The sequence below is a fragment of the Siniperca chuatsi genome, linkage group LG11, assembly GCF_020085105.1.
Source record: "Siniperca chuatsi isolate FFG_IHB_CAS linkage group LG11, ASM2008510v1, whole genome shotgun sequence".
NCBI lineage: Eukaryota > Metazoa > Chordata > Actinopteri > Centrarchiformes > Sinipercidae > Siniperca > Siniperca chuatsi.
Genome location: NC_058052.1, coordinates 25,662,225 through 25,884,535, shown reverse-complemented (window position 1 = coordinate 25,884,535; position 222,311 = coordinate 25,662,225). Strand labels below are relative to the sequence as shown.

The 222,311-nt window shown below is 39.0% G+C and overlaps 10 protein-coding genes and 2 long non-coding RNA genes across 29 annotated transcripts; 7 read left to right on the top strand and 5 right to left on the bottom strand.

Moving 5' to 3' along the window:
* Nucleotides 1-11,257: 11,257 nt before the first annotated feature.
* cbr1 (carbonyl reductase 1) lies at nucleotides 11,258-17,059 on the bottom strand. Its single transcript, XM_044214494.1, has 7 exons — nucleotides 16,922-17,059; nucleotides 15,915-16,029; nucleotides 14,994-15,163; nucleotides 13,957-14,064; nucleotides 13,397-13,605; nucleotides 13,103-13,156; nucleotides 11,258-12,153 (listed from the first exon to the last, which is right to left on the bottom strand). Exons 2-7 carry the CDS (start codon nucleotides 16,025-16,027, stop codon nucleotides 11,980-11,982), a joined length of 828 nt encoding a protein of 275 aa, XP_044070429.1. The 5' UTR covers nucleotides 16,028-16,029; nucleotides 16,922-17,059; the 3' UTR covers nucleotides 11,258-11,979.
* Nucleotides 16,532-24,677, top strand: setd4 (SET domain containing 4). 2 transcript variants are annotated; one of them, XM_044214491.1, is made up of 13 exons: nucleotides 16,532-16,700; nucleotides 18,124-18,213; nucleotides 18,312-18,407; nucleotides 18,861-18,898; nucleotides 19,242-19,330; nucleotides 19,669-19,905; nucleotides 20,261-20,320; nucleotides 20,558-20,687; nucleotides 20,795-20,969; nucleotides 21,476-21,554; nucleotides 21,922-22,002; nucleotides 22,184-22,307; nucleotides 22,406-24,677. In XM_044214491.1, exons 2-13 carry the CDS (start codon nucleotides 18,138-18,140, stop codon nucleotides 22,580-22,582), a joined length of 1,362 nt encoding a protein of 453 aa, XP_044070426.1. In that variant the 5' UTR covers nucleotides 16,532-16,700; nucleotides 18,124-18,137; the 3' UTR covers nucleotides 22,583-24,677. The 2 variants fall into 2 exon arrangements, with proteins under 2 accessions (XP_044070426.1, XP_044070424.1); XM_044214489.1 differs by lacking the exon at nucleotides 16,532-16,700 and adding an exon at nucleotides 17,016-17,151.
* cryzl1 (crystallin, zeta (quinone reductase)-like 1) lies at nucleotides 23,110-29,461 on the bottom strand. 2 transcript variants are annotated; one of them, XM_044214492.1, is made up of 13 exons: nucleotides 29,219-29,461; nucleotides 28,544-28,621; nucleotides 27,710-27,782; nucleotides 27,533-27,577; nucleotides 26,961-27,029; nucleotides 26,238-26,371; nucleotides 25,910-26,021; nucleotides 25,639-25,659; nucleotides 25,025-25,123; nucleotides 24,718-24,833; nucleotides 24,326-24,431; nucleotides 24,197-24,242; nucleotides 23,110-23,528 (listed from the first exon to the last, which is right to left on the bottom strand). In XM_044214492.1, the coding sequence occupies exons 1-13, from the start codon at nucleotides 29,282-29,284 to the stop codon at nucleotides 23,432-23,434; spliced, it is 1,062 nt and encodes a 353-aa protein (XP_044070427.1). In that variant the 5' UTR covers nucleotides 29,285-29,461; the 3' UTR covers nucleotides 23,110-23,431. The 2 variants fall into 2 exon arrangements, with proteins under 2 accessions (XP_044070427.1, XP_044070428.1); XM_044214493.1 differs by lacking the exon at nucleotides 25,639-25,659.
* Nucleotides 29,462-30,644: 1,183 nt separating this feature from the next.
* On the top strand, nucleotides 30,645-79,553 carry itsn1 (intersectin 1 (SH3 domain protein)). 7 transcript variants are annotated; one of them, XM_044213752.1, is made up of 47 exons: nucleotides 30,645-30,818; nucleotides 38,834-38,892; nucleotides 40,499-40,591; nucleotides 41,436-41,499; nucleotides 41,695-41,855; nucleotides 42,549-42,734; nucleotides 43,081-43,159; nucleotides 43,541-43,641; nucleotides 43,769-43,832; nucleotides 43,942-44,079; nucleotides 44,370-44,464; nucleotides 44,962-45,101; nucleotides 45,736-45,858; nucleotides 46,210-46,359; nucleotides 46,689-46,829; nucleotides 47,080-47,167; nucleotides 47,769-47,908; nucleotides 50,018-50,101; nucleotides 54,340-54,476; nucleotides 54,657-54,934; nucleotides 55,461-55,702; nucleotides 56,019-56,033; nucleotides 56,907-57,151; nucleotides 57,336-57,510; nucleotides 57,727-57,813; nucleotides 58,046-58,194; nucleotides 58,550-58,629; nucleotides 58,724-58,896; nucleotides 59,009-59,054; nucleotides 59,373-59,494; nucleotides 59,973-60,096; nucleotides 60,463-60,657; nucleotides 68,771-68,892; nucleotides 69,499-69,605; nucleotides 70,244-70,345; nucleotides 70,469-70,550; nucleotides 70,943-71,041; nucleotides 71,179-71,262; nucleotides 72,223-72,306; nucleotides 72,914-73,045; nucleotides 73,168-73,248; nucleotides 73,861-73,982; nucleotides 74,139-74,221; nucleotides 74,369-74,452; nucleotides 74,857-74,921; nucleotides 75,354-75,462; nucleotides 75,552-79,553. In XM_044213752.1, the coding sequence occupies exons 2-47, from the start codon at nucleotides 38,865-38,867 to the stop codon at nucleotides 75,698-75,700; spliced, it is 5,448 nt and encodes a 1,815-aa protein (XP_044069687.1). In that variant the 5' UTR covers nucleotides 30,645-30,818; nucleotides 38,834-38,864; the 3' UTR covers nucleotides 75,701-79,553. The 7 variants fall into 7 exon arrangements, with proteins under 7 accessions (XP_044069687.1, XP_044069691.1, XP_044069690.1 ...); XM_044213753.1 differs by lacking the exon at nucleotides 30,645-30,818 and adding an exon at nucleotides 31,624-31,647; XM_044213756.1 differs by lacking the exon at nucleotides 38,834-38,892.
* Nucleotides 79,554-83,628: 4,075 nt separating this feature from the next.
* Nucleotides 83,629-93,092, top strand: LOC122884279 (mucin-5AC-like). Of its 2 annotated transcripts, none has more exons than XM_044213989.1 (8): nucleotides 83,629-84,069; nucleotides 85,096-85,195; nucleotides 85,793-85,882; nucleotides 86,425-88,857; nucleotides 89,695-89,838; nucleotides 90,646-90,706; nucleotides 91,470-91,594; nucleotides 92,807-93,092. In XM_044213989.1, the coding sequence occupies exons 1-8, from the start codon at nucleotides 84,025-84,027 to the stop codon at nucleotides 92,833-92,835; spliced, it is 3,027 nt and encodes a 1,008-aa protein (XP_044069924.1). In that variant the 5' UTR covers nucleotides 83,629-84,024; the 3' UTR covers nucleotides 92,836-93,092. The 2 variants fall into 2 exon arrangements, with proteins under 2 accessions (XP_044069924.1, XP_044069923.1); XM_044213988.1 differs by having other exon boundaries at nucleotides 83,630-84,069; nucleotides 85,793-85,888.
* A 143-nt stretch (nucleotides 93,093-93,235) lies between these two features.
* On the top strand, nucleotides 93,236-124,669 carry LOC122884280 (pyridoxal kinase-like). Of its 3 annotated transcripts, none has more exons than XM_044213992.1 (11): nucleotides 93,236-94,366; nucleotides 102,641-102,695; nucleotides 109,038-109,142; nucleotides 109,707-109,790; nucleotides 111,444-111,478; nucleotides 111,945-112,030; nucleotides 113,188-113,233; nucleotides 113,398-113,509; nucleotides 113,613-113,749; nucleotides 114,620-114,686; nucleotides 124,254-124,669. In XM_044213992.1, the coding sequence occupies exons 1-11, from the start codon at nucleotides 94,286-94,288 to the stop codon at nucleotides 124,295-124,297; spliced, it is 852 nt and encodes a 283-aa protein (XP_044069927.1). In that variant the 5' UTR covers nucleotides 93,236-94,285; the 3' UTR covers nucleotides 124,298-124,669. The 3 variants fall into 3 exon arrangements, with proteins under 3 accessions (XP_044069927.1, XP_044069926.1, XP_044069928.1); XM_044213991.1 differs by lacking the exon at nucleotides 124,254-124,669 and adding an exon at nucleotides 115,797-122,884; XM_044213993.1 differs by lacking the exons at nucleotides 93,236-94,366; nucleotides 102,641-102,695; nucleotides 124,254-124,669 and adding exons at nucleotides 107,181-107,476; nucleotides 115,797-122,884.
* A 1,190-nt stretch (nucleotides 124,670-125,859) lies between these two features.
* Nucleotides 125,860-140,492, top strand: plekha3 (pleckstrin homology domain containing, family A (phosphoinositide binding specific) member 3). 2 transcript variants are annotated; one of them, XM_044214584.1, is made up of 9 exons: nucleotides 125,860-126,352; nucleotides 128,770-128,886; nucleotides 128,995-129,144; nucleotides 129,998-130,075; nucleotides 131,085-131,206; nucleotides 132,160-132,264; nucleotides 133,734-133,777; nucleotides 135,783-135,877; nucleotides 136,804-140,492. In XM_044214584.1, exons 1-9 carry the CDS (start codon nucleotides 126,313-126,315, stop codon nucleotides 136,911-136,913), a joined length of 861 nt encoding a protein of 286 aa, XP_044070519.1. In that variant the 5' UTR covers nucleotides 125,860-126,312; the 3' UTR covers nucleotides 136,914-140,492. The 2 variants fall into 2 exon arrangements, with proteins under 2 accessions (XP_044070519.1, XP_044070520.1); XM_044214585.1 differs by lacking the exon at nucleotides 129,998-130,075 and having other exon boundaries at nucleotides 125,874-126,352.
* LOC122884545 lies at nucleotides 135,092-136,412 on the bottom strand. The gene is made up of 2 exons (XR_006379911.1): nucleotides 136,221-136,412; nucleotides 135,092-135,349 (listed from the first exon to the last, which is right to left on the bottom strand). It is a non-coding gene; the product is annotated as an uncharacterized LOC122884545 (long non-coding RNA).
* LOC122884544 lies at nucleotides 137,561-144,344 on the bottom strand. 2 transcript variants are annotated; one of them, XR_006379909.1, is made up of 5 exons: nucleotides 144,209-144,344; nucleotides 142,753-142,848; nucleotides 141,923-142,032; nucleotides 140,757-140,828; nucleotides 137,561-138,312 (listed from the first exon to the last, which is right to left on the bottom strand). It is a non-coding gene; the product is annotated as an uncharacterized LOC122884544 (long non-coding RNA). The 2 variants fall into 2 exon arrangements; XR_006379910.1 differs by lacking the exon at nucleotides 144,209-144,344 and adding an exon at nucleotides 142,987-143,974.
* Nucleotides 144,345-150,310: 5,966 nt separating this feature from the next.
* ppp1r1c (protein phosphatase 1, regulatory (inhibitor) subunit 1C) lies at nucleotides 150,311-161,636 on the top strand. Its single transcript, XM_044213584.1, has 6 exons — nucleotides 150,311-150,486; nucleotides 153,290-153,347; nucleotides 155,401-155,438; nucleotides 156,089-156,143; nucleotides 159,241-159,438; nucleotides 161,308-161,636. The coding sequence occupies exons 1-6, from the start codon at nucleotides 150,370-150,372 to the stop codon at nucleotides 161,361-161,363; spliced, it is 522 nt and encodes a 173-aa protein (XP_044069519.1). The 5' UTR covers nucleotides 150,311-150,369; the 3' UTR covers nucleotides 161,364-161,636.
* Nucleotides 161,637-167,157: 5,521 nt separating this feature from the next.
* Nucleotides 167,158-202,403, bottom strand: nckap1 (NCK-associated protein 1). 4 transcript variants are annotated; one of them, XM_044213577.1, is made up of 32 exons: nucleotides 202,079-202,403; nucleotides 196,210-196,227; nucleotides 190,965-191,075; nucleotides 187,628-187,720; nucleotides 187,448-187,504; nucleotides 186,347-186,489; nucleotides 186,070-186,160; nucleotides 185,485-185,622; nucleotides 185,103-185,151; nucleotides 184,795-184,951; nucleotides 184,466-184,522; nucleotides 183,902-183,998; nucleotides 182,757-182,863; nucleotides 182,458-182,590; nucleotides 181,975-182,056; nucleotides 181,391-181,449; nucleotides 180,982-181,127; nucleotides 180,697-180,829; nucleotides 180,400-180,519; nucleotides 179,138-179,277; nucleotides 178,431-178,562; nucleotides 177,638-177,856; nucleotides 176,618-176,748; nucleotides 176,348-176,445; nucleotides 175,061-175,154; nucleotides 174,442-174,524; nucleotides 174,075-174,155; nucleotides 173,868-173,961; nucleotides 172,542-172,658; nucleotides 171,361-171,470; nucleotides 170,283-170,372; nucleotides 167,158-169,696 (listed from the first exon to the last, which is right to left on the bottom strand). In XM_044213577.1, the coding sequence occupies exons 1-32, from the start codon at nucleotides 202,184-202,186 to the stop codon at nucleotides 169,580-169,582; spliced, it is 3,405 nt and encodes a 1,134-aa protein (XP_044069512.1). In that variant the 5' UTR covers nucleotides 202,187-202,403; the 3' UTR covers nucleotides 167,158-169,579. The 4 variants fall into 4 exon arrangements, with proteins under 4 accessions (XP_044069512.1, XP_044069513.1, XP_044069514.1 ...); XM_044213578.1 differs by having other exon boundaries at nucleotides 187,628-187,714; nucleotides 202,079-202,402; XM_044213579.1 differs by lacking the exon at nucleotides 196,210-196,227 and having other exon boundaries at nucleotides 202,079-202,402.
* On the top strand, nucleotides 201,166-216,571 carry LOC122884137 (dual specificity protein phosphatase 19-like). Of its 2 annotated transcripts, none has more exons than XM_044213583.1 (5): nucleotides 201,166-201,824; nucleotides 203,653-203,902; nucleotides 209,791-209,837; nucleotides 212,141-212,293; nucleotides 215,353-216,571. In XM_044213583.1, exons 2-5 carry the CDS (start codon nucleotides 203,677-203,679, stop codon nucleotides 215,533-215,535), a joined length of 609 nt encoding a protein of 202 aa, XP_044069518.1. In that variant the 5' UTR covers nucleotides 201,166-201,824; nucleotides 203,653-203,676; the 3' UTR covers nucleotides 215,536-216,571. The 2 variants fall into 2 exon arrangements, with proteins under 2 accessions (XP_044069518.1, XP_044069516.1); XM_044213581.1 differs by lacking the exon at nucleotides 201,166-201,824 and adding an exon at nucleotides 202,732-203,234.
* The last annotated feature ends 5,740 nt before the right edge of the window (nucleotides 216,572-222,311 follow it).

The following is a 222,311-nucleotide window of genomic DNA, read 5'->3' as shown; positions in this document are numbered from 1 at the left end:
CAGATACCTAGGAAATGACATTACTTTCAAAATAGCGTGTCATACTCAGTGTTTAATGTCTTATAGTTTGCTGTATTTGATGTCAACAATATGAAGGAATGTGCATTGTATTATTTTGTATTTAAAGCCACTACATTTAGAGATTTTATGTGATTATTGCGTCTTTCAAATTATTCAAATGGAATAAGTTTTTGTCCAGAAATAATACAGTTTCTTTTCTCAACTTAAAGGAATAGTTCAACATTTTGGGAATTATGCTTATTGATTTTCTGTTACAACATTTTACATTTTTGTTTGAGTTCGAAATAAACAAACAAGATACAACGTGTTAATTATTTATATTTATTTAGTTTTATAGTTAATTCAGTCCATTCGAATAGTGAGTTTTAGAGGTGTTAGTCATATTAGACATATAGACATATTTTTGAACTTTGGACGGTTTCTTCCTGCTTCCAGTCTTTATGCTAAGCTAAGCTAACAATGTTCCATCCCCAGCTCTGTACGTAAGGCACAGACACCGATATCGATACTGATGTCTGTTACTATCCATCTTTTCATCTTACTGTGACAGAAAGGGAACGAGCATATTTCCCAAAATGTTGACACGCAAAAATGAAGCCCTTAAAGTGTGTTTCAGCATATTATGCAGTTCTGTAATGAACCATGTTTTAAGAAAATACCATGAATTCTATGCATATCCGCACAATCTTGATACTTAAACCATTATTTTAGATTAGTGCTGCCATTTTTTGTTTGAGTACATCTAGAGAAGGCTAAATGAACAGTGAAAGCTATCAGATTGCAGATGAACTGGAAATGTAATATACTGTAGACGTCTGATTAGTGTGCTGTTTGAAAAGTTAATGTTGCCCAGAACTTTTTTTGATCCATATTATTGCTGTTATTGTCAAGGGACACTGGTGTTTTTGTGGCGTGTTTGTGTGCATCATTTTCTTGGTCTCATCTTCCCTCTCCAGTTACCATCAGCTGATGCATCCCACCTGAGATGTCAAGGTGCAACCCTCATTGGTCAGTTTGAAATTTGGTGGTCCAATCCCTAACAGGAATGCCCTATACAAGAAGACTGAAGCAATCGCTCTTCTTGATCAGCAGTTGTTCTTGCATCATGCCATCAGTTTTTCTTTTTCCATTCACGTTACTGTCTCCTGCTTTAAGTCTTAAAATCCTTTCTGTGGCTTCATATGGCCTTCCCTCTCTTATGTTCTTTTTTTATTTCACTTGCTGTTTAAAGTTTTTTGTGTTATTCCTCATATATCTCACATGCACACACAGCGGGGCAGTGCTGGAGATCTCAGTGGGAGGACAAAAACTATTAGCTCTGTAATATGACGTTTTAAAGCATAACCACACCATGCAACACAGGCTGATGTTTTCCATTAGGACATTGTGGCTCCAAGGATGTTTCTTGACAGTACGAGATGTCAGGTACATGTTGCGTTGCTGAGACATGCTCCACGGCCAGCAACTCAGCATAATCGTCCTCAAACCGCAGGATTTTACCAGGCCCGACTGTCAGAGCTCTGCCACAGTGATTTCTAATGCAGCAAAATCATCAGTGTGCACTGAAGTGTAAAAACAAAAACAAAACAAAACACAGTGCCAGTGTTTATAGGTTCACCCCATCAGAGTTCATTTAGCCGCCTCAGATCACATCAGCTATTTGAGGAACAGCTGTCTAATCAGCACTTGTCAACACCAAATGATCAGTCCCTGAAGAATCAAAACGTATTATCACTGGAGAATTTGCTGTGTAGTTATTGACATGATGACCGCAGCAGCAGCACTTCGATATCGCTAAACAGACTTTCTTCGAAAGAGTAATTAAACACTGGGGCAATTTTTCAGCTGAAAGCAAATATATTTAATCAAGCTACTATAGCAACAAACATCAAGGGTGTTGAAAAAAGTCTTGATATCACAGGGCATATTCACAAAATGATGAAGATTGTTTAGTGCATAATGACCCTTCCTTTATTTCAAATTACCGTGCATTTTTTACTCTTCAGTCTCAAGGGTTGCCAGAATTTTGCCTCAGGCATTAAAGGAGGCCAAGTGCGTACTTCCCAAGGAGTTCTAAACGGATGGATTGTCTTAATTTAGATATTTCAAATGTGTGTAGATGATGCATGTAGCAGTCAAAGTGTCTGTGGAAAAAAACACTTTTTCAATAATCATTCAGTCAGTTCGGTTTTAATACTTATTGATTGATTTCTTTGTCTTCAGCTCATTCATCTCAGTGTTCCCAGGTCAATCCATGGTGGGGGGGCGTCCAACGTTACCACTAGGGGGTGCCAAAGTCAGAAATTTACAGACATAATTCTACACATAATTGCTTTAAGTAAAAGTAGCAATACCACAAAAATAATGTAAAAACAATAGAATAAGGGGCTTCCCTGGGGTCCAGTGGTCTAAGACACATGCCATATAATCACAACATGCCCAGTTTGATTCCAGTTGGGGACCTTTGTTGCAAGTCACCCCCATTGCTCTCTGCCCATGTGTTTCCTGTCTGTTTCTAATTTGCACCATCAAATAAAGCAAAATGCCCAAAAAGAGAAATAATGTAGTGACATGAAAATACTCTGTTCACTCTGTCAAGTGAATGTTCTGCATTCAACATTTTACTTGAGTAAACCTACATCATTTTTATCAGTACAATGTTCTCAAGGGTCATTATGCAAAATTACCATTTTCAGAATTTGATATTATGTCATTTGATTATTATTACTGATGCATTAAACTGTAAGGGGCATTTTAATGTTGTAGCTGGTGCAGGTGGAGCCAATGTTTAATTAAATCTAATAAAAATGCACTAATTTAATCTATAAAAATGAAAACATTTTATAAGATCAGTGTGTAAAATATAACTACTATTAATAATAACTACTAAGCTTTTACATAGCTTTGAAATAAGTATCACTGAGTGGAAGCATAAAGTAGCATAAAATAAAAGTACAAGTACCTTTTTAAAAGTGTAGTTAAGTAGAATGCTTGAGTAATTGTTAGTTCCACCACTGATTATTTCCAACATAATATCTGAACGGTACACTTTTTAATTCTGCCATTTGGTATCACAAAAACAGCTGTTCTCGAGATATTTGTTCACCACCGTCTCCTCTCCCTCTTCTTCTCCCACTAGCCTGCAAAGTCAAACTGTTTCTAAATTGTCTGTTCAGAGGTTGATTCATTCTGACTAAAATGCCCACAAACTATTAACTTCACTGATTCATAGCATTACTACTGTAAATATCACAAACATGCTAATCCACTTTATCTTTTCACTTCTGCTCTACTGCAAAGGTGGAACTATTTTAAGACTCCAAGTTAGATTTTTTTTTTCTATGTATTATTCATATGTTGAATAAAAGGTATGTCTGAGGGAGCTATTACTCCAATTAGTCTTTGTGCGCCAGCAATCTTTTGTCATTTCCAATCATCTCCACATCCTCCTCCTCCTTACTTTTTCCTCTCTGTGCTCTTTCCTCTCACCTCTCCTTTTTAAAACAGTACCTCTCCTTGTGGCAGAAGAGTAAACCGAAAAAGAAAGACGGCTTTATTCTTTCACCGCTAATCATTTTTCATTTATTTTGACACATGATTATTCTTTTGAGACACTCGTCCTTGAATAAAGCCTCTGATCTGTGTTAGATTTCTCCTTCAGGCGTCTTTTCACCTCTTTCAAAACATAAGAACATCAACCGAAATCGGTGTGTGATTGTCTCCACCAGTCGCAGTCAAGGCGAGGTTTTGGTGTAAAACAAGGCGGGTCACAGCTGCTCCTGTAACACTAGATGGGAGTCAGGTGGCACTTCCTTTTTTGCCTTGTAGACCAGTTGTTTACTTACATCCAATTAACACAGATATATCATTTTAGATATGTTTCAAAAAAGGCTGAATATTGTTCAGTATCAATCAAATATGTAAAGATCTTTACAGTGGACTAATATAAAATAATGAAAACTCACTTTTGGTAAGAATGAAGTTCTCAGCAGGAGACGTACTTCAAAATCTTTCAGAAGAACCAGAAATAGACTCATCACCAGATAAAAGTGTCTGCCCTGAAGTCATACTTCAACAGGTTTAACAGCCCTAGGAGAAAGTTTTTCAGGGTAATAATGTTTGATATGTGTGTGAATTCAAACGGCATAATGATGTTGTTTAATATGCTATAGCAGCTTTAAAATAACGGCGTGCATCTCAGTGCATTTGTAATTCCATCCCTCTGTGTTTTTACCCACGAGATAAAACTCGATAAAAAATATTTGTATAGCTTCAAAAGCCTGCTCATCCAGAATTTTTTTGTTGTTTTTGTCTGGAAGATGAATGTCATCGTGTAAAGTTTCTGTCACATAAAGAGCAACTGTTTCAAAGAAGCAACATGGCCAGAGGGAAATGTCCCCTTTAAAACTCTGTGGGTGCATGAAATTATCATTTTTGCCAATGATAAAACACTTCCACACATTTTGTGTTTTTGTATTCAAACATAGGCCACCTTTACCTTTACCTTTCATTAACAATGAAAATGTAACCATAAGAACAGTATTATTAGGATAGTGTTAAGATAATGCATTAAGATAATCACATTATGTTGCATCAAATACATGCATCACTATTCACTATCCATGTCACTGAAACAAACTACACCAGTTCATATTGTATACTATGCAATGTATAAAAAGTATTGTCATTGAAGTGCTAGACTGCTATCCCAGGAACATTACTGGAGTGTTCAGACACAATCAATTCTGTGTAACTCCTCATTTGTCCACTGGGTGGTGGTATTTTCCTACAACTTCAGTCAAGTTCAAACAACTTCTGTTCTAAAAAACCTCCTCCCTGCTGTGTGTTTTACACTGAAGTGTATCCCCTGCTGATGTTGTAATTTTTTTCTCTCTACTTTTCAGGGCTCAACAGACACTCAGCTCTATGTGATGTCAGCACGGTGTCCTTTCCATTACAAAGCAGGAGAATAAAGAGCTGTAAGGACAGGTCTCTGGAGTGGACACGCAGCCTTCCTGTAGAGATGACAGATCATTTTGGTTCAACATCCTGCACCCTTTCCCCCCACCCCCACCCCCCTCCCCATGCAAGAGTAGGAAAAGAAAAAGTGACTGTGTGCGCACATTTGTCAGAGAGGAGCAGGAACAAAATGGCACAAAGGCAAGATTTTAACTTTGTTGTCTTGCATTTTATATGCTTGAATTTCTTCCCTGACATATAAGCATGACATTTAATCTGACATTTAATCACTAACCCTTAGCCTCAACCTAACATGAGCCAACAACCCTAATACCTATATATGGTGACTGGCCTAAAATGACTTTTCCTCTGACATTATTCTGTTATTCAGAAACACATACCAGTGGTTTCTTCTTGAATACACAGTCACTGGCTGCATAATGTATATTTATTTTATTCATCACAATTTGACTTTAGCTAACAGAGACAAAGACTAAGCAGGAAGATCATGCAGAGACATCAGATGCTGCAGGGAGAGGTATTAAAATGCTTTGAGCAGGATTCTTTCATTAAATAGATGTAATGTCATGTACTGCTTTACTGGCATCTAGTGGTGACCAGTATGAATTGCAACAATACTGACAGGTAGAGCATTAAAGCAGTCACCATACCTCCACATGCCTAAAGTGATGCTGGCCAGTAACTGACACAAATGACAGTGAGTTTCACCAGTAATATAAGTTGAAGAGGGGATATCACAGTGGAAACAGTGTAGAATTACTGCTGATACACCCGGCCACACAGTAAAGTTTTAAAGTGTCTGGCAGCAGAACTGAAAGCCAAGCTAATTCCAGCTAACACCTTGTCTCTTCTGTACAAAAACAACATTTTCATGCACACAGGAGGAGAGCAACAGCCAGCTTCCTGGCCGACTGAATGCAGCTTAGATCTGGAGTGTGCTCACTGACGCAGGCCAGGGACTCACTCGTCCACCAGAGGTTTAAACAACCAATCTGAGACCAGATCTGCTGTTAACTTCAAAGGTGTGGTGTATCTTCATCACTGAGAACAGTGGCCTGGGAGGATGCATTTGATGTGGTGTATGAGCACGAGACACTGCAACACTGAATGTCATTTTGCAGTGGAACCTGCGATGCAGCTGGAACGTAAAAGCATGCCCAGCTGAAATGGTTTGGAGACTTTGTGACCATCTTGAGGTCTGAAGGAAGTGGGGCTTAAAGGTCAGGTGCACACAAAAACCATCACATCCCTCTCTGAAGCCACCGAAAGCAGCAGCAGCGACTGTCTTTGGCTGAATAGAAGGCTCTACATGGACCCTCAAATGAACCATCTGAAAAAGGGAAATATGATGTCTGGTGATGTAGTGGGCTTGCTAATGAAATACTGAAGGAGAGTTCCCACTTGACAACCCTGGAATATCAGCTTAGCCATGACTAACTAACTTCGACCCCATAACAAGTGAGCACATTTCCCTCACAGCCGTTCTTTGTAAATTATTATTTTGCATTTTTCTCATGAGTGGAGAGTTGTGTTTTTCATCCTATCCCCAGAACACTCCAGTTATTGTTATTGATCAAAAACCATATAAAATGATCCAGCAGACACAGCATGGTTAAAAATCTTACTGATTGCCCCTTTAAAATGTCATACTGACTCTCCTACTTCATTTTTTGGAAATGAAATCAATGTCCCTGCAATAGCAAGGAGAGCAACCCAAATTGAGGTACAAAGCGCAACACACACTTCCAACTACAAATTGTTAGTATAGTTAGCTAGTTTTAAAACAAACAATCAAATTTTAAATTCATCAATAATGTTTGCTTTATTGCCTTTTTAGACAACCTAATCCTAAAATAACATTCATCAGTTTGACACCGTATAGTGTGTTCCTAAATATAAACAGAGTTTAGGTGGGTTTACTCTGTGTCAAATCCCGGGCTGTGAGGAACAAAAGTTTCAATGAAAAGAAAAATTTTGAAAATGTTAAGAAGCTTAAGTTACTGCATCCTCACACTCTGCCAAGAGAACTGATAAAAAGAGCACAACAGCAGGCTGCCAAAGGATTATCAGAAAAGTCAGTGCGATAATTGGGTGCAATCTGTAGTCACCGAATGAGTCATGCCTTCATGGGGTACCACTTTCTGAAAAGTCACCATTTATTAGGGGGTATAGGCATTAATTAATTTGCAGCTTGTCTTCTTGTCTGAGAAGTTCTAGAGTAAACAAGAAACCAATGTCTTAGACCAAGATACTGTTTGATGATACTGACCTTTAATTAAATATCAAATATCAGCCAGTGAGTGTTGCTTACAGCTGATATGATGAAGCTTCCATCCTGATCACAAATCAAGTCTTTATTTTCACTGATTTTTGAATAGAGCTTCTTAACCAGCGCAGCTAAAGCATCAGGGCTTTCTAATTACAGTAGATATGGAGTTCGTGTTGCAGATGTGTGTACGAGGCAACAGGATTGAGGACCCAGATGTAGACAGTGAGGCAGAACAGGCTGAAGAAAAATACTTTACTAAATCAATGTTCATTTTAACAGGCTTACAGTCAGGTACAAGAAGGCAATCCAAACAAGTAAACAAAACCAGAGGGCCAAGGCAGGCAGGTCATAACCAGACAGCAGGTCAAAACACGGGTAGAAGACATCAGGCAGAAAATCAGAAACAGGAAAGCAGGTACAGAGGGCTGGGACGCTGACTGACAACATGATGAACTGGCAAATGCAGGTATATACAGTATGTACACTGAGAGCATTCAGTTATCAAGCTCCTCTCCTGTGGAATCAGGTCCCAGTTTGAGTCCGGGAGACAGACACCATCTCCACATTAAAGAGTAGGCTTAAGACTTTCCTCTTTGATAAAGATTATAGTTAGGGCTGGCTCAGTTGAGTCCTGAACCATCCCTTAGTTATGCCGCTATAGGCTTAGACTGCCTATGATGCACCTCTCTCCTCCTCCCCATTTCCATCTGTACGCATTCTTATCCCATTAATGCATGTTACTAACTCGACATCTCTCTCCCGTAGTTTTGTGCTTTCTCGTTTCTCTCCTCTCTCCTTCTGTCGCTTTCAGCGGGTATTTCTGCCTCCAGAGCTGCAGAGTCTGGATCTGTGATTGTGGGCCACCTGCTGCCCCCGTGTTCCTGCTCAACACCGGCTGCTACAATTATTATTATTAGTCTTATTACTATTATTATCATTAATATTCCTATCACTATCATTCCTATTGTTATTATTATATTAATATTAATATTACCACTACCATTACATTATTATTATTTTAAAATTCTACGGATGGCCGTCCACCCTGAGTCTGGTTCTGTCCAAGGTTTCTGCCTCTTGAAGGAAGTTTTTCCTTGCCACTGTCGCCAAGTGCTTGCTCATGGTGGGATTTGCTGGGTCTCTGTAAATAATATCATAAAGAGTATGGTCCATCAGAACATGAGGTTTGACTCTAAGCGTTAATTCTGTATTATTTCAGTCCACAAAGAGACATTTTTTAAGTTGACTTCACTTTTTCCAGCCAGAACGTGTTTCAGACTCAGTTAGAATTTCTGCACAGTATGCACTTGAAACTTTTTGACTTTTTCTCGATATTCATAAAGGTGATTTTTTTCTGCAGATTCCTCCTTCAGTCTGATCTTCCTGCAGAGGAGTTTTGCACAAAGACATGGAAACATGGAAAGAATATGTGAAATGTTAAATTGAATCCCAGTTGGGACAAAGGGAGTTTAATACAAGTGAATTAATTTACATAGCAGTTAAAAAACTATTTTAAAGTAGGGTTTCATGCAAACAACCCCTGAAAAGTGGTCTGGTCAAAACAACTAATGTACTTAAATACTCAAAAAAAACAGTAAAAACTTTCAAAACATACAAAAACTAGTATAGTATAAACTAAAATAATAATAATAATAAAATGTGATGAATTAAAAGGTCCAGTGTGTAACATTTATATGGATTTATATGGAATTTAATATATATAAGTATGTTTTCATTAGTGTATAATCACCTGAAATTAAGAATCGTTGTGTTTTCGTTACCTTAGAATAAGCCATTTATATCTACAGAGGGAGCGGGTCCTCTTCCACGGAGGTCGCCATGTTGCACCGCCATGTTTCTACAGTAGCCCAGAACGGACAAACCAAACACTGGTTCTGGATAGGGCCTTTTGCGTTTTTCGCAAGTTTCGCAGCAACCGTAGTTTCTCCTACACGCTAGGAAGGTGAACGGTATTCAGTTAGTTGCAATCTGCAGCTTTACTGCTAGATGCCACTAAATCCTACACATTAATATTACTTCGTTTTCATTTTGTCAGGAAATTCATTTTGAATTTTATTTTATTTATAGGACTCTGATTAGTCCTGACTTAACCGACATATCTAGCAGTACCACTGACTGAATATAACTGCAGCAGATCCAGTTTTAATGTGTCCCATACATGTGTTGCCACTTTATAGCCTTTATTTGAATATAATATCCATGAAGTCTGAAGTCTTATAACTGACAAATCTAAACCTATTTAACATCACATAAAATATAAATTACATCAAATATTTGGAGGCTGCCTAGGTTCGGAAAAGCCACTCCAGTCAAACCTTATTATGTACTGCATGTGAACAGTGCTGGTATTGATCACTATGTATATTGTATCACTTGTTGTGTTTCAGCTCTGAGGGAATTCCCCACTGCAGGATCAAAAAACGTAATTATAATGCTCATGCAGCAATTACAACCAGTGATAATCATGTCCATTATCAAAGCATGTGTGTGTGATGGGGTTTCCCTTGGCAGACAGCATGGATCAGAGGATTATCATCTCTGTCTCTGGCCATCTCTCTGTCTCTCTCGGCTCCGTGGATTAGTTTTATCTACAAGGTAATCAGGGCTTTACTCTCGTCTGACAGGACTACAACTCCCACAATCACACACAGCAAAAATCAACACTACACAGCCTCATACAATCTACTGTGGCGTTGACTCAAAGACTTAAAACAGACAGAGAGGGAAGCATGAGAGATAAAGCAGAAACATCTGGATTTCCACAGGAGCACTTGAAATACAAATAACAGTTTAGCAGATAGTTCCTACATGAAACAGCTCACAACAAATCAGTGGATTATCTTGAGTAACCGGGTCATGATTTCTGGAAAGAGACATTGCTGTTGAGTTTTTCAAATGTATTTTTTGGCACTTTGAACACCACCAGCCGAGTGCCATATAGTTACATTGCCATTACATTCAAAAAAATGCAGACATCTCTACGGACGATATCTCCAAAACTCAGCAACTCACACCAAAACAATCTAGATGGATAAATAGCACTACAGGCAAGAGGGAAAATATGTATTTTTTATTTTGGGGTGAACTGTCCCTTTAACCCCTAGATTACCAGGGCTTCTCCTGAAAGTTTAAACATTCACCCACATTTCCAAATGACATTTAAAACCCTGCTTGGACCGCTGACGACATGTTGGGTAACCATGACACCTGACCTCAGACGAACCCTGGGTTTACTGTGTGTGCTTTGCCCACTGTGCAGCTGTTATCAGCCTCACTAAACTACAAACACATGTTTCTCATAAATAATATCATGAATATTTGTGTAATATGTCAGCTTTATTAATATTTTGTGTTGCTATAGCTCTCTCCATAAATGTGTCTATAAATTAGAGTTATAGGTGCGTGCTACATCGTTAAATGTTACTATACTATAGAGCAAATCAAAGGCAACCTACGTTTGACTTCACCTTTATATCTGTAATGTACTTATGGAAAATAAACACATCTGACATCTGACATCTGATCTGTGTTGATGAAGGTTGGAGCCTTTTGTAATTTAACACTCAGGGGACCGCAAAAGGTCTTCATCCAAGTGTGCCAGAGGAAGAGGATGGATAACTCCTTCAGGCAGAGAAGAACCAGAGTGTGGAAATTGTTTTGTTTTTGTCTTTCCCCTGATTGTTTGTCCGTCTCATATCCCAGAATGCCATCCCAGCAGCTGCAAGGAGCTCCATGGAGACCTCAAGCTCCCAATATATCTGTGTATATGTACATCATAATTTTATAATTTATTTGATGATGTATATTTAGATGTAATTTTGGCCCATTCACTGTTTGTGTATTGTCCTGTTCTTTGTCTTTGTAAATTAATATTTTAGTATTTTTGATTTTAAAGTTAATTTATTGTTTTTGACATCAAAGCAATGTAACATCTTCATGAAAAAAGATTTGTATTGTAGAAAAGCATTTTGTTTGTACCAGAAAAGCATTTTATTTTCACATTTCTTTCAGTTAAGGCAAGTTTCCTTTTTTCCATGTAAAAAATATATCGAAATGTTTATACTACCAATGGCAAAAGTGAAACAAAGCAAAAATTTAGGTTTTTTCAAAAACACCAGCGATTAGCCAGCACCTACACAGATTCATGCACGATTATTGTTGCATATAACCGAGCAGACACAAACACACACACCATACCACTGGAATAATTTGAGTAACTTTGGTTTTGGTTTTACGTCAATCACCATTTGGTTTAAAGGGGCAATATGCAAGATTTGGGCAGAATTTTAGTTTAAAACATAAAAAAAAAATGAATTTTCCTTATCAAACTGAAAAATACAACTGTACACCTTCTAAATTCACGTTTCTCTCTTTCACCAAACTATTACATCGGGCGAGCAGGCAAATTCTACAGGTGGAGAATAGTCTCAGTTCTTGCATATTGCCCCTTTAACTGCTAAACTCTTTCTGTTACTTTAATACTTTAAAATGTTGTAATAGTTTTTCCAGATTGTGTGATGCTTGTGTCAAACTGTTCATATGGTGAACATGTTACTTTTTTGGGGGGAAAAATCTATTTTTAATGGAAGTTTTTGGCAATTTAGTGTTTAAGTGGAAACACTTACACTCTTTCATTTATTCACACACACACACACACACACACACACTCTCAGGTCCCTTTAACCCTTTCACCACGGCTGAACTTCTTTATCAGAGACAAACTTTCCATGAGGCTCCGTGGCTCCAGGCGGCAGCAATGCCAGGTAGACTGGCGTGACAGCGCCCTCATCTGGTGACTTGGGGGCTTTCGGACCGGCCATGTCAGTGCGCACCCAGCCTGGACAGCAGGCGTTCAGCAAGATCTGTAAAAATAATAAAAAAAATGCAACAAAAATGTATATTAGCAGTGATGCTTTCACTGGAAACAAAACCACAAAACTGATAAACAGATGCTGTTGGGGATAAAATCCTTAATTTGTCATTTGTTTCTGGTCCCACTGTCCAACCTGCTTATGATATCAATTTATTTTAGGCAAGGCAAAGGCAAATTAACTTGTATAGCACCTTTTTAACAACAAGGCAATTCAAAGTGCTTAACATAAGACATAAATGAAATTAAAAGGATTACAAAGTAAAATAGAACATTAAAATAATCTAAAATCAAATAATGCAGACTAAACAGTAGTATAAAAATTACAGTGCAGTGCAAGATATGAATAAATAGTCCCAAGTTTAACTTGATAAAATGCAGAGGCAAACAGAGAAGTCAGAGAAGAAGTTGGAGCAAACTTCAAGCTTGTTCCAGATATTTGGTGCATAAAACCTGAGCTTGCTGCTTCTCCATGTTTAGCTTTGACTCTGGGGACAGTAAGCAGACCTGTCCCAGATAATCTTCTGCAACAATTTATGATGAGCTGAGCAGAGAGGCATAGTGCAGTCCAAGTTACTGTTTCTGTCGCGTTAACGTGGAAAGCAGAAGGTAGTTCAAAGTAGATAATGGCAACCCAGAGGTGTCATAAATTATCTTCACGATGATTTAGTTGTTACTGTCCAGGAAACATCCTTAAAGGTTTCGTAGTTTGAGACAAGTACAAAAAAGTAGCAAAAATAACAGCTAAGCAGAGAGCAAGTGAGAAGAGCGTCTGCACTGTAGAAAAGCAGATTTTACACAATAAATTATAAAAATGTATAACAGATATGAAGTCCATTTAACATTATTTTGACCTCTTTTAACAAACTACTATGCTGAAAAGTCTAATAGATGGTTCTTGTTTGTTGTTTGATTAAAAGTCGTTATATTTCAGTCATTACCAAGTCATTCGGTCTCTCCTTGGACAAACGACGAGCCAGGATCATGGACAGGGTCTGAAGACACACACAGAGACACATATGTATAATCAATGTCTCTATGAAAGGAAATATGGCATTAGAGAAGCATGTCAATCAGAGTTTCTCAAATCTTTTGTCCCTTATTGACTGATGAGGGTATAGATCTCACCAAATTTCCTCTGCTTTTTTTTACATTTTAAGACCTGCAAACTCATTCTTGATCTCCACAGATGAGATGCCTGATTAAAAATTGGGAGACAGACTGATGAGTCATACCGTCAGTCCAGTCTTGGACACGCCGTACGCCGTTTCAGGCCAGCCGCCCTGCTTGTGCTCGCCCTTCTTGGCCTCGTCGACGAATCTCTGCATCAGTCCCACCAGCTCCTCCTCTGTGATGTCCTCGCTGCGGAAACGCTCCTGGAGGGCCGGGCTGCACTGGTTCAAAGTGCGGGAGCCGACGAAGCTGGAGACGTTCACCACACGGCCTAAAATACACAAACATGAGAGACAGCAGGTGCAGGTTTTGGGGACTGTTGTGATCACATATTTTACCAAGAGCTTTTTAGAATTTCTAAAGTCACTTTTTTTACCGTTGCCAATTAAAATTAACCAAATTAAGCTAGCCCACATCACTATTCATCTTTTTAAAACTTTTTTGTTCACTTTTTCTGAATCAAGACCAAACAAACTCTTGAAACTGGAACACTGAGTAGAACAACCACTCAAACTATTCTGCCAATTTTAAAACAAACAAACTGTAAAGTAGGCTGTGGACTGAGCTGTTAATTAAGACAGCAGGGGAAGACAGTAGACTTGGTCCAGCTCTGTGTCCTTACCTCCAGCTTTGATGATCGGCAGGAAGTGAGTCAACATGTCTCTGGTGGCGAAGAAGTTTGTCTTGAGGGTCACCTCTGCCTGGACTGCAAATGGAGCTGTGTCTGCCACTGAAGAGCGCGAGAAAGAGAGAGAGTTGACAAGATGTCGTTGTCACCTCCTTATTGATAGTCTCCTTCAATTCATAGCCGCAGCTCCAAACGTCAGCAATACTGTCATTTTATGCCATTTGTTGTCTCAGTGAGCGAGTCAGTCAATTAGGGATGAAAAATGGTACGAATAAAAGCTGTTCAAATATATTTGCAAACTCAAATATGTAATATATACTTAACTGCACTTACTGGGTGCATTATTGATGCTTTGCATTTAGAGTGCCTGCTGAAATGCATCAAGTCAAGTGCTCCTTTTTCAGTGTTTAACCGAACACCTGCATTTGTTTTTAACCCTGTGATTAGTCTTTCCTCCCAAACACAGTTGTGGCTGCAGGTGATAGCGTTTTCTCTACTCAGGAAACTAATGAAAGTCTGAAAGTAGAGCTAAATCCTTTTTATTTGGTCTAATGCTTTGGTGGCATACTGAGCAAATGCTTATACTGATTTTTTTTTTTTTTACTGATTTTATGTGAAAAAGGACATTTTGATTTAAATATTTGTAGATTTGAGGCAATAATGAGTACAATGTGGACATACAGACAGATTACTTTTTGAAAAGAATATATTATATTGTTCTCTAAGATGGAATAATTTGAATGAATAATTGTAATAAGCAAAAAGACTCAAACTTTTGAGCAAAAATGATTGGGATTGTCATTTTAGCCATTATTGTACAACCCTGCAACTATTACTCCTACTAATAATAATAGTAATTATCTGTCAAATTATACTACTGAATGATTTGAACTGGTATAAGACTAAAGATTGATGCTGCTGTTGCTAACTTCTATTTAATATGATAGTAGTAATATTAACATATTTTAACATTGTTGTGTGTATGGCTCCAGTGTAGTATAATATATATCAATGTATCATTGTAATCCTACCTTTGAATGCTATCCCAGCATTATTGACGAGGACGTCCACTCCTCCGTACTTCTCTTTAAAGTATGCAGCAGCGGTGGTGATGCTGTTCAGGTCGTTGATGTCCAGCTGGTGAAACATGGCCTTCAGTCCATCTGCAGCAAGAGACTTCACTGCTTCCTGACCACGACCGCTGCAAAAAGAGCAAAAGTGTTCTTTGTTTTGTTTTAGAAAATGTTCAGTTATTGCTTCTTCAGTTTAGCTCTCCGACTGCATAGAGGCCTGTAAAGAACTGGCCCAATGATTTTAAAGCCCCTCAAAACATATTTTCGCGGTCAGCTTCTTACTCTGAGCGAAGAGAACTACATGAACACAAAATAATCTGCCAGAGTCACGTAGAGCAGCTCTGGTTAATCCTCATGGGATTCTCTTTTTAAAAACATTGCGTGTTTTCTGTGTACATAGCAAATTGATATGGTTGTTATTTTGTATCATGTGATCTCCCAATCGTAGGTTGAGCTGTCAGTTTTTTTTCCTGTACATATAGCCTGTTTTTTGTTCACATGAATGTTTGCCTGACTTGATCCTGCAGGGTGAAACATTGCACTAATACAAACTTGTGAGCTTGGACAGCCTCTCCTTTTCCATAAAATAATAAATTCCCACAACACTAATGTAATTATTGTCCCTTTTCATGGGTCAGGTTTCTCTGGATTTCATTTTAAAACAGGCGTGCAGAGGCTTTTCTAAAAAATGGGCAAGCCATCTGTGTGTTTGAAAAGTGAGATTTGGTGAAACGTGAAAGTAAAAATAAATATATACAGATAAAACAAAGGTAAGATCCTGTCAGTGACATTTTGGTAAAATTGTGAAATGATTGATATTGCAATATGTTGAGGTCTATGCATCAGCCTAGTCCAGGTGTTACCAGGTGAGCTACCTACACGTCTCTGGCTGTGACGTAAACGTCTCCTTGGTACTGCTTGCAGAGCGCTCGGACAATGGCCAGACCAATGCCCTTGTTACTGCCCGTTACCACGGCAACCCTGGTAGACATGTCTGTGTACAGAGAGACATCAGCGTATGAACTCAGATATTAAATACTCATTAACAGCAAAAAAAAAAAAAAATAAAATACGCTCAGTTTTCAGTCCTGAGGAGCCAGCGACTTTCTCAACTCTGTTCAAATAAACTCTGAGGCAATTGTTATCAGACAATTAGGAGGAGATTGAAAAGAGAGAAGATTTGCAGAGTCATGGTGACAATTTCAGAGACAGAACTGTGAGAATAGTCTATAATCTAATATAACTGGGATTAAGTTATTTTAGATTATTATTATTATTATTATTATTATTAAGAAGCCAATGATTGGTGACCAAGCAATATCATAAAAACAGACTTTTTACTCTGATATAAGACATTAAAAGTGGGAACTTAATGTGCCACTTTCTTGTATGATAGTAAAAAAATAGCTTTAAATTGTAAAATGATACAATATATTGTACGATATACAGTTTCAACTTAAAAATTGACAATTTAATCAAAAAGACAAAGTAGACAAAAAAGTGCAGAGTCATACCAGCAGCACTGGGTGGCTGTTGTGACCTTTAGCCCTGATACAAACTTCTAACGTTAGAACTGGTTTTACAAGGATTTATGCATTATGGCTGTTGTAACTAGGGTGTGCAACTAACCTTATATAACTCGAGAGCAAGACTTAAAGGCATTAGGTAAGATCACGAGTTAAATTACATATTCCGTTGGCTTTAAGACAGGACATTTCGCCTGATTTCCGAACATTGTTTTTGCGTTACATAACACTAACGCATATTGAGCATATTTCAGTTAGTGAACCGACCTATTTTCAAACAAATATAAGTACTAAAATGCACATTTTTAGGTTAGCAAGCTGCTAACTCTCTAACTACGAGGTGAAATGGAGGCTTCTTACTTTAAGCTGGCCTTGTAGTGCTGAGTTAACCTGCGGTGGAGAAGCTGCAGAGAGAGGAGATAAGCGCTGCACGGGAAAATGGGAGAAACAGGGAGGAAACGTGGAGGTTTGCGGCGCAGTGTCAGTGCGCACACCCGGAAAAACAATTTGACCACGTGGGTTTGTGAGCTACCCAGCGCAGGAGCCGCCGTGCAGGATAGAGATTTCATACAGATGAGAATAATATCTAGGTATTGTATTTTGTGTTTGATTCTGTATGTTTTTAATGTAATGTATGTATGTACCCATAGTTTAATTTCGTTGATAAATGGCATTGTCTTTGGTGTGCGGTGCATGTTGGGTATGTTGAGCTGTTTATGTAGGGGAGACACCATAACAGTGGTTTGCTATGTTTTAACTACTGTAACATGTGTATATACTTAGGTAGTTACCTTGTTTACTAGGTTACTAGAAGTACACTGAAAGCATACAATTTTAATATAATATTTTATTAGGTACAGCTGGGTAAATCTAGGTTTTATTATTGATTTTATTAGGTTCAGCCGTGAAATAAGCCCCACCTCCATGAAGGTCATAATTGAAACTGTTATAGAAAGATGTTGATTCAACTTTATTTTGGAGGCTGTAGTTTGAAGTGCTGTTTAATTGTATTGTGTTATACGGAGAGGTGTTTCTATTATTTATTATTTTAAAATGGGTTAGACTTAATATTAGAAAGACCTGTCAGTATGATGCAACATAACTTTCCTGCAACACAAAATACAGGCTCCAAAATAACTATAAAGTCAAAACACGTCCAAACAAAACCTGATCATTATAACCTTCAGGTGTAAGGTAAGGATTTATTGCAGAGTTGTTGTATTAAACTGCATTAGCTTAAGATAGGTGTACCTAATAAAATGGCGACTGAGTGTAGATGAAAAAAGCATAAACCGTTTTAATGATTTGGAAGCAAATTGGGGGGTAGAATCTTTCTTGCACAAGAGAGCATCTTTGCTTTGGTGATATTTATAGTTATTTTGTTCATAGTAATCAGAAGTTAAGTATGTGAGGGATCTGAGCTCTACAGCCTCATAAAGTCACCAAATGTTGTAAAAGTTCTGAATACTGTGTGGTTGGTTTGCCAACTGGAGATCACATGAGTTTTAGCATCACTGAGAGAGAGAGTTTAAGCCATGCTAAGGTGTGTTTATTGTGTACAGGTCCAGGTGGGGTCATGGGGGGTCGCAGGCATCGGGCTGGACGGGCTGCGAGGAAGAGGAGGCAGAAACAAGAAAGTGTCGTCCAGTCAGGTATAAACCAGTTTACTGCTGTATTGTTGGCCGTCGGCACAGACAGGCCTCTCTTCTGGTCTCGTTCATCACCAGTCTTGTTCTCTCCGTTTCTTCAGTCTCGCTGTGTCACCAGCGGCAGTATGTGAGGCTGTTGAAGTTTCTTCACCAACGGGGATTCACCTCAACGCTGCTGAAGCCAGCCCTCTTCACTGGTATGACTCTCGTGTCCTACTGTACTCTACAGTACACTCTACCTACTCAACCTCAGGGCTCCTATGTGATATATTTATTTGCCTTAGTAGGTGTCTTCACAAATGCAGTATGTAGCTGTTAGATGTCTTGCTCAGAGAGACTTAAGTAGCATTTGGCACCATCTGCACCAGAGATCTACAACGAGACATGGATTTTGTAGACTTTTGGATTGCAGTGTGATGTTGAGATGAACATTCAGTTTCTAATGTGACAAAACATTAGTTGTAACATCCCATGATTGACAGGTACAACAGTCAGTCTGCTTCTCCAGATTCCACTGCTTGAGAGCAGCCATTGGCTGTGATGTAGAAAAGATCAGATAAACCTTTCACTGCACTCAACCTTTGTATAATAATCTGATTGATGGATTGAAGTACAGACTTTGTGTGTGTTTGTTGCTTCTCGTAATCTAGATACAGGCAGAGGACTGCAAGCTCTCAAGACCATAAAGGTGAGTCAGCTAAAATGCATCGGTGCATCTGACTGAATAAACTACAACACAGTAATAACTTATGTATACAGTTTCTATAGCTAGTAATTACTTCAATGTGTATCATAGAAAAGAGAGAAAAAGAGACTAGCGTCATTCTATATTTTTCTCATTGTCAACAATAAGGTGTGCATGTGCACGTATAAGCATCTATAACTATCTGCATGATAACTAAATAGCTTGAGGCCAAATGGCTGGTCTTCTGTTTGATCGGTTTTTCATTCATTCTTTTCATCTACATTTTTTCTTGTGGTTTTTGAGTGTTACAATCTTTCTCTTTGTCTGTCTCTCTTTCTTCTGTCAGCCTGGCCAGCTGGTAATTTCTCTGCCAGAGTCCTGTCTCCTCACAACCTCAACTGTTCTGGACAGCTACCTGGGACAGTATATCAAGAGGTAAACACACACACACACACACACACACACATTCATACACAAGTGAAACAATTTAAGATATCAGAATATGCTAATATCAGCTTTTCCATGACCAGATACAGAGCTGGACAGAATAACAACTGTTAAATCTAATGCAACCCTGCAATAACTTCAGTGTGTCAGTGGTGTTGACTACAACTCTGGTAGTTTGTGTTTTTATCGTAATGACTTGAATAATAGCAAAAGAGTAAGGTAAATTTAATAATATTGCAAATATGTATACACACACAAAGTGGATAGGCCAAGGGACTAGAGGGCAGACTCGGAAGGGTTGACTGGCATCATTTTTGTCTCTCCAGCTGGAAGCCTCGCCTCTCTCCCCTGCTGGCACTCTGTGTCTTCCTGGTGTGTGAGCGACAGCGAGGAGAGGCCTCTGATTGGTTCCACTACATCAACGTGCTGCCCACCACTTACACCTGCCCTGCCTATTTCACTGATGATGTCATGGCTGTTCTGCCTACCAGTGTGCGGAGACGGGCTTTAGAGCAGAGGGAGGCGGTGCGAGAAATCCACTCCTTTAATCAAGACCTTTTCAGGTGACTCCGGCACACAGGACAGTTGTAGCAAGTTGTTCAGGTTATGTGTAAGGGTGTGTTCAGACTAGAATTAGTAGGGCAAAGTTGCCTAATGCATAACATTACATGCAAAATACAAGATTTTGTGACACACTAAATGTTCGCATTTAGATGATAGTCTTCTTTGCTTTGAAGCTGGTATTTTGCAACATTTGTCCTTTATTTCAATATGCAAGTATAAACCTGGCACTTGAAATACATCTCAATACATGTAATTCTTCAAAAGACATAAACAAAAGAAGTGGCTCCATCAGTCTTCCTTATGTGAACAATGTCAATAACATCCCAAGTTCTAAGTGATTTATTCTTGATCCAGATCCCTGCAGCCAATCCTGAGTCAGCCCGTGGAGGAGGTGTTGACATATGAAGCATTGAGGTACACACATGTATTCACACACACACACACACATAAATGTTAAATATAAGCCTTTCCATAAATTTAAAAGGTGTGCAAAGTTTTAGTCAATACATTTTCAAAAAAGCAGGACTTTTCTCAGTGGTATTTTATTTATTTTGGTATAAAATAAATGGGACAATTTTTAAAATCTAAAATAAAATTTGTTGGACTATTCATCTGTCAGGTTATTAAGCTGTTGCCCTCCTCCTCCTCCAGGTGGGCGTGGTGTAGTGTCAACACACGCTCTGTCTTCATGTCCCACCCATCCAACAACTTCCTGTCTGGACAGGATGTTTATGCTTTAGCTCCATTTCTGGACCTGCTTAACCACCGCCCTGACGTACAGGTAAACTTCAACACATACAAACACTTAACTATATGTAAAAGCACTCAGTAGAAACTGAGCCAATAATGACTTTTCACAAATTTCATGTAAATATGTTATATCCCCAGGTAAAAGCAAGTTTCAATGACGTAACAAGATGTTATGAAATCAGGAGCGTTTCCGGGACGCTCCGTTACCAGCAGGCCTTTATTAACTACGGTTCCCATGATAACCAGCGCCTGATGCTAGAGTACGGATTTGTCGCCCACTGCAACCCACACAGTGTGGTCTATGTGGATACAGGTGAACTACAGCAGGAAACAGAAAAATACTCATCATCTTTGCCTCAGCAGCTCCAGATTTTTTGACGGCAACACAGATTAATGTCTGTTGTCTCTGTAGCAAAAGTTTTTAAGGATATTGCAGCTGTTGTCTTAGTTTGTTGTCTTGATAAGGTTCAGGCTGGAGGAAAAGTTGATGGCACTGTAAAACCAGCCAATCTTGCTCTTTAAAATTAGAGTTAAAATTTTGTATACTTGCTGGATAACCAGTGTGTGCGCACACACACACACACACACACACACACACATATAAATAAATATATATATATATATATATATATATATATATATATACATATATATATATATTTGAATCAATTTGAAAAATGCTGTAATTTCAACATAACAGTATTGTTAGTAATATTTTAAAATGCATACCTTGTTTTGTAAACACATAAAATGGTATTGCTGTATAGCTTGTGATTTCTTGTGAAGTCTGTATTTGTATGTTGCTCTGTGGGCCCTCAGATCTCCTCTGTGACGTTTTAAGAGGCGACAGGAGTTTGGATCAGAAGATCAAGTTTCTCAAAGAGAACAATTTCCTTCAGTAAGACTGTCATTGATCCTTTTATGTATTATATGGTTTGTCTGTAAACCGTGGTAATATTTTTACTAGATACTATTATTATTTTTATTATAGTTTTATAGAGGAACCAAGAGGGATGTGAAAGGAACAGTTGGAACAAGTGCATGTTGTCTGTCTTGCCCAGCATAGTAGCAGTTCCCCCGTGTGTCCAAACTTTATGCTAAGATAGATATCCAGTGATATTTCTGTATTGCACACAGAGATTAATTCAAAATAAATAATAAATATTAAAATTAAACATTATTAAATTATAATAAGTTTAAATGTGGATGCATAAAATGACTCCAGCTTTTTCCTTCCAACTCCCCTAACTCTTTGTCCCTGTCAGTAATCTCACTGTGTCCAGTGAAGGTCCCAGTTGGAGGCTGATGACGGCTCTCAGACTGTTGTCGCTGCCACAAACACTGTAGTAAGACTACACACACACACACACACACACACACACAAACACTATCATATATATATGTATAAAATGGAAGCTCCACTTTCTTATTCTGCTCTAAAATCTACTTTTGTGCCCTTTGAGTTTGTCAGTGCTGACAGTGTCTATGGTTATAAATGATTTATTAGATGTGTGTTTATTTTCATAGTCACCACTGGAAGGCAGTGTTGCTCGGCCAGGTGGTGAGTGAAGAGAGAGAGGAGTGGAGCGTCCAGACAGCTTTGACTCTCTGTCAGAGACTGCTACAAGACACACACAGAACTCTGGAAAAGGTGTGTGTACGCGCACACACACTGTAGCAAACTATTTTCCAGTGATGCAACACATGACCTGATTTATTTTTATTTTTTTATGTGCTGTGTGTGTTTAGATCTCCCACCTCCTCCAGCAGTGTGACCAGTCAGTCAGGGAGCAGCTAGATGTGGTCAAGTCACTGCGACAGGAGGAGAGGTGCATCCTGGGAAGTTGTCTTGAGGCACTGGAAGACACGCTGAGACAACCAGACAAACTGTTGTCACGCCAACCTGATGATGACACTGTGAGCTGACATCTGATCGGTGCTCTGGCCTGCCAGTCGTGGCTGGACAGTCTCCATGTTCCTGTTCTGCTTGTAGACCAGTATGGCAGCAGGATTGTCTGACGTCCTGTAACCACAGGGTCACAAGTTTAATCGCAGGTATGATGAAAGAGCGTCAGCCCTGTTATAAAGACAGTGAGGCTCTCATCACCACCATCAATTGAGCCAAGTGAAGGTCAAAGATACAGTACACTAAAATTACTGTAAACAAACTATTCTTGGAACCTTCTGGACTCATGGAAGAGTAGAGAGGAGCAGATCGGTCAATAAGGACTGTCAAATCCTTCATGTTGTCTTATTTATTTTCTGATTGACGGTACAGAACAGTACAGTTCCTGATCATTTCCATTCAGGAGCTGACAACTGCAACATTACATAACACATTTTATGACAGCCACATACATTGCAGTTCCTGTTTATATTGGAATTTGGACGACTTGTAAGCAAAACATAAAACTTGTAAAATATGTCCCTCAAGAAAATCACCAGAATTCATCTTTTTCTGATAAAATATCTATTTATTGAGTCAAATGAATCATTGTGGATTCTCAAAGAAACCAAGTAACAAACAATGAGCAGACAGGCTTTAATGTGGGCTGTTAACATGAGTGTGTTTTTCTGAGTGTTAGCCCAGAAAGGCGACAGGTTCATCATGATGTTCCAGCTGATGCATGCTGCGATAGCTTTCAGGCCCCTAAAAACATTTAACAAGTAAAAACAATGACTGTTTGTAATTGTTCACTTGCTATATTAAAGCTTGCTAATTAAGTTGAACTGCAGAGGGAAGTGACCCCAGACGAATGTCTGAGTGCGTTCTGGTCAGAGTAGAACAACCGCCTTTTTCTTCTGGTGACGCTGGACAGTCTCCATGGCGACTGTGGCTTCATAGAGCGGGACTGGCTCCTCAGGCTGAGGTCTGGAGCGACAGATTGAAACCAAACAGACAGACCAACAGATTACATTTGATTCAGTTAGACTACGGTGTATGCATCTTGAAAACAGTGGGCGGTAATTCCATATTTTGTGCTTGCAGTTTTGGTGGAGTAACTTGCAGAGGGTAGAGAAAGGACAGAAGAGATGTGACACACAAAATACAGTTTTTACCTGTAGTTTCCTTCCTCTCCTATATTTAAAGCTGCACTAGGCAACTTTTCAAATAGTGGCAGAAAGAGGTCACCCAGAAAAATTAAAATGAAATCATGTCATGTGACATGCTCATGTTTACCAACCTGCATTTACAATTATACCAAAGAGATGAGAAAGATACCTACTTTGTGATTTAGCCTAACCTTTATATGAGGGAGCATTACTGCCAACAAGAATGAATTTAAGAACTGAATTTAAATTTATATTTCATGTTTTGAAAGTTTTGATACTGAGTTTGATCAAATTTTATTTCCACTATTCATCCATTTTCTGAACGGCTCATCTTGTTAATTGTCATTGGGCAAACTGAATTTGTATTCAGTATGACAAATTTGTCTGACACCAGTATCTACCCATGGACAAACAGGACATCTTACCCACTAGAGCTTTAATGTGCCTGACCCGTTACAACCCTACTGAGTGGTGTGTTTGAGTTACCTGAGTACTCCAGCTGACATCTTCTCCACAATGTCCTTCAGAATATCTGACACAAGGCCGTTAAGGAGGAAAGGTATGTGCCTGATCATGTGCATGTATTTGAGATTACACACTGTGAGGACAGGATACGGAGGTATCTTCCTTGCTGAGCTGATGAAGCCGTCCAGACTTCGTGGTTGAGGAAAGTCACAGAGGCCGATTTTAAGTACAGTAATCTGCAATCTGGAGGATCCAACTGTAAAAATACAAAAACACACAACGGTAGTACTGAGGTTGAAAACATTCAGACTGACCAGGTATACCTTCACTTTGAACTTTTGAATTGAGCTGTACAAAATTATGATAATACTTATTTGTTTAATAAAATGCTTATTTTCTTAGCCCATTAGGAATAGAGTCAAGCTGTCGTCTGTATTCAGTTTATCTTCTTAACTGGAGATTTTCAAAGAAGAGGGATAATAAAATAATCAATATGAAGTAATCACTGTATGATGCAGCTTTTATGTCTGACATTGACTCACCTGCAGGTCTTTGTGGGACGTGACCCAGTGCCCCCCCACTCCCAGCACACTGATGATGTCATGTTTGTGTGGGAGGAGCTTCATCTCCTCTGACTCCTTCTCCTCTTGCAGACGCACTACACACACAGTGGCACACAAACACACAGGGAAGTGTTCTGGTGTTGTGATGTTAAATTGAAGGTTGCGTAGTCTTAAAGACTCTGGGTTGATCTAAAGTACCATTCAGAAGTCTGAGAGCACACTGACAGGTCTGATGTCCATTTTTACAATCATACACATGTTCAACAGTGTGAATCAATGGGTTTACCTCCAGAGTCTATGACTATATCCACTCCCAGTCCTCCTGTCTCCTCCAAAACCACTGGCAGCAGGTCTGATGACTCGTTATACACTGGAATAACCTTGGCTTTACACACAAAGACAAATCTGGTTTATAATACATTTGAAAATCTGCTGACTGAGTACCAGTCTCAATGCCAGTTTGCAATTCTACTCTGCACAAAATATCTCATTGGAAGCTCATTTATGTTGCAGTGGTTGCAATTTCTATATTATCCACATGGTGGCAGCAGGTTTTAGACTAAGACTTTAATTTTTTTTTATTCAGTCTCCTTTTTACAACATTTACTTAGACTGAGAAAATAACAAGGTCTTATCTTGCATCTTACATAACTCAATTTAATACTAACTCTGTGACAAAATGTGTAAAAAGTTATTACCAAAATAATACATCTGATATACTAACTGTGGTGATTTGCCGTACACTGAAATCATCCTGGCTTCAAACATGTGAGGGATACGCAACGCGATAAAACTACAGCTCATGTTGATTGATCCAACAGCTATTTACTGCAGGAATGAGAAGACCAGCAAGGAAGGAAGCATGTTAAGTCGGTTAGAACGACAAAGAAAAGCTCTCACCTACTAAAGGATCCTGAACACCTGAGGAAAATATGAAGGGGAGGAGAGAAAAGGAGAAAAGAACAGAAGAAGATAGGAAAAAGAAGCAACTTTAAAAAAGAGAGAGAGGAGCAAAAGAGCATGATCAGAAAAGAAGTGCACCTAAAATAATTGCTGTGTTTTCGTAGCAAATGCATTTGAAAACATTTTACAGACACTCCATGAAGATTGGGTTTAAAACTTTACAATACAGACTGTTAAGGATTTTAAAAAGGCTTTGGCCCACACATACCTACGCTGGGCCGAAGTTGCTCCAGAAATGTGTGTTTCTGCGGCGAGTGTGACGTCGTCAGAACCTTGACTCCGTGGTAACAAGCCAACTGGATGCACATAAGGCCAAAAGACTGAGGAGGGAGATGGGAACATTACGCTTGCATGCACACTGACATTTAGTGGAATTCATACAATGCTGAAACATTTTATGTCTTTAATAGTTTTAAAAGATAGGAAACATGCAGAGAAAAAAACATGTTGCAACAAAGGTCCCCTGATGGGCTATGGTGAGTGTGTTTCTCCGCTATGTCACACAGACGCCCAATTCTTTGGTATTTTTTACATACGCTGGCTCCGTCCATGACCAGGAGTGTGTGTCCGGCTGCCATGCGAGCATGTGTGTGTAGAGCAGTGTAAGCACAGAGGCCGTCACGCAGCGCTCCCGCAACACACACCGAGCTGAGCTTCTCTGGCTTCTGAACTGGAGAACAGAAACGGAAACACACACGCTTATTGGATCAGATTTCATTATGCTTTGAGGGAGCTGATTGATATTTGTATAAAAGCAGATACAGTTTCAAGAGGTGAACTCTGCTTTATAAACTGCTTTCAAATGATTTTCCTATCACCTACAAGGACAGCATACACATGTTCTCTCATTTTAAAAGGCTTTAAAATGAAGTCAGACAGAAACTACAGGTGAAAGAGGGGGGCAGTCTGTGCACATAAGGTGCTTTTACACTATTCTGCTTTCTTCAAACTGCCCGCACCACTTTCTATTAGTGTTTGAAGTATAGGACGTGCAGATGAAAGGCTTCAGAAAACCACTGTGAGCAGCTGAGAACAGTTTGACCTTTTAGATGAGGGAATGTGACCTGGAGCTTTTTTTTTTGTGAGCCAACTTGTCACACAGACAATATAGCAGGAATCAAGATGAAAGTGATGACTTTTATGAGAAAACAACAATACGTGTTGGTTGACTGTGTGGTGAGAATTTGTGTTTGATGATAATGGCTCGTTGCAGGAACAAAGTGCATATTATTCGGGCTGTGTTTGTGCGAGTATGCTACCTAAATAGTGTTCATCTATGTCAATGACATCACAGAGTCCAGAGCAGGGAGAGTCCAGAGGCAGGATACCTGGAAAGGGAAGGTTGATGAGATATACAGTGTATGTTATGAGTAAGGTCAATATGGACACCATTAATACTGCGATTACACATATGTTCCAATATTAAGCATTCGAAATAACATGGTAAAAAGCTGAACTCACATTAGTCTTATTTTATTGAGTCAAGAGGTTTTTAGAATAAGATCTAACAATGTTACAGATTTTACTTATTAATTTAGACAATTTAGGCAGGCAATCAGGGATTTGAAAATGTTTTCACATTATAATAATATAAAGAGGCGATACATGATAACACTGAATAATCACCCAGCTCTAGTTGTAAATGATTAGTTATCAGATACTGGCAAAACTTTTCAAAATCACGCATCCCTAAATAACAACCCTAACCCCACAAATTCCTGTCATGTTCTCCAGTATCCACACAGTTAACATCACATGCTCCATCTTTCACAAACAACCACCGTCAGAGTCAGAAAGCATCTCCTAGATCAGGTAAATAAAAATGTCCTACCTACGACCTCATCCTCCGGCTGGAAGAAAGACACATTGTCGCCCACTGCAGGAAAAAACAAACAAACCAGTTAAACTGGTGCTGACAAAGGTCTGTGAAGGCACTCACTACTAATCACATGTATGACTTTTGAACAATCATGTATCATCGCCAGTGAAAACTGCATTTGTTTACAACCTTGCAGGACGACCCCGGCCACCTCTCTGCCAACAGGGATGAAATCTCTCTGGACCCCCACGTCGCCAAGCAGCTGGAGCACAGGACAGACGGGCAGAGAGAAGAGGAGTCTTCAGTGATCACTACAGTCGTACAAGGGGTAATGTATTTAACCAACTAATTTAAATTTAACTCAGTGACCTTTACTGCCGTGAAAGTTAAGAAACAATGCTGACACAATATAACTACAGTTCCAAACAGCCTGTATGCTGTGGGTAAGGATATAAGATGTCAGTTACAACTGATCACTGACAGTATAGGACAGTATTTTCAAATGCATTTCAACAATTAAAACATTTAATAATGCACTTCATAGTTGAATCTAGATCATCTTACTTTTAAATGAATCGTGTCCCCCATAAACTATACCTGTAACTGCAATGATTAATTAGGTGTTAATTAAGCCTTTAACCTATTATCTCATATTAAACTATTTATTGCTGGTTTGATGTTTTTATCCTTTTTTATGATTTTTGAATGTTTTATTTTGAATAAAGCTTTGCATGATTTTGTGCTAGCGTTCTTATCTTTTTTGTACTCATAACTGCAAAATGTAATATATTCATTATCCTATGTTCAGAGTGCACATCTAAGAGAAGTTTAACGACTCTCATTGGACCATCATGTACATGAATTATTGATTAATAGATGACTCTTCAATATAAGCAACAAAAAAAGTGACCACTTTTCTATTTTGCCTTGGATTGCAGCTTTCTGTTCTACGGCCTGATTACTTTCTAATCAAGTAACAGTTGTGCTCACATCAATTTTGACATCATCTTTTGATTTAAGTACCTCGAGGTCCAGTGGGCTGAGTCCACATGCCTTTACCTGAACCCTGACCAGATGGCTGCCTAAAACCTCTGGAAGACTCTGGAGAGAAACAAATAGACACAACCCGTCACACAGAGATACAGTGCTTTAAACCATTATGCATTGTAACCAGGGAGACACAGACAGTCAGACAGGTCAGCATCAGCTGCACAGACAGAAGTCAACACACACTGTCTCTTTAATAAGACACATAGAATAGTTCTAATAAAGAGACAGACACACAAAGACATACATTATGGATGCCTGCAGTTAGCAATCAATCATTCAGCACTTTCTTCCTCTAAACACTGTAATACTAATATATTAAGGTTACCAACACTGGTATCAATTCTCTTTAAAACTACTACACTATCAAAGTGTGCAATTCAGTTGGCAAAGTGACAAACTAATTAGTGACTGATGGCTTTTCAGTGTGATCTGAAGATTGCATCTCTGCTACATAGTACTCAGCAGCAGTGATGTCTGCAGGTGGAGCCATAGTTTCACACATGCAGATTAGTCTGGAAAAAAATCCTACGCCTTTCCTGAGCTGATGCATTAGTGTGTAATGCCGTGAAATGTGGCGTCTAATGACAGGCTTCAGTCAGCAGCATCCACCTGCGCAGTCAGACCCTGAAAGACAAAACACAAACTCACCGTTTCCTGAATAACGAACTTGGGCTCAGCATCACTCACACCAGCTCGGCAGTATAAACCTTTCATACTGTTATACCTTTAATCTGTGCAGAGAGGCAACTACAAGATCGCTAAATATTAAAATCTGCCTGACAACACTCTTATTCATATATTATTGTTATTTATTTTCTTCTGCAGAATAAACGATACTGCTGCTTTCCAGCTGCTGCTACACTGACTAGCTTGAGTCAGCTGACCTCTTCTTCTTCGTTGTTTACAGTTTTTGCTTGTGGTATTAAAACTATTACAATACCGCCCACTACTGGATGTTATGTATTACCACATCTTAAAGGTATCAACTACTAGCGCAAAGAAAAACTAACCCTTCATAACATCATTTAACGTAAAACTGCCACGTGACGTGAGGGGAGTCGAGTTTTAAAATGTTAACCACCATCTCCCAGAATTAAAAAAAACATATATTTATTAACATTTCTTTCATTCACACTTAGAAATTGGCCCTCATCCGCTCAGCTTTGTATGCAACTATCATATTTGCAATCAATCATGTGTCACTCACTGACAAGTCTTAAAGTAGGTGTGTATTTCAAAGCTTTCCTTCTGTTAGTCTAATTATCGCAAGGGCAGTCACTCTTATATCTTCCAAACTCTGACTCATTTACATGATTTACATATTTGCTGTCTCTAGTCACCTTCTTTAACTTCTTGTTTGCCCATGGCAGATCTAAGATGTTTTCACATTCAAAAATCTAATTTCTCTGACTTTTTTTAGACCTTGATTTAAAAACATGTTTTTAAGTGTGTTTTGATTTTTATGTGTAGGCCAGTGGCATACGTCTGCTGTTTTATGTGTCTAAAAACTATTATTCACTATGGTGGATTATATAGCTCTGCTTTATGTAATTTAATTTGGCTGTCAAGTGTCAAGTCAAATCAATTTTATTTATATAGCCCAATATCACAAATCATAATTTGCCTCAATGGGCTTTACAATCTGTACAGCATAAGACACCCTCTGTCCTTAGACCCTACAGTCTTGCCTTGTGCACCTTGTGGTCTTAATCCTGATCCTCATAATTTTGATAGCAGTTCGTCCAGTGAAAGATTTTTCCCAAAATATTTCCCTTGTTAAATTGGCCTTTTTTCTTTCTCTGGGAGCAAACAGCACAGGCTAAACCTCTGGTAGGTTAACTTTATTTATATTATATCTTCGATCAAAGTTTTACCATTATGATAGAGATGCACGTTAGTCTTGCTTACATGTTTTTATAATAAACAACAGCCGTCAGGAGCGCAACTAATCCTTTCTCTTCCCTGTGTCCCTGTGTGTGATCCCGACAAGCAAACGGCTTTGTAGGTTCTCGCGAGGTTGCATCGATGTCCTTATAGGTACTGTGACATCTCGCGATATGTTAGTAATGTTACCCCATTTTCCAGCTGTCCCTCATTCGGTCGGGATTTCGGAACCACGGGAGAATCGCCGGAAAGGGCTTTGGTGATAAAACAGCTCATTTTGGGAGAAGATACCACATTATATGGTTACATAAATACGCAACGAGCTACTTTATCCAGTATTTCACAATGGAAAATGAACTATGAGGTAAGGGCAGAGTGTAACGTTACTATGTGTGGTGTGAAAGAATGTCCCTGAGCGGGTTGCTGAGCTAACGTTAGCTTCTGACTGGTTAGCCTGATTGCTAGCTGCATTGATACCTCTGTTAGCGCGGCTAGATGGTCATTTTTACCCGGTGTAGCTTGCTAATGTCAGCCTCTAGCTGTGATATTAACCTGTGTAGGAGGTGTCTAATATTGGTCTATGTAACAAGACCAGGGCGAGATGAAATTGGAAGTCGATGCAATTCCAACTGATACTAACAGTTAGCCAGTATGCTAATGTTAAATCACTGCATCTGCCCTGCCAGCCTGTGACCTAACGTTAAAATTGACTGGTGTGTTAACTTGTGGTTAACCTTAGCCTCACTAGCAGCCTGGTCGGTAGAGAAGAAGATGAAGAAACAACAAGGTTGCTGACAGTGCTAGGGCAGGCTGGGCAGACTTTCAGGGTGGAGGTTTTCTCAGTTAGCCTAGCGTTTGTTAACATTAAACCTGATGTTAGTTACAGCTGTCCAGTCAAAACAACCCTCTGAGTACCATATTATCTGTTTGAAGCCTAAAAATGCGCGTGGTTGTTGAGCGAAGCACCATATCATAGGCGAGTCCAATGAAATAATGCAGGAAGTGAGGATGCATTGACACACAGACCTTTCTTGTTACTGTAAACGCTCTTTCCAGAGAAGTGAGCACACCCATCCTTGCATTAGGGGAAGTGTAACTTAAGCGTTTTAATTGACCAGGCTTACTGAGCCCCATCAGGGGCTGATCAGGACTGGTTCCCATGGCAACGTGGATGCTGACAGGTCCTCTTAAAGGTGGGAATCCATGTCCAGTGAGTTGAAGTGCACACGGTGCTAAATTTTGTTTGACTAACATGTTGATTAAACTCTCAATGAGGCTTTGATCCAGCACCAATATTGATAATTATCTATGTGGTTTTGAATACTTTGAAAACTCAAAGAAACAGGTTCCAAAGTACAAAGACACATGCGCATGCCTTGTCTGATTTCCATAAGCATAACACACACCCATAAATAATAACAGCTGTTATGCATGAGACTGGCAAAATGCACTGTTGGTTGCCCGCCTGTTTGTTCTGCAAAGGTCTTATCTAGATTAGAGCTGAAACTATTCATTGATTAATCGATTAGTCGATGGACATAGAAATAATCTGCAACAATTTTGCAAAAATTGATTAACAGTTATAGTTGTTTAATCAAGCAAAAATGGCAACTATTCTGTGACTGAAGAATCTCACATGTGAATATTTACTGCTTTTCTGTGTTTTACATAATTTTAAACAGAATATCTTTGGGTTTGGGACTGTGGGTCAGATAAAACAAGACATTTGAAAATGTTGCCCTGGGCTTTTAAAACTTGTGATAGGAATTTTTCACTTAAAATAATCGTTAGTTGCAGCCCTAATCTATATCTTTTCTGTTTTCTGTCTATTTGTTTTTCTCAGTGCATAACACTGTCTTCATGCCAGGACTACTTGAATGGTTGTATAGGTGGATAACCTTCTCCATCTGAAAATTATTTGTGAAATGTTCTGAGCCAACTTTAATTAAATTCATGTGCCTTTGCAATTTAGGTGTGTGTGTGTGTGTGTGTGACAAATTCTATACATCCGATTTTATTCATATAGTTCAGTTAGACATACACATTTGGCAATGTTTGTACATTTCACGCTAACAGGAAAGCACACCAATTGAATTAATTAAGCTTTTAATTTCTGTTATCAACGATGTTTTATGTCTGTGAGATCCTGGTTTGCTGAGGAATTTACATTACCAATATAATTGTCCACAGTTTTTTAGAAAGTTCAAAAGTTCACCTGTGAGCACTACACTTTGTTCAGTCCAGCTGGGTTCAAGAGGGTGACATTGTTCTTGCTTCAAACAACCTATAAATCAGAACCACATAATACAGTTTGTTCTAACATATCCCAGGACTGTATTCAACATACAACAAGTCCAACAGCTTCAAAGGCACAATTCAACAAAAAACGTGGTGTGATTAGCCAGATGGATCAGGTAGCTAGCCCATGTGATAGATTATTTAATCGATATCACACACTTATATTTTGTAGCAAAACCATAACCTGGAACCTAACATCCCTCTAATGTAACGCCAGTCATACCATTTGACAAGGAATACCATTTGGTATCCTAATGTAAGGGTCACATGACCAATATGACCATAAAGCCCTACACAGCCATGCTCACAGGCGTTTTCACTTATTTTACGTCAGTAGACCAATTCTCAGTTAACCTGTTTGTTCAGTACACATGTAAAGGCGGTGCAGTATTATGCAATTAATCATAATTTTATTTTGCGTTGTGTTGACTGTTACAGGACATTTTCTTTTCGCCACAAGAATCGGGGATCAGCAGCACTAACAACAATCCTTTGGGATAATGAAGTGGTCTGCCTTGACTGTTTGAGAGCCTTTTTATTTTGATACTTACAAAATGAATGGACAATTCTACTACTGCAAACCTTTTCAAGGTTAAACAAGAAGTCACATGGTGAATTTATGTTGTATTGACGTTTTTCTTTGTAGTATGAGCAAGAAAATGACTTCATGACCCTAAGATTTCCCAGTGCAGTGCTTCTGTTAACCTTGTTACCGTCCAAGGCATTTTGGTCTTGCTATCAGTTTTTACATTGTGATTGTGCTAACATTAGCTAGCTGCGGAGGCTATGGGAGGAGGGAGCCTGAGGGAAGGATAGAGTGATACAGGAGGAGTTGATGGAGAGACTGCAGTAGTAATCCTGTGTGTGTGTGTGTGTGTGTGTGTGTGTGTGTGCATGCTGGGTGGGTGAGTGTCCCGTCACCTCTCAGGCCTCACCACTTAACACCAGTGTGATAAGAATGTGTTTCAAGAGAGGGAGACGCAGAGCTTAGGGTTAGTGTCAGAGGGCGTGTTAAGAGCCAGTGTTTAGTGTGTGTGAGAAAGAGGGAGACTGTGGAGTGTGTGTGTTTGTGTTTGAGGCAGAGGGTGTGTGTTAAATGCAAATGCATGTGTTGGGTGTGTGTGGGTGGGAGTATGTAGAGTGTGAAAATGCAGCTATTAATACCAACGACATCTTTGTTTAACCATCCACACAAGAAGCAGTCAACAAATAAAATAAATGTTTTTAAAATTAGGGCCAAACTTAATTATCAGTTAAACCTTTAATTATTTTTTTCAATTAATCCATTGATGGTTTAGTCTAAAAAATGATAGGAATAATGAAGAACGCCCTTCAGGATTCACCACAGTCATGAGTGAAAAGTTTAATATCTTCACATTTTTTAAAAAGTTTAATTTACAGTTATTTTAAATGGTGGAAACTAAGCAAATCTTCACATTTTATTTTCTAAACCAGTCAGTAATTAATTTTCTGTTAGGGCTGCACAGTTAATCGCAATATTATCGAAATTGCAATTTGGTCAAGTGCAATATCCAAATCGCAGAAGCTGCAATTTTTTGATAAAGGTAAAATGTGTGACAAACATTATAATAAAGTACTGTTGTGCTGCAGAGATGCCCTGGCCTACAAATCTTGTTCTCCAGATGTAAGAAAACATGTTTATTTGGTACAGACTCCAACAAATGTCACATCATCATGATTTTAATAGATTTTTCAGTGAAAATGAAAATTGTGATGCAAAAATGATCATTCTCACTAATCTTGAATCATATCACAATCGTTATATCTGTCAAATAATCACAATATGATTTTTCTATCATGTTGTGCAGCCTTATTTTCTGTCAAATCAACATGAGATTAATTGACTCATCATTTCTGCTCTATTTCAAACAAACAATGGGGGAACAGGTGACTGAGGATTGAGGGATTTAGTCAGCACAGTTAACTAAATGAACAGGTATTTTGTGACGTGTCCTGCATTTCTGAGCCCATTTTGATGTTTGCTGTTGCCTTTTTCTTATTCCTGTAGCTAACTTAATACAATTGACTTGATGTAATGTTGATGTTTAAGGGCACAGTGGACGTGGCTGATAGTAGAAATTGCTGGAGGAGCAAGCAATGGATGAAGAGATTGAAACAACCAAGAGAAATCAGGCATTCTCACAGTCTCTCATATTTACTTCATCCTTTAAAATTTTAATCTGATAACGCTTTTCACAATTCTGCCTTACCTCCCGAGAAATCTCTCTGATTTGTTTCAGTTTTGACCCAGCGTGATATGAATTGATTACAGGCTGAATCTCAATGCATTTTGATGCAGCTCAAATTTTGATTTCCGTGCTTTTTCTTACTGCATATAAACCTGAAGAAAAGGCCAAGCAATGTACTGTTGTTACTGTTTATTAATTGTAGCATGTCTCTATAACAATATGTTGTCTCTTGCTTAACAGTTATCTGTTTGGCATCAACAAATTGTTTTTCTTTTAACTCCAGCTGAAAATGTGCAATGTGATTTTGTATTTTAGTTGTATAGCTGAAATATATTATCTTTGCATTACACAGCATGTATTCTGTATGGGCAGCTCTCTTTTCCCCTCTACATCAATAAAAAACTTTATTTATAAAGCACTATATAAACAGATTAGGGAGTTTTGTGTATTGATGCTGAATGTTTCAAGAGAGACTCACAGTGGATGAAAGAATCAGTCATTCTTGCCATTTCCTATTTCCTATGTTGAATGCAGCGTCAGGAGTGTGCTTGTGATTTTCAACATGCTGCAGTGTCCATAGATTACTTGACCAAGTATTTTTACACTACTCTGATTGAGAGCAACACGTTCACAGAAACACTGAGGAAAATCACTAACTAAGAAAGAAGTAGACAAGTCTGCTTGAGGGAAATTGGGAACACCAAAAACATAAATTGCAACACTACAGCGCTTTTTTTTCTGGAATGCACTGCACATTTCAGAGTAAGGATATCAAAAATTATAAGAACATTACAGTGTATTTTCTTCACATATTCAGCATTGTGACATTCGGTGGACAGAGCATCAGTTGGTGGTGCAGTTTAATTCATGGGAGAAGGGGAATGTTGGAGGGGGTGAGCAGGAAAATGAGGGGGAGGGACAAAGAGAGACGAGTCTGAACCCTTATCTGTATCATGCTCTGAAGCTGCCTTTAGAGTGTGTGTGTGTGTGGGGGGGGGGGTTTGAGACTGGCATCTGCCACAAGCCTTGATAACAGACCAGCACTCCAGTTGCATCCCAATGCTCTAATTACATAGACTAATCCCACAAATACAATGCATGTTCACAGGGAGAACAGAGAGCCTGTGTCATCAAGTACACACTAATGACAAAGGGAATAGATGCATGACGGCTGCAACAAACAACTTCAAATTTATAGACAGTTTACATTTCATTGAAGTTTAAATTAAATTTGCTGCTTGATTTATAATTTGAAAGACAAGTATTTGCATGATTTAAAACTGAAGCAAAGGAGCTGAAGTAATGTTTGTATGAATGAATACCTACTGATGCCCATTACTGAGTCCTACAGCTCTACAACGGCAAGGTCAGGCTTTTAAATAAATACAGAAGATGTCATAGTGAACACAGTGAGCGACCTATTGAATTCTGTTAGTAAAGGGTGTGGTCATTCTTGCAGGTATTGTGGTAAACTAGCGCTCGTAAACAAAAGTCACTTTAATTCACAAGCAGCTGATTGCTGGACAGAGTTTTGGCAACCCGACATCTCACTAGATTTTGGCAGCATGAGAAGTAAAAGTAAGTCTTGTTCCAATTCCTGTAGCTTCACGTAAGGATAACACTGTGCTCTCTGCTACAATTCACGCCCTTGGTGTTCATTCTGGTCAAGAATACATGAAAAAATAGCTGAATATGAACCTTTTATAGTGCCATAAACCCTTGTACTTTGGGGTAATTTTTCTGCGGTCAGTTCATATTCTCACTAAACTGACATGCTTTTACAAACAGTCATGGTGTGGTTAGTGTATGGGTGCCTCTGGAGTATGAATATGTCATCTAAGAAAAAAATAGAAACAAAAGGAGCAAATGCTTCTTTTGTATTATCTGATAAAATAATACAAAACAAAGTTTAACATAGTTAGTTGACCAGCAGTTTGATCGTTCCTGTCCCTGGTTTAGAGCAGACGAAAAATCTACTGTAGCAGCCGTGAAAGTGTGTGTCTGTGTGTGTTTATGTAGGGTGGGCTTTGTTCGTCTGACCTAGTTAAGCTGGTTACTTTGTCCTCCCACTCTGATGATAATGGGACACACACACACGCACACACACACACACACACACACACACACACACTACTACACCCTTCAATAGGCCAAGTACATAGTCTCATCGAAAATGTCCACAGCAATGAGTAACTGTTTCTGGAAAGAGACACTGCAGTTGAGTCTTTTTATGGTTTGAGCACTATGGTCTAAATTCCACCCACCCCCATTACATTATGGTGGTGTCAAAAGTCTTCACATCTTCATTAAGAAAAACCAATGCTGCATGGCAAGATACCACAAACCACGTGATTTGGATGAACTGCCCCTTGGCAGGGTTTCTCCTCATCCTTTAGCAAGAAACTGAGATTTTTTTGTTTACATCACACTGGAAAAAAAGTGAGCAACCCACACATACACTCACACACCTTCAGTAAGTCCTTGTCAGATTGTTATTATGGGTAGTCTTCTGGCCACAGGGATACGAGGGAGGGGGATCTGGATCTGATTAACATACCTCTTCTAGGGCAGAGGTATGTTACACACACACACACACACACACACGTTGTTTTATTGTGAGGGTGTAGGGAATTGTTTTATTTCATATTTTAACAGATAATTATGTAACTCAAACATAAACCTTGAATATCACATGTTTTGGTCTTCTGAAAGAATTTCTGAAAAAATGTAAAAAGATTCAGTGATATTTTAGCAAAAATAAGGTAATTTTTTTCATCACTCACTATAATGTTGTCAATCACAAGAGTAAATTCTATTAAAAGTAAATAAAGATCTGTTCCATCAGTTTTTTTTTTATTATTGCAGCTAAATTGCTGAGTTTGTAGTAACTTTTATATATTTTTCTTAGGTTTTCTGTCCATATAGATGTTTCTTCCAACAAACATTGCATGTTTTCAGACAAACCCGTCATCTTAAAAACACTAATGCTGTATTTTTTGGTGTCTTTTAGTTAGTAACTTTCCAGTTTGTATCGCCTGAAAGAAACACTGACTTTAAAAAGACTCCAGTGGAGTTTGTTACGGGCCAACAGCAGAAAACTGGTGTTCATTGTGGTCAGCTCCCAAGTGAGAATGTGTATAAATGAGTGAGTGTGAAGCAGAGTGGTTTTGAAAGCAAGCAAGTATGCTCAGGCAGCCTGCCATGCATAAATAAAGGTTTGCTGCCCTGTTGACATGCACAAGCATGGCTGACATGGTCCAGTCCCCTGTGGACTGGCACTGGTCTGAATACCAGATGACAACAGCAGATTGATGTAGAGTTTTGTTTTTGTTTTCTTAGCATTTTTTTAGACTAATCTAAAATGTGGCATTTAAAAACATGCTATATGCCTTCTTGAGAACCACTGTGTTTATTTGCTTTGTGTTTTTGTGTGTCCATCTTTCATTGCATCAACACAAACCTTTAAGGCACACAAACCGTAATGGCTCACTGGGCTGGAGACCAAATAGAAATTCAACACTTCAGCATCAAAGGACAGCAGAGTGGGAAAATTAACTCCAGACTCGTGCTGGAAAATCAAATCCTCTGACTGAGTTTGTCTACTGTATCAGCACCTTTGTCAGGTGACTAGACATGATTTGGTCCTTTTTAATATGCTGTTAAGCATCTAGTTGGACTGCTGGCCTTGGTGACAAAAGCTAGCCCCTTCACTATGAAAGCATTTTTGTGGCTCACCAGTGAAATGTTTTTAATGTGAAATGGTAAATTATTTGTAATATTACTGCATTATTGAGCAGTTGAATACTCAGTGAGGTGGGTTGAGATTGGTTGGGTAAACCCTTCATCTGTTTATCTAAACGTGTTGTTTCAGGTGTCGTGTAGTGCAGAAGACTGAGTGAACCATGGCACAGTTCCCCACCACATTCGCAGGTCAGTATGTGTGTGTAACTGGCATAAAAGATAGGTATTATGAAATTGATGTTTATATTTACCTCTCCGAGTTGAGCTGAGAGTCTTGTGAGTAGTTTGAGCAAGATGGCAGCACATTGCACATTGCAATCCACCATAACATTACACTAGTGCATTAGAAGATGAGCCACAGCTTCTCATAACCAGTTTTACGTCCATACCTTGGATCCTCCCAAGATTATTCATCAATCCAATTGTTAAGCACATACAGTTACTTCAGGGAAGAGGCAGAATAAAGTCACATGAGGACAAGACATAGCTGCAAACTTGCAACATCAAAAGTAAAATGCCCTAAAATCAGTAATCTTCAGGAAAAAATGACATACATGAGTAGATGTAGCAGCTATCAAAATGGAATCTGTGGTCTGTGCTGTCAGAGAGGGACTGGAGAACGACAAACAGATGGAGACAAAGGCAGACTCAAAATGCCTAAAACCCTCACAGTGTGAGATTTGCCAGACCTTAAACAGATTTGTAACAGTTAGATAGAACATATTGCATACTTGCCTCTGTGCTGAATGAGGACCAGCCGCTCAAACCATTGTTTAACAGTGGTCCTTAAAGGGAGACATTTCCCTGTTGAAACAACGGAGGCTGAATGAGGGCATAACTGAAATCAAAATATTGATGCTGTCAGTATATAGTTTTTGAGAGGTATAGACAAAATTACCATTTAGCACCAGTTACTGTATCCACAAAATATGAATTACAATTAAAAGCTTATTACCATTAGCTGTTTTTTATGTCATTTGTCTGGTTTTTTTTTTCTTTAAGAACATTGTGGCAGAAAAATCTAAGCTACATATGTAAAGACAACTGAACTTTTGTAACAATAGTTAACAAAGGGAGAAAAAACGTTTGTCAGCAGCAACTGTTCTTGCATTTAAAAATGAGTCAGCATGATTCACTAAAATTGCCAGTAAGTGGCACAGGATGGAGTTCTCAGTTAGAACTAAAGGGAACCACTGCTCTGATTGGCTAGGTTCCTCACTAACGCTAATTTAATTGATCAAGAAATATGCAACTAAGTGGTAATTGAGCTATTAGTAGAGAGGCTCTAATGATTGAGTAAGGCCACTGACCAATAAAGCTGACTGGAGTAAGTGTGTTACTGGGATCCCCTTATTGTCAAACCAAAAACATAGAATTGTAACGTTCTTCCGATTGATAAAGTTAGGGGGTATCTGTTGTTAGACACTGGAAAACCCCCATTCACTGGAGATAATGTTTTGATGCAGTATTTGGCTACATGTTAGATGTAGTGGCTGACCAAAATATCTATTAAATTCACATGTCACTGAATCACAGACTGACTTGCCATGCGCTGAGCTTTCTAAGGAAAGACAACAGTCTCTGACTCTGTCCTTCATCCATTCATCCTTATTTTCTTGACACGCTTTCAACTCTTAAGTGTCACTTACGAATACGAATCTTCTAACGGGAACTGAAACTCATGACTAACGCATTTTTCTCATGCCTGCCTTTTCTCCCACTGTCTGTGTCTGGCTTTGTCTTGGCCTTTAATCTGTAACTGTGTGTGTGTGCATTTGTTTCTTTTGTGGGTTAGGTCCAGATGTGTTTCTGATCTCAGTGGATGAGAGAGCCAAATATGATCAGCAGTTTCACAGCCTCTCTCCGACTGCCGGGGGTTACATCACAGGTAACAGTCTCAGTCTCAGTCTCTCTCTCTCTCTCTCTCTCTCTCTCTCTCTCTCTCTCTCTCTCTCTCTCTCTCTCTCTCTCTCAGGTTAACAAGGGCAGTGTCAGTAAAGGTCCTGCTTGGATGTGTGGTGCAGAAAAGAGAATCTGGATTAAGAACTACATTTGATTTTGAAATAAAACATTTGAAATTACAGCCAAAACTTAATGTTACAGTTCAGTTTCAAATCACAATGTGCCTCACAAATTCAATTATTTTCAATCATTATCATTCAACAAATCCAGTATTGGAATTCACCAGCTCAGGAAGAACATGAAAAACTTTAATTTATGCTGTTAAAACACAATCTCTGCTGGTATGTTGTGGCGTTATTTGCTTATCAATAAGTGAAGCTAAGTAGGGCTGCAACTAACAATTCTTATGGCTTTAATCTGCCATAATAGTGTTTAAAATTTCAGAAAATAGTGAAAAATGTATTTCATTGCTTGTTTTGTCTAACCAACAGTCCAAAACCCAAACATATGGGCTAAGAAAATGTCCACTGTTAAGAAGCTGGAACCAGTGAATTTTTGACAAAACTAACTAATTAAACAATTAGTCGCTTATTAAAATTGTTAAGCTAGTTAAGTTAAGTTGTATTATGTGACCTGATGGCATTATTTATATTGTTGTATTGACTCAGAGAAAGTGCAATAAAGAAACATTTTATATTTCTGTCAGTGTCCTAAGAGTTAAAAATAAGATCCAATATTTATGTATTTGGCTTTTCCCACGTGGTCTAAAGTGGCCTTTCTTTTTGGATCAGTCCTGTGATCTCACATCCTGTTTCTGTTTGTCTGTCAAGGCGACCAAGCCAGGAACTTCTTCCTTCAATCAGGACTGCCCCCTCCCATCCTGGCCCAAATCTGGTGAGTCACATAGTCAGGAAGTTACAGCTAGCTCACAGACTGACAGATATTAAGTACCCAGTTCAGTCATTTCATTATTTTAAAAATCACATGAAGATGAAGTTGCACTCTGTTTATTATTAAAGTCAATTCACTTAAGGTTGTGACTTATTTTGTTTAGCAATGCATCATTGTTTTTCTCTGTGTATCTTTAAGGGCTCTGGCTGATATGAACAGTGATGGTCGTATGGACATCCACGAGTTCTCTATCGCCATGAAACTCATCAAACTGAAACTCCAGGGTCACCCTCTGCCCCCCACGCTTCCTCCCAGTATGAAACAACCCCCACTGCCTTTACCCCCACAGACTGGCTTTGGTAAGACACAGACAAAAATGCACAATGTACTGTGTATGTGAAATAATTGTTTTCTGTTCATGGCAGCTGGCATTCTGTCAACCTGCTTTGTTTTGTTGAATAAAATCATACTTCCAAAACATTTACCTTACATGCAATTTTAGATGTGATTGATTGTAAGACTAAATAATGACAATGATCATTTTAATAAAAATTTTCTTCTGTGGTGGTTCACTGCTGCTAAGTTAATACAGAAGAAACACTGCGCACAGTTTAATGTAATAATATAGATGTAATCTTTTGCTATCAGTTCATGTGACAACTGCTTTTCTTTCCTGGTAAAATTATGTGTACTGGTAAAACACTGCAGGTGTATTTGATAAGGGTGATGTCTTTCTTTTCCAAAGGTCATTTAGGAAATGTTTGCTCACTCTGTTTTCAGTTTATTGCACCTTCAAGGCTGATCAATAAAGTTATTATGCAAACACAGTATAGAGTCATAATGTTCCTCTCCTTCAGCTTGCACTGTGGCTCTCGCACCCCAGTTACTAGTATAAATATATAATGTCTAATTCAGTACTAGAGACATATTGATGGTAGTTCTCTCTGATCTCGTTCTCTCATGCTTCATGTAGCTTTTGCCAGATATTGTGTATGACTAAAGGAATACTTTGTGTAATAATCATTCTGTACTATATATCTGTTTTTCTCCAGGCATGCCCTCCATGGCTCCCATCACAGCTCCTCTTTCAGGCGTGCCTCCACTCCCTCTGCCACCTCTCCCTGTCGGAGTGTCTCCCCCACTCGTCTCGTCTGCCCCACCTCCTCTCCCCCAACCCATCGCCAACGGAGCTCCTCCCACAGGCATGATGCAGCCCATCTCTGGCTTCTCCCACCCAGGTAACATACTGTAACAACACAGGGGAAGGTGGTGTGTTGAAAAATGTATGTTGCGTCTGTAGCGATTGTGGGTGTGGGCAAAGGTCTCAGTTCTAAGCTTCTATTTACACATAATATACACATTCATATTTACATTTTAGACAGTCTGACATGTTTTTATGTATGAAAACTGTACTCATCTAAGTAGCAGGTCACTGTTTTGTGGTGAAGTTAGAACTTTTTAGAAGAGGCCATAAAAGAATAACATGAAATGAAATGCTTTACAAAGTGTATACTGCTTGAAGTTAAGTGAAGAAGCTGAGTATCTGACCACAGCCTCAGACTAAATAGTTTTTCTGTCTCTCAGCTCCCTCTGTCAACAAGTCTTCTTCGTTTAATCGTTCCAGTACCAAGTTGCAAAAAGGGCCATCCTTGGACGCTGCTAGGTAGGCCGCATAATCAGAAATGTTTGCACCAATTTGTCTGATGACGATGTACTAAAATGAGAACATTTGTGGTAAAAAGTTGTCACATCTTTTTCATAGTTTCCCCCAATTTTTTGACAAGCTGTTATCTTACAGTTAACCTGTTGTTTCTGTTTTAACGTACTGAATTTGTCTTTTGGCCTTTTTGTATCAAGTAAATATAAATGTAGGCTGTACACTAAAACCACTCAAGGAGCTTAGAAGCATTTTGAAGGTGCATCCTACATGTGCTTATTTTTCCTTTTAGCCTTGTTATCTTTGGGTGTGTCTTTTCATTGCTTCTCTTTTTGCCATAATTCACATCACTTTACTCTGTTGTTTATTTTCTGTTACTCGTCCCAGTGTTCAGCCCCCTCCTGATTGGGCCGTTCCTCAGTCCTCCAGGCTGAAGTACAGACAGCTTTTTAACTCCCATGACAAGATGATGAGTGGACACCTCACAGGTACTCACACACGCACTAACATGTCATTATTTGTGATGATATTTCTGTCAAGTTTGCCACAGCATTAAATGTGTTTGGTGATTTTGTATTTTTCTTTCTCTACCTTTGATGTATGTCTGTTTTCCAGGTCCCCAGGCTCGCACTATCCTGATGCAGTCCAGCCTTCCTCAGGGCCAGCTGGCCACAATATGGTCACTACATTGAAATTCAACCATTTAATCCTTAGCAAAATGGAAGTGCACACTTAGAAGACATTAATTCTTAAAATATGAAATTTGTTCCATCTTTTTTTCCTTTTAGGAGTCTATCGGATATCGACCAGGATGGAAAGCTAACAGCTGAGGAGTTTATCTTAGCCATGCACCTCATAGATATGGCTATGTCAGGGTTACCGCTACCCCCTGTGTTACCACCAGATTACCTCCCACCCACATTCAGGTAAAATACTGTAACTAAATACCACATTAACTGACTAAATTACAGTTAGATATGTGCATTATTATGCAATAATTGCCATAAATACTTAGTTTCGGGTTAAACTAGTAGTGAACTACATTAACCAGTTTTTAATTTTTCATTAAAGGAACATTATAAACATGATGAATACAAAATAGTTTTTATCCATTCCACAAATGTGTCTAGTGACAATACTGACAGTGTGTATTGATAATTTGTATTGTTTGTATGGTGTGTGTGTGCGTGCATGTGTGTATGTATGTGTCTTAAAGGCGTGTGCGAAGTGACAGTGTTCAGTCGGACCAGAAGAGCGTCCAGGAGGAGACAGAGGAAGAGACGGAGAGCAGCCAGGAAAAGAAACTACCAGGTGATTGGTCCTGCACATGACATCATATTTCTGGACTAGACCTGCCTCAGCTATGTTAGCTTCAAGACCCTACTGTAATTTTTGATAAACAAGAACACTTCAAAAACAGTGTTCATGTTCTTTAAAACACTTAGCAGAAACTTCTGCAATTGACATTTTTGTGATCTGTCAGCTGCCTACATACCATGAACTCTTCTGCTTCTTCTTGTGATTAACTGGCCCACAAAACAGCAGTCGTCTTAATGTGGACAGCAGTCCACTTTGCTTTTCAATCCACTTTTATTTTCCATCTGTTTTCTAGCCACTCCCCATTGACGTTCATGTGGGGAAATAAGGTTCTTGCGGTTTAAAATAAAGCAGAGTAGTGTGTATTTGTGCTTCTTGGTGCTTAAGCAAGGCCAGAAACATGGTGGCCATTTTTTCCACATTCATCTTTAAAAATGTTAAATTGTAGCCATTGTACGTTGTTTATATTAACTCCCTTTGTATCACCACAGTGACATTTGAGGATAAGAAGAGGGAGAACTTTGAGCGAGGAAACCTGGAGTTAGAGAAGAGACGTCTGGCTCTGCAGGAGCAGCAGAGGAAAGAGCAGGAGAGGCTTGCTGCACTGGAGAGAGAGGAACTGGAGAGAAAGGTGCTCTATATTGATTTCTCATTTCCACACTGTGCATTCAAAATTTGAATAGGTAATGGTTTATGGCTTGTATATTAGGCTGTAAAATATTTGCATTTATAATAGCCACAGTGCTTTAACTGTAGCAGCCAGAATATTCCATGTCTTTCAAATGTATCAGTAAGTTAATTACATTTACGATGAGTGTTGAAACTAGGAGGAAACAAAAATGCATCGGGGTGACACATAACAAATAATAGAGTTGTTTAAAGCAGCCATCATCCTGATAAATCCTGAGCTCCGTCAGAGCTGTCTAAAAATTTTTTTTGGTTTTTAGTCTTGCTGCTTAAATGTCCCATGATGTGATATTAATGACTGACAGCAGCCTCTCTAATCATTAAAGTAAATTGTTAAAAGAAAACACTCATTCATCAAAAAACACACAAAGAAATCAACTGGAAAGCTTGCGCTGCTCGACCTAATTTAAAAGGCTATATCACCTACAGGGACTGGTAGAGGTGGCGTGAAGTGTCTGTGCGGGTGCGGGTCTCTTCCGGTGGGTGGCGGGTGGATGATTCATGCGGATTTGGATGATGTCGGAGCCGATCTGCACATCACTGTTCTGCCTGCTCATTTTTGTATGCTTGTGTTTCAGGAGCGTGAGCGTCTGGAGCAGGAGAGGAGACGACAACATGAACTAGAAAAACAACTGGAGAAACAGAGAGAGCTGGAGAGGCAGAGAGAAGAGGAGAGACGCAAAGAGATAGAGAGGAGAGAGGTATGATGAAGAGGCAAGGAGGAGAAGGAGAAAAAATTATTACCAGGTATCTGCATTTTAATTGAAGTTATGGTTGAGTTGATGTTTAACTTCTGCAGACTTGTAATTACATCTTCTGCAGACAACTTAGAGGCCTTTCACTGCTCATCACATCCCTCTTTAAATCTCAGCTCTTACAGTAAAGAGCCTAATTTACACTCCTACAGCAGATGGGTTGTTGTGTATAATTAAGTGTGTAATATATGAATATAATATGATGTGATGTGAAATGCAGTTGCAATTCTTGTAACTGTAATGTTTTGTTGTGAAAATAAGCGGAACTTTTTTGTGTGTGTGTTTTGTCTCTTCCAGGCTGCTAAGCGTGAATTAGAGCGTCAGCGTCAGTTGGAGTGGGAGCGCCAACGTCGCCAGGAGCTTCTGACTCAAAGAAACCGTGAGCAGGAGAGTATAGTGCTGCTCAAAGCCAGGAAGAAGACCCTGGAGTTTGAACTGGAGGCTCTGGTAATCAAACATATGCACCCACCTAGTCACATAATCAAACTGTATACACAGAGTAGACAAGAGGATGTAGTGCTTGTCAATTAAAAGGAGTCACATTTTTGAAAGCTAGAGTCAAAGCAGATTGGTATAAGTATATAAGTCATTCTCCAGTAGACGGAGTGTCGGTTTTTGTGACAATGGTTTGAAAGTGCCTTCAAAGATAAACCAAAAGCAATCAACTAATGCCAACAGGAAGAACAGAACAGCCGTCAACTAATTCTTTCTGTGACCTAGTACTTCACAGAAACTCAACAGTATATTCCTTTCCAACTCTCTGTCCCAATCTCTAGAATGATAAGAAGTCCCAATTGGAGGGCAAACTGAAGGATGTTCGGTTTCGTCTGTCTGCTCAGCGAAGAGAGGTGGAACAGACCAATCAGACCAGAGAAACACGCATTGCTGAAATCACCTTGCTACAACAGCAGCTGCAGGTACACAAAACAAAAACAAACAACAAAACTATCAGCAAATAAACACATTAATTTCTGCTACATCTTTAATCACCACAGCCATTCATGTAACAAACAGACACATTCTTACAAACTGTAGAATCTGTTTATGTAGTACAATTGTGATCTATGATTAATAAACTTATGTGTAGTAAAAAATGGGAAAATGACTCATCAATATGTGATCGTGATTTCTGTAATTTACTTGATGTGACTTCATGGTTGTCTGCAGGACTCCCAGCAGTGGTTGGGGAGGCTAATTCCTGATAAACAGAGTCTCAATGACCAGCTGAAACAGGTTCAACAGAACAGTCTGCATCGTGAGTACTATATAACTAAACATACACTTAAATGTATGCATCACATACGCATATTCTTGCCATGATGTTAGAGAGCGTTCTTGATTGGATTTATGGATAGAGTTGAGTTGCATCATGGTTTAGGATAGTTGTGCAAGTTATCATACTTTGTGTTTGACCCTTTGTGTTGTGGAAACAACAACAATAATAAGTGTCATTTAGAGTGTTATGGATTCCATTAATGTACCTACTCTCTGTCAAGTTGTTGGAACAGTTCACAGTAACTCCAACTCCAATGTTTGTGGTTTTAATATATTAATTTAATTTGAAGGATTAATGTAATAAAAAATGTGTGGTTATCCAGCTGAAAGCAGAAATGTTTTTCTCAGCTCTTGATAAGTTCCTACTTTTGAGATACACCTGTGATATATAATAAAATCCTGAGCATGCAGGGGTACTGGTTAACTGACTCTTACCACAATGTACAATAGCTAGCATACGTAGTTAGCTACGGTAAATTCTATCACAAACTCATTTAATAAAGACACAAACGTGTCTCAGTATGTCTGTGACTAATTAACTAACCTGGTCTCACGCTGTCTGTGTGTGTTTGTGTATTTAGGTGATAGTCTGTCGTCCCTGCAGAAGGCTGTGGAGCAGAAGGAGAGCAGCAGACAGCAGCTCAGAGAACAGCTAGATACTGTGGAGAGAGAGACGAGGGCCAAACTGCTGGAAATAGATGCTTTCAACACCCAGCTGAAGGTAAACCTCTTGTTAACTAACACATTAATCACATACAGGACACGAGGGAGAGGTCAGGTCTGTACTTTTGGAATATAATGGTAAACATTTAGTGAACTAACTACCTTATTGCCGTAATGAACTAAGTAGTTAACAAACTAACTTAGCAGAGTACAGCTAGATGCTGTGGACTAATTAAAGGTCCAGTGTGTAACATTTAGGAGGCGCTATTGGCAGAAATGGAATATAATATTTATAAGTATGTTTTCATTACTGTATAATCGCCTGAAAAAAAGAATCGTTGTGTTTTCATGACCTTAGAATAAGCCCTTTTTATCTACGTAGGGAGTGGGTCCCCTTCCACGGACGTCGTCATGTTGCACCGCCATGTTTCTACACTAGCCCAGAACAGACAAACCAAACACTTGAGTCTTTCAAGGGTTTCGCTGCCACCATAGTTTCTCCTACACGCTTGGAAGGGGAGGGTGAGGCGAGCGGTATTCAAATGGTTGCAAACTGCAATTTCACCTCTAGATGCCACTAAATCCTACACACTGCTCCTTTAATGTTAGCTACTACTACATGCTGTCATGACACAGCACATCAAGTGTTTAAATAAAAAATTATCAGGAAAAAATTAAAATTAAGAACAGGGTTACCCAACAATAATTCATGAAAGTACAAGAATAAACTTGAAAAATTGTATTCTTTGCTTGCTTTGCGTTTCATTAAAGTGGGAGGATAATAACTTGTCTTGTAAAAATGGTCTATGACTGTCATGTTTTTATCCTCACTGAAAGCTATTGGAAGGCCTTGACTAAGAAATGTTTTCAAATGGATACTAAAAGTACAAACAATCTAACATGCAACAATATTGCCTCAATTTGATACACAGTAGCACAGTTACATGAACATAAAACACATGAATGTTACAAATATGGCATGTGCTAATCAGTTTAATAATACTGATTAGCTGTTAAGTTTGATACATTGCTGTAGTGCTTTATTAATTCAAATAAATATATTTAAATAACAGCCAATTAACTAATTAAGTAGCTTGCTAACCCATTAATTGTTTTGCTAAATTAAACATTGGATTGGTGCTGTGACTGCTTTAAATCATGTCCTGTCCCGTCCCTCATAACCCCATCCTCACACTAGTTTAATATGGTCACAATGTTTTTTTACTGACGTGTCTAAAGTTTTCAAATTTATATTCTGTATCTGTATTCATATTCATGTTGGTGTGTTATTATGTGTATTAATGTCGATTGCTGTGTTTTTGGAGAGAGCTAGCTGTGCACAGGAACACTGAGTGGTTTTTCCCAGACCGCTGTTTTATGTAGCTTTCATCAACAATTTACTACTGAGAGAGAACAATGGAGGGATTTTATGAAAGGGTTGGTGCACAGCATTCTGTTTATGTTTCCTAGACCACCCTTTGTCCCTTTTTTAATTTTATTTTTAGTTTTATTTTTGTCTTATTTTCTCCTCAGTTCCCCAGAACACTGAGTCAGGTCAGACTAGAGAGAAAAATTTGTCCTGTGGTCTGTTCCAACGAGGAGGAGAATGAGGAGGAAAGCAGAGACAACACAGACCACAATAAATTGATTTTCTAATGACTAATGAAGTTGGTTCTTATTCAGTATAGTCAACACAACATAGTGATTTTGAGAAAGTGGCGCAAAGCCTTTGAGCAACAACCAAAGCCAGCAGTGTTAGATATCGGTTTTCTCCAGAGTAAAGTGCAGTCATGTCTCATTGGTGTAATTCTTTGCTAAGCAAAGGGCATAGAACCTTGAGATGTGAACGATGTTTGACTATACTGCCGTCCATCTTCCTTTCTACACCACTTCCTCTCCCCAAAATCTTCTTTCATCACACTGCTGTGCCTCTTCTGTCCTCTATACCCACTGGAACTCTTCGTCTCCAATGCTACTGGCTACTCGCTGTCCTCCTCCTCCTCTGTGTTTCCTTCCTGCTTCTTCACCCTGTATTTCTTGACCCCTTGCCTTCATTTTCTTCCTGTTATATTCTTTGTTTAATCCGCATAATAAACCCTTCCTTCTATATTTTCTACTCCTTTTATTTATCTCCTACATTGGCCTTTTGCTCCCATGCCCATGCCAGTCTCTGTGTGAGTTCTATGCCAACCACTGTGCCAGGATAGAAGCCCTGCGACGCCAGCTTCAGGAGGAGCATAGAGGGAGACAGGTAGAGCACACTGCCACTGCTGGACTGGGGTGGTACTGCAGCTGAGATATGAACACACTGCCTCTTATGGCAAACCTGGAGCATAGAGCAGTTTTTGCTTTTGGATTGGACCTGCACTGTCTGATTTGGCAGACTATTAAAGTTATAAGAGAAAGGGTTACAAGTAAAACATAGTACACCCTCTTACCAGACTACTAACTTGCAAGCTTCAAGTATTTTAGTCACTTTAGAAGGCTTTGCCATCTTTAACACCTCCAAACCAGACTTTAAATGCCTGGTTTGTGCAGACATTCCTATTTAACATGTGTAGTGCACTGTGATGCCCCCGCCAGGCAGCTAGATGTATTGCAGCCAGTTGAAGCTTGACTGTAATTGTCAAGCTGCGAGTGGTTTGACTACTGAAAAGCACTTACACTCACATGCTCATGTACTGATTCTGGTGTGCTGTTTTTTGCTAATCTCACGAGTCGGAGTCAGTAACACCTCTGACAAGGAGGCACGCAATACACACGAATCCAAAGCAAATAAATGGATCGTTAACGACACTCAGCATTTGTGACTCGTTAAAAACAGTAAGGAATGAAGGAAATATAAATGGTAAAGGGAAAACTACTTATTTGTACCTCTAGAGATATTTATTTACCAAATTCATTTTGTTTTTTACAGATTTAACTAAGTGTGAAGAAGATAAGCATATTTACTTGGAGTCGGTAGCCAGAAACTGCGTAAATAGCCAAACTTTGTAAGCCTCATTACAAAACTAAAAACCTTTTAGTAAATACCTAAAAACGCTCTAACTAAACTATTATCTACTATCCAATACAGATAGGTCAGTTAAAGAATCTGTTCAGGCTTATTGCACTCTGCACTAAATAACTGGGGTGTTGCTAACTTCAGCCTGTTTTTGCAACACTGGCTTCACTTACAGTTGTAACAGCACATTACGCATCACAGTGAGTCACAGGAGCCTCTCCTTGCATGAGTCAAGGCCTTATTGTGCTCTCTGTTTTGTTTAATCACTACTGAAAGAAGATCAGCAGGCTTGCGTCAGGGATTAAAATATTTAATCAGGTACTTGAACAGTTTGAAAAGAATGGGGATACTGAAAGCATATATCTAATTTCCACATAAGAGGTATTATCTTGGATAGCTTGGATATTATGTTAAATTGACATGCAAAGATCAACACTTAACATGTAAGCTTACCCGGCTGTTGTGTCTAATATTATTTTATAATTTCAACATTATAATTTTAACAACGTCAACACGTCGTTTGAAGTTATTTCACACTATATATACATATATATGAGATGGTATTAACAAAGACCACTACTAAGAGGACTTTAAGTGTCCAATGTTGACATGTCAGATTTTTCAGAGAGCTCTGAATGACGCTACGTACTTAGAAACTTCTGACAAATAAGTTCACTTTAATAACATAATTGGACAAAGTGCGTAAATATGGACTGAAACATTAACTATCTGTGAGTGTGTGTCTGTGTCTATAGAATGGTTGATCCTCTGTGTGTGTATCTATATATGTATATGTGTGTTTCAGTGCCAGGAGCAGGGACAGCTACAGGAGTGTGTGTCAGCCGTCAGGGTGTGTCTGGCTCGGCTAGACTACGTTATAAAGGTCCACACACCAACCCAGCCTCCCTTCCCCTCCCCACCGTGCCCCTCTCTCTGTCTTGCTCTTCTTTTCCCCCCTTTTCATCTTCTGTGTCTTTATTTCTTGTTCTTCTCCCTTGTGACTCTTCATCCTTTTTTTCCATCTGTTTCTCGAATCATCTTCTCTTTGCTTCATCTTTTGTTCCTTTCCTCTTATTTTCTTTCTCTTTTACCCACTTCTTCTTATCCCTCTGTCCTCCCCTTGTCCCCTACACATTTTCGTCCTCCTCTTTAGTGCCTCATCGTCTCTTTGCCAAGCTGGTGTTAGCTCACTACTTAGCCAGCTGGCTAACTATGCTCCAATAGTTAACGCTGTATGCAGTTGTCATGCTATACTAGCGGTCTTGCTAGGTTAGCAACTGTAGTAGAGTAGGTGACTTTATGCTGTTGCTATGCTAGGCTACTTTACTAAATTACTACACTGTATTGTAATACTACTGCCTATATGCTACCAGATGATGTTTCAGCCAGACAAGTAGAAGACATTTATTAGGCTAATATGCTGATAAACTAGAATCTGAGCACGGTAAGCTTTACTTTATTTGGGTGTGTGTGTGTGTGTGTGTGTGTGTGTGTGTGTGTGTGTGTGTGTAGGAGCGTATACTTGGCATGCTGTGTTGTCTCATGTCCTCCACTTCCTGTTTCAGGTGGTTTGGAGTTCTCTCTCTCCAGAGTTGTAGTTTTACTCCTCCGTCTCATCTTTCTGATTGGTTTGCTTGTTTCTGAAGATTTCCTCACGTTGGTTGTTTGGCTGAAACACGACAGCTGCCTTGTGTTGTTATAGTAACAAAGTGTGTTCTAATGGCACAGCTGGTTGTCATGACTACACAGAGCAGCCTCTCTTCCCCACCGCATCCCCTGACTCCCCCCTTTTTTTTTTTTGTTCATATCTAACCCCTCCCACAAACATACTGTGCCTTGTGCAAGCTCCGCCCCACCGCCATGACCGGAGCCCTGTGTGTTTGGCTGGGTCACTGCCAACCTCCAGTAGTAACAGAGCCCCCTACCAGTGACATCTCCTCCCACTTGAATTTTTTTTTGTTTTTGTTTTGTTTTTGTTTGTTTGTTTTTTTTGGCTGATATAAAAAAAACAACTTTGAAAAAGTTTTAAATATGATTTGATTTCAAACAATCCCCAAACTTGACCATATTAGGTGCTCTCTCGGCTATTTACAACCTGCCAATTTACAATTATATTTGCTACCTAGAAGACATGATTGGTACTTGCATACATCCATTTTGCAGTTTGTTTCCCAATTAGTTGCTGCTGTCATTTGGATCACATTTAGATCTTCTCTTGCTTGCTAGCACTACAAAAAAGGCAAGATAAAATTTAATGTGTTCTCACAGGCTATGAAAGAGCTGCTGAATATGACGCTGACTGTGGCTGGACGTCTGTTTGTTTGAGTGTCCACACCAGCTTAAGTCACACTGGGAGAAATCCACAGAAACACAAGCTGTACTGAACCCAAAAGGGAAGAGGAGTTGTGACTGACTACAGTGAGAAAGTAAATGGGGATGCAGAAGGTTTTTCTTGATCCCTTGTCACTCATTGGCCACCCGTTTCAGTCTGACAGGTGATAAGCAGTGCGTCTCCCCACCCAGCCAGAATGCTATGAGTTGCATCCACTGAGTGGAGATCAAAAATGATCCTCCTGAGCTGTGTGACTTGGCCATTAAACAAGATGTAAGCAAAGAAGACAAGCTGCTCATTGAACTAGAAGTCCATTCATACCACAGCTAGCGGGCAATGGTGAATTGGGTGGCAGTGAAGCAGCATTTGTTTTTTAGTTGCAGTCAAAGCATTGTAGTGACAAACTTGCAATGGGACATATTAGATTTTTTTATCGTCAGTTGATTTTTGTATACTGTTTGAGTAACTCAAATCCTTCCCAAAGAGCCAATCACTCAAATTCAATGAGGAAGTGTGAAACTAGCTCCGCAACACAAAGAGGACTGGATGTGCCACTTTCTATATACTTCACTATTAAGTCATGTAAATTTTTTTTTATAGCCTTAATCACAAATCACAATTTTGCCTTAAAAAGCTTTACAGACTGTACAACACACAACACCCTCTATCCTTAGGCCCTTGATTTAGATTCATGGAAGTAAAAAGGAAGACACCTCAGGAAGACAAGAACTCTCTCTTCCAGGATGGACAGATGCATGAGATGTCGTATGAACAGAGTAGACAGAAATAATCTCCGTCTCTGTCTACTGTTGATGTCTTGCACTGGTCTGTGCACTTCAGGACAGATTTGGATGATCTTAGGCGGTGTCTGCTGCAAACATCAACTAGGAGTCCTGTTTCGACTTCAAAAGCAATGAGTCTCAAAAGAATTAACGTTCAAATAATTGCCATGATTGCCAACGGGGACATTTCATCACCTCAGTGACACAGTTGAAGGGGCGGAGCTTGCCTTGATCACCTGACTAATACGTACTGCTGCTACTGCTGCTGTTGTTGTTCTTGTTTGTTGTCGATGGTAACCCGTAGCAACCAGCCCTGTGATCCCACTTCCTCCTCACCGCTGTTCCTTCCTGTATCCCATGATGCCTTGCAGGAGCTGAGGGAGATCCACAGCCGGCAGCAGAGACAGAAACAGAGGGAGCTGGAAGGAGACACACACACACTGACACACACACACTCGCACATGCACACCCCAATCGAGAGAAAGTCTGCTGAACTGCAGGAGAGCAGGTAAGAATGAAATATAATTCAAGACCTCTGCAATTCTCAAGTATATCCAAGCTATTATATTATATATAATATATAAATATAAATGTTTGTATTATACCATGAAGCGTTTTGTACGTACTTTATGATATAAAAATAGAGGTCTTCTTTGATTAATCATTTAATATGCCTCTAATCCCGCAGGTTGTCATCAGAGGATGGCGTGTCCTGGAGAGACGAAGCAGGAAGCTCTGCCTCCAAACCTCCTAGCCCCCCCTCTGTCTCTGCACCCCATGCCTGGCTAAACAGAGTGACTCAGGAAGAGGAGGAGAGGAAGAGGAGAGGGATGGAGGATGAGGAAGAGGGCCAGAAGGGAGCAGGATCAGTAGAAGAGAATGAGGATGAGGGTAGAGGCAAGAAGGACATGCAAGAGAAACTGAACAAGCTGTTCAGCCAGCCGACCGACCCCTGGGCTTCAACAGGTGTGTTATGACTGTTAGAGTGTATGCATGCATGGAAGAGAGCACAAGTGACAAAATGAGATCCCAAAAGGTGTGTGGTGGTTACCTGTGTTCGATGTCATCAGCAGCCAGTTTTACACGGAACAAAATTAACTGACCTAATGTGGCATCTTCCCTTAACTCCAGAGTTTCTAGCACTTAGAGACAAGGGTAAGATTTTAAAAGCAGATCTTCTGCACTGCTTCTGGGGGCAGATGATTGGTGTGTGTAGAAAAATCTGTAATTCATAAATGAAGAAACAAACTCCAGTACACTTTCCTCTAAACTTACTGAACTTAATTCTGAATTTAGTTGCTAAAAACATGGTAATCTGTCAGGAACAAGTAGCATTATGTCCTTTCAGTTAGGAACTATGAGGTTTTGGACACAAATCCAAAGCCTGTTTCACCAAAATGCATATGTTGTCTTGGAGTTTGACCAAGAGCAGACAGTAATGGTGGATTCTAGTCTGTGTTTATAATATTTCTGTTTCTTTGTTTCTTTACAGTGGAGAAGGCTCCGGGACCCAGTTTGTTTGACCAGAAGGCACCAGTCAGTGGCTTCGACCAGAAGGCACCAGTCATTGGCTTCGACCAGAAGGCACCAGTCAGTGGCTTCGACCAGAAAGCACCAGTCAATAGCTTCGACCAGAAGCAGCCACCAGTGAAGGTGGTCTACTACAGGGCTGTGTATCCATTTGATGCTCGCAGCCATGATGAGATCAGTATCGCTCCCGGAGATGTAATCATGGTATGTAGCGTGCACAAAAACTCAGTACCCATACACTTGTATCCTTCAGCCATCCACCTTGCTACATACAGTAATATGTCTGTGTACGTGTTGTGTGAACAGATATTTCTCTTTTGTATTATGTGTGTGTGTGCTAGGGCTGGGTATCGTTTAAAAAATTACGATACCAGTACCCTTAATGTGATACCGATACCAATAGAGTACTTCATTCGATACCCATCTTGTGAATGGAAGCTCTCTGAAGTGTGTTTGTGTGGTCTGTGAAGTTTGTGTGTGTATTAACTGTTTCCTCTCTCCTCTGCTGTGCAAACTGAAGGTGAAGGGGGAATGGGTAAGTTCTTGCCCCCGCCCAGTGTTGTGCCTCCACCAATCACAAGCCGGCACTCATTTGAACTTTTGCTCTCATTGGTTCATCTCATGTCATCTCCATGTTCATTCGCCAGTGGATGAATGTTTTTGGCTTCGACATTCTAATCAGATCGTTAAACGTTTTTATGCTTGTTTTGTTTTGTGTTAACTGTGAGCGTAAAGCTATACAATGTTACACTTTACAGTCGGATCTCTCTGAATAAATAAAGGCTACTTCACTTCAGACTGCTTTGCGAAAAATACATAAAATATATTTTTATTACCATCACTGTCTCTATAAATAAACTTCCACATGAATAAGATAAGACAGCCCCGTCTGGTGGTTTTTTCATTTTTTAAAAACAGATTACATCCCCACTTCCCACTCTTGGCATGTTTTACAACAGAAAATGTAATGGACAGCAACATGGTGGACTAAAAGAAATGAAAAATAAAGGAAATATATTTGTTTAATTTGAGGTGAAGGGGACAGCCGCAGGTTTTATCATGAGGTTATTTATAGAAGTAGAATTACTGAGTTAGACGGGTAATTGAAAAGGTCCTTGTTCATTATACGAGCCTGGTTGGCATGATAGACATTCACTGGAACCAGAACACAACATTAACAGTTACAAATGTCAAGTTTATATGATATTTGTCTCACTTGATTATCTACTAATTTGGTAATTCTGCTTCCTGGAATTCAACTCTGAACAGCTGCTGCTGCTCTGGTCATTGTTGTTGTTTACAACACTGCTCCATTCTACCACGAATCTGAACAAACGCTCAAATTGGTGTCCCTGTGTGTGCTTGCATGCTTCAACTTTATCTTAATCCCACTCCTGTGCTCTCATAGGTGGATGAATCCCAAACAGGTGAACCCGGTTGGCTGGGAGGAGAGCTCAGGGGGCGTACTGGTTGGTTTCCAGCCAATTACGCTGAACGGATATCCGACAGTGAAGCACCGATCAGCCTGCGTGCAACAGCTTCAGCCACACCCACCTCATCTCAGCAGCCAATATCCACGCCTCCCCCAGCACCTGGACAAACCTCCTCCTCCACGTCCTCCGCCAACAGTAACTGGGCCGACTTCAGCACCACGTAAGTCCAGCTGGTGTCAGTATTATCAGAACCAGGCTCAATTTGGTTTCACTGGTGCATCTACGGACATAATATTTTGACATTTTGAGTCTTATATAATGTCCATTTTTAAACACATCATTTTCAACCACACACCTGTAGTACTAATAAATGGTATGCATCGTCGGTGTGTGTATATTTCCAGCTGGCCCTCCAACACAGCCAGTCAATCAGACAGCGAGGGATGGGACGCTTGGCCGACTTCTTCAGCCAATCAGAATCCTTCTCTTAGTGTTCCCTCAGCACAGCTTCGACAACGCTCCGCCTTCACACCAGCTACCATGACGACGGGCTCCTCTCCTTCTCCTGTGCTGGGACAGGTAGGAACATAACGAAGCTGTGTACGACGTTCAGTTCTGGACCTAAATTGGATAAATGTTTCTCAAACTGGGCCCCCTGATTGGTTTCAGATAAAAAATAAAATCCTCTTCCTAGCTGACATCATTGTTCTTTGTAAGATAAATCATTTGCTGCTCTGTTTGTACATGAACATCTGATCTGTTTAGTACTAATAACCATTATTCTCTGTTTGTCAGGGGGAGAAGGTTGAGGGTCTTCAGGCTCAGGCTTTGTATCCCTGGAGAGCAAAGAAGGACAACCACCTCAACTTTAACAAAAATGAGGTAGATGAGCATTCTCCCATATAGATGCTGAACATTACACTCTTTTGAGTTATTGAGTTTTGTATCTGTAAATCAGTCTGCATCTCGCTTCTGTTTTAATTGGGCATTTACTTGTTTTTGTTTTTATTCTGTTGTGTGTATTTTTATTGTAATCTTTTTGTGCTAGCCACATTTTCTGTGGGGGGGGAATTTGTTTAACTTACTAGAGCTAATAGTATTATTGTTAATGCAGATAATAACAGTGTTGGAGCAGCAGGACATGTGGTGGTTAGGTGAACTGCAGACCGGACAGAGAGGCTGGTTCCCCAAAAGTTACGTCAAGCTCATCTCTGCCACCATGACGCCCCCCCCTGGTGCCACAGCACGCAGCAAAAACACAAGGTAGGTTCAAATGCTACATCAAGTCTTTCCCATGGCCTTTTAGATTGGACTGATTGTATTTTGGTTGTCAGGCTCTGGATCAGCTTGTCTGATGAGCTTCAGCTACCAAAAATCAAATCCTCATAAATGGCTCAGTTGGTTGATTGTGGAGTGATATTACCTTTTAAAGAAGTTGCATGAAGAGACTCATCATACCAAGGATGATTCTTAGATTAGTACAACAGTACATTACATTTGTTTTTAATGGCTACTTAGGCTCTTCATACCAAACATTTGTGTGATTTTTAAAAATAAAATGTTACTAATTTTATTTACAGTATAAAGATTTTTTTTTCTTCTTCCTTGTCTCTTCTAGTGATTCTGGGGTATCAGACAGCCCACCCAATGGAAAACGCCCCTCCCCTTCCCCAACAAAACCTTCGGAGTCTGGTGAAGGTAACAATCGCAAACATGTAAATGTACATTTATGTGCAAAAGTCGGGTGGGTAATTGTCATTGACTATCCACGTGTCCACATGCATCTGTACAGAGTACGTGGCCATGTACACCTACGAGAGCAGTGAACAGGGGGACCTGAGTTTCCAGCAAGGCGATATCGTCATGGTGACCAGGAAAGAAGGGGATTGGTGGACAGGCATGGTCGGGGGCAAGACTGGAGTCTTCCCTTCTAACTATGTCAAACCACGAGACTCGTCCTCAGAGGTGAGATTTCGCTCAGAAGGTATGAGGAAAGACCAGAACCTGTGTCTTTGAAGTTTTTACACAAGGGAAATATTTGTAATGATTTTTAATTAAACTTTGTCTCTGTTTCTAGTCTTTAGGACCAGCAGGGAAGACGGGCAGCCTGGGAAAGAAACCAGGTGAGCTTTCAGTTGCTCTATAATATTGCTCCATTACAGCTGCTGTAGCCTTCTCTGCACTTTCTGTCCTTTTTGCAGACGATACCGACTATCTGTCAAATCAAAATTTCTAGCTAAAGTCAATAGCTGTTTCAGTTCATCGAACACTTAATTCACGTATCTACGCCTTTTGGCATTTCAAAATTAAAGCAATCAGAAACTGAACCTGGCTGACTTAAAAAAAAAAAAAAAAAAATCAAACCCCCTCATACTACAGATTGCAGGAGCTGAACTGCTTATTAACAACCTCTTCTTCTTCTTCCTGTCTGTCTCCATCAGAGATCGCTCAGGTGATCGCCCCCTACAGTGCTACAGGAGCAGAGCAGCTGACGTTAGCTCCAGGACAGCTCATCCTCATCAGAAAAAAGAACCCAGGGGGCTGGTGGGAGGGTGAGCTCCAGGTACACAAGCACAAACTCTAATATATACAAAAAAATGTTCATCATGTTGACCTTGTATAAAAGAAATGATATCGTAGAGAAAAAAGAAATCTACCTAAACTCCACAAGGCGAGTAACCTCATGCGATGTCACTGATGACTCTGCAAAAAATGCCTTAATCCAGTTGAATTATACTAAACATCAGTTGCAACATACATGCAGACTCATAACTCTTTTGCCATTTGAGGGTATTCAATTGCTCTTTCAATTAATTAAGTGCATTTTTTGTCTGGATGTTGTTAATATCTAATAACTGAATTGTAGCTCGATTTGGATCATAAGGAAATACAAGCATATGTTTCTACGGTATATTGTATGTCATATTTACTGGAATCTACTGTAAATGATGTGCATTATGAGGCTGTTTGCGTAATGTGAGGACCTACAGATTCTGGTTGCAATTTATGACTAATAAAATGCTTTGTTCCGGTTGGTTCAGGCCCGGGGGAAAAAGCGCCAGATAGGTTGGTTTCCGGCCAACTATGTGAAGCTGCTCAGTCCCAGCACCAGCAAGACAACGCCCACAGAGCCCACCCCTCCTAAACTGGCTCCTGCCAGCACAGGTGCACACAATACGCAATATGTACACACACTCCGAAATAAACACATGTATAATGCCCTTACAATCCTGCGGCTACTTCCACAATATGCTGGAAAAACTAAATGCTTTAGCTAAAACATCAAACCAGAAACATGTACATACATACTATACCAAGTCCATAAATTATCTATAAAAATATCTGAAATGTGTCGTCTTTTAAGGAGTTGAGTTACTTTGATAAAACTTTCAGTCACTAAAATTGGTACATTTGATGCAATCTATGCAATCTATCAAGTTCATAATAAAAGAGGAAATTGTCTCTGTAACTGTGACCTTAAAGCTGAAAATGTTGACATCTTGTCTGTCATGTCTGTCTCTGGTCCTGAAGCTGTGTGTCAGGTGATCGGCATGTACGACTACGTGGCCCAGAACGACGACGAGCTGGCCTTCCAGAAGGGTCAGGTGATCACAGTGCTCAGCAAGGACGACTGTGATTGGTGGAAAGGAGAGCTCAACGGGAGGGAGGGTCTGTTTCCCAGCAACTACGTCAAACTCACCACAGATACTGACCCGAGCACACAGTGTGAGTACACGCAAACACACACACACACACAATTTGAATCACAGAACACATACACACAATATACTAAAATTAACATATTAACATCCTCTCAATGTGAATACAAAGTAGTGTAACACTCACACACATTCACACTTACACAGTGAAACACTCTCTCTCTCTCTCCCTCACACACACACACACACACACACACACACCCCAGAGCCAGGTGTGGAGATGCTGTCCCTCTCTGTGTTTGAACCCGGATTGGTTTGACCTTTGACCTTGATACTCCTTTGGGCCTCTTTGATAACCTCCCAGTCATGCAACACCTCTGGGTGGTGTTTGTGTGTGTTTGTATGGTGTGTATGTGCATGCATGTGTATGTATATTTGCGCGCAAAGTGTTTCCTCTCTTCCTGCATGTGTCCCCTCAGCATGATCCACCATAGACTTAGAGTTTCTAGAGCTGAGCAAAGAGACCCTGGCAGTAAACCTGGACTGAACTCAGTGCTTTAACTAGTTGAAGTTGAACACAGACTTGTGGGTATTTTTAGCACTACTGAGCCAAATTGTGTCTTTGTAAAATCATAAAAATGATAAAAGCATACTAATTATAGAATTTAAGATTCTGAAGTAGACATACTTGGACATATGAGCACTTGATGAACAAGATGTGCAACCAGGGAGGGTTCAGGCCTGTAAATACAGAGAGTTAGAGAAGAGCTTGCTTTACAGCCCTAGCTGTAAACCATTCCAGGTTGGAATTCCTTTTACCATGATAAAATAAATGGAAACATCATATAAATAGTGGAAAAGCGTTTGATGCAATGATGAAATTATTTATTTCCTTTCCTTAATCAGCCATGAGTTTATAAAATTCAAAACACATGTTTCTCCTTATTGAAAGTTTTAATTAATTAATTGACACAGGCTATTTTCACAGTACAACTCAAGTAATTTGGGTATTTCATAAATTGAGTTCTTAATTAAATAAATAAATATCTTTAAACTGAAAGAATCTGCTCCTGTCTATATAAGCAAATGCCTAATGTAGAAAAACAAAATGGGTCACCTTGACCTCCTCCTGACAACACTCATAAGTAGGGATGGGGATCGAGACCCGGTTCTATAAGGACCCAGTTCCAAATTTCTCATAACCCGAAAATCAGTTAGGTCCGATCTTATCGATACTGCTATCGAGACTAGGTCCTATAATGTAACGTTACGTATTGAGAGGCGAGAGGCGTGTCATTTAAATCAAATCACAGGTGCACAAACATACATCATTGTCTAATAAAGTTTTTGAATTCAACTGAATTGCCTGCCAACCGCCATTAAACTAAACGAAGAAGAATTGAATTGCCTTGCCCTCATTCGCTTCATTTCTCATTTGGTCAATTGGTTGCTTGCTAGGATGGCTGAACATGCAAAGCGGTCAGAGGCTTGGCTACATTTCAGTAAAGCCAAAGATAAGGAGGAAGCGAAATGCCATTTATGTTCTAAGTTCATTTCTTGTAAGGGGGGGAACACAACGTCAATGCTAAGGCACCTCAACATTGTGCATCAGTTAAAGCCAAAATGCAGTACCTTCGACTGGAACATTGCCAACTCTGGCTGCCGTTGCAGGACAATCATCCTCCTCCACCCAAGGTGTGCATGGTGCGCCGCAACTTCCCCCAACTAGCAAGTCCCATTCGTTGACAATAATAATCCAGTTGATAATAATCCAAAAATATGCAATCTCTTAAAGTGACAGTACAGACATTACCAACACTTGTGAGTGTGAAAATAAAATACTTATTGAAACAAAAACAAAACAGTTTCTTCAATAATTAGCACATTTTACCAAATTAAAAATGTGGTCTAGTGATGAGTTGTGTTTAATGATAGGTCAAAATATGTTTAACATTCGCCAACTTCATTCATTTAGATGGTGGTCAGCTCAGGTTCACCCCATCTTTATTGTTGGGGGAAAATGTGTTGGGCATTTATTGCTGCTGATACATTATTTTACTATTGTCATAGTTATACGTTATGTTGAAGGGGCCCTGTGTATTTCTTTTCAAACAAATGCCCAGCATCAGCAGTGTTTATTGAAGGCTAGACAAAACTCATTCTGTTCCGAAATCAAGCAGTCACAGACTCACCGTTAAGCAATAAAAGCAACACCAGTTCTGTATTTATTTCATCTCGTCTTTCCACCAAATTAATAGAAAAGTATCGATAAAGACTCGGATCGTTAAGCAGTCTCGAAAATGATATCAGTAAAAATGAACAATCTCCATCCCTACTCATAAGCCTAGCTGGTTTTTATATACGAAAATAAGTATAACTATGTGGTGTACACAAAGTCTGAGTACTGCGACTCCTTATTGAACAGCATTGGTCTACATATGACATTTTGTGTTGGTAGATTACTATTAAATATGGCAAGGAAGGAATAGCAGCCACTTTGAACTGGTTAGATGAAGAGCTGCATTCAGACTTTGCTAACAGTAAAATTTACTGGAACTGAATTGGTTGGTATTAGCTCATCACAGTTACATCAGTATTTGCATATTTACCGGCCAGTAGGAAACAAGAAATTGCAGCACAGAAATGCCAAAGATATGTTTGCAGTTATTTAAAAACAGTGTTGCCACTATATATTTATATATTTTTGCAGTTCAGTAGATATATCAGTCACCATTCTTTAAAATTGTAAAGGGGGTTTTACCCAAAATGTTAGTTAAATTATGTGTTTATGTACACAAAACACAAATATCAGCGGATTTATCTTTATCGATTTTTTTTTTAAACTCCCAAATTTTAATATGCTATTAGCCTCAAAAATCAGTTTGTCTATAGTTTAAATGATTGGTACCTATACACATTTTTGGATTTCTTTAGTTGTCTTCAGATAGAAGCGCTGCCTGCTGTTGTTGCTCGCTCTAGATCCTCTATTTCTATGCTAGATTAGACCACACCTCCACACTCTCTGTCTTGCTGCACGCTCCACCCACCTAGCACCTGATTGGTTGTTGTTGTTGTTGTTGTTGTTGTTTTGTTTAGTTGTTTTTGTTGATGTTGTTGTTGTCGTCCTCTCTCTAGGATCATATCATTACCCAGAACCCCCCTCTCCTCAAAGCCCTCAAAGAGACCCACTAGGCCACTCAACCAATGGGACAGCAGCAAGAGGTCACATGACCCGGAAATGGCGACTCTCCACCAATACAAGCCAGAGAGAGAGCCAGACAGACAGACTGTAACGTTTAAATGCCCAGTGGTGGCGAGAACTCTGTCTATGCATGGCTCTGACTGGACTTGGCCAAACTCTGTTTATCTAAGGCTCTGGCTCCAAACAGCACTGTTCAACAGGAGGGAGATCAATAGTCAGGACTCCCCTCCTCTCAAACTCTCTTCTTCTCTTCTCCTCCATATTTTCTTGTTCTTCTTCTCTTTCTGTTTTATCAGTCGGAAGGTGTTTAGATAAGGAGGGAAGGAAGAGAGGAGGAGATTGAAGGAGAGCTAAAGAGGAGATGAGACTATTGAGCTCCTTTCTCCCAGATTGGACTGATGAACATGTTTTGACTGGATCACAGCGACTGTATCCACACACACACATATCCACACACACACATTAACATATATCCATACACACAGCCCTATCCTAGTATGGTAAAGTGGATAGTGGGTCATTTTGTGGCTTTATGGGAGACTCTGTCATTAGAATCAGTAGCTCAGCTCATCCCCCTGCCTCCTGTGTTTTTTTTTTTTTGTTTTTTTTTAACCTGGCTCCCATTGGTTCAGCAGCTTCATTCACCTGTCAGTCAAAAACGCTGACTCCACCCCATCCCCTCACTAACCCCTCCTCCCACAGCTTCACAGAAAGACCCACTATCTGCTGGAGGACAAGTCTCAATGTTAAAAAGTCTCCTCTCTTCACCTCTTCTCTCCTCAATGCCAAAGACTCCTCCCTCCTCCTCCTGCTTCCATCCAAGTTTCAACCCAGGATGCTATGGGTTTCCAGTTAGTCTGTTAGCTGTTAGTGTCCTGTTAACTGTTTAGCATACTAGCTAACCAAATCACACGCACACACAAAATGCAACATGGTACAGAGAGTTTTGGAGCATGCACATGACCTTAAACAGTGTGAACAGATTGGCACACACACACACACACACACACACACACACACACACACACACACACACACACATATATATATATATATATATATATATATATATATATATATCTCACACTCAGACACAGTGATAACGTTTTTATCCGTAGTAGTTTAACATTCTGTATGTATTAACTTTTAAATGATCCGTTTTATGTTCTGTTGTTGTTATTTTTGTTTACATGTTTATTGTTTTGTCTGTTGCTATGATGATGAGAAGCTGTCACACTGTTGAGGGCTAGACCAGGATGGTGGACATTGACATGACACACAGACAGATTTGGTACTAAATATGTAGGGGTGGAATGATTTATCATAAAAAAAACCCCAACAACTTGCTCATGGCCGTTGTCAGATCTTTGAATCATTCCAGTTAAAAGAGTAGTTTGACATTTTGGTAAATTCACTTATTTGCTTTCTTGCCGAGAGTTAAATGAGACAATCAGTACCACTCTCATGTCTGTCTGTTACGTATGAAGCTAGCGCCAGGAGGTGATTAGCTTAGCTTAGCATAAAACTGGAAGCACTTGGAAACGGCTAGCCTGGCTCTGTCCAGAGCTCAAAATACCCCTAAAACACCTCTAAAGCCAGCATATAACTCCCCGTAAAACACAAAATGTCATTTTTACATTTCTGCTTGTGTACGGGTTAAACAAAGACAATTCGATGTGTTAATTAGTGAGCTTTAGAGGTGTTGGTTTGTGTATTTTTGCAGAGCCTGGTGAGCTGTTTTCCCCTGCTTCCAGTTTTTATGCTAAGCTAAGATAATTGACTTCTGGCTCTAGCTTCGTATTTAACGGACAGACATGAGAGTCTCATTGATATTCTCATCTCACACTCAATAAGAACGTGAATAAGCATTGTTCCCAAAATGACAAACTATTCCTTTTAAATAGCTCAGCTGTTTTTAGTTGTGGCTCAATTTCACAAACTAGTGATATTTTTAAGTAATTTGAGCTTTACCTCCTTGAATATTCCACACTGTGATGCACCTTTTGAAAGTAGAAGTGTTTTAGCTCATTGTCACCATACTTCATGCACAAAAAAGCTGATTTTAAGTTGGCTTTTTGCTTCCCCCTGCACTGCAAACCTACTGTACCAAACCATGCACAATCATTTCACCCCTACGAGATATTAAGGAAGGGACAGTGAACTGTGAAATTTTTTAACTCGCACTAAAAACATCTACACTGAGGCACAGGACTGAAAATATCCTGGACCCCGACTCTTGAGTTAGGAGGTGTGAAAAGACATCAGACTGTAGCTGTTTTCCACAACCATCTGCGTTACTTTCCGTTGATAACTCCGATTTTGGAGCAGCAATTTTCTGTGCGTCCAATCAAACATTTAGCACAGTTTGTTCCCCACTAAATGCCATTAGCTTAAGCAGCCAAATAGAAGAACGGCATCTTTACGGAGCTGTTCCAAGTCTTTAAAATATCGTATATCATATTTTATCATATCATGTTACTGATTTACCAGGTCTGTGTTGAGGGACAGAGACAGATTGGTAGAGAAACATACATACAGACAGCATAACCTCACTTTCAAATAATATATATATTGTACATTACCAGTTACAATGGTTTCCATTTCCCACAGCAACAGAACCGCCCTTCTGTTTGTTCCCATAGCAACAGACTAGTATTATAGTGGTTGCCATATCAGATTTGTATAGTTTTGTTTTTGTTTTTGTTTATCCAGATGACAGTATTGTGATTTTAATGTTTACTCTCAGAAACAAACAATGAATGAAAAGATTATTGAACTACGCAACTTTTTATACAACAAGCAATAGAGTTGTTATTATTATTAATGTTATTATTAACCTGCTTGGATCCCATTGGCTCCTCAGTGTGTCAGTATTGGAGGTGAAGGTCTCTGATTGGGTGTTGAGTCAAATACCATCGGTTGTTAAACAAACTGAGGCTGGAGACCCAAACTGGGTCACTGTCTGGTTTGTTTTGGGTCCCCACAGGACAGAAATATGAGCAGGTTTTTAACAGATCCTGGTTTTCAGGGTCAAAGAGTTAAGTTTTTGTCACTTTGGTAACCGATGGTTGAGACTTCTCACAGTCAGAGTATTTTAGGTTAGAACAAAGACCCACCTAGACCAGAGCTATGATCCACACCAGCTGGGTCGATATCACGCTTCCTAATATTGTATCTCCGCCTGTTACTACATGCTAACGCTCCCATCTGCAGCCGTTTTTGTCCCTTTTAGCATTAAGTTCAAATCATTTGGGGACTCTCAGTGCTGCAGGCGGAAGCAGCACATACTCTGCATTTATAAAATGAATTTACAGTGCAGCCCAAGCTAGAAGCTTTTAACATTTATGTCTTTTACCATTTTTAACAGAACACTCACACTTTACTAAACTCTGCTCTGAAGCATGGCTCTGGTCTAGTCTGGTTTGTTTAAAAAAAGAAAAAAAAAAAGAAAAGAAAAGCTCTGTATGATCTATACTTAATCTAATGAATGGTAATGGTTGGTGCTTCATATGGATATAAATAGCAACTCTGATGAATGGACGAATGGATTAACAGCCAGGCCAAATGTAACCAGACTGCACCTGGTGTCAGCGCATGAATGAATGAATGAATGAGTGAGTGAGTGAGTCAAAATAAAGCATGAATGAGCAATTTTATGGACATGGTCAGATGGATACGCAAAGAAAAGGATACTTGAATGAATGAATGAATGAATGAATGAATGAAATGTACAGAATGTCAGCATAGCATTGATAGTAAAAATGTCCTGAGGTTTCATTGGTGGAGATTTTGATGAAGAGGTGAATCTGACTGGTCCTGATGATTAAACGCTCTGAGACAGACTGCAGTCGACTGGCCTCGTTACTCTCTCTCTCTCTCTCTCTCACACACACACACACTGTTAATCAGACTTGCAATGTACACTGTTATCTGCCTTAAATCTAAGGAAACTTCTTGTTAAACTAGTATTTGTAGATAGACATTTAATTTAACTTTTTAAACAAATATTTCCCCTAAATACCATAAAATACATTTATACAATATATCTTCACTTCGTTATATATTAAGTTTAATAGTGAGTCATATGACTTAAAGCTGTATAATCAATATATTAACACTGATGTAACGCTTGCAGTGACAAACGAGAGAAAATGATCAGCTCTGCAGCTGTTTTCAGCTAAAAAGGCGATTTTAATAGGCAATAATATATCAAGGCTGTGTGTCTGTAGTTTGTCTGTCCCCGAGTGGCCAAAATCAGATTAATGCAGCTTTGTAGCACAACCAAATTTTCCTTGAATACAACTTTTGTCCAGAAGGACTACTAATAACAGCAGAGCCTTATCACGTCTTAGTTTAATGTTGGTGGTGAGAATTTAACTGATTCCACAGCAGCTCTGAGTTTATAGCAAAATTAAAAAAAAAGCCTTTAGTAATATTTTTTCCCCTTCTTTTGCACACAGCTTTAAACAATTTTAGGTAACAAAAGTCATAAATATCTTCAAAAATACTCTGACGTTCAGAAAACTAAACCACTCTGTTGGTGAGTGTAATGTGCAGTGCAGTTGCACGTCAACATCCAGACAGTTTCTGCTATCTACAGTCAAAACAGAAGCCATATTAGACAGCTTCCTCGTTTAGGTAAACGCAAAAAGAACCTGGATTCGTAAAGAAACAGAACCACTGTCATAAATACAAACTTCAAACAGATCTCTACCGACTCACACAAATGGTCTTACACACATATTTTGGGCATCTGAATGACAGAAAAAAGAAAAAGACAGACAAACTTTTGACTCAAACACTCCTCCAGAGCATACCACTGTCAGTCCCACTGCCTGATTGTTGATCTCAGGTATGTATTTTGTTGATAATGTATTAATACAGGTATAATAGGTTCTTTTTTTTTTTACTCCTTCCATGTGTCAGGATGTTTGATTGACAGCTGTGTGTGTCTGTATGTGTGATGTTTGTATTTCAGGGTGCGCTGACCTCCACCTGCTGGACATGCTGAGTCCCATGGAGAGGAAGAGGCAGGGATACATCCACGAGCTGATCGTCACCGAGGAAAACTACGTCAACGATCTGCAGCTCGTAACAGAGGTAAATGCACACATGCAGTGTTGATAACTTACACAATATATAACACTAAATATTTACCAGTTAGGTGGTCGATTGCAAATTCCTCTTTTTAGGTTTTTGTGCATCCCATATTTTTCTGTACCACTGTAACAGTTGAGTCTGGCTTTCCTCTGCCACACATCATCAAGATTTGTATTAGTATAGAAGTTTTACTGTCACAGGATGTTGTTTTAGAAGCTTTTCCACTGTGCCAAGAATTAAACTGAACAATAAATACGTTTTATTTTGTGGCATGTAAATGGTCAAAGTGAAGCTTGTGTTTTCATCGGCATGAAACATAAACTATTGCTGACTTTATTTGGCTTGAAGTACTGATATATAAGACTTCAACACAAACAAAACAGTATTACTAACACAAACTATGTCAACAATCAACAAATGGTTACTGAAAAAGCTGTTTTATTTGTGGCCTCTCTTTTCCCCTTTTTTACAAAGCTAACACAAACTGCTGGGTTTGGAAACACAAGCTTTATGTGAGCAGTTCACAGGAAGGTAGTAATACCTGGGTTTGGATTAGTACTGGCGAAAGTTGTAGTAACTTTTCTGCATGTGTGTGTGTGTGTTTAGATCTTCCACAAACCTCTGTTGGAGTGCGAGCTGCTGACGGAGAAGGAAGTGGCCATGATCTTTGTCAACTGGAAGGAGCTCATCATGTGCAACATCAAACTGCTCAAGTAAAGAGAAATGCACTGAACACACACACGTGTAACACACTCATGCACGTACAGTAGATTTTGTTTTTACATTACATGAGGACATTTGCATGTGATACGCATTGAAAACAATTTAAAGCGTTTCATTTGAAAGTTCAGCTGCTTTGATGATGATGCTTGAAGTTAGAAAATAAACCAGTGTCCTATTTTTTTTGCCCCACTGCCCAACCTGAAACAGAATGGTGTACTATTTTTTAAAATGTATTTAAAAGTCATTGAGGTTTGGCACTGACATGTATCTGGTATCTTTGGAAACCATGGAATCTTTTCTAAAATCCATTTTCTGCCAGCCAGACGTAGTCCAGATGTCCCTCTCCCCAGCAGCGATAAAATCTTTTCTAAAAATTTAAAATAAAATAATTTGGGTTTAAGCAATGCTTATATCAACATGTACGTAGATATGAAGGTGACCGCACACTCGGCTCCATTAAATACGTTTATTATACTTTGTGTTTCTGTTTTAATCATACTCGCTTTTTCCCAACGTATATTTATCACAGCTGTTAGGCAACAGACATACAGTCCCAGTCAAGTCAAGCATTTACTGTGTAATAACTTTTACCTGTAATGACACAGCAGACCAAACTTCTCCCCCGCAGGGCTCTGAGAGTGAGGAAGAAGATGTCGGGTGATCGGATGCCGGTGAAGATGATTGGTGACATCCTGACCAACCAGCTGCCTCACATGCAGCCATACATCAGGTTCTGTCTGTCATCTTTTAATCCAATCTTTAATCAGGAAGTCAATTGATTTCTGTCTGTAAACAGCCCCAGTTTAATGTAAATGTAAATGTTTTCTAATTCTGTGATCAATTTTGGGTTCAGATTCTGTTCGTGTCAGCTGAACGGAGCCACGCTGATTCAACAGAAAACTGACGACAACCCTGAGATCAAGGACTTCCTCAAGGTATAAAATACACACTCTACACACACACACACACACACGTTATGTGTAAGGAGAGGGAGAAACAGAGGTTTATATTTATTTTGTTAGAAGACAGATTTCACAGCAATTCCATTAGGAACTGAGGTAAATCTCTGTTAAGTGACATGTTATAATAGGATTCTAACAGATGTATTAATCAAACATTCAGCATTAAGTAACTGCAGCTTTGTAGCACTGTCAAATGTTTAAACGTTATTTAACTTAAGACATTAGAAATAGGGTTATCCCTAGTTCAGCATTTTGTAGATTTGAACCACCAGTAAATTTAGTCAAATTGAAAATGAAAAGTCTAAAAAGTGCTGACTGAACAGTGTTTCTAACGCTGTCTCTGTGTTTCTGTCTCTCTGTGTCAGAGGTTAGCCATGGATCTCAGGTGTAAGGGAATGCCTCTGTCCAGCTTCCTGCTCAAACCCATGCAGAGAGTCACGCGCTACCCGCTCATCATCAAGAACGTACGTACGACACACAAACACATCTTTCCCACATTCAAAGAGATGTATGAAGACTTTAAGTCACTTCAACATTCGAGCCACCAATGCACTTTGGATTCCTTCTCTCTTATTTTTCTGTCTATCGTTATCGATTATAGATCTTAGAAAATACTCCAGAGTCGCATCCAGACCACAGCCACCTGAAAGCTGCTCTGGAGAAAGCAGAGGAGCTGTGCTCACAGGTGAACACACACACACACACACACACACACTTAATCTTTGAGCATTTCCACCCCTTTCTTTCTCTTTCTATGTTAACTGATATTTAGGAAAATCCCAAAATATTATTAAAATTAAGGGAACTGTATGCAACATTCACTGCCACTAAATGTCGGACTAGAGCACCAGCATCTCAGACCAAAACAAATGGGCGCTACGGCCCACCAGACTCCATTAAGAAAAACAGTGATTTTACCTTGCAGATCATCGTAAAGCACACTTCATTCAAACTGGACAGAAAAAAGAAGAAAAAAAAACTCACCAAAACCGTCTTTGTTAGTCTTTCCACAGTTCCAACAATAACCGACTCTGGTTTGGTCGAAATAAACCCTTAATTCACTGCGTTAGATGCGAAAAGGCAGCCGCAAAACAGGTTGCAATGCCTGCAACGTGATCCTTGGGGACAAATGTGCCCGTCAAAGTACGTCCACTCTAAGTGCTTGTTTTTGCCACTGACAGCTCAGGTTGTTATTCTTAGTGTCTGACAACATTATGGAAAGGATCCCTACAGAGACAGACCTTTTTCTTAAAGAGTAAGATCCTTTTTGTTTAACCAGAAACAGACTTTATATTGCTCTTGCTCGCCACCAGACTCCATTGATAAAAACAATGATTTTACCTCACCGATCATCTTAAAACACAATTCATTCAAACTGGACAGAAACAAAATAAAACTCACCAAAACCATCTTTGTTAGTCTTTTCACTGTTCCAACAATCACCAACTCTGGTTTGGTCAATATAAACCCTTAATTCACAGAGTTAGATGTGAAAAAAAACAGCCGTTATATCGCTCTCCTCACAACTCACACGCACTAACATGCACACATGGCCGGACTGGCTACCCAACCGCCCTGGAAACTGACTGAATGTGTGTGTGTTTTTGTTCTGTGTGTGTGTGTGTGTGTGTGTGTCTGTGTTTAGGTGAACGAGGGCGTCAGGGAGAAGGAGAACTCGGATCGTCTGGAGTGGATTCAGGCTCACGTCCAGTGTGAAGGCCTGTCTGAGGTAACTGCAACACACACACACACACACACACACACGACCAACAAGCTTTCCAGACATTATTTGCATTGTGTACTACACACCAGCTACACACTGAAAACACAAATATTAACCACGTGTCTGGTTGTCCATACAGCTCAATGATAAACAAACACCTGCAGCGTGAAAAATTGATCACTTCAAGTCAGATCTGATGAGTTCGGTGCCCTGATCTCATCCGATCTACGTACGTCCTGCTGATCTCATCTGACCAACTTCAACATAATAAAAAAGAAAAAATTCAGATTCAGATAACAGCAGGTTCTCCTAGCTAAGGATGAAAATATTATTCATTTTTATTTATATTTAACCTTAATTTATACATGTGTAAGTATATATGCTCTTATACATGCTCTGAACACAGCAACAAAATAACAAGAACAGACAGAGTCAGTTATTAAAACATTAATCATATAAGTAATTAAAAAAAAAAATCTTGGTCAGACAAAATGATCAATTTGAAGATGTCACTTTGGACTCTGGGCAGTTATCATTATGTTTGACATTTTATAGACTATTAATTTGTCAATAATAAATTTTAATAAATCACCTTTCCCGCTCTGTCCTTCAGCAACTGGTGTTTAACTCCGTCACCAACTGTCTGGGTCCCAGGAAGTTCCTCCACAGCGGGAAGCTATTTAAAGCCAAGAGCAGCAAAGAGCTCTACGGCTTCCTGTTCAATGACTTCCTGCTGCTGACGCAGGTGAGCCTGGCGTTCCTCTGGCTGTCTGCGCGACTGTGTGTGTGTTTCTTCTGCACAGTCCCAGGTTCACTCAAAGTTATTTCCTCTCTCTAAATCCAGCTTTCTCTTTGTCCCCCTCACAGGTGACCAAACCTCTGGGCTCGTCAGGCTCGGACAAAGTCTTCTCCTCGAAAACACACCTGCAGTACCGCATGTACAAGACGGTAAGACGCCGCACACACTGATACACAGATGTACATTCATACAGGTCCTTAACTCCTAAAGTAAATTAGTTAATTTACATACAACTAAAAACAAGGACAACAAAGATAGGTAAACGCAAACATTCAATTATTATGTACATACAAATAGGTGAAAAAAATAGATGCATATATAAATACATATAAAAAGCAACAATGAACAACAACATACAATGTCTATTTGCATACAAGCCAAAATGTTTCTGTAAATTGTAAACAACAATACAATAGTGCAAAGAGTGCTGGAATAAATATTGAATGATTAACGTAATAGGTTACATGAAGTAGGCATTTCCACACTGAAACACAAAGTGTTTACACACAATATAAATGTATCTTTTTATCATTATTAAAAAGATAATAATAAGATTATTATTATTATATTGTTGCCAACTTGATAAAGTGTCTGTTGTGTTAAAATGCTGAAAATTACATTTGGTTTTTGGGAACCTGCAGATATTGCAGCTTGGTGAGGCATTGCATTTGAAGTGAAATTCATTTTCAATAGACCTACAGTAAATGTATCTATACGCCCCTACATGACTCACAATAACTGAGCTGTCTTGTCTCTTTCAGCCAATCTTCCTAAATGAAGTGTTAGTGAAGCTGCCGACAGACCCGTCAGGAGATGAGCCTCTGTTCCACATCTCTCACATAGACAGAGTTTACACTCTCAGAGCTGAGAGCATCAACGAAAGGTAATATGAACACATGGATAGACACGTGCAGACCAAACGTGAAACACAGATTTTAAGGAATACTATTCGTCTTATTTCTTAGTTTGGGTCATTTGTGATGCAAATGCATGTGTTTTGTGTGTGTGTGTGTGTGTGTGTGTGTGTGTGTTTATGCAGGACAGCGTGGGTTCAGAAAATTAAGGCAGCTTCAGAACTCTTCATAGAGACGGAGAAGAAGAAGAGAGAGAAGGCGTATCTAGGTATCTCTCCTTTTCTTTCTTCCATCCTGAATGTTTTGTTAAAGGCAACGGAATAAACGTTTAAATAGTCAAACTGATTTTCCATGATCAAACTTCATGATACTCAATAACTAATAAAACTAATTTCTCTGCGTCTCTTTGTCTCAGTGCGTTCTCAGAGGGCTACAGGTATTGGTAGACTAATGGTCAACATTGTGGAGGGAATCGAGCTCAAACCCTGTCGCTCCCATGGTACGTACACACTCCTTTTACTGAAATTTGAAAAGGAGAAAAGGCTGACACTTTGAATTTCAGTCATTTCATTATATCCAGTCTCTATCTTTACTTAAAAAACATGAAATGTTTTCAAAGTTTTCATTTTGAGGAAATAAAAATCTTCAGCTTCAAATCCTAATTCTCCTAAATTTGGTCCAAGCTCAAATAATAATCAGGCAGTGATTGAGTTGACTTTAAATCATCTAACTTTCCTAGTGTCTGAAGAAGTGTCCGTATGTGGTAGAACAGGTTGTTTCTTGTCATTCAGAGAACAGGGGTTATATAAGCAGTGTCATCCTCAGTAGATAAAAATCAGAAATCAGAATCAGAAATACTTTATTGATTCCCGAGGGGAAACTCTGTTGTGTCTGTATTTCCAGGAAAAAGTAACCCATACTGTGAGGTAACCATGGGTTCGCAGTGCCATATCACAAAAACATTACAGGTACAGTATGACTGTGGTTACCACTTTTATGTTTTTTATTTAGCATTTCTTACATCATTGATTAGAGCCATTTGCAAGGGTTTATTATTGTTTCTCTTCCATCACTTACTCTGTGATCCTCCTTCAGAGACTACTAAGAGAAAAAATGGTGGATGGGAATTCTCCTTATGGTTTCAGTCACGGCTGCTGTGGCCAATAACATTAATTAAGTTTTAAGTTAGATAGGCATTACATGCAAACCAACGTTCAACAGATGATCTACGTCATTGAGAAGAACCTGTTTTGTGATGAAAAAGTTAGTTACAAGTGCCGTAGGTCTAATTTCATAATTAAAACTATAAAAAAAAATATATATATATATATATATATAGAGATGTGTCTGTTATAGTTTGTTCATTTTGCTGCTTTTCTCTTTCTGTTCTGTCTTTGTAGGACACATTGAATCCAAAGTGGAACTCCAATTGTCAGTTTTTTATAAAGGACCTTGAACAGGACGTCCTCTGTGTCACAGTGTTTGAACGAGACCAGTTCTCACCTGACGGTCAGTAATAATCACATGTTCTCCAGTCGGGATAAATGGCTTTATTGTACATTTCCATCACACTCTCTCTTTCACTTTCTCCTCCGCAGACTTCCTGGGCAGGACAGAGATCCGGTTGGCTGAAATAAAGAAGGACCAGGGCTCTAAAGGACCAATCACGAAGCGGTTGCTGCTCCACGAGGTTCCCACAGGAGAGATCGTGGTCAGACTGGACCTCCAGCTGTTTGAAGAACCCTAAAACCTGGACAGGACCCTACTGGACTGGATTGGACTGAAATATGATTTGGACCCGACAGTTGGGCTGGATTTAGACTGGACTGGTCTGGTCCAGTTTCTTAGTGCTCACAGGCTGAGGAAAAGGTATCAGTTTACGTCATTCGCTTGTTAAATTAAAAGAAGAAAAAAAACGAATATTAGTAAATTAGGAACAGCAAGGCTGGATTGCCAATTGGGCAAAGCAGGCAACTGCCCCGGGCCCCAGACCTCTAGGGACCCTCTAGATTCACTGCGTGTCAGGTGCTTTTTGGTAATTTGATTAATTTGGAAATTTGCACCACTGTTATACAATTTAAACTGGGTCCGGCATCATTGCACAATCTTGTAGCACTGTTTTGTGTCAAAATTGAGTTGTAACCCTTTATTATTTTAGTTTATTTTGTGCTCAGTTGGTGCATTGTCCTAAAAAAAAAAAAAAAGAAGTTGTTTTCATCAAATTACCACAAACTAACTGGCATACAGATAATCTGGGCCCCCAAACAGGTCAAGCCAGCCTTGAGAAGGTACAACAGTATACAAATACATTTGTAAAAACATTGCAACTAGCCTCGCTGCTATGTTCGATTATTTAAGCGGACTGGCATTGTGAAAGTCATCTGATTTGCAAAGTCAATGCTGCAGTCTGAACACAGACAGCAGGGGGCGACGTGACGAATTTTGTTTTAACCAGTCAGCACAAAGTAAAAGGTTTTGAGCGTTTTTAGTTGTGTTGCACCAGTAAACAGCAGCTCAGTGTAAACGGTAAATAAAGCTCTTATTATCTCAGTTTCATACATATCAGTTTTCTGAGATTAATATTCAACCTAAAACCGGATGTGTGCAGATTCTGATAAAATCACTGAATCTCTTAAACTCTTCAAATGTATATTCCAGGCCAACAATGTCTTACATACATCTTTTACGTCTTAAATTTTGTGTTACTGGTCTTAAAAATGCTGATCCGTACTGTGATGGGAGATTTTAAAGATGAAGACACCTTTTAACAAGCAGTTCTTAAAGTGGACTTCAGCATGAATGATACCAAGGAATGAATATCCTAGGCCTGTTTCTATTCCAGTCCAGTCTACTCCTGTCCTCCTTCAGTCTGGTCCAGTTCAGTATTTAGTCCAGTCTGGTTCATTCCGGTCCTCTGTCCTCTTGGAGATCAGCCGGGTCTTAACTGTTTTCTCTTCCTCTGCTTCATCAGACAGTCTCAAAGACACTCCAGTGACAATCCCAGCCCTCCTTCTTAGTCTCATCAAACCCAAACCCCTGTGTGTGTGTGTGTGTGTGTGTGTGTGTGTGTGTGTGTGAGAGAGAGAGAGAGTGAGACAGGCGGTAGGTGTGAATGACTGTATGTGTGTGTCAAGGTGGACAGGCTAATTAAAGGTACGCTTAAGGAGTCTTAAGATCAACTCTTCAGGCTTTCAGCTTTGAGGTACTGCATGTAAAGGGACCTTGCCATTTTGAATTTTTGGTCTGTTTTGACCTTCACTGAACACTTGCCACATTATCTCAGAAAGTGCTAAATATGTACAGGTTTAATGAGAAATGCTAACGATGCTAATACGCTGAAAATATAGAAAGATTTTACCCCAATACATGACAAGTGTCCAGTGTAAATAAACATGTCAAGATGTCACTTTCACATGTATCAATTATAATAATGCTGATAATAATATGAGTACAGTAAAGAAGAATGTCGTAATGTTTCTGATGTTTTTTTTTTTGTTTTGTTTTTTAATGTTGGACGCACACGGGGGTCATAGTTTTAGGTGATTTTTGTCACACATCTAACCTCTGTTGTTATGTTGCTGCTGTGTGGAGCTGTCACAGTGGCCGTCACTATGCAGGGGAGGAAAACCCTGAAAGAATCACGGGGCCCAGAGCTGGATAGGGGCCCCTCAAACACGCTAGGTACTTGCCAGACATGTATTTTATAAGAACAGCCTGTTAGATCATTTCCACAGTCTGACCCTGAGGAAGCTCAGTGTAGAAATAATAATACTGTGCGTCGGCACTCCCAGCACTTTTAAAACGCACACACAGTCGCTGATATTAGAGCAGAGCAGGACGCGACCCGACTGATGTCGCACAGTGGCCATTTTGAATAGTCAAAGTAGGGAACATTTAAAGTATAAGACTGGTATTCTTTATTTTTCTTATACTCAACAAATCCTACGAAAGACCAAAACAAACAATGTGTTAGTCTGTCTCTCAGTACTTTCCAACTTCTCTCTGTGGCACTTTTCTTTTTGATGGCTCAGTAATTTGGGCCCTGTAGTTTTAAGCAAACTTTACTTAGCTAGTTAGCTATAGCCTGCTATAGGCTGGACTGCGGCAGATCATAATAGGTCCAAATATTTTACGTTATTAAAATGTGAATTAATTCCTCATCCAGTTTTTGAGATCCTATAGTTTCTTATTTGTTTAGAAAGGGGAGTATTTAAAAAGTAATAAATGTTTGTATAGCTTTCATAGCTGCCGTACTTCTGGTGCCTTCACGTGGGGTTGTGTTAGCTTGTTCATGAGAAGGTGCCAAATGAAAGCCTGCACAAGTTGTGATGACGATTTTTGACCTGTTATTTTCTTGCTATGTCTTTGACATAAAAAAACAGTAATTCACAATTTTAAAAGGACAATGAAGACAAGGCATCGTTTTTTGTTTTCAGTTTATTGTCACAAGTTAAACCACTTAATTTTATATCATATCATTTACTCGATTTCCTCTATGGAAACCACAAACTCAGGAGTTACTTTTGAAGGCAGCATTGAAATTCTTTCCCAACCTGAGTATTCAAAATGGCCGCCGCATTAGCCAGTCGTACCATAGACTGTATGTATACATGGACGACACGTCTCCACTTCCTCCCACTGTACAAAAGTGAAGACAAAATATCCCGGATTTGGGAGCAGCCATCTTGCGCTTTTGATGTCATTTGCAACCAGAGTCTGTGAAGTAGTGATTGAGGTCCCGCCCATACACCTGGCCGACGCAATTGCAAGAAGGCCTCAGCTGTCAATCATGACATGAAACCCCCTTTTTATAGCATCAAATAACTAATTACAACCAAACGTATCAGAAAAACAAACACTTGAACAAACATCAGCCTGATAAGAACTGCCTAAAATGACAGAAACCATCTTTGGGAAAAATTTATTTGACGTGTAATTGGAGTTTTTAGTTTTGCTCATGTCCCATCCGCTAACATGGAGGGGGCGGGGTTTATGACCTATACTGCAGCCAGCCACCAGGGGGCGATGGAGATGTTTTGGCTTCACTTTTGGGGAGCTGTCATGTCGTCCATCTTTATATACAGTCGGACAGATACCGTTGCCGTTTCGTCTGCTCAGCAGAGTTGTAGATATGTTAGTTAGCTAGCCACTTGGCCAGTTAGTAAATGTAGTTAGTAATTTAAATTTAATGCCACGGTTACTGAATTACCACTGAGACAACCAGTAGTTACCTTAGTGACCAGCCACTGTCCAATCAGAAGTCAGCGAGGCTCAGCCAGTTGCAGCAGCTTGACTGTGGAGGAAGGTGTGAACGAATGTCTGCGTCTCCCCAGACTGAAACTGATGATGATGATGATGATAAAGAATGATGATGAATTTGCCCCCCAACATCACTCCACACTGTACTGAAACTAACCTAATCCAGTTTGAACCCGTTCTTACTGTCTACCTTCCAGGTTGTGTAAAATACTACTGCTATCTGAGAGTTAATATATGAGCGCTACGGGGCGATCGAGGCAGCCTGCTGTTAATTATCACTGTAGAAGATGATGTACGTTGTTGTCTTTCAATGTTCAGAATAAACTTCAGTTGGACCAAGACTGCAGCTGTCTGTGTTGTTGGTTTCTCTGGCAAATAATTTGGTTTGAGCCAACATGCTCCAGTGCTGGAATGTAAATAAGGATATTTACTCGTGTACTGTACATAAATACAAATCTGAGGTACTTGTACTTGAGTATTTTCTTCTCATGCCACTTTATACTTCTACTCCACTACACTTACAATTTTTGCACACAAAACATGAAAATGTACAGTTGAAGCGATTAATCGATTGACAGAAAATTAATTGCCAACTATTTTGATAACCATTGAAATCATTTTTCATGCAAAAAACATTTCATGGTTCCAGTTTCTCAAATGTGAAGATTTGCTGCTTTTCCTTTAAATTATTTTAATTTATTGTTCATAATGTTGAGGTTTGGACTGTTGGTTGGACAGAACAAGCATAGTGGAAGGTGTCACTTTGGGCTCTGGGTAACATTTCTCACTCCTTCTTTTCCTTTCGGCTGTTCCCTTTCAGGGGTCGCCACAGTGAATCATGTGCCTCCATCTAACCCTGTCCTCTGCATCCTCTTCACTCACACCAATTAACTTCATGTCCTCTCTCACTACATCCATAAATCTCCTCTTTGGTCTTCCTCTAGACCTCCTGCCTGGCAGCTCCAACCTCAGCATCCTTCTACCAATATATTCACAGTCTCTCCTCTGAACATGTCCAAACCACCTCAATCTGGCCTCTCTGACTTTATCTCCGAAACGTCTAACATGAGCTGTCCCTCTGATGTCCTCATTCCTGATCCTGTCCATCCTCGTCTCTCCCAAAGAGAACCTCAGCATCTTAAGCTCTGCTACCTCCAGCGCTGCCTCTTGTCTTTTCTTCAGCGCCGCTGTCTCTAAGCTGTACAACATCACTGGTCTCACCTCCGTCTTGAACACCTTTCCTTTCATTCTTGCTGATACTCTTTTATCACACAACACACCTGACACTTTGCTCCACCCGTTCCAACCTGCTTGCACTCGCCTCTTCACCTCTTTTCCACAGTCTCCATCGCTCTGAACGGTTGACCCTAAGTACTTAAAGTCCTGCACCTTCTTCACCTCTGCTCCCTGTGACCTCACCGTTCCACCTGGGTCCCTCTCATTGACGCACATGTCACTGTTTTCAGAATTTTTACAAACCAAACAATCAATCGATTAATGGAGAAAATAATGAGCAAATTAATCCAGAATGAAAATAATCATTAGTTGCAGTCAGATACAAAATAGTTAAAATTCAGCTCTACCTCAACCAACTGCAACAGTAAAATGCTGCTTTTACATTAATGCACGAGTAATAATAATCTAATGATATAATATATAATAGTAAAACAGTCACAGGGGACATTTTTCTGCATTGAGTACTTTTACTTTTAATACTTTAAGTACATTTTCCTAAAAATACTTACATACTTGTAACAGAGTATTCTTACCGTGTGGTATTATTATATATATTATATATTTTTAAAGAATCTGAATACTTCCTCCACCACTGACATGCTCACACACGAATACAGGTAACATCGGGGGGGTAGGAACCCCAAAGGGCACCAAAATAAATTGCGAGATTATTCAAAGAATAAGAGAGAAAACAAAATTCTGTTTATTTTAGTCTGACTTTTCTCTGACTGTTGGAAGTCCTGGACACTTTCACCCTTTCAAATGTCTTAAAATTAAAAAGCAATTTGAGAAAGAAAAATCAGTTTCTGGTCGAACCTCATGAATTCTTGTCCACAAGCCAAAAAGGTTGGGAACCGCTGGGTTGCATGGAAAAAAACATTCAGACTTTCTCATGCGTTTTATTGTTTTGCTTTACTTGATAGAGAATCTGTGCAGTGATTTAGTTAAAATCCACCCAAATAACAAATATAACAAATATATACAGTAGTATACTGTGCAGGAAAAAGGGAGGAAGGAAGGTCTTTTTTTTTTTTTTTTTTTTTTTTTTTCCTATTTATTACCTCTACCTGAATAATATAAAACAATATTCTCAATATCAAAGTTGATTATGTATAAGAGAAATGAACACAGGAAGATGTAATTCTAACGGATTAATTGAAGCAGTTCTCATTACAGTAAACTGTTACCAGCCCATAATCATTTTTATTTTCAGTTCTCCACAGTTCTGCAGCAGTTCGGCTCTGCTGTTTTCTTTTGTTGTCACTTTGTATGTTTTGGGTTTTTTTTAATTTCTTTTTCTCTGATTCTACTACAGACACGGGCCAACCAGGGTCAAATCTGACTGACATGGCATGAGAAACCTGTAGCCCACATGGCTGAAAAGGAGACTCAGAAGTTGCACTGAGCCACAGCAGCTTGAGTCAGGACCCATACCATACTCCTCTCCCAACTCTTTCAGTTCGATCAGGAATAGTCCTTCCTGTCAGGAAATAGTCCTTCCTGTCAGGAATAGTCCTTCCTGTCAGGATGATATCCACAACTCGTCTTTAAGTGTGAAGGGGAGTGGAATAGCTGCAGCTTTGTGTTGCGCTGGCACATGCAGTGAAAGGGGGCGTTGTCTTTACTTGAACCAAGCTGCGTCAAAGTAAACACATTTAGCCACGAAAACGCCGGAAGTTAGCCGACGTTTCCTTCAAAGTAAAAAGCGTATTGTATTTTTCACTTCCACTGCGTTTATTCAAAAGATACAGTCGCTGGTTTCTTTTCAAATTAAGATTACACACAAAACATGTGATCAGTTTATGAAATATGATTCGTTCTTGCAGATTAAACTACCAAAAGTATATGAAGTAGTTAAAATTAACTCCACCTTGACCAACAACAACATTAAAGTACCGCTTATATATTAATACATCAATAATAATGGTTCACTAATATAATAGTATAACTGACAGCAGCCGCTCTGCATTATGAGTACTTATACGTTTGATACTTTAAGTACATTTTGTTGCTAATACTTTGAAGTGAAATTTTTAATGAAACTTTTACTTGTAATGGAGTGTTTTTGTATTGTGGCATTGCTACTTTTACTTAGTAAATGATTTGAATACCTTTCCCACCACTGCTGATATATTCTTTAATTGAGGTGTGATTATAAGCATTTTTATCATGACCAGCTGGTATTTATACACCGCAGTATCGGGGAAACTTTTTAATAGCTTTATCCCTTTACTTTCTAATCAATTGTTTGCACTCAAATGATCAATTTAAGGGAACAAATTAACTTTTTTAGTCATATTTGCATTAAAGTGATAGTTGTGGCTCCATTAAGTAGAACCATTCAAGGGCACAAATTATTAATTTGGGAATGAATTAAGTACTGCGTGTATTGTAGAATGATAATAATTCAAATGTTGCTTAAGTAACCAAAAGTAAGTGTACTGATTATGCAGAATGGCCCATTTCAGAATATATATATATAATATCTATATAAATGTATATTACATAATTAGATTATAATTATTGATACATTAATGTGTACATCACTTTAATGTTGCAGCTGGTAAAGCTGGAGCTAATTTTAATTACTTTATATACTGCTGCGTATTTCGTGAATTTCCCCCTTGGGATTAATAGTCTTATCATAATTTATGATAATACATCGTAACTTGATTGTTGATTATATTTTGTATTATTAATCTAAATCTGCAAAGTAACTAGTAACTAAAGTTATCAAATAAATGTAGTGCAGTAAAAAGTACAACATTTGGCTCTGATTTGTAGTAATAAATAATACAACTTTATTTATAGAGCACTTATCAAAACAAAGTACAAAGTGCTTCACAACAAGAGAAATAAAATACCACATGACGAAATATAAAGAAATAAAATACATAAAATACACAAAAGCAATAAAATAAACAGCCAGTTCAGGTAAAATCAGGATATGCTTAGTGGAGTAGAAGTATAAAGTAATATAAATTAGAAATACTATAAGTAGGTTACAAATTACAAATTACATTTTACACTTCATAACAATCAAATAAGTTTCTTGTTTTCACGTTGTTACTCTGAATTATTCAATGAATGTTACCATTCACAGGTTGTCGTGGAGGCTTTTATTTTGATAATCCTCGCCGGAAAGTCGTTCTTCTTCGTCTTCTCCTGTCTTGACGCCAGTGTTCGAGGCTTTAAGTAGAGAGCTTTATGTAACTGTAATGCTGTGAAAACACACAGGACAGCGCTGCTAAACAACAACATGTCAGCTATGTTAGAAGTGGATTTAATCGCCTCGGGTCCTTATTATCGCCGGGTTTAGTTTAGTTAACTAAATGAGTTCATTGCGACTTGTTATTTGGCATTTTGTGCATTTTTATCAGCTGTTAAAATATTCCTGTGTGTGTCCAAAGCCATAAAAACAGAGAAGCACTGCCATGGTGGAGGACAGAGAGCCTCGGGACATTTAGTTCTTTCCCAGAGCGACCTGCTCAACGTTACACTTTACCAGAGAGATAAGTTATATTTAACTGTATTTCCTCCCAGCTTCTGACATATATGTTTTATATTTAAACAGTCATGGCTGCTGCACTGTTCAGAGGAGGAACAGGATTATGTGTAAGAGTAAGTACATTTCTTGTTTTTCTATCTGTAGGACTTTTAATTTGACCCCATGTATTCAACTGTGAATAGTGATGAATTATATATTATATATATCCAGTGGTGGAAAGTAACTAAGTACATTTACTCAAGTACTGTATTTATGTACAGTTTTGGAGTATTTCCATTTTCTGCTACTTTACACTTCTACATTACATTTCAGAGGGAGATATTGTAGTTTTTACTCACTAAATTAAGTTGTTATTAATATAAAATAGTACCAACAAATTAAATTATTGATTAAGCTACACAGCAGTATATAAAGTAATTCAAAATAATCCCACATTTACCAGCTGCAACATTAAAGTGATACGTACATTAATATATCAATGATTATAATCCAATAATATAATATGCATGATTCTGAAATGGGCCATTCTGCACAACGAGTACTTTTACTTTTGGCACTTTAAGTATATTTTGACACTGATACTTTTACTTAAGTAATATTTTGAATGCAAGACTTTCTACAGAGTATTTCTACACTGTGGTATTAATACTTTTACTTCAGTAATAGATCTGAGTACTTCTTCTTCCACCACTGATTATATATTAACTAGCCATGACTTTTCAATGCCTTTAAGGTTATTGCTGCATTCATTGCATGTTTACTCAAACTTAAACTCTGTGTATCTTCAGCTGTGAAATGTAAATGTACGTTTCTCTCAAAGTGAAATGAATATTATTGAATGAGTGACTTGACCCCCCCAGAGCGATGAAACCCTGTCAAGTCCCTTCAACATGTAAAGAAGTTAATTTCAAAGCGACATGTACGTGATAAAAGTAAAATATAACCATCATTGACAGGACCATCGAGGGACTTTAATGGATAAACCTAAGATAATATTTTTTATGTAGCAGTCTGGAATAAAAGCTTACAGTGTATTGAATTCCTGAATATCTAACTATTCAAACTAAGTTTTCTATCTGGCACCAGCATTAACTTATGCATCCCATAACTTGATTGTGTGTGTGTGTGTGTGTGTCCAGTGTATTCACAGGGAGTTGTGCAGACTTGTATGGAGGCCGCAAACTGCTCTGCTCAGCTCCAAACCATCAGACAGAAAACAACCACGCAGAACACACATCAGTAAGACAAACACACGTGTCGGATTTTCTGTCAGGTTTTTACTTGCAATCCCCAATTGTCACTGTATTTTATCCATATATTATTCCTTCTACACCAATGGAAGAGTAAGAGTGCTAACTAGTGGTGAGAAAAGACATACTGCCATGTTGGATAGGTGACTGCAAACATAACATTGACATGTTATGAGTTTTTTTCCTTTTTCAAAAGTAAAGATCTGTGCTACAGTAGGGGTGGGCAATATGGGTAAAATCATAGTGTATGTAATTTTTATAGTCCGATATTGGTATATATTGTGATATAACAAATTTCATGTAAAATCAATAGATAGACTGTGAATGGATAAATGTGTCAGCAAATGAAATATCTAAAAGAAAAATCATATAAAATCCAATATTGCCATAAAGCAGACCTGCAGATGTTAAAATCTCTGATGATTGACAGATCTATATTATCTCGTTATATATCATCATGTCACCCACTCCTAATCTGTGTAGTGCTGTACCTGGCACTTCTTATAGCATCATCAGACATCACATCACTTTATAGACTTTTTTAAATGCTATTTTATTCTCAGCATGTATTTTCTTATGCTGACAGAGAAAGCCAAGCCCCAGCCGGCGGTGGATGTCGCTAAACTCCTGGAGCAGCTCTTCTCCCAGCGCAGGCCGGGCATGATGCCTCCCGCTGGTAAAGGTCAGCTCGTTCAGGATGTTGTGTCGAGCAGGGCGTCAGAATAAAGTTTCACAGATTTTCCCGATTATTTATTTATTTATTTTTTACTTTTCTGTCAACGCAGCAGGTGACAGATATTTGCAGCTGCAGAAAGAGCTGGTTTTGGATTTTTACTTTTTTAGTCTAAAAATTAAAAAGATTAAGAGGATTTAATTCTGGGGATTTGTGAGCCCCTTCCTCATCACACCACATTCAGTGGTACTTTTCCATGTATCACTTGGGGCTTTTCGGACGCCCAGTGTTAATATGGAATACATTATAGGAATCATGCAGAAGACTATGTTAGACTAGGTTATGTAAAAAAACGACATGGACAGCAACATATGGGAAAGCACATACAATTGCAAATGACCATAGATTAGAGAACATCTTAATTAATTAAATGCCTCAAATGCTGATTTGTCTATCTGCCATGTCTGTGCTGAGTGGTTTTACTTATCCCTCTCCCCCCCGTCCATGTCCTTTACATCCTCGTTTGTCTCCTCTTCCTCCTATAGCTCGACCTGCCAAAGCCGCCTCCATGCCTACCAAACCTTCTACCACCTCCTCATTGAAGGTCTCCACCTCAAATGTTCCTCCCATGTCAAAGACAGAGCCAGCAGTGTCTGTCTTTCCTGCCGCTTCTAGTTTTAAACAAGTTGATAGCGTTCCTACATCTACGTTTAACACTGCACCGCCATCCCCTCAACCAAACTCAGTACCTCCAACAAACCCAAAGACTTTAAATTCCTCGGAAACGACTCAGCAGTCTCCTCTTGATTTTATTCAGGCCTTTGCTGCTGATAGTGTCTCCAATGTGATTGTTCCTACAGCCAGCATGACACCTGCATCATTAGGATCAGAAGCAGCTGCAATAGAAATAATAATAGAAACCAACGTAGAAACTGCTCCAGAGCCAGCTGAGCTCAAACCTGCCGCAGTACCACCCTTATCAGCCCACATGTCTTTTTCAGCTGCTACTATAGAACCCTTGATAGAAACTACAACAGAATCACCAGTAGAGCCTAGCCTGTCTCCTGTGGAAACACTAGAAGTTAGAGCTGCTGTTGTTGAAGGTCCAGTAGAGCATACAGTAGATGCTCCAGCTGAAGAAGTACAAACCAAAGGCACAGACTCAGGAGTGGCTGATGTCTCACACTCTGCCAAAGAAGAACCCTTAATAGAAACTACAATAGAATCACCAGTAGAAGCCAGCCATTTTCCCACAGAAACACTAGAAACTAGAGCTGCTATTGGTGAGGGTCCAGTAGAGCCTACGATAGACGTCACAGTAGATATAGCAGCTCAAAAAGTACAAACCAAAAGCACAGACTCAGGAGTGGTTGGCATCTCACACACTGCAACAGTAGAACCCTTATTAGAAACTACAGTAGAAACATCAGTAGAGGCCAGAACCTCTCCTCTGGAAACACTAGAGAGTAGAGCTGCTGTTGTTGAATGTGCAGTCGAGCCTACAGTAGATGCAACAGTAGATGCTCCAGTTCAAGCAGTACAAACCAACAGCACAGGCTCAGGTCCTGTTAACCTCTCGCACACTGCTGAAGAAGAACCCTTAATAGAAACTACAATAGAACCAGCAGTAGAGACCAGCACCTCTCCTATAGAGAGCAGAGCTGCTGTTTCTGAAGGTACAATAGATCCTACAATAGAAAATGAAGCAGCTGACAACCTCTCACACACTGCCTTAAGCCAAAATGCACAAGAATCTGCACCCTTGCCTTTGAAAAACGAAGTAGAATCATCCTCAGGAAGTGTCGCTGTGGAGGAGGGAGTGAACAAGCCTGAACAAATGACTTTAGAGTCTGGGACACTCCGTGAAGTTAAGGTTCTGGCGGAGTCTTTAAAAACTGACGAGCTCGTCCAGACAAAATCTGATTTCGATGAAAAAGCAGAAATACAACTCCAGGAGCTGTTAGACCAGACGGGGACTGGGGCCGAATCCAAAGCTGCAGCTGAAACTGAGAATTCGAGTCAAGACGAGAGTGAAATTTTAACTCAAGTTCTATCAAAGTGGGACTCTCTGTCTGAAGATCTTCAAGAGTTAGAAGGAGACAGTGGCACGCTGGTGAAAGAGCTTCTCCGTCATGTTCCTGCAGTGCTTCCCAAAACTCCTGGCACGCTGAGAACAAGTTCAGCCTCTGATCCACCTGCAGGAGCAAATGGAGACTCTTTGCAGATGGAGGAGAAGGCAACCGACGCAGAAGCCATGGAATCGATAACTTTAGCAAAAGTGAAGGCTGAAGTTGGAGGTCTTGAAAACGAAATTCTGCTAGAAACAAGGAATGCACTTGAGAAAGAAGCTGAGGTTAGAGCAAAAGAGGAGAAGATGGAAGTTGAGACCACAATAGAAGATGTTTCTGTTTTTGAGGGCACAACAGAGGCTGAAATTTTAACACTAGAGTCTATCTCTGAAGCCAACGATGCAATAAAAGCTGAGACATCTGTTATTTTAGAGGCCATGTTTGGTTCTGAGCAAGGACCGAGGCAGCCGCCCGACACTTTACTCGTTGACCAGAAACTGGGGCGACAGGATGAAGCGATTGGTCAGGAAGCAGAAAAAGAGTCCGGAGAGAAGGAAGGGAGTGTCTTGGAGGCCATGACTCTTGAGTCTGTGACTTTGGCCGAAGTTGAGGCCTCCTTGGGAACTCTGGAGAACGAGTCTCTGAGTGAAACCACGGATTATCTGGAGAAAGAAGCTGAAATTCTTGCTGGAGAGAAGGGAATGGAGGTAGAGGATGGGGTAGCGTCTGAAGAGACGACTGAAGCTCTGAAGATCGAGTTTCTGTCTCTGGCTGAAGGTGACGCTCTGTCTGAAGCTCTGCAGGCAGACACACTGATGGAGGAGCTGCTCTTTTCTGTTCCTGGACATGTAACGGGGGTAACACAAGACCCAATAGGTCAGGAGCTTGTGAGAGCGAATATTTTGGATGGTGAGTTTGACTCCTGTTAGTAGTGAAGAGACATTAGGACATTAAGCAAAGGCAAGGCATGCTGATTTAAAGGAATAGTTTAACATTTTGAAATACATTTATTTGCTTTCTTGCTAAGAATTATGGAGTTAGAGTCGGGAGGAGATTAGCTTAGCTTAGCATAAAGACTGGAAGCATGGGAAAACGGTAGCCTGGCTCAGTCCAAAGTTCGAAAATAGGCCTACCAGCAGCCCTAAAGCCCACTAATTAACATGTTATTTCTCATTCTTTGATCCGTACACAGAACAGAAATGTAAAAATGACAGTTTGTAGTTTTATGGGGAATTACATGCACATAACTGCTGTGCAGTTGGCCACCCGCGGTGACGTACTGGGGGGATGGATAAATTGATATTCACCAAGAAATTGTCCCACCGTGTCATTTTTACATTTCTGTTTGTAAGAATTAAACAAACTAGATGCAATGTGTTAACTTGTGAGGTTTAGAGGTGTTAGTATGTGGATTTTCAAACTTTGGAGAGAGCCAGGCTAGCTGTTTCCCCCTGATTCCAGTCTTTAAATGAGGCTAATCGTCTCCTAGCTCTCTGCAAGAAAGCTAATAAGCGTATTTCGCAAAATGTTGTAATATTCCTTTAAATTCTCCGATGATGAATTCACTTAAGAAATGAATGTGTCATCATCAGAGGAGATGCGAACAGAGCAGAAAGTATTTTGTTCAGCTGTCAAGGAGATTTTAACTAAAACCAAAGTTGGTGAGGCAGTAGATGCTTTAGAAAGTGGAATCAGCTCTTGTCCTGCAGACCCTCATCTGTCCTGTTTCTGGGGTTGTTACCACAGCAACGGTTGCCGCTGGGTCAGTCGACGTTGATAAAGCGGCTGCAGAGACAGATGACTTTCCAGCTTCTCCCGTTCTGAAGGATGTGCCGCCGGGACAGGAGGAGGAGGAGGGAGCACAGACTGAAGCCTTGGGGAAGGAAGATGGTGACACTTACAGACACATGCAGATACGTACACAGTCACAGGTTATAACGGACAATTCTGCCGCACATGAATTACGGCCAGTACCAGTACTCAGTGCCACTGCTGGACGTAGTGTGATGTTCAGGCAGGGAGGTGTACAGTAAGATTGGGTTGGTGGATGGGCGTGTAGCATATCCAACCTTCTCACAAGAAGACCAACAAATAATGTTTGCTTTTTTAACCGTGACCACAATCTTTCCCTAAATGGTTCAGCATGCTTGAAACAAACTAGGTCGACTTCATCAAAAGGAAAAAAGTGATTATACCTGTTCTGAAGCCTGACGTCACAGCCTCCACCTGCTGCATCACACTGCCTCCCTGATCTCTCTCTTTGTCTTTGTAGTCTCAACGTGATAACTGTTCAAATGTGGATAATGGCACACCCTTTCAGACAGTCCCTCCGTAGTGTAGCACTGACTGTTGGATTGTCTGTTTCATTAAATTACAGATTTTTTTTCGGATGCAGGGGGTTTCAGATGCTGTTCGGCGAACAAGCACGTTGTTTTAAGCATACTGAGGCCATAACTGTATCCAAGTGTTTTAGTTGCCTAACTTTAACTATATCATAAACATACTTTATTAGCTATAACCATAACTGTTCTCTAACCTTAACCATACCGTAGTTCCTAGGGATGGATATTTTAGAAATAAATAACTTTAAAAACGTCATCACCAAACAGAATTTGGACTTTTGCAGAACTGTCTAATATCAACGTTGTCTGGTGATAGGGTTGGGTTTAAATAGTATTGTTTTCATGTGTTTTTCAGATTTAGATCCAGTACAGAGACTCTTCCTGGAGAAGATCAGAGAATACGACAACATGCGCAGGTAGAGAGATAAAACAGGTTTCCTATCATATTCAAATAGGAAAACTCCTTTGGAGGTCCCATGCTGCTGGACCGCCCCTGAACAACCAAAAGACAGGCTATTAATTTCCATATGGCTTGGCTTCTTAGAGGAATAGTTCAACATTTCGGGATGTCATTAACGCACAGACATGAGAGTGGTATTGATCTTCCCATCTAACTCTCGAAAAGACAGCGAATTTCCCAAAATGTTTAACAATTTCTTTAAGGGCCTTCAGTCATTTATTAATACGTAGGCTTTGAATGACACAAGCTTCTGAAGGCTGTTGGTAATAGAAAGAGATTTAAAATAGAGCTTCTATTTGTGTGGAATGTAACTGTTTTAAATAGGAAAGGATTTAGTTTCTATCATGTCTTTCAGGTTCTGTTTTATTGTGCTAAATGTTCAAATTTGACTCATGTGACTTTGAGTCGTCTCGTGTTCATTACTGGCAATTTTAGCCAGGTCCGTCTCATGTATCTCAAGAGATTTCCTGGTTATATAAAGGTTAAATAAATAATTTTATCACATGGTCTATCCACTTATGTATACAGTAGCTGTAAAAAATACGGCTGGAGGCACAGTTTCCAAATTTTGCACAGAAGGAGCCCTATGATAACAACAAGAGAAAAACAGTTTAAGGAGGAATACTGGAGGGAAACTAATGTCGAGATGTAATGTGGGGGAGACATGGACCATTTCTGTTTTAATTTCCCCCATCTTCTATCTCCTCTCCTTTTCTAAGGTTGAATGGAGGACTGTTGGAGGCAGAGCCGGATTACAAAAAATACCTGTCAGAGGAGACAGCTAAGCTCCAGAGACTTTATGGAGGAGGAGACCTGAGCAGCTTCCCTGAGTTCACCTTCACCGGTGAGAGAGCGATGGAGAGATGAGAGATTCGGTCGCAGAGTTCTTATGACTTTAAACACGACATTGCATAAAGAGCTGTATCAGCCGCAGATTCTGGAAGTAAATATCCTCCTTTCGTTTGCTTCAAAAATATTCTGGAAAATCCCTCCATAATGTCATTAAAAGCCTTCAACTGAACCAAGCAGCCAGTATTTACGAGGTGACGATTCAACTGATAGAAAAGATAGAATTGAAATGCAGAACAAAAGAGAACATTGTGTTTTTTAGAGATACAATATCTATGCTGACAAGATGAACTTCTTATCAGTCATCATCAATAACAAGTAGTGCCCAAAGGATAATTAGCTTATCACACTATTATTATTATTATATTATATATTAATATAATGTCGGCCAATATGTAACAAGAAGTTGCAGTACAGAAATACCAAATATATGTTTTAGAAGATAATGAATTGTGTCGACAGAGAGCGCTGACACTGTAAAATGTCCTGCTCAGTAAATATCTTTGTCACAATTCTTTAATCACCAAATTTAGGGAATCCTTACCGAAAGTGTTTGTTTACTGTATGCTTAAAAAAACGATTATCAGAAAATATATTATCTGATTTTGTAAACTCTCAAATATTGATTGGTATTGGCCTCAAAAATCCAGTATCAATCGGGCTCTAATAACAAGTCTGTCCCCAAGAAGCACATCATGTCTGATGGAGCAATTTTGGAGCGTTTAAGATCTCCATGGCAACATAACGAATTTGATTGATGAACTTGCTGTTGGATTAGTGCGTAGTGTAGTTTTTCAGTAGGGATGCGAGAAAAAAAAGCATAATTTTTTTTAAAGACATCACAATGACATATTGCTTCATCTGCCTTGTTTGGGCACTTATTTTATTATTATTTCTATTAGTACTTCTATTCCTGTGTGCACTGACGTGACAGTGAGCAGCTGCAACGAAGGAGTTTCCCCTCGGGGATCAATAAAGTATTTCTGATTCTGATAATACCTTATGGCTGATAATCCAATTCCTTACGGTGGTTATGAATTGTATTTCTCCCTCTGGAACATGTTTCAGCTCTATAGCACTACAGCTGATTAATTGGCATTTTTCATTGCACAGACTCATTAAAATATGTACAGTGACAAAATAAAAATAAATACAGTAAATAAATATACAAATATACAGCAAATTACTTCTGCTGTTTTCTCTTTAGAGCCCAAAATGGACCAGGACTCCAAATGATCCATGACGCCTACCTCCTACTCTTCATGCCCATTCGTATACCTCTTCTCCGTTTGCCTGTCCTCTCTGACGTCCTCCCCCATTACCTCCTCATTTTACTACATGGGAGAACAGAGAGAGGGAGAGAAGAAGAAGCATAGGGGTGATTTGGGTGATCTGCCATTAAAATAAGGGGAAATGTATCCTTGGCTGTTTGTTTGTACTGTGTAATAATGATAGCACCAAATTAATTTTACTAAAGCAGCACTTTAAAAAGTCTCGTGTTCTCTGATGTTCAGGATGTGTGTGTGTGTGTGTGAAATGCAATTAAAGCATCACATAGAGCAGTCAAGGCCTGAATGAACAGCAGGTGGCGCTGTCAGTTCAACATCTCTATTTGGCTTAGTTTATCTCTGTCTACCTCTCTCTGTTTCAATGCCTCACACGCTCCCTCTTTCTGTCATTTCTTTATCTTACCTGCATTTGCAGGTAAGATAAAATTGTGAGCAGGTTATATTTGTCTGTACATGCACTCCGTGTCCTCTGTCTCTCTCCATCACTTCTGGCTGTGTTGTGTGGTGACAGAGGCAGTCTTTGCCAAGTCAAATCCCCCCTCAGTCACGACTCTGATAGAGATGGTGTGAGTCACAACCGCAGACACACACATACACACACCGGGGTAAAAACTGAGCGCAGTACCAAACTACAGCCTAAAAGATTTCATTTAATTTTAGTTTTTTTGTTTGTCTTTTATTTTGGCAGCGAAAAGACACACCTGAGTTATAAATCTATGTTAAATATTTTCTAAAATACATCGGCTATGCAAAGTGGAGTGGCAGAATATAATAGAACAAAATATTAGATAGTTGTCATTCACATTTATTCAATTCCAGCTGTGTTGATCAGGATCAGGATGCGCTATTAGTGGCCCTGCGGTGACGTCATACGGTTTAGGCGGTCACTCAGATTGCCTGCGAAGAATACCGGCGTGCGTGCTCTCGCGCGCGTGTGTTTTGTCCTTCAGTGTTAATGTAGCTGCACGCGACCCCTCGGTTGTCTAGTCAGCTCGTGACACTTTTTTTAAATTTTATTCTCAGTTAGCTAAACGTTAACGACAACACTAACAACACCTTTAACAGTCGTTGCTAAGCCGACTCCCGCTGTTTTTCTGCGTGTGTGTGTGTGTGTGTGTGTCCGCGCGTGGGGTCGCTCGCTCTCTCTCTCTGTCTGCCCCCGTCACACGCTCACTGCACATCACCCGTTACAACCACAACACGCGCTCGCAGGCTCACACACACACAACCGCCATCCTGCGTGTGACACACAGCTGGTTAGCTAGCTAGCTAACGCTTATTCTTACTAACTGGCGTCGTTGTATTTCAATTTTGTTTTTCGTATTGTTATGTGTAGACGTGACTCTCGTTGAAGTAACGGATTATCTGCATCCCTCCTCGGCTGACCGGGAGTCACCATGGAGTGCCGTGTTCTGTCCATACAGAGCCATGTAGTCCGGGGATATGTGGGCAACAAGAGCGCCTCTTTCCCGTTACAGGTAAATACAACTTACATGCACCCATTATCGGACACCGGGCGTTATCGGACACGACCCTGTGATTCCCCTTTGCCCACAAAATCTGACTGTGACTTTCGACCAACACCAAACCGACCGATTTAAATACCGATTTTTTTGTAACGATACACGCTAATTACATCGTACAAACTTCGTATAGTCTTTGCTAACAGAAATCGGCCAACCGCTTAAACCGTCGCTGGATGAGTTAGTGTGTGGCCGCGGTTAGTTGTATTTTCCCCGCAATTATAGTGTAAAAGGCCATAAACGATGGCATTGCAAGACGTGTTGTGAAAAGTAAAATAATAGTATATATTGTCTCCTAGATGTCCGCGACGACAGGTGTCGTGCAAATTCTGTTACCCCTATATAATCTGTTCCCCTCCATTGCCTAGCCCACAAACCGTTTCACTTACAGATGTGAAATATGTGCAATATCATGGCAGATGACGTTTTCCTTTTGACTGTTTTACATTTAGGCTGTAAATGAATGAGGGACTCTTTGAATGACGGAGAAATTGTGGCACGCTACCTGTTATTTGGGAAGGTGTCCGATAATTGAGCAAGGTGTTTTTCTGTTTATCTCCCACACGAGAAAACATTATGTAAACTAATGATAAATGCCTGGCTGTAGAGCAACTTCAGCGTTGTTAATGACCAGTTTGTTCGCCAGAGGTGGCAGAGTTGTGTCTGATAATGGACCTCTTGGTGTTAATCAAATGACCCCTACTTGGTGAGAATGATGTTATATGAGGAAACAAGCTTTTCAGGTCAATGTAAGTCCTCAGTTAGCCTGTCAGTGACTGTATTCACCACCCAGCAGGGTTGCAAAAGCTGGCTAATGATAATCTCAGGGTTCAGAGGGAAATTTGTACCCAGAACCCAGCATGTTAACCAGTCACCACAGTGTCGGTGCTTCAGGTTGCCATCATTTGCTCACAGCCATCAGACAGGCAGACAGCTGTAATGGTCATGATGTGCATGGGAACATCTAGATGGACACAAATCCAGCCTCCTGCAGTGATAACCTGCAAGTCAGTACCACAGGATAGACAAATAATCAATACAGCTATTTGCTGCCTTGAGTTTTCTGATAAACTTGCACCGACTGGGGGACGGACGGACGGACGTTATCATAGATGTTTTCTTCCTTTACTGCAGACATATAGCAGCTGTTCTGGTTTCTGAAAGTTGAGCATTTTGCCAGATTCTGACTGTTTCATCAGAATAATGGCACACGCATGTACATTTTGTTGTGTGTTACAAAGACCACCGTAGAGATCCACAGATTTGTTGTGAGCAGTTTAATGTAGGAACTATTTTCTTTCTACTGATGGATCCTACATGAAACTGCTCACAACGAATCTGCGGATTATCTTGAGTAACCGATCATGATTTCTGGAAACAGACATTGCTGTTGAGTTTTTCAAATGTATTTTTTTGCTGCTTTGAGCTCCACAAGCCAAGTGCCATATAGTCCCATTATATTCAAAAAAATGCAGACATCTCTACGGCCAATATCTCCAAAACTCGGCAACTCACACCAAAACAATCTAGATGAATGAATAGCGCTACAGGTATGAGGAAAAATATGTTTAATATAAATATAAAATATGTCCCTTTTTAAGAGACAACTCTCTTATCTATAAAATTCAGTGAAACTGAAACAGTTGATACTGCAGTGAATAAAATAGTGTATTGATTACTGCTTTTTCAAAAAATTAGGCGGATGTTTTCCTCTTTGTTTACACAGATTAATTGTAGCCAGGAGAAGTTAAGAAAATTGATGGTGGTTTTCAGTTTTCACAATTGTTTTCTTTGGTAATGTATGGTATGATATCAGCTACTTTTTTATCATATCAGGGTGCCTCTTTGTACAGTATCATTAAAGTGACTCCCACCCCTAATCAGAGCGACATGTGAAGAAAAAGGAGGGTAGTAGGCATCAGTCAATTAACCTGAATAAAGCACTTACAGATGGAGAACTGTTGAGTACAGCTTTAGAGTGGTTCAACATGTGTCTTGTTCTTTAGCTTAATAATAGGAACTAATGACTTCTGTGTTGAGTCATTACCTACATTAACAGTAGTAATAAAACCCTTACCTAAAGGCAGAGTTTACTGAGTGCTTTACAGGAAGGCATAACTTCCCAACATACGGAGCCAAAAAGAGCAAATGCATTCAAAGCAAGCCATTGATTTGATATTATGTGAAAGGACACAGAGGTTATAAGCTCCTCCCGGCCATGAAAGTGATAGTCATTTCCCTTTATGATCCCGATTGTTGATAGTAGGATGATAACAGTGATTGCTTTGGGTCTATAATTACCATGATGATGATGCTGATGATTGTTATAGTTTCATATTTTCCACCAGCAGCGGTGTGGCAGTCAGTAGTGATGGCGAGGATAGTATAGGCCTACAGTACATGTCCCATCATCCTGAAAGACAGTCACTTGTTGTGAGAAGTGCCGAGTCTATTTTTAGCCTGCTGCGCCCCAGGATGTATTTTGCGGTTATCCTAATGGCTGCTGGGCTTTGATGCATGTCACCAGGATTCAATTCAGCCATTAATGTCCAACTACTACGGCTGATTAAGCCCTGTGTGTACTTGGCTAATGTTAAAATAATGTTTACCAGTGAAGCTTACAAACGCTTACACTAGAGACTGATATCAACCAGTATATTGTACTAAACCTACAGCTTAACCAAAGCAGGTCATAGTTAAGTTCACTGTCAACATTATTAAGTAGGACTAATTGATGCATGTGGCTTTTTAAAGACACTAGTATAAAATATATATTTTTCCCCCCTATGGCTTATGTGTTGATACCAATATGCATTTTTGTAAGAATGTAGTATGATTTGTCTTTTAATAGATCATGGCAACATTTATCATTATTGCACATGGTCCCTTACAAATAATAAATTAAAATAATGATAAATGGTTTTTCTGTTGCTAATTTGACAGTTGTGTGAAGTGCCATGGCCTTAGTGAAAAAGAATAAGTAGAAACAGTGTTTGCCGGTACCAATCATTTTTCGGAACAACCCATATAGTAAGTTGACATTTATGCAGTTTTATTAAGCAGTATCTGTAATAAAGCCTTCACAAGTGTTTTTACAGGGTGCAAGTTATACTACCTAAATTGAAGACCTTAAATACTCTTGCATGCAACTAAATATAGCATTTTACAATTTAAATGAACTATTATGAGTCTTACAGATGATGTGATTTCTTTATGCGCTGTTCCTCTGGTGAGAAATTAAACCAGTCATGCAGAATATCTTTCCAGTTTTACAGTGATGAAATATTGGCCTTATTTTTCATCTTAATTTGCATTGAAAGGCCTTATAAATTATTAAATATAAGGAGACAAACCCTTCAGGCACCACGTTTTAACTTGAATGAGATGTTAAGAGGAATAATGAGCATATCATTTCATCCGCAGACACCCACTAGATAAATATAACTTTACAGTATTGTAAGTGTATTTGGCTGGTGAGTATTTGTGAATGAACTAACCACTGATACTTGTGGACAATAAAAAGAAAATAACTGACAGTATTTTAAATTTAAACTAATAATAAGAAAGCCCACAGGGTCAGTGAAGGTGCTGCTCCCACTATTCAGAGTTGGTGTTTAAGATAAGATGATGATGATGTCAGCAAGCGTGCAGGGCATCCCTCTCTCTGTGCTGACAGGACGGAGAGTCTCAGGCCCGTCAGCAGGCAGGAGACGGCTGTATGAGGAAGCAGGGCTCTGATTGGCTGCCACAGGACTCCTCCTGGTGACGTCACTGAAGATGGAGACAGGCTGCCTTAGAGCTGCACCGGATAGATTCAGCTTTCGCATAGAAACAATTCAAGACGAGTGCTGTCTTCCTGCACCAAATTGGGGATATGTGTATTGAGTTAAATTGAATTAATATTATAAATTGAACCCTACCAGTTAGTACTCAGTGTGATTTCCTCCAAAATGCAATTACAACTGCAACCGAACAGTTGCTCGTTCAAAAACAAGGACATTTTATCAAGGTAACACTGCTCAAGAGGTTGTTGATGTAGAAGTCTCCTGAGTGAGAGACTGTAAAAGCTGATTAAGTGAATTAGCCTGGGGTCACATACAGAACAGTGTCCCTGGAACCAGCGGGGATGCACTGTTTTGCTCAAGTACACTTCAGCCGGTTGGGTTTTTTGCTGACGTGGGGTTCTGCAGTTGCTCATGTCACGACACTGCTGTCATGAGAGTGAATCTTTATGCTTTTAAATGCAAGAAAAAGCTGTTCTGATCCACACTTGCTGGGGAAAAAAACAAGTGCCTTGCAACCTATTTAACTATCATCAAATCCTAAAACTTTTAACTGGCAGCACATTCACTTTTAGATACTGATGCTCATGCTCAAAACATCCTTCAGAGGAGACTGAAGCCCTGTGAGAAAATGATGTATTCTTCATTGTTGATAGCCAGACAAGCCTGTATTCAATGCTTATTTCTACTTAATGTAATCAAACTCATTCCAGTTTCATGTCTTTGTCAATTGGATGCCTGTGGATTTTTAGCCATGCTAGTGGCGTGGCTCTAGGCATGGCAATGTCTCCTGGTTGGTTGGCCGGTCGACCACTTTGGGCCAGACTGAAACATCTCAACAGCTACTAAATGGGTTTATACAGACATTCATGGTTCTCAGACGAAAACTGTGGTAAGTTTGGTGATCCACTGATTTTTCCTCTAGTGCCATCGTCGGGTCAAAAATTAAGTTTGTCTAATACTGGTTTATAACCAAATACCAAGAAAACGAATGACATTCCCATCAGCCTCAGCTTTACTTTGTCTGTAGTACTATTTAGCAAATGTTAGCTTGCTAACACACTAAACTAAGATGGTGAACATGGTAAGCATTATACCTGCTAAACATCAGCATTTTAATATTTGTAGGTTGCAGTGCAAATACACCTTAAACCCATGAACATACTTAAAGTTAATGTTGAACATACAATGTCCTACTTATAGGCTGATGCAGGAACAAAAAGATGGTACATGCACACATGGAAACAAACACTAGTAACATGCATGTGAAGTTTATGGGATGGGAAGCATGCACATGTCTTTATTAATGTGCAAATTAACAGTGAACGTACAGGAGCTAACCCAGAGCTGAATCACGATGCAGTAAATGCAGCATTTGTGTTGACTCAGATGTGATCAGCCTGTACTGTGCCACATGCTAATTAAAGTAACTCTTCATTTGTCAGTTGTGCTTCCTCGTGTGTTTCCTCAAAAAAAGGCAAAATGTTTACTTTTTAGAATTTTGTTAATATCCTCTCCTCAGTCTCTGACGATGCTTTCCAGTCAGCTGCATTGTAAACAGTCTATCCATGTCACTGACTTGAGGCTTATGAATAGAGCGAGAAAGGATGTGACCTAAATAACATATTCCTCAGCCCCATGTACATGAGTAGGCCATAAATACATAATGCCAAAGTCAGTTTGCATCCTGCTCAGCCAAAGGAACATGTTGTAACAGACAGGTTGTTCCTATGTTAGAGGGTCCTGTTTCTAAAATACATTTTTATTCACGACTCTGGAGCAGCAAACAAACAGATCTTTGAGAATACGCTTAATAGGCTATAGGCTAGCATCAAACCATCTCTGAACACCAAAAACTCAAAATCAACTCTAAATTCAACTGCAATTCAATGTAAGGTAGCTGAGAGACTTGGTGACACTCTCTTGGCCAAATGATCTACACTCGCCGATCACATATTGCATTTTTCAATCATACTCAATCAGCCATCTGGGCAGTAAGTTTGAGAGTTGTGATATTCTGAGCTGCAAGTTTCTTAGATACACCAAACTAAAGCGAATGCAGTCTAATACAGCGGTCCTGCAATAAATCCTCCCTTCATAAAGGTTATAATGTTTAGTTTTTGTTGACACTGTTTTAGAGATGTAGATTTAATTTTATGGTCATTTTGGAGGCTGTAGTTTCTGCTGTGTCATATTGAACGTGCTTCTAATATTTTGTCTGCCTCATTTATATCAGTGTATGGTAACATAATACAATTCAACAGCACCACAAAATACCTCCGTGGTCTATGGGTTAACATGCTGGCCATGAACTGCAACGTCTCCGGCTCGACATTAAAGAATCGACATCTCGATAAAAATGTTTTTAAAAAACACATAATTTATTTGAAGGTAGGATTTACTACAGGGTTGTTGGATTAGATTGGATTTCTACCAGCCACAGGGTTGCTGGGCTTCTGACCTCCCTGTAGCGGAGGGCAAATATGGGATTTTCCCTTTATATCATATCAATAATATCAATGAAAAATAAGATTAGAATAAGGAGGAATTTTGTCATTCACACTTCTGTATGTCCACCAGGAGTGTATTCTTGCAGCACTGTCTTAAAAATAGTAATAGTCATGTTCTGTATTCCTGACAACACTGATAGCTTAACATGTTGCCTGAATGCCTCATGCTGATGATATAAATACAGTATTTCCTTTCAGAAAACAAGTTTTCATTAGTCAGACAACAATAGCTGGGGCATTGACAATTTCTTCCAAGGGCAAAGCTAATATGTACACTGCCTCCCCCCTCTGAAAGCAGATTCTTGTATCTCAAAGAGTCAATTGAAAAGAACAAAGAACTCATTCACTCTGCCTGCTTCTTGCTTCAGCCCGATTAAATAAAGTCATTCAGATAAGAATTGACTTTGCACGTGGATGGATTATGTGTCTTTCTCTGTCTCTGGTAATTAAAAAAAAGAAAATCTGTTAAGATAGACGGAGAGAGGGGAGGACACCACGGGTTGGTTTTCATAACTGTTCAGATGTGTGCAGGTTTCAGCTGAAGTTAAACTGAGAGGATGTTTGTTTTTATATCCAGTCACAGATCACAGCCGGGGTTAAATTAAGTCAAATGGAGGGTTTTTTTTTTTTTCAGAATCAGCTTTATTGGCCAAGTATGTGTACACGTACAATGAATTTGAGTCTTGTTTTAATTTGCTTTGTCAATGTACTTACACACATTTCCAAGAACGATTTACAGTAAGATCGAAATAGACATACAGCTAAAAACAAGGACAACAAAGCTGAAGAGAGGTAAAAATAAACGTAGAACTATTAGGTGTATATGTAAATATATATAAAACGCAACAATGACCAACAACATGCATTGTCTATATATACAAGTCAAGTGTTTCTGTAAATTGTAAACAAAAACAAATAGCGCAAAGAAATAAAAAATATTGAATGAGGATACATAAAGTGGGTGTTTATGTACAGTGTATGTCTTCATGTCTATATACAGTAGATACAGCGTGCAGGATTTAAATATGATGGATGATATGTACATGTTAAAGCACAGTGTGTATTTAAACTAAATATACAATTTATAATTTGTAGGTAAGTGCATGTTTCCCTTATCAGGATTTACATGTTGACATTTATTTATTTGACAAAAAAATGTTATACCAGCGCATATTCATGTAATGTGATGATATTCTAGGGATGGCTTTTGGTGCTTTCAGATGAAAAAATTACAAACTCATTTGTGATTTAGATTTAAAGCGGTTAATCTATATTTTTGTACTATCAATGCATCAAATCACTATGTGTAATGTGAAACCTTGTACGGATGAACCCACAGAATTACCACCCGACTGTGCAACTCCACTCAACTCTACAGAGCTTCATAGTGTTTCAGCTGTTTTCAGTTTAAAAGCTCTAAAACTGACTGTACGCTACCTGCCCAAAACCAAACGGCAGACAGACATGAAAGTTGGCGACTAGCTGGTGAACATAGTGGAGCATTTAGCTGCTAAAGAGCCAGATATTTCCCTCAGGAGTTGGTGGAGATCAAACACAGAGCTAAAAGGAGAGTGAATATTGAACTTAAAATCATCAGGTGGGCACAGACTTCAAATTAATGCTAATGATGCTCCAAATCTGCTGGATGTGTTCATAGGCAATTGCATGCTAACAAGTCATAACTTAAAGGGGGTTAATATGTCAGTGTTGTGTTCACACCTTGTTTAATGACCAAACAGGTAGAGGCATTCTTCGTAAATTTTGCTCAGCAAGAATCAAATATCAAATACAGTTTTATATTTTCCTATATATTTTTTAGTATTATAGTTGCTACACACTTTGCATACTCTGTGTACGGGACTGTGATATATTTGTACTACTACACTTAAAATTTATAGCAAGTGTGTTTGTTTCCTCTCTTTTTCTTCTGTTTCCAGGTTTTAGGGTTTGAGGTGGACTCCATCAACTCTGTCCAGTTCTCCAACCATACAGGTAAGACGGATGAAATAGCATATTTCTTTGTGAATGTGTGTGCTGTGTTTTAGTTAGTGTGTGTGGGTGTGTATGAGTCAGTCAGTGCCCCCGGTGTCGCGATGAGGTGTTAGCGAGTGTTAGAGAGACGGTTGTTGTTGGCGCGTGTTGAGGCTGACGAGTTGACAGCTGAGTGAGCCAAGTTTTTGAGGAGGTCAGTGACTTCACTGGCTGACACCAGAGCAGCTCTCAAACACAGAAGTAGCTGGCGGGGACAAACTCCATTCACATTTTATACGGGCTTTCTCTCTCAGTCGGTCTTGGGACGTCTCGGATGCTGCTGGTCTTATTTTGATGAGACTTGAATGTAACAATTAAAGGGGCACTTCACCGATTTTCCACATCAAGATTAGTTTACTCCTCATGAGCAGTTCTTCTCAGCCTTTGAAAACAGCTGTATGAATTCTTCTGTGGCGCTAAAGCCTCCGGCTTGGAGACTACAGATTTATAACGGGGGGAAAGGATGTGGGCATTTACACCAGGCAGGGAGGGTCTAATGAGAGATGAAAGATTTAGTTGCATTATGGTCTGGACCCATATTAGGGACTAAAAGTTAGAATATCTCTGTTTCTGCTCTATTGATTTTGACCTTTAACTTTATGAACGTGCAGCACTAAATCCCTAAAGTATCCTTAACTTTTTTTTACATCTTGGCCAAAATGACCAGAATACATTATATCATTTAAGTAAGTACTGAAATAGTGGTAAGATTATAGATTATATAGTATCTATAAGAAGTACGATAGTGAACAAAGGAACCTCACTCAGATAGTTTAGGTGAACATTTTTAATTGAAATATGTATCCAGGAACGAGTAGAACAAATGTGCATCTTCTTCTGTTGTCCTGTTTTCTATAACTGCTAACAAAATATTCTCTTTACACTACCTTCTGCCGCAGTAACACTATCTCGCACCGAGGGATCTTCCGCTTGTGTTTATTGATAATATCGCGATACCATTTGGTTCTTCCAACAAAAGCTATACCATGATGATTTGTTGCTTTTCACAGAGTTATGTTGTCATATCTTATATTGCCGCAGCTCTAGTTTGCACGAATGATAAAGTTAAGGTGTTCAATTGCTTGCAAATGCACGTTGGCCTGATTCTAGGTTCTGTAATGCTGTGATTAAAATCAGAGTGACTGATTTTTACAAAGTCTGAGCAAATGTTGTATATTAAATAATAAGAATAATAAAGTTTATTCACTGCATATAGCACTTGACCTGATTGGGTGATCCAATATATATCCAATACTTGCAACAATAATCTGAATTTGAGGAAACTTGATGATGCATCTTGTTACTGATTGGCCCAGAGGGGGTGTATGCGTCATCCCTTGGTGTCACATTTACTCGTAATATTTTGATCCAATTTCCAGTCCCATGAATGAGTAATCTGCACTGTGTCTTTTTTTTTGTCTTGCACTGATGGAAGGTCTCAGCTCATGTTATTCATGCAAACTGAACTTGAAGAATGAATCAGCTGGGCGCTGTGAAAACAAACACATCTGCCCAGCTGTTGCTTGTTGCTTCACAGTGGATACAAGCAATATCCAGACTCCGAAATCCTCACAGGATGAGTTAATTATGACAAAGTTTAAAATACATTTTGTCTGGGGTTATCCTATCTGCTTATTTGATAAGCCACTTAGAGATCATATCCTGTTTATTTATTTTTTTGCTGGTTAGTGAGACACCGCAGATAGTTCCCAGATACCAACATAAAGAGGAATATTGATAAAAATTAAATGCAATTTTCCCTTCTTTTTTTGTTGTTGATATTTTAAGGAACCTAAAGGATAGCTGATCGTTTGCCTTTGTGGTGACCCGGATTTGACAGTTCTCTATGTAGAAAAAAGTTCTGGCACATAATTTCAGGTATTCCACTCTCTTCTAAACGCAGTATTTAGTTAAAAATGCCACTGGCTGCTCAGTTTGGGAAATTAGTCAACTGAGGTATATATAGATTTCTCTGTTTTTTTGTCGTTGTTTTTACAGTGTTGAGTGGTACAGAGCGGATGACCTTGACGCCTCATGTCGTGGTTGTCTAGTTTTTCATTTGGTGTAGTTTGAGAATACAGGTAATCGCAACCTACTCTATAGCCGGTAAAGGTCAGCAAGCTGTTTAACGTCTGACTGATGATAGTATGGTTTCTACACTCGTCAGCAGGCTGTTTGAAACCAGCCAGGTTAGACGTTGTTTTTTGTCGTTTCATAGTTACTGAGATGGATGTCGTTGAGCTTTGAAATAGTGAAAGTAATGTGTCGTGATGTTGCAGACTAAGGGTAAGCATAATTGTAGGTGTACTGTAGGATAAGTGTTGTTGTGTGGGCGAGCGTGGGACTCGTCTGTAGCGGCATCAGATGCAGAGACGAATGAAATGCTGTAATTTACATTTGAGCTGTTTGTGTTACAGCCTGGATTCAGCCAAACATTTATGTTAAGAGGTTCCCTTGACCAGCTTGCCCTACAGACATCATTGATCAGTTGAAAAACTCAGCAGTGACTTTCTGACAGTAGAGTTAATTTATTATTTATTTATTTTACAGAAAACCGTTTATTCAGGATAATCCACAGACTTGCTGTGAACAGAGTTCTTTGGAAACTATTTTCTATCGGACATAGAAAATAGTCCGGCTAAAAGTGAGGTTTGTGAGGTCATTGGTAAATGGGCCATTGTTTCTACAAGCTGTGTCTCAAATGTCGTTTTGTTGCTTTGAGCACCTCAAATGAAATACTACCCACCTCTTGTGCATTTGGGAGGCAGCAGAGGTTTCAGTGATGAATGTCTCAAAACCTCACTGCATACGAAGATACTACCAGCAGTGTTTGTTTTTTTGTTGTTACTATGGTTTTTTTTTTTTTTTTGTTATGTGGTATAGTTGAACTGACCCTTGAAGTTTTTTAAATAAATAATGGCTTGTTTCTTCTTTGCCAAAAGATAATTATTTTCCAACCAATGAAACAAGGTGCTTGTGTTCCCTTTGAGAGTTGTCGCCATTGTCCAGGGTTCCGTCCCTATGTTCCCAGGGTCCCATTTAAGAGATTGGTAAGGGCTATCTTTGCAGTTCAGGATGCAAAAGAACAAAGGGACATGGACATTTCAAATGCAGTTTGACTGGTAAAAATCCGTTCAGCCACTGTGGAGATATTATTGTTGAAAGTGAAGAAAACTGTCTTGCCCGCAAACTCGAGGGCGTAGGTTTCAATAAATATAACAACAGTTGCTGTAGGTGGGTGATTTCAACATATTGACCCAGGGAAACATACATTGAACATTTGACCTGGGGGAAAAAACATTGCTGAGAACATAAAACCCTTTCAAAGGCCTCCTTAATGTGTCGTAAGAGGATATTGAGTTGGGGAACATAGGACCTTTGGAACATAGATAAGCTCCCCTTTCCAGCTGTGTTTGCACTTCATTTTTCTGCATCATGTTCGCTTAAGGTTAGTACAGAATTCTTTCTCAGTACAGGATCTTCTTTATTTGCAGATGATTCATGCCCCAACGTTTACCTAGGTTTCGCTTTTGCACTTTGTGTTGTTTGTACTTTTGTCTTCAGTTAAGGATGGTAGGGTATGGAGACTCTTTTTGTTTGTTTTGTAGGAGGCTCATTGGCTGGACGAGGCAGATGGTGACTTAATTTTTGAAGTTTGTGTGTGAATAGGAAAGGATTCTACCAAGAATATCCATTTTGGATGATTTTGGAGAGAGACAAACCACTTGAGTCAGTCACTCTCAAAATATGTTTTAGGGACATTTTGGCATTTTGTTTTGTTTTTTTTACCAGGCGTTGTTTTTGTTACTGGAGAGATGATGAAATAAAATCCAGGAAGGCCAGTTTGAGTAACAGATGCATGGGTTTGAAGACTTATCAGGGGCCAAAATACTGCACAGCATTTTATGATATTAGGCAGAATTTTACAACTCTAGAAAGTTATCATGGCTGAAATCCTTTGATCTTTTTGTCACCCTGCTCTCCAAATAAACAGTAAAAACACTACCAGGAATGTGTGCTTTTGATTGGCCAATGCAGCCCCTTGCCAGATGCCGTTGCATTGCCCTCTGTATCGGCACTCCCGCAGTCCTATTGAAATGAATTAGGGGGTTGTGTGTTTTCTCACAGTGCTCTTGTCTGTCTGAACACGGCTTAGACGGCATTCCTGCGAGCTCCCAGCGAAGTTCATTTTAAATCTTTAAGGACCAATTAGACTCGGGAACTAGACCAGAGAACTGTGTAAGAATGACCATCCTAGTCATAGGTTTCATGGTCGCTGTTATCGCCCCACGTACAGAGTAGACAGTGTTACAGCTGAGGACGATGTCAGGAATAAGAAATGTCTCCCTCGGTGAGAAAACGTCCTCACGTCTATGGTGTAAATTGCTTGTTTCAATGACCTTCATATAAAAATGCCTGAGACTCTAGTGCTTGTTTAATTAGATCTTGTATATTGGAAACTAACATTTGCAATTTCTTGGAGGAGAGTATGTAATTCGGTGTGACACGGTGAAGAAGACGTGCGCATCTGAGAGGGAGAGGGTGGCTGTCGAGAGGGACAGAGTAGGTGAATAGAGAGAAAGAGAGACAGGACATTTTTGAATCAGAGAGACAGACAGCGGATGATGGAGAGAAAGACGGAGGGAGTGCAGAGAGAGAGCGTCAGGACGCAGCAGTAAACAGCAGCAGGCGTTGTGAATTGCGACAGCAGCAAATGATGACGACAGAAGCAGCTCTTATCTGTAGGCCTGCCTTCATTCTCTCTCTCTCACACACACACACACACACACAAACACACACACACACTCACGCACACACAGCGCTCTGACTGCTCATCTCTCTTTCTTAGCCCCTTTGGCTTTCTCCCGGCTTGTTGCTTAGCAACCAGAACCCCCCACCATGTGACTTGGCTGTGACTCACCTGGAGCTGCGACATCATCGGCCTGCAGCAAACGTGTCATACGCAGACAGACATGCACCAACGCACGCTTACATCGGCATTCCCGTCACATACATGCACGTGTACATCGGATCCTTTACTTAAAGGTCCAGTGTGTAAGATTTAGGAGGATCTATTGGCAGAAATGAGATATAATATTCATAGGTATGTTTTCATTAGTGGAAAAAATAGGAATCGTTGTGTTTTCGTTACCTTAGAATAAGCCGATTTTATCCACAGAGGGAGTGGGCCCCCTTCTATGGAGTCTGCTATGTTGAACCACCATGTTTCTACAGTAGCCCAGAATGGACAAACCCTGGCTCTAAATAAGGCCGTTTGCATTTTTCGCGAGTTTTGCGGCCACTGTAGTTTCTCCTACACACTTGGAAGGCGAGCGGTATTCAGTTGGTTGCAAAACTTCACCGCTAGATGCCACTAAATCCTACACACTGGTCCTTTAAATAAAAAGAGCAATAAAACAGTGTAGAAATACTCAATTACAAGTAAAAGTCCTATTCAAAATCTTACTTAAAGGTGCCATGTGGAGTTTTCTTATAAACAAACAAAAGTTCTGTTTACATTCAGTGTTACTCATGTAAGTGTTACTTACATCCTTGAGCTCTAACAAATGTGTTGAATGCATTTCCTTCCTCATGTGCAAAGCCGATTTTTTTAGTAAGTATATTAAATCTTGCATTGTTTACATCCATGTTTACTAGCATGCAGTCTTCTTCTTCTGTGTCTTTGTTGGCGCTTTGCTGCATATCCTGGTGTGTTACCGCCACCTGTAGATCACTGGAATAGTGCGAAACCATTGGCAGGAATGTGTATTGCGCACAAGACAAACAAAACAGCGACCCACTCATAGACAAACAGCTCCATAGCGCTACTAGAGGTCAAACACTCCACAGGGAACCTATAAGTAAAAGTACATATGTATTATCAGCAAACTGTACTAAGTATCAAAAGTAAAGGTTCTCATAATGCTGAAAAATGGCCCCTATGAGAGTTGTGTTATTACATATAAATAATATTATTGGATTAATATTAGTATAATGTTATAATGTGTAAGTGATATTTTAATGTTTTAGCTGATGCAGCTGTCTTGAACTATATTAATACTGCTGGGTAGTTAACAGTGCATTATATTTTACAAGCTCCTCGTAGTAGTAACGTCTTCCCTCAGAGGTAACGATACAAGGGTTTTAATGTGTGTGTCAGCATCTATAGGGGGTGTTAATGTGCACATATACAGTATTTGTGTCTATTTGTGTTCATGTGCCACTAGAATGGAAAAAGCATTGCAGAGGGTTAGAGTCAGCAACTTAGCGAACACAATAACTCCTCTCCTCTCCTCTCCGCAGGTTATTCTCATTGGAAAGGCCAGGTTTTGACAGCAGATGAGCTCCATGTTCTTTACGAAGGAATCAAACTGAACAATGTACACCACTATGACTATGTTTTAACAGGTGAATACCAAACTTTTATTCTTCACGCTCAAAATTACAACATCTGTAGATGGAGTACTCCACCACAATTAGATTTCGTCATGTTCATGTTAAGGTGATGTTATTATGTTATGAAGTCATCCCGAGGTTACAGTTTATTAAATTTATCCCGCATTAATGTTCCCTCCAGTCTCCTTCTCCAGGAGGATCTGATAGCGGAGATGAGAAATTAATTTCTTTGTGTAACCAAACTTGCCGTTTAACAAAACTTTGCATTAAGTTGCACTGCATTGAAATGTGTAAACACTGCATTTTCACAAGTTCCTGCAGTTTCAGTACTTTTTTTAGTGAATCTAAATATACCTGAGTGGCCATTTTCCTCCATATTGCTTCAGTCATGTGACATGCAGAGCAGTCGCCTCCAGTACACTATAGCTGCTTTACTGACAGTTTAATGGTAAAACAACGCTTTTAACAGAAGTATTTAATACTCAGAATACAATGACTGATAAAGTAAGAAAATAATGACTATAATAATGTTTGTATCTGTGTTTGTGTGTGTGTGTGTGTGTGTGTTGTATTCAGGGTATACCAGAGACACATCCTTCTTGGAGATGGTAGTGGACATTGTCCAGGAGCTAAAGAGAGCCAACCCTAATCTGGTGTATGGTAAGTAACCACATGGTTTTATTTAATTTAGTCTAGAGATCTGTTTTTCACTAAAGGCACGGCCAACAGAGCACTTTAAAGGAAAATATAAGTAGAACATGAATTATTATTTTTCTGATTACTGAACTTATTTTTTTTAGCATTTGGTTGTTGGAGAGCTGTAACTTCCTGCCTTTGACTACTGTACTGGTACACACAAAGTAAATGCATCTTCTCTTGTTTATTCCCACTTTGAGCTAACGTTTGGGTAATTCTTCCTGAAGGTTAATTGATGCAGTTTGGGTAATGTGCAGTTTTTGTCGCATCAGTGGAGATATGACACAGTTGTGCCTAGAGTGGGGATCTTGCAGGGTCTAAAAGCTTTTCTCACAAGTTGAGTGATATCCAATTTTTGACACATTCACGTTACTCAGATTTTACCGTGGTATAGAGCATTAGCAGCAAAACTTTCATCATAATGTTATAACAGCCAAATGCTGAATTTATGTGCTATGAATGCTTTATATTTAGGTTACTCAGCACCCTTGAGCGCTACATGATCTGTCAGTAACAAAGGCTTCAAAAATCAAATTGCTATTTTTGACCACCGAGCTCCATTCATTCATCCGGCTCTTTAGCTGCTCGATGCTCCATTATGTTCACTGATTGCTGCTGTTTGGTGTTGGGCAGGTAGCATACAGTGAGTTTTATGAAAGCTTTTTGGATGAAAACAGCTGCCTGCTGCTGCTGGAAATGGGGTTGATGAGAGCAGATTTTGCTATGAGCTCAAAGAGGCTAAAAAAACTGTAGAGCTGCATAGTCGGGTGATAATAAATTCTCTGTGGGTTTGTCACTTCGACTGACCCCCTTCCACATTACGTGAAGTCATTTGATCCATTGTTATCATAAAAACACGAATTAGTGGAGCTTTAATATGAGTAAAACTGCATTCACTCAGCAAGTTAGGCTCATGATGAAACATAAGATTAGGTGGGACAGTGAAACTAAATCCCCTAACAGGATCAAATTAACATTAATATCTGAAACTTAGATAACCCAGCAAACAAACTCATTAGTTTTTCACATTAACTAGCTTTATGTAGAGAAGATCCAGTTCTCACTTTGGACAACTCTCTGGGCGTCTCTCTCTCTCTCTCTCTCTCTCGCCAGGAGGATTTTCATCTCATGTAGCACGAATCAGTTTCACTCAAATCAAGGCTGTTGCAGCTTGGCCTGTAGACACTGTGTTAGTGGATATAGTGAATACCTACTGCCACTGTTCAAAATAATAAGCAACCAGAGGGTGACACGCATAATGTGTTTGTGTTTACCCAAGTACTTTTTGTTGTGGATGGAAAGTGCTGTGTTATAGTTACTGTTGAGTGTGTGTGTGTGTGTGTGTGTGTGTGTGTTTCATGTTCTTGACTATCGACTAAACAGAAGTTTTAATCATCTAATTATTCTAAAACTCTTCCAAATGTATATAATACATTTGGTGTATATTTATACTGTTTTTATCTATGTTAAAATAGCCATTATTGAAGGAAAGAAGAAAAACATCAATATAACAGGTGACTCCAAACCTTTGACCTGTAGTGTATGTAATGTGAGGATTGTCGAGCTTTACAGGTCTGTGTTGGGTGTCTGACTCTGAATGTCTTTTTGTCATTTCAGTATGTGACCCCGTCCTCGGTGATCATGGATCTATGGTGAGATTAGTGGCAATTTTATGCTCTATGTGCAGTTGTTTGTGTGTCTGCAGCTGTGTGTGTGTGTGTGTGTGTGTTAATGTCTGTTGTTATTAGATAGGGATGAACACTAAAACCCTCCCACACACATAAAAGGCATAGAAATCCTAACTCTGTGTGTTTGTATCTGTATATATACATGTATGTGTGCGTGGGGGTGTGTGTGTGTTACAAGGCTCACACAGTGACTCACTCTGCTGTGTCTTGTGTGTATGTGTGTGTGTTGTGTAGATGTGCATTTTTGGGGATTAAGATCATATTCCGTCAGTTAGCGCTCATAATTTAAAACCATGAAAACAAAGATCAGAGAAAAGCTTTGAATAAACTGAGCCTACTCATTTATGTGTGTGCAGTCCTTCCTTTAGAGCAATGTTTGTGTGTTTTCATTGGTGTTATGTGACTCTAACCTGTGTGTCTCGTTCCACAGTATGTTCCTCAGAATCTTTACCCGGTCTATAAGAACAAGGTGGTTCCTGTTGCTGACATTATTACTCCTAACCAGTTTGAGGCTGAGTGAGTACAAGTGTCTTATATCATATTTGCACATTTTTATTGATATAACTATTAAATCCAAAAAATCTAGCATGACATTTCTGTAATTGTAAAAGTGTATTGAGACACTGCGATTTTACGCTCAAAATAAACGTGCTTACTTACGTAGAATTACTTACACCTCTGAGTTTGTAACTGTGTGAGTAGCTGAGCATTAGTAACACCATCTTTATGTAATGCCACTCATGCTGTTATCTAATACCCTCATTTTGTGGTTCCAAAAATTTGGGAAGGAATTAATCGAAAACAGGCCTCAGCTCCCCTCTTATCTTTCTTGTTTTACCCTTTTAAACCACAATTTACGTAGCTTGGTAGATTTCTTTTTCAGTACTGCGTGGGAATAAATCATACATAGTCTTGTTGAAACTATTTAAGTTAAGATACTATGTTTGTTTTTGTTTTTTTATGGCTGCACAGTTACATCAAATGGAAATATACCGGATGCATCAATACACATTTTCACAGTTATAAATATGCTATGTTTGGAAATCTTGGGATCTTAACTAAAATTTTAAATAAAGTTCTGAGGATTTTAGCAATGCTCAACCATGCTATATGGATTTCTAATGATGGTCCTACTGGTGAAAAGGTTGATTTCAGTGTCTGTGGTATCAGTTCTTTAGATACCAGTATCTATTGTTTAGTTTCAGATTTCATTTTAATGATCCCCATGGAGAAACAAGCAGATATAAGAAATTTCCCATGTTTTTGTTGGCTGCTTTTTTTGCTTGCATCAACTAAATGGCTGCATTTATGAAAACCAGAATAATTAAGCCACAGTTTATAGGACAAGTGTGTCTCAACTCAGTTATCTCTTCAGCTTCACTGTCAAGTTGCTCCACCTAGTGGTGTTTCCGTATCCCTGCAGAATCAGATTTAAGGTTTTTCTGTATACTAAAGGCTCACTTGACTTTGTGGATTTTGCCCTTTGTTGCACTTGTGGGTTGCAATAACCAATATGAGTAGAATTAAGTGTTTCAAGGTTTCAATAATGAGTTGTCTTTCTTTAGACTGTTAAATGGGAATTTCTGTGTTTTTCTGTTTAATATCTAATTCATTTTCAGTGTTTCTGTTACAGTGCTATTGAAATAATGGTCATTTGTTTGCTTGTGTTTTAGATTATTGACAGGGAAAAACATCAGCACAGAGAAAGACGCTGTAGAGGTAATAGATCACTTACTATCTAATCCTTCTTTCCTTTCTTGCATAATTTCTTTAATTACAGAATAGGCTGTTGTAGCATCTTACATTGCTTGATTTTTCTTGCTTTATACACTTACTGCTGTCTAAATACATGCCCTAGTAGCTCACTCACTGGCTGTCTATAGGTTATGGACCTTCTTCATGCTATGGGTCCAGACACAGTGGTCATCACCTCCTCTGATCTGCCCTCCAGACTGGGAGACCGCTTCCTTGTGTCGTTGGGCAGCCAGCGCCATGGTAGGTGATGTGCGAAGTAGTGTGCGCATGCAAGTCTGTATGTATATATTTGTGAGACCAGCCAACCAAAATGAACATGTTTTGTCTTTGCTGTGCTGTTCAGTTCGTCCCGACGGCAGCAGGGCGACACAGAGAGTTCGAATAGAAGTTCCAAAAGTGGATGCCGTCTTTGTAGGAACTGGAGATTTGTTTGCTGCTATGCTGCTAGCGTGGACACACCACTACCCTAATGACCTAAAGGTACAAAAACACCAGAGTTTTTGTGGCTTTCGTGGGGGGGGGGTCTCTTCGCGTGCCGGGGGGAGTCAATTAAAAAAATACAAACGAAAACAGCAACATATGGCTGACAGGCCCATGTAGCTCAAATACAGCATTTTATTAAAGTTCAGATTTAAGCTTTTTCCTGTCAGAACCATGGACGGCTTCAGGAGAGAGAGAGAGTTTATTAAGCTATCGCCACCTCTAATACCAATATTACAACTTAGTGAGAGATTTAGGCCTGTTTTGTAGTTTCATAACTAAGTTGCTTTATAACTAATGCGTGGAAAAATGGCTACGGGAGGGTGTATCCTGCGTTCATTTTATTCCGAAATCTTGTTTTACTGGCTGACATGAAGGAGAAACCTGCTTCATAAGGGTGTGTGACTGGGAAGGGCAGTAAAGTCTTGGATGGACAGAGGGGATACGCTTTAATGCAGACCAGAAATGATGATGGGAGAGAGGCTGCTGATCTGAATATGCCGGCAGGAGGTGCGCTTCAGTAGTCAACACTGCAACGGAGCGGTCGTTGAAAATCGATCAGAATCACCCTGCACATCATGTTACACGCATTATTGATAGTTTATTGAAGATAAAGTCAGCCACACAGTTAAAATTACAGACGACAGGACATTAGAAATGCTAATGGTTGTTTATCAGTTGTGTGTTTTTCAAGACACCCCCCCCAAACTCGTGATTTTGTTGCTTCTGGGCTCCCCTAGCTCCCCTGTTATTTGAAAACTGAAAAACACACACACACTACCCCAGTGACCTACAGACAAGTACGCACATATATACCGAGTCATAAAACATAATAATTACTTTATTTTCACTCTTCTCACTCTCTCGCAGATGGCCTGTGAGAAGACTTTTTCAGTGATGCACCATGTTATCCAGAGGACCATTTCGTATGCTCACGGTAAGAAAAGTAGGGCTTGTTATCAATGCCTAAAGCTGGGACTCGGCTCAAATCGATTCTGTTTTTTATCCCAAATGTTGACATCCACAAAACTGTTTTGTAGGAGGTTATTGAAAAATTAAATAACAAAATCACACGTGGATATTAACACTGTTGGTTTTTGCGATGGCTTTGTTGATGGCAATATTGGTTGCTTAAAACAGATACCAGATTCCATGTTATCAAATGTAACAATCCCCGCAGACTTTGTGACACACGTGTGCAACTCCCCCCGCCCCCCGATGCGCTTAGTGAAGCATAACCTCCTGGGACAGCCATTCAAATCACACACATTTCCTGCTGTCTGTATGTTCTATACTCATTAAGTATATCTACAATGATTGATCAAGGACCCCAGTTTCTCTATGAGCTTTTCTGGTTTCACTATCACTTTTATTTATAAAAATACAACGCTCAGTGTTATGCAGTTGTGATTGCAATCATCCCTGGCCCACTGTGGCAGGCAGGGGAGGATTGCAATCACAACTGCATAACACTGAGCGTAGTATTTTTAGATGCAAAGCACCTAATTGAACTGTAACTCACACAAAACACAACATTTAGCAGGGTGCAGATTCTCCACAAAAGTTAGGTTAGACCTACAGATATAGATATGTTGATGTAGCCACCTACCGACAAGGACATTAATAGCATGCAGGCAATGAGTGTTTCTTTGTGACTGATTTTGAAGTTTTTACATTTTACAGTGGACAGGAGACACATAATGACACTCACAAATCTCTCAACTCTGTACTTATTTTCCAGGGATTAACAGCGGTAAAAACCATTCAGAATCCGTCAGAATCACAACAGCCTGTAAAAGCTTAATATCTGCAGGTCTAAACTGCTGCTGCGGTTATTTTTATTGGCTGTAGATTGCATAGGTTTGGCTGGTCCTGCAGCTCTCGAGATGATAATTGGCTCAGCCTGGTTTAGGGTGCAATGGCACAGTGTGTCCAAACTATTATTACATTAAAAAATTGCATAATGTAGCTTTAAAATAAATGTTTATCTCTATTCGTCTCTGCATTTCTATCTGCCCACCCCCTACCTACCCCCCCTCTCTCTCAGAGTTAGCAGGTCCTGGTCGGAGGCCCAGTCCGCCCCAGCTGGAGCTGAGGATGGTTCAAAGTAAAGCTGACATAGAAGACCCTGCTATAGTTACGGAGGCCACAGTCATATCCTAACATTACCAACCCATAAGACTCATACTAACCTTGTCCTCTTCACTCATAAATCTCTCAAATCCAGTATCTCGGTAAATCTCTCATGACTGTAAACCTTGACTGTCATTTCCAAACTTCAACAACTCATCATCCAGACTCCTTAAACCCCTTAGTATTGTAACCCCTTTAGTCCGTTCACCCTAAACCCTTGACCCGTTTAAGTCCTCAGTGTCCTAACCCCTTAAACTGAACCCTTAACCTGTAACTCCTACACCCTGTTTTGGAAATAGAGCCATGGATAGACAGAAAGTTTGATCAGGTAGGACCAAACAGGTTGCACAGCTGCTGTTTAGAAAGCTGTAGGGTTTAAGTGTTATTTCTCACTCCAGGATTGCTTCTATACAACGTAATTCCACAAGCATAACACATAACATGCCATATATAAAGAAAGGACAAGACAAAATATGAGGGTGATTAGGTTTATTGGAAAACCCTGAAAACCCATTCAGGCTTTAGTCATCAGCATGATAGAGAAATAGTTTTAGTGCTGTTAAAGTCAGATTTGGGCAAAGGTGATGTCATATTTGTTACAGCAAACGTGGAGTAGGTTTTTGTCCTTGGAGTAGCACTAGGACTAGACAAGTTCTAGTTAGTACTCTATGGTGTTCTCTACTCTTTAGTGGGGAGCGGTAGGTTGGAAGTGAATGCAGCAGCTGTGAGCAGGGAGCAAAAATAAATAAACAGTATTTTTCCCACTGTGAATTCACACAAAATATCTATTAGATAATACTTATCACAAAACAGGAGATGCAATTTTTTATTACCCTCTCTGATTGAAAGTTTCTCTGGTTTTAAGTCTGAAACCACACCCAACTGTGATGTCACTGTGTACTGACACACGCTGGAGTACACAACTACATCAACGCAGTGAGGTGAGAAATGAAAACACTAGAGGTCAGCAAAAACAAGATTTGTTAAGTTACTCAAAGACACTCACTAAGACACCAGAGCCACTAAATCAGTTCTCCTTTAAGTTCTAATGTAGCAGGAACGATTTGTTGTTGCATTAAGAAACAAAACACTGGAACATATTTGCAATATTTACCCAAAAATTGATTCCCGCTGCTGAATTATCTCCAAAACTCTACCTCTAAATTATTAAATATGAACCTGCCTACTTTATCGCTCTATTACTGCCACTCCACTCACCTCACATACTATTTCTGACAGAGTTGCACTCTAGCAGTGGTCCTCCATGCCAGTTGCCAAGTAGCAGGACTGCAGCAATGACATTGGTGGTACTGTAAAACTATAATGATCAAACACTGTTTATCTATGGCTCTGTCCACCACTATTTCGACCCCTCCCCGTCTTACAGCAGTGATGTAATGGTGACCAAGTCTAACCCCTGAGACCCCTTGAAAATATAACAAAGGAAAAAAAAACGCACAATGTATAGTTGATGTATAGATGTTGTACTATAACTGTATTGGACCATCTGTATGATATCTTCTATCTGATCTGTCTATTGGACCATTGTGTTGATGCTACTGTACTATAGACATACATACACACACTACAATATCACCCAAACCAGAGACATTTGGGCTGGTTCTGGCACTCCTGGAGGCTCCAGTGGCTCCAGTCGTTGTCACTTGTTAGTAATAGGTAACTGTCTAATAGTCGTAGTATATAGTTGAACCTCTTTCATCTCAACACGACATAAAGAAAAATGGGCAAACCTGAGCTGTCTGAGCCGTCCCTGGCCGGTTTTACTTGTGCTAGACCAATCCGAAATTGGCTACCTCAGTGCCAGAACCAACCCACATCATGCCGGACGGTTCCCGGTCCAGCTCTCGCCCAGAACCCTATATCTGAGAGTTGTGCCACTGAATTTACTGGAGGCCTCGAAAAGTTGTAAAGGAGACCGTCTTCATCACAGCAGGAGTCTCCCCCCACGTCCAGTAGCAGCTCTGTAAACGTTTGTTGTAGAAAATGTATTCTTTGTTCACTTCACACTTCACTGTGGTCACAACAACAGAAATGATGCCATGAGTTGAATTTTTAAATGAAATACAAGATTAGAGATGTGTAGTACTATCTGGGTAAACTGATGCCTGTTTGAAATGACTGTTGCCCTTTTAGCAAAGCATAGAATATCTATGGTCTTATCGTTGAACTAACGATTATTTTTTATTATTATTATTTTACAATCAAATTATTGTTTTGTCTATAAAATGACATAAATTTATGAAAAATGTACCATCACAGCCCAAGTTGACTTCTTCAAATTGCATGTTTTTCCCAACAAATAGTCCAAAACCCACAAAGAAATTCCACTTATAGTCATATAAAACATTACAGTGATATAAAGAAGCAAATGCTCACATTTGAGAAGCTGGAACCAACAAGTGTTTGACATTTTTGCATGATAATGATTTAAACGATTAATCGATTATCAAACTTTCAAAGTGCAGACATCTACAATACTGTATGAGTAAACTGGGACCTGCTTGAAATGACTGTTGCCATGCCGTTAAAGCACAGGATATTTGTGATCTAGCCTACCCTATCCCAGAAAACCTTTTTACTACTATAACGAAAGTTTTGATTTCAGAAAATCAAATTTAACACACGGCACTCACCCAGTAGCTAACTAGCTACTGAACTAGCTAACTTAACAGGCATTACAATATTCTGTTTTTCACAGTGGAGTGTGATAGGAAAGAAGTGAGGAGAACATGACATGCGACAGTGGTCATGAGCTGGTTTCAAACCAATGCTGTCGCGAGAACTTGGCATGTGCCTTAGCCCGCTGAGCTACCAGGGCACCACAAGAAATGAGATTTTAATGAGATTTTAACTTTTTTAAGTTACATCAGAATCTTTTTTTTTTGCTCCCTCGTTGCTTCCTGTTTTGAATGTTCAGTAATCGTTTTACAACAGGAAACAGCTCAAATTGCAACTAACTTTGCTTGGCAACAGCATATAGTTTTGGAAAGTGCACCAAACCAAATAATCGGAGGCTTAAAAAAAGAAAAAGGAAAATCCAGCTGTTGTCAGTGTCCCACCTGGGCTGGATGTAAGGTTCTGGGCAGGCCAGTGTAATTCTGTACTGCTGTTGTTTCTCTATGGACTGTACTGTGATACTGCCTTAGGAACCTAACATCATAACACCACAATACTGCTCACTGAGGGAGAGGTGGAGAGGGAGGAGGAGGGGGAAGGAAGAAAACATGAGATGTCTTAAATGTAGGTACTTTTGACTGCAAACGTCTGTTCTACAGTGCGCCTGAAATGAGGAAGAAATGAGATCGCATATGCTTAGAAATGCTGTTTGAATCTATAAAAATGTTCTTTTAGGGCTGCAAGGAATGATTTTTTTCATTATCGATTAATGTGATTTGATTATTCTTTCAATTAACCAATGAATCATTTGGTTTATAAAACGAGAGATAATTGTGAAAAATGCCAAAAATCACAATTTCCTTCCAGTCGCTTGTTTTTATTTTTCAACTAACAATTTTAATCGTCACTTTTGAGAAGCTGCAACCAGTGAATTTTCAGCAATTTTGCTTGATAAATTATTTAAACAATGAATCGGAATTATTGTCCGTTAATTTTCTATCGAACGACTAATTGATTTATCGTTTGAGCACTGAAACTTTTCCTTCTGTTTTCTGAATCTTGACTTTATAGACTAGAGACTCAAAGGTAATCTGAAAACACCTCTCGGACTAATGGTGGGGAAAAAATGCAGTCACATTTTTAAAATTGCAATAGTTAATATTGATTTTTGTACTAGTACAGTTGTATTGTGCCACTGTAGCACTGATTGTCATATCAATAACAGGCTGCTATGTCTGCGTGCTTGGCCAACCAGCTTTAAGCTCTGCTATAATCAACATGTGCACTATCCAATCCTCTGCTTCCTGTTAACAAACCAGTCAGCCGTATTATTGGGTCAAAATGTGTCTATCTGTTGTGTCCGTGCGTGTTGTGTGTGAGAGAGTGTATGTACACGTGTATATAAATGTCCTTTATGGTCACAGGGTGTTGTGTGTATGTGTGCGCACGTGAAATGAAAGAGGAAATCCCTGAAAAGTAAAACTAACAAAGATGGGTGACAAAGGAGGAGGAGGGTAAAAAAAAAAAGAAGAAGACAGCAGTAGTGTACATGAGGATGGGAAGGGAGGGGAGGGGAGGTATGTTCAAGAGGACAATCATTCTGTGATGTTACGCAGTGTTCGACGACTCCCTTTTCCCCTATCTGCTAAACAAATAGAGGATTGTTTTTGTTCTGGACTTGTTAAAAGGGGGATCTTAAACGTTTCCCCTCTTTCTCTTCTTCCCCCTCCACCCATCCTCATGCAAATATATCTGCCCTTTGAACCTGTCCACCCGCCTCCCTGCAGTGCCAGTCGTTGTGTCTGTATCGCTAGTTTTTAAACCTTAGCCTCGCTATGTGTGTGTTTGTGTGTTAGATGGTTATACTGTACCCCGACTTCCGCCAATCTCTCTGCTAGATAGTCACTACTGCCCCCTCTTTCCCCGCCTCTGTTCCCATGCTGGTCTCACCCCGCCTCTATCTCCACTTGCTCGCTGTGTCTTTTGTGATACAACTTCCATCCACTCTTTTTTTTTTTTGTTTTTAAAGCTGCTGTTACCTACCCTGCTCACCCTGCTTACAGTAACTCTTCCTCCATTCTCACAGCTGCTGTTGGCTGGTTTAACTACACCGCATCCGATTCCTCCGCTAAACATCTGGATTGAGTTGCACCAGCTCTTCGTAATTCTTTCACTAAGTTTGTGCGCGAAAGTCCTCTGTAACTACTTGCTAGTTTCAAACTTGTGATGTACTAAATCGAGTTGCACCATTAGAGCTTCAGAAATGTCTTGGCTAGTTTAAGACTTTAGTCATGTGAAAAATCGGTTGCTGGGAAACATCTCTAGCTGCGTCCAATCAAAAGCAATCAACTATGAAAACAGATATGAGTTTGCTTTATTCATACATGAATATCAATCAGCTTCTTATGATGAGTAATAGGATCCTACATGAACACACAATTTTCTGCCGAAGTTGGAACACTTTGGGGTATTTCACATTAGATATTTATGTATGTATGTTCTTTTTCTTTTCATTTGAATCAAAATCAGATTCTGACAGTTGGTGGGTTGTTTGGTTACTGTCAATCAAAATTGATCAAACCACACCCACAAAGTCTTGATGAAGCAGATTAACTGACTGATTTATTGAGATTAACTCTCAATAAATAATAACTTAAAATGTTTAATTTTACAAATATTTAATGTTAATACTTAAGCTAACATAACCAACGTTATTCGGTCAGTGTGTTATTGGCATAACATTTTGTAATATAAGGTATTTTGTAGGGTTTTTTGTGAAATATAATTTAATGTTTTCCAAGTTTACATCATACATAAACAGCATTTTGAAGTGTCGAGCACTCAGTCTGTTACTTCAATCTAAATTGGTCAAATATTAGCAAGCGAATGTTAATGCTGTCAATTAGCTAGTTCAATTAGCTAACAGTACGTATCAGTAACACCTGGCCGTTACTGGGTGTAAATATTTTAACAATAAATCTCTGCCAAGTAACTAGTTTGTGTGGTGCAACCAGTTTTAACTTAGTAAACCCTTACGATAAGTAGACTAAGACTGAATTTACGAACATTTGGTGCAACCGGATGCTGGTTACTAATGAACTAAAGAACATGGTTGCCTTTCGGGCCCGATCAAGCAGGCTAGCACCCTGCACTGTCTCTTTATGCTACAAAAAAGAGCAACCCGAAATATTGTTTGTTTTATGTTTGTTTCAGTCGTCCTTGATGTGAAGTGATGACACGTTTACTGAAAGTATCTGGATCACGGAGTTAGTATCACTTTGTGAACTATGTCGATATTCCTGTGGTGGAAAAGAAGTGTATATTTCAGTGCATTGAGTTCTAATGGCAAACAATTAGCCTACACACATACCCAGCAGAAACAGAACAACATGGGCATCCCACTGGAGTTCACTGTCAAATGTAAACCCAGGATTCTCTGTTATTTTATAACCGGTTCGCTCCTCCAACTCCTAAGAAAATGATGTTGCTAAATATTTAACTTTCTTCATCAGCCACTTTTGGGCTGATCAAGAAGCATTTAAACTACCTACGATTTTATGTAAACTGGCACATTTAGGTTCTTCAGCCCAGCAAGTTAAAAATATAAAAAAAGGTGAAAGCTGCACAGAGCTGCAGTGTTGGGATGTTCATTTTCAGTGGGATTGGCAGTTACATTTAATTCAATGTTACGGTAAAGAATATTTCCATGCTTTCAGGCTGGTTTGATGTGGCTAAATTGTCTGGTTAATGCTACAAATGTAAACAATAACACAAGAAATATCCGAAAAGCAGTGATTCAAACAATAACCGAGCAGTACTAAATGTTTTACTCGCACTTGAGAACAACTTGTAAAGGCAGCGGTGAAAACTGTGCTGTGTGATCAGGCCCTTCACCTCTCTGTTTGTCTGGTTACAAGTGACCCAGCCCTCCCATGCTGCTTTGCTTGATGCTCCCCGCTGTCCATGCTCTCCTCCCCCCATATTTCCCCTCCTCTCTGTACCTGTTGCGATAGACCCCCCCCCTCTCCCGTCCCTTTGGTTACAAAATGGCTGCCACTAAAAACTGCAATGGCAAACCGCCTGTGTCCGACCGTGGTCCCCTCCTCTCCTCCCGATCGACGGTTTCATCTCCGCCATCTTGTTTTTCTGTTCTTGGTGGCCAAAACAAAACGAGGAAATGTAATAATCATTGTTTGGTAACTGTTTTTAGTGCTATGTTTTTGGAGCGTTACGAGTATTTTCTAACATGTTACAATAAAAGATTGTAGTGTACAAATTCACATTTATAAAATATATATATAGATATATATGAAAAATGTATGTTCTAATGCAATAAAGAGAGATTAAGAATTATGAAAATTGGAATGATCTGATTATTTATATTTTTTATTATTTTACTTTTCTTGTAGTCCTTTCTTTGACGTGTTGCACTACTTTCTAGCTTCTGAAGAAGGAAACTACAGTAATTCTACTTCTTCATCTATACAATCGCATGCAAACATTTAGTTTTCCACAGCCAAACTTTCACTACACATCAGGTAGAGTCCGGATTGTAGAAATACTGGAGTCATGAGTCTAAGTTCCTCAGCACAAGCCCATCCTGTTAAGACATTTTTGACTAGCTTTTTTGAGTAAATCAGATGTACAGTCACTTTATTAAACTATCTCCTGATCCTGGTCCCAGTATGTACTGTTCATTACAACGTAAGTTATTTTCCTTTTACAGAAAAATATCCAGTAATTCTGTCCCGTAGATCCTAAAACAAATCTGTGAAAAATCAATTAAACCCCGTACTCGGCCTCTGAATTACAAGGCAACGTCTTGTTCACCCACCACACGCAAATACAGCAGTCCACTGTGGACAGTATGGAAAAGTTGAGAGTGTCCATAGTAATATTGCAAATACTGGGATACATTTACTCAAGTGCTGTACTTAAGTACAAGTTTGAGGTACTTGTAGTTTACTTCAGTATTTCCATTTTATGCAACTTTATATTTTACTCCACTACATCTCAGAGGCAAATACTTTTTACTCCACTTCATTTGTCTGACAGCTTTTTTTACTAGTTACTTTTAAGTGAAAGCCGTGTATCTCCAAATTTGGTTATTTTGAATATGAATTTTTCTGATAAACTGAAGGATAAGTGTGTCGGATCGGTGTGTCAGGGTTACAGTGTATTAAGGTGGTGTTAAGTTGCTCTTTAATTTGAGTGTTTTTTTTTTCCTTTTAAATAAAATAATTGAAATCAAATTTAGAAATACTGAGTCTCAGAAAAATTTGAAACCCACCACATGAAATATATGTGTAGTTGAAAAATTTAAGCTCATCGAGTTGTTAAAACAACACAGTTCCCAGAAAGAAATACATAAAATCTGGTTAAGTGTTCTCCAACATTCCCTCTGACCAGAAAAGATGGTGGTGGAATGTAACTGAGTACATTTGAGGTATTTGTACGTTATTTGAGTATTTCCATTTTATGCTACGATAAACTATTACTCCACTACATTTCAGATGGAAATATTGTACTTTTTACTCCACTACATTTATTTGACAGCTTTGGTTACTTTGACCTCACATGGAGGTCAGAGGTCAGGGGCTTGAGCACAGTTTTTTAACAAAAAGCTTATAAAGTGTCACCAAATTGAGATTAGTTTAAGAGTCACTCATGTTTCATGAATTAAATGTATTTCTTTATTTGATGAAGTTGATCTGATTGTTGATACTTACGACAGATGTGCAGCAGCGCAGGGGTTTCTCTCCACCACACAGCAGCTGAAGCTGCTGCGGGGCATCTCCACGTCCCGGGCGACGTACCACCTGTCTCTCTCTTTTCATCGTAGCCCTCCACGTTACGGATGGCGTCATGATTGTCGAGCCCTCCAGCCACATAGTACAGCTGGTCCTCCCAACACTGCAATGCCAAAGTTGCAGCGAGAGTTCATCATAGGATTCATCATCCGCCACAGGTTTGACAGTGGGTCATAGGTGCTGACTCTGCAGGTATGTGTGACGCCAGTGTAGCCACCAACTTAGGAGAGGAACATTTCAAATCTTATTTGAGGTACTTTCTACTTCTACTCCACTACATTTCAGAGGGAAATATTGTGCTTTTTACTCCACTACATTTATCTGACAGCCTTAGGTACTAATTACTTTACAAATTAAGATGTTTGCACAAGTGTTAGTCTGTATGACCCTAGGTCACTAAACTGGACATTGATCATTACATCTCTGCCAAAGTTGAATATTTGTGCAATATTCTGTGTACTACTCCCGTGCAATATTTAGTTTTCCTATGTTAGTTTTTCCTATTTATTGATATTGATATTATATACCTCCATTACTGCTGTGCAATATCTTAATAATCTCAATAAGCTACATTTAACTTATTACTTATTACTTATTAGTTATATTATTACATTGTATTATTATACTGTAGTATCATCATCAACCGGTAAACCCACTTGGTACTTCACACTTATTTTATCTTATACCCACCTGGTACTTAATTTATTTTCTGACCTGTTTTTATAGTGTTTTTATAGTGTATTGTATTATATTTTTTGCTAGTACTTTCTCCTGTGTGCACTGACGTAAAGGCCAGCTGCTGTAACAAAGAGTTTCCCTTCGGGGATCAATAAAGTATTTCTGATTCTGATTCTGATAAAAAACATACCAAAAGCTTATAAAATATGATGTTTTGTTATAAATGAAACTACTAAACAGTTTATAGGTATGTAACGTGAAATGATTAGTCAATTAACTCATTAGTCGATTGACAGAAAATTAATGGCAACTATTTTGATAATTGTTTAAGTAATATTTTAAGCAAAAACATTTTATGGTTCCAGCTTCACAAATGTGAGGATTTGCTGCTTTTCCTTTCAGTTATTTCAATTTATTTTTAATAATTTCTGATTTTTTACAGTGGGTTGGACAAAACAAGCGTTGCGAAACAGTCACTTTGGGCTCTGGGCAATTGTGACGGGAATTTCTCGTTATTTTCAGAATTTTTACAAACCAAACAATCAATCGATTAATGGAGAAAATAATCAGCAGATTAATCCATAATGAAAATAATCATTAGTTAAAGTCAAACAAAATAGTTAAAAATTAGCTCCACCTCAACTAACTACAAATCAACTGTAAAATCTTTTACATTAATGCACAAGTAATAATAATCTAATGATATAATAGTATAACAGTCACATGGGACATTTTTCTGCATTGGGTACTTTTATTTTTAATAGTTTTAGTACATTTTCCTGATTATACTTTTACTCAAGTAACATTTTCAATGCAGGACTTTTACTTATAATGGAGTATTCTTACAGTGTGGTATTATTACGTTTGCTTAAATAAATAAATAATCTGAATACTTCCTCCACCACTGGTAGTAGGAATGTAACTTTATCAAATATTTCTGTTCGCCTTCTTGTCAAATGGCCCCTGCAGTCTTCCGTAGAAAAGCCGCTGTTTTGTTGACATTTTTTTCCCCTCCATCAGCTGACTACCCACAAGTTAGCTAGTCAGTTTATGAACAGCTCAGCACAAACAAAAACCTCAGCATGACATTACCCTGCCACCACTGCGTTCGGTCAGCAAACCGCAAACAGTTAGTACATTTTTAGAGAACTGGCAGCTCACGATGAGGGTTATTTTCTAACACACTGTCACGAGAGACAGAGAGAGCGCTAAGCTAACGGACGTTGACGCTCGCTAGCTTGCTGCTTCAGTTAGCCTGCCGAGCGGAAAGCTAACAGGCTCAATTAGTCGATGTAAAGTGGAAACATGGAGGGGATTCTGTACAAATGGACGAATTACATGACAGGTGAGTCGCCTGTCTGACTGTCTAACAGATGTTTTAGCTAACTGTCTTTCTGACCAGCCATAGACACTGACTGGATGATGATGTTTGTGTTAGCTAACAGTGCTAAGAGCCTGTCAAACATCTTCCTTCAACCGTAGCTAACATGCTAATATTGGCGCTACAAGGATGCGACATGACGGTAGCCGTGCCGCTGCTGTGATTGAATGGTGATTTATTCAAGCTAGTAATATTTAGCTTTATTTAGTCAGAAATTATACTCCTGATCAGTCCTAGAAGCCAATAGCTCGATAATCATAACATCATCAAACACAATATCATTTCACTTCTGTTTATTTCAACATATATTTAACCTGCAGCTATTGCAAATGATATGGCACTGAGTAATGTGTTGTTGACAGGACATAGACAGGACTATTGTGGCATTTGACCTTAATGATGGCAGCATAGTGTGTCTATAAATAATAGTGGTAGAGGACAAAATATACACTGCTTGTGACTGTAGTGACTCCCACTATAATCTGTCAGCTGTGAGATGTGTCATGTGAGCAGTCTGCTCTATATGAAGAGAAAATTCCCCAACTTTTATCGGCCAAGGAAGTTAGTTGCATTTCTCTTTGACTCTACTGTATCATATGATCTCTTGCTCAGTCAGAAACATTTAAATAAAGGGGGATAAAACTCAAGTGTCATAAACAACCATAAAACTAAAACAGTTGAGATGAAGCATGGTTTCTTTGGGACACGGGGACACAGCAGAACATACACACCATGATAAAAAACATCAAACTGCGTTGATCTTTACTGCATTAAAAAAAGGAATAAGTAAGTAAATGGAATAAAATAAGATGTACACCTATGTATCTTTACAGGACATGAGTGTTAATGTCAGTAAAAGTGTGTTTCCCCTGTGTGATTTTTCCTTTAGATGAAGATTAATTTAGATGATTCAGGTTTTGCATTTGCTGTGCTACAAAATAAGGAAATTGTCACACAAACTGTAGGACTGGCACATAATGTAATATTATTATTATTTTTTTAAAAGTTCCTTCAGTTGAATCATGTGATGGCATGACATTGTGATACTGGTCATGATATACAAATCTGTTTTCAAATTGATTACAAGCACATTTCTTTTACAAAATGAAACATATGGAATTTTTAAAAATAGTTTGATGATGTCCCAGTAACAAGTCACACATCTTATGCTTGATGCAGTATTCATTTTGACTAAATACACCTCTTTCACTGGAGGCTGTAAATGTTTTTTTTTAAAGCGGCACTGCACCAATTTTACAGTGGCTACAAATTCTTTTAACAGAAAGCCTGCGTTTAAAAACTGGAGGTGTGGAGTTTGTAAGACATTTGCATTTACCAGTCAGGAACACTATTGAGTTGCATTATGGAAAATGTAGAGCTGATTAGTCGATTTTTTGATAATTGATAAATCTTTTAAGTCATTTTTCAAGCCAAAATGCCAAGTTTCCCCTAGTTCCAGGCTCTCAGTTATAATAATAATAATTATAATAATAAAAAACTTTATTTATAGAGCACTTATAAAAACAAAGTACAAAGTGCTTCACAACAAGAGAAATAAAATACCACAGTGAATGATGAAATATAAAGAAATAAAATACATAAAATACACAAAAGCGATAAAATAAACAGCCAGTTCAGGTAAAATCAGGATCTGCTTTCTGATAAAAATGGTGTTTTGAGAAGAGACTTCAAAGAAGACACTGACTCAGACAACCTAATTTCTTCGGGCAAGTTGTTCCAGAGCCTCGGGGCCCTGATAGCAAAAGCTCTGTCCCCCTTAGTTTTCATCCTGGACTCAGGAACAGACAGGAGACCCCTGCCCGAAGATCTCGAAGTACGTGAAGGTTCATAAGGGATTACAAGGTCTAAAATATAATCTGGAGCCAGGCCATGAAGAGCCTTAAAAGTAATCAGTAAGATACTCAGTTGTGATGTTGAGCATCTTTTCTTTGATTAATGTAAGAATTATTTGAATATCTGGGTTTTGGACAGTAAAGCAAGCAGTTTGTAGACATCACCTTTGAATTTAGGAAATTGTTATGAGCATTTTTTGCAATTTTCTCACATTTTATACACTAAACAAGTCATCAGTTAATTGAGAGAAGAATGTGCTTGTGAGCAATCGACAATGAAAATAATCATTAGTTGCAGCCATTGGATCCAGCATTTTTGCAATATTTCGGCTTCTGGTGCATCAATTTAAATCTGTCTCTTGTCAGTCTCCCAATTTTATGGAAGTGCAATACTGTTCTACCTTGGTGGAATACCTCTTAAAATTAATATTTGTAAATGTACACTTTTATTGTGCTTTTGAACAGTAAAACCTCCACACAAAGACACACATTTGTTATTTAGGTTTTGAGTTTGTTTTCTGTCCTCAGGCTGGCAGCCACGCTGGTTCGTCTTAGAGAATGGAGTCATCTCTTACTATGACAACGAGGACGACGTTGGTAAAGGAAGCAAAGGATCCATCAAGATGTCCGTGTGTGACATTAAAGGTTAGACCGCTGTTTAAAATGCCTGGAAGATGATTTTTATTTGTTGACCCTGTATACCTCACCTGTCCTCCCTCATGGTGCTAACACTGTTAATGTTTTATATTTCAGTTCATCCGTCAGATCCAACGCGCCTGGAGTTGATAATCCCCGGCGAGCAGCATTTCTACGTCCGAGCTGTGAATGCTGCAGAGAGACAGAGGTGGCTGGTGGCTTTAGGCTCGTCCAAAGCTGGAACTCTGGACAGTCACAAACACAGAGGTAAGGCAAGGCAGTTCAAAGTGCTTCACATAAAACAATATAAAAAGTCCAATATAAATCCAATTAAAAAGAGTTAAAGGTCCAGTGTTTAACATTGAGGAGGAGCTATTGGCAGAAATGGAATATAATATTTATAAGTATGTTTTCTTTAGTGTGTAATCACCTGAAAATAAGAATCGTTGTGTTTTCATCACCTTAATAATGGTAATAATAAGCCGTTTTTATCTATGTAGGAGTGGGTCCTCTTCCACGGAAGTCGCCGTGTTGCACCGCCACGTATCTACAGTAGCCCAGAACGGACAAACCAAACACTGACTCTAAATAGGGCCGTTCACTTTTTTTGCGAGTTTCGCGACCGCCGTAGTTTCTCTTACACGCTTGGAAGGGGAGGGAGAGGCGAGCGGTATTCAAATGTTTGTAAACTGCAATTTCACCACTACAGGAGAGTCAAAGTTACAGTGCAAAGATATTAATCAAAAGCCTCAAATCTGATTTAATGAGGCAGCGGCAAACAGAAAAGTCTTCAGCCTTGATGTAAAAGAACTGAGATTTGCAGCAGACCTGCAGTTTTCTGGGAGTTTGTTCCAGATATGTGGGGCATTAAAAACTGAACACTGCTTCTCCAGGTTTAGTCTTGACTCTGGGACAGAAGGTCTGGATGCTTCATAACGTAGCAGAAGATCTGAAATGTGCTTTGGCCCTAAACCATTCAGTGCTTTATAAACCAACAGTAGTATAGCCAGTGTAGAGACCTCAGAACTGGAGTGATGTGATCCACTTTCTTGGTCTTAGTGAGGACACGAGCAGCAGCGTTCTGAATCAGCTGCAGCTGTCTGATTGATTTTTTTTTTTGGGAGACCTGTAAAGACATTGTTACAGTTGTCAAGTCTACTGAAGATAAACGCATGGACAAGTTTTTCCAAATCCTGCTGTAAGTCCTTTAATTCTGGATATATTCTTCAGGTGATAGTAGGCTGACTTTGTGATTATCTTAATGTGGCTGTTGAAATTCAGGTCTTGAGTCCATGACTACACCAAGATTTCTGGCTTGGTTTGTGGTTTTTAACATTACAGATTAAAGCTGAGTGCTGACTTTAAATCATTCTTCCTTGGCTCCAAAAACAATGACTTCAGTCTTATCTTTGTTTAATTGAAGAAAATTCTGCCACATCCAATCGTTGATTTGTTCAATGCACTAACTCAGTGCTTGTATGGGATTATAGTCCCTTGGTGATACATAGAGGTTGTATGTAAATCTGTCTGTCTGCCACAGATGTTAGTTCCTCTTTCAGAAGGTCTGTCTGTGGGAAAATTACTTTTAAACAAACTGACAACTGTTGTAAAACAGTTTAGCTTGTGACTTCTCTTTGAATTCGTCCTCCTAATAGTATTTTTATTGTGTGAAGTTATTTTGCTTTTCAACAAAAACCAAAAGGGAAATGAGTGTTTCAAATAACACTGTGTGGTGTCATTGTCTGGGGTACCACATACATTCAGCGTGTGCCATGTTATAAAGCAAAAGCATGTGTTTGTTTCTCACTTCTACCGTACAAAAAGTTATAATTTTATCCCAAGCAGCTAATTACAACAATTAGAAATAAACAGGTAAGCTCAATCAATTGTGGCGTACTGTACGTTGTGTGTTAAAGTGGTATTTACCAAACATTCTCATATAAAAGCTGGTATTCAAATGCGGAGGCCAATAGTTAATAAACACTTGAGTGCGGGGGAATTACCTGTAGCCTACTACGACGGCTCATGTGGTAAATTCAGCATAATGTGCTAATATAAAGGGAAGGCAGTAATACTTTTACTGTGAAAAATCTGCAGGAAGTGTCGAGTCACTGGGTGACTCATACACATTGTTTAAGCCATTATTTCTGACTGTTCTAAAAAAACATCTAAACTATGTGTGTGTGTGTGTGTGTGTCCGTCGGCAGGTCCAGACTGCCTGAAGACGAAGATGTCTGAACTTCGTCTATACTGTGACCTCCTCTTCCAGCAGGTCCAAACGATCCAATCACAGCACACTGCCGACACAGAGGCCACGCCCACCTCTGAGGTAACACATCCTGTGTTTATCCCAAATTCATTTTGTCACATTTTTCTTTATTTCCACAAAGTTATACTCATAAACTTTGAGGTTTTCATTTTTTTCTTTTTATAATTAAGAAACATACTTCACTAGGTTATGACGGTGTAGTCCCTCATTCGTCCAGGAGTGTTCCATCGTAACTAAACTAAAGCTACAAACCACACATTTGAAGACAGCGAGGTGAAGATTATAAGTAGAGAGAAGAGTTGGTTTGAAAGAGGAGTCAAAGAAGCCATTTTTGTCAAAAAAGAAAACCCCTCTTTAAACAGAAATGGTCTGAGATTCAACTTGCCAACCGTTTACCACAGTGTATTAACACCATGGTTAAGCCAATCATATGCTAATCAGGTACTTAACAGTGATGAAGGAGGTGCAGCCAGAAAACAATAGGCCTGATTACTGATTACTGGGCCATCATGGAAACAAAAGGTCAGTTTCAGGTGAAACTAGGCAGGGTAAACAGCAGACACTCAGGAAGACTCCTCCCTGAGGGCGGGGCTTAAGCAACACAGAGTAGCTTAAATGTCTGTTTAGTTCTCAGACCATTTTCACAATTGAGAATGACTTCCGGATGGGAGCCGAAACGTCTTGATTCTGAAAACAGTGTCCAGATGACTACGACTGAAACCTTTTCTATGAAAGTTCACTAGGTTATATTTTATAGCAGGGTAATGTCATCATGTATCATCTGTATAGCAGCGAGGAGACATACAGATTGTACAAACTCCTCCTTAATAAACAATAAGCAATCAAAGAATTGGACCTTAGTACAGGCAGAAGGGTTACTTCTACTGTAGGATGACACATTTGTTTATATTTGTCTTGTGTCTTTGAGAGGATGTCTGTAACACTTGTACTTTAGTGTGAGTGATGCAGTTACAACTCCAGATAATTATTATTCTCCCTCTCTTTCTCTCCAGGCCTCTCTCCTCAGTGCAACCTGTGCAACTTTCATCAGGACTTTAGAGGAGTGTATGACCCTGGCCAACCAGAGTTTGACCCCTGACCTCCGACCTCCTGAAAGGGTAATTACACTTTCTCTAGCTAATTCAAGTACAATAAGTCTACAGTAATGTGTTTTGGTGACATTGGGGGGAAAAAAAGAAAACATACTGACATCCAGTGTTAAATTGACCATAGAAGAGCCTGCAGTCAAAATGCACTAAATCCGTTTTATTGACATTTTAAACACATTTTTACTTTTGCTAAGGTTTTTTAACCCTCTTCAAACCATTTTTACTGGCCAGGAAAGCCAACTGAACTTCAGTGCTACTTCTCTGCAAAGTTCAGTTTCCAGTGGGGGAATGTAACTCAAGTACTGTACTTAAGTATAGGTTTGAGGTACTTGTACTTTACATGAGTATTTCCATTTTATGTTACTTTATACTTTTACTCCACCTCATTTTGGAAGCCAGTATTGTACTTTTTACTCCACTGTATTTGACAACATTAGTGACCTTGCACAATCAGATTATTAATACAACATATAAATCAACTAATAAATTATTATGTATTATTATAGATAAAGCTACTCAGCAGAATATAAAGTAGTCCCACCTTTACAAGCTGCAACATTAGTGATGCTTACACAATAATCCATCACTAATTATAATCCAATAATGGGCCATTCTGCATTATGAGTACTTTTACTTTTGGTATTTTGATTCCAATACTTATGTGCTTATGTTTTGAATGCAGGACTTCAGTAAAAGATCTGAGTACTTCTTCCACCACACTCCAAACATATAAATTAGAGTCTTACCGATACTGGATGTTTGAGGCCAATTCAGATATCTGAATATGATATACAGTATCGGCTGATATTTGTTTTTCCACATAAAGATGTAACATAAACAAACATTATTGATAAGAATCCCTTACATTTTATTATTAGAGAATTGTAGATACTGTAAATCCCATAGATGTTTTTACTGAAATCAAAGGCAAATCATGTATTTTTATTGTTTGCACCAACTGCAGTTGGTTGTCGGTCTTCTTTTCATTGGTTTTCATTTTTGCACAGTATGAAAAACATTTTCCACAGACCTGAAAATGACCCAAACTATTCCGTCACAGTAAACAGAGAGCTTTAATTTGGTTTTAGCTAAGTTTCCGTTTCATTGTTATGGTACTGTGCACATTATGTTACGCTCTGCTTACCATCAGTCACCTGACACCCGCAGGCTGAAATTCCAATAATGCCAAAAAGAAATCTAATTAAATAGATGTGCATTGTAAAATGTTGGAGGAAATAAATTAGATGTTATTAAATTGGCTGTAAATGGAAATTACACTGTGATTCCTTAATCCGAGGTAGTTGTCAGACACCCAGTTATTGAGAAGAAACAAAAGTTGAGGAGCTGTAGTGGCTCTGCTTGCTGCTGACGCCCACATCGTTAGTTATTTGTCTTTTTTTATTACATGCAGATGTTTTTAATTACAAATACATCATAAAACTGAAACTAATGTCTTCTCTTTCTGTCCATCTGCTCAGATGAAGAGGTCAATCAGTCACCCTGGAACATACAGCTTTGACAAGTGAGTTAAAACACACATGCATATTCTCTTACCTCGCCTCCTTGTTATAGTCTCCTACCGCTGCTCAGTAATATAACTTTATAGCAAAGATGCAGCCCAAAGTGCTTTACAAAACAGGATCAAAAAGGATGTTCAGGAGCGCACAAAAATTTAAATAAGCAATAACAATACCATAAAACCAACTGGGAAAAAAATATAAATTTAAAACATAAAAAATTAAGAGCTGACAAAGTGGGATTACCCCAAATTAAAAGCCAGATTAAAGTAGTAGAATTTACTTCCTGTTAAACCCAGTTGATTTAAACTTTACATCAACTCCAAACCGATCTGCTGTCCACATAAGAACAGAAAAGGCATCAAGATTTTATGCACGACGGCTGCTAGGATGTCATTGTTTACTGAATTCATGAGTTACTGTTAACTATGGCCTCCAGGAGGCAGCATTGCAACACCTTGAATACCCCAGACGACATTAAATAATTTGTGTCAGCCTTGAAGGATGGGTTCACATTTTTTAACGTCTGTCTTACAACAATAGTCAGTTGCTCAAATGAACAATGAAACAGGTTTTACTTGCTGTCATCATCCCTCCTGTTCATACCGGCTATTAAAAGGTCTGTTACTAAATCAACTTCAGTATAATAGATCAGGGATAAAATCCTGAGTCTGTGCAAAAGTTTAGCTGAAGTTAATAAGAGGCTTCGGCTGTCTTAGTCAGTCAAATCAAGTGGAATATCATCCAAAGTTACAGTCTTTATAGTACAAAATCCTCTCTTTGTGTTAGTATCCCTCCACCACAGCAAGGAAACGCTGTCCAGGGAACCAGAAATGGGGAATTTTGTACAAGAAAGGCTGCGGCTTTGGAAGATATCCCACTTGATTAGACTAACTCAGAGCTCTGAAGCCTCATATTAACTTCAAATAACCTTTGGAAGACATTTTTATACAGAACGAGGACTGTGGATTTTGTCCCCCAGCACTTGCATTAAATTCTCGTTATGAAGCGATCTCTTACCGTCCAGTATGGACAGCAGGAACAATTGCAGCAAGCAAAGCCTGTTACAATGTTAATATTGACACCTGTTATAACAAAAGTTGTGAACTTATGCTCTAAACAACACTATTGCACAGGATTTGTCACAAGAACTAAATGTGTTTTTCATTAGTTTTGGTTTCAGTACAAAGTTAAATGTGTTCATTCAGTTTCAGATAATTAATATGGCTTTAAAAAACAGCCTTAGTATCACGTGTTCAAACAGCCTCTGTAGAGAACTAATGTAACATGGTATGACCTTTCCACTGTGACAGAAGGCGTATACAAACACTGGTTTATTATACTTATTAAATGCTTCTTGTTCTTTTGTGGCTACATGTTGGGTTTTCTAGGAAGTTGTGGTAACATTTTCAGCCAAACTGTGGTAACTTCTTGCTGCAGATGAAGGCGAGCACGTCAAGGTCAGGTGAATGCGAAACATTGTAGTTTCTTTGGCTCCTCCACCTCATAATGTCCTCTTGAACTCTAAATGTGCTGAATAAACAGCAGTGAGGATCCAAAGTGCCTCCTGTTTTTACCTGTGAGAAGATTTAACAAAAGTTTTAGGACTTTTAGCAGGCACAGACTGTATAGAGACATTGCAACTCATCACTGACAACTTTAATCTCTTGGAGGGAGGATGAAAGGAGTGACTTTTATCTCCTCCTTCACCTGACCCTGTAAAATAAAGTTTTTTAATGAAATTTAGAACAAAATCTATATATGAGGGAGACATCAGGGGAAATAAACGTGATCTGAGTTGCAGAATAAGGGTGTTCATGTATATAAAAGGGTTAGGCAATTATGTATTTTGAAATTGGCCTCTGTGTTTTATTGCTGGTAAGAAAAAGCCAAAGTAAACGTTTCCATGGCAGACATCTTAAGCGAAGCAGCCAAAACACTAAGAATGTCAACGAGGTGAGAAAGTTTCCTATTTGTGCTTTTATCTTTCTTTACTTTTTTTGTCCTCAGGTCAGGATTGCTTAAGGAGTACTTAAGTGGAGGTCAGAGGTCAACTCAGCGCAGGAACCGGACGTGCTCCGACAGCTCTGTTTATGATACTGAACGTAAGGAAGATTCAGGAAGTGACATTACAGCTACATAATAGGGTGGACTAATAAGCCACTGTCCTTGAAAGAAAGTCTTCCTGTACCAATACTTATGTGTACTGAGAGAACACTGTCTCCATTTTCCCTATAATCAGTTTCCAGGAACCTTCCTAAGTATTTACAGTCACATATATGTTCCTTTCTAAGAAATTATAGGGAACTGTGTTACCTGTACATATACAACCATCAATGATTTTTGTATCTCTTGAGTAAAATTATAATCAATTCAGGATTACGGATACGTAACATTGCTGGCCTCATCTGTCTGTTAAAGTGATGGCTTTTTGTCGTTCATACATACTGTAGGTGACTTTAATGTTCCTCACGGCTTCATTCAGACATCGATTTGGCAACTGGAGCGTGAGAGAGAACAGCTGTGAATTCAAAATGCTATTATAAAAAGGTGGAAGAAGACTTTTTATTCTTTAAAAACTTAAAAGTGTCTCAGGTTCTTATTCAGACTTACATGTTAAATTGCCATCACATTAATGTAAAGAGGTGCATCTCTGAAAGGGGATTTAATGGCTTAGAATGAAATGCCACTTTATTACCCCTAGCTTTTTAGTCAGTAACTTATATTCACCACAGATCTAATAATAATAACGTGAGTGCAGTTTAAAGGGCGACACACACACAGTTATGACATGCATCAATGCTCCAGAAAAGAAGCAATTTTAGTCAGTGGTCTAATGTAATTAACTACATTTACTCAAATACTGTACTTACTGTAAGTTCAAATACTTCAAAATTGTGCTTGAGTATTTCCATTTTATGATTGTTTACTGCACAACAATACATATTTTGTAAACTACCAAAAAAAATTATATAAAGTAGTTAAACTCAGCTCCACCTTGACAATTTTAAATGTCGTGTGTGTGTTCCAGGTGTGCTGCCCAGTCTCAACGGTGACTCGTCCTCCATTCCTGAAGAGCGAGGAGGCAGTGTGAGCCCAAAGACCACACCCACTGACACAGACACTGACCTGTCCATCTGAAGACCCGACGTCCACCCAAACCCTGCTGAACTCTTTGAGAGGTCGAGAACATGACAAGATCAATATCAGTGGCCATGACTGCGTCCAGTTGAGATATTGACGTCATAAACCAAGGATGAGTTGACCGACATTTGACCTAGGATTGTTCTTCTTGTGCTTTTTTTCCTCTGAAGTCAGTTGATTGCCAAACACGTGCACTTTGGAGTCATAATTAATTTTTCCTTAAGGCTGTCTTTAAGTGTTTCATTTGCACAGTACACATTGGAGAGGCAGAAAAGACAGCAGGAAAGAGATCTGACAGCTGCCTTAAGCTGGACTTGAACCTGAGACATTGTGAGTATGAAGTATTTGACGCACACAGGTAGCCACATTCACACTATGGACAGTCTCTTAGAGATGATGGTAGCCTTGGAGTTCAGGAGGATTGCGACCGGAGGCTCAAATCAATGAACTGCAGTTAACCTGGGCTTTCTTAGTGGGAACCAGGTGAGGACTGCGATTGCATTAGGCAGCTCCCTGGCACAGTAGGAATATAACTGTGAATTCTCGTTTTCTGGACAGTTTAGATGCCGGGGTCGATTGTTCACTACTGGTAATGTACCTGCGAATGTGCAGGGTCATGTTGTCTTCTGAGGTTTGGCGTTTTGATGGGATGTTGAAATCCTGCAACCGTGAAACAAAAGCATCTTCTCGCACAGTCTTTTCTGCCTTTTCCCACATACTCAAGAACTAGCCTAACTTTTTCTTTCCTTGAAAACTTGCCAAGCACATTCTGCATTCTTCTTCCAGGCCTCCATAGTCGTGCTTGCCCGCTGAAAGCAAAAAGGTAAAAACTCCGTCCCTCTTCCTGCCAGCTTCTTTGTCTTTGAGGTCGTCCGCAGCGAGGTCTGATATAGCAGAGTGTAGCCGAGAATGAAACCAGACTGATAAACGGCGTCTCTGCAGGTTTCTCAAGCCAGTTATCTCTGTCACAGTACACACACACAGAGCTGAGTAGCTTGGGTCTTCAGATGCCAACGTTTGCACAAATGTAATGATCTACATTAAATGTGCCATCGTTGTTTTTTCCAGCAAAGCTTCTTCTCCGCAGTTCAGCTGGTCATGCTCAGCCAGAACGCTGTTTTCGTGTTTGAAACTGGGATGAGGAGAAAGACAAAGACCCCACTTTGACCTGCAGCTCTTTGCTTGAGGAGTTTGCACCTTCTCCTTGCGTGTGTTGTTTTTCGCCTGTCCGAACAGGTGAATGAAGTCTCTAAAATTACAGATAGGTGTGAATGTGTGCAAGTTACTGCCTTTTGATGTTTGTATTTCTTGAGTGTTTCCTTGCCTTTTGGTGATGAATTCCAGCCAAACATGACCCTGAAAAGGAAGGTGGCCCCGAGAGCTCAACGCACTGCACCTTTAAGAAAACACAAATAGACAAAATAAAATTAAGAAACACATTCACAGATTTGTTATGGTATGCTGCATATGTCAGTGTGTTGAGCTCTGAATGAGCCATGAACTTGGATGAGGATCGAAGTTCAATAGTGAGTTCAGATGATGCATTTTGCACACATGGTAATTTGCAAATTTGTTCTCTGTCAATTGAGTCGTCGCACTTTCCTCTGCCTCTACTCTTGCCTTAGTGGAGTGCAGAACCTCGTCTAAAGTGGATTAATCAGCATTCAGCTCTAAAATAGACAAAGTGGAGGGAGATACTGATATTTTTTGCAAGCAGTGAAAACATTGACAGGTGTCAGCAGACCAAGCTAAAATTTGTGAATCTAGTTTCCTGTCTTGATAAATGACCTCTTAAGTCTGCACACCGGTTGTCTTGTCACATGCTTTGCTGTTTGAACACGTGCAAAAGACGTCACCTGAACAATCGTCCACAGTGACTAATACGGACTGCATTTTCTGCTATAAGACTGAACTGACGAGAAACTACACCGATTCTGTTTTATGGCGAGAGATGTGGCACCGTGGTGTGCTGTCAATGGAGAACCTCATCGTAATATGTGGCAACAATTTAGGGGACAGTTCACTCCTTCACAAATGTCAGCTTTGGCCAAAAACACGTTTGATGCTATAGTACATTTGTATTTACCTTTAAGACACTTTAATATTAACCTGTGAATTAAAAAAGGGGAATTATGCTGTTGTATGCTAAGCTTCCTAAAAGTCAGCAGATTTTTTAAAAATGTTGAATCTCTCCACCAATCAGGTATTTTCACTTCATATTCAAACCGTTATTAGAAAGCACCAAACACGTACAGTAACTTTTCGCCAACATACATGTGTAGGTGTGGTTGTTTTGCACTTTAGAGTTGTAACAATGTACTTTTTTTATGTTAGTGCTCTGAAAAAAGGATTATAGTGATGAAGATACTGTGGCGGATTACAGTGATGATGATTGTGAAACTGATAAAGTTTTAAAAAAAAAGAAATATTTTTGGTTCTAGTCAGTGTCTTATTTTTGAAAGGATGTTTTGGAGTTGCAGCAGCCTTATGTGACAGTGACAGGATGTAAACGTACAAGACTTCCTTCTTGTATTACTTTTACCAAAATGTGTGTTCAGTATTTGCTGAAACTGTTTATCCTCCTGTGTTTCCTCGAATTTCCCTTCACTTTCTCTCAATACTGTGAAGAAATGCTCCATGTTCAGCTTCCGATGTCAAATAATAATTATTTATAACAGCATGGTAGTTCTATATTTTATCTTTAAATGATCATTTATATTCGTGTTGCCGGATCAGATTATTTTATTTATGATTTAAACATAAGATGGATTTTGTAGTTCAAAGCATTTACAGGAGCCTGTGAAGCAGTTAAAATAGTTACAAATTAATTAATTGGTAAATAAAAAACTAATTGAAGAGTAATACATATAAAAAGACTACAACAGGGAGAACAGATCAAAATACAATTATATTTAGACGGAGCATTTGCTGTAAAAATGTATCCCCAAATAAATAAATTTAAAGATTTTTCAGCAACTTTTGAAGAAAATATACAAATGCTCCAGTTCGTGAATGTTAGCCAGTGTTTTGACAGTTTTATAATTTCATCTTGGACAGACGGTCTCTTAAAAAGGACTAGTTCGGCATTTTGGGATATTCGCTTTCTTGCGTTAGAAGATTGATACCACGCTCATATTTGTCTGGTAATTAATCCGTATGTTGTTTTTTTTTTACAGATTAAACAAACAAGATATAACGTGTTAACTGTTGAACTTTAGAGCTGCTGGTTGCTGGATTTTGTAAACTTAGCACAGAGCCAGGCTAGCTGTTTGCCCCTGTTTCTAGTCTTGATGCTAAGCTAAGCTAACAGTCTCCTGGCTCTAGCTTCATATTTACAGGACAGACATGAGAGTGGTATCGATCTTCTCATCTAAGAAAGCGGATCCATTTATTTGCCAGAATTAAACTGCTGCTTTTTGACTGAATCATATTTTCTTTATTAATGACAGCCTGTTCAGTTTGTGGACAAACCAGCAGAGAGATTTTCATGCCTTAAGTGTTTCTGCACGAAGTAACGTGTGTGGTTGTATCAGACTTATCATTGTCTAAATAAAATAAAAAATATTTTAAACTGAAGTGAATTTAAGGGTGTTATTTTGTGTGTAGGGGGTTTATATGCACACTTCTAACCTGTCAATAAATATAAATAATAAAATAACAGCAGAATAAATCAAACAGTGCTGACAGTCAGCACCAGAGAGGGTTGACTTGTTTCTGTTTGTGGAGGATGATCCTGGTGTGTGTTTACAGAGGGGTGTGTGTGTCTTATCTGTGATGAATTCAATGTGACCCGCTATTTACTCTCACAGCAACATACATAAAAGAGACATGCACACTCACCTGGGTGTGAGCGCTTGTTTACGTGAACAAATGCAGGTCGACACAACCTGACAGTCAGGCTGCATCCTGGACCTGAAGAGGACAAAGTAGAGGTAAGTACGCATTTCCTGCTAAATGATTATTATTTTACTGTGTATCAGTTGACAGTATACAGTGGAGTCTGACATTCAGTCGTATCCTCTAAAGACTATTTATCTCATATTAGATATCAGACATTATAAAGAGTTAAGATTATAAAAAGGGGGGATGACAGTGTTACAGTTGTTGTTGACCAAAAGTTGGAAACACAAAGATAATTCAGTTTACAAATGTATATGATGGAGAAAAGCAGCAAATCCTTTCATTTGAGAAGCTGGAACCAGAGAATGTTTGGCATTTTTTCACTATTTTTGCTTGAAAAATGACAATCAATTTTTCTGTCAATCAACTAATCGATTAATCATTTCAGCTTTACAGTTGTTACAACTCCATGAACACGTAATGGCTGTACGTACCAAGTACACTACATAATTAAAGTACAAAGCTTTGTAAAAAAAAAAATACATTTAAATAATCAGTAAATAATTAGTTTAGTCGTTTAGTAAAATAATCTTGAGTTTTTCCTGCTCTCCCCCATTTTTTCATGGTGATATGGAAATGAACATGCAGACAGACTGTTAGGTGATGCAGTGTGATATAAAAAATAAAAACTGGTAGGATCTTTTAAAGGGGGCTTATAGTAATACTTTAAACAACAACCACATAAGTAGATTAAAATAATAGTGATAAAGTCTGGTACATTTTGTCGCTGTCTAGTTAAAGCCATATATCTGCAAATTTGGTGATTTTGAATTTTTCAGACAAACCGAAGGATTAAGTTCCTGTGTGGGTTGAGAACATTTTTCCTACTTTTTATGATAAATAAACAATTTATAACACCACTGGATTATCTGAAAAAAAATTTACATGAAAAGTCGACATTTTGGAGATTTGACGACTATTTGCTGCAGTATTAACAGCTGGTGTCTTTACCGATTCACTAAGAAACTAACTAAAGAGTGATTTTTAAACCTGCAGTGAAGTGAGGGCCTATCTGAGAAGACCAGTGTGAATATTGTAACTGGGAACCACAAAAGAAAGAGCATCTCCTTTTTCTCCCTGCTTGTGTTTTAAAATGTTTGACTTACTTTTTTCCTTGCCAGTAGCGTAGAGATGAATGCAGAGGAGGAGGTGGAACAATGAGTGGAGGAATCGGTCAGTCACACTCTGAAGGCTCCACTGAGGACCGATATGGAGACTGTCGAAACCAACCAAAGGTATCCGTTATACTTTATATGACACCGTGGGTATTTTCTAAAGTTACAGTCTTCTTTCTCTTTCTGTAACTATCCCTCCACTGCAGATCAGAAAGGAAACACTGTCTGGGGAAGCACAAAGAGGGAATTTGGTACTAAAATTATTGACTTGATTCGGCAAAGTCAGACTGTTATTTGATTCAACTGCACTTTAAAATGTATGTTTACATACGAAGAAGACCGAAAGAATTTTGTCCTCCATCTCTTACTTTGTAATTGTGTTTGGAAGAGATCTCACAGCTAGTGTGGACAGGAGAAAATGATTGAAGTGACCAAAATGTGTTTCCATGTACATATGGGCATGCGAGTATCGTTTTATGATAGACCTGAAAAAGTGTGAACCTGTCCTTTAAGCGTGTGGCGCTCTACTTGTGCATCCAGGGTGCTTTGGATTTTTCTGCTTCCTGTTGCTGGACGAAGGCCCTGAAAGGTTCAAGGCACTCGTCCAACAAAAAACTACCGAGGCAAGACACCTCACTCAACATCTTAAACCGGGTCAATACAGGTCAAGAAATATATCGGGCTTCTGCTGTGGCTTCTGTAAACATCAAAGTAAACATATTACAGACAACATCCCGACCAAAAAAAAAAACCCAAACAAAAACTTACCTTCTGCCTGACTCAGTGGATAACTAAGTAATTGCACAGTAAAAGATTCTTACCTTGAGCACGAGGGAGAGGGTTGCTGGTTCGCACAAACAGCAGTGAGCGTCGCCTCTTCATCTAACCAGACGTAACTTCACACCGGAGCGATGAAGCTGCAGTAGAGTGGATCAGAAAACAGCCAGGTTGATGTCTGTTACAACACGACCCTCACAGTTATGTTACACAGAAGCTGCTAAAACACTAAAAGCTTGACATAGCGAAACCTTTAAAAATGCTCTTCCCCGATTTACCTGAATGACCAAACATGGTGTTAATCAGCTGAATCAGCTTGTTTGAAGGCAGAGACCATTATGATTTGACCGTGCAAGCAGGACCATAATGTCACGGGTCAGTGTGGTTTTAGGTCATAGCTGAAAGACGTATGATCACGTCTCAAAGAATGTCCTCGCCAGAAACAAAACAGCTTTGGCTGACTTTGGTTCAAATGCTTAAAACAAACCACATTTTCCTTTTCCTGACAATTGACCTCTTGACCTCTACGTGAATAATGACTGTCCTCTCTCAAAACACGTCGTTGGTCCAGAACAACACAGGTTTCTGATCTGAGGCCACGGTCGACAGGACAACGTCGCAGTTTCAAAAATAAAACTGTTTTCTGATCTTACACTGCTGTGGTTAAGGTTTGGTTATTTTTAGGCACAAGAACAACTCTGTTAGGTTTAAGGAAACATTGTGGTTTAAGTTAAAATTGCTGCTTCATTAAGGTAAGGGGACCTTCGTCCTCGTGGTTACAACAATAACCACTCGGTTAAGGTCAGGGAACGATCGTGGTCACGGTTAAAAGAAACCATCGTTGACTGTCAGGGAACAGGAAGCAAACGGTGTTTTGTTGCTTCCTTGACTCGTCCGTCCACCGCGACGTCCTGCCTCTGCGGACTTCGTGGCTTTATAATAACATCACACTACTGCTTTTCTCCCGACAGACAAGAGTCAGAGGGCTTTCTATGTCACTTGAATGTAAACATATATGTCTTTTGGGGCACTTGTCAATGTTGGTTTCTTTTAACCCTTAAAACAATCTTTTTCAGTCCCCAAACCGGTCCGTAGAAAACGGGGGCAGATCAAAAAATATTTATGACAAATGACCTGCAGTATTGTGTTGTTTTAGTATTAATACTTGATGCAGTTCGGCATGCCACGGTGATGCTAAAGCATGCTATACTGGGCCAGAGAAAGAGAGCCATAAATAATTTACTAGATACATCTAACATCTAACTCTTATCTCCGTCTCTGTCCAGTCCAGATCAAGCCCTGAATTCCTCGGTCTGTCTCGCTGCGCCGCCTGCTACAACCAGCAGGCGAGCTCCATGCCTTGGCATGGGGGCGACGGCGAGTCCAGCTCTTCAGCCGAAGACTCTGGACCGGAGGTGGACTGGGAGTCAGAAGCGGAGTCCAGCTCAGGCAGCAGCTTCTCTGGGAAGGCTTTATCAGAAATACTTGAGAAGCCCTCACCTGTATCAGGAGATGCTGCTGGACCTGAAAAGATCAGGATGGAGGAAAAGATGGTCACGGACGAGAGGAGACGGGAGAGACGTCGGAGAGCCAGGAAGCTGAAAGCAGGACAAAGGGGATGACTCGAAGAGCTCCACTTGTCAAGTCTTTCTCCCTGCCCACCTCCCTTACTCCTCACCTCACCCCTCTGTCCCTCCTGCCCCGTCCTCATACAGTTGTCTCCACCCTCCACCTACAGGTGTTACCCCACAATGACACCTTCTACATCGCCAAACAACACCTGTCTGAGCGAGAGGAGGAGAAAACAGAGGAAAGTAATGGGGGAGAGCGAGAAGGAATCAACAACTGGCTGCCTCCACAGCCGTTTCAGTTGCAGCAGACGGGGTTACCGTGGCAACAACCAACAGTACAGCACCACCAGCTGTCATACCAGTACCAACAACAACCACCACCACACATCAGCTGTCGCATCAATATCAGCAACAACAACCTCAACACTTTCCTCCTCACTCAGCTCAGGGTCAAAGGTTACCACCACCCCCGCACACACTTCCTGTGTTACACCCCCCGACACTCCACACACCCCTACAGGCCCCGAGTGCACCCCTGACACATCTGCATGCACTCACTCCACAACCATGCTGGTACTGTTACAGCATGTACTTTCCTTACTCTCCATACTGGAGTCTTTACAGTAGTGGACAGTTCCCCAGATAAAAAGAATTAAATAGTCCTGCAGTGTTGAATATAGCCATTAAATATGTGAAACATACAATAAAAAGATCCGAATATGAGGTAATGAGATATATGAAATGTTTGTGATTGTACACAAGCCTTGAACATACGTAGTTTTGCAATCTTTCCTAAACTCTTAAGGTGGAGATCCTGAGACATGGATGTAATGAAGCCCAAATGAAATTTGCAGCTATTGTAAATTTTTCTTTTTTCGAAAGAGGATAAAAGAGGTTGTTGTGTAATAGACTGTAACTAAACGAAATTAAGAAAGATTTTAAAATACTGTAAACTCTGAACTGTCTGTCATAGAGTATTGCATTTTCTTTCCTGTTGTTTTAACAAACCACTAGAAAGACACTCAGGTTTTTAAATTTAAACTGTTATAAACAAGCAAATAATAAACACTATATCATGTTATCAAGTACTCATGACAATCCTAGAAGAAAATACTTTAAAAAAAATGTCACTATGTCCAACAGAAACAGAGCAACATGGGCACCCCATTGGAGTCCTCTTTCTTGGGACCTGTCAAATTCTAATATTCATTCGCCTTTAAAGACACAGTGAAGTAAAAAAAAAAAAACAAAAAAAACCCTTTTCTAATCCTGTGTCCTTAAATTGTTTTGCTATCTCTGCCAAATATATGTAAAACTGTAAAATGTTTTAATACTTTTGATGAGTCATCCTGCACTCGGTTGTGTACGTACATTTATCCAATCAAATGTGATTTGGGGCGATCAGCTAATCCCACCTATCGTGTAAAACCACACCTTTAGCTTGTGGGGCAGCGCAGTGATATTATGGGTCGGAGGTGTTGGCAATATTTTGTTTGTTTTGCAAAAGAGCGTGGGTGAGGTCTACTGTGTTTCTCCCTCATCCTCCGCCTCTTGATCTAATACCGTGAGTTAGTAAGAGGTGGATTGAGGACAACACATCAGTCCTCCACAGCTCCAAATTACAGTGGTTTTCCAGAAACACCCACTTTTGCAATCAAATCCCCAAAGTTTTTGATCAGTTTTTTTTTTTTTTTTTTTGGAAACGACTGCCTGCACACGTGTTCCATTTCACTGTCAAATACGTCACATTACAGAAACTAAAGACGGCGTTTCACTGGGACTTGAAGGTTACTAATTTTGTCTATCAGCTACAAAGAGAATGTTTGACTCTCTTCACCAGCTGCTTGTTTACTTCATCTGTCACCCGTTGACCTGTCGCCTGATGAACCAAAACGCTTAATGCTGCACAGAGCTGCAGAGTTGCGTTGATTCTCCGTGAGATCGGCAGTAGGCCTACTGTTGACCGTGTCACATTACAGAGAATCATTTAATCATTTATTAATATCACATGAACATTGCTTAACGCAGCTTCAACATCTGCACCCAGAATCTCACGTCATGCCCTAAACAGAGGAAGTCGACCATTGCAGCCACTGATATGAGTGGAAAATGCAGGTGCTTGTTTGCCACCGACAACAGCGCAGTGTTTTCTGTTTCACCTTCACAGAGCAGAGATGGACAGTTTCCAACCACACGAAAAAACAAGAGGCTCTTTGTATGATGCGTGTGTGGTTTGTTCCACCTACAGTAGCCACTAAGTCTCTCCAGATGTTTCCACTGTTTCCACTACAACTGCCAACACACACACACACACACACACACACACACACACACACACACACACACACACACACACACACACACACACACACACACACACTGATGTCATTGGTGGCAAAAGATGCAGATTTCTGAGTTGGGGGTAGAAAATGCAAATGGACACAGCAGATACACAGAGAGACAGAGGGATAGTAAGGGGAGAACTTCCCACTTCAGTCAAATGGAAAATCTCTTTTTCACCATTAATATCACATGCAGGTCTCTAACAATATATGCTGAAAATACTGACAATAAAACCCATTTTTACTTCCTCTGAAAATGAACTTGCAGTGATTTAAATTTTGAAATTGGAAAAAATCAAAGAAGAACAGTTCTTCACTTATTTTTAGCCAAAGTGATATTATGGTATTGATGTGCAGTTTAGCTGGGACTATTTTGAAACCTCTTTATAGTTGCGTTCATTCATGTAAGCTCAGACATCTGATACTTGAGTATATTATTGGTGCCATATTATTTGCAAATGTGTGTGGAGAGCTGTGAAACTGTATCTCAATCTGTTTTCTGAATACACATTTGCAGAATCCTGTACACACTCACCAATCTGAGCACACACATACGGACTGAGATCCAGTTTCACATTTGCAAATAATATTTCCACAATAATACCCAGATAGATAAGTGGAAAATGAAACCCAGACAAACAAGGATGCTGCGAAAAAGGTTGTATAAAGTAGTTTTATCACATTAAAAAGGGACAGTTCGCCCCAAAATCAAAAATACATATTTCCCTCTTACCTGTAGTGCTATTTATCCATCTAGATTGTTTTGGTGTGAGTTTTGGAGATATCGCCCGTAGAGATGTCTGCCTTTTTTTGAATGTAATGGGACTATATGTCACTCGCCTTGTGGTGCTCAAAGCAGCAAAAAAACACATTTGAAAAACTCAACAGCAAGGTCTCTTTCCAGAAATCATGACCCGGTTACTCCAGATAATCCGCAGATTTGTTGTGAGCTGTTTCAGGTCGGAACTATTTTATTTCTTCTGATAGTTCCTACGACCGATATCTCCAGAACTCGGTAACTCACACAAAAGCAATCTAGATGGATAAATAGCACTACAGGTAAGAGGGAATATATGTATTTTTGATTTTGGGGTGAACTGTCCCCTTTAAAAAGGTTGCTGTTTGACGGCTGACTCAAGGAAGAGATTTCAAAACAGTCCTCGTTGCAAAAGCATTTCCACCCACAGAGAACGTAATTTAAAATAATGAATGTGTGGTGAATTATCAATCTCAAGCAAAGCCACTGCAAAGATGATTTTAAAGTGTACTGGCATGCACTTAAAAGGAGCAGTGTGTAAGATTTAGGGGGCTCTATTTGCAGAATATGGTGATAATATTCATAGGTATGTTTTCATTAGTGTAAAATCACCTGAAAATAAGAATCGTTGTGTTTTCGTTACCTTAGAATAAGCCGTTTATATCTACAGAGGGAGCGGGTCCCCTTTCACGGAGGTCGCCATGTTGCACCGCCATGTTTCTACAGTAGCCCAGAACGGACAAACCAAACACTGGCTCTACATAGGGACGTTTGCGTTTTTCACGAGTTTCGCGGCCACTGTAGTTTCTCCAACACGCTTGGAAGGGAAAGGTGAGGCGAGCGGTATTCAAATGGTTGCAATCTGCAATTTCACCGCCAGATGCCACTAAATCCTACACACTGCTCCTTTAATGGAGCCCGTCTGGGTCATATGGTAAAAAAACTAAACAAAAACATACTGGTGTGGGAATCTGTGCGCACAGTTTGCCAAGTTGCATACACAAAACTGAACTGCACTGGACTAAAGTGTGCACAGTTTTGGGGGACATTGTGAAGCAAAGCTAGCTGAATATGCATCTGGAATTCCAAAGCGGGACATTACAGTATATTTCTATTTTTAAAAAAAAAAGGTTTTTAAGTGATGTAATACAATATTTAATTGTCATACCAGCTAAAGACTAATGACAGCAAGTCACAGCATGTTTTGCTCTTTGATTGATAAAGCACAAGTTTTATTCTCAAAATAATCAAATAGGACGTACTGGACACATGTTTTTCTTGCACCAATTATTAATCTTTGGTTTTACTTAGTGGGTATGAAAATTAAATAAATTATGTTTCCTTGAAATTATCTAACCCATCCACCTTTTTTATTCTGACAGAGGTCCATATTGAAAGTTTCATGGCCCTTATGAACGCATTTTTGCTGAGCGTGCTTCCAAATTATTTTTACACCTTACAGTTTTATTAATTGGTGCACATGGATTGTTAAAACCATACACACAGTTCGTCCTTGGTCTGAATTTATTAATCTGTGCACATGGATTTCCACGTCACTTACACTTACATTTTTCCTACCATATGACACCCGAGAGGCCCGTAAGACTGAGAACTTCTGGTAAACTTTAAAAAACGGTTTGGAAATAATGTATAAGGAAATAAGTATATGTAAGCTCAGGGCTGTAGCTACCACTGTAAACACTAACATCATCTCCTCCACCTCCGATTTCTGGGAATTTAGCGGTTTTATCAACCTCGGGGGAGTTTACATTCTCCAAAAACATGGTGAATATTTTATAGACTTGATTCATTTTAGAAACCTTCCTTTGATGCCTGCTCAAAATTGTCTGAGAGAGGTTGGGGTGTGTTGGTGGGACTCACCACAAATGGGCCTTAAAACTGTACAGCATAAAAGACGCATGCTAAAATACCACATTGTAAAAACGCCAACTTCTATTTTTTGGCATAAATAAGGATTAGAAATATGTCAGCGACAAACTAACTAATCAAGACTAACTCAAAAATGAGTGAGTCTTGATAAGTTCAGAGTCTTAATCTGAGATCCATTAAATGAGAAAGGTCTGTAAATTTGTGTTCTTTAGTTGTGCAATCCAGGAAAAACTGTTTTCTGAGATGGTTTCATGTTTATTTATTTATTTGCTGTAAAATCTCATTATCAGTTACATTAATTCAACTCGTCTTTTAATATTAAGTATAATAACATGACTAAATGTCCCACAGATCATTCACTTAACTCATCAAATTGTGTAGGAACATGTGAGTTTATTAGCATGTACTTCCTAGCATGCATTGTATTTGTGTTAAAATTCTCAAGAACGGCGATTGGTCGGTCCACAACTCTGATCCAGACCAAACTATCTCAACAAGTATCGGGTGGATCGCCATGAATTTTTGTTCATGTTCCCCAGAGGATGAATCCTACTGACTTTTATTCTTTTACAGCCTCACAGAGCTGCTAGCAAGGCTGTAGACTCTTACTCTTTATCTTGTTTCTAATTTAATACATGAGTCTTTTCAGTCATCAAAATTATAACAATGCAACCCATGATGAAGATGGTAGTATGCCCATACTCTGAACTTTCAAGGTTCTTGTGTATCATTGATCCTGGGCTAAACGTGGCTGCTAGCAGTACAGTGAAAGCTGTGAATTTAAGCAGTTGTAGTCATGAGGAATCAGACTGAACACAATTGAATGTAGTTTTTTTGGTTATTACAGTGCAGAATAACATCACAAAATGTAATAAGACAAGTAATGTACACACATCTGACAGTATTACACTACGTAATCCTGCATCAGAGTGTATGTTTTGGAAAATGCTGCAATGACTAGGCTACTATTCTTTCTCTCTCTCTAAGTCTGTCAATTAGTGATAATGGACCCCATCGGCCAAGAGAAGACCACTCCCTCCCTCTCTACTCCCTCCCTCTTTGACACACACACACACACACACACAAACTCTCTCTCTCTTTATGTCTGTCTTTCTTTCTTTCTCTCAGTCAGTAATAATGGAGCCCAGCAGTCCGAAGAAGATCCAGTTTGCTGTGCCTCCACTGCAGGGACAGCTGGACCCACAGGCCGCCGAACATGTGAGTGTATCTGAGCATGTGTGTGTGTGTGTGTGTGTGTGTGTGTCACAGAGTGGAGGGACAGTGTGGGTTCATGCATGTGACGGCTGAATATGCCATCTATCTGTCATCTTGTGAGTCTGGAATTTTCTGTGTGTGGGTACAGACCAGCATGTGTGCCTACGTCGGTCTTATGAAAACTGCTGTTTGTGTATCTGGGTGACAGCATGTGTATTTAATGGGTCCGTCATATTTGAGAGGCCGTGCATGTGACACACTTGAGTGTTTTGCAGGCTGGTTTGTTTTCATGTCTATTGGCAAAGAGTTTATTAATATTTGTGTGCTTGTGAGCAGATGGTATGAAGGATTAAAGGGAAAACCTACCCTAAAATACCCTATAAAACTACTTAACACTAAAAAAAAAAAAAACACACATCCAATGGTGATTTATTCTGCATTCCTGAAATACTTACTGTAGCTACAGTGAATGTCCTTCTCTTCCAGTAATCACAAATGTTTTTATTCATGTGCTTTTCCTTGTTTACTTTCCAAGTGGCTGGTTAAGTGCATAGAGTGACAGAGACAGAATTAAGTCCCGCCCACACCCGGAGGGGAAAACAATCCATCGCTCTCCATTGACTTTGTATTGCGTGAAGGTGACTCCTTGTCACTTCTGTCTGCTAGCAAACAACAGAAAAAAAAATGCCTAAAAGCTGCTGTGTGGTGGGATGCACTACCAACAGGGCAAAGAACCCAGAACAAAGTTTTTATAAGCCGCCAAACTGAAAAAACTGAGCTTTTAAGAAGATAAAAGAGGACACAGGCAATAAGACGTGAGGCTCCTGACCCTCAGTATGCCTACATAAAGCTGAGGCTATGTGCCTAGATTATTATAAAATAAATTACAGTTGCTAATTTGGCCAGACAAACTGTAGAGGTTGAAGCTAACGAAGCCATTCAAGGCCTGGTTTGGATCTTACCCGGTGATTCGATCAAATTGTTGTAAATATCAAAGTATTTCACTTCTGGCCATCCAGTGGGATCATTTCTCCAAGAAAAGCAAGGTAAGGAGAAGGGACACTGAGACAGGCCGACTAATAAGAGTATACCTTTTCCTCTCTGACTCTGCAAAAATAATTTGAAGTTAATGATTTTAGCTAGCTACAGGCATTTAGCGTCTCAGCCCTCGGTTGCATATTGTTTTCCTGTCTGGTGGGCGCGGTTTTCAGTGTATGGCTCTGTCTCTATAATTTGAGTTCAATTTACGCCTGTCACGGACGATCTGGAGCTGATTGCAACAAATTCACGCCCGTTCTCTTGGGGGTGAAAGGCATTCTGGAAACATGGCATATCACTATCTAACTGATCTTAAATAAAAGTGGGAAAGCCAGGAAGAGCGATAGAAAGGCCCGTTTAACTCCTTAAATGTACAGAACGCCACAGATGAATAACTTGTAAAGCGTATCTGAGGTGTAATTTTCCTTTAACTAATTCTAACGGCGCCTACAGGAAAAAAAAAAGAAAGCTGGTCTTTCATACAAGCTTAAACATTGCATCAGGGAGTTAAAGGTCTCTGAAAGGCCTGAGTGTTGGATACTGGTCTTTGCTTTGCTGACGTCTTTATGAACTGTTTAGTTGATGGAAACCGGACGTTGTTCATTTTCTAAGGAAGCTGGTAATGAACAGTGACAGATTAGGGCCCCTCTGTTTCTGTTTGGGGAGCCTCTGTGTTGGTAACTGCTAGCGTTTGCAGAAGTCAAAGATACATTTTAGCGATGGTTTTATGAGATACCATCTTGTAAACCAAATCTCCGCTCCAGGATGACTGAATATTTACATTCCTGCAGTGTAGTAGTGTTCGTCTGAGAGCCAAGCAGAGTAAACTGTTTAAAATTTAAATTGTTTTTCTGGAGGTTTTTTTATTAAAGGAACAGTGGGTTAAATCCAATCTGTACATTGGTTCCACTGGTTAGTGTAGCTATTATTGTTATACAAGTGATTCTTGTAATAAGTAATAGTCAGTAAAAAGTGTCTGTAAATCATTGGGACTATAGGTCACGTTTCTCATGTTAATGTTGGGAAAATTAATCTAAAATGTCCTTTAACAGCCTACATTTTAAAAGAATGGAGGTAGAAAAATAAAACTTAATGAGTGGTTGATGTTAGGACAACAGTAAATGTTTGCAACCTGCTACAGTACAGTATGTGGGAGAGTTGTGTGTTTTAGGTAGGTACTAAAACTGTAAGTGGATAGTTACATTTTTAAGAGGCATTTAGAATAATAAGCCAAAGCCTGAAGTATTCAGGCAGTTAATTACTGCTCTCAGTTAAGTTTACACTAATATGCAGGAGTGTTTTTTACAGTGTAAGAACTGGGACAGTTAGTTCCAGTTGGTATTTTTAAGGAACTTTTATTTGGACAGTGAGCTGAATGTTGTGTTTTTAAAGCCTAATTACTGGGACAGCAGTCAAAGGCAAAATGTATTTAAAGTGCATTATCATACAAGAGTGTCAAGAAACACAAATTAAAATAGGTAGAGATAAAACGTTGAGAACAATGGCAGTAAAACCAACAGACTGCAAAGAGAGGATTAAACCAAACAGAGGTGTTGAACCAACCAGATGGTTACAGGAAATTAAACATTGTAGGACAAAGGAAACAGGTGAGTTTTAAGTCTGACCTTAAAAAGGTTACCAGAGGAAGAGCTGTTCTAATAAATACAGTAAAAATCAAAACAACTGTCAAACCCGTGTAGGATCAGAGGGCTGAGGGAAGTCAAGGAGCAACAATGAAAATATGTGTGCGTTTGTGTGTTTACCTCAGATCCGTCGCAGAAGACCAACTCCTGCCACTCTGCAGATCTACAGACAACCTGGCACAGGTGGGAGAGAGAGAGAGAGAGAGAGAGAGAGAGAAAGGGGGTGGAAGGGGGGGAGAGAGGGGGTGGAAGGGGGGGAGAGGGGGAGAGAGGGGGGGAGAGGGGGAAGAGAGCTGAAAAGCGGCAGCTATAATGGAACCTTTATTAGATTTGTGCTGCAGCTTTTGGTAAGTGATCTCAGGGTTCAGACTGGGCTGATGGATGCCTGAAGAGTGTGTGTGTGTGTGCGTGTGTGTGTGTGTGTGTGTGTGTGTGTGTGTGTGTGTGTGTGTGTGTGTGTGTGTGTGTGTGTGTGTGTGTGTGTGTGTGTGTGTGTGTGCGCCGGCTCTCAGCTCTTATAAATCCCTCTACACAGGAACTGACTCACTGAATAATCGTCGGCCTGATTCCATTTTGTGAGTTCAGCTCAGTGAGGCTGGTTCCAGTATAGTTGGAGTAATAAGCTCTGCGGGCGCCTGAGGTGTTTTCAAGCAGCCATTTTTTTCTGCTTCTCAAAGAAATCAGAGAATAAGGATGTTGGTACCAAACACAGCAGGAAGACTGGAAACAGAATCACGGACAGGCCATACATAACACAACATCACTAACTTCAATTTGAAGAAAGAAATCAATCCCAGAATTTCAAATACATTTTCTCTCGCTCTATTAAATGAGTGGCCCAAGGTCGATCTGTGCACCAAATTTCAGAGATGTTCTTACTTTTTTGGCAACATACCACTGACAGTCAGTCTGTAGAGTGGAAACCAGCTGGCAGCTGTGAAAACCAGAAGTGACCGTGTGCTCTTAGCCTTGAAACAAAGACGATCACCATGACAAAAGTGCAGATGTTATGTCTTAAGTTGTAATTTATTAAGTTGTTGAATTATTTTCAGGAAATAACAGTTGATATTTTGTCTTCAACAAATGCTTTTGAAAGTTTCCCACTTTAAAAAGGGACATTAGGTGATGTACGTATGTATGACTTCTATTGACAACCTCCGGGAATCATGTTTGGGCTTTCTTAAAGATACATCCCCTGATTTTGTTTTATTTCCGTCAGAGCCAAAAAGCTTTTCCAGCTCACAGTTGGTGTTTTAAAACTCACACAGCTGAGATTAAAACCATCAACACTGAGCTGGAGGGGAGTTTTGGAATTTGGGAGGCACACGGTTGCACTGGGTGACATTAATTCCTTAATTATCATGAAAACACACAAATTATGTTATTTATTTTGACTCCCACACATACACCGTCCTGCTGCTGGAATTATTCCTGTGGAGTTGAAAATAGTCCCCAACAAATGCACTATTTACTCCTGTAAATAGACTACAGCGGCCAGTTGTTTTAGGAGATTATTTACCCTTGTTTAAAAATGCTTCCCGTCTTCAGTAGGAACCAATGAGTGCCGCAGAGAAGCTGGGGGAAGTGCTGAAGACAGACTACAAGATTGTTTTGCTCTTTTATGGGATTTGTTGACAAAAAAACCCAACATTGCTAGCCTTATGCTTTAACACAACAGTAGCAACAGAGTGAGTTAAAGGGAGTTAATTCACTTTTGTCCAAGAACAAAATGTATTCTGGAAGCCAGAAATCTCAGCATCTGGCCGAGTAACCGCTGAGTCATTGGTCAATGGCCCCTTTATTAAAGAGACTATAAACACCTGCAGGTGTTAAAAAGGTGATTGCTCAATACTGATTCCAGAAATTACTGCACTGGGTACAGGGTTAGGGTTCATTTACAATTTACAAACTGCAACAGTGCTGTTCTGAGTTTATCTAAAAGCTGCTTGATCACAGCACGGCTTCAGGCCACAGAGGAAACAAGACCATTAAGGCCCACTACCCAACCTGACCAATGTGGTTTGAACTAGCAGACTGACTGAGCAACAGACCCACTAACACCGACACTGTTAGATCCCCGAGCTCTCGCTTGCGGGGATGAACAACATGTGTCGGGCAGATTCGGAAACCGCAACGTGCCATCAACTTACAAAACTGAACTAGTGGCAAATCATTTTTTAAAAAAAAAAAGAAAGAAAGAAAAGAGCTCAATGCTGCTGTCTCGTCTCTCCTGCAGATGTTGGAGATCAACACGACGCCAGCGGAGACTCACAGGTTTGTAAAAATGTTGTTCACACATACAGATGCGGGGAGAAGTGGGGAAACACACCAGCAGGTAAACACTAATCTGCTAGAACCAGACACGATAGCCAGTGGCAGGAAATTAGCTACACATGGACACATAACCTCAGACATGTTCATCTGTAGTAACATCTAATGTATCCTTTGAAAATAAACTAACCATTTTTGGATTATTTTGTGCCATGAATATATATATATATATATATATATATATATATATATATATATATATATATATATATATATATATATATATATATATATATATATATATACCATCAGGGGACAGACAACACACCATCAGGGGACAGACAATCTGCCAGATAAATGATGGCTTGTCTGGAGAGTCGATGTTGTTTCACTATAATGAGATCAGGAAGGTCTATCTTGTCTCCTGTTGGATATTCATCTTTATGTATAAGCAACAGAACCTCCACTTTACAGCCATTGCTTGGCTTTAGAATATTTTTAAATCATCATTTGCTGAAACTTTGTCTTCTGTGTGTGAGTCAACATCTTAGCATTTTTAAAAATTGCTATTTGTACAGCTTGTGGCTTACTGTTCTAGTTGTGTGACTGTGTCAAGTCAGGTTATAATATATTTTTTCCGTTCTGTTCTGCAGGCTTCAGATGCCGCTCAGAGGAAGCAGAGCACCTACACCTCGCCCACCATGAAAGGTAAACACAGGACAATTTTAAGCCTGGTCTCCCATGATTTTGCAAAATGTGCACAATGTCTGAAAATGTAGAAACGATGCTCTGTCCAAGGGAAGTGGAAGAAATCACTTTCCCCTAGAGGAAAGGATTATGAGGAGGATTTACTTGATGCATCTCAGATCCCTCTGCAATCTACTGTTTTAAACAGGCGCATTTTTTCCTAACAATTAATCGCCATTAAAATGGCTTCTAAAATTGGAAAATGGTGACAAGGGGAAAGCAGAGATGTTTGCAGCAAACAACAAAGACACCACTAAAAGCATTTAAAATACAAACTAAGAACATATGGCAGCATTACTATGAAAGAAAAATGTTTACTTTGTTTTCTCAGTTTTTTCAGTTGAAGTGCCTGTAAATGTCTGTTAAAAGGTCTTTGAAAGCACAGACAGAAGCTACCCACTGTTGATGATGTCTTTCACGCTAACAAGATCTCATTTCTGGATTATTAACAACAGACAGACAGAAATTAGGTGTCAAAATTGATTTAAGGCGTGACAATAAGCACGTTGTTGGAAAACGTTATTTAATAAGCTACATATCAAGTAAATGTTTTCTTTAATGAGAATAATGACTTGAACCAGCAAGTTTCTGAACAGATGCCCACTGCAGTGATGCATCAGTTCTTTCTTTCTTTATAGATGCTTTTTCATTCAGTATATATATCTGGATATATGTTCTTTGTTCAGAGCCATAGGTCCTATAAAATTACAGCATACTTCACTAAGAATTTCTACTGATACCGGATGTACTTTAAAGGTCTGTAATGTCATGCACTGGTGGTTTTGTTGCAGCTGTGTATACACCATTCTCCTCCCTCCTCTGCTCAGTTTCATGGTCTCTATATGTTTGCTTTTTGTATGGAAGTTCTGTTTGTTTTGTTATATTACACATTTTTCTTTCTCTGTGTTATCTGTAGCTATTTCTGGCACTTCTGTTTTTTTAAAATCTTCAATATTTTCTCAGATCTGTAGGCTCAGCTGGCGGGGTGGTGGTGGTGGTGGTGGTGGTGGCGGGGTACGGCGGTTACTTCTGATGGTTAGGTTTCTTAAACTATGGATTGAGGAACACGGTGGCTCACGGGCTTGTTCTTGTTCTGTGTCACAACATTAGGAAGAAATATACTTTAAAGGCTTGGTTACCCCCAGTAAAAAAACAAAACAAAAACACATTTTCTTTTATTTCTCAGGTTTTGAATATACCTATATGCCTCCACCCAAAAACAATAGAGGTGAATATTTGAAAAATTACATTCGACAGCAACATCTCTTAAGAGTAAGAGTCCTTGTTAGTCAGGAGAACCCACAGAACAGACTGTGTAAAGTTTTCATTTCAACTACTTATATGGTCTGCTACTGCTTTCTAATGCTGTTAAACATTTGTTTACATCAGTAAACAGCAGTTTATATTTTCAGTGAGTCAATGATTAGTTCGGTAACACATGAAATGCACGTTTTCATCATCTCTATCTATGTGAATATACCTGTAATTTATACAGTCTGAAAATTGCAGATTGTGCCTTTAAAACCGCCACGTGTCGTTTTTTTATGAATTATTGTAGCCTGTAAATGCTGTGTGTGTGTGTGTGTGTGTGTGTGTTCGTCTGGCTGATTTATGCTACCAAAAAAACGTGCTATAGAAGTATTTCTCATATGCAGCACAGACCCCTGTCTCTGATAACAGCTGCTATGGTATGAAATTTAGTTTATTACAATTATTTAGTGTTTCTGACTTATTATTTTTACATTGTCTCTGCAGTAGTGAATACTGTAGTGATCTTATGAGGAGCTTCTTTACTTGGAAAGAAAAGTTGTCAACAGAGCTCAGCTTTGATCCACAGTACGTCCAAACAGCTCCTGTCTGATGGCTTTTATCTCTAATAGACTTCGTTGTTGTTGTCGTCATTTTGTTATCATCGCCTGCACTTAATAATTTATAAAACTGTTACGGGGCCAGAGGAAGCAGTTTAGAGAGGCTGACTTAGCAATGCCTTCATATTCTCTACAGTGTATATGTGACTTCAAATATGTATGTGAGACAGAGAACTCGGTTTTAATGAGTCTGTAGGAAAAGGTGCATGTTTTGGGAGGAAAGAAAAGGAAGACAAAGAGGAAGAAAAACATATATAAAGTGCATATAAGTGTGTGTGCGGAGCTCTCTACCAGTGAGTGCTGCACTGAGTTGGTTGCGGGAAGTGGAGACAGTAAAAGCCTTTCTTTTATTGATCTCGTCTGAGTGAGTGTGTGTGTGTGTGTGTGTGTGTGTGTGTGTGTGTGTGTGTGTGTGTGTGTGTGTGTGTGTAGGCCAGTTAGCCTCATGAGGAACTGTCCATGTACCAAATCCTTGCATTTGTAAGATCACAAAAAAAGTTTTATTTATTAATCTCGTTAGGTTTTATTCTCACACAGTGGTTTTACAGTATGTTATGATCAGGTTTCCATGTTGAAGGTAAAGTGTTTTTGTAAACTTATAAAAAGGCCTTAATTAAAAAAAAATAAAAAAAATTTAAGCAGACTTTTGGTAGCATTTATGTAAATATTTAGTCTCTGCTGGCTCATGATGCAGGGTTTGGACAGACATCTACAAATCAAACTGAATTTAAATTAAATTTGATCTAGTTGGAGTTTATAGACTCAGAGTAGCTCAACATTACAAGAAAAATACTACCTTAAAAACCTACATCGTTAATAGAGCTATGGCTCTTTTTTGTTTGGAAAACTGGAACCACGGAACAACATGAGAGTTTGATAGCAGAGGATTTTGTATAGTAAATCAGCAACCTTCGTCCCTAAACAAACCGCCAAACGCTTCCCGAAGCTCCTGGCTGAGCGGGATATTTAGGTTTTATAGAAGATGTCAAGGAAAGCTACTGAATCTAATCTCCAGTTGCATTTTTTTGTCGTCTAGTTTTCTCACTCAGTTTCAGTTTGGATATTTTCCCTTTTTTTTTAATTTTAGCTATAATTTTTGAATTACAAATTCATTTGTTGCTTTTTCCGCACTACTGCGACATGTCTGTAGCCGAAGCATCTCTCCACTAGAGGTGATCTTCTCTCCTCAGAGCTTCAGCTGGGGGTGGAGCAACACCTTCTTGGGGCGGGGCTCTGTGACGGCCAGCTGAGCCCAATCACAGCACAGCTCTATGCCACCGCCTCCCTGTGGGGCAATCACAATGGGCCAGAGGAAGCCAATGGGAATGAGGCGAGTCTGCTGTTAGCCAATCAGGAGAGAGGAGTGGCAGAGAGCAACAGTTCAGGGGGTAAACTGTTTTTAAGACAGAAAAACTTACACACTTTGGCCGGCAGAATACTCCAAAATAAATCATATTTTGTGTTCTCAGATGTTTGTCAGATTTACAGTAGTGCTACAACTAAAGACCATACCTGGGTAAACACAATTAGAGTTATTACATGAAGTAAGACAAAAATACACTGCAAGCAACCGATAACATGACACTGTTGGTCTGCCAGTGGTGTATTTTAGAGAGAATTTCAATGTTTGTCTCACCAGCGTGTGGTAAATGACACCAAAGGCAGTGCTTCTGTTTGGCTGTAAACCCAAAGCATTGTGCAAACATTTATTTGGAGTACACTGTTGGCCTTACACACACACACAAATACACACACACTAGTATTAATTTCATTGACAAAATTATACTGAATATAAACCATTAACAACCACATTATTTTGCATAATAGTTTTATATATCTATCTACTAAGGGACAAAGAGCCATTTCATTTGATGAAGCTGACAGTTTACATGAAGAAACAAACATTTGGATAAATGAATATAGAGGTTTTGGGAGATTTGTCTGTTAGTCAAGTTAGCTGGGCTGATACGAAACTCCACAAAATCATGTTTGCTTCACTCACAAGTTTTCATTTTGTCACAAAGAGTTGCATTACATACAACTTAAAACTGCATTTATCAGCGTTCTTTATATTAACATGAAATAAAATGTAACATGAAACGAGTTGCTTCTAGCACCCAAATCAGGGTTAAATAAAAATTCTGCAGCTTTAAGGAGCTTTTTAGTCTCTTTGTAACGTCTGAGCTGCTGTTATCAACCGCTGCAGGCAGCAAACAAGCCCTGATAATAAAGTAACTGTACACCAATGGTGGAGGAAGTATTCAGATCCTTTACTTAAGTAAAAGTATGTAAGTATATGCAGAAAAATGTCCCCTGTGATTGTTACACTATTATATATTACATCATTATTATTATTATTCGTGCATTAATGTAAAAGCAGGATTTGTAGTTGGTTGAGGTAGAGCTGAATTTGAACTATTTTGTATCTGACTGCAACTAATGGTTATTTTCATTCTGGATTAATCCACTGATTATTTTCTCCATTAATCGATTGATTGTTTGATTCTGAAATTGGAGACAAATGGCGTCACAATGACCCAGAGTGACACCTTCACAATGTTGTTGTGTCCAACCAACAGTCCAAACCTCAACATTATTAACAATAAATTAAAGTAACCGAAAGGAAAAACAGCAAATTCTCCCATTTGAGAAGCTGGAACCATGAAATGTTTAATGTTTAATGTCTTGTAATGTAAAGTAACTAGTAGCTAAAGCTGTCAGATAAACGTAGGAGTAAAAGTACATTATTTAGTGGAGTAGCAGTAGAAAGTGGCATGAAAAGCAAAGACTCAACTAAGTACAAATTTGAGGTACTTGTATTTTAAGTACAATACTTGAGTAAATGTACTTAGTTACATTCCACCACCAATCCATACAGACGAAGTTGGAACACCTAGCAGCTTAAGAGCTAAAAGGAGAGTGAATATTGAACTTAAATCCATCAGGTAGATAGAAACAACTCCAAACGAATAACAGCGTTGCTCTGTGTCCATAACCATTAATTAGTTATTAATTAAACATTGATGAATGCAGCTATAAGGTTGTGTTTGCTAAAGTGTTGGCGTGCATTCAACAAGACTGTAAAAGCTACAAATATGTCATTAAAATCTGACTACATCTCCAATTCCTCTGTTTACTACTAACAGCACTAACTCCTCTGTCTCTCCCTCTCTTGTCTTCCCTCCTCCTGTGGCTTTGCATGACCTTTCATTTTATCCTCTTTTACCCTCCCCCCCGTCTCTCTCTCTCTCTCTCAGATTTGTCATGTGACCACAAAAAGGAAGCGTCCAGTCCCGACTCCGTCTCCCGATAGCCACCTTCGCTCACTTTCATCTCTTTGTCTCTCAATAACCAACTTTTCCTTCTCTTGCTCACTGCTGTTCATCTGATCCCATTAACAAACTGCTTCACTCTTGTGCTACACATAAATACCACGTGTTTTGATTTGGCAACAGCTCTTTCACGCACACATAAAGACACATGCACATAGAGATTTTAGTTAAATGTACTAAATCAGTCTAAATTTAAATTAATGTAGGTGTCGAGGTTTTGCTTGTGAATAAAGATGTATTATATTGAAACATTTGCTGAATGTCTGAGTATTCTCTTTATCCTTTAATGAAAGTCTTTCTGAATAGCTTTAAATCCTCTATTTTTATGCTAAAACACTAAAAGTTTTGTAGTTTTTGGGGGTTTGCTTTGTGTCCGTGTTTACATTTTTATACAGCAGAACATTTTTACTCTCAATGGTCTTCCATGACAAACAAAAGTCAAAAATGTTTAGGACATCACAATATAATGTAGCAGATGAATTAACTGGTAAAAGTCTGACAGTTACTTAAAAAATGTAGCATGTAAACCCAGCGCGGATAGAAGAGAGCACTGGGACAACTATTAACAGATTAAAACATTAAGAGTACAAGATTAAAGAGGAAAAAAAATGTTTTAGAAAGGACATGATGTTTGTTTGTGTGCACCATTTATGCAACAATAAATAGCATTAAATGCCTGCCTTCCTCACATCTGTGTGACCCTACTGTTTGGAGAGCAACATCCCCCGTCACTGCATTAACAGCTGAAACGTCTCGGTGTGTTTGTGAATGAGCGTGTGGTTTGTGCAACATGTGGCCCAGTGTTTTTAATCACATGGCCCCGAGAGGCAAAATGTCCCCAGATGGGATGTGCTGCAAGAAGAAAAGAGGGGAAGGAAAGAAACAAATTGGATCCACCATAGTAGCTTGTGAAACGCAGTGTGTTTTCAATCCATCAATACCTAATAATTCAGTTCTTGCTTTCTATCAGACAAATATAATTCATTTTTTCGCCTGCTTCCTGCTCGTCTTCAAGGATTTAGCAGGTATTTCCTGTTGATGCAGCGTCCAACGTGCAGTTGGAAATAGGAGGATTTATTAGAGGGACTTTGTGCTGTCCCTTTACTGCCAACAGTTCCTTAGTTTTATTTTGTAAAAGTCCTGTACCATTTCAGTTAACGGCAGTGTTTGTTTACGTGTTGTGACTCAGGATGAGGATATAGTTTCTCACGTTCTCTAAGGTTTGATTTGTTTAGTTAGAAAAGGTATTTAAATTAATATCAACACTTTGAATGGGGGAAGGGGGCTGTTAAAATAAGGTAATGCACTAAATGGTAAAATTAAAACAAAAAACAATATTGCTTTCACTTTATTTTTAGTTTATCTTTCATTGTCACCGCTTTACCTGTCATTTTCTAAATCTGGTATTTGTGGTGATGGTGTGTGGGTGAGGTGGGCGGGGGGTGGAGGGTGGGGATATGGGTCTGCAGGACTGAGGAATCAGATTACATTAAAAACGTAATAGTATACAATGACAAAAAATTTGATTCAGGATTTTCAAAGATTCAAGTTGATGAAAGAAATAACATTTTTCATAACAACAGTTAATTAGCAAATACGCCCAAGCACCCTGGAACTGCCTTTCATGGAAAATGAAAAAGGACAAAGGACATTATTTATGAAATAATTTAGACTATTAGCCACAAGGTGAATCACTAATGGAGTGTTTCTGGCATACCAAGAGGCAAATTAAATGTTACGTCTAGTTATAAATGCAGTAACTGGCCAAATATTTGTGCTACTGAACATGAATATGTTGTGCTTCAAAAGAACATGACAGAATTCGTCTACTAGTGCAACAGCCATAACCCAAATGGAATTAAATTTATTTAAAAATACTACTTATATTGTCCCAGTCTGTTTCACATGAATTTACATTATAGTACATGTTTACATGAAAGCTGGTTGACATAGCTCAGTTTTTGTTAAATGCTTACTATCAACGTATGTAAGCAACATATGTTGTATGTTTAATTTGTTTAAGTTTATATCTGAGCAGTTGTGGAAGAAGTACTCAGATCTTTTAGTGAAGTAAAAGTAAAGTAAAAATACCACAAGTCCTGCATTCAAAATCTCACTTAAGCAAAAGTACAAAAGTATCAGCATCAAAATATACTTAAAGTACCAAAAGTAAAAGTACTCATTATGCAGAATGGCCCATTTCAGAATAATGTATATTATGTTACTGGATAATAATTACTGATGCATTAATGTGTTAATGACTTTAACGTCGCAGCTGGCAAATTTGGAGCTGATTTAATGACTTAATATTCTGCTGTTTAATCTATAAAAATACATCGTAATTTATTATATTAATAATCTGAATCTGCAAATAACTAGTAACTAAAGCTTTAAAATCAGTGTAGTGGAGTGAAAAGCCTCCGAAATGCAGTTGAGTAAAAGTATAAAGTAACAGAAAATAAAATTATTCAAGTAAAGTGCAAGTACCTCAAAACTGAAGTACAGTACTTGAGTAAATGTACTTAATTACTTTTCACCACCGTATCTGATATAATGGGCTTGACACATATGTATACAATGCCATGTCTTAGATTGCTTTCCTTTTTTCTCTTGCCTCTGTAGGTAATTTTAGGTGTATGACAGTTACAACAAAAATATTAATTCATTCAATATTGTTTAATTTGAGTGTGTGTGTGTGTGTGTGTGTGTGTGTGTGTGTGTGTGTGTGTGTGTGTGTGTGTGTGTGTGTAGGTAAGCTGAGAAGTTCTGTACCCGAGGAGGACGAGGAGGAAACCAACCCTCAGGACGGCTGATCCCGGAGAGAAATCTCAGCACAAAAGAGGCGGCGAATTCATCTTTGATATTCTGGACAAACCGGCAGACAGACTCTGGCGTCGTCCATCTCAAGTGTAGCACCTACATCACAAGACATGGATCAGTGGGAGAGTTGACCTCTATGCAGTTTATTGAGACAGCAGTTAATGATTAATTAGGTAAAGAAACTTGCCCTAACTTCACTCTTCACTTAATGAACTGGCCTGGAAACAGCCGTCAGACTCGCCTCACTTAGCGCATTCACCTCAACATGACTCCACACAAACTGACTCTATGTTGTCTAATTATCATGCTCGCCAAAATTAAAACTTATCTTTGTTTGCCCATTTTTAGTTAATAAATACGGAGTTAGTACGATTTTCCCTTTAACCAAAGCAATAAACTGATAACAATTCACTGCCATCATAACAGTTAACCTCAAACAGTCACACAGCTGCCTTTAACACTTTTGGCGGGAAACTCGTAAACCTTTGGAGTAACTTGTTTTAATACTGTGAACCATCAAACACTGACGTCATAAATGTTGTCATTTCAAAATGTACACAGTGAAAAAAAAATATTTAAAAGAAAGAATCTTTTTTAAATTTTATATTTGTCTGCTAGCCAGCTGCTAGCTATTACAGTGTAGCAAAGATAGCTACCTAGCAAGGGTTAACTACAACTGCTAGCTAATTAGCTAACAGCTTAATTCACAGTAGCTACTCTTCTTTGTCACTGTAAAGTGTCGGTTTACTCAAAAAACAAATTAAAAACATACATTAAAAATCCTGGTAGCAAAAAAATTAAACTAGCTAACTGATTCAACTTCTACATTCAAACAGTAATCATGATTGCAAGCTAGTTACACTGTTACTGTGGAATGAGGCAGGTGTAAGCTAACTTAAAGCTAATCTTCTCGGTTGTTTCCCTCCTCAAGTTTTCAAAATGTCTGCTGAGTGATCAGGAATTTGCAGGTGGTTAACACAACAGTAACACATATATATATAATATACTGCATTGGAATCAAACACAAAATTAATACAAATACTATTACAAGCTTTTAGATCTTTGTCAATGTCAATTCTGAAGCAATGTACAGACATATTTCAAAGCAGACATTTTGACATAGCAGGAAAAGCACAGGTGTAATTAACAACATTATGGCTGCATGCACTCATGTGGATTGGGGCCATCACTAATATTAATCACACCTGTGCTTTTCCTGATGTCTAAATGTCTGCTGTGAAAAAGGTTTCTCAGATGGTATTTGTTTATAAAAGTGTTATTTTTTTCCAGCTTGTAGACAAAACACTTTGACTTTCACAATATGGAAATTGCCATTTATCTGTCACCAAGCAGGCTGTTCTGCTACTTTAACAGATGCCGCAATATGCAAAGTGAAATATCCCTTTACAGTTGACCAGCAAAGGTTTTGACTCATTGTTAAATAAACTGGGGTGGTAAATGGACGGGGTGATAAATCTAAATATTTCAATATATTTTCATTGAATCAACGACGGATCAACTGATGAGGGGATTCATGTTTTGTTTTATATATTTTGTCTTGTTAATCTGCATATGCATTATGTAACCTTGTGATTTATCAATAACAGCAATACAATGTCAGCATTGATTTTTATACACAACAGATCTCATAATGTAGAAGGTAGGCTATTAAAGTGTCCAAGTTTAACTCTCCTTCTCCTTCATTTCAGTATTATGGTATTAGTTTTCTCGGGGTGCCCCCTGGTGGCTTCTGTAGGACACAGCAGGACTGGATTTAGATAACTGGTCTCATCACGACTGCAGAACCCAAATGTCAGTGTTTTTGTAATTCTCTAGTGAGAATGGGGACTAATTTTGTGTAAAATCTAGAAGAAATAGTTGATAATGAGGTAATAATGAACAGGTAAAGTGTATATTCCTTTCACATACCTACACTTTCAGCTGACTATACCAGGTGTTTAAGTTTTTATAATCAGATGTACAAAAACTCCACTCTAAAAGGATTATAAGGATTATCTAAAAGGAGATACGCGAGCCACACCTGTATTAGTATTATTGTTCAAATCTGCACACTCTACTGGCAGGCACACAGGAGATTTGAGTCTGCTTTCTTTTAAGATGTTTGATGTTATAAACTGGTAAAGTCACTACAGCTATAACACTAAAAGCATTTCATTATTTATTCTGGCATAATTGGCTTTTATCAATGGAGTGTTGAAAGATTAATTTCACACACACTAAAACCACTATTTGTTTTGGAATAGTTCAATTTACTTTTAAGCGACTAACGTGGCACTGTAAAACAGTCTGTTGATACGCAGTCTTTGTGTTATAGGCAGTAGAGGAACAAGTATTCAAATCATTTACCTAAGTGAAAGTAATGATGCCACACTATAGAAACACTCAATCACAAGGAAAAGTCCTGCATTCAAAATTTTACTTAAGTACAAAAGTATTATCAACAAAATGTACTCCAAGTATCAAAAGTAAAAGTATTCATTAGTCCAAATGGGCCCTGTCAGTGGTACATCGCTCCATTATTGGGTCATGATTATTGATGCATTAACATGTAAACAATACTTTAATGTTATAGCTGGTTGAGGTGGAGCTAATTTTAACTACTTCATATACTGTTGGTAAGTTATACGTTTTGTTTGTAAAATCTTAATCTGAAAAGTAACTATGGCTGTGAGATAAACGTAGTGGAGTACAAAGTGCAATATTTGCCCAAATGTAATGGAGTAGAAGTATAAAGTAGCATAAAATGGAAAGTAAATGTACTTAGTTACACTCCACCACTGGTTATAGGATCAAACAGGGTTGAACAATAGTCAGCTGATGGCATTAATTATCAACACTGGTCTGTTCAAATTAAAGCGTTACCACTTACCGGTTTTCACCTCACCACATCTCAGCCGAGGCCATGTGCACGAACCACCGTCACACACTCACAGCTCAGGTCTGACACAGCCCTAAAGTTTATTTTATTCATGTCATTTAAGTTACACGGTGGAATCAGAGACACAAAAGAGGTTAGAAAGAAAACAGCAACCATTCCACATCAAATGGCAGAATGTATCCATGGATCTGTCCTTACATGCTTATAATGCATACTACTGACTAAAACACACAGTAGAAAAAGACATGTAATCTACTGTAAAGTGCAGACATGCTGTTTACTAGATTTTAGTGTATTCCTGCTACATACTGTAAATGTGACTTCACTTTGCTTCTGGATTTCAACTTTAAAACAGTCCTCGGTAAAGTGTCAGTCCAGAATAGTATGCAGAACGAGCTTTCAGACAGAGCCCTGGTGTTAGTAATACATTAGCAGAGGGCTGGCATAAAGGGAGCATGGTTTGTGTATTGTGTCTCAATATGTAGCCCTTGCCATGCCTTGATTGAGAAAAACTAAAATTAAAAAGAAATCAGACTGCACTTTGTAAAAGTCACCCGTCTGTCTGTCTGGAGGCCGCCTGTCCTAAAAGGTCCCGAACAACCATCGCAAAAATGTAACTGCTCATCTGGAAAGTTCATTTGAGGATGCCCCATCGACCGCAGTTTACAAATCCAGTGAAAACATCACCAAGTGTGTGTGTGTGTATATATATATATTTACACACACACACACATTTATTTTTTGTCTTATTGCAGCTCCAGGTTTTTGCAGACTTTCACAGGTCTGAGATCAATTAGGAGTTAGTTGTTTCTCTGTGGAGGAACTGGCTGGAATTTACTTTAACTGCTCCTATTAAAAGTTAAGTACTAACACATTTATCTAACCACGGCGTGTAGATGGTGGACCCTCAACAGCTGCTGTTAAGGTACCTTTGAGCAAGGCACTATTCCCCCAGCTGCTTCAGTAGGGCCTGTTGGTGGCCAGCACTACAAGACTGCAACTGTAAAAAAATTAGACACAGAAAATGTCATCTTCTTTTCAGAAGCGAGGAAGATGCAAGAAATTATTTAGCAAGAGATCATATAAATTATATTTTGCACTGGCTTGTTTCATTTCTACTTTACACCATTGGAGAAATAGAGTAGCACCTACTGGACCTTTACTTAAACAGGAGAGTTGGCTAACAACAGCTGTGAGGAATCTTTGCAGGTCGTACTGAGGGTTTCTGTCTGCAGGATGGGACGCCTGCTCCGTGCCTATACCGTAGTATTGCTGCAGTATTTTTTAAAGTTTGTTCCCGCTGTAGAAGTTCTAGTGTAACCCCCTTCTGTACATCGAGCTGCCGGCAGATTGTTTCCAAAACGTCTAGCGTCCAAACCATCCAAACACTTAAAAGGGCATTTCACCCATTAATACCCAAACACTCCACCACTTCCAAGCCCTGATACACAATTTTTAGTGTCAACACATTTGGCAAATCATCATCATCATTGTCATCATCATAAAAATAACAAAACATAAACATTAAAAACAGACGAGTTCAGTTCACATCAAAGTAGAATACAGATATTATATCTTTACCCACAAAATGTTCATGTAACGACTAGCTTGAAAAAAGAAAGAAAACATCACCATGTTATACGAGTGTGTGTGTTTGTTTGTGTGTGTTTTCAATATGAAATGTTGAACGATGAGTGTGTATGTAGTTTTATATCTTCTCAGGATGTCTGTCAGTGTGTGTGTAGATAAGTGTAAACTTACATTAACAAGCAACATGTCTTTCATTATCAACACAAGAATCCTTACCAGCCCTCCTCCATAAAAAGCAAAAAAAAACCCCACATCACATCAGAATCATTTGCATTCCCTAAGTAAGCATCCAAATCCATCACCACATAGAAGTTGTCAGCTGGCCACTAAAAATCTCAAATCTTTCATCGAAAAAAAAAAACAACAAAAACTAAATAAAAAGAAGAAAATTATATTTTAGTGTCAACTATATATATACTATATATTTATATTTTGTTCTTTTATACCAAACCAAACATATGGTATATTATGTGTTGCTATGGTTATGGTCCCTGGCAACATCATGAAAAAGTACAATGATCAAAGTAAAGACACTGATCCCCCAACTTCATCCAGCTAGTGTGTGTGTGTGTCTGTGTTTCTGTTCATATTTGTCTAATTTTAGAGTTTTTTGTCGTCTTTGTGCACTGTTTGTGGGTGTTTTGTATGTTCTTTTGGTGTTTAGTGTATTTGTTCTGTATTTAGAGTGATTTAAATAATACACATTTAGTGTGTTACGAGTGTGTTTCTTTTTGTCTCAATAGTACGTTGAGGCATTACAGGCATAGTTTAGTGTGTTTAGTTTGAATTTAGTGTTTGCTGTTAGTGTGTATTTGTTGCTGTGTATGCGTCTCTATACGACGCTCTGATGGTAGACAGTATGGTAGGCCTTCGCTGTGTGTTGAGTGTCTATGCGTTTGCACTGATGCTCTGTTTGTAGACAGCGTGGTAGGCGTTTCGCAGCAGGACGTAGGGGAAACAGGACTCCAGCAGGTCCATGGTCAGGAAGGGAGACTCCTGCACAATCTGACACACAAGGACAACACAGACACACTGTTAGACTGTTGCATCAGTAGCAGAACCATGTTGGTTCTTTCTTCCATGTAATCAAAATTATTAAGCAACATTTCAGCATACAAAGTCTCCTTGCTTTCACACCTAACCTGTTTGGTTAAAACAAACCCTGGTGTTTGCCAGGTTAATGCGGTTCGTTTGGGCTGGTGTGAAAGCTGTCGGTCGAACCGGGTGCAGACCAAACAACCGGACTGAGACCACCTGAAAAGGAGGGTCGCAGTCCACTTCCAAGCGAACTCTGCTTTCACACCACAAATGATCCAAACGTAGCAATTCCACAGTAATGCCTCCCAGAAAAACGCTGTACAAGACGCCTCTTTATCGTCCCGTCTCAATCGTTTATCATTATCATTACAAGTCAATTTGCAGTTTAATAATACTAATAATGCTTAGAATCAGTTATTTCTTGGTGAGGTCTTTGTGACACCAGAGAACATAAATGTATACAATTAAACTAAAATGCAATAATGTATAATTTTTCCCGGACTAACTGAACTGAACTACAGGTGTGAAAGCACCCTTAGTCATTCTCTCTCACCATGTCCAGCAGCAGGTAGACAGATTCTCTGTTGCGCGTCGTCATCTTGTCCGTCTCCTGGCCGATCTTCAACAGGCTGGACGAGGCCAGCTACACAGACACACACACACACACACACACACACACACACACACACACACACACACACACACACACACACACACACACACACAGAAATGTGTTAAAGCGATATTCTTCATATCTTCATAGAGAAAATAATATTCATCTGATTTGTTATTTTTCCATATAAGTCATGAGTTAATTTATAAAATGTCAGCAATATAAAATGTCAATGTGTGTGTTCCCATCAGCTACCTTTACACATGATTACAGAATTAATGGAGCAACAGTACCTCCGATACATCAAGGCATTTTATTGCTGCCTAAGATGGCATTTGTGTTTTTTTTTTTTTATTTTATTTTATGAATGGCTTTGTTGCATGTCACCTCGCTCTGTGTCACTATAGCAGCTGATAAAAACATCACAATGTAACATGGATCCAAAGAGACAAAGTGGCCCCATCTGGGATCAAACTGTGGTTACGTGCCCCCTCCAACAACTCTTTTTAATACAAATAGACATATTAATAATAAAGTGTTACACGTCTCCACTCCAACCATATCTGAGACATGTGAAGCCATGTTCCACCTCAGCCAAGCTTCAACATTTTGTTTTTTTTGGTGAAATTTCAGATTTTTTGGGAGGCATACCCGTATGTTAACATGCACACAAGAAATCAGGTTACTCAGAGAAATGAGGTTACGTAGGAAATACGTAACATGCACGGTCGTAACCTGGTTACTGTCAATCCATGTGCACATGCAGCAGGTCAGTAAGCAGTTAACCATGGCCTGCTTATATTAACTCCAGTAGTGATACAAGAAAACGCTTCCTGATTTTTTTTGCGGGTGGACGGAGCAGTGATGGCCGATGTTTAAAAGAATGTGAGTACAGACAGGGGGCAACATGACAGCATGGTGTCCTGCAGAGGTATGAGGGAAGCAGGATGTAAAAATAACTCTAATCCTATGTTGGTGACAAAATGTTAAAGACTGAAATCATCTCTTTTCATCTTACAGCCAGGAACTCTTTCAAGCGGTCCTCTATGCTCCCCTTGTGGATAGTGAAGAGAGCAGCAGCGATCTGGTTGATGGCTTTGGCCAGGCAGTGGATGTTGTTGCAGTGGCCTGTAGGGGGCAGCAAACACACACTGTTAAGTAAGAGAACAAGAAGACATCATCTACATGTGAAAATCAATTAACTCCTGATGTGTGTGGCTCTTTAAGACTTTCACAGCAGAGAAATTCTCCAGAATACAAAACCTGGAACTACCAGTCCAGCGGGGAAAGAATGGATTTCATTTTTGTATTTCATGCAGATTACCGCCATTACGTGTGCATGTGAGATGCATAAAAAGTATATGAATATAAAACACGTGCATGTAATTATAAGTTCACAAAATGGTTGGTGTGGCTGGAATGGCGCCATGTATTGAGATGTGCTGTCGGAAAACCAATTGCTGGCCAATATGCAGTCTGCATACTAACAATGGCGGAGCCCATTACAACTCATTATGCTTTTTAAATGTGCCTTATTAACAATGGCGCCTTTCATTTCAAGGTTGTTAGGAGGCAATGTCTTGATAATTCATCCTTGAGTGACAAATCTCTTTGATACCTTATCAAAAGCCTCATTTAACTACAACAGTGTGTCTGTACTGCACTGAATATTAGGTGTATTTAACTGAATAAATCTTTCCACTGAAATACATACAACAAATAAGGTTAAACAGGGCACACAGAGTAAACTGACCTTTAAAAAAATCTATTAATAATTTAATTATTTAAAAAGTGTACGTAATGAAGATGACGATATGGCTCTTGTGCACACAAATGAATCAATCTGAGGACACAAGGTCGATCTCATTTGCATGCTGAACAGTCTCATGCCATCGATGCAGTAAATTATGTTTTCTTCAATGTGTAGTATTTTCTCCTGCACTGCTCTCAGGCTCTGAACCGGTTCTATGCCACAACATAGGCCTTGACCAATCTACAGCATACAGTAGTCAGCAGGTCTTTTGTGTTTGCTCCCCATTTTCACCTCAACAACTTCATGTGTGCAATCATAAAAATAAATAAATAAACACGCAGATTTGTTAAAAGTAGAAGATCAGTTTAAAGTGACTCTCTTTAACATTTTGAGCGAGAAAAAAAGTCTGTGAATACCAAAAACAATACAATAGCATGGCGCCCTACCTTCGATGGCAGGGCTGTACTGTGACATCACGTTGCTGGCCAGCGTTGGCAAGGAAACTGCCACAAACACCATCAGCAGACAGGCGATCTTGTACTCCTCCTCTGGACTGATGTTCTCTGCACAGACACAAGCCCTTTTTGAGACATGGTATACGTAACATTGTTGGCTTCATCTATCTGTTAAAGTGATGGCATTCTGACATGGGTCACTTTTACGCTGGACATTTATGGAGTGAGCAGAGAGAGGGAGAAAGAGTGGTGAGTTAAAAAAAGGGTCATGATAATAAAGTGGTCAGAATCTAAAGGCCCTGATCGTATTGTTGAAGTTTAAATTGGTGAAGGATAAAAGCTGGGTGTACTCGATAGAGATGAACTGTTTTCCAAGTTATATATAACGTATGTTTAAGTTATGTTGAGTATTTAAGTTGATCAGATATGAAGATACTGAGGTTGAGCTTGTTTGTTTTATATGTGGGTAAATGTTTGTATTCGTTGTACGTTTTGTTTTGCCGTCTTCTTTTGCTTTGTTGTTAGGATTGTGAGTTTTTGTTTTACTGATGTCGGACGTGTATATGATTTAGATTGTATGTTGGGAAATCTAAATAAAAAATAAAATCTAAATAAAATAAATGTTTGATCAAAGACCAAAATAAATAAATAAATAAATAAAAGTCATGATAGTGAGTTTCTGCTCTCTCATGGACTCTCATTTATATAATATACGACTGTACAACACAAGCATTGAATTCATCCATGCAGTTGGCACGACGAACAAATCAAAATAAATGGAGAGACTGTTGGTCAGATTATTATTGTAAGAGGGAAAAGTAGTTTTTATAGATTGATCTGCTATGAGAAGAAGATCGATCTCAACGCCTTAAAATCGTCTCGTTCAAAGTTCTTCCTATTTTATTTAACAAATTTTGTGCATAAGAGACGATGATTTTGATAATTTACTATAGTGATCTTAGAGGGCGGTACAAGACGTGCATTTAATCTCTCTGTGTGCATGTTTTACCATGTGCTGCTGCAGCCTTCACGTCAATCCGATGACATTCAATTCAGACTCGTGCCGTGTAGAAAGTGATACAGAAATGTTTCTAGGTTCGACCTGGCGAGACTGCTGTTGTGACTTGTAGTCAAAGTGACCGGGGTGTTTATTCAGACACGAGACCGACATTTTAAATTGCTATCGGGTTAATGTAAAGGGGTGCATGTCTGACAGGGGCTACACACACACACACACACGGAGGGTCATGTGTGGAAGCTGGATTCAGTTTACATTTGTGTGTGTGTGTGTGTGTGTGACTTGTGTTTGTGTCTCACCACTTTTTTGTGAGGACAGAGCCACCACCAGAGCCGGGTCGATCTCACAGGGTAACCCTGCTGCTGATGACAGCTCGTAGACATTCATGGCCACCTGGAAACACACAAAGATTCATATATACACACATGAGGAAAGAGAACATAAGTCAACACTGACATCAGGTTAAGAGGTTGTTTCATTCTTACATGTCAGTAAGTGTGTTTTACCTTCATGTCTGTCTCTCTGGGAATGTGGTCCTTGAAATCTTCCACTGAACTGACCAGGAAAGGAATATGACAGGACAACACCTGGAGAGAGCGAGACAGAGACAGTCCAGTAAGGAAGTGATGCATGATCACTTAAAGTATGACTTAATGTTTACTTGGTTCATTTGTAAAAAGTCAGTGTGAACATGAACCGGACCAGAACTAAAAGGCACCAATGCGTCATTTTTTTTGCCCTTGTTCGGACCAAATGAACCAAACTTAAAAGAATTACAACTGGTTCATTTTCCTGATTGCTTCCTTTGTATATTCAATATTTTACTTTCCAACTATATCTATTGCAACAATGTGGTATGTGTGTGTGTCTTACATCTCTCAGAGCCTCCTGAGCCAGGGAGCGGAAGGACAAGATGACTCCAATGATGGTCATTCTCTTCAACACACTGTCCACAGCTACAAACACACACAAAAAATAAGTCAATTAAGCTACAATTGTCAGTCTGACAAATTGGTAGGCAAGTCAGTGAACAACAGTATATATCACACAAATCAATATTACAAATGTAGTTCACCAGTTGAGGAAAACTTAATTTGCTGCTTCCATTTGCAAGGACGCATGTTATGTTAGGCTTTCGTTGTGCTGTGTTCAGCTGAGTGTCTGTATTGACTTAATTGTCTTTCAGTCAAGTCTGCCTAGCCACTATCAACATTATTACAAGTTTACAACAAGTGTTGTTAATATTAAATACAAGAAAATACAGACATGGTTTCTCAAATCAACAATGGGAAACTTAACACAGACATAAAATAAGTCAAGACAGCAGACTTTTTGGAGTGTGAATGTAGTTAAACATCAGCTGTCAAACACACAATATATTTCCTGAAAAGCTTTCCATATCCAGAGGATATTTGGCATCAAGTTAACAGTTGCCACAATGTGTATGCGTTCGGGTGTGTGCGTGTGTGTGTGTGTGTGTGTGTGAGATTACAGGTGAGTTTCTTGAAGAGGGCGGCCATGTGCTCTGGTTTGTCAAAGCTCGTCCTCATCTGGGTCAACACCTCCATGTTTTCTACCACCAGTTTCTACATGGACACAAACACGCAAACAGTTAGCATTGGATCAAATGTTGACTTCATGCTTATACAGTAGGATTATCCTTTTCATTTTCATATTATTTTTTATAGATCTTCAACTTAGTGTCGAGGCCATTATTCATCAAATGTGCAAATAGAAGCAAACTGGTTCACACTCAAAGTTAAGAGTTTGCAAGTCTTTTAGAGTTCTCCTTTGTTGTATATTTATTCAGTTATAATGCTTTGTAATTGCATTGCATTGTAGCTTATCAACGACACACATAATGACACACTCCTGATAAAAAAGCAAGCAAAAAGCTTCCTTTGAACCAGATCAGAGACAGTAGCTCATCAGTTTTCAGCATTTCAAATGCAGTAAAGAAAAAGACACTTTTCCTCACAAAACTTTTACCCATTATTTCAACTGTCACAACCAAAGTCTGGAAAGCAGTGGTGGAATATAACTAAGTACATTTACTCAAAGTACTGTACTTAAAGAGTAACTAAACCCCAAAGTTTTGGCTGAAGTACTTCTACCCTGGAAATTCAAAAAAATGCCTCTAGAACGTGACATAAGCATCAACATGAGCAGCGCTGGGAGAAGGCTTACGTAACGCTGAGCGACATGCAAGTTGAGGCGTTGCTTGGTCTGTTTTCAAGCAGGAAAAAATAGTGGCCTGGTCACAAACTCTCTCAAATTACAGCTAAACACTACAATAAAATGTGTTTCTGAAAACATTTGAGGAGGTAAATAGGCAATACAGTAACAGAATCTTGATTCATATTTGATCAGCAGTGCCTAGTTTGACAGTTTGATCTGAGTTTCGTGAGCCTGTTGCGTTGCGCTGGACGGATCTGCAGACTAGATGAAGGCCCTGACCTACAACCAATCAGAGCAGCGAAACGTGTAACATGTGACTTTTCAAAAGGATGGCTTTTCACTACAATTATCTGTCACAGGGGACATTTTTCTGCATTGAGTACTTTTACTTTAAGTACATTTTCCTGATTATACTTACATATTTTTATATAACAATTTCACTTGGGATAAATAAAGTTCTATTGTATCTTATAAATGCAGGTCTTTTACTTGTAAAAAGATCTGAATACTTTGTCCACCACTGCTGGAAAGTAGTTCCTGTGAAAAGGTTAAAATTGTATTTTGTATGTATGAGTTTCTCTCTGTGATTGTATGTATGTACCTTCAGTTCAGCGACCTGTGATGAGATGTGCCACATCAGACTCTCACTGAGGAACTTCATACCGTACGGCCCCAACAGCTCAGACAGAGAACGCATCTCTGTGAAAACACACACATAGTTACAAAAATTACAACACACACAACTCAACAGATGTTTTTATTTTATAACAATAGCAGTCAAACCCAGAACTGTCCATTTCTGTCCAACACTCATCACCAATATTAAGTACACACATAAGACAGTTCGTGTGCATCATGTGTGTGTTTTTACCAGAGATGTCGGAGTATTCCTCAGCGTTGAAAGTCAGTTCGTTCTCTGTGGGCAGGTTGACGAAGGCCTTCATGGCGGGGAAGTAGGCAATGTGTCCGTTGCTGACCTGACGGAGCAACGTCTCCAGGTACCTACACACACACACACACACACACACACACACACACACACATACACACAAAATACTTTCTCAATATCGGTTACATGTTTTAGTCCTCCCTTCGGTTAGTGAGTCCATATTAGGAGCATCACCTTTTTGCATTTTAAAAAAGTGAATTTCAGAAATAAATCTGTAATTATGTTGCTAAATGGGATTTTAAACCATCTTTACAGGGTTTCTGTGCTAACAACAAATCCCATCATCAGAACACTAATCATTGAATGGCTGCTTAATACAATGCTCACCAATTTTGATTGTTTTTTATTCATGTTTGTTTGTTCTTTAATAATGCTGACTGCTGAGAAGTGGAACCCCTGTAACTTACTCTCCTGAACTCATCCCCCAAATCAAAGAGAGAAACAGACAATATTGAAAAACATACAGTCATGAACTTTAATGGCAAACGCAAGCACAACAATGCTGCAGTTTCTCTGCCCAAATAAGCAAAGTCTGGCATTTAGTTGTTTGAGCTGTAACAGTATTTCCTGCAATAATAAAAAATGATTTCCTTCTGTACAGCACTCAACTACCAAGAGGAATTTGTTTTATTAGTGGTTGTAATAAAAGAGCGTCTAACAGCTGTCAAACTGTGAACACAGACTCCAAGGAAGCATTGTTTGAGAGAGATTCCACAGTATTAGATTTCAATTATAATTTTATACTGGCACAGCCTGTACAAATGCAATGCATAATTCCATATATGTTTTTATGAAATGGCACTTATTTCATCCAAGTGGAAATTACACTTCCATTCCTCTTTACTGTCTGATATTTTATCATTTCAATCAAAATGTTTTGGAAGATACTTTTGCTTTGGATTACTGCATACTCTTAAAGATACAGGGCTCAAGCAAACATACCAGTTTGTGTACAGACTGGTGATGGTGGGTTCCCCGTGGCTGTCGAGGTGCTGCGTCTGCTGCAGGAGGACGTTGTTGAAGACCCGGGTGATGTCGATGGTGACGTAGTTCTCTATGGACTGAAGCACCGTCATGTAGGCCCGGACGCTGGTCAGGAGCTCACTGGGCTTGGCTATCTCCTGAGTAGCCTGATTGTACATGGTCATCCCCACTATAGACCTAGAGACAGAGGGAGATTTGTGGAGCACATTTAAAACCTCACAAATTCCTACAATATACACAAAACAGCAAGAGTAAATAATTTATAAAAATGTTGCCGACAACCTGCAGAGGAAACATGTTATTTATATGCACAGTCAGACACTTTATTACCACGAACAACCCAAGTGCATGTCACTTCTCTACACTCTCTTGACATTAACAAGAAAAATTAAACAGTCTCCTCTTTTTCGGTGTTGTGAATCTCTTGTAGATGCCCCTTTTTTAAGCTCTTATTTCCTTTCCAATCACTTATATAAAACATGCTCAATTAATCTGCTTTTAAAGATTTTAGTTCAGTTTAAAAACTGATCTGACCTTTGCACCACTCACTGATGGCTGTCTAATGAAGATGACCTAGAAACTTATGCTTTTTCCATTAATAGAGAGCTAAATGTCTAGTGGTTAATTAACTTAAAAGGTAGATGAAAGACGTTAAAAAAGGCCGGCGACCTGTCTGTTTTGTATCTGAATTGGAGAAAAATAAGCTTTAACGCTGAGTCTGTGTGTTTCATCTGTGTGCGTTTATGTTTACTTGGTAAATCGGATCTCCAGGTGCGAGGTGAGGTACTCTCTCGGTGTGAATGTGTGTTCCCAGACCGCCAGGTTGGGAACATAGTTGATGGAGAAGCAGAGTTCAGATAACGCTGTGTGGAGTTTATCCAGACTGTGGAAAAAAGAAAACAACAAGGTCAAAATGGACTCAATAATAAATTACAAAACTTTTAATGATCTGTGTAGGAAAACAGGGTCTTCACAGCAACTGAATACAGCAGAGAAAAACAGAAAACAAAGTACAAGATAACAAGAATACTAAAAATAGAGGCGGTATAGATATATATTTACTTTATAAATAGAAACCACTGACACATATGGGAAATAGTGTTAAATAACACTGTAGTGTGTGCAAAATAACAGTGTGATTCAATATGTAAAAATGATAATATACCAACATTTTGAGCTGCTTATATGAGGATAAACAGCTAAATATTGTGTTATGTTATCAACAAAGACAGATGTTTAATTGGAATCCAGTCAAACCAACAATAAAAACAAGGTTATTAATAACTATGACAGAATCAATAGTAATTATTAACAGAAGCATAAAGAGACACAAAGAACAGAAGGAGATAAAAAGAGAAAGAGGAGAAAGGAGATTGCGTGTTGTTTTGCTTGCTGCTAACAAAGTCACGGAAAGGAAAGGTTAGTGAATTTTGTCTTTTTTCTGCTTATTCAACTAACTTGGTGACCAGTAGTCTGTTCTTCCTCATGCTCTCCACTCCTGGTTTCTCTCTCTCCGGCTCTCCCTTCTTCCCCGTCGCCTTCTTGCTCTTCTTGTTCACGGCCTGGCTGATCGTTTTCGCACAGTGCTTAGGAAGCAGCTAGAAATAGAGAAGTAGAAGAAGAGAGACGGACAGTGGAGAGAGAAAGAAAAAGGCAGGCAAGGATAAACAAGAGATTGAGGGAAGGAAAGCCAGATGGAGAAAGGCCGATTATTTCTGGCCTGGTTGATATTCTTAAAACAGTAGCTTTTTTTTTTTTTTAAAGTAAGACGTGAAACTAGCGGACTGATAGAGATGAATTTAAGAAGCTTTTAACGACATACATCAACAAAGGATTCACAATATTAATGTGACAGCGTGTAATATTACGCTCTGCCAAATCTGGTGACATCAGAAAGTTTGTTAGTATAAGAAAACTATTAGAACTCTATTAGAACTTGTCTAAAAGCCGTTAACACCTCTTCTTTGTGATAATTGGTACAATGTTTGAAATGTCAATTTGTTTCTACATTTATATACTAGCTGCTTCCAAATGTGACTTATTATTGGCCAAACAGGCATTTCTTTTGGATTAATTTGTATTTAGCTCTCTAAACATCAGGACATGTTATAACTGTGTCACTCAACTTCAAGTTCTCAGACTGGTGGACTTGGTAAATTCAGAGCACTGTGCTGTTGAAGTGTGCATTCTTAAAGGAATAGTTCAACAGAAGGCGAATAAGTGCATTTCCCAACACGTCAGAGACTTAGATGAGAAGATCGATACCACTCTCATATCTGATCAATACCACTCTCTGACTATTTCTCAGCTGGGACCAATAACTTGCTGGAGTGTCTCCTGGTTGCCTGGCAACTGCTCAGATCCAAGAAACAATCCAGCACAAACCCCCCGTAAAAAAGCAAATTGACGTTTTTACATTTCGGTTTATGTACGGGTGAAACAAATGAGATAAAATGTGTTAATTTGTGAGCTTTAGAGGTGCTGGTAGGTGTAACGGTTGAATGGCGTCAGGCTAGCTGTTTCTTCCTGATTCCAGTCTATATGCTAAGCTAAGCTAAGCTAACCAGCTGCTGGCTGTAGCCTTATATTCGGCGTACAGATGTGAGAGAGGTATCGATCTTCTCATCTCACTCTCGGCAAGAAAGTGAACTGAAGTGTATTTCCCCAAAATGTCAAACTACTCCTTCAAATTGGCTGCTTTTGTGTGTGTGTGTTCCTACCTGGTCGCTGAGTGTACATTGTTCAGTGCAGATGTCCGTGATCAGGTTTCTGGCCTGCTTGGCCATCTCATCCAGAAACATGTTACACAACGACAGGCTTCGATCCCCTATGTGGTGACGCTGTGGAGGAAGAAGAGTAAAAACACAAGGTCACAGACAAAGCAAAGTCATTATTGTTATCAACACAACATCATTTTACAGCAATTAACAACTCTTCTTGCATAAATGTTTTGCATGTTTCTCATTTGTGTGAATGTGAGTGAATCACAGTGTAACTGTGCGTCTGTGTGTATTTACCTCCTCAGGACAGAGCTCATGTGTACAGGACATGAAGTGTGTGCAGAGCAGAGGGAAGCAGATGGAGTGTCGGCTCTGGGAAGGAAGCTCCAAGCACTGCTGGAACATCTTTTCAAACGCACGGCTGTAGAAGCTACACACACACACGAAAAACACAGGCGATAGATAAACAAGGCATGTACACATACCTAACTAATTGTCTCAGTTCATCCTACATATGAGTCTTATTTGAGTTTGTTTGCATGCATGTGTGTATGTTAATGTGTGTGTGTGTGTGTGTCTCACCAGAAAATAGACAGGTCTGATGTCTCTACCAGCATCTCCACCAGAGAGTCCACCATCTTTGTGTGGAAGATGATGGTGTTCATCATTTTACCGAGCTCCTTGTGATCGGCTATACCAAGACTGGCTTTAGAAACACTGGTGTAGGCCTGCAGAAAGGAAAACAGTTTGAAAAAATATGAAGAGTTCATTAGAGAGGAGAAAAAGGAGATTTTTGTGTTGATCAACAGTGCCATCTTTCTTTTTACACTCCATTCCACAAAACAGTAATATGTAAAATATATAGGGGAAAATACTGGCTGCAAAAAGTGTGTGTCCAGTAGTTGTGAAACCAACATTCCCTGGAAGAACGTATCCACAAGCTTTAGATAAATGTTTTTAAAGAATTGAAGCACTAGATTTGTGTGCACACCTGCAGTCTGAACCAGTCCAGTCTCATGCCTCTGAAGTCAAACACTTCTCCATCCTCCACTGGAACACAAAAGCACAACAATCCATTTAAAATCACACACATTATCATTAAAGCTTTGGTTCCTGACTTAAGACCACACAAGCTCCTGGTATACCAATTTAATAATAAATAAAAATAAAACTTTATTTATAGAGCACTTATCAAAACAAAGTACAAAGTGCTTCACAACAAGAGAAATAAAATACCACAGTGAATGATGAAATATAGAGAAATAAAATACATAAAATAGACAAAAGCAATAAAATAAACAGCCAGTTTAGGTAAAATCGTGATATGCTTTCTGATAAAAATTGTGTTTTGAGAAGAGACTTAAACGAAGACACTGACTCAGACAACCTAATTTCTAATTTAAACCTAATATGGGCAGTTAACCTGTAACACAAGTACTACTGCTATTAATACAAGTTAAATTACCTCAACAGCCACCTTTACTACTACTATCAATACTGCCACTGTGTAGTACTACTGCATTATTGCTACTGCTCCTCCTCTAAGCTTTGATAGTACAAGGAGTAATGGTTTACCTTGTTTGACACTGAGAGAGGTCATAGTGTTGACAAATGAAGACATGATTATAGACTCATCCTCTGGACACACAGACAGGTTCTATCAGATACAGACAGGATAGAAAACTGGTTAGAAAGATAAGTGCAGTGTGGAAAACTGTATCTTCTAAAAGCCGGTCCTAATAATAAGAAAATAAGACCACATTCTGTACGTCACTGAAAAACAAGATAGAAAATGACAAAAACTCTTGACCTATAAGAAGATGTTTAACTGTTGAATTAAGAGTTTTTTTCCCTTTTGGAGAAAGTTGTGTATGTTTTTGATATAATTATCATTGTCTCTGCTTTTAATGTTTCAGTGTGTTATGTCATAGCTTTCAAAATGGTGGGCAATGCAGTTGTATTGTAGAAATCCTGCATCCTGCCCTGTGATTTTGTGAGAGAGTATATGTCAGTTAAGTGTGTACATTTTTGGAGCTCTGCGGGTGCACGTGTTCATACCTGCACCAGTTCATTCAGCACCACGGCATCAAAACCGGACAGGTACTGGACATAGTATCGCTGCATCACAGGACCGTACTTCCTGACGTGAGCTCTGAGCTCCTCCATGTAGAAGATCAACTCTGCTATGTGTCTGCAAAACACACACACACACACACACACACACACACACACACACACACACACACACACACACACACACACGATGATCGTTACTGTAGGTATGAACATGCACTTGTTTGTATGTCTACACATTTGTGTTAATGTGTATGTTCATGCAGGTGTGTATGTTTGCGTACTTGTCTATGAAGTCATCTGTGCTTTTCTTCTGGATGTTGTCAGCGTGTCGAAGCAGCCAGATGATCTCGTCACGGGCAAATGACAACGCCATGAACACAAATAACGCCTACCCGGACCGAAAGAGGCAGAAATTTAGAAATATGGAGCGAAGTAGAGAGAGAGATTTTAAGAAGGGAAACATAAATGTCCCCAAGATAAATTATGCCAAGATAAATTACCAAGAGCAGTTGGCAGCAACCGCATTCTCACAGTTTCTGAACTAAATAAGCAATATGTTTAGGTGTAGAGAGTCTGTCAGACTTAGCAAATATATTCTGTTATACATGCATGAGGGTCTCCATCTGGCCAGAGGAACGTACAGAGCTTTTTAAGGTGGCAAAATCTGTCTGTCCTAATACGCTGAGAAACGTGTGTAGCATTATTTAAGGTGGTATTGTAGTATTTTAAGATGATACTGTATGTTACATTAGGTTTCAAGAGTCCACACAGGATCTCACTCCCACAGAAGAGCGATGAGTCATAATATAGGGACATTTAAGTTTTAAGGTGGTACTTAACTAGATATTGTGTATACTCTTGTGTAGCGCATGACATGTTATCTTAATCTGTTTATGTTGTTTGTATTTATTGTTCTAACAATGTTTTTATGCTGCCCTCTTGAAAAATATATTTAAATCTGAACAATCTGTTTACATGAAAGAAAATGAATGAAATTAAAGTATTACAGATTATTTTAGGTCTCAGTGATCAGTGTTGGTCAGTTAAAATGGTAGCCAACTCCTTGGGAGCTAAAGTGAGGGATTAACTTATGTATGTATGTATGAATGTATGTAACTTATGCCGTTTTGTATGATACATTAGGCCACTACAATCTAAGCTTTCTCAGACCCGTTCTTTAGAGCAGACCTGGAAGACACGTGTGTTTTTACTTGATCATGTAAAGTTATTCTATATATTTGTATTATAATATTAAAGTCAATAAACTAACCAGAGCTACTTAAGGTGGTATTTTACTGTGGTGATACTACCTTAGGTATTACTTATCCAGGTTGGTTTAGTACTGCCCATCCAGCTCCTCTAAAACTGAATCCAGGGTTATTTAAAAAGATAATATTTTACAGTTTACGGTGGCATTTTGTATTACCTTAGGACCTAGTAGTCCGGGCTGATCGGCTAATACAGTAGCCAACTCTTTCAGAGCCGATCGGAGAAACTTGCGTCTCTCTCTGTGCATCGTGCCTCTGCAGAGAGACAGGCAGACAGAGGAAGTCAGAGCAGAGCATCAAAACACACAAGCATCATGATTAAATGGTATTTTGACACTTTCAGGACAATCCCGCAAGAGGACAAAAGTAAGAAGATGACAGTGACGGCAGAAGAATGAGAATGAAGATGAAAGGGGAAGACGGAATAAGTAATGAGGATAAAAGCAGAGATGAGACAGAGGGGGAGACAAAGAAGGGAGGATAAAACAGGGGAAAAAAACTGAATAAGGGATAAAGAAGAAGGTGATGTTTCTGTGTGAGACTCCCTGAGAGAGAGAGTAAAAGCTAGAAGCAGAGCTGAAATGACGCAGAAAAAAGAACAGGAATATAAATTAATAAAACAGAAAATGGGGGCGGTGTGTGTGAGGAACAAAAAGGAAAAATTGGATGAAAATTCCAGTTGGGATACGATGAAGGGATTAGTAAAAAGATTATGTACGTACGCATGAGACAGGGCCTGTTCCTTGCACTCTCTGATGTCATTGATGCGTTTGTTGTAACTGGAAAACACAGAGGCAGAAAGGACGAGTTAAAAGAGAAAAAACGTACTGAGCGATTGTATTATACTGGAATAATTGTGACGACTGGAAAACAAGTCCAAAACCCAAAGATATTCAACTGACAAAGATATGAAACTGAGAAAATCAGCATAACTTCACATTTCAGAAGCCGTAACCTACGGATATTTGGAATTTTTGTGTAAAACAAATGGCCTAAACAATTAAAAACGGTTTGTCTGCCCACGTGCGTCCTCAAATATAGATGCTCGTACCCTCTGATGTTCACAAACAGATCCTCTGCAGCCTTGTGGATGTGGAAGACTTCATCCCTGAACAGACAGAGGCAGGTGGAGCTCTGCAGAGCCAGCTTCCACAAAGACAATGCTGCTGCGTCGCTGTTCAACACCGCATGACACAGGATGAAACCAACTGGAGAGAGAACAGAAAGGAATAAATGACTAAGTACAATCAGAAGCCAAACTAAACGTTATCAGTGATTGGATAAATGGGCAACCACTTTTAATGAACAGGCCCTGACACAAACATAGAAGGTTTGGATTCCTGTTTCTACAGTACTTACAAACAATCCACTTCTCCATTGTGTCCAGTGACAGGTATTCACATGGCATCTAAAGACAGAGACAAGAAGGGAGTGACCGACAGAAAAGATCAGATCATCAGGACATGATTTCACAGACTTTTAGCTTTTCCAGTTAAATCAAACAAAGTATGGGCCACATACAGGTAAATAGATTACATGCCTCAATAAAGGCCAGACTCAAGCTATCACCACATGTTGTCTTTTAATTTTTCATTTATAAAAAGTTTTAATTACTCATTCCTAAATACTGAAACATAAGTAATTTAATTTAAAACATTCCCCTTAGATCAGGCACTATGATTAAAAATCAGGATTGCAGATATAATTTTAGCCATTTCGGTGCAGTCGTCGTCATACTAACAGTGTCTGACTGTGCAGGATTGAGCATGGTGGAGGGAGCAGAGATGAGAGAGAGCAGCTGGGCGTTCCTCCACTGGTCAGCGGACAGATTCCTCCTGGGATAGACCATCTGAAGACTGATCAAAGCATCTGACAGGGACTGGAGGAGAGGAAAAACAGGAAGAGAAAGGAGAGTAGAGGAGAGGAATAAACTGAATAAAATACTATTTTTTTCATAGTCTAACAGATATAAAAGATTGTGAGAATGGCATATAAACCAAATTATTGTAACTATCAGTGCACAGTGAGCTTTCTCCACGTTACTTTATTTTCTCTTTAATTGAGTCGATATTTCAGCTCCCAGTTACAGAGCGGGACATTGTTCCACTCTGACTGACTGATCTAAATGTGGCACTAGAGGTGCTATGGCAACTGTGCCTTGGTAAAAAACCAGATTAAATCTATTGTACACACTGGAAATCATACTGTAAACCCTTAGAAGTTCACTTGGCACCATTTTAATGAGTCAGTGTTTACAGAAGAAAAGGCAACCGAAAAAAAAATAATTTAAAGACCACACCACTGAATATTAACACAGCTCTCCTACCTTTCCATGTGGAACAAACTCCTCCATCATCTTCTTCATAGGGTTCTCATAATCTACGATCATCTGGCCCAACCTGGGGTACTCCCGGTCACTGCGACACACAGTACCACGGTTACTATAGAGACCACGGTCATCGCTTGACTTTTGAACTGTTAACACATGGACAATTTCTTGGTTGTGTCTGTATGCTTGTAGCGATTAACAGAGAATATGAAGCCACACTTGTTACTCTTTAGCAGTGTGTTTTTGCTTCTCTGTGTCTGCCTGTTTCAGTCACCTGGCTCCATGCGTCATCTCGTGGGCGTAGTTGTACAGTCCTATGATGGCTTTCCTCTCCTCTATGCGAGACAGTATCGTCATCAGAGTAGTGTAAGTCACCACCAGGTCCAGGTAGTTCTTGGTCAGGTCAAAGTTCACCGTCTGACAGGAAACAAAAAGACAAAGTAGCATTTTTTTCTTAATGCTCAAATTTACAATGAGAGCAACAGTTTAATAAGCATTAGGTAAATGTCACATGAAGCCAATATTAAGTACTGCAAAGATGAGAACCATGAGCAAATATTCTTTAATATTCCCTTTGCTCTGTAATGATCACGTTTGAGAAGACATGCTGGGTAAAGAGATAAGAGCAGAAAAGAAAAGGTCAGAAGGATTCTTCAAGAAAGCAGCATATTAGAGCGAGTAGAGAAGAGCAATATGGAAGAAGAGAAAATTAAGCATTTCTTTAAGACCTTTATGGTTACAACAAAAGAATCTTCATATCACCTCTAAAATAACACTTTTTCCATGACTTGATCTGAACGTGTACAGTCATTTTTGTTGTTCTCTTTTGCAATAAAACCATGAACATACGGCATGTTTTGTTTTAATCTTGACAAACCTCTTCACCTGATATGACAGGTGACAAGGTATTCTTAAAGAATAGCAACAAAATGATTTAAACAAAAATCTATAAACAGATATACACTCCCTAGAAATTGTACTATTAGGTACACCTATACAATTTAATGCAACAGATCTGCCACAAATTCCACATTTAGGAAGATTCTAATGTTTATGTTGACACTGTCACAGAGGTGCTAATTCAACTATGTGTTTATTATTGAGGTCGTAGCTAGTGGTGGTGTTGTATTGGACTGCCCTCATGTTTGGAAGTGGGGTGGGTAAAACATTAGCAACACCTCTCAATATAATCCAGTCCAGTTCAAAACAACTGCTAACATATAGATAAATGAATACCTCTCTGACAGTGTCAATCAAAGCTGAACATTATTAGCTTTGTAAAGGTAGTATTTATGGCTGAGCTGGTAGAATATACAGTATTATTATATACAATATATAATTAAGTGTCAATGTCTTGTTTGGGTATTGCACTTACAATATCAAAGAAGACCTGGCAGGCGTCAATGGTGTTCAGCAGCTCACACACATGGTCCTGTTGATAAAAGGAGTCAAGTCAAAACAAACACCTTCATTAGAATCACCACCATAAAATCCTTCACACTAAACTGTCAGTGTGTGCGTGCGTGCACGTGCGTGTGTGTGTGTGTTTTCCTACCTTGAATTCCATGACATCTACGAAGGTAAAATAGTAGAGAGCCAGGTTCTTCAGAATCTCTGACTTTTCCTTCTGCAGCTGAGCCAGCTGTTGCTGTAAACACGACAGAGTAGACAGTTACAAAGAAGTTGTGAAATAATCTGCAATTAACAGCGCATCTATCTATCTATCGATCGATAATAAAGACAATTTGTCATCACTTAGTGTCTCTCTCTCTTTTGGCTTTTTGTAGGTACTCTATGTACCATAAAATTTGTTTTTCTGCTTTAAAGGCTGAATCACTCTTAATACAAGCCCACTGACGGCCCTGTTCCCTCAGTGTGGTTTGAATCTGTGTAGCAGAAATGCTTCATGTAGATGCAACAACCAGTTGTTCTCATCTGTGGGTTCAACCCAGTTCTGGAAATAATTTTCTTCCACATTACATTGTTTTTAAAACTGGAGTGAAAAATGCACACATATCTGTTATTCTAACCCATCAAACAAAAAAAATAATAAGTTTCCATTCAGGGATGATAATACAGTTTACAGTGTTGTTCAAATTAATTACACTTTCTTTTAATTTCGACTAAATTAACAGCAAACTGATATAAATGAGATACGGTTGCTGAATAATTTAGTGATAATGGAGACTCTAGCTCCAGCTAGAGAAACTCTAGCTTTTCTTTCAATAACAGAGAGAAACACAGATGACTCGATACAAACAGATTTAAAAAAAAAAGACCTTGCTTTAAAATCGCAAATGTATATGAAGTCACTTTACTTTGGTAAAACATGTCCTTTATTTAGATATATATGTGTGTGTGTGTGTGTGTGTGTAATGCAGTGACATTATTCAGTTATGTTTAATTCAGATTTATTTTTTTCTATTTGCTTTATTTAACTGTCTTTATGTTTGGAAACAGAAACAGAATAAAAGTCTGGGGTGCACAGACTTTCCCAAAGTAGGTTGTGTTTGAAGTTCGACGTCCCAGCTGCAAAGAACGTACAAGAGAATAAAAATGTTTGACCAAAGTAAAATCGGACTATCAAAGCAAAGCCAGACTGTCCACCCAATAGCGTCTTGATTGCGTTTTCTACAAGTCAGAGTTTAAAGACAGAAGTAAGATGGGAAATTCAATCAGTGAACGAAGAACTAAAAGACAAAACCTTTTTCTGTACCTGTTGAAGTCTGGAAGAGTTAAGCTGTGGATGCGATGTCTTTTCAAAACCCAAACTTGAAAATAAGTTCAGATTGAAAAGACTGTCACATAAATCTTTTAACAAGCTGGAATATGTGAAAGCTCTATCTTTAGCGAGGAAGAAGCAGTTTATTTACAGGGCAGAAATGACTGAAGTACACTATATGTAAATTTAACCCAGCCCCAAAGCTGCGTGTGCTTCAGGTCAGAACTGTAACTTTAACCAGTGCAACTGTACGATATAAAGTGGAAAAAGTGAATTGACAAGTGTAAAGAGTGTGTGACACTGCTGCTGCACCAAGAGTTGAAACCTTTGTTACTCGACCCAAAGTCAAGCAAAAGAGAATTTGGACGGATCTTTTTTTTTTTTTTTAAATCTAATCTAAAATTTGGATAGTTGACCAGAGGGTTTTTGCCCTTTCTCCCTAATGTGAAATGGCTAATTCCCCTATACTGCAGTTCTTGTCACTGCTAATTGACAGAGACAATTACAATTACAGTCAACTAACAGACAAATTAGTATATTTGCTCCGTAACACTCTTTAGTGCAGGCAGTCAGCCACTCACTCAAACAGCCAGCCTGTCAGTCATCAAGCCATCTAACCAACTAACAGTCAGCCAGCCGGCAAACCAGGTTGTTAACCAGCCACACAGTCACTCAATGGATGGAGGATAGAAAGTAAAAATGCTGCCAGCAGAGAGGAGAGAAAGCAGAGCAAAGCAAAACACACTCCAAAATAGCTTTAAAAACAGGTAAAAAATTTACATTATTACAAAACTTAGGTACGTGAACTAAAATACAAAAGTTACAGAAACTTAGATACAAAAACTTACCAAAAAGCACAAGTCCGGAATAAGCCAAGTTTAGCATGCAAAACACAAACAAACACAGAAACAAAGCAGAAAACAACGTAAGAGACACATTTTTGCACAGTTATACTGAATAAAGCAGTTAGCCACACACGCACACACACGCGCGCGCACGCGCACGCACACACACACACACACACACACACACACACACACACAGAGCTGTTTGCTAAATGACAGTTTCACATAAACACGTAGGCCAGAAGCTATGAGCTAAGCTAACAAGTAAAGCTGAAAGACACGTCTGATGAGCAATGACTCAGTTTAGTTCACTCAACATACCTGGTCTCACACACACACACACACACACACACACACGCACACACACACACACACACACACAAACCTGAAATAGAAATTTTGTTAAAAGATTCCACTTGCTACGTAAAAATACTTTTACAGTAAGTATGACAAACTATCCAGGGATTTCAAACAGTTTAGCATATATATGGCTAAAGACTGTATACTGCATATGAAAATTAAAGTGAACTGGCAACACAAATCAGTCCGTATATCTGCCAGTAGTATGTCACTTGATTTTTCAGGGTGTCTACTAGTGCAGATTTGATCAGTTAATTGACATTTCTGTCGAATCCATCAAAGATAAAAATAAAATAATAAATAAATCAACAGATTTCAATTTTGATAATCCATTAATTCTTTACAAATGTTTTTAGTTTCAGTTTTACATCATTTCAGTACTTCAGTTAGTCTGGCTAAGTAAAGCAATGTTAATGCATTACTAAAGGTTTGGGTTTACTTGTCGTGGGGGTTTGTGATTATTTGTGACATTTAACAGAGTACATGATTACTCACTTAATTGAATAATAATGGATATTGCGATTGATACTTAAAATAATCATTAGCAGCTGTTATTTTGACATTTTCCACTGCCAAACTATTACAGACCATATCTTGTTAACTGAATTACATTACATACATCTGATTATGGCTACTCAGTATTTTGGTCTCAAAAATAAATAAATCCCTGACTCTTCAATAACTATTGCATTATTTGCTACCTTAAAATATTATTACGTATGTATCAGGTTTTTCTATACAGGTTCCAGATCTGCTCAGCTACACCTAGATGTTTTAGGGTAGCACAGGTTCAAATGCGACAATTTTCCAAGGACTAGGTGCAGAAAAATAAACCTACAGTCTTCAAAATTTGACGATATCGCATTACGTGCAGTTACACACCTGACGCAAAATCAATGAAGCGAAGGGGCACTCTTCCTCTCTCTACAAACAAACCGCAGACACATATGTACATGCGTACTTACGTTATTATTCCGTGTCTCCACAGCAGGAAACTTCCTGACAATAAATTTAACCGCAGACTCCAAGTTCTTATCAACAAGATAGGAGGGCTTAGCCTTGGGATCGCCACATGCCTGGAAAGGAGAGGAGAAGAAGAGGTGAGGAGAGACAAAACAAAACATATGGTACACTGCTGCTACTGAAGCACTTAGGCTCTGTATTTCAGCATTTATGACAGATTTTATTTCTATTATTCTAGCATTTTATTTCCTCATGGTCAGGCATGTTAGATGTGTGGTCATCACCAGGGAAACATTTAGTGCTTACAGTGAAAACTGGTTTATCCCGGTCCACGATATGACAAGGGGTTCAGGTGAATGAAATACTGACACCACTGACATTTAGTGAAGTTTCCAGACCAGAGACATATTCAAGACATGAAAACAAACACACACAAACTTGATGCAAGCGACCTGTGCAGTCTAATTTACCATCAAGTTGCACATGTCAACAAGGAGATTCCAAAATGTTTCACAATCAGCAGGGTAGATTTCCACTTTGCTGAATTAAGTTTGGAAGTCTGTGGTTTTCAGGTTTGGATAAACCAGGTTCAACTGTAAAAAGAGTGAGCAAGAGCCCGAACTGACAAGTGGTTCCCAACTCCTGAGCTGTGGAGAGCTGAGCCCAGATATTGAAATGTTAATTTCAAATACAAATAGGCTTAATACTTATTAGTACTTAGTATTTGCTGGCCCTCATTATGATCACCTGGAGTAAAATTTTTAAAGCATCTAATAATTTAGCGTGCCTCATTTTGATCATCCAGAAATGTCAACCTTGCCAGCCGTCAGAAGTTATGCTTTTCCAAAAAGTAATCCACAACACAGACAGGATGAGAACCACTGACAGAGTCCCAGGTAATGAGAGGGTTTCAGTTTCAAACTGTGTCTCTGAACCATCACTGGTTAGTACCACTGCATGACAGGCAGAGTGATGGACGGGTAGAATGAAGAAGGGACTGAATGAAACAGAGGAGAGTGAAACTGAGAAATGAATAAAGAGAAATGGCAGTAAGGAAAGAGAGATAAGTGATCAGAGAGAAGGTCCTTCCTCAGAATGTTTCCTGTCATTTGCACCTACATGAGCAGAGCAGCAATATTTTAATTATTTTGCTACACCTGCAAAGCTCCTCTACAGGTGATGCTGTATCTGCCTGACTGCCATGACTCTGGCAGGAAGCAACAGCGCTCATGCATTATGGGCAGTGTAGTAGTTAATGGTGAGGAAGATGTGATCCATGCATGTGCCATAAACAGAGTGAATGTATAAAGTTTGTTGGCTGCCAAAACAGAGGAACAATCCTAGAAGAGGTCAGTACCTTTGACCGTTCTGAGGATTCAGTTCCTCATGGTTAAGGTTTAAGTTTCAAAAGTGGAAGCACACATTTAGAAAAGCCATAAAAAGTAACACGAAGTTACCAAAATTAAATCTACAACACAAAACTATGCTACAAATGTAATATTTCTACCCGCAATAACACATCACAGCTAATGAACTAACAGGCTTGAAACGCCACCAAAACCATAAACCTGGATTTCAGTTTGCATGGCGCTGAAACATTTCCAACATCAGCCAGTACAAAATGAAACCACTAAAATAGCAACACATGCCAGTTCACACAAGCACAGTAGGTAACTGACAACCCGGGTATTAAAAATTCTGCTTTTGTTGATATGTAGCAGTTCAGATTTTCACTTTGCTTAACACTCGCAAAACTGATAACACACTGCACAGTAGTCACATTTTGCGTTGTGGTCCCAAGTGAAATACACTGCACTGCTGACAGTAGGTGTGGTCGGTGCAACAGACTTGGAAACCTTCAACCGACAGATCAGTGCAAAAATTGCTTTTCTGCCATTGAGGATGTAAAGTTTCATTACTATTTAAATTAACAGTTTAGCTACGACTACTACAGAATCACATCAGAGCCACTCCCGGGGATGTTGCTGGTTTAACTGCAAGTTTAAGAGGAAACACTGATCAGTATCTGCTGCCACTTTGCATCTGCTATAATTCAACATGGGATGCAAAATGGTGCAAAATAGATTTAATTCACTAGGAAAATTATCCTGACAGGTAAAAAAATATATAAATAAAAGGATAGCCTACCCAGCGAGCAAAATCAACTAAACAATATGCATCATGCTAGCTACCCAGCCAAAACCCAGTTCCAGTTTGTCTGTTCAGTCTGTTAGCTGAAGCTAGTTCACTCACTATAAACACCAGAAACAGGCATGCTGAGCTCTTGTAGCGCTGGGTCTGAAAAACACCCACTACTGCAGGGTCTCGCACACAAAACACTTGGGGGATTTGACACAGGAAAACATACAACACCAACATGATTTCAATACCCATCAATGACACAGACTGGACCTTGAGTCTCAGCTTGTTTCCTTGCGCCCACCTCTTTCACACCTGACCAGATTTCAATGTCAGTGTGTGTTTACTCAACAGCTACTGCACACAGAAAATCTGTTCAGGTGTGTGAGAGGCAGACTGAATTTTAACTATGTTAAATGGGAAACAAGGAATCAAGATTTGACTGTGAAATCCATGCAATTGCAAAAGCACAAGCCGTGTTGTTTTGCTAACACACCACTAGCCTCACTCTACACAACAGACTAGTCTCTACATTGGCCACTAAAATGTAGTTACCCTTTTACTCATGCCAGGGAACTGCAGAGTGAAAAACATTGTCTGGTTACTTCATAACATTGGTATGCTGATTTAATGGACTATACAAGTGTTTTCCATGTTTTAGCCCAAACTCAAAACTAAAAAGGTGACAGAGTTTTTGCTGTTGTGGTCCACAACAATTCTCTCCCACAAAAAGTCTCTTCAACAATTCTCCTTTACACATTAAAATTGGTCAACAATGTAAACTTTTTAAACTGGAGTCTGAAAGCATTCTTGTACTGACAGGCCTGCATGATGATTTCTGCATATATGTGTTCTTTTTTATTAAATTTGTGAAGCCCTTTGTGATGCTTGCTCTAGAAAGGTACTCTATAAATAAACTTAACTGACTTATTTACTTACTTGTTGGTGCGATCAAGTGATTGTAGGACGCTCCAACAGCCAAGACTTGTGGGTAAGCTACCAACAGCGACTTTTTATAATGCAAGAAACTACCAAAATCACATTATTCTAAATCATCTGTCTTTCTGGTTTGATTTTCTAACTATAGTTTGTGGATGTGATGCTTGACAGCGACTGACTCTTACATGTTAGATAATAAAGAAATTCCCACAAGCACTTGAAAGCATCACTGTCTGTTCTCAGAACTGCATTACAGGTGACAGAGACATGACTTTGACAAAGAGATAAAGGCTATTAACAACACATTGACAAACATTCAATGTCAACACCTTTGCTTTGAATAATGGTTGGCAATAATGTACAATAAGTTATACATGAGTAGTAATTAATGGGCTAAAACATGCAAAACTTGCAAAATGATACTTCAAAATTGTTTCTATTATACTATCATATACTAGAAACCTAGCTAAATTTTTGTACATATAGCCACACCATTGCAGCGTCTCAACAGTTGATTTTGCTTCAACTAGGTTACTTACTCAGCTATTATTAAATGTTTTACTTTCAGAAGTAAAGAACAGAATTGGCTACCTAGTTGCTTAGCATCACAGAACAAAAGCATGAAGATTTATTAACCATTTTCTGTCATTTATATGGTGTGGCATTGACCATTAGGGCTGGTGGCGGCTAGTGCAATAAGCTGGCTGGCTGGGTTGGGGTGGGGTGGGGGCTGATGAAAGGATGGATGGATGGAAGGAGGGACGCAGTGAATGAAGGGACAGGGCATGGGAATAAGCTGAGAATCAGTAGTAGTCAGGGAGGAGTAAGGGAGTGGTTGCCTGGATACCAGAACAGACTTTAGTCTCGCCTCCACCATCATTTCTCCACTCCGGGTAGCAATTAAGAGCTGAGCTTCTCAAAAGGTCCCCACATTGACCGACATATGGCACAGGACCCTGTAATAGATCACACTGGGCCGGGGAAACTTACATCTAAAAAAAAAAAAAAAAAAAAACTAATTACGGCTGCTAATTACTGGATGAAATATTCGAACACCCCATGGCACCTTTTCAGTGATCCTTCAGAGTCCCCGCAAACAATGCAAAAACATACTTGTCCTCACTGAGATGAATTAGGCCTAGTTTTTGTCTGTCATTCCTCACAGTGTGAGCTCTCTCTTTTTTCACAAGGAGGGATTAAGTGCTGCAAAAACGAAAAAAAAAAACAGAAGCACTAGAGAGCCACTACAACCTGCTAAGAGCTGGCTGACTGCCTGGACTGCCTGCTGGCAAAAGGGGACTCTTCACTCATCCTTTTGCATTTGTCAGCATTATTGTACTTGTTCTCTACCAGAATACTTGGAAACCAATTCACAAAATATTTTAAAACTTTTTAGGATTAAACCATTATCAATAGAAGTGCTTGTTGGGATAATGCAACTGTAAGTGCTAAATCGACTGCCAAATCAGTTAATTTATCAGGTAGACTGTCTTCACAACCATAAGACATTAAGCTAATAGTGGGTAAGTAATGATTAGTGGGAAATTAGTAGAAAATATTGTCCAGATAAACAATAATTAACATACATAAATATCAATGCATAACATTTTTATGGAAATAGATAAACATTCTGAATAAATATTTTCCATATTTGTGATCATCAAATTGAACATGGAACTATCATCTAACCATGTCTGGGGGCTTTGATTCACACTGCACTCTAAAATGTATGCACTGATTTTGCCAATTGGCATATTAAAAAATGCCATATTCATAAATGAAGACTTAACTACCTGTTAATTGTTAGATGTTTCTGGTACTTAAAAAAAGTGTCAAATCTAGTTTTGGCTTTTGCTTTGCAGACTAGTAAAAAAAAAAAAAAAAAAGAAGCTTTCTTTACCCAAACAAAGCATGGAAAAACAATGTGTGTGTGAATGCTTTATCATAAGCAAATGAATAAAACACACTGAATTTCCATTGAGGGTTGCTAAAACTTACTCTCAGCATTACAGATTCAAACATGAAGAGGAGTGAGGCACAAAGGAGAGGACCAACAGATCAGTACAGGTAGCCAGGAGGAGGAGGGGGAGGGGGAGGAGGAAGAGGAGGGAGTTGAGGAAGGGTGAAGGGGTGGGGTTTCATCAGTGGAAGGTGATAAACTTTGCAAACCTTCCAAACTTGTCCTTGCTGCATAGGAGAGGGGGGAAGCATTGGAACGGAGAGAAGAAGAGAAAAAATCAAAACAAAGAGCCCACCTAGACAAACTGCTGGATCACTGGTCTATACACTTGCTCACACACACACACACACACACACACACACACACACACACACAAACACACACATGCATGTCTTAAAACAGCTGCTCTCATACAGGTGTTTTCTGCACATCTGAGAGTTTAGTTAGGGATAGCCATTCTGCCATATCTTTTCAACACAAAACATAAAAATGTGATCATATTAACACTTGTTTTAACGCACTGTCGCACGCTGTCTTCAAAGTAACACAAAGTGTAGTATCCCTACATACGCACTCAGACATTGAAAATAACACTTTTTTTTTTTTTTTTAAGAGTGTGGAAGAGCTGAAATAATATGGCTGACACTCCGGCTGTCAGCAGCGCCCCTGCCTTATACAGAACAGTGTGAATACAAAGTTTGGCCCCTGCAGTTTTTACTGGCTGCAATATTTGCTCCACATTTCTGCTCCATGGTTGTTGCTTAGTAACTGACAAAGCAGTGTTCCCCGATGGTTGAAGCACTGGGCGCTTCATTGCTGGTGATGCTCTAATGCATGTTTGATTTTATCATTTCATAGTTATATGGATATGTAGCAACATGATTCACTTATTTCTGGACACAATTATCTACAGCTCTGGCCTGGTCCCAGTCGCACAAATTTACCTCACCTATGAAAACAAAACAAAGTCGGACTGTGATGGCACTTTTAGAGGAATTTGGTAAGTTGGGTTTAGTCTGGTGTTGAAGTGGCTTGACGTTGGTGCAAAACAGCTGTGGTTCTGGGAAACTGAGAGCAAAACTGATGTTGACTGCTCAAGTCTTCGATGGTTAATAATGGTTCTGCTAATTCTATGTAGAGCGATAAATTTCCGGCCGATATATTGGTCAATATCAGCTTATATGTGTATCTGTGTTTATGTCAGATGATAAGTAACAAGAAATTGCTGTACAGAAATGCCAAACTAGGTTTGAGGTCATTAAGAAAGTGTCTCCATTACAGAAAGTTTGTCCACCAGAGAGCACTCACAAGTACATTTTTTCCAACTGTAAAATCTTCTGCTCAGTACGTATCTTGGTCACAATTCTTTGGAGGAAAAAAAAAAATCTAAGCGATCCGTGTCAAGATTGTTTCTTTATGTTATGTATTTGTTTAAATCAGTCAATATTTCATAATGGGATTTTTAAACTCTCAAAAATTGATATCAGTATCAATCTCAAAAATCCAGTATCGGTGGGCTAATTCTATCATACCTCAACTGGATCTCTCTCAACTAGAAATGCAACAATCCGATCCAATCCATCGGATCGGGATCGTGACCTTACCAAGCGGATCGGTTAATGGCCAGATGTGACCGATCCACATTAAATACAGTTTCTTTATTAATGTCATTATAAAATTCAGTGTTTCCACTATCAGTTACATTCATTCAGTCACAGTGGGCCTTAACTCAACGTTAAGGGTGACAGCAATCTCTGATACATTGCTTTATTCATCATTATATGCCAGGTATCGTGATTGATCATCACTTTTTTTGCCTTACTGTTACTGAAAAACTGATGTTGGCCACTTCTGTTGCTTCTGAACCAACCAGCCAACTTTCAGTGTGTTATAATAGCATACAGTCCTGACAGGTGTTTTGAGCAGATCGTGACCATGTTGTTAACAGTTTAACTTTCAATGATTCGATGACCTTTCTAATGAAGCGTTAACTAAACATGCACAATTAAACTACACATTGTTGACTGGTTGGTTTTCTTATCTGTTGAGTTTCTTCTTGGGAAGTAGAAGAAAAAGAGGAACAGGATCAGTTAAGGAAAACAGACAGCGAGACAAAATGGGTCAATCAGTAACACTCCAGTCTTTGTATTTTACCCACATCATTTCTTCTGAATGCATTTAGAGACTTTGCAAATTTGGAATAAAAATGACTCATTTGATCCCTTTCTGCAACATATTCAATGTTGAATTTCCCAGTGAATAACCAGCCCTGCTTTAAACCAGTGATGAAAAACTGACTCAATTCAGAGGGTATTTCCAATAGTATGTATTACATAAATTCCTCTGTATTTATGTGTAGTCACAGTGCTTGATTGAGTACCGATGAGATAAGGGAATCCCCCAGCAAATATTTCGGCCACAGCACACATTTAGATGTCAGCTACCATCTAAACCACAGATGTGCATTAATGCCATGGAGGGTCGAGAATTTGCAGGTTTTCATCCAAACCAAACACCACAACAGGTGATTTCACTGATAGAGCAAATTCAACCAAAACCTGCATACTCACCGCCCTCAATGGCACGACTGCTCATTTGTTACCCAAGTCACTCCAACTGAGTTTTGTCTCTTCAAATCAAATAGAATAAATAAAAATTACATGTGCCAACAGTCTGATAAAATTCAGTTTGTGCTGCCTTTTTCCCTGGGGAACATGCCATGCAGACCATGAGAAATTTTTAGAGGTCTGAGGCAATTTGCCCTTAACAGCTCATAAAATGCCCTTGAAATTAAAAATGAGGGATAAAAATGTCCCTAGTCATCAGGAGTGCCCTTAATTTAATGTCAACCTGTACTTTTTTTCCCCAGTAGGTAATTATTATTATGTGTGACTGCAGCTACTGTCCCCTCTGAGCCACTACAGGTAAGCGTATTACCAGGCTACGCTTTTCAGTATATTCAAAGGATCAAAAAAGAGAGCAGATTTTGTTGATCAGAGAACAGTAAGTGCGCAGCATGAATCAGTAGAAAACGCTGGCACCACACCAGGAGAAGAAGAAAATCCTGATCTCACACAAACCACTGCTTCATCAAAAAACAAAACAATCAGTATTGTAAAAAAAATGTAACAGGCGAATAGAGGAGACTGAACTTGTTAGAAAAAAGAGAGGGGGGAAAAGGCAATATCCTCTTCAATAAGAAGCAAATATAATTATTATAACTGAGATTAAATTAAGCTTAAGTCCTGAAATTCCCCTAAAAATATCGTCCCCTAAAAACTGTGTCAGAGAGGTGTTTATTTCACTTAATGGTACTTTTGAAACCATTTAAAACTGAAATAAAAAAGCAGAACTCCCGCCTCAAAATTAACATTGAGTTTAATCAACATCTCTCTCACACGGTTTCAATAAAAACATTTTTAAAGTTTTACAAAGGTGGTTTCTATTGAAGGGCTAATTTACAGGTGTTCACGTTGTTGCATCCATTCTGTCGATAAATCCAATGCTACAGTAGATCATACTGCTCGTATTTTGAGAACATCCAGTCTTTCTGCTAAAAACATTTCACTGTGTGTAAGTTTACTCCTTACACACAGGGACTATGCCGTTTTTTGACTGTAGTCATGATCAACTTTAAAATGTATATTTTAACTAACTGCACACTAGCTTAGGAGAGTGCAAGGTTAAGGAAAATAAATACCCTGTAAGCGCTGTGTGCAAGACAAAATATGATGTTAGAAGGTCCACTGGCTGAAAGATAAGCACAGCAAACAAAAACTTTAATGCCACTCAGCCAATATTAATTAAGGTGACTGTTACGGAAATTTTAAGGAACAGATTTTAAGGTTTTCTGCAGCCAGTCAATGGTGTGTAATGAGTGAATATGCTTAAAATGGAAAAGAACATTGCTGGGATCTTAGATGAAAATATTACCGTTAGTGAGCATGAATTACTCTCTCCCAAAGGTAGAAACAAGACAACCAAGTCTGTCATCTGTTTTCATTAAGAAACATAATAAAGCTACTCCACTCATGATAAATTAGAGACAACTTTGGGAGCACTTCAGCTGGGAATTTCAGAGATAAAAAGATTAAACTGATCTCCAAATTGCCATTGAGGCTACCAGAATGAGTCCAGAATGAGCCCAATGATTGTATCGCAGATTACTGTCACAGTTCTTTCATTTCTAGCTTTGGGATGTCGTTGTTACTGGATGCTGGAAAGTTTTCTAATATCACAGGGAAGCTAAAAAAAAAAAAAAAAAAACATTGGAACAGCTTTTCAGGGTGGATATGTTCAGCAGCCTTATGGTGAGGCAGATCAGGATAGATATGAAGATGATGGGACAGACAGAAAGAAAAAGGAAGGAAGGAGGGAGGAAAGGAAGGGCGTACTAAGAAGAGTAATCAGCAGCAAAATCTCAGTGATTGTGTGTCTGACTGCTCATACTGTCTTATAACTTCTACAGAGAATAAAAATACAGATGCGCTCACGATTTAAAGTTAAACATTTACATTTTAGTATGATTTTGTCTGCAGATTACTAATTATCTGACATTTTATTTGAGAATCAAATGATCTGATGATAATAGATTTATAGTAATAGGAACATAATTCCTGGTACTTTGGAAATAACTGCTTAACAGCATGGGACAGTTTAAATGCCAATTAATAGGAAACAGTATGGGCTTTCAGATAGTTAACTTCTACTCTGTACTCTCTAAAACTTTGGTAGGATGTGACTGACCTCTTTCTCTCCCTCCCTCTTTTTTATTCATCATACATACCCAGGCACAAAGGCTCATCCCACACAAACAGACCCACTACTCTTTTCCTCCCACACACAAACCATTGGTGTAATACTTGAGCAACACAGTTAAGAGTCAGTGACATTAATACATCTGTTAAATTTTATATATTACTGTGGCTATTGCACTGTAATATGTCAATGGCAATGTTACTGAGAGGGGCTTAAAATATCAAATGCTATATATTTGTGCTGAAGCAATTAGTTTACTAATCGATTCACTAACTGACAAGTGCAACATGGATTCCACATAAAGTAAGCAAAACACCTGCTAGATAAAGCCAAGGCACACTATTACTTGGCTTTCTAGGTTAATATATTACATTTTTACATACTACATTGATTTTGGGGGTATTTTATGACGGCTGGTCAGATAAAGAGCGCAGTTTTTAGTCATCATATTGGATTCTGTATGTGTTTGTTAATATTTCTGACCAGTAGCTAACCTGAGCCATGACTTTAATGATTAATCGAATGAACGACAAACAGCCTTTACTTTTTGACTTAACGCTTCGTTTTATTACTGTTGTTTAGCAAGCTAAATGTAGCTAGCTGCCATCTTTAGTGGAAAAAACCCAGTTATATACAACTGACTGGTTTGATCTGATAGCCGATAGCATCAGACTGCAACTATGTGGTTTGGTGTTTTGGTGAGCTTCGTGTTTTGGCTTTTGGTGGAGCAGAGACGACGCCCGACTGCTAGCTTAGCGGTGGTTAGCTTAGCCAGCAGCCGCCGCCATTACCAGCCGACGTTAGCTAGCTATTAACGCTACTGCAGGCCTGAAGGTTTGCCGATATCACACCAGGGGCTTAATTTAACAGTTTCAGTTTTAGTTCTGTTTCTGATTGATACCATACTAATCACCATAAGTATCTACATTCGTTTTTAATCCAACCGAAAATCAGTTTACATCGTAAAACCAATGGGCAACTTTACCGCAAGCTAACCCGACGGCTTGTAGCTAGCAGTGCCCACTGCCTGCTTCCAGGGATGCTAATGGGACACATTTAGGATAACGTAAGTGCCTATTAACGCATATTTACATGTATAAAAGGACATTAGTAACAGTGGCTAATATACAAAATATCAGGGGTAGATTAATCTAGCTACGTTAACGTTAGCGTAACAGCCAGTGCTAGCTAATCAAGCATTCATACTGTCTCGTAACGTTAATATTGACACTCCTTTGGGGTGCGGGTGCAGATATTGTTCATATAATGAATCTGTTAACTATGTGGTTAATGAGGATATAACTGCGTGTGTGTGCGAACCTTTTTGATATTGTAAACACGGGTCAACATCCCGATGCCTCTGTCGTTGAGGATGGTGAGTTTTTCTGCCAGTTTCTGCTGGCTGGGCTGGATCACTCCCCGAGACATCTTCTCGCCGTTCGGTTAAATCTCCCAATTCAATCCAGAAAAATATCACAAATCTCCGCAGCCTCTGGTCCGTAAAGGAAGAAAAAAAGAAGCTGTGATTTATGGCGTTATTAGATGTCGCCCATGTTCAGATATTCAGGGACAGCAGCTTCCTGTACTCCACCCCACCGTCTCCCTGTTTTTTTTTTTTTTTTTTTTTTTTTTTTTTTCGGTCACAGGGATGAGGAGTTGTCCTGGTTTTCACAACGAGGCTGGCTCCTGCTGCGTTCAAGATACCCTCGTTAACAGTAAATCTCAGAGCCTGATGTACCCTAATTGATCATTGAACCATTAAAACAAAGTACCCCATAGTACATTTTGCAATAGGCTACTTTTAGTAATATTAAAGGTATAATGTTGGTGATAGGACTAAAAAAAAAAACTTACAATAAGGCCACTAGTGAGCAGTATTACATAACCTGGTTTCTACTGCTTCATGCTGCTTCACCAGGGCATGCTTTAAATTATCACTGCACCATATGTTTTTGTGGGGAAATTAAAAATAAGGGATTGATGCTTTTCTTTCAAAGTGAATATTTTGCTATAATGTCTGTTTTCATGCTTTTTTTGCACCGTTACACTTTTCGGCATACGCTAGCTTGGCATTTCGAGTTAGAATAGAGAAGCTCAAAAGTACAGTTTGACTGTATCAAAGTCTAATTTTCTAAATTAATTTTAAGTATGTTGTCTAAATGGTAGATTGATTTGTTAATACATAAACACAAATTAGCAGCATTAGCAGCCACACCCAGACCAGAGTTCCAAGTGAACCTGTATCATTAAATATTTTACCGTGAATACTTGAACGCATCACATTGTTGACGCAGCTTCCGACTCAGCTTTCAGTTCTGTGTTAAAACCTTTATTGCTGCTACAGTAGCTGTGTTTCTCACACATTTCTATCCTGTATTAAATACTCTACCGTAATTATGTTATATCTAGTCTTAAAGTATCGGAGTGATCTAACTCTTTGCAGCATTTTGGTAGATTCCAATACATTTTAAAGCAGGTGGGTGCAAGAAGCAGGAAATCTCAAGTGATAAAGCTCCGTGATTTTGCTCAGGATCAGCCCATTATCTACAGATGTTATATGCCTTAATGCCCACTTTTCAATTCAAGATGTCACATTTTGTACATAGGTTAGCTGTTGAGAGTAAATGCACCAAAAAGTTAAGTTTATGAACTTTTGTTATAGGCTGTAGAACTGTAAATCCACTGATAAAGTAACATAAGTTATAAAGAAACCGGTGAGTGGAAAGGATAAAATTGAAAAAAGATAATTGATTTAGAATGTTTAGTTAATGTGGTTGTTTATGTCAGCTGTGACATACAGTATAGTTAATTTACCTCATCAACACTGGGTGTAAACAGATCATCTTGGTCTGTTTAGCCTACTGCTTCCTATAATGCTCTTTGGTTTGTTTCAGCTGAGTCCTGTAAACCCTGGGGCGATGCATTCGCTGGCTCAGGAGATCCAGGGCTTCTCCAAAAACCGTCTGAAGAAACAGTGCACACGTGTTACCACGGTGACAGGCAGGAAGCTGCTGGAGAGGAGGAGTGATGGAGGAGAGGGAGAGGAGCAGGTAGAAGAACTGGAGGAGGGAAGTGGATGTGGATTTGTAGAAGATAAAAGTCTGGACCTTCAAGTTGGTGTCGTTAGACCCTTCCTACTACTGGGTAATACATACTATTAATATAACTACTTCTACCACTACTAGTAATAGTTGGCTACTAGTCTACTATTGTTTTTAACCTTTATTTACCAACGGTAGACTCTAGATTCTCTTAGCATGAATGTACATCCCGCTGTACACTTAAGCTGTATACTTTTACCATTACTGTTACTATAATTGTTACTATCTGCTACTACCACCAACTGTACTTACTTGTTGCAAGTATTTCTACAACTTCTAGTGCAGCTACATTTACTACTCAACTACTACTACTGCTATTACTTCTTCTAGCACTTTTTGAGCACTACTACAGCCACTGCTGCTACTACTACTACAATTATTATTTCAAATAAATCTCCTACCACTGCTACTATTAGTACTACTACTACAAATAGTATCACTAGTCCTTCTATTGCTACTACTATACAACCACTACAGCACCTGCACAGTACCACAAGGGTCGCTATCACAACTACTAACTGTTCAGCTACCACTAATTTAACAACTACCAGGGGTAGAAAGAGTACATGAATAATGTACTTATGACTTAAATATTATTTAAGTGGAAGTCCAAAAGTATTGAAAACTTTATGAGTAACAGTTAGTTACTTTAGTTACTTTGAAAGAGCCCATGTAGCATCTTTAATATAACATTTAATAATACTGCCTCCAAAATAATCCCTCTGCTATTCTCTAGTTTCCAAGAGTAGTTGAGAGCAGTACATCACCAACAATCTATTCAGGTAGAAGTAGGACAAAGAGCTTATTTTAGATTATATTTAAAAAAACTACAAGTACAGTACACAAAAAATACTTCCAAGTAAAATCTCAAATCTGCTGACGTTGAAGAGTACAGACAAAGGTTTTAAACACTTTAAAAAACTGCAACTATATAAAAAAGCCACAGTTGCAGTAATTAGAGTATTTCAGCTATCAGCTTTTTTTGGAGCTTTCGATTTTATTTCATATACATATATATAACATTTTATTTAATTATTTTATTTATATAGCACCAAATCATAACATAAGTTGTCTCAGGGCACTTTTCCTATAGAGCAGGTCTAGACTGTACTCTTTATAATATTATTTACAGAGACCCAACAAATCCCACCATGAGCAAGCATTTGGCGACAGTGTCAAGGAAAAACTTCCTTTTAACAGGCAGAAACCTCGAAAACCAGGCTCTGGGTTGCCTCAGTTGGTTAGATTGAGAGAGAAAGACACACACACGCACACACATACTCATTCACTCACACACTATGGGACTAAGGGACTCATTGGGGCAGCCTGATAATAAGGAATTACAATAATCCAACCTAGAAGTAACACATGCATGGACTAGTTTTTCTGCATCTTTTTGAGACAGGATGTGCCTGATTTTTGCAATGTTACGTAGGTGAAAGAAGGCAGTCTTTGAAGTTTGTTTTATGTGGGAGTTAAAGGACAAATCCTGATCAAAGATAACTCTGGGATTCCTTACAGTGGTGCTGGAGGCCAGGGCAATGCCATCTAGAGTAACTATATCTTTAGATAACGTGTCTCGGAGGTGTAAGGGGCCAAGTACCGTAACTTCAGTTTTATCAGAGTTTAACATCAGAAAATTGCAGGTCAACCAGGTTTTTATGTTCTTAAGACATGCTTGAAGTTTAGCTAACTCATCTCTGCTATAATATATAAGGAATATGCACTATATTATATATATCTATATACAGTACATATATATATATACACACAGTGGTGTGAAAAAGTGTTTGCCCCCTGCCTGATCTCTTATTTTTTGTTTGAAGACTTTGGAGTGGCCTAGTCAAAGTCCTGACCTGAATCCTATTGAGATGCTGTGGCATGACCTTAAAAAGGCAGTTCATGCTCGAAAACCCTCCATTGTGGCTGAATTATAACAAAATTCCTCCACAGCGCTGTAAAAGACTCATTACAAGTTATCGCAAAAGCTTGATTGCTGTTGTTGCTGCTAATTGTGGCCCAACCATTTATTAGGTTTAGGGGGCAATCATTTGGATTTAGATTTTGTTTTCCTTAATAATAACAACCTTCATTTAAAAACTGCATTATGTGTTTACTTGTGTTATCTTTGACTAATATTTAAATTTGTTTGATGATCTGAAACATTTAAGTGTGACATGCAAAAAAAAAACCAAGAAATCAGGAAGGGGGCAAACACTTTTGCATTATATAATATATAGTTATATTCTTGTAATTAGTTGCTTTCCACTCCTGAATATTACTCCTGACTATTACTACTTCTACTATGCTGCTACTACTCCAACTACTACAACAGCTGTTACTAGTACTGCCATGCTCTGTAATAATAATACATCTCTGTTGTCATGAACAAATAGTGTTTCAGTTTAACTTACTTTCACTCTTGGAGTCCATTTTACAAAGACAGATGTTATGACATGTTAATGGTAGCACAGTTGGGAAACCTCACTGGAGCCTGTGAGGTTTTAATTATCCAACAGTATTAGTTTCATAGAGCCACCAGGTTTGCTCCTAATAATAAATAAATAAAAACCCTAACAACGAATAAATCAATGTCATAAATTTTGAATTCGTCTCAGGGAGCATGGTGATCTACCCTTCAGCTGGAGGATGTAGGTTGACACCCTCGCATGTCAGCATGTATCCGTCCTGCTGAAGTGTCCTTGAGCCTGACATTGAATCCCCTCACAGCTCTGGGGTGCTGTTCACTTCTGTAGCTTAGGCCGTGCTTTGACCTCACTGCAGGAGAGAATCAAAGAGAGAATTTCTCAGCAGGGATCAATAAAATATTACATCTGTTAGGCTCAATAGAGGTGACCCCTTCCTATATAGTGCCTGTAGCATTAAACTGTTCCCGTCTCTGTTATGACACCTTACAAGATCAGTTCTTTGAAAGGTTTGCAGTAAACCACCTTGTTAAACTTTTGACAGGTTTTCTTCAATATTGAAATGCCTCTTTGTCGTTGTGATTCTCATTCAACTTGGCAAGCAGCCTTTTGTCTGCAATGCTCGTGTCATAGTGTCATATTACAGTATGTATATATGCCCTGTGAGACTTGAGGTGATTTTCCTGTGAGACTTGATTTGTATCTCTAATATTTATTTTCTCTGATAAATTCCAATGATGGTTATTATTTTGTGATGCATATTTGTGCACCCTCAGCTCTCTTTAGCACTATACAATGATTTCAGTATCTCTAATATTTATAATATACAGCCATCCCTTGATAAATTCCAATGATTGTTATTATTTTGTGATGCATATAAACATGACCAATCAACAGTACAGACACCACAAATTAATATAAACCACATTGCCAGACCTTCATGTTTACAGCAAAATACATAAATTACTAATACAGCATATTGTCGCTGTCCAATGAGAACCATGTGTCGCCAAAATATCAACTATTTATGAAATATGAAAAGCCTTGTTTTGAAGGAATAGCTCAACATTTTGAGAAATATACTTATTTGCTTTTGCTGAGAGTTAGGTGAGGATATTGATACCCCTCCCATATCTAGCTGTTAAATATGAAGCTACAGACAGGAAACGGTTAGCTTAGCCTAGCTTGAAGACTGGAAATTCAATTAAATTCAATTTTATTTATATAGCGCTAATTCATAACAGAATTGATCTCATTGCGCTTTTCCTATAGAGCATGTCTAGACTGTACTCTTTATAATATTAATTACAGACTGGCTCTATCCAAAGGTAACAAAATCCACCTACTAGCACCTCTAAAGTTCATTAATTACCACGTTAGGTTTTGTTTGTTTAATCCGAACACAAACCAGTGTGGAAAAATGAGGGGTTTTACAGGGGAGTTATGTGCTTGACTATTTCTTGGCCACAGCAAGGCTAGCTGTTTCTCCCTGTTCTTTGTGCTAAACTAAGCTAAGCTAAGCTAACCTGTTGCTGGCTGTGGCTTCACATTTACCCTTCAAACATGACAGTGGTGTTGATCTTCTCTAACTCTTGGCAAGAAAGCAAATAAGGATATTTCAAAAACTGTTGAACTATTCTTTTACGCTGTGTGACAACTTAACTCTACTTTAAGTATTTCTGTCCAATAGATGGTATTCAAAGAGGACAGAAAACTAAGAGCTCATTACACAGTGGAACTTGTTCTCTGTGCAGATGACAAGGAATTTTGAAACAGTACATTTTTAAAGATAATTCAATGACTTTTAGAGGGTTCTTTTTGCCTAAGATATAGAAGAATTGTCTGAACCCACAAAAGAGCATCTAATCCTTCATCTGAAAACCTAAAAATCACCAAATATTGAGATACATTGGACAGGGACAAGATTGTAACATACAAGAGAAATCAATGAGGAGAGGAGAGGCAGAAGACGATTTTCAGGGTTTTGTCGAGCAAACATGCTGAAGAGTATAGTTTTATTTCTAAAAATAGAATATAAAGAATTATTTTTTTGAATTTGGTCCCATGTCACACTTGTATTTAAAACGCTCTAAAAATCCTGGCATTTCTGCATCTTTTCACAGATGTGTCAGTTTAAATCTTTTCCTTTTACACTGATGAGGCATATGGGCTGGAGCTGGCTTATTTCCAAAGACACTCTCTCCTTTGGATTTAGATTTACTTCTCAACACCATGAATTTGGCATTATGTGAAAGTGGCTTTGGCTACTGTAAAGAGTGCAAATATTGCTAATTTGAAGTGAGCTGCTGCTGTGAGTATCATCCACTCTGGAAATCTGGAGGAAGACCTGCCATCATATTCTGTTTCCTGCCCATATTCCTTTCACATAATTATCCAGCTCCTGCTATGTAATACTACCACTGCATTTGACAAATTGAAAGAGACTGTTGCTCATTCTGTTTTAACTGTCTCTTTCAGTGATTTTTCAGGCTGGCTTGCTGTTTGGTCCTTGTTATTTTATTTCTTCCATTAGTCTTTGACCTGCTTCCTCTGCTGCGTTAGTCATTCAAACTCTTGCTGTTATGAAGGCTGCTGTCATGAAAATGCATTTTCTCACTCTTTTCATGAGTATCATAAACTTCCTTCTCTGCACCTGTAGATAATATTGAATGTTTATTTCAGCAGTTTTTAAGCCTAGTGTAGTGCTACTACACAAATCATCTGATTCCTCTGCCTGTTTTTTTCTGTAGCTTTAAGCCATTTTACTGTTGGTTTCCGCTGACTAATATCTTCCCTCTTTGGTGTTGCAGCTGTTCAGCACCACTGAATTGACTGTTTTTTTAACAACTCTGTATTTATGTGGGGTCTGATCGCTCTGGACTGACACTGGTTGTTCCCTGGTTTATTTTATCAGGAATAAGGCTGCAGAAATAAGGAATATTTTAATTATCAGTTAATCTGTTGATCGTTTTTGTGATTAAGCGATTAATTGTCTATAAAATGTCAGAAAATAGAAAAAAAAATGCCTTTCACATTTTCCCAGAGCCTAGGTTTACATCTTCAGATCACTTGTTTTGTTCAACCAACAATCTAACATTTTAGAAGCTGGAATCAGCGAATGTTTGGCACTTTAGTTTGATAAATGACTTAAAAGATTAATCCATTATCAGAATTGTTGTAGATTAATTTTCTGTCGATCAACTAATCGACTATTCGCTTCTGTTCAAATTAGGAATAAAAATGTGTACAGTTACACACCCAGCAGCATCGCCATCACCAATGCAACACTGATAGTACTGTACAGCTGGTACATTTTGTTTCTCTCATGTAAAAGTAACATGGGAGGTGCCAATAAATATCCATGTGAAGAAGGGGAAAGGAATCATTTTATAACCTAGTAATTATTTTCAGCCTGCAGCCTGCATTTTTTTAAATAGATAAGTTTTGGTAAGCAGAGGCATGCCCTCCTGTCTGTCCTCTCATCAAGTTGTTTCTGCCTTTTCAGCTTCTCAGGATGCAGCCCACGACATTGACACCCTGCAGAGATATAAGGTCAGAACAGAGGGATCAATAGAGCGGGCATGCCCTTGCCTTGTTGCGATCGCATGTGAAGGGACATGAGATTAGAGGCAGCCATGTAGGTGTGCTTTTCTGTGGGACGGCAACAACCAGCCAATAGCCAGAGGAGCTTCATGACTCATGCAATGACAATTTAGCTCAGTAGAGGGAGTAAATGATTACAGTAGGTCTCAGTGCTGCTTCTCCACATCAGAGAAATGTGACTACTCCTTTCTGCAGTGGCTGCTCCCAGGCACAAGCATATTGCTGCCTGTGCAGTCTCAGGATGATGAATTGGAGAGATTACAAATACCTTCACTTCCTGTTACTGCAATGAAACCTTGACTGCCTAATAACCAAACCAACCAGGGTTTCCCAGATTCCCAGGAGACTCGACAGTGGGCTCAAATGACAATTTATAAAGGGATCTGTTCTTACCAGTAGGACATTTAATAAACACTAAATACTGGTATCTCAGTGAAAAGACCATAAGCTTGTCTATCAGTTGAAGTTGTAGTTTGTGGGGAACCAGCAGCAGCTAAACCAGTTTGGACAAATCCAGTCTGCATTTGTCACTCTGCTGGATTTAGCTTCTCTATCAAATCTCTAGTGATGGAGAAAAGAGCAACAAAAACATTGTATCATCTGCATTACCAAAGTCAGCAGGTGGACCAAAATTACATCATCAATCATGATATTTTTTGTTTCACTGACTAATTGCTACATAACTCGATTTGAGAATGCACCTGCGAACATGGCAGAGACTGATCAGAAACATGGTGAAGGTGTTAATATTTAGGGTACTCCAGCTAGCATGTCCAGGTGTCCCAAAACCAGGTTTCTCAAAACCTGCATATGCTATATATTTAAGTATTTATTATGTTGTATATATACATTTTTTGACATTCAATTTTCAATTTTATTTATATAGCGCCAATTCACAACAGAAGTTATTTCAAGGCACGTGTCATATAGAGGTCTAGACCACACTCTTTATAATATTATTTACAGATAATTTTAGAGACCCAACAATTCCCACCACGAGCAAGCATTTGGCGGCAGTGGCAAGGAAGGTGGCTTGCAATCATAGATCCAAACTCTACAGCTCCGGAGGGAGAAATACCTGCTGGAAGCGACATGTGCCGTTTGATTCTATTTTTAGGTTGTATTTTTAACATCTGGCCAGGGACACGTTGTCCCTGTCAAAGTACTTAAATAACATATAAATGAATAAATTAACATATAACCAGGATTTTCCAAAAGCCTGATCATAACCAGGATATCAGTGGGCATGTAAACACACTCAATTATTGATGAAATGTGCTCTGTACCGTCCTGTGTTCTTAATAAAGGCAAAGGCTGCCATTATTCTATATTTTTATTGTCAACAAATCCCATGAAAAGACAAATCCAACAATGTGTCTCAATACTTTCTGACTTCCCCACCCTGTCTGGGGCCCATTGGTTCCTACTGAAGCCGTAAATCTTTTAAAATCTTTTTTTTTTTTTTTAAAGGCTCAGTAATTTCCTAAAACAGCTGGGTACTGTTTTAGCAAATGTTACATAAACATTAGTAAATAGTGCATTTGTTGGGGGCCATTTTCTGCTGTGGATTAATCCACATTTGGTGCTTTGGGGCAGCAGGACGGTGTATGTGTGATTGAGTAAAAATAAACTACAGTGTGTGTGTTCATGGTAATGAAGACCAAGTCACCCAGTGCAACAGTGTGGTTCATTGATGTGTTTTTAATAGTTTTTGGACAACAATGGAGCTCTAAGGCTCAGAAGAATACGATATATCCGACTTTGATACACAGATGATACTTGTTAGTAGAATCACTTCATTGTTGGTTTTGGTCTTTTCATGGGATTTGTTGACAATTATAAAAATATAGAATATCACCAGACTTATCCTTTAGCTTGTGGAAAAGGATGTTACAAGCAGTGCAAAAGCAGGAGACATCAGTATGATGCTAAGATGTAGAGCAGGAGAGAATTTAGCCCTCTGAGGTTAGCTAAATTTAAGTGAGCATAGACAGATACTGCAAAATGAATTGGGGCCATCTGTCTTCTGTCCCGTCTCCACCCTCTCCCTCTTTGTCTCCCTCTCTCTCACTCTTTCCTCTTCATCTTTCTTCCCCCTCTTTGTCAACCCTCTTTCTTGCTCTGTCTTTCTGCCCTCTCACTCAGTCACATTCAGGTGGTCATGTCATCAATATGGCTGACAGAATATCTCTCTTTCTTTCTGCTCAGGGATCATTTGCTGAAGGAGTTTCATGTCTCTTTCTCCCTGTCAGGTGTCTCACGTGCTAAATGTGGCCTATGGAGTCACTAACCTGTTCCCAGATCAGTTGGTTTATAAGACGCTCCAGATCCTGGACCTCCCAGACACTGACATCACTTCATATCTTGGGGAATGCAGCTCCTTCATAGATCAGACACGAGAACAGGTATACACACACACAATTAGCATGTAATCATCCACTTGTACACACTTTGACAGATGACAGAAAGTATTAGAACTTAAGTAAAGTAGCAATACATTAATGTAAAATCGCCTGAATTTTACTAAAGACTTATTTTTGAGAGAAAAGTTTGACATTTTGGGAAATCAGCTTATTCGCTTTTTGGCTGTATGATGACTTTGAAGCTACCGCCAGCAGCCAGCTAAGTTGTTTTTTTTTTTTTTTTTACTGCATTCTCCGCTGGTTGCCTGGCAACTGGTCTTGGGCAAGAAATAGTTCGGTACATGAAACCCTGTTAAACTATGAATTATTATTTTTACACATTGGTTTCGTTAAACAAACAAGATACAACATATTATTTAGTGAGCTTTAGAGGTGCTGGTGGGCAAATTTTGTTACCTTAGGGCAGGGCCAGGCTAGCTGTTTCCCTCTGTTTCCATTCTTTGTGCTAAGCTAAGTTAGCCAGCCGCTGGTGGTAGCTTCGTGTTTAACCGTACAGATATGGGAGCGGTATCAATCATTTTCTTCTGACTCTCTGCAAGAAAGTGAATAAGCGTAGTTTCCAAAATGTCAAACTATTTCTTTAAGTAAAAGTACAGAAATATTATCAGTATTTATCAGTAAATGTGCCTAAAACTTTAAAAGTAAAAGCCTCTTTCAGTCTTTTGTGTTTATATAGTATATTATTTGATTAATGTACATAATTCTCATAAATACATCTTGATTCTGATTCTTTTAAAAGCAGCATTTTAATGTTGTAGTTTGTTGAAAGGGAACTAATTTTAACTACTTTATATACTGTTGGGTAGTTTAATTAATTGTACAACAATGTATAATAATTGATGTGCCCAGTGTAGGTTTTTAAAATCTTAATCTGCCTAAGTATCTAGTAAATACAACCATCGGATAAATATAATGCAGTAAAAAGCTCAATATCTCAACGTGAAATCTAGTGGAATAGAAATATAAAGTAGCATGACATTTAAATAACCGAGTAAAGTACAAGTACCTTAAAATTATACTTTAGTAAATGGACTTCAGTCATCTTCCACCTCTGACAGATGCAGACACATACACACGGGACCGGAGCTTCATGATTTTACCAGACAAAAAAATGCAGCATATCTATTTGAACATTTTCTGTATCTACTTTCTCTCAGGAGGCTCATGTAGCCTAAAAATGCCGTCTTTTATATCTGCCGGATAATTTAACATGTCAGTGTGCACGCACAGCAATTCTGCTACCTCACTGTGATGCATTTACAACACAGCTACAGCAGTCAGTTATCTGTAACTCATCACGAGGGCGAGGTGGGTGGCTAGAATATCTATAAAAAGACCATGCTGGTGTCATTTAATGTAGAAAGTCAAAATATTCTCTGCTTACACTTAATTTTCCCATTTCACATAATTTCATGTGCTGTGTGTGTGTGTAATACTTTTAAGGGACTATTTCCTGGCAGAGGCTTGCATTTCTTCCTGTGTGTGTGTGTGTCAGGAGATTGACCGTAAGCAGAACATAATGTGATGTGAGCACTGATATGAAAACACTCAACTCAAGCGCAATGAAATAACAGCAAAACAAGAAACTCTGAAAACCAAATTAAGTCTCTGTGTTTGCTGTGATGGATTATCTTGCTCAGGCAATTTCCAGTCTGTAGAAGTTTTCTGTAGCTTTTTTTCTATAGGAAAGAAAACAAGACCTGATATGAAACTATAGCGACTGCAGACACCAGCACAAATGATATAAAGGAGCAGAGAAACATTTTTGATTGATAGAAACTTATTAAAGACTGATATCATTGGTATAGCCTCTCTGTATGTTCTGTATGTGCTTCATTTGATTGTATTTTACCCAGAGGAACTGCCTGATTGGGTTATATTTTGAAATGAAAGCGCAGATAACAGTGATAACATGTCAATTACAGCAACCAAAGCGCTGTATGTGTGTGTAGCCAAAGCTAATTTTAAATCTCCTGTTCCTCAATGGGTATTGATTGACATGTAAAATAAAAATTGTGCTTAAAGTTTCTGTTCCGCTCCATTTCAGCCAGAAAAGAGACTTTATTATGTGAAGGGAGGCTCCATGTTGAATAAATGAGACAAATATGTCAATATGCTGAGCTTCAGAACTGAGCCGTGGGCCTGCACGCATTGTCTAAAGATGTGGCTGGAATTTAAAAAATTCATTTCCAGCCTGGCACTCTAGGCAGTAAAATAATTACATCAACATTAATATTAATCATTTTGCAAATTTTGACACACACAAACCACAGACACAGATTTATTCCGTCTCCGTGCTCTACATGCTCTGTCTAATGCTGCTTTCAGAGATGCTGGAAAGTCAGAAATTACAGATTTTCACGAGGAAAATTTCTGTGAAATGACTCTTCAAGGTGTGATTTTTCCAATCTGTCTGATGTCAGCATGGTGAACTACACTTTTTTTTATTAGAAGATGTTAATTTTTCATAATAATTTTTATAATAATAATTATAATAATTTAATTTTTCAATGACAAAATAACCCAAAACATATTTACTCACTTAACATTAGTGGTATCTGGCCACGTAGATAATTTCGGTTTTACGTGCTGATGTTTTGATATATCAGCCTCTGAAACGTCTGCCACAATCCCAGTACAAAAGAGGTTTTTAAAATGTCTATGCACCTCCATTGTGGGATCACAGCGATGGATATCTCAAAACCTCAGCAGATAAAACCGTAACACTGAGGATAAGTTATCAGGGTGAACTCACCTTTTAAATCCAACACCTGTGTGGTAAATGGCAAAACCTATAAATTTGCTGGTAAGCTTATAGTTGCATTGATTGCTACATTCATTGCTAAGTGGTTAATTGAACTTATCATACCATTATATTGCAACATTGCACCTGGAAAAAGATAATATGTTGGGCAGACACTCCATATTTCTTCTGGTTTTTTCCTGACTTGACCACTTGAACATGTGGAACAGGCTTTGACCCTATGCTTACTCTGAACCTTTCTGTTTTCCTGTGTCACACTCACTTTCTCCTCCCATAGGACGGTGTGGTGCTGGTCCACTGTAACGCGGGTGTATCGCGCTCGTCCTCCGTCGTGATTGGCTACCTGATGTTGAGCGAGCGGTTGTCATTTAATGATGCGTACAGCCAGGTGAAGCTGGCGAGGCCCTCGATTCGCCCCAACCCCGGCTTCTACCAGCAGCTACAGAGCTACAAACCTTAAAGCTGCATTCATTTATAATTTATCTTTTTTTTTTGTCCTCTTGGGAGCAGCAGAAACAAGCTGTAAAGACAACACTGATATCTGTTTTTAGAGCTTTTTCTGAAAACAGCTGCCTGCTGCTGCTGATGTTGATGGGAGCTGTAAGAGTGAACCGAAACAGTAAAGTTACGGGCCGCAAAACCAAAACAATAATCTGAAAGACACTTAAACGCTCTGTAGAGCTGAGGGGACACAAAGTGACTCTTTTTACATTACACTTGTCATCGTCATTTGATCCATTGTTAAAGTAAAAATATTGATTAGGTGCTGCTTTAAGGAACTACAAAGCTTTTCTTTTGCTTGAGAAAAAGTCTTAGAAGTCTACAACACCCACAATTCATGTGATAAACATTATTTAGAAAATTGTCCTTCTGTTTTTTTCGTAAAGATTATAATGTTGTTTATTATTAGAGGTAATGAAAATGTCAATGGAGGATCTCATCAAGAGGCAGGAGGAAGATATTTACTTTTTTAATGTCTCCCTAAACATTGTTTTTTTTTTTGTTGTTGCAAGAAATAACACGTAAATAGTGTGATAATGTGTTCGATAATAAAAAATTCTACATACTTGTTGTTTTCAAAGCTTTCAGCCACATCTTGTGGTCTTCCTCAGTGAATGGAGCTACTCGGTAGATGCAGATGTCATGCAGATGGTTAAGTTGTTCACATCCATCCAGTGTGGAATTTACATATATGTGATAAACAATGTCTTGTTTCTGTGTGCCATACATGTATGTATGTATAACCAGTATATATGCATGTGCTGAGTGTCATTTTTAACTCTGTGTTTTTTGTCTAAAAAATACAGTTAGTAAGTGAGAAACTGTCTGCCTTTCATTCTGCAGTAAAAGCTTTGTTAAGAAACTGATTTCCTATTAGATTCGTTAATTTTGGAAGCACTTATTTTCTTTGCGGTATAGGTTTCGTAGTTTAGTTAGTAGTTTTAGTATTGTTTTCTAATTAAAGACGTACCAGTTTTTCCTGAGGTACACCTTGATTCCTTTCTTCTTCACTCCACTTTCATTTTCACCATCAATTACAATGATTACCCTAACTGCTGCATTGTCTCTATCAATTTAACAACTTTGCAAAGTTGATGAGCTAACCTGGCTCCCTTGAAATAATTAGCTTGTAATTCGCTTGTTAGATAATGAGGGAGAATACAGTTGGCTCACATGCTAATCAACAAACACCGCTGGGACGAGCTCCTGATGCTGCAAACTCCAGCACACACGTTTAAATGCAAGTAAAGTCTATAGATGTGTGTTTGTCGTTCAACCAGCTGAGAACATTTACTGATGGTTATTGTTACTGATTAATGTCCAATCCATAGATGGGGAGATGTTCTGCACACTCAGCTGTATGCAATCTAAATACATTTGTAAGACAGAAAATCAGAAGATACATGCTGACATAGAATAAGCCTGAAGTTTACTGCCCCAAAGCACAAAATGACCCTGATTTAATGGCTTAAAGATTTAACGCTTTCTCATTTTCAGGCTGAAAATTTTAATTAAAGTGTAGGAGCACCTAGGTGCATTTTTGAACAATGCTCATCCCTATGTTCCCAGCATGTGTGTCTCTTGATATAAACTAAGCTGTAAGAGATTGGCTATATTTGCAATTCAAATTGCAAAAGAGGGGAGGTGGACGTTTCAAATGCAGTTTGAATGGTAAAAATCCGTTCTGCCACTGTGAAGACAAAATCTTGCACACAAATTTGAGGCGTAGGTTTCAAGGAGTATAACATCAGTAGGTTATAAGCTGTAGGTGGGTGATTTCAACATACTGACCCAGGGAAACATTGAACATTTGACCTAAGGAAAAAAACATGGTTGAGAACATAAAACCCTTTGAATGGTCTCCTTAATGTGTGATATTAAGAGGATATTTAGCTGGGGAACAGAGGACACTGGGAGCATAGATACGCTTCCCTCATGGGATGGCAATGTCGCTTGGTCAGTGGGGCCACAAGAGGGGGGGCCACAAGAGGGGAGGCCACACCCCCCCTTTGGTCTAAACTAAAATATGGATTCAAATTTGGATACCCACAGGGCCCTAATGACTTCCTAATGGCTAGTTCCTCTAGCGCCACCATGAGGTTGGCATTTGTGGTTTTGAGTGAAATGTTGGATGGGTTGCCATGAAATTTGGTACGGGCATTTATGTTCTGCATAGGATGAATTGTAATAACTTTGGTGATCCCATAACCTTTCATTTAGCGCCATCATCAGGTCAGATTTTTTATTTGTCCAATACTTATGTTTATGATCAAATACCTGCGAAACTAGCGAAATTCCCATCAGCCTCAGCTGTACTTTGTGTTAAGGGCTAAATGCTAGCATGTTAATACGCTAAACTAAGATGGTGACCATGGTTAACATTACACCTGCGAAACCTTAGCATGTTAGCATTATCATTGCAAGCTAACGTTAACATTTAGCTCAAAGCACCAGAAAGATCTTGGAAAACAACAACAAAAAAAGTATTAAATTGCAAAGTTCCAGTTTGATGGTAATGTTGATTTAATGTTGAACTGATTTTTTATACTAACTGTTAAAACAGGATACTATGATTAGTATGTAGTATATACTGTTTAGAATTACTATGTAGTATGGATTTGGGACACAGCCATAGTCTTGTAAACTGTTAAACAAGGGACAACTGTACTCACATTATTATTATTATTCCATTATTTTGCATCTTGATGTATTACCTCTTCAAAAGAGATATTTGAGCTGGATTTTTTGCCCTCATTAGAGAGCTTATTTGTCCCCTTTTTGAAAATGCAATTTTCTAGACTGCCTTCACTCAGGGGAAGCGGAGGGGTGGAGGTTGGTACTGTGCCAGAAACTTGGAGGGGGAGATAAGTTCTGCCAAATTGGTTGCAATTCCTAGTAGTCCTATAAAGGTCATAGATTATTTAACATGCCTTTAAAGCCCCGGACTGACTGCAAAGAGCAGGCCTAGGTCACCGTTAATAACTAAATATTTGGGGCCTACGGCTTCAGTTTTTCCCGATATCTATACCCTACAGTCCAATAAATACACAACTCTGCTTGTTATAGTCTTAAATTGAAAAACATGCAAATAAACTATTGAACCAGCCTGACTAATGGCAACAGTGCCAATATGCAGTCTGTGGCAGCACTTGAGTGCAGGGGAGTTTGGCATTTTCTTTGGTGTTGTTCAATGGTGTATCACTGAAGAGTATCTGCTATGAAGCCAACTGGGTTTCCCCTGACATTTTTTGTGACATTTTACCGTCTGGATGTGATGGCCCACAGCATGGCACAAGCTGTCCCATCTGCAGGGTCTCATGGGGTCCAACCACCATCTCAGTCTGTGCAAGCCTCAGTATGAGAATATTAACAGACAGCGAGAGGTAGGTTACATACAGGATGTTGAATAATTTACCCTAAAGCAGTACAATGTTATCTGGCCTGTTAGCTTTCATTAGATTTGATGAACTGCACAAGTACAAAATGGAGAATCCTGGATGCCTTTTTTCTTTTCATTTCCCCCACACCAACCACATGCCCACAAAAACCAAATCCAGTCACAAACTGGGCAAAATGAACAGTGCAAGAAATGATAAATACCAACATAAATAAAGTGCTTTTTTCGCTAATGTCTGCTTGCACAGTTTCTTATGTGCATTTCTTTACATTATGAGTGCATGTGCCTTATATAGCTGCATGTATCTGCATTCAGAAAAGTGCCCATTATCACATGTAATTATCACATGTAAATGTTAGTGTTGTGTATTTATTTGATTGTATGTACATGTCAACTTCCTGTTAATGGGAATAAATACATCATCCATCCATCCATCCATCCAGGGTGACAACACTCCATATTTATACAATCAATCAATTATGTTTTTTGTTTACATCAAAATTATTAAACTCCAACATAACAAATATAGATGCATATATATTCAGGGCACGAGGACTTGCTGAATGGTTTGATGAGTATGAAAACTATGTCAAGTATGCTATGGCCTTCACAGTCACCAGAGCTCAACCCAACTGAACACCTATGGGAGTTTTTGGATCTACCTGTGAAACAGCTTTCTCTATCACCATCATCAAAACAACTAATTAGGGGAATATGTTTTGGAAGAATGCAGTTTGTGCATCCAGTGGAGTTTCAGAGACTTGAAGAATGTATCACACTGAAGCTGTTCTGGAGGCTCGTGGTGGACCAACACCTCACTTAGACACTTTATGTTGGTTTTTGCTTTAATTTGTCACCCATCTGTACGCACCTCCTAAAACACTTCCAAAATCATCGGCTCACCAAGAAACAGCAATCAAACATTTTCACTCTGTTTTTTCGTTCGTCTTCTTCCACATAAATGTGCATAGTGAAAATGAATTGCCTCCACATTAGCATTATTTCTATTATTTTTTTCCCATGGGTGTGTGATATATTATTAAATAAACCAAGCATTCATTTAACACACAATATTATTATAGTACATATTTTCCTCCTTATCTCCCCAACCCCCAAACAGGATTTATAATCCACCAGCAGCCCCGATTATCTCGCCATTGCATTGAAACAACAAACAAAAAATATGTATAAAACATACATAAAACATACATAATGAGATAGAAGGGGAAAATATAAATGTCCACATTCATACAAATAAAAACAAACTGATACATATATGCAGTATAAACCAATGCATAAACCACAAGAAGAATTGAACAGGGAGTAAAACATTAGATTTGTATTTGTGTAAAAATTAATCTAGTGAAGCCGATGGGAAGGTTTTAAGCTTATTGCAGTATTGGATCATGGGACCCAAAGTAGAAGGAAATTTATCAGATAAGCCTCTTACTGTATGCTTTATTTTCTCAAAGCTCAACAACAATATTCGGTCACTAAACCAGAGAGAGACTCTGGGGGTCTTGTCAATTTCCTGTTGAGGAAAAATCTTCTTCAAGCCAACACCAAATGTAGTAATTCAGAGTCATTCAGTGAGAAACACAAGAAAGGATTTGTTTTGTTTCTCACTGAATGAAAACTAAGTGGAACACCAGAAAATATGCAAACTCAGCACTTGGCTTTAGTTCTACATGCAGTAAGTGTTTCAGATGAAGATTTAAAAATGGCAGACTAGTATTCTGTTAACTTGGGACAGGATCAACATAATACAGTGTGTGTGTAGTTTCTGCTGGGACACCAAGACACCTACTGTATATCTCATCAATGCTGGACAATGTAAAAATAGTAAAAAAAAACCACAACGCACTCTGGTATAATAAACCTAAAGTTAATTGTTGTGTTTTTATTGATAATATATATAGTACATTAAGACAATACAACCCAATCATTCAATAACTAGGTGTGATCACACCATACCCATGAGAATATCCCACCAACGTTTAAAAGTACAGCATTAAATACATACAAAAGCCTGAAAAAGAAGGCCAGGTATTGATATTATTCATTCAGTATTTATTCTGATGTCTACGGCTTTATACAGCACATGTTTTTGTCAGTGATTTATGAAATTTATTGTGGCCATTCAGGGATTTGTCACATAGACATATGTCGTTTTGGGCCATTTGCTGAAACGACTTATCGTGTCATTTTTCTTGGGAGGACAGTCTCTACAAAAGGGAAAAGTAGTCAGTCATTTGATCAAATGCCGAAAACAACCTTTGACCCAAGTGTCTGACTTTAACACCGGAGACTGATGTCTGCTACCAACAGTACATTTTTATTTCTTTTGATCATAACCACCATCTTTTCATAACTTTATAGGTTCACTAAATAAGATTCTGAACATTAATATAGCAGCAAACAACTATTTGCCCTATAAAGCTATAATGGGGTAATGATGTCACACCCCCTCTGCCTGTGTTGTTATCGTAGCCTCTCTATGCTTTGTTTATACATGCATATGCATGCGCATTAGTGCATGTGAGTCCTTCATGTGAAACTGTTCGTCTGTGAGGAGAGCTGTTTCTTTTCTCATCTAACTCTGTGAATTAAGGGTTTATTTCAACCAAACCAGAGTTGGTGATTGTTGGAACAGTGGAAAGACTAACAACGACGGTTTTGGTGAGTTTTATTTTGTTTCTGTAGAGTTTGAATGAAGTGTGCTTAACGATGGTCTGTGAGGTAAAATAGTTTTTTTCTATGGAGTCTGGTGGCGGGCGAGAGCGATATAACAGCTGTTTCTGGTTAAATAAAAAGGATCTTACTGCTTAACAAAAAGGTCTAGCAATCCTTTCCATAATGTTGTCAGACACTTCGAAGAACAATCTGAGCCTGTCAGTGGCAAAAACAAGCACTTATAGTGGACGTGCTTTGACGTGCGCATTTGTCCCCAGCAGCCATTGCAGCCTGTTTCGCAGCTGACAGCTGAAGCGTAGAGCCAGAATATTTCAGTGAATTAAGGGTTTATTTCAACCAAACCAGAGTTGGTGATTGTTGGTACAGTGGAAAGACTAACAAAGATGGTTTTGGCGAATTTTATTTTGTTTCTGTCCAGTTTGAATGAAGTGTGTTTTACGATGAGCTGCAAAGTAAAATTACTATTTTTCTTAATGGAGTCTGGTGTAGATAAACTGGTAAATCATAAAATGCTCATATGAATCATTTTGGAAGGCAATGACAAACATCCTTTTTTGCCGTTAAGGTGTGATGACTTTATTTATTGTTCTTGTTGTTGAGTAAAGGTCAAAATGTCCGTCAAAGAACATATTTTGTTTTGCTTG

What these genes read in the sequence shown, in the direction of transcription:
- cbr1 (XM_044214494.1), bottom strand. Translation starts at nt 16,027, where the DNA reads ATGTCTACCAGGGTTGCCGTGGTAACGGGCAGTAACAAGGGCATTGGT. An exon ending in TGCTGGGATAGCATTCAAAG is followed by an intron (nt 14,065 to 14,993) that starts GTAGGATTACAA and finishes CGCGCTCTTCAG; the next exon opens with TGGCAGACACAGCTCCATTT. An exon ending in TGTCCAAGACTGGACTGACG is followed by an intron (nt 13,157 to 13,396) that starts GTATGACTCATC and finishes GTGTGTCTTCAG; the next exon opens with ACCCTGTCCATGATCCTGGC.
- setd4 (XM_044214491.1), top strand. Translation starts at nt 18,138, where the DNA reads ATGGGGGGTCGCAGGCATCGGGCTGGACGGGCTGCGAGGAAGAGGAGG. An exon ending in AAGCTCTCAAGACCATAAAG is followed by an intron (nt 18,899 to 19,241) that starts GTGAGTCAGCTA and finishes TTCTTCTGTCAG; the next exon opens with CCTGGCCAGCTGGTAATTTC. An exon ending in AAAGAGAACAATTTCCTTCA is followed by an intron (nt 21,555 to 21,921) that starts GTAAGACTGTCA and finishes TGTCCCTGTCAG; the next exon opens with TAATCTCACTGTGTCCAGTG.
- cryzl1 (XM_044214492.1), bottom strand. Translation starts at nt 29,284, where the DNA reads ATGAAAGGTTTATACTGCCGAGCTGGTGTGAGTGATGCTGAGCCCAAG. An exon ending in TATAGTCATAGACTCTGGAG is followed by an intron (nt 24,834 to 25,024) that starts GTAAACCCATTG and finishes CTGTGTGTGTAG; the next exon opens with TGCGTCTGCAAGAGGAGAAG. An exon ending in TCAGCAAGGAAGATACCTCC is followed by an intron (nt 24,243 to 24,325) that starts GTATCCTGTCCT and finishes GCCTTGTGTCAG; the next exon opens with ATATTCTGAAGGACATTGTG.
- itsn1 (XM_044213752.1), top strand. Translation starts at nt 38,865, where the DNA reads ATGGCACAGTTCCCCACCACATTCGCAG. An exon ending in CAGCCTGGGAAAGAAACCAG is followed by an intron (nt 59,055 to 59,372) that starts GTGAGCTTTCAG and finishes TGTCTCCATCAG; the next exon opens with AGATCGCTCAGGTGATCGCC. An exon ending in GAGAGAGAAGGCGTATCTAG is followed by an intron (nt 74,222 to 74,368) that starts GTATCTCTCCTT and finishes TCTTTGTCTCAG; the next exon opens with TGCGTTCTCAGAGGGCTACA.
- LOC122884279 (XM_044213988.1), top strand. Translation starts at nt 84,025, where the DNA reads ATGGCTGCTGCACTGTTCAGAGGAGGAACAGGATTATGTGTAAGA. An exon ending in GATGCCTCCCGCTGGTAAAG is followed by an intron (nt 85,889 to 86,424) that starts GTCAGCTCGTTC and finishes TTCCTCCTATAG; the next exon opens with CTCGACCTGCCAAAGCCGCC. An exon ending in GAATACGACAACATGCGCAG is followed by an intron (nt 90,707 to 91,469) that starts GTAGAGAGATAA and finishes TCCTTTTCTAAG; the next exon opens with GTTGAATGGAGGACTGTTGG.
- LOC122884280 (XM_044213991.1), top strand. Translation starts at nt 94,286, where the DNA reads ATGGAGTGCCGTGTTCTGTCCATACAGAGCCATGTAGTCCGGGGATAT. An exon ending in CAGAGAAAGACGCTGTAGAG is followed by an intron (nt 113,234 to 113,397) that starts GTAATAGATCAC and finishes GGCTGTCTATAG; the next exon opens with GTTATGGACCTTCTTCATGC. An exon ending in GACCATTTCGTATGCTCACG is followed by an intron (nt 114,687 to 115,796) that starts GTAAGAAAAGTA and finishes CCTCTCTCTCAG; the next exon opens with AGTTAGCAGGTCCTGGTCGG.
- plekha3 (XM_044214584.1), top strand. Translation starts at nt 126,313, where the DNA reads ATGGAGGGGATTCTGTACAAATGGACGAATTACATGACAG. An exon ending in GGACAGTCACAAACACAGAG is followed by an intron (nt 129,145 to 129,997) that starts GTAAGGCAAGGC and finishes TTTTTTTTTTTG; the next exon opens with GGAGACCTGTAAAGACATTG. An exon ending in GGAACATACAGCTTTGACAA is followed by an intron (nt 133,778 to 135,782) that starts GTGAGTTAAAAC and finishes TTTTGTCCTCAG; the next exon opens with GTCAGGATTGCTTAAGGAGT.
- ppp1r1c (XM_044213584.1), top strand. Translation starts at nt 150,370, where the DNA reads ATGTCTGTCTTTCTTTCTTTCTCTCAGTCAGTAATAATGGAGCCCAGC. An exon ending in CTACAGACAACCTGGCACAG is followed by an intron (nt 153,348 to 155,400) that starts GTGGGAGAGAGA and finishes TCTCTCCTGCAG; the next exon opens with ATGTTGGAGATCAACACGAC. An exon ending in AGAGAGCAACAGTTCAGGGG is followed by an intron (nt 159,439 to 161,307) that starts GTAAACTGTTTT and finishes TCTCTCTCTCAG; the next exon opens with ATTTGTCATGTGACCACAAA.
- nckap1 (XM_044213577.1), bottom strand. Translation starts at nt 202,186, where the DNA reads ATGTCTCGGGGAGTGATCCAGCCCAGCCAGCAGAAACTGGCAGAAAAA. An exon ending in CCAGAGAGACAGACATGAAG is followed by an intron (nt 173,962 to 174,074) that starts GTAAAACACACT and finishes GTGTGTTTCCAG; the next exon opens with GTGGCCATGAATGTCTACGA. An exon ending in TCTGTCCTCACAAAAAAGTG is followed by an intron (nt 172,659 to 173,867) that starts GTGAGACACAAA and finishes GTGTCTGTGCAG; the next exon opens with AGAACATCAGTCCAGAGGAG.
- LOC122884137 (XM_044213583.1), top strand. Translation starts at nt 203,677, where the DNA reads ATGCATTCGCTGGCTCAGGAGATCCAGGGCTTCTCCAAAAACCGTCTG. An exon ending in TAGACCCTTCCTACTACTGG is followed by an intron (nt 203,903 to 209,790) that starts GTAATACATACT and finishes CTGCCTTTTCAG; the next exon opens with CTTCTCAGGATGCAGCCCAC. An exon ending in TAGATCAGACACGAGAACAG is followed by an intron (nt 212,294 to 215,352) that starts GTATACACACAC and finishes CTCCTCCCATAG; the next exon opens with GACGGTGTGGTGCTGGTCCA.